This window comes from Phascolarctos cinereus, unplaced genomic scaffold, assembly GCF_003287225.1.
Source record: "Phascolarctos cinereus isolate Bilbo 61053 unplaced genomic scaffold, phaCin_HiC Scaffold_4;HRSCAF=312, whole genome shotgun sequence".
NCBI classification, from domain to species: Eukaryota; Metazoa; Chordata; class Mammalia; order Diprotodontia; family Phascolarctidae; genus Phascolarctos; species Phascolarctos cinereus.
In genome coordinates, this window is record NW_027555847.1 from 562,363,455 (window position 1) to 562,651,812 (window position 288,358).

The window sequence follows — 288,358 nt, forward strand, 5'->3', positions numbered from 1 at the left end:
ACCCCACTTCCCTACCACAAAGATTTTACCAGAGGTACATTTCTACCCTGAAATTACAGGTCCCCTTCCATGTTCCCAAATGACTGGAGAAAGCAGTCATGATTGCTAGATTGTCAACTCCTCTTTCTTGACTTTTAGTCTTTATAGCTTATAACAATGCTGATGGCAGGGTTCTGGCTTGCTCCTGCTTGGTCCTAGAATTTCCCCATTCATCTGGATAGCCCTCTTTTTTTCTTTTTTTTTTCTTTTTTCTTTTTTTTTTGGTGAGGGCAATTGGGGGTAAGTGACTTGCCCAGGGTCACACAGCTAGAGAGCATTATGTGTCTGAGGCCGGATTTGAACTCTCAGGTCCTCCTGACTCCAGGGCTGGTGTTCTATCCACTGCTCCATGTAGCTGCCCCCAAGAGTCTAGAATTCTTGATGAAGGAACTCTGTTGCTTAGTCATTGCCCTTTCACTGCTCTCTGGTCACAGTACCCTAATGATCTTGGCTTTGTCTAGGAACTTCTTGCTAATTCCTGCTACCTCTGTTTGCCAACATCTCTGGGGCAAAGTAATTCCTCCTTTTCAGGGACCATGTGGCTTCTTGAAGTATATGGCTCCCAAAGGAGCTATAGAGTCATGTGGCTGTACGGGCTTCCTTTGGGAGAATTGGGCACTGTTGTGGGTCCAACTAGCAGTTCTCTATCCTTTTCTTCTATGATTCTCTCAGTCTGCTTTTCTCTTTTTTGATGATTAACTCCAAGGGTAGAACTCAGGTATTAATCAGTAATGATGTGCTAACTGACTGATAAGGACTTATTAACTTTTATCATCTAGGTGGTGTTACTCAAGACAAAGAAAGCTCATACCTTATCAAAGAGATACCCAAATGAGTTCACTCAGAATATCCATCTGGAAGTGACATTCTCTTGAAGGCCTTAAAGAATCACTTGTCAATATATCTGGGGGGTGGGGTGGAGTGAGGGCTGGGGGTTGGGAGAGTATGAATGCAAGATAAAAGAGGATGAAAAAAATCACACATGGCATTAACAAAAGAAGGGTATTGGTTAGAGCATTAATAACTACTGACCCACATGTCTACTTTCTCATTTTTATAAAATATTACCAGAACAATCATACATATGTTTGATTTGCACACATGGGAAGAATACTTTTGAAGAAAATATGGGAAAGGGACAGATAGGGTTTCATAATAATTCCTTATAGTAGTAGTCTCCAAACCTTTTTCGTTGTTTATTCTTGCCAGTAAAAATGGATTATGTATATGTTTATTTATCAGTTAGATAAATAGATATAGATACCTGCACATGGTTTTGTATTTAGCTTATTTTGATACTCAGTTTCTGTGGCTGATGTCTGGAGCAAGAAAGAATAGGCAGTGAGTTTGCATAGCAGGGATTACAGTAGAAGGGAGGAAAAGGAGGGAATAAGTATTTATATAGTGCCTACTATGTGCCAGGCACCATGCTAAGTGCTTTTTACAAATAACATCTCATATGTATATGTATATATAAAATATCTCAGAACAACCTGCAAGGGTAGATGCTATTATTATTTTCATTTTACAGTTGAGGAAACTGAGACAAACAGAGGTTAAGTGATTTGCCCAGGGTTATACAGATAGTACATACTTGAGGCTGAATTTGAACTCGTCTTCCAGATTCCAAATCCATTGTACCACCAGCTACCTCAGAGGGTAGAGTGGAGAAGGATTGGGAGATAATAAATTTACCAATTGTGGGTTGTATTAGGGGCAGCTAGGTGGCAAAGTGATAGAATTCTGGGCCTGGAGTAAGGAAGACCTGAGTTCAAATCTAGTCTCAGACACTTACTCCCTGTGTGACCTTTGGCAAGTCATTTAAACTGATTTCCCTCAGTTACCTCATTTGCAAAATTAGCTAGAGAAGGAAGTGGCAGACCACTCTAAACCACTCTAACATCTTTGCCAAGAAAACCTCAAATGTGTTTACAAAGAGTTGGACATGCCTGAAACAATTGAACAACAACAAAATTGTATTGAACACAAGCTCCCCTATTAACTATTAAGGGGAGAGAAAGATATGTTTCATCTTCCCATCTTCTGATTTACTAGTTGTATACCTCTTGAGGTCAGTGCTAGATTGTTGAAGGTATATGTCCCTCCTTGTTTCACAGTAGCTCTCATCTTTATGATCACAATCAACTTGAAAGATGGAGATAATACAAGATCTTACTGTATTCATCAATTTAACTCACCAGAAAAACATGCAGTTTCAAAGTATCTCTTCCAACAAGGAACCTCTAATTTATATATTAGAACAACACAAAATTCCTTGATGTACACAACCACAGAGATAAGTTTTCTGATTATTGATGTCCATCAAGATATAAAACAAACAGGACAATGTGGGCTTGCCAAAAGTTGTTTGCCATGGTCATGGAAGTTGACTTGTATATGGTCCAGATGGAAAAGGGATTTTATATAGATGTCAAGACAATCCAGATGTTGTTTGTAGGTGACATTGTGTTGAATTCATCATGTTTCCAAGTATTACACGGCTTCCTTAATGACATCTGTGATTGTTCAAAGGAAAATGGCCTAACAAAAGAAAACTAAATAGATGAAAAATACCTGTTGTTGAAAAACATAGCACGCAAATAGTCAGTCGATTCGCTGAATCAGCATATTGGTACATCACTTTGGGCTGACCTTGTATGGAAGATCTGTGGGGGAATAAGATGAGAACTACATAGTATCAGAAGATATTCCTTTGTTGCATTATACATTGATGAAAAGCATATACACATTAGATACTGAATTGAAAGAACTGAGGTATATAGCTTGGGGAGAAGAAGCAGAAATGATAGTATCTGAGGATCTTTTCTTTCAGCTCTGAGATTTTTTTTTAAGATAGAATCTCCCTATCTCATCTAGGCTGCACCACTCATGAGCCTGAGCCCACTGCTAAGCAGTACAAAAGCTTTAACCTGCTCTGTTTTTCTGATCTAGACTACTTCGCCTTTCATTAGGCAACCTAGTAGCCATCCACTCATAGGGGCTCACCATGTTACTGTCAGACTTAGTTTGGTCACCCAATCAGCTTTAGCTCTACTATAGATCAGAACTCTAAATTCAATTGGTCCAACCAGCCTTAGGCTTTCCTAGTGGCAGGAATTATAAACAAGCATATGCCACTATACCCAACCCAGCTCTGCAATTGTGTGATTCTGTCAGATATAATTTACTTTGTAATACATAGGAAGATCAGTTGATAAGTCAATCGATCATGACATCGCCTGACTTCAAGGGCTGGAAAATATTTTCTTTGACACACATATATTAAACTTCCACATATTTCAGGTTTATAAAAAGCAACGTAAAAGGGTCATTAGGTACAATCCATGTGGGGTAGCTCAAAGCCTGAACAGTTGTATAGCAAGAATTTTGGGCACCTTAATAAGAATATCAGTAAGTGTTCCACTACCCTTTAATAAACCAATCTCTAGCTTTTATCAAATGAAGGAAATGCAGGGGCAGTATTTCATAGAATCATTCAATTTTTCCAACCCTTTCATTTTGAAGATGATGAAGCAAATGCCCATAGTCAGTTCCTCCAACTCAAAACTCAGTGCCCTTTGTACTACACCATACTACATTTGAGGTACCTATAAAGATATAAGCTGGTTGTGAATATACAGTGTATCCCAAAATTCTTAGTGCAGTTTTAAGCTTTAATAGCCTAGTATAAGTTTTATGGCTATTTAGTCACACATATAAAAGTCGAGTGTCAAATAGCATTGGAGAGGGCTCATCCACACAAAAAGCACAAGCTAACTTTGTTGCTTTTAGTTCTAGAGAATCAGTAGGATATTGGTTTCACCACTCTGCAACTCAAATATGTAATTTTACTTTGATTGCCTGTAGTTTCTATTAAGAGCAGTAAAGTTAAATGATTTACAGAGGGGAAAAAATTACAGATTGCATGCCTTAGCCTACCTCATAGAGTGCTAAAAAATACCTATTATCTCTGAGACTGAAAGCTCTATCTATATGCTGAAAAATTGTGGACTCAGTCTATAGCAGAATCAGACATGACTAAATGATTCGGCCAGTGTGATCTCCTAGAGCTTGTGAAGATTGCCTCATGAATGTCAATGACTGGTATTTCTCAGTTTCCTGCCCCTCTATCCCTCTATGAAGCATATATTAAAGTAAAAAAGAAAAGAAAAGAAAACAAAACAAAAAACCCAAAACCCCAAACTGGTCCTGAAACCTCTGCCTGCTGTAGTCTTACAACCTTTGACAGATTGCCCAAGAAAATGGATGTTGGCAAGAACACAGATGACATCGACTTGTGACACAGAATCATTTATCTCCCAAACCCTCTGGAGTTCCCAGTGCCCAAGACCTTAGGCAGCAAGTAGATAGATAGATTGGATGGAGAATGGGAGAGAGAGAGAGAGAGAGAGAGAGAGAGAGAGAGAGAGAGAGAGAGAGAGAGAGAGAGAGAGAGAGAGAGAGAATGAGAATGAAAATGAAGTTTGTTGTGAAATGGCTAGGTGGCACAATGGAAATAGTATAGGGTTTGGAATCATGAGGACCTAAAGTCAGATCCAACCTCAAACACTTACTATGTGATTCTGAGCAAGTTATTTAACCTCTGTCTGCTTCAGTCTTCTCCAGTGTAGGATGAGGATAATAACACCCATTTTGCAAAGTTATTGTGACTATCAACTGAGGTTATATTTTTTGATTATTGAAACAAAAAAGCTTATTGATTTTTGATTATTGAAAACCAAAGTTGGGAAGTTGAAATATGAAAATGTCTCTAGCCTGGGGTTAGGCTTCTGTTCCTTCTGGCTCCAGCAGCAGGGGCTTCCTCTCTCAGGAAGTCTTAACTCCCAAAAGCTGCTTTTGGTGTTTCAGAGTTCAATCTCTGGATCTTTTACAAAGGGTGATGGTCTTCCCCAGTCTTTATTCTTGTTGTTTTGGGGAAAAAAATCTTTTAATTTCTCTTTTTAAAGTTAAATTAAATTTTAAATTCTAATTTAGTTTCTCTTTTTAAAGTTAAATTTTAAATTCTAATTTAATTTCTCTTTAAAAAATTATTTTTGAGTTCCAAATTCTCTGTCCCTCCCCCCATCCCCTACTCATTGAGAAGGAGAAAAAAATCAGCACTTATTATATATACTGTCATGCAAAACATGTTTCCACATTAATTATGCTGTGTGTGTGTATGGGGGGGGAAGGAATTAAGTTTTCTTAAAAAGAAAAAATATTCTCCAATTAGCATTGAGATTCCATCAATTCTCTCTGGAGGTAGATTTCATTTTTCATCATGAGTCCTTTGGAACTGTTGTGGATCATTGTATTGATCAGAGTTGTTAAGTCTTTCACAGTTGATTTTCATTTACAATATTACTGTTATTGTGTACAGTGTTCCAGTTCTGCTCACTTCACTTTGCATGATTTCATATAAACCTTCCCAGGTTTTTCTGAAACCATCTCCTTCATCATTTCTTAAAGTGCAAAAGCATTGTATCACATTTGACTTGTTCAGCCATTCCCCATTTGATGGGCGTCCCCTCAGTTTTCAATTCTTTGCCACTACAAAAAGAGCTGCTATAAATATTTTTGTACAAATTGGTCCTTTTCCTTTGATGTCTTTGAGGTAGAGACCTAGTAGGGGTATTGCTGGGTGGAAGGATATGCACAGTTGTATAGTCCTTTGGGCATAGTTCTGAATTGTTCTCCAGAATGGTTGGGCTGATTCATAGCTCCACCAATAGTGCATTAGTATTTTCCACAACCCCTCCAGCATTTGTCATTTTTCTTTTCAGTCATTTTGGCCAATTTGATAGGTGTGAAAGGGTACCTCAGGGTTGTTTTAATTTGTAGTTCTCTATTAATGATTTAGAGCATTTTTGTATGACTAGTGATAGCTTTGATTTCTTCTTTTGAAAACTGCCTGTTCATATCCTTTGACCATATATCAATTGAGGGATGGGTCTTCTTTTTATAGATTTGGTTTAGTTCTCTATATATTTGATGAATTAGACTTCTATCAAAAAAAAAACTTGCTATAAAATTTCCCTTCCAGTTTCCTGCTTTTCTTGTTATTTTGGCAGTATTGGTTTTGTTTGTGCAAAATCTTTTTAATTTAATATGATAAAAATTATCCATTTTACCTCCCATAACCTTTTTCTTTCTCTTGTTTAATCATGAACTATACCTCTATCCACAGTCAGAGGTTAAGTAACTTGCCCAGAGTCACACAGCTATTCAGTGTCACTCTGAATCAATTTATATAAGTATCTGAATTCTTCATATCCATCCCTACTTATGGCACAGTAATGTTCCATTACATTCATGTACCACAACTTGTTTTGTCATTCCCTAAGTGATGTCCTTGGTTTTTGCTGTGAAGGTCTCAGGCTGTCTCCTGAAAGGGCCCTCCCCTTCTGCAGAACTGGGTTTCCTAGTGACCTCAGGGCTGCTGCTGCTGATGCCACTATTGGTGACACTCGGGCCACACCAGCCATCCCAGAACTGAATATCTTTGCCTCTATGCTGGAAGTGGTTGTAACAGACTCTTGGGGTGGGGTAATTGCAGAATGTGTAGGAAACCTCTTTCCATTCATCACCACTCTATTGGTTGATGTACACAGGGGCTGGTGTAAACTCATCCACGACCTCACAGCTATCTGACAAGCTTCACACAATACACTTGGTGCAACTGCAGTCATTTCTGGCAGCAAACCAGTCCTTGATCACAATGTCTGGCCTTGTTCTGTCCATCAGTTCCTTCCAATACCCTTTGGCTTTCATGTCTACCAACTGAGACTTGAGGCAGGTGCTGAGGTAACATGAGAGGGTTTTCAGCTCCAGGTTTGCTCAATAGTGGGCTGTGCCCTTCTCCATTGGGGAAGACATAATTTCTGGATAATTAATCATGCTAGCAGATAATTGACAAAAGAGGTCAGTGGAACTCTTGAATGCCAAAGACCAACTGAGGTAATATTTTAAAGCACTTAGCCTAGTGCCTGGCACAGAGTAGGAGTTTAGTAAATGCCTATTCTCTCCCTTCCTCCTTATACAACATAGACTAAACCCTTACCGTGTGTCAGGAACTGTGCTTATCTAGGAATACAAATGCAAGCAGAAAGAAAAAATAATAATCCCCGTCCTCAAGGAGCTTACATTCAAATGGAGAAAGACAACATATAAACAGAGCTGAAAGGGGTGAGGGTGGATGGGAAGTGGGAAGCAAGCATAGAAGATGAGGTGGAGTCATGGAATCACCAAAGAATATTCAGAAGAGTCACAGACTAAGCTGGGTTTAAAATGAATGGGACTGGCATTGGTACCTCCTCAAATTGAAGTTTTGGAGATAAGCTTACTCATCGAGGGAGGAGGCTGTATATGTAGAGGCGTTGCTAGCATAGTTTAGCACACAAATCTTTCCCAGCAGCATACAATGATACAGATGAATTCGGAGATGCTCTAGGATACCAGATCCCTTTGGCATCATTATTCCTCTTTGAAGAGGCCTCACCTGATTTTCTAAATCTGCCTCTTTCCAAAACAAATGATTCTTCACAGGATAATGGGTCAGCCTATAGCACACACTAGCCCAGATGTTCTGAATCTCTTGCTTTTATCAGTTGCCAACTCACAGCTCAGTGAGATAGTGACTGTTATCCTCTTTAGGGGAGTAACTACTGCCTTCTTGTCCCAATTTACCTGTTCTGCCTCCCTGATGGTAACACAAGATTGATGAGAATGAATTTGTTCTTGTTCAGTCATTTTCAGTTATGTCTGACTTTTTGTAACCCCATTTGAGGTTTTCTTGGCAAAGTTACTGGAGTGGTTTGCCATTTCCTTCTCCAGTTTATTTTATAGATGAAGAAACTGAGGCAAACAGGATTAAGTAACTTGGCTAGAGTCACACAACTAGCAAGTGTCTGAAGCAAGATTTGAACTCAGGAAGATGAGTCTTCCTTACTTCAAGTCCAGTACTCTATCCACTGGGCCACCTAACTGTCCCAAAACCCCTTTAGGGTTTTCTTGGCAAAGATACTAGAGTGGTTTGCCACTACATCTCCAGCTCATTTTACAGATAAGAAACTCAGGCAAAAAGGGTTAAGTGACTTGCCCAGGGTCACACAACTGGTAAGCTTATTAAATGTGTGGTCATACAGCCAGATTTTAATTCAGGAAGATGAGTCTTCCTGGTTCCTACCCCAGTGCACTACCCACTTAGCCACCTGGATGTCCCAAGAGTGAACTGGATCTCCTCAGTCACTTTGTCATGTATGATTTTGCCACATTGCCCTAGCCCCTAGCTAAGTGAACGATTGACTTAAAGATTTACCATATATTATTTAATGTATCAATAAACAGCTTTCTCTTGAGCAATCCTTTCACAAAGTGTGACATTTGTTTCTATTAATGAATGTAAGTAAGTTTTATTGGCACATGGTAAGCAGTTAAATGCTTGTTGATTGATTAAGAATGAGTTTCTTACAACTCCAGAGCTCTAGAATTTGCGCATCTAATGGGAATTAAACAGATCTATGCCCATTCAGTGAAAACTATACCCACTATGCAGCCGCTCTCAGTAGATCCAAGTGTCAGACACACAGAAGCCAAGAGAGATGGAGAGGCATGTAGCAGAGGAGTAATATTCATCTTGGTATACCAACTGAAATAAGTTATCAATTACTGATGCCATTAGGCACAATTAGCCTTAGTTCACAGAAATCAGCATCAGAGACCATCTGACACTGGTGATATGATCAAGATCATGATCTCTAGATTCATGTGATTTGGGTTTAACTTTTATGCTCACTATCTGTGAGTCCTTGGACAAGTCATTTCACCTTCTTGGTCCTCAGTGTTCCTGTTTGAAAAGGGAGATGGTCTCTAATTCTGAGACCCTTTCCAGCTTTAAATCTAGAATCCTGATACAGTTGAGACAGATGTTACTGAAGAGCAAGAACTTGGGTTACATTTTCCAGCTGGTATGGTCATACAGGACTGTGAATCATGGAATTCTCTGCTTTTGGTCTGGAATCAATTTCCTTAATTTGCCTGTTAAAATGAATTTGTGTATCTCTGTCTGAGATTGTCCATGAAGGAGAGGCATTAGGGAAACATTAATTGTTCTGTTCTTATGTTCACAAACTCACACCTTGGAGTCTGCCCCTGGGGACTCTCTCTCTGATTGGAGGCTGCTCCCACAACCTCCATATAAGGATGATACCCAGGCCAGCTCTTTCTTCATTTCCCACCACACCACACTCCTCTGGACTTATCATGCCTTTGCACTGAATACCTTCTTCCCCCGCCCTTCATTTCAGTTTTCTTTTACCTGGTCTTCCCAATTAGCATGTAAGTTCCTTGAGGACAGGGACTGTGTTTGTATTCTCGGTGCTTAGCACAGTAGGAATTACATAATTTTGTTGACTTAAGTTTGTTGACTGACTGGATATTCCTAGAAGAGTAGGCATACTTTGTGATCCTATCAGCACATATTTTTCTGTGGTTAGTGAGAAGGAATAGGAAATTGATCTGAGTTTGTCAGATTGCTACAAATGGCATCCAACAATGAGGACTGAACTCTAATTAGTTATTTTTTTCTTTTTTCTTTTTTTTTTTGGCTAGGCAATGGGGTTAAGTGACTTGCCGAGGGTCACACAGCTAGTAAGTGTTAACGTGTCTGAGGTCAGATTTGAACTCAGGTCCTCCTGACTCCAGGGCTAGTGCTTTGTCCACTGCACCACCTAGCTGCCCCTCTAATTAGTTATTTCTTGCAAGTGTGGCTATGAGGCTTCACCTGAACACTGCCTGCAAAAGATGACAATGCCCTCATGCAATTCATGGTGAAGGTTTAGGTTTTTTTTTTTTTGCAAGCAAGTTTATATGCTTGTTTTATAGTATAATCATGGAAAATAATTTGCCAATATTCTTCATGAAAAATATTAACCCCTGGTGGTGGTGAAGGGGAAAAAAATGAACATTCAACATAATTGTGTGGCTCTGGCAACTACATTTTAGAATTATGAAATCAGAGACATAAATGAATCAACATACTTGTGGAGGTAGTCCTTTGGCCTATAGCATGAGCCTCAATTTACAGAGCCACTTGCTAGATTTTATTATTGTTTTTGTTTTTTTCCCTCTGCCTCCTTTGCCTTTCATGCCACCTTTGTTTGAAAAATTCACCCTCGTCACTGGCTGCTGCAACTGATTCCCATCAAAGGAGATCGAGCGTTGTTTTAGGCTACTTTTAGTCCTCCAGGAAATGCCCACAATTAGAAGTATCATTAAAAACCCTTGAAAGCATCATCCAAGAATATCTTTCTGTTCATGACTATATTCTGGAAGCACACACTCAAGAAGACATAAAAAGGAACTGGGGAACATTCGTCAGGCACCCTGGCACTACAGACTCTCAATGAGTTTGAAGATGGCCAAGGTCCTGTACAAGAGAGCTACAGAGGATCTTCAAATGAAGTCCATGGTTCATATGGCAACACAGAATACCAAATTATCCATGAGCTCTGTTACTGGGGCAGAAAATTCTCAGAGAGAAAAAGCAGTGAGAAAAGCAAATCAAGAAAATCAGCATGCCTCCTTGGAAATCTTGGCTTGAATTCTCTTTCAGTGCAGGATCCAGAAATAGATACAACATGAAAGATTAGAGAAGGGCAATCCAAGGAAGGATCAGAATGACCAGCTGAGGCACAGCTCCTGATAAAGTAGGGGAGCCATTATAACTGGAGAACTACAGTGGCATATTGGTCATTCTGGAAAAGCAATCATCATAGATTGAGGGACTCTTTGTTAATGCAGTTTATATATAGTAGTCTAAGACATGAAAAGGGGAAGCTACAAAAACCTTATAAATTGAGTTATCTCTACTGTATAACATGTCAACCATAAACACAAAGGACTCAAGATTACATCTTCGTGGAAGCAGCTGGCAACCAGTGGAAGCCAGGCAGCCTATGAGTCATGTCTAAAATGTTAGCTAAGGTGAAGGATACAGGCAATCAAGTTTCAAAGTTCAGAAAGTGAACTTAGTTTGGGAGGAACAGGTACCATGGATCCAGGAAGATACGGTTCATAGGATTGTAGTCTTGCAGACTGAGAGACAAAGGGTTGGGGACTTAGGCAAAGAGTTTGAGGGATACAGGACCCCAAGTAAGATGTCTGAGCAATGGCCATAGGGTAAAAGCATCAGGAATCGAAATGGATTAGTGTCCAAAGACAGAACTGCTCTTAGACTGTGAATAGACAAAAGAACTTCTTTTTAAGAAAACCGAAAAGCTAAAATTATAGGCTTAATTGTGGTCTATATTTCATGGTCCAGTTCCTCCACCTCTTCTTCCCTGTTCCCAAGGATTCTAGACTCACATAAATGGTGTCCAGTCTAAGGAACTGACTCTCAAGAATTAGTTTTTCTCTTTCATTCTTTGTCCCCACCTGGAGTTAACCCAGGAAAATATAATTAAGCTTCGTTATAATTTGTGTCTAAGTTTCTCCAAATGTGGGTGAAGGTCCTTAACTCTCAAACAGACATTTGGTGTATGCTGTGGGTTTGGGGCATGGCATGGCTTTTATTCCACCCCACAGAAAGAGCATGAGGTACTAAGGATTCATAGGAACCTGTGAACAAATACAGAAACACAAAGCACTCCAGATGTTATATGCTTTGATTGTGTTACTGCTCCTGGGGGTTGGAGATTGAGAAACCCTAACCTACTATCCTCTATCACCCAAATGCACTTTTGAAGAAGATACAAAGATACAGAAATACACCTATTAGTTGCCTCCAAACAATGGTCTATGTCTATAATCTCATCAGATTGATTGGGCAACTCCTCAACTTGATCGGAATTTCCCCTAATTCACCTCCTTCCCTTGTATTACACTACCTTCAAAAATTTAAATGACATAAAACAGTTGCCTCAATGCAGAGGTCAAAAGAAGCCAGAAAACTGCTCAGCCAGCATACACGTTCATCACCTTGTCAAGTAGAGAAAGACAGAAGTCAAGAGCAACACTAATTTTAAACATAAGCTCATTTGTAAAAACATTATAAAGGATAGCAAAAGATTGTGAGTGCCATCACCTCATAAAATGGGTGAAAATAGAGGAATAAACAACATCTACAGAAAGCTGGGAATGTGGCCCAACTGAACCACATTATCCCAAAGGCATTCATAGCTGAAACTGGCAGGAGGACAATAATTAGAAATAAAATTGACCATATTTTCCAATGTTTCTATAGTGATCTATTTTTATCTTCAGTGACAGAGGAACCACACATTTGGAACCTAATTCCCCATATGTCAATCTGAAGAAGTAGAAAGGACAGTAAGAAAGTTAAATTAAAGATGACTGGATGGACCAGACCAAGTACGCACTGAAGAAATTCGTGCTTGAGTCAATACAATTTTAAAACATTGTGGAATCATTTCACAAGATAATTCAGGAAGAGGAAGACACCAAAAGAATTGGGGGGGGGGGAGAAGAGAATCATTGACTAAATTAACAACCAAAAAGACAATCTATAGAACATCAGTAAATACCAATCCATTTGCCTACTTTCTTAACTTTATCAAATCTTTATGAGTTCTAGATGAACTGAGGGCATTATTTGGAGGGAATGCAGACTTTTGTGAGTGAAATTCTAAAGCTGATCACATTTTCATAGTCATAAAATTAACCAAAAGATGAGGAGAGTACAGGACCCTTCTGTAGTATTGTTTGTGATTACAAACAAACAAACAAAAAAACCAACCAAAACCAAAAAAACAACCCTAGTCTCAGTAGAGCAAAATACAGTCTCTAAAAATCTCCTCCAATAAGGATCTTCACTTGTATGTTAAGAGCATGTCAAATTTCTTGATAAATGCAACCACTTCAATAAGTCTGTTCAATGACCCTGTGATTATTAACATCTGTACATCAAAGAGGTATATGCTCTCTCAAGGTGTTATGGAGGATTTATTGCACAAGATTCAAATGCAAGATGGATGCCCTGTAAACATTGAGGTTCTGCAGATGCTCCTGTTTGTGGATGATACTGGGCTGATCATATCAATGTAACAGAATATTACATAGGCCCCTCAATGAAATCCATGATAATTGCAAAGAGATCAGTCTAATGACTCATACAGAAGAAGCTAGATGGATAAAACCTGCTTGTTGCACAGACTATGGTTTGCAATTGCATAGTCACTTCATTGTTTTTAGTATATCCTGACATACTAAAGAGACATTCGTCTGTTTCCTTTGATAGAAGTTAAACTCCTTGAGAATAAGGTTCTTTAAATTCTTTGTATTTGTATTCCCAGCACCTATCACTTCCCTGGCACATAGTAGGTATTTGATAAATGATTGTTGATTAATAGTCATTGCAGATGAAAAATGAGTTGGACTCAGAATTGAGTAGGAGGGAAAGAGTGGGTTGGATTGCATTTGAGATATTGTTCAGTGCATTAAACAATTTTAAGCTGCTTTCTTGGGCACAAAACTCCATCTTCTTTTGTTTGTTTGTTTGCTGGTTTATTTTAATAACACAAGGAGTGCACTTTATGCTGTGAATCTTGGAACAACCTGAAGAATCAAAGTTGTGGATGACCCAAGGAACAATGGAAAGATATATGGCTGGCACAAGTAGGCTATAATATATTCCAAGTCTGGTGGATATAAGTAGGCTATGGCATATTCCCAGAATTGACCTTTATGCCACAAATACTGTAAGGGATATTACTGTGGAAAGGTATAACTGGAAATGGAAGAAGTACAGCTATATGGCAAGGCTAAGGGATGGAGAGCCTACTTGCTGCACTGCTACCTACAAAATATAAAAAGACTTAGAAGAAGCCACTTAGGTGGCATATTGGATAAAGCACTGGACCTGGAATCAGAAAGACCATAGTTCAAATCCAGCCTCAAACCTTTAGACCCAGAGCAAGTCACCTAACCTCTGACTTTCAGTTTCACCTTCTATAAAATGGAGATGATAATTGTACCTACTTTCCAGGGTTGTTGTGGAGATTAAATGCGGTAATATTTGTGAAGTGCTTTGAAAACCTTAAAGTGCTGTATAAATAATAGGTATTTTAATTAAGGAAGCCTCTAGCAAACTGAGCACAACCTCTGTGGAAGTTCTATGGATGAGAATCACTCAGAGTAAGAAAGCATGGATGGGTTGGGATTACCACAGATGGAGAAAATGCTCATGTAGAGGAAATAGATCCACTGAAGAATTGAAATCAGCTTAACAATGATCAACAAAAATTTTCACCTAACATGCAAAATAAAGAATGACATCCTACATAAAGCCCTAAAGGTGGTATATGGGGGGTTGTTGTCCTTTGCTCTCAAAGAGAACCAAATGACATCAGTATGTTGGAGTTAAGGTACAGTGTATCTGACTGGCTGATCAAACCAATACAAGCTCATTAACGCTTTACCACGAATCAGGCAAAACAGTACAGATGAGCATTCGGAGTGGAGACGTCTCTAAATTTATACATCTCACATTTCTTTTGAGCTACTGTAATTCTGCTTTGTTCATATAGCACAATGCCTTCTTTAATGCAGGCATGCCATGCTGGGTGGTCCCTTTGTCAGTGTCTCCCAGTGTCATGAAATTGACTCCAAAGTTCTTCATAGAGACCTTGAGAGTATCCTTGTATCACTTCTTCTGACCACCGTGTGAGTGCCTGCCTTGTATAAGTTCTCCATAAAACAGTCTTTTAGGCAAATGTACATTTGGCATTTGAACAATGTGACCAGCCCATTGGAGTTGCACTCTCTGCAGGAAAGTTTTAATGCTTGGCAGTTTAGTTCAAGAAAGGACTGAAGGTCCAGTACTTTATCTGCCAGAATCTTCCTAAGACAATGTAAATGGAAGTGATTCAGTTTCCTAGCATGGCGCTGGCAGACTGTTCAGGCATACAACAATGAGGTCAGCACAATGGTTCTGCAAATCTTCAGTTTGTTAAGCAATCTAATACCTCTTTTCTCTCCCACTTTCCTTTGGAGCCTCTGAATACTGAGCTAACTCTGGCAATGCATGCATCAACCTCATTATCTATGTGTACACCCCCAGAAAGGTGGCGTATATATTAATGTAGGAGATGTGACCAAAAGTAGCTCAGTAAAGTCCCTTTGATTGCTAATTTGTATCTTATTTTTGAAGAATTATGTTAAATTCTTTTAACAAAACTAGCTTTTTGATAAATGTATGTCCCTGTGAATTCTCCTTGCCTCCATTAAGACTTCACTGAGAATGATTCATAGATTTTTTACATAACTGGGCTATACCTTTGGACTTTACAAAGGGACACTGCAGGGTTTGCAGTGTCACCCCAGAGAACCAAGTCCTTCAGTGTTGAGTAGCACACGTCCCCAGAAGTCTCCAAGAGAACTCAACACACACTTCACAAGAAGGTCCCTCCAGGCCTATCCCAATGCAATCTCCATGGGGTTTATTCCAATCCAACCCCTGCTACATGTTGTTAGGCTATGTGCTTGCATGGGAGATGAAGGTTCTTTTTCTTTTCTTTTCTTTTTGTGGACACCTAGATATGGACACCTAGATATAAATCAGACTCTAATGCTGCTAAGGGAAACTTTGGGTGGGAGCATAAGCCAAAATGAAGGTCTGTGAAAAGCACATCCAATATGAAAACCCATCCATGTAAGTCAGAGTTTAGTTTCTGTGCCATGAGTTCTGTCAACAAAGTAGAATCAAATAAAATAACAAACCTAAACAAAAAAAGCAATTGACTCTGCTTCCCCCTCCCCACGGATGTTCTCTAAAGTTGTATTATCTTTTATAGCTTCATATCTATATAATATGCTGTGGTCACCATACATTCTCCACTGATTCTGCTGATTGAACTTCGCATAGCTTCACCTAAATGTTGAACATTCTTCAGAACAGCAACACCACTCACAATACCATCTTCTATAACACAGGATACATTAAAAAAGACATGTTCTGATAAGGTGCTTTTTCTACATTTGTTCAATTATTTGTAATGTTGATTTTGAAGATTTGTTGAAGGAAGTATATTATCTCTTTTTTCATACCAAGTAAGCAAAACATGGATCTTCCAACGACTCCAGAGCCAGAAACAGGCCCACTATGTACCCTTCATTAAGGCCTGGTCTATTTTCCTACCTTCAGACTAATACTCAGACGCTGGAAAATTGCCAGTGGGATTCTCTCTGAATTTCAAGTACTCTTTTGACCCTTAAAACTGTTAGAAAAGATATCATTGAAAAGAGTCAGAGTATCAACAATAAAAAAAAAGAGCCAATATATTTTTAAAAGAAATTTTCCTAAGGCACCAAAGGCTGGATCCCATTGCAGCATCTTTTCCCAGGTGCTGCAGGCATTTTGTTGTATTGAATTTTCTTTGAAGTGAGTGGACCATTGGCAGGAGGACCAGAAACCTTTTTTATTATCATGACATTGATTGCAAAGGGATTTGACCTCTGTGAACATCAAAGATTAAAAAATAAAAAAGCAACTGAAAAGATGGTATTTATGCTGCCATTTACTGTAGAAAGCTGGCTTTCATTGTACGCTTTGCTCCACTGGGACCTTCACTTTGGCTTTCACTCAGCTTGTCTTCCTAGTTTCTCTAGCACTGACTCCATGCTACAATGTTTGGGTTGCAAATATTGCAGGGGAATGCTCAAACACAAACAAAATGTCTCACCGATTAAATGTCAAAGTGCAGTCTGCTTCCTGAAACGTCCAGAAAGGAGCCAGGGTCCTGGGCTCTCTGCCCAACTCTTCGACTGACTTTGAATGTGACCTTGGCTAAGTTATTTAACTATTTCTCATCCAGTTCTGTGATACTTTGGAGAATTATTACCAAATTCTCAGTATGTTGTCTATCCCTACTTCCCTTTACCAATTTTTGCCTGGCAAAAGATATGGATTTCTCTTATCCCCTATCATTGTATTTATTTAAATGTATGATACTTTCTCTGAACATATTTTAATGAGATTCAGGAAGTAGCTACTTGTGGGTGACTGATAGAGACCAATTTCACCCAGGATAGATAAAGGTGCTCTTTATTGTTATTGTTGTTCAATCATATCCAACTGTTTTTGATCCATTTTCTTGGCAAAGATATTGGAGTGGTTTGCCATTTCCTTCTCCAGCTCATTTTGCAGATGAGGAAACTGAAGCAAATCAAGTGAAGTGACTTGCCCAGGGCCACACAGCTATTAAGTGTCTGAGACTGGATTTGAACTCAGAAAGATGAATCTTCCTGACTCCAAGCCCAGCACTCTATCCACTGTGTCATACATACATGCATATATGTGTGTGTGTGTGTGTATAAATGTGGGTGTATATATGGATATACATATATGTGGCTGTACATATAAGTATGTGTATATACATGTACAATATACACATATGTATGCATATATATATGTGTATATATATACACATAGACAACTTCCTCTATTTAAAACCCTTCGAAGCCTGACCCTAGCGTATTTATTACATGTTAATTCCCTTTATACACTCTACACTCCAGACAAACTAACATGCTTGCCTTTGTGCAGGCTGTATTCTGACCTTGGAATGCAGACTTTCCTTACTTCTACTTTTTAAAATCCCCAGTTTCTTCCAAAACTCATTTCAAGTGCCATCTCCTGTATGAGGCCTTTTATAGTACTCTCATTTGCTAGTGCCTGCCTGAAATCACACATACACACACACACACACACACATATATATATATATATACATATATAAATATGTACATGCTATTTTCCTAGTGAGGTGGCATTGTAGATAGAGTGCTGGATTTGGATTCAAGAAGACCTGAATTCAAATCTGGCCTGAGACACTTGCTGTGTGACCTTAGGGCCATGGTTAGAGTATTTCTAGACTCAGGAAGTTTGTCTGGGGCTTCGGTATTGACGGGGACCAGTTCTAGCCTATTTCAAATAGAGCATTTCATTCATAGATCTGGGGCTCAGTACCTGAATACTCTGACAATTCTTGTTTCCTGTGCTAGTTTTACAAAAATGGAGGAGACTGCTGGCAGAAGGCATCAAAGAAGGTCTGAGCCCTGCTGTACCAGGGTAGAGCCAGAAGTCTCTCCATTACAGTGCCATTTTGTGAAGTCAAACTAGGTCATCTTTTGCCTCAGTTCTTACCTAGCCTTTGATCACTGAATGGGTCACCTCAGACCTGGGAATGGCCTTAGCTCAAAAGGGCCAAAGTCTCTCACTACATCTCCCACTACATCGTGGGCCATCACCAGTCGTCCTGACCTATGTCTTGCCACCGGACTCCAATGACTCTGGAGGAAACAGGGAGGCTGATGACTTTGTACAGCCCTGCCTCATTTAAATACAATCTACTTGCAAGTCAAGACATCACCCTGCTGATGTCATTGGTCCTCTTCAAGAACAAAGGATGAACAACAACCTATGTATGTTCATGATGTCTTCCTCCAGCCTCACCAGAAGCTCACTGGGGGCAGATACTCTTTTCGTTGTCATCTCTGTGTCCCTAAGGCCTAGCTAGTAACCAGAATATAGTAAGCACTTAATGCATGGTTATTGATTGATTGAATTCCTGGAGCACAATGTGTTGATTTAGCCCATAGTTAGAGTAGAAGATACTTTGGCCTCTTTGTGGCCTCTTGGCACAGTTACTAAAGTAAACTGACTTGAATTCTGTATCCAAGTGTCTTTTTTTTTCCCCCTAGAGAGGGTGACTCTGCTCACTGCTTTATTTTCCAGCACATATGGCTGGATCTTCTTCATGGAGAACTGTTTTAATTAAAGTAGTTTTTCCATCTTAGTGGCCCATGCCTGGAGCCATGGAGGGTTGGTTTTTATGTCACTTCTGTCTGTTCTCACTGTGTCCACTACTTTTGCCTGTATTTTCCTGACCAATTGTATCAACTCTAACTAATAAGGGCCTTGCTGGTCACTCAATAATAGATGTGACCATAGAATTCTATCTTCCATTATAAAGTAACCAGTGGCTGTTTGGTCTAGTCTAAAATCATCCATCTTCTTGACAAGTGCCCACTCTTCTCACTATCCCCTCTCAGGAGTAAGTTCTCCAAAAGAAACACAAAGTTGGAAACAAAATCAAAGGCTTTTCTCACCTCCTGTTGGAAGGTATCAAGGAACATGAAATAGATGTCCTGCGCACTCTCTAAGCCACCATATTGACTCCCCAGCATCACAATGTTCAAGGGCTTCCATATTCTGAGCAGCCAATAAACACTGGGCACTCCAAGAGTGTGCCAGATTTGCAGGGAGTGAACAAGGCCAAATGAGGTTCCCTTAAGCCTCTACCTTACTTCCTTAGCTTTTCCACATCAGTCCCTTGTCACTCTTGCATTCCTTTTGTGGCATCTCCTATCTAGGATATGAAAAGTTCATGTCCTGGTCAATGGTTTGTCTCTCTGAAAAAGAGCATAGCTTACCATGTTGAATCCTTTGTAATAGTACTGGTAGACAGACTGTCCCCCGTGACTAATTCTTACGCTGTCACCACTGGATCTGTGATCAGTGAAAAAGGTTTGGGCACTTGGTCACTGACTGCTGAGTATAGTGTTGTTCTTTTTACCAGGCCTTTTGTGTCATCCTTAGTCCATCCTTCTCTTACCATAAAGACTCTAAAAACATTCCCTAACTCCTGGTGAGCAATAAAAGGATTAATACTTAACAGTTAGCTCTTTGGGGCTCTTAAAAACAGCCCACAGTTTTACACAGCTATGTCCTTCTTCCTATATACTTGAGTGCCTGATATTTCCTCAAAACGTCCACAGCATGATGTAAAATCCTTACAATATCATTATCATCACATTTAATAGGTACTTCCCAAACCAACAGTCCTTAATAAGGGTTATGTTCTACTACAATGAAACAGTTTTTCAATAGCTAAATAATCATGGTGACTATTCAGCCCAGTGCCCAAGGGTGCCATGTGTAATAAAAATTTGGCAATATAATTACACAGAAACTTATATAGTTATACTCTGCTTGATCAAAGTTCCTTCAGCATAGGGTCACTTCAATCAGTCAGTCAATAAGCATTTATTAAATACTTACTGTGTGCCAGGCACTGTGCAAAGCACTGGGGATAGAAAGAAGGGCAAAAGACAGTCTCTGTCCTCAAGGACATCACAATCTACTGGGAGGAAGACAACTGCACAAAAAGAAACATAAAAGAGGGGAGAGGGTACCCTGTGGGGGCTGAGCGAGGATTACCAAGTCCAGAGGGGTGTATCCAAATGGTGAATGAAGAGATGTCTGACCTGGATGCCCTCTTTACATTGAGGGATCTATGAGAAGTTCTCAACTCTTTAGTATAGGGATTTACAATTAGATGGCAGAGGGCATCAGGGACAGAGGGTACTGATGAGCTGTGAATTGCATCCATCCCTTTTCTACTCAAATGGGTGACACCCTAGTTTAGGCCTCTCATTTTCTCCCACTGAGACTATTATAATAGCCTTCTAACTGGTCTCTCTCCCTCCAGTCTCACTCCCTTTCCAACCCGTTCTCAACAGAGATTTCAAAATCATTTTCCTAAGGCTCAGGTCTGACCTTGATACTCCCCTGCTCAAAAACCTTCAATGGCTCCCTATTATTTCTAGGATAAAGTACCATCTCCTTGGCTAACTATTAAAGCCCTTCACAAATCTGGCCCCTGCCTATTTCCACTCTTATTTCACATTAATCACCTTCCTGCTTTCTCTGTTCCTGCCCAACTGGACAACTAGCTGTTCTCCTAACTTAATATTCTATTTGTATCCTCTGTTCATTTGTCCAAGTCATATCCTGTACCTGAAATGCAAGCTTTCTTTCTTTCAGCCTCTGTGCATCCTTGTCTTCCCTCAAGGCTCAGCTCAGGTGCTATCTCCTCGATGAAACCTTCTTTGATATTTCCAGCTATTCATGTTTTCTTACATTTTCATGTATTCTCCAAGTAGAATGTAAACTCTGATAGTGCTTTGTGGACACTTAGACTTACTAGATGCTTAAGAAATGTTTGATGAATTTGTTTTATCAATAGATTAGAATGTGTGGGGAAAAAATAATGCATTTTCCTACCTTTTATCGAACTATTCTAATCAATACTAGAGAAGATAACAATTTATCCTCTTTTTAATAATAATTAGCATTCATATAGCACTTTAAGGTTTTCCAAGTGCTTTGAAAATATTGTCTCATTTGATCCTCAGAATAACCCTGGGAGGGAGGTGCTATTTTTAATTCCCTGAGGAAACTGAGACATGCAGAGGTTAAGTGATTTCCTTAGGGTGACTAGGGCACTTACACTAGGGTAAGAACCTGAGGAGGGATGTGAACCCAGATATTCCTTACTCTGTGCATTGCACTACCTAGCCCCTTAGTGAAAGAAATTTAGTAATCCACTCAAATGTTTAACAGACCTCCATCTTTAGCAGTTTCTTTCTCATGTTATGCTGTTCTTTTATTTTTGTATTTTAATTGAGATGAAATGCAGAAAAGCTGGTCACTGCTATTTAAGAACCAATCACATACTTAAAGACCATCCTTATATCTTCTTTTGTTTGTATTCATTAATCATGAATTTGAGAGCATTTTTATTTCCTCTCATACAGGTGTCTAGCTAACAGATTCATTGTTGGGGGATTTGGCTCTAAAAAATATTTGTAAGTTAGTCTAGATGACATGGTATGGCTACTTTTCCAAATGAATGAAGTCATAGGGGAATCTATCATTATACTGAAATGTATCCTTCAATACATGTGTCCCTAGAATCCAAAGGGTCTGTCTATAGGTGGCAAAGATTAGAAGTGGATTCGGTAGATGCCCATAATGTACAAAGATTTTGGTTCCCTCCCCCACTTTAAAACATAACCTGGCCCATTCCACTTCTAATACTGTTCAGGAGCTGTAAGAATGGATTGAAAATTAGTAACTAATAGTGAAAAGTATTTCGAAAAGGAGCTCAAAAACAACATTCATAAAAGTGGGGCCATGTGGTCCCAATAGACTGGAGACAATTGATGTTATGCAATATTTCTTAGTTAAAGAATTCCCCTGGGATCATTTGATGATTCAGTGGTGGGTCCAGGAATACTAGTAATAGATGTATTTTTAAAGAAGATACCAGATTCCTGTTCCAGTGTGTCATCTGAGTACACATATTTCCTAGTTTCTTTTCTCCATTAGAAGCCAAGAATGATGCTTGGTTCCCTTTATGGTTCCACCCTATTTAATTCTTGAGAAATATATATATGTATCCCAGGTTCTTTTACTCCTAGTTTAATGTTCTGTGCTCTTTACATAAGTGTTCATAGACTCTCCAAGTCGGAAGGACCATACAAGCCAGTTAGTCCAATCCATACCTGAATAACGAACCCTGTGTAATAATTATACATGTAAAAATTAGAAACTGAGGCTACTTTGGTTCCTAGCTAAAGGCTGGCTAATGGTACAAAAGTCTACATAATGGGGGCAGTACTCTTTAGTGGGCAGAGCTAAATACAGAATATGGTTGGAACACACAACTTAGATTCATAGTAAAAATTGGAACCAAAACATTTTCCTGTAAAATGATTATGGAAAATATGCCACAGGTCTGGTAAAACAGCTTCCATTTTTTCACAAAGGAGTCTTTGAAGTTTTGAATTGAAGCACAAACATTCCAATTTCTGGAAAGGAATGAAGAAGCTTCTTACAAATACATAGTGAACCCTAGGGACTGTCAGATAGTAACGTGGAATATAGTAGAATGAAATCTTGTGTGCACCATGAGAAACACATTTGCCAAACAGATTATTAATCTTGACCCTGTGTTACTAACAATGCAAACATGGTAATTAATCTCTCTGTGCAGGCTTTTGTGCTACATACAGCTCAAACATGATTAAAAATATATTCTTCTTTTGAAAATAGAATGACTATTTGTAAAGATGACTCAGTCAGCAGGATACTCTACTTGGCATTCCTTAAAATCTATTTTTTGCTGAGTGGCTGTCTTAAAAAAAGAGAGACACTGAATCTTGGAATATATTAAACAATTTATGCTGCACATTTCTGTTTAGATAAATTCACTTTGTGGGCCAAGTTCTCATCCTGAAAAATAATCTTAAGAAGATTTTTGGAAAGGTAAATGAAAAAATTATGAAGTTGTGCAAAACAGAAAAATTTCCCAAAATGCATCTGGATTTTTGGCATTGGAATGTTTAATTGTACTGAATTGCCTATAAAAGGACTTTTCATCCACTGGGGGAAAAAAAAAACCTTAGCTAATCTCTCCTCCTTTCGTTTCGGGGAATATGAGACAAAGGTGTAGTTTGTGAATGAAGGTTTAGCACATGAAGGACAATGTTTATGTGGCAACAATTCTACCACATCCCCCAAACTATGACTTTGCACTTGGCCTTTTACGTTATCAGTACCCCTTATTTCTGTGTGTTTGTGGCATTGTTTGACGGATGATCAGATAAGTCCTTCTGGATGCTGGAGGGAGGTGTGTCAGGAGACAGCCTTTGAGCTTCTTGAGGGAACATACCTTCAGTGCCTGCTAGCCTGCATAAATGCAAAGGAGACAAATGTGATTTTTAAAACTCTCTTTTTTTTAAAGGAGTATCTTTGGGAATTCTGAGATTTTTTTATCTTTCTCAGGACGAAAAACAAAGATGAGTGCATGTCTGTGAAGAGGTATCAAGTATTTTGCTTGGAAATGGTTTGTATCTTTAAAAATGATATTTGAACGGGCAGGTAGGTGGTGCAGTGGATAGAGCACTGGCTCTGGATTCAGGAGGACCTGAGTTCAAATCCTGCCTCAGACACATAACACTTACTAGCTGTGTGACTCTGGGCAAGTCACTTAACCCCATTGCCTAGCCAAAAAAAAATTATATTTGAGCTGGGAGGTTGGAAACTGCTTCTCCTTGGGAATTACACTGAGCTCTACCATTGCAAGGTTCAAGAGATTATGTGTAATTTTTTTTCCCTCTTGTTCAGAATTTTCTATAATTTTGAGACCAAACAATGATGGAAATTGGACCTTCTCCTCATTCCACTTTCCTTTCTGACCTAGCTCCAATGAATAGAAGAAAGTAAGGGACTTACTTCTCTTCATAATGATGATGATCATGAAACTGAGAGCTGCTCTTTAGATAGCAGTCTACAGAGTATGTTACTGATGACATCTCTGTGCAGGAGGCAGTGCGAGCATTATTTCTTCCCTTTTCAGATGAGAAAACTGGTTCAGAGAGTAAATAACTTGTCAGTGAAATAGCCTGTAAGATCTCTTCCAACTCTGACATTCTGTGATGCTAAGTACACTTGAATTGGCCTGTGTACACCGTTAATGAAAGGTTCTGTATAAAAATCTGGTTAAAGACCTAGTAACCATAGCTTTTTAAATTCTGCAATCATATGATTTAGAACTGGGACCTTAGGGGTCACCTAATCCAACTTCTTCGTTTTACAGATGAGGAAACTGGAAACTGAGATCCAGAGAGGTTAGATAACTTGTCCCAGGTCATACAAGTTGTAAGTAGCAGAACCAGGCTTCAACTCAAGTCTTCCAAAGCCAAATCTGATGATCTTTCCATCATATCACAGTGTCCCCTCTCCTTTCCAAATCTCTTATATTTCAGAGGTACTTTTAGACACTGACCTAAAATAATATTTCTTAAGACATGTTTTCTTTTTCATTATACAATTTAACACTTAATCTAATCAGCAATTTCTGATACTTTTTTTGAAGAATGTCTAATATAAAGGTGTGAAGCTTCTGAATGCTTGATAAGTCCTTGGCTTTTTTCTTCTTCACATTTTAAGCCTGTGCCACAGTTAGCTAAATAATTTTAATCATTTTCACTAATATCTACTTCCACATTGAAGCTGTCATGTATCAATGTATTACTGGGTTTGGTTTTAAGAACACTGGCTAGCTCCTTCTAGAAGATAGATAGATAGATAGATAGACAGACAGACAGACAGACAGACAGAAGAGAGAGATGGAGAGATAGATAAAGAGAAAGATAGAGAGGTGGAGGGAGAGAGAGAGAGAGAGAGAGAGAGAGAGAGAGAGAGAGAGAGAGAGAGAGAGAGAGAGAGAGAACAACTTAAATAAATTGTGGGGCTCCGAGGTGATACAGTGGGTTGAAAGCTGGACCAGGAAACTCAAGTTCAAATTTCAGCTTTACATACTTTCTAGCCAGGTTACCCTGGGCAAGTCACTTGATCTTTGTCTGCCTCCATTTCCTCATATCTAAAATGAGGATAATAATGTTACCTATCTCCTAGTGTTATTATGAGGATAAAATGATATGATGTTTTAAAAAGTGCTTTGCAAACCTTAAAGCACTACATAAATGATAGTTAGTAGCTATTATCATCCTAAATGTATTCTGGTTGTTTGCTTACACTTACCGAGAGCACTTGAAGACAAAATGACCAAGTGTCCCATGAAATGATGTTTCTTTTTCCCATGATGAAATCAACCCTGACAGCTTTTTTATTTTTCAGGAAAGTGTAGAAACTGTTCTTCAGTTGTTAGTACAACATGAAAATCAGCCTAGCTGACCCTTGAGGTCAGGTAGGGAGTGGGTGCACCTCCCTCATGGGGAAACACATCAGTAATTCCAGTCCTAGGGGAAAGGGCAGTTAGCCAGTGTACCTACGCAATGAGCATCAATGACGTCTGGTGTTTGACCCTTATACTGGCCCATAATTCTGTGGATTCATAGGGACTGAGTGTCAAGAAAGAAGGAAGGAACAAATGAGAACTTTCATTGCAGAAAAACTGTTCTTATAGTTGTCTGGGGTCCTTTAACATTTTCACTTCCATGTGTGTTGGATTCTTTTGGTAGATTACTAATTCCCAGGAAGTCATCTGTCGGGGTGAATTTTGCTTGTGTTCCCCTAGGGATACTTCTTGTATTTGTATCCATATTGACAGGCTGCCCTTGAATCCAGGCTCATAAAGCCCCATGAGAGAGTCAGTCTGTGATAATTTCATGCCTTGGGCTCAACAAATGCTTTATACCTGATAATATCTTCTGAGTTTTTTTTTCCCCCCTCAAGCACTTGCTTTACCTTGGGGCATTTTCCACAGGACCCTATCATCTATTTAGCCAATGACTTCTGGATTCTGGTTACATTTATAAGAAGAATGTTGATATAGTTATGGTTAATTTCTTCCAACTGTGTCAACTTGCTAGTCATTAGACCAGGACTGCACATTGAGAGTAATAGCAGTTAAAACTAATATTAATAGACTGTCTCAGAAATTCAGTCATTTGAAAATTTGCTGTCTCTGTACAGTAGGTCATTCCTAGGTCAGAGCAAAGGTCAAAGTAAACATTAAACTAGCAGAAAGTATAAGGGAGGGAAGCACATGATTATGGAAGTTCTTACCTGATCTGTTTAAACAAGTTGTGACATTGAAAAATGTGAAATGGATAAAGGTAAAGATATCGATACTGACTGTTACCATTTTCTAGAGAAGTTCAACCAAAAACCAAAAACTGTTACAACAATAAGGTAAATGAAAGAATCACTCTCTCCTTTTCTTTCAGAATCTCAATTTTCCTTCAAGGTTCAGCTCAGGTCCTACTACATGAAACCTTCTCTAATCACACTGCTCCCATTATACTCTGTATTTTATTATATTTATCTCTATAGATGATTCCATATCATCCTATCTTCTCCAGGAGCCTGACCCTCGAATCATCTCCTCCATCTCCCTCATTTTTAGTCTTTTCTTGTCCACTGGCTCCTTCCCTATTTTTTACAACTACAAGATGAGAACATCACACTTGCTGAGATAGCCCTCATTCTTATAGAAATAAAATAAAAATAAAACAACCAGAAGACCCTTTTATTTGATCCTTCCATCCCTTCAAATTATTGTCTTATATGTCTCCTACCTTTCACAGCCAAACTTTTGGGGATGGGGTTTGGGGAAGAGTGAGGGAGGGGTTATCTCCATTAGTTGCCTTAGTTGCTTCCATTTTCTTACTTCACTTACACATTTCTCAACTTTTTGAAATTTGGCTTCTGAATGTCAAGATACTATTAGGAGATACCCTGTTTTCTAGAACTAAGGCTCAGCAAGCAAGCTGTGCCCTAAGCTTGGCATAACAACAATCCTTTGTGCTTGCCTAATGGAATTGATGGTCCCTGAGCTGGGACCAAGTGCCAGCAGGCTGAGACATCAAGCCTTGCTATGAATGGACCTTTTGTCACCAGACAACCTTGCTTCACTGTTGCTGTCATGCCTCACTACTATTGCTACATTACATTGTTTGACTCTTTGACTAGCCACAAATATATAAATCACTGAAGCGGGTCCCCCATGAGGGGCAGGGCCCCGGCACACATAACTAATCTGCTTCCTTGCTTGCAGACCATTTCCCTCACTTTGAAATTAAACTTCTATTTGATTCCTGACTCTCTTGTCTCTAGCTTGCTCTGTTCAGCTCCAGCCATCCACAGGTTAGAGGCTGGTTCAGTCCAGTTGACATGACCTTTTCTTTCAAATAAAACTATTCTTTTCAAGCTTCCCAATAATCTGTTATTACCTTACAAATCCTATGGACTTTTCTCAGTCCTTATCCTAACTTTCTGCCACATTTGATACTATTGGCTCCTTTCTTCTCCTAGACATGTCCTAATTCTTGGGATTCCATGACATAGTTCTATCCCTGTCTTACTCCTACCTATCTGGACAGGTTTTTTCAGCATCCTTTATAGGATCATCAAGCTTTTCCCACTTCCTACGGATGAGTGTACCTTTGCTTCTGTCTTGAGCTTCCTTCTCTATCTATATTCTTTGTCTTGGTGATCCCATTGGCAATTGTGGATTCAACTATAAGCTCTCTGAAGTTGACTCCCAGATTCATATGTCTGGTCTTAGTTTTGCTTCCGAAGAATACCTCTTTCAGAAAACCAATAGCTTATTTGACATTTCCAACTGGATGTCTTATAAGCATATCATGCTCAGATGTCCAAAGGAACTTTGTCTCTCCCTGCCAAAAAAAGAAAACCTCTTACCTCTCCATAACTATTCTATTTATTTTAAAATTTTTATCCTACTTTTGTTGATGTCTTGTTTCATATTATATTTGTGTCCAAATATAACCCCACCTCACGTGCAGCAATCCATCTCATGTAACAAAGATTTGCCACTTAGTCAATGTTTGACACTATATGCAATATTCTACTCCCACAGTCCTCTTCATTTACAATGAATGGAGGAGATGCATTTTTTTTTCAACTCTTCATTGGGACTAAGCTTGGTCATTAGAATAATACAGTGTTCAATTTTGTTGTTGCTGTTCTTTCCATTTATACTGTTACAGTCATTGAGTATATTGTTTTCCTGGCTGTGCTTATTTTATTCTGCATCAGTTTGTATAATTCTTATCTAAGTGTTGTATTCATTGTTTCTTAAAACTCCTTGCTCCAATATCTTCCACACAGGTGCCAAGGTGTTTGTCTTAAAAAATAGGTCTGACCACATGTACAACACATTCAATAAACTCCAGTGGTTCCCTATTGCTTTCAGGATGAAACATAATTCCTTTGTTTGGCATTTAAAGAGCTTCACAACCTGTCCCCTTCTTAGCTTTCTAGTCTTCTTAAACATTACTCCCCTTCATGTGTCCTATGGTCTAACTATACTTGTCTACTGGCTGTCCCTCATATACCTCTATCTCCTGTCTGCATGCCCTCACACAGTATGTCCCAGATGCCTGGAATGATGTGTTTCCTCCTCTGATTCTTAGAATCTTTGTTTTCCTTTAAGACTGAAATCAAGTGCTACCTGCTACAGAAGGTCTTTCTTGGTCCTCAAGGTCACTAGAACCTTCCCATCTAAAGCTACTTCCATCTACTACTCTGTATTTATTTTGTATGTGCTAATTTATATAAGGCAGCCGATGGTACAATTGATAGAGTACCAAGGCTGGAGTCAGGAAGACCTGAGTTCAAATCCAGCTTCAGACACTAGCTATGTGACCTTGGTCAAGTCACTTAACCCAGTTTGCCTCAGTTTCCTCATCTGTAAAAGGAGCTGGAAAAGGAAATGGCAAACCACTCCAGTATCTTTGCAGAGAAAATCCCAAATTGGAACCCGAAGAGTCAGACAGAACTGAAAAGAACTAAACAACACTGATTTACATATGTCATCTCTCCAATTAGAATGTAATCTCCTTACCAGCTGGGGCTGTTTTTGCTTGTTATTTACATCCTCAATGCTTAGCACAGTGCTGGAACTTAGTAAATATTTAACAAATGCTTTTTGATTGATCAGTTGAAATAAAGTAGGCAGAATTGCTTTCATCATTCAGCCAAAGGCAATATCATTTCATAGGATACTTAATTATCTCTTCTTGCATTCTTCATGATGAACCTAAGCAAAAAGACGATCCATGAAAATAAATGTAGTTTATGGGTTAATATCCATTGTAAAGGTTGAGAAAGTCAAGAAAATCTGCAAATAACTTGATAAAATCCTCCAAACTAAATCAATGTCTACCTGAATAGATGGTGACTTCAAAGCAAAGATGGGACTAGAGGAAGAAGGGGAAAAAAATGAAATATATGTTTCAGGATTAAAGAAAGATACCAAAAGTTTCTAGACCACACTGAATTCATACATATATACATCATTAATGCTTACTTCAAAAAGAAAGTCAGGAGCCACTAGGCATGGCAAACACCAAACAGCATTCTTCAAATGCATCATTCTTTCCAGTCTTCCAGGATTTAAGTCATATTAGAATTTGCATGTAATTAGAACTCAACTAACTAAAAATAAAATTCAAGATCAAAGTCAAATTCTATTGTATATAACTGATAAAATATTTACATTGTTCATATTTTTCAGAAGGCCATAAGATTTTGAGTTGGAAAGGTCCCTCTGAGGTCATCTAATCCAACTCTTTTACTTTACAGATGAAGAAACTTAGGTTTAAAGATTTGAATTGACTCATTGTTGCCCTGAAGTCTCATAAGTATTAAGAAAGAGAGATAGGATTTACTTAAACCCAGGTGTTGAATAAATGAATTAAAGGTATGTATGTGAATGAAAAAGCATTTATTGAATTCTTACTATTTGCCTAGCACTGTGCTAAGCACTGGGGATACAAATCCAAAAGAAGGTTAATCCTTGCCCTCAAGGAGTTTATACTCTAATAAAAGCAGAAAATGAATATGGGGGAGTAGTGACCACTTGAAGCTGAACCCAGGTCTTCCTAATTCGAAGTTCAGTCTATTATCCTCTATGCCATGCTGCTTTCCCCAAATTTCTCTTCTAGCATGCCAACTATGATCCTATGTTCTTGTATTACCTACCCAGTTCCAGGACTCACTTAATATTACCAAATCAAACACACCAACCCATCAGGAAAAGCAGTCCATAGCCAAATCCACACTAGCTATGCCTTCTGTATGGCCCCACATACATACACTGCTGGATTAAGGCTCTCTAATAACCTTCCTGGTGTGTCAGGGCTACTGCTGTGCAGCTCCATCAATGAGACTTATAAAATGCCTTATGAAATACTAGATGAAAGAAGCTACAGAAGTGCAAATTATTATCATTAAATGGAGAAAAAAAGAAGAGTGGGAGAGCAAGTGCAGTTAGAGAGAAATTATAACTAAGAACAAAGAAAAGGGAATTAAATTCATAAGCATTTCTTATAAGATGGGCTTAAGATTTTGATCTTGAAAAAAATCTTTGAGGAAATGCCTTTTCTAGCCCTTTGTAAAAACCTTTCATCTATTCTCTGTCTTTGCTTCAGGACAGGACATAGCATTGGGAAGTAACAGCTTGTTTAGATAAAATGATGGCAGCTGTACAAATATGTCACCACCATGGAGGTCAGAGCTGACAAACAGGAACAAATATGTCTCCTGGCATTCTAATAAAACACTAGCAACGATCTCATTTTTTGACGTCACACTTGGGCTATTTTCTCCTTATATGCAGGCAATGTTTCTTGCTAGGTAGGAGTGATAAACTGTGTGGTTACTGGAGTGAGGTCAGAAATGAGATTTGGTTCATGAAATACATGAGGCAAGTCATTTCTTCCTCTTCTTCCTCAGTTTTCTCCTATTGGCTTGTGGTTTGGAAGGCTGTCGTTCAGATGATATTGTGTGTATGATATAATACCATGTAGACTAGAAAACCTGTTTAGATTTTGGAAGGGTTTATAAGATTATTATATTCCTTCTTCATTGCCTTTCCCCTTCCCATCCCTTGCCATTAAAACTTTCTTTGCCTTAATCATAAAAACTGAGAACCATTTCTTAAAAAGAAAGAAAGAAAGAAGGAAAGAAAGAAAGAAAGAAAGAAAGAAAGAAAGAAAGAGAGAAAGAGAGAAAGAAAGAAGGGAGGGAAGGAAGGAAGGAAGGAAGGAAGGAAGGAAGGAAGGAAGGAAGGAAGGAAGGAAGGAAGGAAGGAAGGAAGGAAGGAAAAAAATACCTTCCTACAGCAAACACAATATTTTACAAGTCTAAACCCTATGCCTTAGAAATGGGGGGGAGCTGGAATGCCCAGACCTATATTGAGGGGATGCGATCTAGTCCACAGAGTGTGGGACTGGGAATCAGGAGATACAGATTTTATTCTGGACTCTGAAACAAACATATTACTTTAGACAAGTTTCATTTTTCAACTGGACAGAATTCTACTTTTTATTTTTATATTGTGGGAATATTGAAAAGACCAAAAGAAATTGAAGGAGATAGACTTTACAAAGTTAATAGCATTACAGTTGTATGACCATGGATGAGTCACTTAATCTTTTTCAGCTTCAGTTTTCTTATATGTGAAATGAGGGGTTTGGACCATGTTCTCTAAGAACTCTTTCAGCTCTAAATCTATGTTTCCATGATCCCATATAAGGTAATATCATTGTGTTGCCATGTTTTTGTGGATATGCACATGTGTTATATGTTCATGAGATATGATAGGGAAAATTTCCTCCCTAAGTGAAGTGGTAGGGAGCAGGGCTAACCTTAGGCAGAATTGTGAAGGAGATAACATTTGTCTTTAGTATTTGTGTATATTTCCTATTGGAGTCCCTCCCTGTAGACGTCTTGCTGCTCAAAGGCTATCTCCTGCCAATCTCTGTCTTTTCCCTGTACACTCCCACCATAGTATCCTATGGTTCAAGCTTTTCCTGATTGCCCCTGTCTCCCTTGAAACTTGTCTATCTTATGTATATGAAAAATTAATCTATACTCATTTATTAATGCTTTAATTCACTGCAGTCCCAAGTAATATATTTGCATTTTATTGGGGACTCTCTGGACCTGACTTTTTCTAGACATAGTATTTTCAATAGATTTTTTATTGATAAATTTTGTTTTTACATAACTTAGATTTCCCCCTGTAATTGTCCCCAAATCTTTCTGTGATTTTCTATATTCATCATAATTGTGATTTCTTATATTGCAATGATATTTCTGTACATTGCCATAATATTCCATTAACATGCTACAATTTGTTTAGCCATATCCCCAAATAATGAGTATCTACTTTGTTTCTAATTCTTCTCTTCCACAGAAAGCATTGCTCTAAATATTTTGGTGTTTAAGGAGGCTTTCTTTTTGTCGGTGCCTTAACCCAAAAGAATTACTTCCTTACTGGTAGGAGTCTCAAGCACTGTAGCAGCAGGTCAGTGGGGAGATATTGAGGGCAGGTAAGCATTTCACTTTCCTTCAAGTTCCTCCCATTGGTGTCTACTGTATTCCATACATAGGGTTGGCATTGAGTGGAAAGTATATAAATAAAGTGTTAAAATGTCTATACGCTGGCAGAAAGTAGGTATAGATCAACATCTCACGCTGTATACCAAGAGAAGGTCAAAATGGTACATGATTTAGACATAAAAGAAATTTAGACACCATGAGCAAATTAAAAGAGCAATGAATAGTTTACCTGTCAGATCTTGGAGAAGGGAAGAATTTATAACCAAACAAGAGATAGAGAGCATAAAATGGGTAATTTTGATTATATCAAATTTTTTAAAAAGTTTGTGCACATATAAAACCAATGCAACTAAGATTAGAAGGAAAAGAGGAAGCTGGGAAACAATTTTTACAGCAAGTGTCTCTGATAAAGGCCTCATTTCTCAAATATATAGAGAACTGAGTCAAATTTATACAAATGCAAGCCATTCCTCAGTTGATAAATGGTCAAAAGATAAGAGTTTTCAGATGAAGAAATCAAAGCTATCTATCTATGGTTATATGAAAAAACACTAAATCACTTCTGTTAGAGAAATGCAAATTAAAACAACCCTGAGCTACCATCCCATACCTATAAGATTGGCTAATATGACAAAAAAGAAAAAAAGATTAATGTTAGAAGGGATGTGGGAAAATTGTGACACTAAGGCACCATTGGTGGAGTTGTGAGCTGATCTAATCGTTCTGGAGAATGATTTGGAATTATGCTCAAAGGGCAATCAAACTATGCATACCCTTTGATCCAGCAACATCACTACTAGGTCTGAATCCCAAACAGATTTTTTTAAAAAAAGGGAAAAGGACCTACTTGTGCAAAAATGTTTGTAGAAGCTCTTTTTGTGTTGGCAAAGAATTCGAAATTGAAGGGATGTCCGTGAATTGGGGAATGGCTGAACAAGTTATGGTATATGATTGTAATGGAATATTATTGTACTATAAGAAATAAGAAGCAGGCAGATATCAGAAAAAACCTGGAAAGACTTACATGAACTGATACAAAGTGAAATAAGCAGAACCAGGAGAACATTGTACATACTAATAGAAACACTGTACAATGATCATCTATGAATGACTTAGCCATTCCCCCAACACAATGATCCAAAACAATTCCAAAGGTCTCATGAGAAAAATTGCCATTCAGATCCAGAGAAAGAACTGTTGAAGTCTGAGTGTAGATCAAAGTATAGTATTTTCACTTAATTTTTTTCATGGCTTTTTTCCCCCTTTTGGTCTGTTTCTTCTTTCATAACATGACTAATGTGGAAAGATGTTTTACATGATTGCACATATATAACATCAAGTTGTTTACTATTTTAGGGAAGGGAGATGGGAGAGGAGAGAGGAAGAAAATTAGAACTCAAAATTTTCAAATGAATGTTAAAATGTGTCTTTACATGTAATTAGAAAAAACAAATACTGTTTAAAAAGAAAAGAATACGTCCATACCCTTTGACCCAGAGATCCTACTGTTAGACATATGCCTCAAATTGATCACTGACAAAAATCTCAGTTCACCTTTTCTTACTTCTATATGACCTTAGGCAAGTTGGAGAATCACAAAACCTAGGAGTTGTAAGAGACTTCGTTGGCCAACAAGTCCAACCCATACACCAAAAAGAACCCTACTATTATGTACCTGAGGAGTGGTTATCCAAATTCTGCTTGAAGACCTCTAATGAATGGGAGCCCATCATCTCTTGAGGTACTGAGGCAACCCATTCTATTTGGGGGCAGCTCTAATAGCTAAATTTCCCCACCCTCACATCAAACTACTTTTCCCCCAACATTAAAGGCATTTTCCTCCTTGCAATGTCTACCCATAACTCTAAGTTCTGCTTTTTGGGGCCAAACAGAATAAGTCTAATCTCTCACATGACAACCTACCATCCCCCCTGGGCCTTAATTTCCTTATCTCTAAAATGGTGTGGTTGAGTTTACTAGACTGCAGGGCTTCTTAAACTTTCTTAAACTTTCCACTCTGGACCCCTTTTTTGTATTTCATTTGTGTTGCATGACCTGAAGGCATGTTTTGTGTTCGGAACCAAGGCTGAAGTGAAGTTGTTCAATGCAACACAGGCAAGCGCTGCCAGAAACACCTCAGATTCATTACACGTTTGATTTTAAATTAATTTTTGATTGTTGCACATTCAGAAACCTTTAATTGTTGCCAAAATTTTTACCACCCCTTATGGGGTCATGACCCACAATTTAAGAAGCATTGTTAACTAGAGGAGATCTAAAGCCCCTTTAACTAGAGCCTACATCTAAGCTCACAAGAGAACAAAAAAAATAGGTCCTTTAAAAAAGTGGCATACAAGAGATCAGATCACTTCTGGCATTAAAAATGGGTGTCAAAATGCTTTCTCCAAATGTTTAGATTAACCCTCTTTGTAAGGCCCAAATCATGGCTCTCTTCCAATATTGTCCTGAAGGCAAAAGTGTATTGCCCATGCTCTTTCTAGTGAACATATTTCTTTGCAACTGATTGACCTTGCACCTTTAAATTTAGCAATAAAATGATGCATGAGGTTCAAACAAATAATAGGTAATTGCTCTTTCTTCTCCTGAAAGCACTGTGGAACATGCTGGTAAGTGATGAGGATTTGAGCAAAGGCAAGATAATCACTTGTTAGGTATGTTACAGTGGCGATTCATTTTGGGTTAGACTAGATTGCTACCGAAGTCCATTTCAACTCACAATTTGTATAGCTCATTATGCACTAGATATTTTAAAGATATTGACACTTGTCTACCATGAGCTTAATAAGATTAAAGCAATTTTTAAAGGGTTAAAGGAAAAAGGGCTTCTAGATTTGTTGAGAATAAAGTAGTGCATAAAAGTTCTTCTGTATTGATCTTTTAAAAATCTAGCCCCTAAAAGCCAAATCAGAATGTTAGCTCTTTCATCCAGTGTACAGGAACAGAGAAAATGCCACAGCAGGAAAACTAGAGACCCAGCCAGACTGAGATGATTCCTCTACCTGAATGATTTTTCATTTTTTGAAAACTCACTTCACTTTCCTTAGAATTTGAATGTCATCAGTCTGAAAGAAATGCATTTGTGTTTATGCTGAGACATCAAGGTCAGTGATATACTACTGTGCCAAGTTTGAAATGTCTTTAGTTGAAGTGGGACCAGGGCCAAACACTTATCTGAAGAGATGGTATGCCCAGTGGCAGAAGTAAAAGTCACTGAGTCAGGCAATTCTGAGCTCCAGTCTTGGCCTACTCTTGCCTCATGGTGATCAATGTCTATTGGTTGATTGATTTGATGATTGATTGATGGACTTCAGGTAATGGTGTCCTTTAAAAAGCCACAACTTTCAGTTATTATTATTTTTTTCAAATAACGCCTATTACTCTTAAAGGAACCTCGCTATGCATTCGTCTGTATTGTGAAAGTATCATAGGAATATGGCAGCAGATACTTATTAAGTACTTTAAAGGGAACGGTTCAGGGAAAGTTAAATGAATGAACTAAGTTGATCTGTAACCAACAAGGAAGAGTCTTCTAAACCAGGGGTGTCAAATAGAAACAGGGCTCACTAAATCATACAACATAAGGATCCCTGTGGGCCATATGTCTTTTTTATGACTTCATTAATACATTAAAAGCAGATGGGAACTATATTTTAATCTGGTTTGGGCCACAATCAGGACTGCTGTGCGCCACACAGCAGCTGCATGTTTGACCCTTCTGTTCTAACCCACTATCTCTGATGAGTTCTAAAGCCACATTCTTTTTTCTAAGTGGGTTCAGCTAAAAGGATCTATTTTTTTCTTCTTCTCTTAATTAACTTATTAATCTATTAAAGGCCTGTGCTGGTAGTTTTCCTAATAACAGAATTCATAAATTGAAGTTGATTTATACATGGAATAATATTGCCCTGTGCCTAGGGCCTTAAGCCCAGGAAAGTGGCAGAAAGAAGTAGTTTATTGGGGACTCTCTGGAATGTTCTATGTTGTAACTAACACCTTCTCTCCACCCCATTTAGGATGTGATGTTTTCTAGGGCCAGGTCACCCACCTGTTGGTTATTTTAGTACAAAAGAATGCTGACAGCAGCTGGGTTCCTGAAATAAGTAACTGAAGCAACAATTTCATAACATTGAGTTCTACCACCAACATCTTTCTCAGTGCACTTCACTCTTCGAGTCTTTCAGGTGAACAAATCTTTCTGCTCTGCCATATAAAATGGCAGACATATATTTGACAGGTCTTATATTTCACTCCTCAGTCCCTTGATGTAGGAATCTATACGGCTCTTCTCTTCATAGACTGTTTGTTGATTTGAACAGAACTGCCACAATTGAGGTGAAACAGGAGGATAGAGGAAACTTAAGGATGATTGTTGTTATTTCAAACTCTCTGTAATCAAATCTGTCCAATAATAGGACCAATGTATATGTTACATTAAAAAAAATGTCCTTTCAAAGTCCTTTTGCAATTTTCTTCTTCCAAATTAATCCATCAATCAACAAGTACTTATTAACTACTGTCTATGAGCCAGGCACTGTGCTAAGCACTGGAGATACAAGTACAAATAAGTGAAACAATCCCTGCTTCCGATATCCTCCAGTGATTTCCCTCTTGGCTGCCACACCAACATGAAAATTGTTACTTTGGTCTCCAAAAGTTTCTAAGTCAAATAAAGTCAACAAGCATTTACTAAGGCTTGCCCTGTGCTAAGTGCTAGGGATATAAAGAAAGACCAAATAAACAAAAATATCCTGCCTCTTTTCTCAGGGAGCTTACAGTCTAATGGGGGAGATAAATAAGCAAATGACTGAGTACAAACAAGATATATGCAGGATAAATTAGAAATAATCACAGAAGGAAGGCTGTAGTATTAAGGGGGCTTGAAAAAGACTTCTTGTAGAAGGTATGATTTTAGCAGGGAGTTGAAAGAATCTAGGAAAGTCAGGAGACATCTTCTACTCATCTTCCATAGTACAGCTATCTTCCTATTCACTTCAGTTACTTAAGTACTCGCTCTCTCCACCCCAAACTTGGCTTTTCTATTCACTCTCCAGTTTTTGCTGCTATTTGACCCATTTCAACACCTTTAGATCACTACACATGATTCCTGAATTAATATCCCTCCTGTCATTCAAAATACAAATCAAAGACATCATCCTCCATTATACTACTAAGGGGGCAGAAAGTTGTGTTCAATTAAATTGGCAAATATAGTTGAAAGTGATAAAATGCATATATGGGTTATAGAGAAATAAATACGCTTTTACTGTGCTGTTGAAGTGGATAAATTAGTATAACCTTTTGGAAAGCAATATGGCAATATACCACAAGTTAGAAAACTGATTATGCTCTTTGTCCTACTGATTCTACTACTAGGATTATAAACTAGGGATAAAAAGAGAATTATTTGGGGCAGCTAGGTGGTGTAGTGGATAGAGCAACAGTCCTGAAGTCAGGAGGACCTGAGTTCAGATTTGGCCTCAGACCAAACACTTGACACTTACTAGATGTGTGACCCTGGGCAAGTCACTTAACCCCAATTGCCTATAAAAAAAGTGAGAGAGAATTATTAGTACAGAAATATTTATAGCAATTTTATTTCTAATAGCAAAAACCCTACTCTAAATGTAGCATCTGATTGACCTATCATTATGAAAAAGTTATGATATATCATTATAATGGAAAATTATTAGCCAATAAAATTTATAAATAAAACATACAAAGAAACAGGAAAACCAAGGCAGACTGAAGAAAGCAAAATCAGAAAAAATATGCATGTTGATTATGACTATGTTTAAAAATAAATAAAAGCAAGAGAATTCAAAAAAGCCATACAAACCATATGGAAATGAGAAAAGAAGCCATCTGGGACTACTAGGCAGCAGAAAGACCTGTTGCTATCAGGGCACTCTTACCTCCTCATCCCTTGCCCTGATCCCTGACTTCAGAGAACCTTCAGGTCAGCTGGGAGCAGGAAAATAAGCTATCATGAAGGGCAGAGTACCATCTTGCCTTTCCCCTTTGACTCCTCCTACCCCAGCCTATCTGAGCTACTTGACTACTCATATACCTTGGATGTGGAAATCACCAACTCTGTTCTTTTTAGTGAGATGGAAGGCCACCAGGCCTTGCCAGCTGTCAGAGTCTGTACACTGCAGACCCTTAGCTCTGCCATCTGATCTGTTGCCATAGCCTTGTCTTGGCCTTGCCATCTACTCCACCACAATACCCTTGGGCCTTTCAGTCCTTTCCAATTGCTCTGCAGCTGAATTTTCTTTTATGTGTTGTCTCCTACAATTAGAGCTTGAGGTCCTTGAGAGCAGGTATCATCTCACTTTTTCGATTGGTATCACTAGTGCTTAGCACATAGTTAATGCCTTTTAATTCATTAATTTCAATCAAACCTAATATGCATTTTTAAAAGCAAATGCTAACCACTTTGGAGATAAAGCTTTTTTTTTTAATTGTACCATTTCTTTATATATTTTTTTGTTTGCATTATTAAAAAGATGATTGCCTTCTTTGTTGTTTTTGGTCTAGTTCTGTGATTTCATCTGAAGAGGGAATTCCTGATGTGGAGTGATGTCTCATCACCTCCACAGATGAAGAAATTAGCTGCAATTTATAGTCTTAGAAAGTTGCCAAGGGCACTGAGAGGTCAAGTGACTTGTCCATGGTGACACAACTATTATGTGTCAGAAATTGGATTTAAGCCCAAATCTTTGTAATTTCAAGGCTGGCCTGCTCTTCATCTACTAGCCTCTGTTCCCTCTCAGATGGTTACTATGTTTAGAATAAAACAACTGCAAAAGATGGGAAGTATTTGACTTATATTCAAACCAGTGACAAATCTATTATAGCTTATTCTTGGAGTCAGGAGTATTTGCAATTTACAAATAGACTCACTTACCAGCTCAAAGCTAAGGAAACTTCCACAGCCCTTCAAAACCATTAAGTGACTTAATATTCTTTGAGATAAGCAGGAAACACAAATCTCTGCCAGTTAGAAACTCTTTCTGTTGCCTTTCTGGGTACTTCTAAGCCTTTGCAGAAAGGTCCTTGCTGAATATTTAAGAAGCCATTCAAAAGCAACTCAAGTATTGACTCACTGTACAAAAGATCTTTTAACAATATCTTTATTGTTTCCCCTGATCAGGGGAAGAGTAAGAGTAATTCACAGAGTAATTCATAGATCATGTATTCCCTTTTCAAACTATTAATAGTGTGCTAACTTTGAAAGGCTCTATATCCTTCTTCACATTTGGTCTGGGATGGTCTGGCATTAGACTTCTAACATTGCTTCATGTTTATATGACAGGTTTATACAGTATGGCCTGCATTGGCAATAATTCTGTTGGAAGAATAATTATGAAATAGTTCACATCTATGTCCCCAGTTAGAGAAGCATAGCTATGAAATGGCTTGTGTCTAAGTCCCCAGTTAGAGAAGCATAAGATGTTAAATGACTTGTGTCCATCCACCCCAAACAAAACAAAACAAAACATAACAAAAAAAATGGCTGGGGGTGGAATTCTTAACCTTGGACTTGCAAAGGTCAGTCTCTGTCTCCTAGGTGGCTCCCATTGTGACTTCATGCTGCGAACAAAGGGATACCCAGCAGCATAAGGACCAGGCTGAACATAGTTGTTTATATGAAATAATATTAAGTCTGGCAGATATATAGGAGGCTAAAAAAGCAACTAAACAGAAGTAAGGCAAGAACAGTTCTTGGATGGTTTGTTCCTTCAGCACTTTTGCTACTGGAGGGACTAACATCTTCCAGCATGTCCACTTAGAAATCATCTCTCATGATCTTGAAGTTGGAAACTGCAGATATAGCAGGTACCTGTCTACTACTGCTGTGGAACGGCTGCCGCTTCTCCCTTCTTTTCTCATTATCCCAAAGAGTCTCAAAGCTCTCCCTAGGGCTCTTCCTCACCCCCCTCCTGGAGGGCTAATCTAAGCTCTCGTCTCAAACTGGGAAGAACTACAAATCCCAGGAGGATTTATGCCCAGCTAATGCCAGATAGTGTTACTGATTTCTTTATGGGTCCTCCTTAGAATGTAATCTGCTTGAGGGCAAGGACTGTGCTGTTCATTTGTTTAATTGTTTTTCCTTTGTATTTCCAGTGACCATCACAGTACTGTGCTTTTCACTTAGAAGCTACTGAATATAGATTTGGTAAATGCAACTGAATTGCATCTGGGCATCTGAAGCTTTAGTGGGGAGCATGTGCTACCTAGTATATGCCAGGAACTGTGCTAAACACATTTTCACAATCAGATGGTACCTTATACTTGAATAGATTTTTATGTATGCTGTGTTCAACTGCTATATATGCATTTATTTAGTCTTCTTAAGAACTTCCAAAGTCATATCATCACCATATTGTTTCAGCCTCAGAACATTTTGTCTGTTTGTTGTTGTTCAGTTGTTTTGGTCATGTCTGACTTTTCGTGACCCCATTTGGGGTTTTCTTGGCAAAGATATTGGAGTGATTTGCCATTTCCTTCTCCAGTTCATTTTATAAATGAGGAAACTGAGGTAAACAGGGTTAAGTGACCTCCTCAGGGTCACACAGTTAGTATGTGTCATAAGCCTGTCTAATAAATACTAATTAATGATGTTGAAATCCTTTCTTTTGGTAGATCTTCCTGGTATCAGTTGCCTCATAGGATCACAGGCCCAGGACTCTTTTATCTTGTAGATGTGAAACCGAGACCCAAGGAAGATGAATGAGTTGCCCAAAGTCACACAGCAAAGAAACATCAGAGATAGGATTTGATGCCAGGTCTTCTAATTCCAGAGTAAGTATTCTCTCCTGCGTACCACACTGCCTTTAACACTACACTGCCTCATTGTTAATTTCCCAATGGATAAGGATATAGACTGTACCTGTGGTTTCACTAATATATGAACTCTAGATGAGGAAACTACCTCCATCAGTGAAAGTTGACACCTACTGTGCAACTTACAGTATGGGTGCGTAGAACATTGGGAAATTAAATGACTTGCTAGATTGTGCAGTGGTTAAGAGTGCTGGACTTTGGAGTCTGGAAGACCTGAGTTCAGATCCTATATCAGACACATACTAGCTGTGTGGCTTCTTAGCAAGTCACTTAATCGCTGTTTGCCTCAGTTTTCTTATCTGCAAAATGGGGATAATAATAGCACCTACCTTATAGGGTTATTGTGAGGATAAAGTGAGATAATATTTGTAAATGCTAGTTAGTAGCAGCAATAGTAGTAATAGTAGCAGAAGCAGCAACAGTAGCAGCAGGAACAGTATTAGTAGCAACAGCAATAGTGGTAATAGTAATAGTAGCAGCAGCAACAGCAGCAGTAGAAGTCATAGCAGCAAAATATAGAAATAGACAGCCAATTCCATTTTCATGCTGAGAACACTCTTGATTTCTTAGGATGAGAATTATGCTTATTTTCTAGTTTCTATTTATATGTTCCAGTGGCTTAAAAACAATAAATTCATTCAGTCAATTCTGACTTTCAGTTGCTCATGTCCTAAAGGTTATCTATATGTACTTTAAAAATTTAAATATTTCCATTTTAGCAGGGAAGGACAATTTGACATTAGAGCACAATATACAGAACATAGAAGCTGCTATTTTCTTACTCTTGGAAGTGAGAGAGTTGGAGGTGGGAGGAGGAAGTGACTAATTTTCAGGTAATCCCCTGGTTAATTATGCTAGCTGCCCTTTCAGTTCTCTTCAAGCCATGCAGTCTGAATGCATCTATCTGTGGCCAACATCCTTTCCCTTTAGACCTCAACTGAAAAATCATTTGGAATTCATAACTACTTTCTGGGTGGGCTTCAAGAACTATGGTGATTATTTTCAGACAGAAGTCTCAGTGTTGTTTTGTTTTCTATTAATTTGTAGTTAGGTAAATGAGATCCCAGAGCAGAATTTGAAGATGGAATCACACACAGCCTGTAGTTAGTATCACTTAATGAATTACAAAGAGCAGTGAGTGCCAGTTTAAACTGTGCCTTTGTGATGCTACCAGCTGTGAATGCTTTGAAAATAAATGACATTGACAAAGTATGGCTACCATGGCCCAGACTCCAGCTCCACCATGTTGTTTTCATCTAGGCACAAAGTTAAATGGGCTTCTGCTATAATCAGCATGCAAAAGGGGTTGAGGATTAGCTCCCTAGAGAGAGCAGATATGGGGCATTTTATTTCTTTGTAATTAAGTGATGTGCAATCCAAATAAGGTTGTACAGTGCCACTTGGGTTGAATTACTACTAGCAATTCTGAGTCAGCTGGTATAAGAATTATGCTAGGATAAGGAGTCTATCTGTGGTTTCCTTGATATAGGAAACTCCTAGATAAGGGAATTTTCTCTACCAACAAGGGTTGGCATCTTCTCTGCAATGCCTAGTCTTAGGATCTGACCCAGGAACTTGATTGGCCCATGACTACCTCCTTTAACTGATGCAGTTGCCTAGTGGCTTCTGTCAGTGTTGCTGTGGCTTCCTGGTCACATAAGGGCATGAAAAGACTTGGGGGTTGTCTTGAGCCTGTGCCAGCTGCCACATCCTGCCCTGCTGACCAGACTTACAGAGCCTGAACTAAATGCTACTGTATGTTTATTGAACAAACTTTTGCTAACTTTCAAATAACCTGTGACTGCCTCGTTTTGTCCCAACATCAAACCTGAACTAAAAGGATACCAACCTGAACCAAATTTCCTGCCCTCCCCCACTAATGACATTTCTTTAAAATGGAGGGGGAGCATGTGTTACAATGGCCATATTCCTCCATAATTCCATGATATGAGTGGTATTGCTCAGTTCTTGGGGAAATGCAGGAGGAAATTCAATCCTGTAGCCCTGAGCTGTAGAATTGTCCAAGTCATGCTGGTATGATTGAGTCAGGAAGAGATATATGGGACTGTGCAGTAACCTGGCTTAAGTATCTGCACAGAGCACAGGTGGGGAACATATAAAGTCAACATAAAAGGCCAAAGCTTTGGAAGAGAGACTGAATATATAAGAAGTCAGTCTCTGACATACCCTATATCTTGTCTCCTGGCCTGGGTCTCCTCTCCTCCAATTGGTTCCTCCTCTTCATTTAAGGAGGGCTCCAAAAAACTCTTATTGACCAACCTTTCCCATGTCTTTTGGGAACCTTGATTCAAAGTACACCATTATTTCTTGAGAGGGGACTTTTCTCATTCTTTTTCTAATCCTTGACATGTGGCAGGCTTCCCTTAAATAAGATATGATTGCAATGTCTGTCACCCTAAAGAGTTTGCTGGCAGATGACACGGGCTGAGCTGCTGGCCTTGCAACAAGCTTCCCAGAAATGGAATCCAGTGGCCTCAGAGTTATAACTACAGTTAGGGCAGAGTCAGGGGAATTGGATGCTGCTCTGAGATAAGGAAACTACTGGTTCAGGCAGCAGCTGGAGTCAGTTGATAGAATTGAGTGCACTCCAATCTCATTGGCTGGCTATGAAAGAGGACTTCCCATTGTTCCTGGCTGAGGACAAGTTGTTTGAGGGCATTCTTTCCCCAGGGATTCACTACAAATTAGTTAAAGGTAGCCTTTAGAATGTTCCATTTAGCAGGTGATGACTGGTCTCTCATGAAATAACCCCATATTGGACAATGTAGAGGAAGGACAGGGAACCTTTGGACCCCTCCTTCAGAGCAGAGATTGCTAATCTATAGATTTGCTGACTTCATCACAGGCAAAATGCTAGAATGTTCTACTTACTGCTAGACCCCCAGTATTCTCCTAGCCTGACTGCTGAAAGCCAGTGAATCTTAAGAAATACAGTGTCTGCTCCCTATCCTACTTCATCTCTATTCTTTGGGCAAGGAGTTCTACCCACAGACCTACCCGCCTGCTACAGGGAAGAACTAATATTCTCTTCTTTCTTTACTCATCTAGACTGACATTCCATCATCCTCATATTCCATTCCATTTGGGGTATGTATATGGGGGTGAGGGTGGGATTCTGCATCTGTGATTTCATCACCATAGGGAATTTCTAGTGTGGAAACTTTCTTCAGTAATGTAGATTGTCAACTCACCTGTAATTTATAGTCTTAGAGGGTTACTTGGGGAAAAGAGAGCTTAAGTTGACCAGGAGCTATACTCATTAGCTAGTAAGATCAAAGCAGGATTTGAACCTAGTTCTTCCTGACTTCAGGGCCAATTCTTTATCTACTATGCCAGGTGGTTTTTTGACACACCCCATAACTCACCTAATTTTGACTGTTACGCCACGAATGAATGAATGAGAAAGCCTTTATTAAACACTTACTATGTGCCAGGCCCTGTGATAAGTTCTAGACATACAAATGCAAGTTACAAAGACAGTCCCAAACTGCAAGGAGTTTACAGTCTGTAATAGAATGATAAGACTCTGTGTTGTGGACTCAGCTGTGGCTTAAAGTGAGTTCTCCAGAGACCCTGTGCCATCCCAACAGCAGTAAAGACAGTCAATCCTTAAGCATATATTAAGTGCCTTCTGGGAAGCAGGCACTTTATTAAACTCTAGGGAAACACATAAACAAGTGAGACTTTCGGGGCAGCTAGGTGGCACAGTGAATAGAGCTCTGGCCTTGGAGTCAGAAGGACCTGAGTTCAAATCCAGCCTCAGACACTTAACACTTACTAGCTGTGTGACCTTGGGCAAGTCACTTAACCCCATTGCCTCACCAAAAAGCAAAAAAAAAAACCCAACAAAAAAAAACCAAAGTGAGACTTTCTATTCCATTGGGAACAATACAACATAGTCACAGATAAATAAATACAACATATATATAAAATAAATACAAAGTGATAAGGAAATCACAAAAGGCCTCTTCAGTCAATCAGTCAGTCAATCAATAAACATTTATTAAGTGACTATTATATGTCAGGCACTGTGCTAAGCCCTGGGGATGCAAACAAAGGCAAAAAAGTCCCTGTGGTCAAGGAGCTCATGTTCTAATTGGGGAGATGATATACAAACCACAGTATAGGGAAGTTATAAAATGGCAGGTGTCACTTCAGTTGAGCCTTCCAGGGAACCAGGGGTTTCAAGAGGTTTTTAAGGAGGGATAGCATTTCAGGCATAGGGAACAAATTGTGCAAAAGCAAAGAAATGGAAAATATGATGTTACATATGAAGAACAACATTCCCCCTCACCCCCAGCCTTTGTGCAGATGGTCCAAGGGACCACACAGGGTTTGATGTTTCATCCCAAAGTGCCAAGCCTTTTAGCATTGAGTCAGAACACACCTGCCCAAGGTTCCACACCTAAGGTTGAGAAGGTTCTAATCCATCTGCCACCCCTCCCCATTAAATACATGTAGGCTCTTACTTATATTATTTCTTCAAGAACTTAAATGTTTTGAGAGTCTTTGAGCCCTAGAGAAAGCTGGATGAACAAGGTTATTTGCAGTTGGTTAGCTTTGAGATTAACCAATCTCTTTTCCTGCTGGCGTCTCTTGAAGAGTGAAAGAATTCTCCATAGAACCTTGGATTTTTGTGCCATACACACTCCAGTTTTTATGTAATTTTCAATAATCCAGGATTAATTCTGCTGCTGCACATAGTGACATGATGAGATCATGGCATCTTTTGCCTTTTCATCTGAATCTCACTTAAAGCATGTCTAGGATTTTGCTGAAGGTATATGCACAGTTTCTCTTTATTTTCACAAAGTGGCAAGTCAGAGATGTGACTGCTCACATAGGAAGGCTAAGACCTAATTGTAGGAAAGGAAAAAGAACAATTTAAAAATAAGTGAAATAATGAAAAAAATAATAATATCATCTCAAAGTAACTCTGGTTGATTTGTTAGTAGCTAATAATGGAGACCAAGTCAAGTGGATAAACTAGCAGACTGGGACTCAGGAAATGGGAATTCTGTGGCCATATCAAACTGCCATGTAACACTGGACAAATCTTTTAACCTCTCTGTAACTGAGGCTTAGTATGATATTGTTAAGGACAGCTAAGTGGCCCAGTGGAAAGAGTGCTGGACCTGAAGTCAGGAAGACTCATCTTTCTGAGTTCAAATCCAACCTCAGACATTTACTAGGTGTGCAACCTTGGGCAACTCAACCCTGTTTGCCTTAGTTTCCTCAACTGTAAAATAAACTAGAGAAGGAAATGGCAAACCACTCCAATATCTTTGCTGAGAAAACCCCAAATGGGGTCATGGAGAGGCAGACATGACTGAAACAACTGCACAATAGCAACATGATGTTGATAAACCATTTTATCTCTGCTGAAGTTACTCTACTAAGATTACTTTATGCCATCCAGCTTTCCTTTTTAATATTCAAAGTGTTGGGCAAATGAACAATGACAAAAACACATCTCTACTTTTCAAATGGCAAAACTGAGATATGTCTAGAATATACAAAACAGTTTGACCCAATTAATTGAAAAAAGCATTATGGAAAACAACTTTATTGGTCTGATTCCACCCAAAATGAAATATAAATATCACACACACAGAGTTGTTGGGCTAATTTTTAAGTGGAATTAGGTGACCACAAGTCAGGGATGTCAAAAGGCTATCATGCATTGCTAAAGCAATAAACTCAAGGACTTCTCAAGTTTCTCCCAGTTGTAAAGTTCTATGATTTCTAAATGTAATTAGATAAATTCGGTTAGAATTTGTCTCTCTAGGTTTCTCTACCTGAAAAATGGGAAAATGCTGCTTTCTTTGTTTTCTTTCTTTCTTTCTTTCTTTCTTTCTTTCTTTCTTTCTTTCTTTCTTTCTTTCTTTCTTTTTTCTTTTGAAAGCCAGTCTATACTTCTAAGGCACACTGGAATTGTACCTGTTGTAAAGAGATAAAATGACTGATCACCCTCATACTAAATTAACTTTAAAAGTATCCACCCCCCAAAAAAAGTTATTTGTTCTTTCGCACTTTTGGTTGATTTGTTATTTTGATTTGTTGTCCTTTGGCAATGTAGTGTTCAGTAAATGACACTCAGTAATGTCACGTGCTTCATTTTTTCCTCATGTTGGCCTTCAGTTAACCCTTCACCTTTCACTCTACAGTTAATTAAATCCAGCAACAGTTCTGTGAAACATTCTTCACTGAAATGTTTAGTGAGGGTTCAAAATTCCTCCCCTGCTTCTACCCCTTCTCTCAGTGCATGTGCTCCAGTATCACAATATTTTGACATAAAACTACATTACTCCCATATGAGCACCATACCTCTCCTTCCTTTGACTTTTTAGTGTTGTTTTTTTTATGAGCCAGTTTTTTTTTAATTGCCCATCAGCTACGTAGCTTAGTCATTGAGAATTTAAATATGGGAGTCAGTCTTTTTCTTTTTACTAGTCTAGCTCTAAAACTACCATATATTTTTTTCTTTTCTGAGAGGTAATTTTAAAATTAACTATAAAAAAGGAATTTATATTTCTAATCACAGTTTCCTCATATTCCTAATCACAGTGATCATTGGTTGCCTTTTCTTACTCCTTTTCAGGGCCTGATTCTCAAAAATTTTATTAGTTCAAGAATGCTCAGTTGAAGTATAGAATTACATTCTCCTCCTTCTCTGACTTATTCTGGCATTTGCTTTCTCCAGGGCTATTTTTGAAACCCATAAGTGCTCTATATTTCAGAAGATATGTAAGAACTCATGAAACGGTTTTAAGGATTGGAGGGAATGACTCATTCTAGACAGCTATTTTCTGTGTCACTGAAACCCACCCAGTTATCTTGAATGCCATGAGAAGTGAAGAGAAGTTCTCTTGAGGTGTCCCACAAACATTTGAAAGCAAGCTTAAGTGTCTGTCATTCCCCAGGTTGGCCATCTAGAGAGCTGACTTTTTCAAGTTGGATGGGCCACTCAACTTAAATCATATTCATCCCAGGGCTGGAGATAAGACAAAAGTAAGATTATACTCTTAATGGTGCATATGTAGCATAAAGACATCCAGCAATGACAGTCTTATGATACATTAAATCACATCAATTTAAGGAGGAGAGGGAACATGAACAACTACTTGGCTTTTGCTTGATTTTTTGAAAGACAAACGATGCTTGAAATGTTAGATATCTTTAGGCCAAAGTTATTCTAGATTAATTGGAGTCATGAGGGCATACACAATTACTATCCTGAACTTTTGTTTCCTCACCCAAAATAAGAGCGTTGAATCTGAGGCTTGTGCTCCATATTCTCTGTAAGAAAACCAGTCTCAGCATGGGTATAGGATATTATTTTATTAAATAACTCCTCGGGCAGATGTTTAGAAAGAACCAGGATTGTACCCAGTGTCCAAGAGGGAAGAAGTTATTCCCAAATAACAAAACCTTTTCCATCATCTGTACAGATACTTCCCACAGGAGGGGATTTCCAGCAGAGTGAATCTGTGTCACACCTTATGGAGTGGTCTCAAATATGAAGCTCCCACTGGCATCCAAGATGGGAAATGGTGATAGTGGGGAATTCCAAGTGGAGATAAGCTGTGTGGGAAACAGCTACATGACACCAGTCTGAATGATGGGTGCTAGGAATGGGCTTCCATGACCACATTCTGCCAATTCAGCCGATGGAAGATTCTTTTTAGTTTTAGCTGAATCATTTATATTATAATGACCATCAACCCATTATTTCCCTCTTGATTTCAAGTTTTCACTATGAAATTATTTATCTATTTGCTGATATAAAAATCTGCAACAAATTTACAGAGAAATTAAATTAAAAAGAACTAAATCCAATTTAATTTGGAAATCATTAATTGAATTAAAATGACTTACAGGGCTAAAACTCAAATGTATATCTTTTCTGCCACCTTCCCCCAAAGGAAACGTGAAACCAAGAGATTATCTTTTTTTTCAAAATTCTATATTGAATTTATTGGTTGCCAAACACATCTTGTAGCCAGACATTCTCTCTCAGTTAACACCAATAAATGTAAATTATACATTCCAAATTTTTTATGACACACTAGATAATTAGGCTCACTGACACCCATCAACAAGAAAATGGAAAAGCAGAGGCAAATGGAGACAAGGTATACATGTTTGTCCATGAAGTATGGATTTGTACACAGTGAAACACAACAGGGAAGAACACTAAAATCACAGTCCTAATGTGTTTTCCATTAAAACTCTCAAGGAATCTGATAAATTTATCCGTTTCTACTTCAGAGTGGTATGTTCATTCAACAACAACCTTTTAAACAGGATAATAGGAAACTGAATATCAGACTTGGAATAAAAAACTCTCAGTTTGTCTATTGACACATAACTTCTCTGACCTTTAGTTTTTACTTCTATAAATATGGGATCATAATTCGTGTACTTCACACCTCAAAGAATTGTTATAAGGAAAGTGGTTTGTAAACAAAGGAGGCTATATAAATGGGGCTAATTATTATCACATGCAAATACCACTACACCACCACCACTTAGTATACTATACTAAGTATACTAGGTATACTTATATACTATACTATATAAGTATATAATGACTTATATTTACTTGTATACTATACTACATAAGCATACTAAGTATACTTGTATACTATACTATGTATACTTATATAACTATACTAAGTATACTAAGTGGTGTACATATTTCTATTAAGTATATATAACATATTATATATGTATATGTGTGTGTGTGTGTGTGTGTGTGTGTGTATGAAGTGTACTATACACCACTACACTAATAAATGCTGGTGGTATCATCAGAATCACCATGCTGTTTTTGCCACTCAAAAGTAATATAAAGTTGAGAATGCAACAACTATAAAATTCATACCCAATTTAAAAAATTCTTCATGCGAGTCATCACTTATCTAATAAATCTCATCTCAATCTCTTACAAAATTCCCCCAGGATATAAAAACTCCTGGGCTTTGGAAGTAAAAGGCTCTCCACAAGGTTTATGAATGTTTTCCTTCATGACCTGGCAGAGCTCAGATTATGGTTGTTTGTGGCTCACAGCAGTCAGCTTTCTGTGGCAGTCCCTCAGCATTAGCACTTTGGAGATACCTGGTGATCAAAGCAATAGAGGAGGGGGAGCAGAGAGGGTCTTAAGGAATTATAGAAAAGAATTATGTACATGTGAACATGTATATGACCACTTTAAATTACATCTGTGAGAGACATACATTTTTATCAAAGCATCAAATATTTTATATTGAAGTTGTATCTTTTCAGTAACAAACACAAATTGACACTGGATGCTTCTATGAATCTGGGATCTCATCAATGTGGGTATTCTCTCCAATGGTACAAATCACAATCCTTCCACTCCTTATCCTGTGCGATTTTTATTCACAGAAAATTTAATTCTCTTTCAGATTCTCCATAAGGGGTCAACCCAACATGCTGGAAGCCTTCCTAAAAATCTCTCTATAAAGCATGGAAATCAATGGAGCTTGTGGGCTGTCCATCAATTATCCTTCATTCTTGCTATATGATACTTCCTTCCCCACTCATACTTCTCTTTGAGGATCTTACTGATGCTACCAACTCTTCATTTTCCCTTTAGCTGCCTTATTCCATCACTTAAACAATTAGATGCCAAGTCTTGTTCATTTAATCTCCGTGATATTTCTCACACCTTTCCTTTCTCTCCCTTCATTTTAGTTCAGGCCCTTATTACTGAATACTTGGACCATTGAAATAGCCTTCTAATTGGTTTTACTCTCTCCAGTATCCTCCCTCTCTATTCTATCTTCCACATAACTGTCAAATTGATATTCCTAAAGAACAAATCTGACCATTTCACTTCCCTGTTTAAAAAGCTTTAGTGGCTTCCTAACGCAGATGATTGCCAGATCAATATATCTAGCCCTAATCTTTCTTCTGAGCTATAGTCATTCCTCACCAACTGCTTTTTGGACATCTTGAACTGGCCCATGTTGTCCTGTAGCTTTTCTATCATGTCTGACTCTTTGTCAGCCCATTTGAGTTTTCTTGGCAAAGGTACTGCAGGAGTTTACAATCTCCTTCTCCAGCTCATTTTATAGACAAGTAAACTGAGGCAAAAAGGGTTAAAAGACTTGCCCAGGGTCACACAGCTAGTAAATGTCTGAGGCCTGATTTGAACTCAAGAAGGTGAGTCTTCTTGACTCCAGGATGACACTTTATCCATTGTGCCATCTAGCATCTCAAACTTAAACTTTCCAAAAGAGAACTCATTTCCTCCCCCCTAAACCCCACCCCCACCCCTTCATTCTTCTGAATTTCTCTGTTACTGGTGAGGATACCACCATCATCCTAGTCACCCAGACTTGAAAATTCAATGTCATCCTGTACTTCTCACTCACATCCCACATATCCAATATATTACCAAATTTTATCATTTCTTCACAACATCTTTATATGGGTATGTGTGTATGTACTCATATATTTAATATATATCTATATATACTCATGTATGTGCATATATACAATATATATTATATATACATACATATAATACACACATATACATGCATGTGTATGTATGTGCATATGTATGGTATATATGTATATATGTATACACATACATACACACACACACACACACATCTCCTTTTCTCTATTCAAACATCTACCACTCTAGTTCAGGTTCTAACCTAACCTGGACTGTTGCAAGAGCCTTCCGACTAGTTTCCCTGCTTCAAGTCTCACCCATTCCAATCCATTTTCCCCTCAGCTGTCAAGATGATTTTTCTAAAGTATAGCTCTACTCATGTGTCTTCCCCCTGCCCCCAGCTCAGTGAGCTCCAGTGGCTCCTTATCACCATCCAGATCAAATATAAAATCCTCTGTTTGGCATCGAGAACTCTTCATAACCTTGCTTTCTACTTCTCCATTCTTCTTATGTTTTGCTGTTCTTTGTATACAATACTTACTCTACCTCTCATTGAAGTGTCTTTGTATTGAGCTGTGGTCCTTGCCTAGAATGCTCTTCCACCTCTCAGTTTTCCCAGCTTCCTTCAAGATAGCTCACATCTCATCTTCTGCTGTAGGCCTTTCTGGGTCATCCTAAATGTTAGGCATTAGACTGCCTTCTATCTTTTAAAATATCTTATCTGTCTATCTACCTATCTGTCTACCTACCTACCTACCTATCTATCATCTATCTATCTATCTGTCTATCTATCTATCTATCTATCTATCTATCTATCTATCTATCTATATTTTTGCATGTTATCACCCCCCCTCCCCTTATTATTAAAAAGTAAGCTTCTTGATCATATATTTACCATTCTTTGGCTCCCTAGTGCTAGCTCAATGCCTAGCACATAGCAAGTACTTAATAAATACTATTGACTCTGACTAGAGTACAATGTAAACTCCTCTGGTATTTAAAGCCTTCTTAATATGGTTCCAACCTTTCTTTCCAGACTAAATTCATATTACTGTGACAATCTGGCCTACTTTTTCTCTTTCCACAGTATCCTACCTTCTGTCTGTGTGTGTTACCACAACCCATGGCTTGAATGCACTCCTGTCTCCTATCTGCCTCTTAGAATTCTTGGTATCTTTCCACTTAAGAGCCCACACCAAATCTCTCCCTAGGTTTTAGTGTTCTTTTCCCTACACATTCATTTGCATTTATTTCATATATGTTTTGTATTGACTTACCCACATGCACATTGTCTTCCTCCAACAGAACACCCGCTATTTAGGAGTAGGACCAGTTTCATTTTTTGTCTCTGTATCCTCAGCGACTAGCAAACAGGAGGCATCTGATATATGCCTGCCACTGAATGGATGAATGAATGAATGCTTTCTTGATTGGGGATGTGTTACAATTCATTTACATATACTCACTGTGCATCTCCCCATCGCCCTTTTTTGTGACTCATAATTTTATGTTCAGAGATTTTGAAACTTTATTTTTCTTTGGCATTCAGGATTTTTAGAAGACTATTAATGGTTTAAAAAAAAGGGAAATATGGTCCTTTATTTCAGGAAGAAACTTGAGGTTGGTAAAAGCAGGGCATAATTTTCCAAAGGGAATACAACCTGTTTTCTTACTTCAATTATTCATTTTGGGCCCAGTTTATCTTCCATACAATCTACCTACCCAAAATTATATACTGGAGAACCAGGTTTATGAGCAGTTCACCATACATTCGTCAAAGCAACTCTATGGTTTGTCTAGTAAACAAATGCTAATATCTCAAAAACTATGTCTCTTGGACTTTTCATTTATCACAATTTGTTATAATTTGATATGTCACTGAATGATTTGTTATAATTATAATCTAATATAGATTATATTATAAGCTCCCTCATTAGATTGTAATCTCTTTGAGGGCAGGGACTATCTTTTACATCTTTTGGTATCCCAGCACTTAGCACAGTACCTGGTACATAGCAGGCACTCAGTAAAAAATAACTGATTGATAGATCAATGGATCAGTAACAGAAGCAGAAATCTTTCGTTTTCCTACCACCATTAAACTGTAACCAGTAGTGCTCGGTGAACACTGCCTTTGCTAGCTGAGCATCAATGTTAGCTAGAGCAGGCATGAGTTGCATGTCATAGAAATGACGAGTTACTTTTGTATCAAATTATTTATTCCTCAGAGACTTGTCATGCTAGGCATTCTGCTTCACTTGAACAAAGCACTTTTTTTTAATGTTGTAAGTAGATTATTTTGTAGCCACAAGGCAACTTTTCTTGCCTCTTAGTATTTTAGTTTCTTAAATGTAAATTTCCCAATAATATATGTATGATTTTGATTATTTCAGGTTGTAGGAGGGGGGGGAAGAAGAGTCATTAAAAGGGCCAATGAACTAACAAGAGGAAAAATGAGTATTTAGTTTCTCAGAGAGTGAAGATGATAGAGTAAGACAGGAATTAACATCTATAGAATAACTTTGATCCTGCCTTCCAAGTAATTAATAAACAAACTGTCTCGAACACTACCCCAGTAGAAGCTCAGTATAGCAGAAATAGCAATTAACCGGAAGTTCATTGGTGTTCAACTGGAGACTTTTAGATTTAGAGCTGGTCACCTAGTACAACCCCTTCATTTTCAGGGAATTTAAATGATGTTCTAACATTCACACAGGCAGTAAAGTAAACATAGAGGTAGAAGAACTAAGGCCTAATCCCAGATCTAACACTAATTAGCTGTGTGACCTTGGGAAAGTCATTTAGCCTCATGAGACCTCAACTGGTGTTTCCTCATCTGGAAAATGAGTCAACAACAAATACACGTTTATTAAGCACCTACTATGTGCCAGGTACTTGCTAAGCACTGGTGATATAAATAAAAGAAAGATAGTTCCTGCCCTCACAGAGTTTACAATCTAATAAGGGAAGACAATACACAAAAGGAAACTGAAAGGGAGATACCAGGGGGTACCCAGTGCAGGGGTATGATGTGTATGGAGTTAAAATCAAGCAGAGCCACTAATGGAAAAGGAAGAGCAGTTGAAAAATTCAGAACCCCCTATATGAGAAAGGTTTTGGAGGAATTTAATGCTCTGTCATCCAGCCTTCCAACCAGACAGGATAGGCAACTTGAAGGTACTAAAAAGGTGTTCATTGTCAAAGCTGAGTAGAGCTGCAGGGTAATGAGATTTCAGTTGATGCATTTAACCTTGGGGAGACTAAGCTTCCTTGTTTCATGATATTTCTGGAATCACAGACTGAAAATGAACGAGAGTTAGTTGAGGGCAATGGATTAGTGATCTTTAAGGTCTCTTCTAGTTATGATATCCTGTGATCTATAATCAATATTAAGGCTTGTGTTTTCTATTGAAACTAGCACTTAAAAAACCAGCCATCTCGGGGTTCTCTTTTTTTTCCTCCCATTTTAGTGCTACAGCATTAAAGTGGTTCCTTGAAGTGAAGAATTCAGACATTTGCAGAAAGGCTTTAACCCCCTTGGATCACTGGCTAAACATGTCTTACTTTATTGATGAAAGCACCGGGGAGCATCAAGCTCATGGAGTTGTGGGTCCCCCAAAGTTCCCTAAGCACGTCTCCTTTGGCAGCCCTGGCTTGGCTGATCTGTGTCCCTAGTACTACCTGTATTTGTTTAGGCCCTGGAATGGTATACTTTAAATCATACACAATGCAGTTCTACTAAATAATCAAGATTTGGATTTAGAGACTCCTCTTTCTTGAGTTCCAAATATTTTGGGTAGAGTTTCAGGTAGTAATTAGCTTCTGCTAACAAAGGTTGCCACTGTGAACTCAAGTCTTTTCTGTAAAGACTTTGCATCCAAAAGTAGTAATCGCCATCAGCATTATCCTCTTTAAATGCAAAAGATACTTGATATAATTTGATATAATTATTAAGCTTCACAGATTTACATTTCCCCCCCCCCCATTCAATGACCCTTTTAGGTAAGTAAAATAACTATTCTTGTCACCGTTTTTTATATGAGAGAATAGAATCTCAGAAAAGCTAAGTGATTTGTCCATGGTCACACAGATAATAAGGCCCAGAGGTGGGGATTCATATCCAGGTCTCCCTAGAATACTGATTTCAACTAGGACAGGTTGCCTTTCCAAAACAGATTTAATGTAGTAGTTTCCAATCTATTGGTGAAGTTATTATTCAGGATTAGAGAACCTATATGTGGACTGATCTTTGTCATTTTGATCTTTAGTTTCAATAAATATAGTATATGATTTATAGTAAATAAGCAAACATACTTTATGTAGACTAAACCATATTGAACACATATGTAGGCATGCATGTATAGATTATTATGTTTTATAAGTATATAGTTACAGCTATGATGAATAAATCCAAATTCGTTTGTACGTCTAAGCCCAGAACCAATGTTCTGTACTTACATGGATCAGGTCTTCTCACGTAAGTATGGTTCTGTGAAGAATTTCCCTCCTAGATGCATGTAAATTTGCCTCATGTTTAGTTCTCCATAACAAAAGGAAAAGGGCTTTGTACTCCCATGCAAGTTCTCAGGATAACAAACCATCAGATATGCAAGAGATCTTACTAAATCTATAAAACATATAGCTAAGACTTGTCCCCATGTCCATAAGTAATCAAGATATTGTTCCTTCCTTCTCCAGTGAATACTGCCTTCTCTAGAGAAAACTCTTGGCAAATTTAAAATGATTACTAAATCTATGGTATCATTTGCCATCATGCACTTTTTTTTTCAATTAACTGATACTAAATAGTACAAGTAAATTGAAGCACGTTGTATTTTAGCAGACAAAAAGGTATTTTTACTGAGTTCAGAAAGAAGCAACTTTACTCTTAAAAAATGGCAAAAATGGATTCAAAATTATTTCAACTGAATGAAAACAGCACACTGCATTATTAAAATTTACAATGAAGTATTTGTACTACTTGATATCAGCTGATTGAGAAAATGTGGGAAAACAAAAGCTACTATTCTTCAGTAATTATTTTAAGTGTGTTGAAAGGGTCTCAACATTTATTGACCTTAATAAAGGATGTATAAACTTGAAAAAAGTAAGGAACCAGTAGGCTAGAGGGTTTTTTTTTAAATAATGGCCCTCAAGACTGATTTACCCACTAGTTTATATTCTTTGCCCTCAGCTTTGGTAATCTCTGAGACTAAAATTAGCTCAGGTAAAATTAGTCAAAAGAGAAAATATCTAGCTAATGGATATGTGAAAGAGGCCTTAAACTATAAGCTATCTCCCTGGTCTTCTAGCAAGATGTTTTCTTATAAAAGCACAAAACATAAAAAAAAACTGAGAATAAGACCAGCCTCACTTCCTTTGAACAAAGCACTATTCCCCTTTCCTTTGTGGAAAATGTGAGAATGATAGCAAACTTTCATCTTCACTGATGAGATGATTCAGATGCTTTCCTGGAGGGAAGACTATTGATCATTTCATTCAGCTCAGGCATAGTGTGGTATGTATAATGGCACTCATAGCTTTCTATCCTTTATAGTGGTCTCCTTTGAAAACATATAAGAACACAAAGCATGTTCAACATTAAACAAGAAGCCCATGTTTCACTCTCACTTCTGAAGGCTCTTGATCATTCAAGGCCTCAAAGGGAGTCCATTTCATAAGGATAAAGTGGCTACCCTACGTGTTCTTCAATGCTAACCAGTACAGCATCACCAGTACTCGTAAGCCTTCACTGTCTAGATTGGTCCCAGTCACCTCTTCCTGTTCTCCTCTGGACTCCCATAACACTCAGTGTTCAAAATACACTGTTTTGAGTTGTATTATTCTCTAATTGTTTCATGTTTGAACTTTTTCTTCTCAGTAAGAGAGTAAGTCCTTGAAGGCAGGATCTTTCTTTGCATTTCACAGTGTCTTGGACAAAGCCAAGCACTCAATAAATACTTATTGGGGGGTAGCTAGGTGGCACAGTGGATAGAGCACTGGTCCTGGAGTCAGGAGGACTGGAGGAGGAAAAAAAGAAATAGTATGCTTCAGTCTGTATTCAGACAATATCAGTTCTTTCTCTGGAGGTGGATAGCATGTTTCATCATTAGTCCTTTGGATTATCTTGGATCATTGTATTGCTGAGAATAGCTAAGTCATTCACAGTTCTTCATCATACAATATTGCTATTACTATGTATAATGTTCTCTTGGTTCTGCTCACTTCACTTTGCATCAGTTCACGTACATCTTTCCAGATTTTTCTGAAATCATCCTGCTTGTCATTTCTTATAGCACAATAATATTCCATCACTATCATATACCACAGCTTGTTTAGCCACTCCCCAGTTGATGGGCATCTCTTTGACTTCCAATTCTTAGCCACACAGAAAGAGCTGCTATAAATGTTTTTGTACAAATAGGTCCTCCCCTACCCTTTTTAAAAATGCCTTTGGTATATAGACCTAGCAGTGATATTGCTGAATTAAAGGCTATGCACAGTTTTATAGCCCTTTTGGGCCTAATTGGAAATTGCTCTCCAGAATGGTTGGATCAATTCACCACTCCACCAAACTGTGCATTAGTGTTCCAGTTTTCCCACACCCCCTTCAATATTTGTTATTTTCTTTTTTTTGTCATTTTAGCCAATCTGATAGGTATGAGGCAGTACTTCTGAGTTGTTTTAATTTGCATTTAAATTGCGACAGTGATTTTTAGAGCATTTTTTCATATTTCTATAAACAGCTTTGATTTCTTTGTCTGAAAACTGGCAAGAACAAGTGTTATTGAGAATACACTTTGTCTATTAAATGATGCTCAATGCAAATGAAACTGTACCAGATTATATATAATCTACTTTTTTGTAATGTCTTTTGTTTATGGAAAGAACAAAAACTACTGTGTTTATCAGAGTATGTGCATTATGAATATATATATATATGTATATATATATATATGCAAACCATATAATTATTGAATAAAATGCTGCAAGATGCATTAATTATGATGATATAACTAGTAACTTTGCAGCTATCACAGTCAGAAAAGTACTATTTTTTGTAAATTTGCAAATGTACCTGTGGCACTTAAGTAACCACAATTTATTAGATTACTATCACTACACCTTGGAATAAAAATAGCAACTTTTTAAGAGATACAGTTATATTCATGTTTTCATGAATGCAGTAGGGAAGAACACAATTTTTAAGCCATGTGAGCACTCATATATGACTTGCTGGCTGGGTCTATGATTCTCCTTTCCACCTCTGCCTCTGAAAAATCTTAGTTACTTCCAAAGATCAACATAAATGGGCACTTTTGACATGGGGCTTTTCCCTAGCTGTTAATGATGCCTCTTCAAAAAAAAAAAGCCCTTATAAATGTACGTATTTAGGTGTATATATAGATATATGCATATATACTTTACATATTATATGGTATATCACATACCATGCAATACATTAATATATGTATATCTGCATATATTCTGCATCTGTCATATACACATGCATATGAATGTAAACTCCTTGAGGGCAGAAACTATTTCATTTCTGGTTGTTGTTGTTGTTGTTGTTGTTGTTGTTGTTGTTGTTTCAATCATCCCCCAAGCCTAGTATAGTGTCAGACACATAATAAGCACTTAATAAATATTTGGTGATTGATTGATTGTTTAGGGACAGGGAGAAAATTTTTTTTTACATATTTTTAATCCTGCAATGTGGGGGTACTGGATGTAGGGCTAGCTTTGGAGCCAGGAAGATGTGAGTTCAAATGCTACTTTTGGCACAAACAGACATGGGACCCTAGTCAAATCATTTAACTTATTGGTCCTCTAGGCAACTCCTTAAAGACCATAAATTATAAAGTGCTGTCCTGCATTGGTAGAAAATGTTTATTCATTCAGTAGTTTCCTATGTCTATGAAATCACAAGTCTACTCCCTATCCCTTAAACACTAAGGTTTAAAACAAAAAGAATTAAATCACTATAAAAGTTTTTGAGCAAAAATTTGAATTGATTTTGCACATGCGGATAGATGCTTTGTATTACCCGAGGAGCCTATTTTTGGGCTTTGCTAGAAATAGCATTAGCTTTAAAAAAATTATTGCTCTTTTTTTGTTTTGTTTTTACATCACCTAAATTTCCTCTAGTATCTTTCACCCCTCTGAGAGAGGGGGAGAGAAAAAGAAAAAAAGGAAAAGATGAAGAAGAGGAAAAACAATTGCAAAACCAATCAATACATCAAAAAAAAATCTGAATACATATATATGATATATATGTGTACATATACATATATGTATATACATACATATATATGTATGGAGAGAGAGAGAGAGAGAGAGAGAGAGAGAGAGTCTGATAATAGTGGACCCCCACCCCTCCCATCTCTGCAGAGGGGTAAGGGGAAGTATCTTCTCATATTTCTTCTTTGAGTGCAAGCTTGTTCATCATAATATCACAACATTCGTTTTCAGATGTTCTGTGAGCTTCATTCTTTCCCTCTACACTGTTTGTGGAAAAGAGCTAAATTGGGAGGAGGCTGATTACACTAGCACTTTTGTTATAGTAGAGTATTTAAGAGAACCCGAGAATAGGAATGTAGCTAATGCATGAGTGCACAGTGGTAACAGAACAAGAGTGAATAGCAGGTAGGTGGGCAGACCAAAAGGCAGGATAATATCAGATTAACCTGTTGTTGGGACCTGGGTCTTTCTTCCCTTGTTTCATCACTGGAGTAAATGTGGATCTTTAGAAGTATTTGTGTTGGTTTGGCACCATGAACAAGGCCCACACACTGTGCCAGAATTGGAGGAGTACCCAATGAGGAAATTTTTCCAGATCCAGCCTCAATCTATATGTGCTGGCTCTCACTTTTGGTTCCTTATCCCAAGAGAAGGGGTGTCTGGCAGCAGCCACTGGATGTTAAAAGATGATCTTTAAAAACCTTTCCAGCAATAACATTCTGCAATTCTGTGAATTGAGAGGGCCCAGACATATTTTTAGCTAATATGCCTACATCTGTTGCAGGTGGGTGGCTGTTGAAATGCCTGGGTTTAGAATCTTTGAATGCCATAAAAACAGTCAAAAATAAACCCGGATGTTACTGTGAGAACTGTTTGAAAGCTTTACTTAGACCTCAAACTTGATGGCTGTAAGGAACTCTCCTAAAAAAAAATCATTCTTCAGTGGAAACTATGAAAATCACAAGAAGGCTCTGAACTTGACTCTCATTTACACAAGGCATGGTCTGTAATGCTCACTTGTTAATGAGCAGGCAGTATTGACCCAATTCCTCAAGGACTCCTGGCCACATAGAATAGCATGACAATTGGGTCTCACCTTCCTCCTATCCCTAAGATCCTTTCCAGATCACAGGTAGATATTTTCCTAGTGAACTGGTCTAGGGACAGAGCTTTCCCCGAGCTATGAGAAGTACAAAGGGTGCCATAGCAACTGGTTCCTAGGCATTGTTGCCAACAAATCCTTGAGATGAGACTGGTCCTCCTGGACCTACTTCTCATTCTTTTTTTGGGTCCTAGCTGTGATTATATGAATGCAGTAAGTCCCAGGAAAGGAAACTCCCTTTACTGAAGCAAATCATCAACCTTCCTACAACTTAAAGTCTTAGAATTGCCTGGGGTCACTGAGCTTGTCTAAGGTCACACAGTCAAAATGTGTCTGAGATAGGGATTTGAATTCAGTTTGTCTTGACTATAAGGCAGGCCCTCTAGACAATATGCCATGCTGCTTCTCACCTTCTCTCTCTCTTTATTACTGCCAGTCCCTCCTTCAAACCATTGCAATGGCTTGGCTTTAGGGAAAAAACCCAAACATTCCTTGCCTTTTCTCAGAAGAAAGCTTGTTTCCTATCTTCTTCACTTGGTTGCTGAGGGAGTATTCCCTACCTATCAAAATTTGCTAATTTTTAATTGCAGTGGTGGGTGGTTAAATCAAGATGGCTAAATTCCCGAACTTCCTGGGTACAGGCTCCCAGCCTCCATCCAAACCTTTTAATCTGCCAAGTAGCATGGCAAAACTTGTGAGCTCAGGTTTTCTCCAGGAGGTGGCTGGTAAGTCTACATTTGTTTCTGGCCTGAAACCAAAGAAAAAAGAACTCCAAGGAGATTTTTGGTACCACATGAAAAGTCCAGTTTAGGTTTGGTTTAGAAAGTTTAATGATTTTCATTGGATCATGATTTAGAGCTGGAGGGTATTGATTCAAAATCTGGCCTGATGGATAAAAAACAACAACAACAAAACTAAAAAAAAAAAACCAAAAAACCTTTCAGCTAAGCAAGGTCTCCAGCCATGGCAGCTACACCATTAAAAGACCAGTAAGCCCACTTAGAAAGCAGCCACCCATACCTGACTAAAACTCTTAATGTTACCTTTTTACTTCTGAGTGCTAGCCAGGCAGCCACAAAGGTGATCTTACCTTCTGTCTGACGCTGATGCTCAGCTTCTCCTCACCTGGACCACCACCTTTTGAATCCAGGCCCTGAACTCCTGGGAAAATTGATCCATTCTTCTTGGAATTTCCACTTTGAGGGGCCCACTGTCTTGACTGGTAATTAAGTGAATGAAAATGAGCCCACTTAACCCTCCATGTCTGACTTTCCTCAGACCATAATTCACCTTTGCATCCTAGCTAGTCATCAACCCAGGTGATCTGCCACCTCCACACTGCCCCTCTACCTCTTAGTCTAGGAACATCAATCACATCGATTGGATTGTTGCTTCAGGAAAGGATCTGCCAATTGATTGCCATATATGTCAATTCACCTTCCCTGTGACTTCACAGGCCAAAACTTCCTTCCCTGGCCACTACTCCCTCCCTGACCCCTTTTTTTTGCATTGTCTTGCCCTGTTAAAATGTAAGTTCCTTGAGGGCAGAGACCATCCATCCTTTTTTTGTATTTGCATTCCTGACACTTAGTATGCTAACCTACCTGGAACAGCAAACCCTTAGTAAATGCTATTCATTTCATTCAAAGTGACTGATGTGTGACTTAAGCAAATATTGTTAAAGAATGAAATATTCTGTGGAAGATTCTTCCCAAATGCCCCTTTATTGACTTGTTGGGTCTAACAGCTCAGCTACAAGAGTCTACTTTGCCCTTAATACAGAAAGGGGAGTCAAGAAGGGAGTATTTATCTTCACGTTCTCTTCAGGAGGTAAGGGGATAGGATTGGGTAGGTTAGGGTAGAGCCTTGGTAGACTTCAGGGGACTGAGCTCTGGTGCACAGTCACTGGTGGCATTGTCAACATCAGATGTCATCCCCATTGGCTGAAGGGTGCAGGTGGTGGGGCCTGCCAGTCACCAGAAGCAGATGGATAGCCCTGCCATTCTTCTATAGGTAAGCTACATGATCATACATGGGAAATAGGCTAGTGTAATGGAAAAAAAAAGGGATTTGGAGTCAGATGTTAAGAGCTTCCTAACATAGTAATTATTGATTCATACCTCATTACTTTCTAACTATCTGGAAAGGAGGTATAACAATGTAACATTCCCCTTCCCACCTCCACACCACCACCCAGCTCTTAGCAGAACAATAGGTCTCAGAAAAATTTGTAGAAATGGACCATGTGACTGGATAATAGAGGTAAATTCCTGTTATTTCAGAGCAGGCCCCTCTTTGATTTTAAACTGTTTTTTGCCTTACAAGTTGTGGCACTTCCAAAATTGAGTCGATGATCAGGGCATAGATAGACCTTATTTTACAGAAATAGATTTTTGCCTCCCCCCTTCAGAGACTGCTAAGGAGCAGGCTATTAAGGCAAGAGGAAGATTTTTTTTTTTTTGGTTGGCTCTCTAACCCATAAACAGGTTTTGTTGTTGTTTAGTCATTTTTCAGTTGTGTCCAACTCCTCATGAGCCCTTTTGGGTTTTCTTGGCAAAGATGTTAGAGCAGTTTGCCATTACCTTCTTCAGCTTATTTTGCAGATGAGGAAACAGGCAAATAGGGTTAAGTGACTTGCCCAGGTTCACACTGCTAATAAGTATCCAAAATGGATTTGAACTCAGGAAGAGGAGTCTTCTGACTGTGAGTTAGGTTGGAACAAATAGGAAGGATGTATGAAAGATTACACATAGAACCTCCATTATGACTAGTTCCTGGTCTGACTGGTGGCTGGCTACCTCTCCTGGTTCTCTGGCTCTCTGTCACTAGCTCCCAGCTCAGAAGATGAATGCACATCTATGAAAAAGCTCTTTTGCTCCTTCTCTCTGGAAGCCTGTGACACATCATGGTCTTCCTCTTCCTTCCAGGCCAGTGGCTTACAGCTTCATGTCTTAGTTGGTCTTCCAGTCCAGTGACTTGGCCACACTTTGGTTTCAGTCTTTCTATTCTTCCCATTCTTTAGTCTGAGATCTGGAGATAGTATATACCATATATATTACATCAGATCTCATGCCAGGCAAGCACAATGAGGCTTAGGAGGGGTCCTGATTTATTATCTAATTCTATCTTTGGTCCAGGAATGCTTGAATGGCTATATCTTTAGAGTTTTATTAATAGTTATATTGTTGATTTACAGAAATCACTTTTTATTAAGCTTACATATTTGCATTCTGCTATAATTCCTCTCCCCTCACCCCAACAAAGCTAATGTGCTCAATAGTTTTCATTAAATGGCCTTGCCCTTTTTTTCTGAAAAAAAGTTACGGATGTGTTTTTGAAATTTGGCCCACTACAATGTTCTATTGGACAGATATAAAGATTCTAGGAGTTATCATCTGAGAAGGGAAGTTGAGCAGTGCCTTGAATACTTTCCTGAAGTAGTATGCTTTTAAAAACGTACTGTTATCTTTTGTTTTTACATCACCTTATTTCCTCCTTTCTATGCCCAGCAAATCATGCTCTGGAACAACAACAGAAGGGCAAGTCAGCAAAAGCAATGCATTGAATCGACAGTATATGCAATATTCCATACCTTTAGTCTCCTAGTTTGCAAAGAAGGGAATAAAATACATGTTATAAACTCTACTTTGGGAACAAACTTGATAATTATAATTTTGCAACATTCAATTTTGTTCTTTCCATTTCCATTGTAGTAGTCATTGTATATATGATTTTCTTACTTCTGTTTTTACTTTGCATTGGTTAATAAATCAGTCTTCCCTTGTCAAGCAGCATTCTTAAAACAAAGGACCTGGATTTGACTTCTGGGTCTGTCACTTAACTAGCTTAATGTTATCTTGGGCAAATCATTCACTATTTTGAGACTCAGTTTCTTCATCTATAGGATGGGGATGATAATAATACTTGATACTCTCAAACACAAGATCCTTGAGAACAAGGGTCCCAGAGCCCTATGCTCCATCTGAAATATGATAAGGACTTAACAAATGTCCACTGAATGAATACCTTCCTCTCAGGTCATTCCATTGGTATTCTCACTGTGTAGTGGACACATTAGGGCCCAAACCAGGTCTCAGCATGGGTCCTCCAGCTTTCCACATACTCTAACACTCTTTTCTTAAGCACTCATTCTTTCTTATGACCATGAAAAGAAACAAGCCAGTCATATAATAAGAGTAAGTATGACAGACCCTTTCTGTTTATTCTCTTCTCACCCACTGACTAAACTCTCTTTCTAGGCTTCCTCAGTCAACTCTTTCTCCATGTTCCCCCATCAAACCGAACACTCTTTCTGCAGCATCCAATGCTCAGCAACCCTGCTCCTTGCTTCACCCCACCCAGACCAACTTCCCAACCCCTTTAGGTGTATGGCTGTTCCTCCCTTGTTGCTGAGCCCAACATCTGATACTCAGGTCCCTACCCCACTCAGGGGGGCTTGGAAGAAGTAACCTACAGATGAGGTAGCTAGGCCTCTATAATGTCATGCCCTAAGGAATACAGAGACATTCATAAAAGCTTTTCACATGACAGTCCTGAAGAGAGGATTGTTCCTTTTTTCCACTCATGTCAGCCTTTAACCCCACTCCCACTACCAAATGCAAGGCCTTCAATGTTAGATTCTCACCAGATGCAGTTTGGAGTGTTCTCAAGAACTGTATAATCTCAGGAGACCTAGGTCTAGACTACTGCAGGGGTTTCCAATCTTTCTGTAAGAGGTACACACTTCCCCAAAGCTTTTCAATAATCAAGGGTAGGAAGCTGGAATAACAAATGAATTCATGGAGTGAGGGAGGGATTGGAGGAAAGTCCTGGCTGTCCTTTCTTTAATGAGAATCCCAGACAATTTAAAGAGTTGTGGGTGTTAATTAGGAATTTAACAGCTAAGGATTAAAAATCTAACAGTAATTCCTGGTACACATTGCCCAGGTTACGACATGAAGTTAGACCAACAGCTTTTCCAGTTAGATCACCACTACACATAGCTTGCACCAGTTCGGCAGATGGAAAATGTAGTAGACCCAGGAGGAAACAGGAGTAAGTGATTGGGCCAGGTCCTATTTGGGAAACTGAATGGCACTTGCAATGATGCTAAGCTGTTGGCTGTCATAAAAACTCATTTTTTAAAAACAGTAATATTCTCCCTGTGATGCTATGTTAGTGAGACAACTTGACAGGATAGCTAGAAGGCTAGACTTGGAATAAGGAAAGCTGCACCTAAATCTCCCCTTAGACATTGAGTAACTCTTTGACCTAGGCAAGTTATTTAACCTTTCTTAGGCTCAGTTTCCTCATCTGTAAAAAAAAATGATAGCATTTCCTTCACAGCATTGTGATCCACTTATGAGGATCATAAGAGATAAGATATGTGAAGTGCTTTGCTGACCTTAAATTGCTATATAAACATTAGCTATTGTTATTATATGACTATTAATTGGTGAGTTCCAGGATCTTGGAAGAACCAAAATTTCAGGACACCCAAAGGGTATGACGGGTTTATAAAAATGCTTCAACATATTACCAACAATGACTTACATACGCTGTAGTATAAAACACATCATTGAAGGCACTTATGACCAGGAAAAGAAACCAGCCAGTCACATAACAAGAATAAGGAGCAGCCAATGACAGATCCAAGTATTATATAGACATGAAATCTTCAGAAGGCCATAGGAAGGCAACTGGTACATTGGTGGTATCTCTCTAGAGAGGATTACAGAAAGACATGGACACTGCAGGGTGGAAGCAGGGTGAACAAGGGTTATGGTCCAGACCACTGGAGAAAATGCCTACACCCCTAAGATTATGGACCAGTAAGATACTGAAGTAAGGATTTGATAATAGTAATAGTAGCTTGTATTTATATAGCTTTATATAGTAACAAAGCACTTTACACTCACCATGGCAGACTATATTCCATGACATGATGGGAAGAGTGCTGGACTCTTGCCATGGAAACCTGAATTCAAATCTTACCTCTGATACTACTGATATTAATGATTAGGTATATGGCCATAGGCAAATGGATTAACTTCTCAGAAGCAAGTCACTTACTTTTCTGAACCTCTTTTCCTTTTTTCAAAATTCTCTTCTTAAATTCTGAACTTAATCACCAAACTGAGCATTTCCTCTGTTGCTAAGTGACAAAGAAACAGCTACGTACCTGAATGGGTTGGAAAGTTGGCCTGATTGTGGTGAAGGAAGAAGCAGAGATGGTGAGCTGCAGATGCCACTGAAAGAGTAGTTTATTAGGGATATATGGAAAGAGGTTTAATTGAGTCAGCTTAAAAAGGGGGATTAGACTGAGTGAATGGAGGATACAGTGAGAATGAATGTGCATGAAAAGTAAACAGAAAAGAAATGTTTATACATGCAACTGTACATTTCTATTACGTATAGTTTACCTTTCCTATGAAGCATATGGTAAGTAAGGTTTTATTAAAGTCAAATGAGATAAGATATATAAAGTGCTTTGCAAATCTTAAAACTCTAACCTGTGACACAAATTTGACAGTCTGGTGGACCTCTTCTCAGAACAATATTGTTGTTGGTGTTGTTGTTTTGGTTTGTTTTAATTAATGATAATTGAAGGAGATATCAAGTTTGTGTCACAGGTTAGTGAAAGAAGAAGACAGGTCAGATTCTCACTCCTCAGATATACTCCTTCACACAGTGCCTAGTTGGCTCAGTGGGTTAGAACATGAGGTTGAGTCCTATATGTGACCAACCTACTTTGCTCTTTTCCAGGCAACAGATTAAACCCCTAATGTTACTCAGGCATCTTGAAAGTTGTGATGTAATGATATCACAAGGGCAAATGGGGAAAAAGAGTATGGATAGAATCTTATACCAACTACTAGAGAAACAATTCAAAACCTGTGCCCTTGTAGCAGTGGTAATATTTCAGTTCCTTGCTAGCAGACCTTTGGTTTTGTTTTTATACGCTTAGCATCATGCTTTGCATATCATAGGGACTTTGCTAAATTTCATTGAATCTTCATAGGACCTATAATTAGAAGGGTGAGAATTAAAAGATTAGAGTTAGAAGGGACCTTACAGGTTCCATCTAGTTGAACCAATACCCAAACAATGAAAGGCAACATAATAGAGGGGAACGAGCATTGACTCTGGTTTCAGAGGAATCAGGTTTGATTTTTGCCTCTGATACTTACCTAGTACCTGAGGAACTTTGAGCAAATCACTTAATTTCTCTTGGTCTCAGTTTCCTCATCTATAAAATGAGGGGATTGCATTAGATACAGATTAGATAAGATACGTAAAGTGCTTTGCAAGCCTTCAAACTCTAAATAAATGTTAGCTATTGGTGGTGGTGGGGAAGGTGGCAGTAGTGATGGTGCTGTGGGGTGGTGGTGGTGGTGATAGTGATTGTGCTGGGCTTGGAATTATGTGACCCTGGGCAAGTGACAACTTAACTTTTAACCTTAAGTTTGCCTCACTTACCTCAACTGTAAAATGAGGATAATAATAGCACCTACCTCTCAGGCTGTTGAAAAGGATCAAATGAGATACTTGGAAAGTACTTAGCACAGTGCCTGGTGCATAGTAGGCACTTAATAAATGCTTGTTTCCTGACTGTTTTTCTGCCTTCTTACTAGATGGCCTCTAAGGGCCCTTCTAACTCTAGATCTAGGTTTCAATTATTTCTCTGAAACAGGAATCCCCATTAAAATATGCACAAATAGGTCCTGCAGCTCACCCCTACTTCTTGAAGACCCCCCACTCCCCATGAAGAAATGGCAGAGATAATTCATTTTACTTCTGAACTGTTTTTATTTTGAAGAGACTTATGTGGTTTAAATATGCTTACAACTTTTTACCATTGCTGCTAGTTTTTTGCCCCTCAGGGGCCAAGCAAAATAAATCTGATCACTTTTTCATATGAGAGCCCTTCAGATACTTGAAAATAGCCACCATGTCCCCTTTAAGTCACTACTTGTGATTTTGTTTTAAAAATCCCACGTGTATAAGACTTTATATTTATCCCTATTCAATTTCATTTTATTAGATTGAGGCCATGAGAGCATTTCCCAAAAGCTGTAACCTAACTCCATTTATCTCTCTCTCACTCTCCACTCTCTCTGTCTCCATCTCTCTCCTCATATTCCCAGCTCCCCAAAGAATCTTAATTTCCATGGGCAGATTACTCTAAGATCTGTATATCTAGGGTAGCTAGATGGCATAGTAGATAAAGCATTGGGCCTGGAGTCAGGAAGACCTGAGTTCAAATCCAGCCTCAGACACTAGTTGTGTGACCCTGGGCAAATTTGCCTCAATTTACTCATCTGTCGAATGATCAGGAAAAGGAAATAGCAAACCACTACAGTATCTTTGCCAGGAAGACCCCAAATGGGGTCACCGAGAGTTGGACATGACTGAAATGACTGAACAACAGTTGCATGTTTATCCATACCCGATCTCTTTCCTGAGTTCTAATGCTGAATTACTAACTACTTATTATGTCAATCAGCTAGATGTTCTTTGACATCACAAACCCAACATGTCCAAAATGAAAATTATTTTTTCTCACCCATACCTAGTTCTTCAAACTTCACTATTTCTGTTGAGGGTACCACCACATTTCCACTCACCCAGGTTTACATCCTTGGCATCATGATAGATTCTTCCTCTCACTCATCTATTATATCCAGTCAATTGTCTAGTTTCTACCACCACAATAAACCTTGTATTTGCTCCCTTCTTTTTACTCATGTAGCCACTACCATAGTTCAAGCCCTCTTCATCTATCACCTGAGTTGTTTTATCAGCTTCCTAATTGTACTCCTAGCTTCCATCCTGTCTCCTTCTCTAATCCATTCTCCACAAACCTGCCAAAAATAAGCTTCCTAAAGCACAAGTCTGACCATGTTGCCCTTCTGATTAAGAAGCTTCAGTGACTCCTTAATCCTTTTGAGATGAAACACAAATTCCTCAGCTTTTCCGGATTTATTTCACACTATTCCCCTTCATACATTCTGTGTTCCAGCCAAACAGTACTACTTGCGTTTCCCAAGATTCTGTGTTCTACCTCGACCTCTATGTCGTTGTTCATTTTCTCCCGTGAATGAAATGTACTTCCTTCTCACTCTGCCTCTTTGAATTCCTGACTTCTTTCAGGTCTAATCTTATGTGTGCTCTCCCAAGAGAAGCCTTTCATGATCTCCCTAATTGCTAATGTTCAATCCTTCCTCAAATAATCATGTATATACTTACTTATTTGTTAACATATTATATCTCCCAGTACAGTTATTGTATAACCCTTGAGGGCAGGTGTTACTTTTGGTTTTGTCTTTATACCCCAATGCTTAAGAAAATTATTTCCATATACAAGGAATTTAATAAATGATTTTTTGGATTAAATTGAATTGTATATCCCAATTCTCTCATCCAACATGTTAGCTATCCTTTCTAGATTCACTTAACTGAGAATCTGATCAGAATGCCATTTATATCTTCATAAATCTATGATTAAAAGGTGGAATGGGACCCACACATACAAATATTTATAGCAGCTCTTTTTGTGGTGGCAAAGAATTGGAAATTGAGGGAATATCTGCCAATTGGGGAATGGCTGAACAAGTTGTGGTATGTGAATGTTAATGGAATACTATTGTACTTTAAGAAACGATGAGCAGGGAGACTTCAGAAAAACCTGGAAAGGCTTGTAGGGACTGATGCTAAGTGATGTGAGCAAAACCAGGAAAACATTGTATGTGGTAACAGCCATGTTGTGAAAGATTTAGCCCTTCTCAACAATGCAAGGATCTAAGACATCTCCAAAGGTCTCATGATGGAAAATGCTACCCACATCCAAAGAAACAACTATGGAGTTTGAATGCAGATTGAAGACTACTATTTGCTATTTTTTTCCTTCTGTTTTGTTTCCTTTTTCTAATGGTTCCTCTTATTGGTTCTAATTCTTCCTTGCAACGTCACTAACGTTAAATGTGTTCAATAGGAATGTATATGTATAGTCTATATCAGATTGCTCTCTGTCTTGGGGAGGGGGAGGGAGAGGGAGAAAAATTTAAAATTCAAAAGCTTTTGGAAGTGATTGTTGATAAATCAAAATAAATTTAAAAAATGTGGAATGGGACAGAGCTAAGGGCAGATTCCTTGGAAATTTTGCTAGAGATCTTTCTCCTCGATGAATCAATCTATTAAATCATTATTTTTTGGAGTTAACAAGTTCTTTCTTCACTACTGCTAGTCTACTATTGCCTAATCCACATCTCTTCATCTTCTCCACAAGGATATTTTGTCAAAAACCTTGCTGAAATCCAGGTACTCTCTGTTTATGCCACCAGTCCAAAAAATAAAATGAGGCTAGATTGGCATAAGCTTTTCTTTATTAAGAGGCCATGTTAGCTTTTATTGATCACTGTTTTCTTTCTATGAACCCACAAAACATTTTTGATCATATGTAATGGAATTTTTCTAAGAATAAAAGTAAATTTTACTAGCCTCTCAGTCTAAAGGCTATATATTCTTTTGAAAATTAGTATAACTGCTTGTCTCCAGTGTTGGGGCATCTTTCTCATTTTCCACAAATTCTTAAAGATCAATAATAGTGGTTTGCTAATCACATATTCTCTTACCATTTCTTCATGTATGTTCTAGGAAAGCCAAGATGCTACTGACGATCTTCATAACTTACTACAATTTAAGATGAAGGATGACAGAATTCTGCATTTATCAAATGAGGATACTCTCCTCAGAAGGTACCAGCCATCAAAAGCATAATTATAAAGAATTAAGAGCTTGCATTTATATAATACTTGATGGTTTACAAAGCACTTTACACAAATGACCTGATTGGATCCTCACAATTCTGTAGGGTAGATAACAGAAATATTATTATCCCCTAGATGAAGAAATTGAAGATATAAGAGCTTGAACGATTTTCCAAGGTCATCCATGCATTAAGTCACAATATCACAGAGCTCTAAAGTTTGAGGGGATCTTAAAATTAGGTAACCTAGCTCCTTGATTTTATAAACAAAGATATAGAGAGATCAGAAAGCAAGTGGCTTACCAAAGGTCACAAAGTTAATAAGTAATAGAGTTAAGATTCCAACTTCATCCTCAAGACTCCTACTGCTTCTTGTTAGGGTTGACATTCAGACCCAACTCTCCTCATTCTAAGCACAGTGCTATTTCCAATATATAGTGTTGTTTATCAAGGACAATACACACACACACACACACACACACACACACACACACACACACAATGCTGGATAAATGCTGGAATTTAAAGGGCTATGGACACCTTTCAATTCAACACATATTTATTAAATTCATATTAAAATACAACACACTGCGCTTAGGTGCTGGGGATGGAAAGATAATAATGAAAACTAAGATTTATATAGCAACAACAACTCTGTGAGGGAGTGTACTATAATTATCCCCTGTTAAAAAAATGAGGAAACTGAGACTAGAAATTAAGTCACTTGTCCAGGGTCACATAGCTAGTAAGTATATAAGGAGGGACTTGAACTCAGGTCTTCCTGATTCTACAGGCCCATGACTCCATTGACTTCATACTACCTCCCAAATGAAAATGATAGTCCCTGCCTTTAAGGGACTTAGAGTCTAGCGAGATATATATAGTGAAACATAATGCATAATGCAAAGTGGAGTATTAAGGCTAAAAAGAAGAGATAGAGTGAGTGCTCTAGGAAAATCTGCAATGAAAGAAAACTCTTTAGTTGTGGAATCAGACAAGGCTTCAGTAAAGAAGTTACACCTGTGTTCAACTTGAAGGGAGAAAAGGATTATGCTAGGTAAAGATGAGGAGGAAGGTAATTCAAAGAATAGAGGAGAACCTGTGTGAATTCGTAAAGGTGGAGGATGGCATGCTAAATAAGGGAAACTGCTGCTAATCTAGGTCAAGTGGAGCCCAGAACAGAATGAGGAATGATGTGAAATAATCTGAAAAGGGAGGTTAGACCAGAAGTGTCAAACACACAGACATCTGGCTGTATGCAGCCTACAAACCCCAAGTGTGGTTTGAACTAGAGTAAAATGTCATTAAAAATATTTAATAAAATAAATAAATTAGTTATAAAAACAAATATATAAACATATGATTTTCTAGTACAATATGTGGACCATAGGGATCCTTAAGTATGTTTTAATGCCCTGTATTTCTACTTGAGTTTGACACCACTGGGTCAGATGACCTTACCTGCCAATCTGAGGAGAGCATGTTTTATCCCCCAGGGCTTCTTAAACTTTTTCTACTCGGGGCCCCTGTTTGGTCAGCATTTGTTGGGTTGTAGGGCCTAAGGGCATGCACAGTGCAAAGTGTACCTGCTTTGTGTTCAAATCTAAGGTTGTGTTGAAGTTGCACAATGCAACATGGCCAAGAGCTGCCAGAAACACCTTAGATTCATTACATCTTTGATTTTGAATTAATTTTTGGTTGTTGCATGTTCAGAAAACTTTTACTGTTGCCAAATTTTTTGTGACCCCATATGGGGTCACAATTCACAGTTTAAGAAGTGCTGCATAAGCAGTAGGGAACCACTAAAAGTTTATGAGCACAGGAATGCATGGTCACACCTGTGCATTACTATTTTGGAAGATTATTTTGGCGGAAAATATTGAGGATGACTATTAGGTCTATATCCCAAAGAGATACAAAAAAAGGGGAAGGGAGGCTCTATCTACAAAAATATTTATAGCAGCTTTTTTGTGGTGGCAAAGAATTGGAAATTGAGGGGATGCCCATCAGTTGGGGATTGACTGAAGACGTAGTATATGATTGTAATGGAATATTACTGCTATAAGAAAAGATGAGTAGGCTGATTTCAGAAAATATTGGGGATGGGTGAGAATAGAAGCAGGTGGGCCTTTTGGGAAGTTATTACAGTAACTGAGGCAAGAGGTTATGCAGGCTTTCACTATGGTGACTATGTTAGGAGACAGAATAATAATTAATAATAATAACAAAAGCTTTAAGGTTTATAAAGCACATTACAAATATTATCTCATTTGATCCTTACAATAACCTTGGGAGGTAGGTGCTATTATTATCTCCATTTTATATATGAGGAAACTAAGACAGAATTTAGATGATTTGCCCAGGATCAAGAACTAATAAATGTGTGAGGCTTTAAATTCAGGGCTTCCTAATGTCAGGTCAGGCACTCTATGCTCTGCACTACCAGCTGCCATCTAAGAGAAGGGGGGAGGGGGGGGAAGAGAAATGTATCTGTTAACTTGAAACAAGTCAAATAAGGGATTTTGCTACAATTTGTGGCAAGATTCTTGAACCTCTTGTGAAACAATTCAGGGTCTGAGGCTCTAAGCATTTAGGGAAAAAAAAGATACTTGTATTTAGATACTTTTTAAGACTCTGCTATCTTCCTATTTCATTGTTACTATAACTGGCACACATCTTACTGGAATGCAGGAAAGCTTCATGTTGGTGACATATCCCATTTTCTTTTTTCTTTCTTTTTTTTTTTTAGACAGTTCAGGTTATGCGACTTGCCCAGGGTCACACAGCTAGTAAGTGTCAAGTGTTTTTGGTCTGAGGCTGAATTTGAATTCAGGTCGTCCTTACTTCAGGGCCAGTATCTATCCAATGCGCCACCTAGCTGCCCCTCGTATATCCCACTTTCTAAAGACATGAGCCAACATAAACCAGGGGGGCATCCCAGAAAACCGATCGTCAAATGAAAGATAATTATTGAGTGTCTACCAAATGTTCAGTACTTTACTGGGTACTATGGGGCAACACAGCCTATGGGGCACTGGACTTTTAGTCAGGAAGACTTGAGTTCAAATGTGACCTCAGACACCTACTAGCTATGTGACCTAGGGCAAGTCACTTGACCTCTGTCTCTGCTTCCTCAACTGTAAAATGGGGTAATAATAGTACCTACCTCCCAGGATGTTTTGAGGATTAAGTGAGATAATATTTGTAAAACATTTAGCACAGTGCCTGGTAGGTAGCGGGTAATATATAAATATGTGTTCTCTTCCCTGCCCCAAAGATATCAGATATAATAACAGCTGATATTTATATAGCATTTTAGACATATCATATCCTTTGATCTTCACAAAAAAAATACTGAGAAGTATTAGTATCCACATGTTACAGATGAGGAGACTGAGGCTCAGAGAGACATCATATGTAGGACCTGAATTTCTGACCCCAAATACTAAGATGATACTACATCTCAAGATCTCCCCTCCAAGAGCTTACAGTTGATTGTCTCAAGGTTACATTTAGAGGGCATTATAGAAACTACATATTCTGTATCCATAAATATCCGTCCATATGTACATACATACATACAGAGAGAGAGAGAGAATAGTGAGCTCCTTTTCTTTCTTCATTTCAATACTCCTTGACATCATTCTTTTCCCCTCTTTCTTCCTTCCTCTGGGCCCTGACAACTAGATGGCCTTTTTCCTTGAGAAGACAATACCAATAAGACTCTTAATTGTCAAATCTGATGATCTTTTCTATGTCCTCATCCTTTCTGAACTCTCTGTTGCTTGACACTGTTGAACACTCTTCCTGGACCATCTCTTCACTCTGTTTTTGTTTTGGGATACAACTCTCTTCTAATTCTCCTCTGTGTATGACTTAACTCAGTCTCCTTTGCTAGCTTTCATCCCTATCACATCCCTTAATTGTAGGCATGGCCCAAATCTCTTTCCTAGTAACTTTTCTATCTGTGTGTTTTCTCTTGCCGACCTCATTAACTCCTGTATGTTTAGTTATCATCTCTATACTGATGAATCACAGATCTCTATATCCAGCCCCTGCATCTCTCTTGAGCATTATCAACCATCTACTGAATATTGCAGATCAGATACCTTAAAGCATCTTAAATTCAATATGTCCAAAAGAGAAGTCATTTTCTTTTCTGCCAAAGTCTCCCCTCTACTCAACCTCTCCATTTCTGTAAACACATTGCAATGGTTGTAGTCTTCCAGTTTTGTAACCTTTGGGTTATTCTTGACTCCCTCACTCTCACAGAGCCAATCATTTGCCAAATCTTGTTTCTACTGTCACCAATATCTCTTCCATCCAATACTTTGTCTCTACTCACAAGGCCACCATCTTGGTTAATAACCTGGACTATTGCAAATGCCTTCTAATTGGTCTCCTTGCCTCAAGCCTCTCTCTATTCTAATCCATTCTCCACATAGCTGATAAAGTGATTTTCCTTAAGTGAAGATCTGGTCATTTCACTCTCCTACCCAACAAACTTCACTGGTTCCTTATTGCCTCTAGGATAAAATATAAGCTTTACTGCTTGGTTTTTAAAGCCCTTCCCAAACTCAACCAACCTATTTTTCCAGCCCCCTCATTCAGTACTCAGTGGGCTAGCAAACACACTGGTCTTGCACCAGCCAAATTGGTCTTCTCTCTTTAACTCCACATGCTATTCCATCTCCTGTGTCTACACTTTTGCCCTAGCTTTTCTCCATGCCTGGGATGCATTCTATTCTCATCTCCATTTCATAGCATTCCTCATTTTCTTCAAGATGCAGCTCAAGTGCTATTTTCTCTTTTCTTTTAATATGTTTTATTGTATATTCATCAACAAACATAATCATTTCCACATGAAAATATTTGAAAAGGGAGAATTACATGCAAAATTTAATTGTGATCACATTTTAAAATCATATAATACATTTAACATGGTCACTTGAATGTTGTGTTGTTTGTGTCCCCAAATTCCTTCTACTTTTCTGGACATCCTACATTTCATTTTCTTTTTTCTCTTTTTTTTTTGGACATCACCATTACTATGCTTCACACCCATAATTCTTCTGCCCCACCACCCTGACCAAAACTAAGCAAAACAAAAAAACATGAAATGCCATCTCCTAACTATAGTTAGGTAAAACAGATCCACACTTCGGCTATATCAGACAATTTGTGGCTCATTCTACATTTCTAGTTCATGACTTCTCTGTCAGATGGTAGAAAGTATGAGTCATCATTGGTTTTCTGGAGTCCTAGTTCTTCATTATGTTGACTGGAGTTCTTAAATCTTTCAAAATGGTTTCCCTTTGTACCTTAGTTATTGTATGAATTATTTTCCTGGTTCTTCTCCCTTCATTCTGTTTCAATTCATACAAGTCTTCTCAAGTCATATGTCATAATTTGCTCAGTCATTTCCCAATTGATGGGTACCATCTTAGTTTTCTGCTACAAATATTTTTGTACATATGGGTCCTTTCTCTCTTTGATCTCTTTGGGATACGTGGGTTTAATGGTAGAACAAAGACATTAAGGTCACTATATGTCTATGAGTCTGGAGTGCCCTACAAGGGATGGGAAAGAATCTGCTCTCAACCTGAACTGACACTACCAGTCTGGAGGACTCATGTACAAATCCAGTTAGAGGAGAAGAGCAGTGGTCCTCAGGGCTTTTATATCTGTATCTATCTTGGACCCTGAATGCCATGTGGTCAGAGAAGATATTACCTCCTCAGATCACATGGCATTCAGGGTCCAAGATAGTTTGTCTATGAATGCCAAGTGCTTAATGGGAGAAAATTGTGATGATTGGAAATGGTTTGCCAAATTCTATGGACAATTAAATCACAGCACACTGAGACAAGGAGGGCATCTTTGAGAATTTGGAAAGATACCAAGTCAGGTAGGATATACCAAGAATCACTAAGTGCATTGATTTTTCAATCTAGCAGCTGATATAAGAGTGATCTTGATATAACATGGCAACTTGAGACTAGAATATGTATTGTTGTTGTTTGTCCTTCATTTTAGAAGAGGATCAATGACATCACAGGGTAGTGTCTTGACTTGTGCATGAATTGGATTTAAATAAGGCAGAGTTGTGAAAAGTCATCAGCCTCACTCTCTCTTCCAGAATCATCAAAGTCAAATGGAAAGAGACAAAAATCAAGAGGACTGGAGATGGCCCAGAATGCAGTAGATGACCTTGACATCTTTGATGTCTGACCAAGCAGTAAGTGCTCCACAACACCTGCTTCAGCCCCCTGAAGGCCACTGGAACAAATTGTTCTCACCCACCCCTCCTGCCAGGGGAAGTCTTCACATGCTTGGAGTAAACACGGCCCTAACTCACAGAGGGGTTTGAGGCCCTTTGGTTATCCTCAACCTGGTTTAGCCCACCTGTCAAAATGGTTATACTGGGGTATGGCTGGTGTACATGTTACAGCTTCTTGGAGCCACAGGTAAGAGTTGAGTGCCAGGTAGACACCAAATAGAGTGTTTATTGTGATTCAGTGGAAAGGTGGCTAGATCTGGATTCAGAAGTTCTTACTCCATTTAGAATGTAAGCTCCTGGAGAGCAGGGATTATTATTATTATTATTACTACTACTATTTTGCTTTTTCCCTTGCGCCTGCCACATAGTTTTTGCTTAATAAATGCTAGCTGATTGATTGACCTGTGTTCAGATTCTGGCTGTGCTACTTATAGTCTATGTGACCTTAGACAAGTCAATTAATTTATCAAAACCTAGTTTCCTTAACTACAAACTGGGTAGAGTAGATAGTATCTGACATCCCTCTAAATTTATGATCACGTGATGCTATGCATTTCCCCGGGCTAGGCCTATACCCTTCAGTTGGCTCCAGTGGCTACAGAAAAGATAAAGTTGCTCCATTTCCCAAAGTGGGCTTGGACCAAAGCCTCATTAAATTCCTCCTAAATCAAAATCAAACTGAGTCAGTTGCATTTAGTCTCTTGATTTCCTTGGAGCAGGAGCTTTCTGCAGCTAAACATTCACAACTCAAAAGTAAGTGATAGGCCTCAAGTGGAAAATATTTATAGAAGGAGCAAAATCAAATGGTTTTGTGTTTGCCAGCGACATCTTAGAGGAACCAGTGGGTATTCAAAAAGGGAAAATAAAAAGGGCTAATATTATAACAAGCCTTTCCTTAAAACACACACATACCAACCCCCCCCCCCCGCCTTTTCGTAGAGAAGAACTGGCAGAAATAATTACTCTATACTTATTGCTGCTGGAGCTGTGGCCCAACTGGGGAATTCAAGAAACAAAAGAAATGAGCTATAGCTTCTTGGGCCGACCAACTGGCAGAGAGCAATTTACAAAGAGCTCAGTGTATTCCACCTGGAGAGGAGTCTATATTTTTAAATATCACATTTAATTAACACTTGAAGAGAAGAACCTAATGGCTCACCACAGTGAACGGAGGTAGCTTTTGTATGAAACAGATGGAGGGGAAAAAACTGATTATGTACTGGCCATACACAGAGACTCTTTGGATTTCTTCCCCCCTCCCCATTCAACCCCCCCCCACTCATTCACCTTATATATGCCTTAAATTAGTTCAGACGGAATGAGTGGGTCTTTCTTTTCTTGGAGTGGTTAACAAGCACTGTGCATTATGTCAACATACTTGATTCTCTGGGCTGAAGGAAAAAGCAGACTGGTTATTCCAGAGCCGGGCTCTTCCCCAGGGCTAGGGCAGAGCCAGAAGGATGCCATGGTCATCAGGAGTAGGAATAGGCTTAGGTTCAGAATACAGCTGTGTAAGAACCCATCTCCCCCTTCTCCCAGCCCCTCCCACCTTTCCAGCTACCTACTCTTCACATATTTTTACCTCTGAGTAAGTGGTAGATTCAGAGGGCGGGGATGGTATGCTGAACTAAAGCCAGGCTCTTGAATAATTTCATTAGCTTAGGGCCCCAAGAATAGTGTTTTTGTGGGTAACTATCTCATGTAAGAGATGCTTCTTCTCTTCATTCTCCACCCCAAGCCTGCTGTTTGTTCAGTTAAAGGAGTTTTGGATATATTTCTTAAATTATTAGCATCCTCCATTGGAATGTGGGGCACATGATAACTCCTCAAAGAGCAGTTAGAACAAATGTAGCTTGGAGATCCCTAGATGAAAGCTGTCACAGAAAATGCAAAATAAACATTCAGCCAATTAAAATGGATAACAATAACTGAGGCGGCCAGAGGGATTACATTTGAGCCAGCATACAGCCCACAGGATTCCAAAAGGTGCCCTTGGGCTGGGCTTCATGTGCAATTTTGAAGTATAACCTCCAAGACTGCTGCTTTCAATATGTCATTCTCTACCAGGATGGAAGGGAAGGAAAGTTTCTTGGTTCTGTAGAGAGCATCGCATGTTAGAACCTGAATTGTGGGCCTTATATGCCTCTGTTCTGGGGTTAAGGGCACATGCACTGATGCCAAGTGGGTGCTGTGCTTAACAGTTTTCCAGGAGGCCCTTGGTTGGATCAACAATAGATTTCTTTTATGGGATATGGGTTCCTCATGAGAGGGAATGTAGTATTCATATTTCTCAGCCAATTTTCGCTGGTAGTTCTGGAAGAGGTGAACTACTTCCAGAACAGTGATCTTCTCTATAAAGAGGTTGGGAGTCTGAAACTGGGTTAATGATTTTTGGTGGAAAACCTAAGCCAAAACTCTTGACTCTATAACCTCCTCCCTCTACCTCCAACTCCACCCCAGGTATCAATTTTTTCCTCAAAAATCTATTGCCTACATTCTGGACAGATAGACTTTTGCAAGATTTTTTTAAAATTGATTTTTCCAAAACCTTCTGATATCTTCAAGACAGTTGGTACCAATCAGTGTAATATATGTTATTCCAAGTCCTAAATGTCCTCATCCTTGCAGAGCTAACAAATATAGATCCACTGCCATCAGTGCTTCCATGCTTTAAATGAGTTCTTCACATTCCATCAGCATCCCTGGAGCAGAGAGGCCCTATTCCTCCTTCAGGAAAACCTGAGTTTGGTTGAGAGAATATAGGTCCAGAATTTGTCTGTATCTTCTATTCTGCTTTCCCTAACTTGGAGATACCAGCTCAAGAGGGTGGGGTTTCCAAACTCCTACTCACAAGGTAAATGCAAAGTACTGCCAGCTACCACACCCACACTCTCCAGCAGTTATAGAATATCATTATCCATCCACCAGGCTGCTTTATTTCTTGGCCTTTGGCAATCTTCTCTGTAACCAACCCAGTGAGGACTTCTTGAAGCAAGGACTTTGTTTTTGACCCTAAATAAATATGAACACTTACGAGAGATCTTTTTTCAGCCAATTGGATTATTCACCATCTCACCATTCACTAAATCCTTCCCCACTCCAAGGCCTTTAGCCATGTCATGCCTTGCACCTTGAATTCCTAGCTCCTGCCATTGCCACCTTCACATCCAGCTCTGATGTCTCTTCCTTCATGAAGCCTGCCCCGATACACACAGTCAGATGTTTTCTTCTCCTTCTTATGAGCTTATTTTGTTTGCCCCTTTCCTCTGCCACTCACCATGTTTTATTTTTTTGATTATGTATTTATGTACATAGCTTATGTCCTCTTCCAAAATATAAACTTGAGGACTGTGGTTTAATCATCTCTGTATCCCCAGAGTTCAGCATAATATTTTGCATATAATAGTTACTTAACAAATATTTGCTGAATTGGAAAAAAAAATAATCATTGGTCATGGTGAAAACATTCAGAAGAGTACTATGAGAACAGTCCTGAAGACTGGGCCACAGCTGAAAATGTATTCAGAGAATAATAGGAGGTAAGAGGCATCTTAGAGATCATCAAGTACAAACTCCTCATTTCGTAGATCAGGTTAAGTGACTTGCCAAAAGTCACATAGGCAGTAGGTGACAGAGTGAGGATTTGAACCCAGTTCTTGCCTACAAGTCCACTGCCTACCTGATCATTAATTTGGATGAAGACAGTCTTTAATTAAAAAAAAAGAAATAATAATATTAAAAATAACAAATATCCCTAGTTAATGTCCTTGACTAACTACCCTCTCCCTACATGACATTTCTGTATTTTTAGATGTATCATATCTAGGCAAAATGGTATGATGGGCCTGGAAATTCCCCTTTGCACAGGAAGTGGAAATCTCTGTTGTGAAAGCTCTGCATTTCCTCCGGTATCATGAAACATGGACCATGCCAGGCAAGTTCCATTCACTATAGCATGCTAGCAATTTGAACTACACCTTGTGGGGGGAAGAGGAGGCAGCAGGAGAACGAGGGGCATTGTAGCACTGCAAGGTCAAGCAGGATGGCATTGATGAGGATTGTTACCTTACTTTCTGAAAGTACAAGCCCAGAGCAATGAAACAAACACAAGTGCCTGCTACTTGCAGAGCTAAGGGCTGGAGCAGATACAAAGTTTGGATGGGACATGCTCCCTACCCTCATAGAATTTACTGTCTAGTACTACTCAGAAAGAACTCTAATATACAATGTTACACAATTAGGAGAGTCAGCACAATTGAGGGGATAAGGAACTGACTTTGGAGTTAAGAAGACCTGAATTCAAGTCCTGCAAGCTAAGGCCACTCTCTAAGATGCTAATTTTCAAAGGAGGGGCTAGTTCTGCACTGGAAAAAGAAGTTTCTCACTGGAAGTTATCCTATACTAAGGGAACCACAGGTATGGTCCAACAAAAGGTAGGTGGATTTTAAATGCAGAAGGGAGTTAAAAAAAGAAATGCTATGTGAGGTTTGATGGGGGGGAAGGTTAGTACTGACTGGCTATGTGTGTATTAGGTTGAGTGGAGTGGTCAGAGAAGAATACTCCCAAGGGATAACTTCAATCATGACCACAATCATGCAATAATATGGCTCCCATACAAAATGATGCATGATAATTTGATAGCACTAAATATATGTATGCTAAGGCCTTGGTAGCCAATATACAGGTAGGAATATTGTCCTGTTTCTTTGAAGAAAGACTAAAATCTACTTACTATTGTCCAAGTTTAAGCAAGATTATTCTGATAACCAGAAAAATATTCCTTTCTTATTTACCTAGATGAAATAAACCCTCCCCTGTTTCTGAATTTCTCTATCAGTATTGAAAGTACCACCAATCTCTCATTGCCCAAAACCTTTGTATCATCCTTGATAGTGATAGAGAAATTCATGGTGGGTGGGGGTGAGAAGAAGGTTCATTACTTCATAGAGAGAAATAAGAAATCCATTCTCCAGAGAGTAGATGCTATCCCTGATTTAGGGGCCTACCTCTATGGGGCCATACTTTTAAAAGAAGAGCTCAAAAGCCCCACCAATGTGATTCCCCTTGAATGATCAGCCAATCGACATAATTAGTTCAAAGTAAAGGCATTTACTAAAGTGTACCTACAAAATATTTTGCCCCATAACTTGAGTTTCATTGTCCCATAAATACATATACAGTATATAGGAAGAGTGGTCACAGGGTACAATTGTAGTGACATGCACATTTAGAGAACGTGTGTGGTCAGGGCAACTCCATACTTTAGTATTGAAGGCCCTATGTTGTTTGACATTTTTATCCAAGACTTGGCTAAAGGCATAGATGGCACCCTGATTGCATTTGCAGATGACACAAAAGTGAGAGGGATGGTTAAGATGCTGAATGATAGGATCAGTGTGCAAAAAGGATTTTGAGTGTTGGACCAAATCTGTTAAGATGAAATTTAATAGGAATGATTGGATTTAAAAAAAAAAACAACTTTTTAAATACAAAATAGGGAGGTTATAGCTAAACAGCAGTTCCCCTGGAAAAAAAATAGAGGAATTTTAGAGGGCTGAAATTAAATTTAAGCCAAGAGTATGTCATGACAGTCACAAAATCTAATGTGATTTTAGCTTGCATTAAGAGAGGTATAATATTAGGAATAAGGGAGGTGATGGTCCACTATACTCTTCCCTAGTCAGAATGAATCTGGAGTATTTATCTCTCTGCTCTATGTGCCCCATGTTGGGAAGGACATTGATAAGCCAAAGAGCCTAGAGGAAGGTGGACAGGATTATGAAGAGCCTGGATATTATGTCACTTGAAAACTGGCTGGAGCTTTCCTTATAGTTATAGAAAGCTAGCATGCTTTCATTATCCTCATTTTCCAGTCCTCCCATAGGAGTATAATGAAAGACAGAGTTGTTAAATAGGTTGGGTCAGGGATTTTCCCCAGGTGTCAGAGTCTGTCAAGAGCACTTATGAGAGATAGAAAGTATACTTCTACGCTGCAGGTCAGAGACCACCATCCCTATATTTGTATTTAGTTACAATCAATTCCACCTTATAAAATAGCAAGAATTATTAGAAGGGTAAAACAAAAACAAAAACAAATGTTAATTGTTAGTAGAAGAAACGTGGGCATAACCTGCTACTTGGCTGACCAGAACATCTTTTCTGGGGCTCCCGTTGGGCCTGTCCTCCTAGGTTTACCCCATACTTTGATCCTTTCTCGAATGCTTTTTCTCCATCAAAATTAATCTCTTCCATGACATACTCTTCCTTCTGATACTGAGAGATAATCAAAGTTAGTTCCACAAATTAGTTTATTCTAAGACACCATTAGTTAATAACTGTCACCTTTCTAAGAGCTATTTGCATTTTAACAAGGGACTTTAATGCCTTAGTCCAAAGAGTTGATACTAGAAGTTTCTTTTCTTCACCCATCACACCATATAGGTTTACATCTGCTTATAGTTTGGATTAAAAGTTGAACATCATATGGTCCTCTGGTAATCTCACTTGTGTCAATCCATATTACATTTTTCCTATTCCAAAAGATTCCTTTAAAATAGAGATTCTTAATCTGGAATCAGTAAACTTGTTTTGTTTTGTTTTTTAAATTTTGGTAACTGCATTTGTATTCCTATGTGTTTTATGAATTTAAAAACATTATTCTGAGGGGTTGATAGGCTTCACCAGCCTGCTAAAGAGTCTGTGATACCAAAAAAGATTACAAGACTCTAGTTTAGAATAAGTTATCAAAGAGTGATCTGTAGACCACAGACCCCTGGGAGGACTAAAGATGAGCATTGTTTTATAATATAACATTTTCTGTCTTTTCTTTAGAATGAAAACAGATATTGTCTTTTCCCTCATCAATTATGTTTTCAGTAGGAAGAAAAAAGTAATTGGGGCAACTAGATGGCAGAGAGTGAACTGGGCCTGGAGTCAAGAAGGCTTGAGCTCAAGTTCAGCCTCAGACACTTACTGGCTATGTGATCCTGGACAAGTCACTTAACCTCTGTTTACATCAGCTTCCTCATCTGTAAAAAATAGTATCACCTACTTCTCAGGGTTGTTATGAGAATCAAATGAGATAATAATTGTAAAGAACTCAGCACAGTGTCTGGCATATAGTGCTATGTAAGCATTAGGTAGCAGGAATAATGATTAGTAGTAGTAGTAGTAGTAGTAGTAGTAGTAGTAGTAGTGGTGGTGGTGGTGGTGGTGGTGATGGTGGTGGTGGTGGTGGTGATGGTGGTGGTGGTGGTGGTGGTGATGGTGGTGGTGGTGGTGGTGGTGATGGTGGTGGTGGTGGTAGTGGTAATAGTAGTCATTGGGGCAGGTTAGGGCATGGATCACTTTATACAAATGAATTGCTATACACCAAATTTCTGAAAGTTGCCCATTCCTTTTCTGTTCCACTTTTGCCAACTGTGTGTTGGCTCAATTTTCCAAGTTAGCAACATATTATTCCTTCTGAGAGAAAAGCTCTTATCTGTTGACATTAATTCCGCTGGTAGTCATTTTGCCTTGGGGCCATTGATATTGTTGATTGTGAATATTTAGCTTGGAGAGGATAAGTCTATGATCAGTCCAGTAGTCTGCCACCGCACATCGCCTTCATCACTCTCACATCCTGTCTGTCTCTTCTCCTTACAATCACATAGTCTATTAAAAGCCAATGTTACCTGTAAGGTTGCATCCACAAAATTTTGTGTTTATGGAAATGGAAGACAGTGTTGGTGATGAGAAGGTCATGAGACACACAAGTCTTCAGTAGTAAGCTAATTGACAAAAAAAAAGTGCATGTTAAAATGATTTCTAAACAATGACCTATAATGAAGAACTTCATTAAGAAAATTGGTAAAAGTGATCAGATCCTTTCCCAGTCCTTAGTCCTGCCTCTCTGATCCCTTTAGCATCTCAGACTCACAGGTGCCAGAAGCTTGAAGGGCCAAGACTGTGGTCTAGGGTCACTTAAGAAGCAGCCCTATGGGCAGCTAGGTGGCGCAGTGGATAGAGCACCAGCCTTGAAGGCAGGAGGACCTGAGTTCAAATCTGGCCTCAGACCAAACACTTGACACTTACTAGCTGTGTGACCCTGGGCAAGTCACTTAACCCCATTGCCTAGCCAAAAAACAAAACAGCCCTAGTCCTTTTCTATTATAGTCATGTCACTAAAACAATCTATCCTCTTTCCCAAGCAGGGCCAAGCAAAGATCTTCCGACTGGGTTGGAGAAGGTGGGATAGAGAATATAAGCACAATGAAGACAAACCAATCAGCCCATTAAAATAAAATAAGGTTAGAAAAGGTTAGCAATTATACTCTGCTGGCCTCTCAGGGTTCTGATGTCCCCCCTCATGGAATTGTGAGGGAGTATAGGCAGTGGGTCACAGAATCAAATCTCCTGCCTCTAATTTGCAATGCTTCTAGTTATGGGATGAAGGCATGAGTCTGTTTGTTTCAGACTGGTGGAGGAATATAGCCAAAGCTTACTCTTTGCCCTGGCTGCTGGAGAATGTTAAAAGCCTTGTCCTCCCCAGAAGCCACCTGCAGATTGAGAAGCAATGATTCCTGCAGCCCCTCCCTTTGTGTTCTTTAGGGTGGTGAGTGGTGAGGGAATTCCCTGCAAAACTAACCATCGCTACCGCCAAAAAAAATGAAAGAAAAGAAATTTTATTTCCTCTTGTACTTATAAAGTTCCTAATGTTGTATGTTATCAATTTAGGAACTTGAATCATAAATACTTCTTCCCACCACCAACTTCCACATCACTTTAATTATGCAATGATTTCTTTCTCATCCCAACAGAGTAAAATGGGACATTATTAATACTCAATGTGTGCAAAATTAAATTTTCAAGATAGAAAGTCTTCTCAACAAACAAGGAGCTAGATTGCATTTCCACCCATGAGGCAATTATAGTAGCTGCCAAGCCTTCCCCTAGGGCAGAATAAAAACATTAACTCATCACTGAGAACATTCCCCCCCCAACCTCCCTGAGAAGAAAGTGATTGTGGATCACAAACATGTTATTTAAATTCCAGTTGTCCTTTTAAAATACTTTTTAAGAAGCTTAGCAGAGAAAAGGAGAGGAAGTTTGGGGTTCCCCATAGCATACACCTTAATGTACACATTTGTCCAGCTATGTATAAAACTTTTAGAGGTTTTCTTTCAACTCAAGGTTAATGTTGGCTTCAAGACAGCTCTAAATTTTGTTTTGGAACAGCTGATTACCAAATGGTCTTTGGAAAAGGTTAAGAATTCTTTCAGTGGAATGAGACATTAAATCTAGAAATCATGGGAAAGACCCAGTGCTACCTTGGTATTCTTAACCAAAAACTTCCTTCTAAGGTAAAATCTCTGAGGGCAAAGAAGATTCTTAAATTAAGAGTAAGTGTGAGTACAGCTTGAGTGACAATGAACCTTCAGAGAATCTTACTGTATGCCCCATTTTGCCTCTTCACTTTCAGTCCTAGATTTGCCCTAGAGCCAAATTTTAAAAGCTTTTAGGCAGCCTTCTCAAAAAAGTTGGAAAAAGACTAAAAGCCCACAAAAATGTTGAATAGTTAGCGAATTTTTCCTCAGTCCTTCCCAAACTCCTAGTGTCTTAGTGATATTACAGTTGATAGAAGATGGTAGCAGCACCCTGCAAAAAAAAAAAGTGTAGTCACAGTTGTTGTAGGCTATTTATTTTTCCATTTAAAATCAATGAATATTAAAGATTGAAGGGACCTCAGAGATCATGTAATCTGAGCCTTTGATATTACCGGTGAAGAAAGTTAGGCCCAGACATTTTTCAAGGTCTTACTGATAGTAGGAGAACTAGAATTAAACCCAAATCTAGCACACTTTTCATTGTACATCCCCTCATTGTCTCTATGGCCTTTGACTCTTCTCCATCTTGAAATCTTAGCTCTAACTCATAGAGTAGGCTGGGCCATTCTTTTTCTTTCTGTATTTGGGGTTTTTCTTATTCTACCCCCTCCAACAATTTGATCTCAGTCTCCTTTCATTTCTTTGAGGCTATACTTTCTCTCTTTCCTCTGCCAATGCCTGCAAATGAGTTCTCTCTCCTGATCACTGCCTGGTGGTTGTGGTTCCCTGATTCTATTCTACACCCACTTTCTTCACTGAAGTGTCCCAAGATTCAGAACCTTCAAGGTTATATCCATGTGGACTGAATATTTTTAGGCTAAGTCTACTTTCTTCCAAAGTCTGGACTCAAACTCATTTTTGTGATGTTTAGAATAATTAGAATAGAGATGACCATGTCTGGTCTGGAACTCCATACCAGGAATTTTCTCTCTCTTTGACCACAGGGCCTGGTCACATCAATACTGCTAAATAACAGCAAAACCCTCAGAATCCTGGCAGGGAGATAAGAAGTATTCACAAGCCCATTCCAAAGTCAAGGAAAACAAGGCAAAGAGAGACAAAAAAGAAGTTTGGCCACTTCTAAAGTAAAACTGTTTTAGGGGAAAAAGAGTCAGTGGGTAGAGAGTTCCAGGTTTGGGAAATGAGAAGTCCTGATAAAAAACAGATGTAATGTTTTCTCTGGGAGATCACAATCTATAAAGCAAACTTCAGTAGCCTCTCTTTTGGTGAGGGCAAGAAAGGAATTCATTTTCCCTCAAATGGGTATGTCCATTAGCTGAACACAAGTAGGGGTCCCCTTGGATAAGTATTACCTCCTGCCCCACTGCCAAAAAATAAAATGTCATGTCCTGGAGGGTGAACTTGTAAAAAAATCAAGGCCGCCGCTCTTCTCAACCAAACTACCTTATATAGGCAATTCAAGTAAGTTATCAATGATAGGTTAAACCAGACTTGTTTAGGAAATAGTAAATGTCTAGTAAGACAGAAGGTTTGATTTTCAAGTTTAAGGATCATTTGCAAACAAGTTTGTGTGCATATAGGGGTGGGAAAGAGAGGTTAATTTAATTTTTTTTCTACTTTAAATGTAGTATTACTACTCTGCATTCAGAAGAATACACACATCTCATTTTTGTCCCCAAGAAAATGTCCAAGTCCACATTAAACAGCCTGACAGGGATTCTTGCTCTTGGGGGGGGGAAAAGGGGATTTCAAAATGCACAGAGACCTTTCTCTCGCTCTCTCCTGAACAATCTGCCTGATATTTCCCTGCAGAAGGACAACAAAAGGTCACGTGATGTTATTTCAGCAGAGTAGGAACAAGAAAGAAAAAAAAAGAGCAACACACATAAGAATATGTATCTGATAACAATCTTTGGCAAAATGCTTCTAAGCAGAAAAATCATATCTACTTATTCTTAAGCAAAACTGCCTTGAAACTCAGTATCTGTAGTTCTTTAACAAGACAATAAGTTTTGTTTGCCAAGGATTAGATTAAACTCTCTGATGGCCAATTCCTTTTCTGGTCTTTATTCACATCTCCCAGTGCAAGTATGACAGACAGACAGAGAAAAGGACAAATAGATGGGAGTGGAAGAGGCTTTGGTTGTTTGATGCAAATGTATGCTCTGACTGACCTCAATGAATTTATGCAGGAGTTTGGGAAGAATCTATCCCTCTCCCCTCCCCTCCATGCCTGCCATTTTTGGTGGCTGAAGTTCTACCACATGGCTAGTTCATAGGATCATAGATCAAGAGTTGAAAGAAACTTGAGAGAACATCTTGTTCTCATTTTACAGATAAGGAAACTGAGGTCCAGGGGAAAGAAATTACTTGTTCAAGGTTCCACATTTAGTAAATTGCAGTCTTCTTTTGTGGTATGATTGGCACACCCTTGATGCAGTGGTTATTTTTTTCCTTTTTTTTCCTCCCAGGCTAAGGGAATCACCCACTCTGATAGAGAGTTTGGCCTTTAGGTACCATTTGTAGCCCAGCAGTAATAGAATAAATGCTAGTGGATTGTCTAAGTGTGTCTCATAGAGAGCAGAAAGGTGAGGAGGGGACAAGTGAAAAGATAGATCCTTAAGAACAGGAGTACAGATCAGAGATTATTTAGTTCAGACTCTTCTTCATTTTGCATTGAAGTAAACTGAGAATCAGAGAAATGAGGTGATTTGCCCAAGGTCACATAAATAGTAAGGAGTAGAAAGGCTGGGACATAAACCCAACTTCTCTGACTGCAAACCTGGCCCACACATCTTCTAATTAAAAAAAAAATACTCCACAGTTATGTGGACTTTAACAAGTACAAAGAAGCTTCATGTACCTTTACTCGGTTGTACCTCAGGACAGTCCTGTGACATAGGTAGTGCCAGATCCTTTAGGACTTACAGGGGTCATAGCTAGTAAAGAGCAAATGGGTATGGAAAGCATGCCTGCTACTTGTGGACAGGAGAAGGGGGTTCCTGGGACTCCTGATCTGAGAAAGGGTCACCTGAATCAGTTGCCCAGTTTGGCAGGGAAAGTCTAATCTACAGCAGAGGGTAGCATTCTCCAGGCCCTTCATTACTCCCCGAGGACTCTGTGTCCTGCCAAGCTCAGCAGAGTGACTGACAGGAATTGGGGATCAGTTACCCACAAAGTGGCTCTCTACATTCCTGGGCCCAGCAGCAGTCTAGGGCAAATTCCCTTTTCAATGAACCTCCTCAACAGATCCGGAAGTCCAGATATTGAATGAGCATTAGTCTATGAAGGACTGAAAAAAAATCTCTGCTAACTGTATTCTGGGAATGGAAAAAGAGATTGTAAGAGGGATTGAATGTAAGTCTTTTAACCTTCATAAGGAAAGTAATAAAGCAAAAAAATCTTTCTGAAAGTGGTGAGCCCTCATCTGCTTGTTCCAAGCAGGCTGCAGCACTCATCCCTGTTTCTGTATTCCTTGCTTAGGTACATGTGCAGGTGGAGAGGCAGATAACCAGATGCTTAAGAGGAGCTGCTAAATGGGCTGGTTCTCCCAAGAAAGAAGGAATTCAGAAGAGCATTCAAAGGACCTGGAACTGCTGTGTATTGATTAGATAGCACTGAGCCTCTTTCAGAACTTTGATGATTAATTCAGGCTATAAAAATCTATATGAGAAGCCTGAGTCTGCTTGGAAGAAGCTGTAGAAGATGACCTATATGTCACCCTGAGCTCCTGAATGGCTAGGATATGGGTGACTTTTGGAAATAAAGTACCAGGTCTAAAGTCAGCTTTTGGGGGCAGTAAGTATTCCCCCTTCCCCAACAACTTGATTACCTATTCCCCTTTTGAATGATCAAATGATTTTTGGCTGAAGTGAATTGCTTCAGGAGATGTGATCGATAAAATGAAATAATTGCTTCCCATGTGGAGTGGTTATTTGTACCTCCAGTCTGAAAATTGCAAGAAAGAGGCTGTTTTTTCCTCTCTGATTCATGCTCTGTTGCTGTGTCTGGCAGTATCAAAACCGAGCTTTGCCTTCCACCGTGAAAGCCAGGCCAGAGATCAAAGCACAGGACGTGAGCTAGCTCTGAATTAAGCTCCTGGCTTCATTTGGTAGGGCTCAGAGTACTTGGTAGGGAATGTTGTCCCATCATTGTGGAGAAAACACACACACACACACACACACACACACACACACACACACACACACACACGAACTGCAGATTTGGGTTTGGGGATTCAAATTCACTGATGCTCTCAGACAAACAATCATGTCTCAGGTGCCAGTATGGGTCTTATCAGATTTACTCTATAAACATAAGTGGCCCAGTAGTTATTGTATAACTTGACTTTTCTATTGAGATCTGCCCAGTGTAGGACAATCTTTTATCATTCAATCAAAAAGCAGTCACCTGTCAAGGCTCAAATCCTGCTTCTCATGCTAGCTGGAGGATCCTGGGAACACCACATTAAGCTCTCAGATTCAGTTCCTTCATCTTTAAAATGGGGATAATAACAGTACCTACCTTGTTGTCATATCAAATCAGATAATATACATAAAGATAGCTATCATTATTAGGCACCAACTTTGTACTGGATTCTGTGCTATGTGCTAGAGATATACGGACAAAAACTTAAAGTCTGTGTCCTCAAGAATATTACATTCTAATGGTACTTATGAAGTAAGCGATGCAGGAAATTAACAATGACCTAAATAGACTCAAAGTCCAGTGGAAACTAGGATTGATATTATAGTTAAGAGATATGAGGAAAAGAATTGTGTTTTTTTTTAACAAAAATGGAAGTAAGCCCTTAGAGTAGCTGTGGGAAATAGCACTGGGCATTAATCTAACACGTCATTCAGCATGTAGCGTAGGGGGAAAAGAGCTGAATATAAAGAAATGGACAGGAATAGATTGCTTTAAGTCTTATATGTGGGTGGACTGTGAAGCGTGGAGATATTTCTGAGAGAGGTTGAGAAGTGCCCTCCCTGCAGCCAAGTCACCCGCTACTCACTGGCTGATTCTTTCATTTACATGATTATTTTAGTTGGAGGCTTTTGTCCTGCCAGGACAGGGATCCTGTCCTTCATGATGGGATGATAGGGAGGAGTTGCCAACAGAACCAGTGGGGTGGAGACCTAGAATTGATTAATCAATAGCTGCAGGTCAGAACTCCAAGGGACCAATAAACACCCTTAGAAATAATGAGAGGGGCTTGCCCATTTGGTCAGTAGAGGCTCTTGCTCATTGGGAACAAATCCATCCAAACCTTCTAACAAGAAGATGCAAGGAATAGTATCCATGAGAAGGATTTATTGAGTTCATTAGCCTAGGGCACCAAGCTTCTCTCGTGGGCTGGCTTCCAGATATATCATGATTTTGCACATACCCTCTTCATCAACTAAAGGTCTCTTGCTCTTTTAACTGATTATTATATGCCATGGTCTCTAATCCATCTACCACCAATCAATCAACAGGTGTTTATAAAGAAACTACTACATTGTACACAGTAACAGCTACATTGTGTGATGACTGACTTTGATAGACTTAGCTCTTCTCAGCAATGCAAGGATCTAATACAACTGCAAATGACTCATGATGGAAAATGCTATCCACATCCAGAGAAAGAACCATGAGGTCTGAACGCAGATGGAAGTATACTATTTGCTGTCCTTTTCTTTTGTTGTTTTTAGTTCTTCTTTCTCATGGTTTCTCACATTAGTTCAAATTCTTCTATACATCATAAATAATGTGAAAATATGCTTAATATGAATGTATAAGTAGAGCCTATATCAGATTGCATGCCATCTTGGGGAGAGGGGAGGAAAGGGAAAGGGAGAAAATTAAAAACCCCAAATCTTATGGAAGTAAATATTGAAAACTAAAAATAAATAGATTGTTTAAATAAAAAAAGAAAACTGCTATTTATTAAATTGGACAGCTCTCTGGGAGGTAGAGGGAGAGGAATATTTGGGACAACTATGATGATGAAAGAAACAGAAGACATCAATTAAACCTATTTTTTAAAAAAGAAGAAAGTAAAGGGAATGGGGAACTTTTTCAGAAAACTCCTTAGAGTGAACTGGGTTTACTTTCTCCCACAGCTAAGTAAGTGTTCTCTGTGTTCAAAGCTCAGGCTGATCTCACACCTGAAGGAGAAGGTAAATGGGCCAGGTAGAAGTCTTTGCCAGCCTAGTGATTAAAGGTTTGGATTAGAATACAGTATAAAACTCCTGGACCATACAAAAGTTAATGAAAAATTTACCTAACAACAAACAATTTTAAAAGAATACATTTACTGGTTCCAGTACACCTTGTTCCCTTCTACCTCCATATTTGCTATGGCAGCAACATTACACAATGAGAAAGGTGTATTGATTTTCTTGGCAGTGGGGGATTCTGTCAATCCTGAAGAACCCTAACTCCTCATAGGCTAGGTCAGGCTTCCAGAAAGCCATGACAATGGCTCAAACTCTAATCCCCTGGACCAATCAGATCCTAAGGACAGCCTCCCTGCCCATTTAAAGAGAAACTAGCCCAGCCTATTCCCATAAAACATATGCCATCTCTACTACAAAGGGTTTAATGAATGTTCCTTTAATTTATAACTTAAGAAGGTGAATGAAAAAGCAAAAGATTTCCCAAGAAAAAAATGTTTTGAAGATGGCAGAAGGGAATCCTAACCTGTGTCAGGAAGCTAGAAGAATTCTGATGCACAGGAGAAAGCGAAGGGATACTGAATACTTGGAACTAAGAAATAGATATAAAATTCTTATCAAAATGGAAAGAAGTGGGCCCTCTGAAAAGGAAGCAGTCATTTTCTCGCTAAGAACTGATCCATCAATTAAGATTTATTAAGAACCTACCATGTGAGTGCCAATAGTTATGCTAGGCACTAAGGGTACAAAGAAAAATATAATCTCTGCCCTCAGGAGAGATAACATGTACACAACCAAATAGCTAATATCTTTCAAAATAAATATATTATTGGTGGGGAGAGGGGGGACGGCAATAGCATTTGGAGGATAAGGAAAAGCCTCCTGTAGAGGGGGAGTTGGATGATGAAGATTTAGAGAAGAAGTCAGGTAAGTATCATCCATTAAGTATCAGAGAAGAGACCGTACATAGTGGTATTTGCTGACTCCCTGTAGTTTTGGCTTGTTTGTGCATAGTTGTTTGCATGTTGTCTCCCACACTGGAATGTGAGCTCCTTGAAGGCTGAGACTGTTTCTGTCTTTCTTTGTATCCCCAGAGCTTGACTTTGTGTCTGACACTGAATAAGTACTTAACAAATATTTGTTGATTGGCTGCTGGGTGAGTACCACACAGCTGTTTATCCCACTGATAATAACAGAGAATTCTACTCTTTCCAAGGCATGTATTCATGGAGATCCTTCAATCACACTTGATGACTACTGTTCAATTCTGGTGATTCATGTGGGCATAAATGATACTCTCAGAAAGTATCTAGAAACCATGCCTAAGAAAATTGAAGAACTCAAGTACGGTATATTTTCATCATTCCTGTTGACCAAAGGAAAGGGCTTCAAATTAAAAAGACAGATTTGGTAAGGTAAGAGCTGATTAAGAATATGGCCTCTGAGAGTGGGATTTGGATTTCTGAAACAGCTTAAAATCTAGGAATGATAGGCTCATCGCCAGGGATAGAGTTCACCTAATAAAATGTGTTACAAAATGTACTTGCCTGGAATCCTGAGAATCTAATCAAAAAGAATTTAAAATGAAAAGTAGGAGAGAGGAAGAAAATTGCTGTATGTGAACCAATCTACTTATCATGGAGAATAGTTTCAATATAGGAAGAAGACTAGCATATGAGCTGGTCAGAAATCTCCAGGAGGCTGAATCCAAAAAAGAAGCCAAAATTCATTCAGTCAAAGACATGACCTCAGATAATAGCCTTGTAAGATAGGGATAATAAACAAGGTGAAGTAGAAATCATAATGCAATAAGACCTTTCAGGTGTCATAAAGGCATGGAGAGATGGACCCATGACTTAAGTATGACTCTGAAAGGACATCCTCTATTCAAAAGGAATAGGTATGATGTCTTGGGGAAAGGGTAGAGCAAATATGCTCTTGTGAGGAAATTCAGGTACCATAGCTTGGGGTGAGAAGTAAGAAGAAAATCAGATGATCATCAAAAGATACAGTGGCAAAGCAACACTGGAATCAGACTATATGACAGGCCACCTGTACAAACAGGAGTCTGGGAAACATATAACAAACATGGCAATATGGCATGATATAGTTGTGATGGGATACTTCATCATCCAAACGTTTGCTGGAATTCTCTCTTTGCCAAAAGCAAACTTGCCTTAATGACCATTTCATCCTTCAAAAGTGAAGGAACCAACTACAAGAACTGTTATTCTGGAACTATATGTCACCAACAAATACAACCAATTGCAGAAGTAAATGCAAACTTCTAGGAGGGAATCTGGAGGGGAGAGAAATGAGCGTACTCTTTCAGAATCTGAGAAAGAGGAGGGGAAAGTGGAGTCATGACCCCAGATTTTAAAGTCATATTTCAAAGGGTTCAAAGACATCATAGGTAGAATCCAAAGAACTAAAATTCTGCTGGGAAAGTCAACTCAGGTTGTATGGGAAACTCTCAATAACAAAATTCTGAAGGCACAAAGAGAAACAATCTCAATAAAGAGGAAAAGGAGGAACTTCTAGGGAGATGGATGTGGATACAAAGGAAACTTTTTGACTCACTTTTTTAAAAAAAGTATATACAGAAAAAGAAAGGAGAGGCAGGTAATTGAGAATAGATGAAAAAGTGTGGCACAGTGCTATGAGAATAATGTTAGGAGCACTATGGTTCATAATGAGCTAAAAATAGTAAGGAAAGCTAGGACAAAAAGTTTTGTTGGCTCAGATTCTTAAAATCTAGCCACTGCTCAGATTCTTATAATCTAGCCAATAGCTCAGTAATGTTCAGATTCCTTAAGAATCTGGCCAATATGGAGGATGTTCTAATAAACTTTGTCTTTGGCTGAAAGAAGGCTTGGGTTGAATTTATTCAGACAGGACCCATGTGTCATGATTTCAGGGTTCCAGCCCCAAAACCCATAAACCTCAACATTTTGGTGGCCTGTATAGGGAAGCTGCCTAACCCCAAGTTCTTCTCCAGCCAAGACTGGAAGGTATGTAAGCCCTGCCCCCCCCTTCTTTCTTGCCTTGCAGTTTGGGTCACTCTCCAAGCACCTGGGAAGGCTTGGAGATGCTTTTAGGCCAGACAGTTACAAGGCTGCCTCGCACTCAGCCTAACATTCTCAGGCTCTTGGTCCACTGGTTTGGTTTGAGGCCATGGACCTGGATACACCTTCCATCACATAGAGGACAAGGACAGATGCCCAGGGAAAAAGTTAGAACAGCTAAAAACACCTTAGCAGATTCTAGAACTTTTGTGATTGATCATTAAGGAGTTTTGAAACATCTCCTTACCACCCCGGTCACTCCCTTCTCCCACTTTCTTCCCTTGAGTCAAGAGAGTACTAACAGGATTAACAGATAGTTAATCCCTTTCAAGGGGAAGAGAGTTTCAACCTCCCCTGCCACCTCTGAATTTGCCCTCTACAGCATGGGCCTCCACTGGCAATGGCCTTGGGCCCTGGGGCAACCTTTACCTGGAAGCATCGCCCAAGTTCAGCACATCCTGCTCAAGGTAAAGAAACTAGCCTCCGAACTTGGGTAAGCACACTCTTTTAAAGTTGTAGTTTTAACTGTTAATGATATGTTGATTCTCTGTGTAAAGTAATTTGGAAAGGTACTTAATAAATCTGAAGTCATCTGGTTGGTAATGGGTTTGTTTTAAGTTTCAGATTGGTGAACTTTTCGTATCAGTTATGTTAAACAACTTTTCATAATTTGGTTACTGCTAAAATGATTTGGCTATTATTGGTTATTGTTTTAATGTGTAACCTTGCCAAAAAGCTTGTTTGGGTTTTGTTTTGCTGAGAATTTGCAAGTGTGTAGAAATAATCTCTAAAGATTAGCTTTTTAGGGGCAGCTAGGTGGTGAAGTGGGTAGAGCACTGGCCCTGGAGTCAGGAGGAAATGAGTTCAAATTCAGCCTTAGACACATAACACTTACTAGCTGTGTGACCCTTGGCAAGTCACTTAACCCCATTGCCCAATCTCCCCCCCCCCCAGAAAAAAGATTGTCTTTTTACACCAGGACAAATTTAAATATGAGATGTAAATCCTGGAAAAGTTGTTCCTAAACTGTGATTAGTGAAACTTGCTGTTTAAGATAAAATCTCATGGAATTTTATTTTGAGTTGTCTGATGGATCATAATCCATTGATAATCAATAATCCATCATGTGAGAGAAATGTCACCAGCTACTCAGAGAATGTGATATTAGTGGGAAGTCAGCATCAGGAAAAGCTGAGAGGGCAATTTTAGCCTCAGTCTAAGATGGGATACCCCTGGCTCAGTTTCCTCATTATGTTCCTTTTCAAAGGAATGTTACCCATATGGCTATTCTTGAGTCTGGCTGTGAAGTGGATTTGATACTGCATGGTTTGAAAACTGAAATATCTGAATCCAAACAGAGCTAAGTATGCTTTATCCTGTCATATCTGTGCCCTGCAATCTTTTCTGTCAGATTTGTGTCTTCCAGACTACAAGCCATTCACCTACAGTTGGTAGCAAACAGCAAGTACCAGCCAATGTCCCCCCATTGTTCCCTGGATGCATCCTGTGCTGGGTTCTAGTCAACCTTCTCTTTGGGACCCTCTCAAGGTAGGGACAGCTCTATGCCCCTTGCCAGCAGGTGAAGGTCAAGACCTTCACCCCTTACCCCAAAAGATTTTGGGTCCCATTTGTTTGAGGGGGGAATGATAGGGTTGGGATCTGGACCTCAGAAAGAAAAAAACCTGGACTTTCCCACATGGCCAAATCTCTGGATTTCCCCTGAGGCAAAAATCTCATCACTGCCTTCTGTTATTGCCTAAACCCAATCTCCCAATTCTGTTACCCTTAACCTAGCCTAGCCCTCCATTGTCTTACCTCCCTATGGCTCCTGTCTACTTCCCACCCTTGACCCTAACTAGATCCCATTCTTAACCTTCCAGTCAGTCCCATCCAGATCCTTCCTAGATCTCTCCCATAGTCTTTCTATGTATATGGTCCATCTTGTCTCCATTAAGGTGCTCAGATTCTTAAAATGTAGTCACTGCTCAAATTCTTATAATCTAGCCAATAGGTCAATAATGTTCAGATTCCTTAAGAGTCTGGCCAAGATGGTGGATGTTCTAATAAACCTTGTCTTTGGCGAGAAAAAAAAAAGTTTTGTTTTGTTCTTAATAACTCTAATAGAGGAAAGAGAGGCAGCTTGTCATAGTGGATAGGGAGCTGACCTCAGAGTCAGGAATACCTGGCTTCAGGTCCTGCCTTTCATGATGTTGGTTGCATCCTTATGATAAGCCATGTAATCCTATGTAAGTCTTTAAAACTATAACCTTGAGGGATGGAGCTAAGATGGTAGAGTAAAAGCAGTGACTTGCTTGAGTTCTCCCCCAAACCCCTCCAAATACCAGTAAAAAATGACTCTAGAAGGAGAGGATTCTGGGAAGATGGCAGAGTAGGTCAGAAAATTTTAAGTTCTCAAGATTTTCCTCCACAAAAGAGATAAAATAGCACCTCTGGGCAAACATAGAGCCATGAAAACAAATAAGTGTAGGTGCAGAAGACGGGTCCTCCTGGGACAATTGGAGAAGATCTGAAGAAAAATACTGGATGAGATTTCCTCCCTGTGAAGAATAAACACCTCCAGGCTAGGGTCCACTTGCCACAAACTGCTTAAAGGACAAGTGTCAAGCCATGTGGTTAGCTGGTTTGGGACTGTTGCCTTGGCCCCAGCCACAGGAACTTTTACCCCAGGGACAGTGAGGGGAGTTGGGCATCTGACCTGGGGGAGATCTAAGGAACTTCTGACAAAGAATACCAGACCCAGCTGTGCTGCAGAGGGTGGCCCATCCAAGAAGGAACCAGCACACACCTAGTGAGTGCAGAAGCAGTGGTGTGGGGATGCCTCTGCTGTGGGTACTGCTGTGGGAGGCTGGAGGCCTTGGTTTGATTTCAAAGCCAGAAGTGAAAACAGAAGAGGATTAGAGGCACCATCCCCCATACCCCTAGACTTTATATAAAAAAAAGTGATTATAAAAACTAAATTATCACCAAAAAATGCACAGGCAAAGGAGAAAAATCCAAGCATAGAGAGCTACTACGGGAATAGAGAAGATTGGTGTTTGTCTTCACAGGAGGATAATGAAGCAAAGAAACCCTTTTCTACTCTAAAGAGCAATGTCAAGTGATCATCTGCCCCAAAAGAATTCATTGAAGAACTTTAAAAAGACTTTAAAAATCAAGTGAGAGAGACTGAGGAAAAACTAAAAAGAAAAATAAGAATAATAGAAGAAAAACAAGAAGATTATGAAAAAAAAGTCAACCAATTAAAAAAGGACATCCAGAATCTTAAAGAAGAAATGACTCCTTGAAAATCAGAATTTGGCAAGGGGAAGCCAGTGAAGTTATAAGAGATGAAGAAATAAAAACAAAACCAAACAAAATAGAAAGAATGGAAAAATAGAAGAGAATTTGAAATATCTCATAAGAAAAACAACAAATCTAGAGATCAGATCAAAAACAGAAAACATAAGAATAATTGGACTATTTGAAAGTTTTGATCAAAAAAATAATCTTGATAACAATAATATAAGAAATAATTAAAGAAAATTGTCTTGAAGCATTAGAACAAGAGGGAAAAGTAGAAATAGAAAAAATCCACTAATTACCACCTGAAAGAGATCCTACGAAGAAAACTCACAAGGAATACTATAGTCAAATTTTGAAACCTCCAGATCAAGGACAAAATATTATGAGCAACAAGAAAAAAATAATTTATATATGGTGGTACCACAATTAGAATTACACAATACCTAGCAGTGGTAACATTAAAAGATTGCAGGTCTTGGAACACTATATATCGAAGAGCAAAAGAATTGGGTTTCTGGCTGAAAATATCGTACCCAGCAAAGCTAGGCCTAATTCTGAATGAAAAAAAAAATTATAGACATTTGATCAATTGTCAGATTTTCAAGTCTTTGTTAAAAAAACAAAACACCCTAAACTCAATAGAAGATTCAACATACAAGAGCAATATAAGGTACATACCAAAGACCAATTACAAGAGACTAAATAAGGATAGAATATTTACCAGTTAGGTATGAAAAATGTAAAACCTATGTCTAAGGTTGTTACTAGTAATTAGGTAACTTATAGGGAAGATTGGGGTAAACCTGAGTATGATATGACTTCAAAAAGTAAAACCATTGAAGTACAGCTAAAAGAGTAATTATTTTTTACAAATGAGGTGCAAGAGGAAGAACCAATATGTAGGAATTAGATGGTGGATGGGGCTTTTAGTTTTGGAAGCCCATTCTCATTGGCAATGGGTTTAAGACAAGAAAATCCACATACATTTAGAAGAGTATAAGAAATAAAACTCTAAGGGGCTAGGGAGGGGGGAGAATAAAAAGGAGGGATCTTTACAGGAAAAGGTATGGGAATAGGTTAAAAGGGGCATAGAGAAAGGGTTTAGATTTAAGGGAATGGGAGGATAATGGAGGGATTGCTGGAGTGGGGGTAGATTAAGTTATAGGAGGGTAAGGTGGCAGGTAGATGTAAAGTAGAGGAGTTAGGAGAGATAGGAAAAAAAGAGACATTCACAAACAGAAACTAAGATTAGGAGTAGAATCTCTTAGGGAAAATATATGTTTACATATGTATGTATGTATAAGTAAGATAGATAGATAGATATACATACACATACATATATATACATATATATATATAATTATATCCAATGGTCAATTGTAGCTTTGGGGTCATAGGTGGAGGGGGAGACAGGGAAAAAGAACACAGTGAAAAGTGTACAGCAGAGAACAAAAGAAACCTACAAGGAAGCAAAGAAAAGATGGACACCTGTCTACATAATGCACAGTATTTAATATATAGAGTTTCTTGAAATGAAAAGTTATTGCAATATATTTTGAATCCTCTCCTATGTTTTGCTGTGCATATGACATTTTAATATATAAAAAAAAGAAAAGATTTTAAAAAGGGGGAAAAAACTAAATATAAAAAAAATTACTCTAAACAAATTTTAGAGCAGCAGAATCCACCAAAAGACAGAGTGAAACAAATTTCCAGCCCAAGACAACCTGGATGGTTGATGAGAAAGGTCTATTTCACCAGGCTGGGAGAGGAGCAGAGTTCAGCATGGGTGTGCAGGCAAAGACAAGGCCCCAGCGAACCTGGAGCAGGCCTCAGGGGACTGAATCATAGGCAGCTGTGGTGGTTTCCAGATTTCTCAACCCATGAACGCCAAAGACAACTTAGAAGGTCAGTGGGAGAGGTCTGTCAGACCTGGGTGAGAGAGGAGTGTGGTCCAGCCCCAGCAGCATCAGGGTGGTGGCTGCTTCCGGTGCTCTCAGCCCACAGACGGTGGTGGCTTCGAGCAGCTGATCAGAGAGGGATTGCAGAGATCTCTTTGCTGGTGCTGAGACAACATTCTCTTGCTTCACCCATGCTTGGATCTAGGTCATAGTTCTGGGTGGCATTTCTGGGGCAAGAAGGAGTGTTGGTGTGGTGGAGCTTGTGGAGGAGGCACAGAGAGAATCCTCCTCACAGTTCCAAGGCAGGAAAGAGTGCTTATGGTCAAGAAAGGAGTAAACACCTCTCCTTTCATCATACCACTCAGAAGAACTGAAAATTTACAGGTCCCTCTGAAATTCAAGTATCTCTGAAAATAGCTGCACAAAATCCTTGAAACTTAGCTGGAAGCAGACCCCTACCTTAACAAAGAGTTAAAAAGTCAAATAATTGTCTGGGAACATGAGCAAACAGCAGAAAAAACTCAGACTATAAAATCTTATTTTGGTGACAAAGAAGATAAAAATATACAACCAGAAGAAGACAACAAAGTCCAAGTTCCTACATCCAAAGCCTCCAAGAAAAATATGAATTGTTCCTAGGCCATGGAAGAGCTCAGAAAGGATTTTGGAAACCAAGTAAGAGAAGTAGAGGAAAAATTGGGAAGAGAAATGAGAGTGATGCGAGAAAATCATGAAAAACAAGTCAACAGCTTGCTAAAGGAGATTCAAAAAAATGCTGAAGAAAATAACACCTTGAAAATAGACTAACCCAAATGGCAAAAGCAGTCTGAAAAGCCAATGAGGAAAAGTATGCCTTAAAAAGCAGAATCAGCCAAATGGAAAAGGATGTCCAAAAGCTCACTGAAGAAAATAATTCCTTAAAAATTAGAATGGAGAAATTGAAAGCTAATGACTCTATGAGGAAATCAAGAAATCGAAACAATAACCTGGGGCAGCTAGGTGGCACAGTGGATAGAGCACTGGTCCTGAAGTCAGGAGTACCTGAGTTCAAATCCAGCCTGAGACCAAACACTTGACACTAATTAGCTGTGTGACCCTGGGCAAGTCACTTAACCCCAGTTGCCTAAAAAAACCAAACAAACAGCTATAACCTTCTGAGAAGATGCCAATCTACATGGGTAGGGGAGGTTCCTGATTGAGAAGCTGTTACGTTGCTATCACAGATCTAATCTAAGGAAAATAGAAAGGGGAAAATGAGAGGTTCAAAGAAGAAATAGGACCACTGCACAAAATAGATAGGATAATTTTAACAGACCACAATGAAAAGGCAGAAGTAGTTAACTGTTAGTTTGCTTCTCATTTCTTTGTTAAGGAAAAAGATCTTTAGACTGAAAGAACAGAACGACAATGATTAATTCAGTATTAACATAAAAAGTAAATGAGAAAATAGTAAAAAACCCACACACCTCACTGTCCTTGGTGAGTTCTTCACCAGACCTAAATGAACTACCACCCAGGGGTGAACAGGAATGAACTGGCTGATGTGATTGCTCAACCATTATATTAGCGTCCTAGGCTCAGGGGGCAGCTAGGTGGTGCAGTGGATAGAGCACCGGCCCTGAAGTCAGGAGGACCTGAGTTCAAATCTGGCCTCACACCAAATACTTGACACTTACTAGCTGTGTGACCCTGGGCAAGTCAATTAACCTCAATTGCTGGAAGAAAAAAAATAGAGTCCTAGGCTCTGAGTGTAATGGATAATTAGGGGAACCCCTCTTGATTAGCCCTGAATCATCTCTGTTAAAGTCCACTGGATGGAACATGCTTGGAGGTGAACCTTTTAGTGCCATATGTTATGGTTAGAGCTGGGTGGCTTCTGGTGACTTATTGCCCTACCCCTTTCCTAGTGGGCCACATGAGTTTTGGCTCAGCACTGAAGTGCTTGGCACTTTGGGGTGCTATAGTGGCAGGGCTAGGTCAGAAGCAAGGCCTACAATCAAAACTGCATCAGAGAGGATGGGCCATAGCACCAGGAAGTGCCATCCATTCAGTAGATCTTAAAGGGAATGATTCCATCTTCTAGACCTTTCTCTTCCCATATACTGAACATATCAAGATTTTTGAACCTCCTTCTTGATTTCCTGTGGCAGAAATTGCCAATCGAAATGTACATGGCAGCCAACACATGTGCTGGCCTAAGTGAGAGTAAGTCATATTCTCAAAACCTTAGCTCCTTCTTATGCTTTGTGCTTTTTAACTGAATGTAAGTGACTCAACAGTGATGCCATGATAGACATTTCCAGTCTTGGAGGCAACCTTGTGGGTTTGGAAGTTCCAGGGGCCCCTCAAGTGGTATGAGCTGCACTACAAGAACTACCCCCTACAGCTACTACAATGTTTTTTGAAGAAGATGATTACTGATGGTAAGAGGAGTTCACCTCTGGCCGGACTTGCCAAACAATAAGGACCTTAGGGGTGACAGTGCAGATCTTAGGTGAATGTGAAATGCCCATTCAACAGTATCACAAAATGTGTCATGTTTTGGTATTTTAATTATCAGTTTCATAGGAGGGCATAACAGTAGTTAAAAGTCATTGCTATATTCTTAAATCTTTAAATCTTTGTAAATACGCCTTTAAAAAAAAGCATTGAGTACTTCGTCTAGAATCAGAAAGAACCAAGTTCAGATCCTGCCTTAGAAACTTACTAGCTATGGGACCCTAGGGAATTCACTTAACCTCTGTTTGCCTCAGTTTCTTCATCTGTAAAATAGGGATAATAATAGTACTTACCTCCTAGGGCTGTTGTAAGGATCAAATGACATAATTGTAAAGCACTTAGCACAGTGTCTAGCAAATTGTGAGCATTATATAAATGTCAGCTCTTAGTATTAGTATTACGTGGAAGAAATAAAGAGCTGTCCTATTGACGTTATACCTTGAGTACCTTTCTACTCTACCCCATTTGGGGAGACTTTATTGTTGTTGTTCAGTCTTTTCAGTTGTATCCAACTCTTTATGACCCCATTTGGTATTTTTTTTGACAGAGATACTGGAGTGGTTTGCCATTTCCTTCTCCTGCTCATGTCACCGATGAGCAACTGAGGCAAACAGGGTTAAGTGACTTGCCCAGGGTCACACAGTTAGTACATGTCTTCTTGAGCTAAATCTAAATATTAAATGATTTTCCCTCTGGGGAAGGGATATAAAGAACTGTAGAGTGAGAGGAAAAAAGTCTAAACCCTGTCTTCAGAGGCCAGGCTCCCCTAGAACTAAAGCTAGTGTGTGCAGACTGGTCTAGACTTGAGAAGCATCCTGTTCTGGACTAGGCTGACTCAGGCCAGTTTCATCCAACAGTTAACAATAGCAGATTTACTTAACCATTGCAAGGGAAGGCTATTCAACAAGGAAATGCACTGAGAACACCTTGATTTACTTAAGCAGAGAAAAGCTCCTTTGCCCAAGGAAGGCAGTCCCTTTAGCCAATCACATCTCAAGAATGGTTGTAATAGGTCAAGAGGAAAAAAAAACCAGCAAAAAACAAAAACAACCCAGCCTAAATTGTATGGGGGAGGCAGTTAGCTTGGCATATTGCTCCTACTTGGTGGTAGAAAGAGACAGTGAGGAGGAAAGGAAAGGGAAAGGGAAAGGGAAAGGGAAAGGGAAAGGGAAAGGGAAAGGGAAAGGGAAAGGGAAGGGAAGGGAAGAAAAAGAAAGTCAATTTATGTAAACCTGAAACTGATCTGACATAATCTTGAATGGGTTTAAGTGCTGGCTATCTAAAACCCAACAAAAATCCTGTGTCCCACATACTAGAAGAGTGAGCAAAGTTCATTAGTGTTGAAATCACCTTCCCCAGAAGTGGGTGGAGATGGTAGTTTACTGAGCACAGAACAAAGACAAGGGTTCCGAATGCTGGATTCTAGAAAGAACAGAAAAATTGCTTTGAGTCCCTTGGTCTGAGCTAAGCCATGGCAAGAGCGTCTGTGTGCATATACCACTTTCTTGTTTGGGGCTGGTATATTTTCATCAACTGTTATTTGTCCTTCCAAGCACGAGAGCAGCAATTATCACAAATGTTCCCGTATGGAGGCCAGTGGAAATACTTGACAATGCTGAATCTGGTGAGTCTAAGTCTGTGCTGCACCAGGGACCAATCTGTCTATTTGCTTTTCTACCATCTGTGCCTCCAGACAGAAAACTTTTGTTTTTAGATGAAGAAAAAAAAGCTCCATTATTTGAATCTTCCTTCTTTTCATTGCTTGAGACTTTTGCCATTCTGTTTTCCTAAACAATGTGCTGCAAGTAACTTATTTGGGGCAGTGTCTGTGGGGAGTCTTGGCAATCCAAATGTCAAGAGGTCTTCTGAAGGGACTGACCCAGAATTCTTCTCTGATAGTCCCAGGGAGGCAAGTCAGACGTCAGTGATGACATCACTGATCTCACCCTCGGTGCAGAAAGGAGTTTCACTCTGTGCAGCAGGCTTTTTAGCTTTTCCAGGGTACCGAGGAAGTCAGTGACAAGGGCAATGTATGTTGTGTAGGAAGTATAATTTTGAATGGGGGAAGCCTTCCATTTTTCAGTACGCAAAGAATAGCAGATTTACCTTGGAAATGGCAAACACACTTTGCCAAATTCAGCTCCCACTTTCATTTTTATAGGCTCTGTCTCCAACTGAAAGGGTAGACCTTCTGAGCAACAATAACAACAAAAATACTTTTTTAAAAGTGTGTATGTGGAAATCATTCCCATGGTAGTGCTTCTTCTTTTGTCTTTTAAGCTTTTCTGACCATACAATGTACAGCAGTGAACCATGAATAAATGACCAATATGCTTCATAAGTGTTAATTTTAAAATGAGAAAAGCCAAAAGATCATGGTGGGGAACAACTGGCAGACTTGGTTACAATTTAAGCATCTAGGTGACATAGCGGATAGAGAGTGGGGCCTAGAGTCAGTTCAAATCCACCTCAGACTTGTATTAGTTGTGTAACCCTGCACAAGTTATTTAGTTTCTGTCTGCCTCAGTTTACTCAGCTGTAAAATGAGGATAATAATAGCACCTATTTCATAAAGTTGTGGTAAGTCTTAAATGAGATGATATTTATAAAGAGCTTCGCGCAGTGCCTGGCTTAACAAATGCTTGTTCCCTTCATTATAGCATGGCAAGGAATTCTGGAACACCCCACAAAGGACTTAGAACTAGGTTCACATTATCTTAGTTTGGGGCTTGGAAGCAAAGTTTAGAGCCCTAGTTAATCCTGCTACCAATTTAGAAAGGGAAGGTTTTCAGAAAACTTCATTTTGCCAGAGAAAATGAAGCACAAAATTTTCAAGTGGAGGGAGGTAGGAGGGCTTGAGATCTGAAGGCCCTCAAGGTGACATCCCATTCTCCCTTGCCAAACTGGTGGAGTTTGTCTTGGGTGAAGAGAGTCCTTTAGATTCCTGAGGGGCTTGGCAGATTGCATTTTGAATGCAGCTGCAATGTGTTTGTAAATATCAAAGCTGCTGCTTGATTTAATCACAGAATTTGCTCAAAAAAACCACATTGTTTTTATAGAACTACAGCAACACACAGTAGAAAACTAAGCAACATGCATCTGTCATGTTGTATTTTTGAGAATGGGGAGTAGAAGCTGGAGGAAGGGCTATGTCTGGGGGCTAGGAGTGGAGTTCAGATTTAATTCTTGTTCTAGTTTGGATGTCTCTCTATTAAGTCAAAGTCTAGTATTCAAAACCAACCTTCTCATTATAGCCCCAAGCTTATCCCTTTCTATTAGTAGAGCCACAATGCTCTGGTGCCCTCTTTCCCCTTCCCTTATCCAATCAGTCCGGAAATCCTATTGTTTCTTGCAAATGTCTCTTGGCTTTATTCCTTTTCTTCTTTATTCCCAGTAGCACCACCCAAGTCCATTTGGCAGGCTCCATTCCTGAGGTCCCACCCCTCATTATGTCACACCTTTTGCATTAGGCTCCATACCAGTCTCTTTGTCTCCACTCCCTCTCTGTTCTAACCTAACCCACATATTGAGGCTAACCTCATCTATTATGATGCTTTAACTGCTTTACTCTTGCCATCTCCTTACTCAAGGACCTACTGGGGCTCCCTCCTGTCTACTGGATCAAAATCAAACTCATGTTATGCAGGTCTTCATATGGCCCCACCCTACCTGTTCAATGGGAAAATTCTAACAAGAAAATTCTTTTCTCTTCAGGGCTGTCATCTCACAGTTGCAAAAAAAATGGCATCTTTGAATTTCTAAAGTTCTTGTTATTGTGCACTATACAATTTAGCAACTGGTAACAACTTGCCATTGTCTGGTTGTTTTTTGGTCATCCCCAACAACTTAACTGATAGTTATTAAATGCAGACAAAATTGAACATCATTTATGTTCAAAGCTAGGTGCTAGGTGATAAGAAGAATGTAAAGAATAGGTCCTCATCCTCCAGGACCTGAGCAGATTGAGGCCAGCTAATAAGGTCCTTCAGCTCCCCACTTCCATCTCCATATCTCAAAACCCTTCTCTCCCATCTCCTCTAAGACCTTGCCTCAGCAGTCATCCTCTGTTCCATACATCTTCAATCTCTCCTTTGCATGAGTCTTCCAACATGTTTAACTCTTAACTGTATTTCATAATTATCATTCCATCTGTCTTCTTTTCTTCACTCCTAAACTCCCTTTAAAAATCCTCCTCTAGGGGCAGCTAGGTGGCACAGTGGATAGAGCACTGGCCCTGAACTCAGGAGTACCTGAGTTCAAATCCAGCCTCAGACCAAACACTTGACACTTACTAGCTATGTGACCCTGGGCAAGTCACTTAACCCCAATTGCCTAAAAAAAAAATCCTCCTCTCCTAATGCCTCTATGTCTCTACTACACACTCCATGTTCAGCCCCTTGCAATCTATTGTACACATTCACAACTCTACTGAAATTACTTTCTTTTTTTTAAGTATTTCATTTTTATTTTCCCCCAGTAACATGTAAAAACAATTTTTGACATTTGTTCTAAAACTTTGAATTCCAAATTCTCTCCCTTCCTCCCTCCCCAACCCACCTCATTGAGAAGGCAAGCAATTCAATATGTTATTCATGTGTAGTCATGTAAAACATATCCATAATAGTCATGTTGTAAAAGAAAACATAGAAGAAAAAAAAACCTCAAGAAAAATAAAGTAAAAAAAAAAAAGAATACTTCAGTCTATATCCAGACACCATCAATTCTTTCTCTGGGGATAGCTAGCATTTTTAGTCATAAGTACTTCAGAGTTGTCTTGGATCATTGTATTGCTGAGAATAGCTAAGTCATTCACATCTGATCATCTTCCAATGTTGCTGTTACTTTGTACACACAATACATTTCACTTTGCATCAGCCCATCTTTCCAGGTTTTTTTCTGAAAGCATCCTGCTCATCCTTTCTTGTAGTACAGTAGTATTCCATCATAATCACATACCACAACTTGTTCAGTCATTCCCCAATTGATGGGCATCCCCTCACTTTCGAATTCTTTGCCCCCAGAAATGAGTTGCTATAAATATTTTTGTGCATATAGGTACTTTTCCTTTTTTTTTTTCTTTTGAGATACAGACCTAGTAGTGGTATAGCTAGGTTAGAGGGTACGTATGTTTTATAGCCCTTTGGGCATAGTTCCAAATTGCTCTACAGAATGGTTGAATCACTTCACAATTCCACCAACAGTGCATTAATCTTTTGTTTTTCCCACATCCCCTCCAACATTTGTTATTTACCTTTTCTGTCCTATTAGCCACTCTAGTAGGTATGAGGTAGTAGCTCAGAATTATTTTAATTTGCATTTCTCTTATCAATAGTGAGGTAGAGTATTTTTTCATATGGCTGTAGATAGCTTTGATTACTTCATCTGAAAACTGTTCATATCTTTTGATCATTTATCAGTTGGGGAATGACACTCATTTTTATAAGTTTGCCTCTGTTCTCTATATGTTTGAGAAATGAGGCCTTTATCAGAGAAACTTCCTTCAAAAATTTTTTCATAGTTACTATTGCTAACTGTATTTTCCTCCATCCTATCCCCCCACCTTCTTTTATTCTATTCTCTCTCTTCTTTCACCCTGTCCCTCCTCAAAAATGATTTGCTTCTCACTACCCCCTCCCCCACTCTGCCCTCCCTCGAAATTACTCTTTCAAAGGCTGTGTTGATAAAATACCAACATCTCCAAATACAAATGACACCCTAATCACCAATTCCACAATCTTTTTTTTACAGCTTTCATCTTCTGCCTTTCTACAGAGTTTGAGTTTGAGACCATTGAAAACCATCAGAAGATATTTTATTTTTTTCTCTGATTCAGACACCAAAGTCTATTCGTTTTCCTTCTACAACCATAACCACTCCTTTACCTCCTTTTCTGGCTTCTCATTCCTTACTCAAACTCTTGTTCTACTTGTTTGTTTTTTTTGAAACAATTGGGGTTAAGTGACTTGTCCAGGGTCACATAGCTAGTGAGTGTCTAAGGCCGGATTTAAACTCAGGTCTTCCTATCTCCAGGGCTAGTGCTCTATCTACTGCACCACCTAGTTGCCTCTAACCAAACTCTTAATGTATGAGTCCCCCAAAAAATTATCCTTGTCCCTCTTCTGTCTTCTGTCTAAACTCCTTCCTAGATGACCATAAGATAATAACTTTAATGGTCATTTATTGTTGTTGTTCAGTAGTTCAATCAAGTCTGAGTCTTTGTGACTTCATGGGCTTATCCATGGGGTTTTCTTAGCAAAGATACTGGAGTGGTTTGCCATTTCCTTCTCTAGTGTGTCCCCATTTTACAAATAAGTAATTGAAGCAAATAAGGGTTAAATGACTTGCCCAGGGTCACACAGCTAGTAAGTGTCTGAGGCTCAGATCTTTCTGACTTCAGGCCCAGTGCTCTATCCACTGCACTGCCCATTAGATATCATCTAATTCTTCCTTCTTCTGACGACCCAGCATGTCCCTTGAGAGAAGACGAGAAGGTGTAAGAGAAGGTGTCTTCCATGTGCCCCAAAGGACTTCTCCCTGTGCTGAGTCTACCACTTCCTGCTGCCACCTCCTTAAGTGAGAAGAGCAGCCCAGCATTCCTCTGACCACTGGTATCTTCCTTCCACCCCAAAGCAATGACTTCATATGTGACAGCAGAAGGCAACTTCCAAATTCTGCTGCCAGTCCAATCTCCCAAGTGGAATATGGAGAACCCCAGGGCAAAGAAAAACAACCTACCCTTCAAGCTGTCCATCTCTTGCTTTCTCTGTCCTTTAAAGGAAAAGGAAAAGGAAAGTTGGTGAAGAATGAGACTTCTTTCTCTTGCTGTGCAGGTTTGACTTTCATCTCCAACTGCTCTCTTTTCGTGTTTAATCTTCAACTTTTAGAGGGAATCTCACCTTGTGGCTCCCATTTCATATTGCACTTGCCTTCTGCCCAGTCTTCAACTTCCATTGGGAAGAGGAATGGTACCCTCCATTCAATGGTGAACATTTTCACACCTGGTCATACCCTTCACGTCCCAGTGACTCTGAACTCCTGCACGTCATCATCCAAACCCTATTTCTCACACTCCCTCGCCAGATTCCTCACCCCATCCCCTCAACTCTCCCAACCCAGAGTTTCAGCCAACCACCACTCTACCCTTTCACAGTGCCCTCTGGAATACCTGTTCCTTAGACAACAAACTTTCCCTTCATATGAAATCTTTTCCTCTTCCCTCCTTTCATCTACCAGTTATTATTGAAACCCTGATTCCCCCTCCCCATGGAGGCCTCCCTAGTCACCCTTTCCAGTACTGGCTGCACCTTTACTCATTCTCCTCAGCTCACTAGCTGAAGTGGGGAGTTGAAATGCCCCTTTCTCCCTATTGTCACTTCCAGGTTCTCCTTTTATCTTTATCACTCAGTAACATCTTTTCTTTTGAGGTTCATGGTTTTCATATCTACCACCCAATCAAAATCCTGGTAGCTCTTGTCTTCTTTCCTCCCCAACTCTTGCCCTTATTAGGGGACTTCAACACACATATTAACTCTCCCTCAAACACTAACCACTCAGTTCTTCACCTATTCACTTCCCATTAGTTAATTCTCCACTCTACCTCAGCTACATACAAAGATGGGCATATGTTTAACCTTGCCATCACCTATAAATGTACCACTTTTGTGTTCAAGAATTCTAAAATACTTTTATGCAGTCTTAATTTATTGCCTTTTTACCTCTTTCTCTGCTTTCCTTTATAAAACTCCACTTTGGATCTTCACTATGACCCCCAGTCCCTTGACCCCTCAGGGTCTCTTCCAGGCCATGTGCCTTGCACTAACCACTCACTCCTCTTCTCCCCATCTTGACCTCTTGGTGAACTATACACCGTCCTACTGTCTTGAATACCCAGCCCCTTATCATATCACCAATTATGTCCAGCCAAGTCTCAGCCTTGGATCATTCCACTATTTGCTACCTTCACTCCTACACATATACTGCTGAATGAAGATGGAGAAATTCATGCAACTGTTTTCCTGGGTTCACTACAAATTTGTGTTATGCAACCTGGACTGTTGTGGAGTTGCACATTATGTTGCACAACCTCAACTGCTGCTAGGTAATTCTGACATACATTCCTTCTCAACTCACTATCCCACTCTTCACAGCAACTCTTCCAAACCTTTTCATACCTCCTCAAACTTACCGTGGCTTCCCCTCCCCCACAATTTCTCAGCTGAGGACCTTGTTTTATATTTTAAAGAAAAAGACTGAGGTCATTTATCATGGCTCCTTCTTCTCCCCTCTTCCTGAGTTCTTATCATTCAGATGCCTTTTATCCCTAGCTCCTCTGTCCACCACTGTCTCACATGATGAAGTATCCTTATTTCTTACCAAGGCTAACCCCAGTGCTTGAATTGTTACTGCTGGAGGAGATGGGAAAACATCTCCTTTCTTCCGATATATCGATTGGGTGGGCTGTGGCAGTTTCCTAAAATAAGACAACAGTGAAGTTTGCCTCATCAATTGATTCTTCCTTTCACTTCGACACTTAGAGGCCATTATTGGGTTCTTGGTTAACCCAATTTCAATATTGTTGTGTCTCATGGAATAGGGACACCTGAGCAGAGGGAGAGAGATGGGGAGCAGCAGGGCAGGTCAATGGAGCAATCAAAACACACACAACATTTGTTGATTAAGTTTGCCAGCTTATATGGGGGTGGTTTGTGGCACCCTAAAACAATTATAATAGTAGCATCAAAGATCACTGATCACAGCTCACTGCAATAGATATAATAATAATGAAAAAGTTTGAAATTTTGTGAGAGTTACCAAATGTGACACAGAGACACTATGTAAGCTTGTGTTATTGGAAAAATGGTGCTGATAGACTTGCTAGACTCAGGGTTACCACAAACCTTCAATTTGTAAAAAACTCAATATCTGCGAAGCTCAATAAAGTGAAGTTCAATAAAACAAGGCCTGCCTGTACAGTACTATAAATCTGGAGGACAGGAGTCTTCACTTGGAGCTGATGGGGTTCACTTGAGGGGTGGGTTGTTTGACTCTCTAGCAACCCTGATACCTTATTCCTTATAAAGAAATCTTGATCCTGCGATAGTGCTATGAAACTAGAAAACTCAACAGTCACTGGGAAGGTTAGAAGCTCAAGTGAGAGTGAAGGAGAGTAACTTTGACTGTTTGTAGACTTTGATGAGAGTCCTTTCTGATTTGCATTTTTGTCTGGTTAAGTAAAGCTTGTCCTATGTTCAATGTGTTAGTAGCTTGAGTGTTTGCATGGCATATGAATGACTTTATTTTTTTTTCCTGTGTAACCTAGATAAAAGCTAAATTCTGACATTTTTGGGGAAAACCCTGAATGGGGGTGGTATGAGCCAAAGACAATGATTTATGAAAAGCCTCCAAGATGGAGTCTCATTCATGTAAGCTCAGAGCTATGATTCCTTCCTAGGAATTTTAAATAAGTAGTTAAGGGAAGGTGCTCATCTTCCTGCAATGGTTTAGTTAGGGTACTACTTGAAGGTAGGGGAACAGAGGGACTCAGTGACCTCATAAATTCTCTTCCAGGATTGATTGTGTAGTTTCAAGATTTGGGGAAGGTGTATATCTATGTATTAAATATCCCTTAGCTGTGATTTTCTTTTTAATTGCCATCCTTACCAAAAAAAAAATGTCAATTGAGTTGTGTTCCAGGTAGTAAGTTTGTTAATTAGCAATATAATTGAAGGATAGCTAACAACTTTTAAGAACATCTGCTCAGATCAGCATGAGAGAGGGCAGAAGGAAAGGCACAAAGGAGTCCTTGACTATAGGTAGGACTAGAGAAGACACAGAAACAATGCTAAGATATTCTGAGGAGAGCAACTTTGAACAAGCTTTAAATGAGAAGAAATGATTTGCTCCACTTTCCTTGGGCAGGCAAAGATTGACAAGAGAAATCGAAATGATTGCAACGTTTATTCTAAAGATAGCCCAAACTCAAATGATTTATGTAACTTTATTGTTTTCCAGTTTTCTCCCCTCCAAGTTGTTCTACATGGAAGCCACTTATTAATCACTCTATTGTGTTCTAATAGATAGGTTCTTGCCCAACACAGGGAGTCGATAAAAGCTTAAAATCTTCTTCCTTCAGGAACCTGGTCCTGATTCACAGCAGACTCTTAAATCTCACTACAATGACTTTCAGTGAGCCAAGAAGTAGGGCACTCACTAGTGTTTACTTCAGGTATTATGCCTCCGTGTATTTGTATTGGCAAGGTATTTTCTTCTCACCAGCTTGGAGTTCCCCTGGGGGTGCCAAATAAATATTCATCACTGATGATGGCTATGACATGGCAACACTGATAAAGATCAGTAGAAAACAGAACACTATCACCCTGTACACGAGGTTGGCATATTGGCATCTTGACAGATGCAAGTGAAGCAATGTGCATGTGTGACGTTTGGCAAGTTTTCGGAGAGATGAAATTATTGATGAAGAAGAAAATAGGAAAATCTGAGGAACGTATTTCCTTCCCATCCAAAGTGGTGTGCTTTGGTTGGGAAAGAGGGAAGCAACCCAGGGTGTGCTTAGTCATATCACCATGGTAACGCTTGTACTACAAATGAACATGTGGCTTTCAGAGGTTGGGGAGAAGGCCTCTCCCTAAAGAGGGAAAATCAAGGAAGCTCTAGCCAAGTGTTTAACTAGTTACCATGTGTTAGAGTAGTTTCAGCCTCCTCAAACACCCTCCATCCCTATTCCATTGTTTTTCTTATTTTAAATTGTCATTTTCTAATTCTCATTTTAAACTTGGTTGCCAGAAGAGGATTGTGTTCCAAATCTGGTCACACCTCTTTCACTTCTTCATTTTTTCCTGGTCTATTATTTGTATTTTTAAAATCCCCAATTATAGGCTCTAATTTCTGACTTAAACTCATTCCTAATTTCTTTTCTTTTGCCTTTTTCTCCCTCTTAAGCCATTCTGATGTTTCTTTTTCATGATTTCTAGGTGGTCCGTTAGAGTTTCTTCTGCCTGGCACTATTGGCTTACTTTCTTTCATGTTGTAATATTTTCCAGTAATATTTTGGGCTTGCTTTGTGGTTTTACTTGTTTTTCCTTCTGATTGTTAGAAAATTCTCTATTGGCTTATTTATACTCTGAACTTTTATTGAGACTTTTTCTCTTGAAATTTGTGAGGTTTGGGCCTGAAAGTTAATCTGCCCTGTATTCTCTCTGAAAATAAGTTTTAAGTTTAGCTTTAAGCATTAAGAACGTAAGGGCACATGAAAGGCAAGACTGTCCTTATTTTATTCTTAGTAAGACAATATGGTATAATCAAAAAGCATTCTGAATATATGGTGAGGGGAGGGGAAGGGTGGTGCCAGCACACCACTATCTACTGGGAAGATTTATAAAATGGGGCCTGCATTTTTGTTAATTCTGTACTTGGGCATGAAGCAACTTGTGTTTATGCCAACAAATGGAAAGTAACTCTCTAACAATGGGCTGGAGGTGGAGTTCCCAAACCTGTGCTAGAGAAAGGTCACTCTCCTGTTTGTTTCCCATTGTGCCCTCATTCTTCCAACAAAGGGACAAGAGGCAATATAAGGACAGGGTGAACTATGTGTGTTTAGGAGAAATAATATTAAATCTAGCAAATGAATTCTTTAATAGATTTTTAAAAATAAAAACACAATTAAACAGAAGTAAGGTAGTGTTGGGTTTGCTTAGAGTCTCTGATACTGGAGTGACTATACATGATAAAAACATACAGCCACACAACTTTCCACTTGTCCATTTAGAAATCATTTCTCCTACTCTTGAAGAAGGGAACTGCAGATGGGCCACCGGGCTGTTACCATTGGACCACTGAGGTTTCCCCTTTCTTCTTTTTCTCAATAATCTCCTAAACTTCTTCTATACTTGTCCACAAAAGACCTTGCATTAGTTTCCTCTCTTCCCAAATGGGGAAAAACTACCAAATCCCAAGGATTTCATGGCCAAGTAGCCCCTGCTAGTACTTGTCACAATATTATTGGAGGTTGGGAGGAAAGGGGGTTACAGATATCCCAAAGGACAGATTTTCCTTTGGGATTTTCATTTCTTTTAATTAACTCCTCAGATTCCCAGTCTGGTGGCACAGGCTCATGGGACTGCTATGAATTTTTATGAGTTCAAGCCCATATTCCCGAAGCTACATTTAGAAGGTTCTAGTCAAAGTCTTGAGCTAGATGGGTCCTTAGAGACCACTTAGTCCAGTCCCCTCATTTTATAGGAATCTGAGACCCAGGGAAATGAAGCGATTGCCAAAGACCATGGAGGCAGTAATGAAGGGAAGTGACATTCATGCTCAGGCCATTTGATTCCAAATCCAAGTCATTTTCCACTACATCATAGCTTTAATGGGTAATAATAAGTATAATAATAGCTAGGATTTATACAGTGCTTTCAAGTTTGCAAAACACTTTACAAATGTTAACTCATTTGATCCTCATAACATCCCTGTGAGATAGGTGCTATTATTATCCCCTTTTTATGGATGAGGAAAATGAGACACAGAGAAGTTGTGACTTGACCAGGGTCATACAGCTAAGTATGTGTCTGAGGAAGTAATTGAACTTAGGCCTTCCTGATTTTAAGTCAGGTGTTCTATCATCTGTACCACCTAGCTGCCCAGTGATCATTAATTCTGACACAAATGATAGAATTAGAGCTACAAGGGCCCTTAGAGGTCAAGTCCAACTCCTACATTTTGGAGAAGATTGAAGCCTAGAGAGGTTAAGAAATTTGCCCACAGGCATATCGCTAATGAGGCAGTGAGATGGCACAGTGGACAGAGTGTCAGGCTTGGAATCGGGAAGACTCCTCTGGCTTCAGATACTTACTATCTATGTGACCCTGGGCAAGTCATTTAACCTTGTTTGCCTCGGTTTCCTCATCTACAAAATGAGCTAGAGAAGGAAACAGCAAATCACTCTAGTATCTTTCCCAAGAAAACCCCAAATGGTATCACAAAGAGGTGGATACAATTGAAATGACCCAACAACAACAACATAGAAAATACAAAACAGGCAAGAACAAATAGGAGTCCATAGAGAAATACATAAAACATTCGACAGGTTCATCAGCTCCTCAACAACAATGTATCCCTAATAAGCATCAGAAAAGATTTAACCCAGTTCTCCTTGATTGTAAGCTCATCATCATATCTACTACATTATATTGCCTTTAGAGCAAAGAGGTTCTTAACCTGGTGTCCATGAACTTGATTTTTAAAATATATTTTAATAACGATATTTCAATATATTTGTTTTCTTTTCTGTATATTTTATTTTCTTCAGTTGAAAACATTAATCTGAGAAGTTCATAAGCATCACCAGACTGCCAAAAGGAGTCCAGGACATAAGCCTCTGCTCTAGAGGGTCAATATAATGTAGTGGATAGACAGACTTCTAGAGATGGGTATAGGAAAACCTCAATTCAAGTCTTGCCTCTAACTCTTCTTAATGGCTGTTTGAACATGGATTAGTCACTTATCTTTTTGAGCCTCAATTTCTTTATCTGAAGAATGGGGATGATAATATCTATAGTACTTATCTCACATTATTATAGTGAATTTCAAATAAGGTGATGTATACAAAGACATTTATAAACCTTAAAGCTCTACATAACCATCAACTAATAATTTTATTGCGTTAAATCCTCAAAACATCTATTGAAGGCAAGCAGTGCAATGACTATTATCCTGATTTCTTAGAAGACATTTAAGCTCAAAGATGTTCAGTGACTTGCCCAAAGTTACACAAACTAGTGTACAAGTTTCTCTAGTTTGAAGTCTTCCTTGATCCCTACAGCAAGAATTCATTTCTTCCTTCTATGGATTCTCATAGATCTTCTCTCCCCCAACCCCATGATATTTAATTATTCTAAGGAAAGAAGGATTAGGAGAATCCCAGATCAATTTGATAAGTTCTCCAAACAACCTGATGAGATTATAAAGAAGTAGATGGACATATACTATAGCAAGGGTAATATTTGAAGAGCAAATGCAGTGAGTTACTTAGAGTTAGTTCAATAGGAAGGCTACTGTCCAGCAACCCTCAAAAATGTTTGTCTTCTGGGGAGAGTCTAAAAGAGGTGTGGGGAGGCCATGTGTGGCCTTGAGGCCACAAGTTATCCACCCCTGGAAACTATAGGGTGGTATTATGAGTCTTGGATAAATTGTGTAGAGTTCTGTGGGAAAGGGGGAGTCATTAGCACTTCAAACGGATGCCCAAGTAGCCACTCCAAGTTTAATTCCCTCCTAGGCAGAGCTGATGGACCACTTGAGTATTTTCCATATTTTCTGTATTTCTCTATAGATTTCTACTAATTTTTGCCTGTTTTGCATTTTCTGTTGTTGTTATTGGGTGATATCAGTCATGTCTGATTCTTCATTATACCATTTAGGGTTTTCTTGGCAGAGATACTGGAGTGGTTTGCCATTTCCTTCTCTAGGTCATTTTACAGATGAGGAAACTGAGGCAAACAGAGTTAAATGACTTGCCCAGTCACACAGCTAGTAAGTGTCTCAGACCAGATTTGTACTTTATCCACTGCACTGTTTAATTGTCCTATTTGCATTTTCTGTGAAGGTGAAATAAATGCTGTCCTGAGTCAGATATATAGATATAGATATATTTGATACTATTAATGCTTGTATGGGAGCTAAAGATCCCTTTACTAACATTAGGGGAAACCTATGCACAAGCTATATCCTGAGCATATAAGGAGATTTTTCTTGAGCAACTCAAGGTGAATACCATATGCCAAAGAGAGAACATGACCCTTTGTGGGGTGAGCCTCCAAGATCAAACCTGGTCAATGTGATCCCAGACACTTTGGGGGGCCCTGGACTACCTTCTAAACTTTCAACATTGTATCATCACTGGGTATATGTTTTATTTCTAAGCTTCTTGGGAAACCAAAACTGTGTCATTCCTCTTTTGGAGACAAGTGTAGTGTACAGTCTCCTTGACTTGGAGTGAGGAGATCTGGGCTTGAATTCTGCCTCATGTACTTATTAGCTATGTGATCATGGGCAAGTCATCCTCCCAGAGCATCAGTTTCCTCATCTGTTAATCAGAGATAATAATATTTGCACCACTTAACTTACAAGACTATCATGAGGAAAGTTCCCTGTAAACTTGAAAGCTCTTTGCAAATATGATCTATTAACTGACTGCTTTCCCCTGTTGGCTAGTATGTGCTTGCTGCTTGGCCACTCAATAAATGTTCCATCAAATTGGGAGCACAATACTTGTAATCTAACTCATAAAATAAGCTTTCCTAATCTGACTACTGAGAGACTAATCTGAACTGGCTTCTGGATGAAATCCATTTGACTTTGTCCCTACTTGGCACTTAGTAAATGCTAGTTGAATTGAATTGTTTGCTGGCTGTAGCAAAAATCAAATCAATCAATCAGCAAGCACTAATTAAGCCTTAGTATGTGTCAGGCATTATGCTAAGTGCTGGGGATATAAAGAAAGGTGGAAACAGTCTCTGCTCTCAGGAAATTCACTTTCTGGGGGAGATAACATGTAACAGCCATCAGATACATACACGTCTATGTATACACACACACACACACACACAAACACACACATATACATATATGTAAATAATGTGTATATGCCAGATACATACACAGAATAAGTGCATACACACGTAAAGGGAAAGTAATGTCAGAGAGGAAGGAATTATCAACTGGAGATGGTAACTCCAGGTCCCAAAAGTGCTGCCTTCAGATTCTATGACTCAAAAGCTACTCAGTGGGTTGCCTTGAGTTCAGTGAGTCTTTCTAGAACAGCTCACTACAATCTTTCAAAAGTGAAAATCCCACTCTGGCAGTTGCCAAAATAGCATTCTTTATTTCTGTAAGTAAGCCTGAGGAAAAGTGGACTCTTACAGACATGTGTGAAACTGAAAACAGTTTTCTTTTTTACTTATGAAGGAAATATATATATTTTTTATAATATATACATATTCACATATATATATGGGTGTGGGTGTGGGTGTGTGTCTGTGTATGTGTATGTGAGCAAGGAAAGGAGGGGACAAGGGTCCAGGGCATGTCTCTTGATCCTTAAAATTTATTTTACTGATACTGAACTATGTTATGGCCCATACAACCTAAGAATGATTATTTTAAAAAACTACCAGAGTCAGGATCAGTAGAATTAGGCTATGCCTACAGAAGTCCAAACACCCAGATAAAATGGAAAAATTAAGTCAATAGAGGAGATGTTTCTTAATACTCTATATGAAGCTTGTTATGATACAGCTAATAGTCAAGTCAATCTTTAATGCTTTTGGCTAAAGGGTATCATAACACTTCCAGAAATACAGCTTATAACTTACACACATCTGATATACTGCAGGTCAGATTGTATGTCTTGAAACATAACAGCTAAATACAGGAAAAAACTCAATAAAATTTAGTCTTTTTGCATTGTAAAATCAAAATGCTCTATGGGGTGTCCCAAAAATCTTATTGCAGCTTGAAGCTTTAATAAATTAAAGCTGCACTAAGACTTTTGGAACATCCTATATGATTATGAGCTGTTGTTATGCTGTTAGTCTATTTTTTTTTATAGCACCAGCATCACAAAGGAGTTCTGTTCTATCTGAATTGTGATGTGTAGGTAAATCAGTTTTATTTTTGTCCCTCTCAGCACTGAGCATGGGAGTTTGAACATATTAAGTGCTAAATAAATGTTTATTGAATGCAACACCATCCCCCAGACCTCCTTTCATCTCTTCTTCTTCCTCTCCTTCTCCCCTTCCCTCTCTCACTTTTCTCTTCCTCTTCATATTCCATACTCTCTCCCTTGGCTTTACTTATTCAGTCCCAAAGTTTCAACTTGAACCTTTATATGGACTCCTGCATTTATATCTACTTCTCAAAGGCCCCTCCTGAACTCCAGTTTTGTTTTCTATGATGCACTTCTCCCCCTGCATGGCCTGTCTAAAAATTAGACTCAAAGCTTCTGGTGGCAGGTGGCTCAATTTCATCTAACTACATTATGGTCTAGCCTATATTTTTTTAAAATCTATAAAGATAATATGAACAAATTTTCTCAATTGCTTTCCTGAAATCTAGGTAAACAGAATACTCCTTATTTAACAGTTTCTTTAATCCTATCTCAAAAAAGAAATTAGGTTAGTCTGGTATAACTTGTTACTGATAAAGTTAATCTGGCTCTCTGTGGCCACTGCTTCCTTTTCTAGAAATTCACTAACCATCCCTTTATTAATTGATTCTAGAATTTTATCAGGAATTGAAGTCAAGTTCATTGACCTGTAACTTGAACCCTAAATTATCATTTTGTTTTTTTTTAAGTCAAGAAAACCATTTGTTCTTATCTAATCCTGCGGCATGTCTTCAGTTCTCCAAAATCTTTCAAAGATTATTCAGCACTTTAGTACTTCCTTCATCTGGTCTTGGTGATTTGAACACCCATGGGAAGCTAAGGTCTCTAATACCATTTCCCTATTTATCTTGGATACCAACTTCCCATTAGCCATTTTTGTCTGTATTTTCCAGTCCAAAAAGAATTTTCCTATGCAGAAGACAGAAGCAGGATAATAATGGAACATTTCTGCTTTCGCTGTCTCATATATTACAGTGGTCACATCTATCCCAAAAAACAAGTCCTCTGTCTTCCTTGATCCTTCTATTTCTCCCAATTAAGATAAAAACAACAACAACAAACAAACACATTTTGTTATCTTTCTCAGCTTCAGCTTGTTCTGAGAGTCAGCACAATTTACACTGTAATTTCAAAACCATCCCATTCTGTGGTTTTTGTCCTCCATTACCTGCTCTTGCTTCCATTTGGGTATTTCTTAAATCTAAAGTGGTTGATGTATCCCTTGGCACCCTCACTATTCTCTTTAACCAATCCTCCCCTTCTTCCCCCCCTCACCTTCCTAATATTTTGAATGGTTTCTTTTTATTTCTTCATAATTTAATTCTTGAGAGTTTTTTCATCCCTCCTGGGTTTACTCCCCTAATAAAGTTTTAGCTCACAGAATCTTACTTAGCCATATTCAACCCTTTGAGATCTGCTTTCTGAAAAACTACATTTATGTCAAACTATGACTGGTCTTCTTCTCTTTCTGTGACAAATTTTAAGATAGAGTATTCACTTCCTCCTATGGTTCTCATCTTTCTACCCCAGAAACAACCACTTCTTTGTTGATGAGAATGGGAACTAAAAGAGCCAATTCTTCTTTGGTTCCTCTACCTTTTGAAGGATGAGATGATCAGTGATCATATCAAGAAATTATTATGTGCTCTATTTTTGTCAGAGAGAGAGACAGAGAGAACTCCAGCAGATGTCTGGATAAATGCAATATCCAATAACTCTAACAAGTCAGGTTTGTGATCTATTCCCTAGACTCCTCATCTCTTTCCTCTTTCTGTTCAGGTGGCCTGGGTCCAGTTACAATACTACTCTTCTATCTCCATTGATGCTCACCTAAATGCTCCTCACCATGCTTTTTCTCCTAACTTCTTTGTTCCTATTAATAGCCTCACATTTTTCCCACTCACTCAAGACAAGAATCATAGGATTTGGAGCTTAAAGGAACCTCGAAGATCGCCCAATTTTGTCCCCTCATTTTATAGATGAAACTGAGGACCACAACAGTAAATTGACTTATAGGATCATAAAATAAAAAATGTAGAGCTGGAAGGGACCTTAGAGGTCACTTATTTTACAGATAAAGGTTAAGAGACTTGCTGGGTGTTGCACAGAATTTTAGTGTCCAAGATTTTAAGTGTTTTAAGGGTCAGGTCTTCCTGATTCCATATTCACCACTATCCACTATAACAGTTGACCTAAGACTCACAGGGAGTAAATAGATGAACCAGATTCAAACTTGGGTCTTCTGACTCTAATTTACCTGCTCATTCTGCTGTAATACCTTAGTATTCTTTACTTCTCCCTCCCCTGAAGTCTTTGTATTCAAAACAGTTGACAGGTATTGTTGGCCCCATTCCCAATATATTTCTCCCATCTGGCCCCTCCTTCCCCTCTTTCAACTGCCACTGGTGTAGAATATTCATCACCTGTGCTAGGACTATTATAATAACCTAACTGGATTCCATGCCTCCCTTTCTCTTCCTGCTTCTCACTGCTATGATCTTCCTCCTTTGTCCAAAAACCTTCAGTGGCTATCCGCTGCCCACCAAATAAAAGACAGACTTCTTTTCCTGCAATTTCATACCCTCTGCACCCTGACTCCTACTTATCTTTCCGGCCTTATTTTATGTTAATCTTCTTTGTGAACATTAAGCCCTGGGTGAACCAGACTAGTCCCTCTTCTTTGCTCTCGTCCTGCCATTTCCCTCCTTGGCACAGGTTTTGCACTCCAATCCCCATGCCTGGCACAGATTTCCCTGTACATGTTCTTCTTTAAGGAGCTATTTAGGTGCTGCCTTTTTCCTTGGTCTCTGCATCTAGCAGTGATTCCTCTGTCCTCATATCTTTCAGGCCACTCTGCTTGACCTCTTGTGTATTTAATTATCATTTGTTGTAGTTGCATTAGCTTTTGTGTGTGTGTATATTGCAACCCTTCCACCCTCTGCACAAATTCACACACACACAGACAAAATCATAAATTCCTTGAGGACAGGACCCGTGGTGTTGTTCACTTTCATATCCCCATACCCAGCACATAGAAGATGCCCTATAAATGTTTGTTGAACAAATGTTTGTTTAACTGAATTATTGCTGAAGGGATGATTGTCAAACTTGCAAAAATCAACATGGTCAAACCTCATGACAGTGAGACCTGTATCATAGTAATGGAGGGATATTTGTGGTATAGAAAAGGCTTTGGAGTAAAAATACCCAGCTTCAGGTCTCAGGTTACTTGCTTTGCTATGCAATGCTGGGTAAATCACTTCAAGTCTGTAGACCTCAATTTCTCCATTTATAAAATGAGAGGATTAGATTAGATTATCTCCAAGGTGCCTTACCTATTAGTATTTTCTTCTATTTTCTATAATTTAAGTAAGGAGTCCATCATCTTGGAAATATTTTTTCTCAAAGGAAAATTTCTATTGCCATGATTTTGTCATAATAATGTAGCAGCCACTGGCCAACACTTCTGGACTTTGTGGGAATTAACCAAACCATCTGGTCTTAAGACCACAAGATCATATGTTTAGAATCAAAAGAAAACTCAGAGGAGGCCAGCTAGGCCAATGCCTTCATTTTGCAGATCAGGAAACTGAGGCTCAGAATGGTTCAGTGACTTGACCAATGCAATATAGATAAGCAATGTTAGGTGTTATATTTGAACTCAGGTTCTCTGATTCCAGAGCCATTACTTTTTTCCATAGTACCCTGCTACTTATCAGCTCTATCAGGTTTTCAAGTCAACTTATTTCCTGTTTTCTTTTAGATCTGTTGCTGTGTATGGTGCCAGTTTCCAGATCAGTTTAGGGGTGTGTGTGTGTGTGTGTGTGTGTGTGTGTGTGTGTGTGTGTGAAACAATAATCACTCACCTTGTTTGCCTCATATACAAGTTGCTCCCATTCGTCCCTTCAAACCGTTCCTTACTGAGTCATTTCTCCCACCGTCATTACTTTAGCAAAGCATTTAATCAAAATGGTAAGAAATCCTGACCTGATGATATCAAAATAATAGCTTCAGTATCAAAGACTGAGATCTTCATTCAATCCCTGTTTCAGTTCCTCAAACAGTAAAAGCAAGCCCCCATTCATGTTGGCCACAGTTTTCTCATCCCACAGGCCTTCTGGGTCATAGGTTGACAGAAATAAAGATTTGTTCAGAAACATTCTGGTTCCCAGTAAAACTGAGTTTAGATATGTGTAGGTAACTCACTGCTTGTTTGGGGAGCACCTTAGAAACTTGGGGTCCCTCTCCTTGTTACAAGAAAAAAAGGAATCAAAGAATGCAAAGTAAGGTTTAAGGCTTCCTTGCTTCCCAGGTTATGAAACTCCACTGGATCTTAGCGTTATCTCCACCACTGTGCCTCTAAGACCTGAAGTAAGGGGCAGGGAAAATGCTCTCACGCTACCCCCACATAGTGTATTATATATGCTAAGTGGCAATGAGGATAGAGTGCTGGTCCTAGAGTCAGGAAGACCTGAGTTCAAATGTGACCTCAAACACTTCTTAGCTGACCCTGGGCAAGTCACTTAACCTCTGTTTGCCTTAATCCACTGGAGAAGGAAATGGCAAACCACTTCAGTATCTTTGCCAAGAAAATCTCATGTACGGTATTGTCATGGGGTTGTGGAGAGTTGGATACGACTGAATAATCACTTTACAATTATTATTTCATTTGATTCTCACAATGACCCTTGGAGGTAGGTGCTATTATTTTCCCTAATTTACAGATGAAGAAATGAAGTAAACAGAGATTGAGTGACTTGCCCAGGGTCACAAAGCTCATAAGTGTCTAAGGCCAGATTTGAACCCAGGTTGTCCCAGCGCTCTATTCCCTGAGCCACCTAGTTGCCCCATAACCTGAGTTCAGACTCTGTTTGCTTCAGTTTCCTCATCTATAAAACATCTGTAAAAATGGGGAAAATACCAGTGCTTACCTCCCAGGGACATTGTGAGAACAAATGAGATAATAAAATTGTAAAGCACACTCGTTAAGAAGGGCAGCAAGGTAGCACAGTGCTGGGCCTGGGGTCAGGGAGATCTGAGCTCAAATCTGGCCTCAGACATTTACTAGCTGTGCCACCCTGGGCAAGTCACTTAACCTTGTTTGCCTCAGTTTCTTCATCTGTAAAATGAATTGGAGGAGAAGGCAAATCACTTTAGTATCTTTGCCAAGAAAACCCTGATCTTGAAGAGGTGGGCTTGAGTCAGACACAATTGAAATGACAGCAACAGCAACATACTGTATAAATGCTATACCAACATCAGTATCCACGGTAGCAGAAGGACTGGCATGGTCTTGTGCATCACTGAGCCTCTTTTCTTTGACACTCGAAATTTGTGCTACCCTATGTCTGTTGTTGCCGACATCATTATCATTGGATCGTTAGAGCTGAAAGGGGCCTCACAGAAGGTCTAGTTCAGCCCTTTGATTTTTAGATCAGGAAAACTGAGACCCAAAGAATTTTAATGATTTGCCCAAAGCCAGTAAAATCAGAACTTGAATTCAGGTCCTCTGACTCCAAAATTAGGACTCCTTCCATCTCACTATCATTTGCATTGGACAGACAAATGGTGCTGTGCCTAGGCGAGAATCTCAACATAACGTCAAGGAGCCTAGAATGCCTGATTCACTGGGAATGAAGCCGTTCTTGTCACCCTAATATCCTAAAAGCATTATTTAAAGAGAAGAAAACACCAATAAATAAAATGTTTTACAGTTATCCCTTCTACATCACTGGGGTTAGGGGTGCAGTGCTCCTGCAACCTAGAAAATTCATGTAAAATTTTTTGGTTCTCCCTTCATACTAGAGAAGAAGTCTGATTTCTTTTTTCTTTTTCTTTTATGTGTTATTTACAGGGCCTCATTGTAAAATTTGGGGTAAATATTTGGTCATAGGCTCTGTGTGGTCTGTTGCCTTCATGTGTCATCTGTGGCTTCCACAAAACTCCCTAAAAATTGCCATTTAAGTTCTTATGCCAATCCGAGAAATATGGAAATGATGGGGAAAGTCGCTCTATGGAAGGGACAACTGTAAGCTCCTTCAGAAAGGATAAAACTAACAATTGGGAGTAGGATGAGAGACACATACACACAATAAATTAAAGATTAAAATTGTAGCATCTCTTCTATCCTTTCATAGACAATATTCCTACTTCTCACTCCTCTGGTTCCCTGTAATTTTTGTTGTTTCTATTTTATATTTTGTCACTTTATCATTTACAACTTTGACTTGTTTACTAATTCTGTGTGTGTGTGTGTGTGTGTGTGTGTGTGTGTGTGTGTGTAGTAAGTGTCATCACAGCTGGATGATAAACTCATCTGGGTTAGGGACTTACACTTTGTATTTCCTACACAGCCTAGGAGTTCTGGTAATGCTCTCTCCCTTCTGACCTCAGCCTCTTAGATCCCCTGGCTTCTTTAAAGACTCAGCTCAGATCCCACCTTTTGTAATGAGGCCTGTCCTGCTTGTCCAGCTGCTAAGGCCTTCCTTTTTCAGATTACTTTCATATACTTCTGATATAGCCTGTATGTGTCCTAGATACATATATGCTGTCTCTCTGATTAGAATGTATGAGAGCAGGAACTGTTTTCATTTTGTAAAACTTTTCTTTGTATCCTTAGCACTTAGCTGAGTGCCTGATGCATACACACATGTATATATGTATGTGTACATGTATGTGAGTGTGTATGTAAAAATGTGTGTGTATGTGTGTGTATATCTGTGTACACATGAATGCATGCACACATATAAATATACACACAGTACATGCACACATATTATATATGTGCATAAGTATACAAACACACATATATATACTATGCATATATCTCCATCTATCCAACTATCCATAGATACATGCTTTTGTTGTTTTTATTGCTGGATAAATAATAGGTGTGTAAGCAGGCATTCAATATACCTTCACTGACTTTAATCACTCTGAGTTAGATGCTTTCCCCAGTGCCAAAATCACTGCCTAGTAAGGCAATCAGGGAACTGAGTCAGTCCCTTCAGGTCACAAAGCTGCTGTTATGGGCACCTCCCCAAGTGCCTCCCCAGCTACCAGTGAGGGGCCACCAAGGAGAAGTAGTTTCCAAGGCCTGCCCTCTGTGGCTCTTGGCTCAATGTATTGAGCTGAGCACACCGCTCACAGTAAGAACACAGAACACAGCTCTTTCCCAGCCTTCCAGAATCCTCCTTATACCACAAATTCTTCTCCTTTCTATGGCAATTTGAACATGATATTGATACATACACACACACACACACACACACACACACACACGATATGGCCAAATTATCTATTCCATTAAGCTCTCTTTGTGAGCTGACTCTTTATACCATTTGCTATTTAGCTTGTCTATTAAACTAAATATTGTGTACATTATTATCTCCTAAAGTACTTTACACAATTGGTTTTAGTAAAGCAAGGTCAGGGCCCACTAAGCTGGAAGCTACCTCCCCTGGGACTGCCTTTTCACCAGAAACACAAAATAACTCCTTCCTCCTATTCCTACATCATTCCCAGAGGAATAGGATTTTAAGTCAGTAAGGAATATATTAATTAAAGGCAAACGAAAATGTCCTCATTTGTTGCAATGAATTTAGCTCTTACAGGCCATTTTCTACGGGGTCGCCTGCTTGGACGACTTGTTGAAAAGAATGAGGAGAAATAAAGACATTAAGTGGGTAACTGCCTCCAGAGACCTTCTCTTCACAACGTTGGCTTTTCCTGCGTCTGCAGTAAGTTCTAAGTGTAAATATGAGGCAGGGTTCAAATCCAGATGTTTCTGACATTTAATCCAAGACAATGGATATAGACATATGTAGATATATTATCATTTGTATGTGTACATTATACATATATTAATAGTCATATATTAATATTTATATCTGCATCTATATGTACAGAACACATGCATACTATATGTGTAGATATGCATGCATCTAGGGACTACAGGGATTACAGTCCTTGACTCTCTTTTTTTTTTTCAGCCAAAGATAAGGTTCATTAAAACACAGGTAGAGAGAGGGCATAGCTCTAACAATCAGCCATATTGGCCAGACTCTTAAGGAATCTGAACATTTTTTTCTCTCTTTTTTATTAATTTATTTTTAGTTTTCAATAATCACTTCCATAGGCTTTTGAGTTTTAAATTTTCCCCCTCCCTCTCCCCACCCTCCCCAAGATGATGTGTGATCTGATATAGGCTCTATATATACATTCCTATTAAACATATTTTCACATTATTGACTCCCTATTTTGACTCCCCATTTTCCTATTGCATGAGGCTGCCTCAGTAACAAGGTTTTTGAGAACCCTTTTATTCAGAAACCAGAATCACCTCGTTTAAATAAATGGAAAAGACTACAGAGGACCCAAGCATGGAAGGGGTTATTTCCCTGAATAATAAGCAGGTGGTCACTTGTCCTGCATAATTTTCATTCTTTTGAATCAGATTCTGAAGCCTATGCCTATAACACCTGTGTAGGACTCCCTTGTGTCAAAGGGAGTGTCTGCTGGGGCAATCAGTCCAGAAGATAAAGATGATTTATTTTTCAGGAAAAGTAGCTGAGGCTTCTATGGCAAGAACTGCAAAGCTCTTCAGAAAGATTGGCTGATTATAGCTTCACAACAACCCTGCAGAAGAGATGCTTTTATTATCCTCATGTTAAAGATGAGGAAACTGAGGCTGGGAGATTTAAAGTGAAGTCTCCCACTGAATTCTCCCATCCTCCCAACCCCTATTTAGTCCTTTCTTGTGACAAGGAAAAAAATAAGCAAAAGCATCCAAAAATTTTTTTTTGACAATTTATAAAGTATCCCAAACTAGCATCCCGTTCCCCAAATCTCCTTTTCTTGATTTCACTCATTTTCCTCCCCATTGGTTCATATAAATCTCCCTATGTTTCTTTGAATTCCTTATAGTCGTCATTTCTTACTGCACAATGGTAGTTCATTGTGCTCATTTGGCATTTCTTTGTAGCTATTCCTCAACTAATGGGATCCCACTTTGTTTCTGGAGGGCTTTTTTTTTGGTTGTTTTTTTTTTCTTTTCTACCACAGAGAGTAAATATTTTGTTATGAGACCTCTGTGTGAGGCAGCAAGGAAAAGAAGAAAGAGCTTTGGTTTTGGAATTGGAAGACTTAAATAAGTTGCTCCTCTGATGTTTGCTACCAGTGTGACCTTGGGCAAATCACTTTTCCTCTGTGGGCCTCTTAAGTTTCTGTCTTTGACTTTGACCTTTTTTTTCTAACAAAGCACTAACCATAGCTTTGAACCTCACTGCTGTAAGACTTTAGTCACAGCAACTCCACAAACACTTTCCTACCAAAATCAAGCAGAAAATGAAAGCCCAGAATTTCCCAGTCTCAGTTCCCAGCTATTTTGCCCAGATAAAAACGGTGTAACCCCACTGGGACCAGAAATAGAGTCTTGGAGACACTAAAGCTCCCAAAGGATCTCCCAGGCTAGCCCAGACAAGAGAATCCGTGCTTGGTTTCTACAAGAGTGGATGTTTTTGTTTACTCCATCAATATGTATGGCATGATGGGGAAAAAAAGCATTGGACTGGGAATCAGATAGATTAAGGTTCCATTCCTTGCTTTGTCCCTAACTAACTGTATGACCTTTAGTGAGGCTCAGTTTCTCAGAGCCTTGGTTTCTTCATTGCTAAATCAAAGGGTGGAATTATATGATCTTTAAGGTCCTCCCAGCTCAAAAATGCTCTATTTCATAACAGATCTTCCAGTAAAATGCAAGCTACTATTGCTTTTTTCTTCATATCTCTTGTACCTAGCTAGTTTTTTTTGAGGTACTGAGAAATTGTGACTTTACTGGGTTCACAGAGGCAGTTAGGCATTTATCAGAGGGGAAACTTCAATTGGGGTCTTTCTATATCTCTATCCATTAATTACACTATGCTTCTTGCTAGGTCATAATAGGCAGCTGACATATATGTGTGTATTCATATATTAATGGAAATAATAATGACATCAAACACATTCATTAATATATTGTGCATAATAATATATTAAATTCATTCAGTATTATATTATTATATTCATTAATAAATGAATATGTATTTATTTGAATACAATTGAAGAGACCTCCCTGTGAAAAACATGGGAATGGGAATTATAAGAAGATACAAAGAGATTCAGAGCTGGAATCTCTGATTCACAGGTCATCTAGTCCAAACCTCTCTACCCTACCCCCCATTTTATGGAAGAGTAGTTGAAGCCCAGTTACATTAAATGATTTGCCCACGGTCATATAGGTAGTAAAAGGCAGAGCTGGTTTATTAACCAAGATCCTCTGATTCCAAATTCAGCCACCTTTCCAGTACACCATGCTGGAAGTACATATCATACCTCAAGTTCTACCCACCCCCAAACTACCAAAAGCCTGCAGACTAAAAAGAAGAGGCAGGACAAGTGAAAAGAGCAAACACAAACATTCACACATACAACAACAGTGAACATGCCTAGAGGGATTAAAGCTGACAGCAATTCTTCAAAGAATTGATTGGTCTCATCTGATAAAATACCGAGGAAGTGATGAGTTTTGAAAAGCCCATGGTCTGTCTTGGAAAACTCTTTTTGGGGGAGGAGTGGGGCTGGAGGTAGGGGAGTGTCATTGTAGAAAATAGAGTATCAGGAGTCCTGGCATCAGGACTGAGTGATCTTCAATTGTGTTGAGGGGATATTCCACAATACTACAGATTTTTTAGCCATATTTCTATTTATGTGTTTATAAAATGCCTATTATGGGCTTGGCATTTAACTGTCTTCCGGGAATATAAAAACCAAACTGAAGTATCACTTAGAACTGGGAGGATGGTATTAGGGAGGTTTAGAGGCAAGGAGGGTTTAGAGGGAAAGATAATGAGTTCAATTTAATCTAATCGCTATTTTTCTTTAGCTATTTCATTTTCATGAATAATCTCAGAATTTTCTGTTTTTTTAAAAAACCATACTAACCAAAGCTTCTATATTTTTCTTCTAGTTTGTGTTTATGTCATTCTGGACAATCTTTCTGTATGACCGAGAGCTGATTTACCCTAAGTCTCTGGATAGAATCTTTCCAAAATGGTGGAATCATGCTATGGTGAGTTCTTCCATGCTATGGAAGGGGGAAAAAAAAAGGAATGAATGCTGAAAGTCAATAATGCATGCACTGAATTTTCCAATGTGACATTATTTATGTTTCCAAGAGGTTGCCTAACTGCTCTTTCCATCATTCCCTTCCACCCTATCCCCTACTCACCCCTCCCTGGCTATTTAAAGATCCTATCCAGTGGTACAAAATGAGTAAGTACTGGTGCTATAATTTCCTAAACAAGCTATTCTTCTAAGAGGATATCAGGGGCATAACTAGTTGCAAAACTGCTTAGGAAGTAATTGAAAAGATGTGTGACCATAAAGGCATGGCAACACAGACAACTACAGTCCTGAAAGAGAAACAGTCTCAGCAAGGAATCCATCATGACATCCCAAATGGTTAGGCATTTAGCTGAGTAATAGCTTTTGTATACAAGAAGCAATTCCCCAACCACACACCCCCAACAAACTGGAAAAAAAAATACAGTGTCTGATAGCTCGGCAGTTTCTAAGCCAGCAGATCTGCAGGACTGCATCTTTTGGTGGAAATAGTAATTCACAAATTTCAAGTGATCAACAATCTTTAATTAAGCACTCATACTATACCTGACATATTGGTAGACCCTGGAGATAGAAAGGCAAAAGATGAAAAATACTGACCTCAAGGAATTGACATTATATCTAGTTGATCATTCTATCAGTAACATATACATACATACCTACACACACACACACACACACACATACACTATACATATATATATGTATATATATGTATATATATATATATGTACACACACACACACACACATACATACACACATATTATATGGAGGTAGCTATTGGTACAATGGATAGAGAGCTGCTCCTGAAATCAGGATCTGGATTCAAATTTGACCTCAGATAATTACTAGCTGTGTGGCCCTGGATGAGTCACTTAATATCTATTTGCCTCAGTTTCTTCAACTACAAAATGGGGATAATAATAACACCTACCTTTCAGGGTGGTTGTGAGGATCAAATGAGATAATATTTATAAAAGCATTTATTGCACTGCTTGGGACATAGTAGATGCTATATAAATGCTCATTCCCTTCTATTCAGAATAAATATTATATAAGTAAATGTATTTTGGAGTGGAAGGGCACTAGCAGCTGGTGGGAGGGACAGAGATAATCAGGAAAATCTTCGCATAGAAGGTGGTGCTTAAATTGTGTTTGCAAGAAGTGAGGGTCTCTAAGATGAGAAGGGATGGCCACATCTCGTACAGTGATTAAATGTATACAAAATGCCTTCCCCTAAATAACTCTGTGAGATTGGTAGGGCAAGTGTTTTCATCCCTATTTTATAGATTAAGTAAAACAATAGTCTAATGAATGGAGTGTTGGGCTTGGAATCAGGAACACTTGGGTTCAAATCTTGCCTCAGACACTTAACATCTGCATGACTCTGAGCAAGCCACTTGACTTCTCTTGACCTCAGTTTTCCGTATGTAAACTGAGGGCTTTGTACTTCATGATCTCCAAAATTGCTGCTAAAAAAACCCAAGTGGTCTGATTCCAGTCTGATGCTTATTTATATCATGTTGTCTAACTGAGAATTAAATAAGGACGGTCTTGTCCTTTATGTACCCTTACCCTCTTAATGAATGAAATAGTTATCATAATTGTTAATCTCTCTCAATTATAGAGTAAAGATGAGTCATTAAAGCAATAAGTATTTATTAAGCATGTATAGTTTGCCAGTCACTATGATAGGCATTGCTGATATGAAGAAAGGTAAAACCAGTCCCTACTTTGGAGGAACTTACAATTTCATGGGGGTGACAACATGTAAACAGCTATGTATATATATAAAGGATAAAATGGGGGTAGTCTGTGAGGGAAGGTGCTAAGATCAAGGAAGAATGGGAAAGGCTCTTTGCAGAAGGTGGGATTTTAGCTCAGACTTGAAAAATTTGGTAAACAAAGACCTCTTTTGTTGGTTCTATCAAGGACTCAGAATGCTTAGACTACCTATCTCACAAGATTGTCATAAGGATACAACATGGTAATGTATTTAGAGTGCATTGTAAATGTAACAGTGTCTAAAAGCCAGCTAATGCAAACTCTTATGTACAGACTGAAATTCAAAGCAGCTTATAGAGTGAGGTGGGAAGAGTGGGTAAGGACAAGGGAGAGGGGATAAAGTTATAGACTGTGACAGATCTGGGCATCTGAATCACTGGAGCCCAAATGCTAACTCATCATTAAAAGTCTTATCTCAGCTTCTCAGTGCTTGTAAATGGATTTCTGTATCTAGCTGTCATTTATAAAGAGGACTCAAATTCTGAGATGCTAAGGACATCAAGGAACTTGTAATACGCAAAAGCAAATAGGAAATCTGGATTCCCCAGAATATCTTTCATTTTCTTATGAGCTATATGATTTTTTTTTGGTTTTGGTACTATAAAAAAGACACTTATACTGCTATATTTCAATTTATCATTATGTAAACCTCAGATAACTATATAAATCCAATATTATTATTAATCTTCGGAATCTTCCTCTTATTTGGATATACTGCTTTACATAAGCACCTTCATATATAGTAGCTCAACTAATCCTAAAAATTACTCCATGAGATAGTATGGATAATTATTACTACCCTCATTTTTCAGTTAGGGAAATCAAAGATCAGAAATGTCAAGGTCACGTGCAAATGTTGCCTCCTCTGTGAAGCTCACTCTCATTGCTGCCAGCCTCAAGTTATAAATGATCCATTTCTTTTTCAGATTTCACATATGATTCACCAAATTTTTAATCCAATAAACACTTATTAAACATTTACTATTTATGATATATTAAAGCTGGGTGAAACAGTGGATAGAGCACCAGGCAGTCTGGAAAACTCATCTTTGTGAGTTCATATCTGGCCTCAGACTCTTACTAGCTGTATGACTCTGGGCAAGTCCATTTAACCCTCTTTGCTTCAGTTTCCTCGTCTGTCAGATGAGATGGAGAAGGAAATGGCAAACCACTCCCAGTATCTTTGCCAAGAAAACTCCACATGAGGTCACAAAGAGTCAGATACAATTAAACATGCACAATATGCTGTGAAGAGAATCCTCAGATGGAAAAATGGCATGTTTGTTCTCCTCAAGGAGCTTATAAATCTAATAAAGGGATGAGCTATAGACAAGGAACAAAATGGCAAACCACTCCAATATCTTGGCCAAGAAAACCCCATGGAAAGCATTGGCATGCTATGTCATCTTTGTCACCTTGAACCTATCCTTTAACCTCTCAGAGTTTGACTAGATGGCTTCTTAATTTCTTTCCAGTGCTATATCTATGATTAAATGTTAAAGTAAACATCAGGTAGAGATAGAGAGGGAATCCATGCCAGGGGCCAAGAAGAACCTGCACAAATACTTTGAATTGGGAGAGTATACTATGAAAATGAAGACATGCTAATAGTTCCATTTGAGTGTATGAAGAAGAATCAAGTAAAATAAAGTGGGAAATGTTCAATGGACCCAGATTATAGAGTGTCTTAAATGCCAGAAGAAATTTCTATTTTATCTTCTTGGTAATAGAAAGTCCAAGTGTGTCACTGTTCTTCTACTCAAAAGCCTACTAAGTCTGAATTTAAACTCCTTCATCTGTACTTCAAGGTCCTCCACCACATTTGGGAGGCAAGGGGGGCAATATGGTCTTCTGGAAATTGGGAATGTGGGGCTACATAACAATGCCTCCTTCCATCTTGCTGCTAGGAAATTCTGATTGATTTGGTCCACCTGCAAGATTAACTGATGGTATATAGACAATAAATTTCCTCTAATTATATGAGACAGCTAGTGGTATAAAGATAACAGATAATTAAAGTGATTTGTAGGGAAACAACTTTTAAACTTAGCTTAGAGAGGAAAATTGAAGTTCTGAAGTTCTGAACTTCAGAACTTAATTCAAAGACAAAGAAATATGGCTTAGGCTGTTATTCAAAATGTCAACAGTGATACAGGATAGAATCAATTACAAAGTAGAATTGATTTTAATTTTCTCAATTCTCCCCCTTTAATCAGTGAGAGCCATGTCTCCCATGGATTGCTTATCTATAAGTCAATTCTATAACATTTTTAACATGGTCATTATCAGTAGTGCACACTAACGCAAGGATTTTTGGTGCAAGTTTGGAATAGGCTTTAACACAGCAACTAATGCAAAGTCTAAAAGGATTGTAAGGGAAAGGGCAATAAAGGCCCATTTACCAAGGGTGGCCAACAGGCCATTTACTTGTAGCCAAGCGAATGAAGAAGAGGGATTCTACCAGGCATCACCTGGGGGAGGTAGTTGTGTTTCTGCTATAATTTCTACAGTTCACCTGCTCTGATTATAGAAATTTGCTATGTAAAAGAAAAGGAAGGACATAGTTCACAAAACATAACAAAGGAAAAACTCCCTTAGCTTTATATGATTCTGGGCAAGAGTCATATCTTTCAGCAAAGTTCCACATTTATTCACAGGACATCACAGCAAGGCTCAGGATTAACCAGGTGGGAAACATTCCTGTTCAAAAAGAAAGAAAACAAAGTGGAAACTGCATCAAGAGGACTCTACCTTTGGCTATGTTAAAGTTGTCTCCTCAACTTTTCTCAGACACAGATATCCACCTGTAGCAGTTCTCAGATCACACTTCCTTTGAACAGCTCACAGCATTTCCCTTGAATAGTGGATTACTGACAATGATAATCCAGATATTTGTATCTGAATTCAAAACTCAAAATATTATCAAATTATAATCCAAGGCTTTTATTATTATTATTTTTATTTTTCACCTGACACTGCAAGTTTCACTAATCATAGCTTAGGGTTAGATATAGTTATTATTTCTCTCATGTTATTGCAATACCAGTTAAAAAGTTCACCAAGTTTTTAAAATAATTCGCTCAACATTTTTTCTTTCTTTCTTTTCTTTTCTTTTCTTTTCTTTTCTTTTCTTTTCTTTTCTTTTCTTTTCTTTTCTTTCTTTCTTTTTCTTTCTTTCTTTCTTTCTTTTTTCTTTCTCTCTCTCTTTCTTTTCTTTCTTTCTCTCTCTCTCTCTTTCTTTTCTTTCTTTCTCCTCCTCTTCTTCCTCCTCCACCTCTTCTTCTTCTTCTCACTTTTGAACTCATATTGGTATAAAAATCAATCATTAGAAATCAAGAAAAGAATTACATTCTGGAATTCCACATAGATAGTGTATATATGATTGTTCACTCAAAAAACCACCCACAGAAAAACACTGACTAATTAATGTAAATCTCTGGAATAACATATCTATCTTTTATGACATTGTATATTAACCTGTCAAGGTAAAAATAAACCTTTAAAAGTGGAGTTTGTAAAGACTAAATCGGTTCAAGTTGTAAATTCAGTATATACTATTCCAGGTATAATTTTATAGTTTTCATAATCAGAAATCATCAAATAAATCACTTCTGTGCTATAAGCAAACTTGTAAGTCTCTCCCCCCTTTGTAAGGAATATTTGTAATGGAAGAGGCAAATCTCATTTTCTCAGTAAGCCAATTCATTATTTTGGAATTTCACAATATTTAGCAAGTTCTTCCATATGGCTAATATGATTTTATAACCTTGAGCAAGTAGATGGTCCCAAGGAACCTGGCAAGTTTACAAATGATGAGATTTTACAAAGTCGTCTTCTTTTTTATTCTTTTCTCACAAAGTAATTATTGTTCTTTACTTTTAAATATACCTAATTAAACATTTGATAGGCTTAAACATTATGACAACAGACTGTAATAACTTAATTAATAATTTCACAGTATCCAAATAAAAAGGAATTAAATTTTTCAATAATACAATTGCATCACACTCTTAATAGCATTTCTTATAAAAATGTTTTCCCAAAATTTGTAATACAAGAAAATTTAGAAACACCAAAATAACATACAATATCATACTTAAAACATGAAACAAACTTATTGTCAGTCAAATGACACCAATTTGATTGAGTGCATTTCCAAATTATCTTAGAAAATCATCCATTTTATCACCTGTAGCATTTTTATTAATCACATTTAAATATCAGTATAGAGTTGCCCAGTATGGAGTAATTATAATCAATTAAAGAAATAATAATAATAATGATGATAACAAGAATTAACATTTACATAGTGCTTACCATATGCCAGGCACTATGTTAAGCCTTTCACAATCATTATATCGTTTTGGTCCTTACAACAACCCTGGAAAGTGCGTCATCATTCCCCTTACAGAACAGGGAACTATAAACTGAGATAAGGTAACTTGTTTAAGGTCATACAGCTAACAAATTTCTGAGGCCAGATTTTGAGTCAGGGTTTTCTGAGCCATGATTGTCTTAATATCAGATAATAAATGTAGTTTGTATTAGATTCTAATTTACCACAATTATCCTATTTAGTTTCAGAACAAAATTTTATCCAAATCAAAGCTTGATTTTTAATCACTAGTGGTAACATATAAAACTTCAAAAAAATAAAATCCCCACCCCCTCGTGGGCCATTAGTTGGCAGTACTTCAAAAGTTAGAGCCCATTGTTATCAACTAATCCAATTTCAAAGGTTCATGGTAACACTCCCAGCTCCCCATAACTTTCTCATTATTTCCTTTTAAATCACCACCCAAAAAATCCAAATCAATTTTTTGGGGGTTTGTAATTTAACCCCTACTCTCTCACTTATCCATAGGCTTTTCAGTTTTAACCCTGGGTGAGAGATGGGGAGAGTCTCTACATGACAGCCTTTCATTCCCATCCCCTTGCTTTGAAGCTCAGGAATTTCGTGCTGAAATTTTGTTACTTTAGTTTCCATTTCATAAAGAATAACCATATAATATTTCCTATATTCTTCTTATCTCAGTGAAATCAAAACCTTCCTCAAACCACTCTTTCCAAAACTTCAAACTCTTTACCTTTGAATCCTTCATTCACAGTCAGGGCAAACAGACTACAACTTCTTTTACTTTCCACCCATCCTCCTCTCCTCTCTAATTGCTTAAATTTTCTTTTCCTTTCTCTTCCTTTTCTTTCAAAACTGCACCTGTCTTGTTTCTCTCACATTCTGATTCAATACTTCCCTTATTTCCTTCTATTTGCTCAATTCCATGAATTTTCCAATCATATCCTAGATTTATAGAACTAATTTTCAACCCACTGAATTTCTTCTTTGTGATTTGGCACAAATTTTTTTTTCTTACACTGGTTAATGGCAATATTGTTGCCTTTGGTGTCCTTAAGAACTTGCAAACACATGGTCTTAACCAATTTCTTCTGATGACTTTGCTTCTAGTTTACCTAAACATTTAGTTCTCGTGTCATTTACAGAAGAAAATAGAGTGATAAGACCAAAACATTTTTCTGAATTATATTTTACTTACTTACTGTCTGATTTAAACAAGGTGTTTTCTTTTTGTGATCAAGGAAAGAGTTAATAATAGGGAGTTCTTAAGTACTAGATAAGTTAAAACCCCAAATTGCAAACCCCACTATTTTTTTTTCCCTAATCAGGGAATACACCTTCTCCCCCAGCAGTAAAACAATAAATCTGTCACTCTCTAGGGGAAGAGTGATAAAGGTCTAATTGTTGTTTCCATATAAATTCCACAGTTTTATTCTTGTTTTTCCTTAAAACAAATTCTGCACAGTGTTACCCAAAAACTCACTAAAACATTCCAGTATCATTCCCACCATGATGAGTCAGTCCCATCTTACCTCACTAATGACCTCCTAAATTGTCTCCCAGACTCTTTATTCCCTTTCCTTGTAGCAGAGTAGAAAGAGTGCTGTATTCAAAGTCTGAGGATCTGGGTTTCTACATGTGTGTATCCTTGGGAAAATAGCCTTATTTTTCTAGGACTGTAAAATGAGAAGGTTGAATGATGAGATGCTCTCTAAAATCCCTTCCACTTCTAAGCCTTAAAACCCTCTCCAGTTGATACTCTGCAACAAAGAAATCTTCAGTAGAAAAGGTACTGTAAGGGCAGCTAGGTGGCACAGTGCATAGAGCTCTGGCCTTGGAGTCAGAGGGACCTGAGTTCGAATCCAGTCTCAGACACACAATACTTACTAGCTGTGTGACCCTGAGCAAGTCACTTAACCCCAATTGCCTCATCAAAAAAAAAAGGTACTGTATTTGAAATGAGATGAGTTGGGTTTAAATCCCAACCCTACCATTTACTACCTATGTGACTTCTCTAGGCATCAATTTCCTCAACTATAAAATGAAGGACTAGATGACCTCAAAATATCTTTCCAACTCCATAGAATTCTATGATCCTAACGCACAAAGTTGATTGTGTCACTTCCTACACAAGGCAACCTACGTGTATTAAATATCTACTGTGTGAAGACTAGGTACTAGGGGAGACACAGAGTTAAAGACTCTTCATGAAATTTATAGGCTTATAGGAGGCAAAAAATCAAAATTGATTCTATTCTGTCTCACTATTCTATTCTGTATCAGTGAAAGTAAGAAATTCATGGTAGAGATAATTCATAGAGAAAATTGTAGTACTTGACAACCAGTTGGATAAAGGGGTTAAGAAGAGGAAAGGAGAAGAGAGGAGAAGAGAATTAAGTTGATCAAGGATGGGCCAACAAACTTGATTTTAATTCCTGGCAAAATTCTAGAATTTATTCTTAAAGGCATAGGCCATAGTTTGTCAACCTTATAAAAAAGAATCATTGCTCACTACATGTCAGCATGGGTTCATTAAGAACCCATTTCTATTTTTGAAAAGGCTACTAGATAGGTAGATCATGGAAATGTCATAGATGTATCTTGCCTCAATTTTAGCAAAATGTTTACAAAGTCTCTCATAATATTTTTATGGGAAAAGATGGAAAGGTGAAGGTACATGCTAATACAGTTAGGCAGAGTGAGAACTAGTTAAATCGCTGGACCTAAAGAATATTAGTATTTTTGTGTCTACTTGGAAGGGCTTTAATGGCATGTCCCCCAAGATCTGTTCTTGGTCCTGTACAGTTTGACATTTTTTCAGTGACTAGGAAAAAGCCTAGAATATGTGCTTTAGCAAATATTGAAATGACACAAAAGTGGAAGGGAAAGCTAAAATTTTGGATGACAGTGTATGGATCCAAAAATCTTTACAATATTTACAATCCAAAAATCTTTAGAATATTGGGTCAAATTTAATTATATGGAATTGAATAGAGTTAGATGTAAAATCTTATCCTGGGTTCAAGAATTAACATAACCAGTACAAAATGGAGATGAATAGCATGAGAGTAATTACCTTGGGGAGAAAAAAAGAGAGTATGTTAGTGGACTACAAAGTCAACAGTGTTAATTGACAGCCAAAAAAGCCTTTATGATCTTAGGCACCATTAAAAAAAAATGATGTAAACAAACCAACCACCTCTGGCCAGCTCTGTGTTTGTGTGAAAGATTAGACTTGTTCTGCTTGGGGCTTAGTGGACAGATGGAGAAAAATTGGAAGAAACTGCAAAGATTTAGGTTTGATATAAGGAAAAAACCTCCTAGCTGAGTTCTCCTATGGGCTGCCTTGGAAGGTAATAGGTTCCACCTCACTCAAAGTTTTCAAGGGAAGTCTGGGTGATGACTTACTGATCGTGTTGTAAAAGGGATTCTTTTTCAGTCATAGGCTGGAATTAATAACCTCAGAGATTCCTTCCAAGTCTGAGATATAATGATTCTATGGCTTAAGGAGATTGACTGGGAAATCAAGAAGAATTGAATGCATGTTCAACATGTATTCTTTGAAGGAAGGGGACTATTTAGCCTGGAGAAGAAAATATTTGAGAAGGGGCAATGACAGCTATCTTCATGTATATAAAAGGTTATCATGTACCAAAGATACACATCTTACTTGGTCCCAGGAGCAGAACTAGAAGCATTGAATGTAGAACACAAAAAAGTAGACTCAAGCTAAATATATGGATACACTTCCCCCAAACTAACATTCTCCCAAAGTGCAAAGAGACTATTTGTGTGATATGTGTTTCCATCACTTAAGGTCTTCAAGGGGCAGCTAGTATTCATCAGGGATATTATGGATGGGGTTCTATTTAGATATGAGTTGAACTATATGGCCTCCAAATCTTTTCTAGCTCTTAAGTTCTATGATTCTAAGATTTTATAAAAAAGTGATCTAGGCTAGGGGGGACTTGAACTTGTTTCTAGGCAGAGGGCAAGCACTAGTGTACTATAAGATAGAATAGACCTAATCCATGGTACGAGGTCCAGGAATAAATGAAAAGGGATACAAGCAAGTTCACAAGTACAGGGGGTTAGTCTTGGCTAAGAGGAAGACCAGTGAGTCTGCTTTGGCTGAAGAGAAAGAATAAGGGATGGGTTAAGATATTGAGAAGTATAAAGAAATGGAGGAAGGGAACGGAGGAAGTTCAATTTGTATGTCTTCCAGTGAAAACAAAGCCCCAGCTGTCCAAGGCAGCCCATTCCACCTTTGGACAGCTCTAAGTTTTAGAAAGTAGTTACTGATAACAGGTAAAGAACTGCCTCCCTGCAGTTTTTAATCAATCAGTCAACAAGCATTTATTAAGCACCTACTCTGTGCCAAACACTGTGCTAAATGCTGGAGATAAAAAGACAGAAATGAAATAGTTCTTGTCTTCAGAAAGCTGACATTCTTTGTAACCCATGGTCTCAAACTTGAGACTTAGAACCCAGAGTTTGTGTGAGATGTGATGAAACCAAGTCCAGGCTTCAGTCAGGATTCTAGCAGGAAACTATATATAGACAAATGAGCATATACAAAACAATTACAAGCAAATTTGTTCACCTATTGCCTCTTCCAAATCATAGCTTTTCACATACTTGACAATTATCATTCCCTAGAAGTCTTCTCTTCTCTGAGCTAAGTAGCTCAAGTTCTTTCAGTTGATCCACATATGTCATGGTCTTCAGTCCATTCATCATTCTGCTTATCCTTTTCTGCATACTTTTCTGCTTGTCAGTGCCTTTCCAAAAGTGTGATATCCAGAGGTCCTTGTAATTCTCCAGATCAGATGCATCAAATTTGCAAGCAGAGATTTATAGCCTGGAAAACTCCCAAGGAAGCCCATTCCAGATTAAAATGTAAAGAGAAATGTTTAACAAAATAAATAAAAATACAATGCAACATAGATAATGTTAATTTATGGTTTTCTAAGTCAATATGTACCAATTTTTTTTGAGTATGACAACCCTGCTCCAAATGTGATCTTGACCAAAGTAGAATATTAGAAGACTCTCACCTCTCTCAGTACTCCTGGATACTAGGCAGCCTAGGGTAGTATCAATTTATCCAGCAAATATGTCATGCTGTTGACTCATTTTGAGCTTTCAGTCCACCAAAACTCTAGGAATGCATATCATTGAGTCTCTGGTAATTACTTATTCTCTGCAGCTGTCCCATTCACATGGCACTAGCTTCATAGCTAGAAGGATGGATCCAATAGGGGAAGAAATATTTGATGGCTATATCAGATTAGAAATCCTCACTTTAAAAACACAAAATGAAAATCCTTGACCCTGCACTGATCTTCCCAGACCTCCCTTATGCCACAATAATCTGTAATAAATGGATGAACTGAAGGTTGCTAAATATGGACACATAGCCTCAAATGGGTCTTTCAAGTGGGACCAAATCCACATGCAAATAAGAAATGTCTTTTCCAGGCCTTTTGAGCTTTCATCTGTGTTACAGAACAGTTTTCTCTAAAAAAGGCCTTGCTGATTCACTTTGGACCCAGAGGTTTCCACCTTTTAATTGTTGATAGCCCTGCCAGCTACTTGAGAGATAATTCTTTTTTAGCATTTGTGATTTTACTGCAGCAGCATCTGTGTGGCATTTCAATAATTCTGGAAGCAGAAATATGTATAATATATGCGTAATTTATGTACATATAATTAAAGAAAAGGGACATCAAAGGTCAGCACAGCTGCCATTTTAAGTATAATGCTATAGAACACGTTGGTTTCTTATTCATTGCACAGCCTGCCTTGGAAAACCCCTCATTCTTGTCCTGAATGGGGTCTAGTGGAAAGTGGGATGGATTCAGTCTCAGGAAACCTAGATTTAGATTCTGAATCAGGGTCATATTACCCATGTGAACTTTACCTAGTTATCTCTCTATGAAATGAAGTTGGACTGAATTATCTCAAATATTCTTGCCTGCTCTTTTTTGAGAGTATGTGGTACAGTGGATAGAGTGTTAGACTTGGAATACACAAGTTCTGGGTTTAAATCACATCTCAGATCCTTCCTCATTGTGTGACCCTAGTAAGTCACAACCTCTATGAGCCTTGGTTTCCTTACCTGTAATAAGAATTATAATTCCTGGGAATGATAATAATGACTATAATACTGACTTCATGGTGTGGCTCAAATGTGATAATGTCTATAGAGCACTTGGCAAACTTCAAAGTACTACATTATATAAATGTCAGCTGTTATCTTTATTAAGAAATACTATGATTCCATAACCCCTCAAAACAGGCCAGACGAGCTTACCTATAAATCAATCAATGCAAAATTTATTAAGCACTTACTATATGCCAGGAATTGTGCTTAGCCCTGAGAATGCAAAGACAACAATGAATTTAAGACTCTGGGAGAGATCTGAGCAAGGCTGAGGAAGGAGAGATTCTGAGTGCAGATCGGCTCCTCAGTGTCTGTGGAAAGGAGAAGGAGACAGTATTTTCTGGGAGTAGAAGTAAAGCCCTCTGTTGCCTTGGCAACACTGAGGCAGCCAGCCCATAGTCAAGGGCCATTCCTATGTAAAATTTTGCACTAAGTAGAGATGCTGGGTTAGAGGTTCACAAGAGAGCCCTGGAGTCCGAATTGTGAGTTTGAAACCTCCCTCTACCTGACGCGATGTATGTGGGGGGTGGGATAGGGTGAGGATAGTGTTCCTGGTCCAGCTTTGTCCCTGGCTAGCTACATGACTTTGGCCAAGGAATATCACCTGCCTGGGCCTGTGTCACCATGACTGTAAAGTGAGGGGATTAGACTAAATGCTTTCTTAGGTCACTTCTAACACCAAAATCCTGTAATTTAGTTTCTACCATGTTTATATCTCTATTCTAGTATGATTTGTACATCACTTTAGTGCTTCTCCAGGTTTCCACTATCCTCATAGTGTCTCTGGGATGTTTAGCTGATACAACGGTGACACCTCAACTCAGTTCACAGGTGCCCTGTGGTCTCAACTTTTTCTCATGCCTTTCTCCCCAACAAAACCTAACTGGTTTTGGTCCATTACCACAAGGAATGCTGTCACATTGGTAGCTAACAAATCATCTTATGCAATCTCAAATGGGTCCTCACTGAAGCAAACAAATCCTATGACACCTCCTTAATTAACTCACTATCCCCGTTCACTGAAGTGACTCTTCTAAATCTTTTTGCCTGCTTTTATACTTCCCATACCTCCCCCTCCCCTCTCAGCTGAGAACCAGACTTCATATTTCACTGAAAAAATGAAGGCCATTCATTGAGAGTTCCCTCTTCATTTTCTCTTCCTCATCTCACACCCAGGTGTCTTCTGTCATTATCTTTGCTTCCCCTTAACTATTCCCCCATTTCACAAGAAGAAGTGACCCTTCTCATTTCCAACACAAACCCCTCTAAACATACAAGTGACCCCATCTTATTCCATTTTCTATAGCAGATTGCTCCCTATACTATCCTTACTCTCTCACTAATCTTCCATCTCTTCCTGTCTACTGACATATTCCCTACTGCCTACAAATATGCCCACATCTCCCTCATCCTCAAAAACATTCCTCACTTGATCCATCCTTCCCTGCTATCTATCATCTCAGATCTCTCCTTCCTTTTGGGGCTAAACTTCTTGGAAAAGCCATTTACCATCCATGCCTCTACTTCCTTTCCTCTCAATTTCTGCTTAACTCTCAATATTCTGACTTCCAATCTCATCATTCAACTGAAACAGCTTTTTCCAAAGTTATCAATGATCTCTTAATTCCCAAATCTAATGGTTTTTCCTTAGTCCTCATCATTCTTGAACTCTCTGAAGCCTTTGACACCATCAATCCCCCTGTTCTCTTTGATATTCCCTTCTCTAGGATTTGATGATGTTTCTCTCTCCTGATTCTCCTCTTACCTATCTGACTTCTCAGTCTCCTTCACTGAAACTTCAACCAGGTCACACTTATTAACCGTGGGCGTCCTCCGGGGCTCTGTCCTGGTCCCTTTTCTCTTCTCTCTATTATTTCACTTGGTGATTTAATCAGCTTCCATGGACTTAACTATCCTACATATGTACTGATGATTCTTAAGTCTTTTTGTCCAGCCTTGCCTTCTCTTCTGACCTCTAGTCTTTTTTCTCCATCTGCCTATGGGACATCTTGAACTGGATGTCCCTTAGACATCCTTAACTCGATATGTTTAAAGCTGAACTCATTGTCTCCTCCTCTTCCCCACAAACCCTCCAATTTTCCTATTTACCACCATTTTCTCAAGCTTGCAATCTAGGTATCATCCCGAACCCTCTCTGCTTATATCCAATCAATTGCCAGGTTTTGTCATTTCTAACTTTGTGACATCTCTCATATAGACCCCCTTCTCTCCTCTGATACTGCCAGCATCCTAGTTCAGGTCTTCATCACCTTATGCTTGGATTATTCCAATAGTTTTATGGTTGGTCTCTTGCCTCAAGTCTTAATCTATTCCAAAGCATACTCTACTCCACTAGCAAAGTCGCCTTCTTAAAATATGGCTCTGAACATGTTATCCATTTTCCCTCCACCCCATTCAATAAATTCCAGTTGCTCCTTATCATCTTCAGGGTCAAATATAAAATCTTTTCTTCAGATTTCAAAGCCCTTCATAACCTATCTCCCCCAAGCCATTTCCAATCTTTTTTGCACCTTCCTCATCCTCACATATTCTTTGATCCAGTGACACTGGGTTCCTTGCTGTTCCTCTTATCTCCCAAATCTGAGCATTTTCATTTATCTCTTGCTTATGTCTGGAATTGTCTTCCTCCTCATCTCTACTTTCTAGCTTCCCTGACTTTTGTCAGCTCCCAGCTAAAGTCTCACCTTCTATAAGAAGCAGACCTTCAGGGTCAGCTAGGTGGCACAGTGGATAGAGCACTGGCCCTGGATTCAGGAGGACCTGAGTTCAAATCTGGTCTCAGACCAGACACTTGACCCTTACTAGCTGTGTGACCCTGGGCAAGTCGCTTTAACCCCATTGCCTAGCCAAAAAAAAAAAAAAGAAGTAGACCTTTGCTGGCTATTCTATATTTTGTTTGTACGTAGCTGCTTCTTGTTTCCCCATTAGACTGTGAGCTTCTTGAGAGCCTCTCTTTTTTTTTGCCTCTCTTTTTATCCCCAGTACTTAACACAGTGCCTTGCACATGGGAGGCACTTAATATTTACTGACTCAGGTATGCTAATATGAAATAATAGGTGTTGTTGAGTTAATGCATTAGCAAATCCTACAAATTAACTACCCAAGTAATACCTTGCATCTTTATAGGTATCGTTACTGTAGGAGTGACTCCATTGATAGGAATTATAGGCAGTTTGGCAGATTAGGAAGGAGATGCTTTGGGATAGACACGGCCTCTAGTATCCATCAGACTACTTATCCTGACATCTAGATTGACCTTCTCTCACTTATCCCCTCTCCTCTTCCCAGTCACAGAAATATTTTCACATATAGTCACCTTTTTGTGCCCTTGATACATGATTCCATTTGAAAATACATAATGTGCATTCACTATTTTTGTCTTGGGCAGCTAGGGGTGCAACGGATAGAGTTCCAGGCTTGGAATCAGGAAGACTTATCTTCCTGAGTTCAAATCTGGCCTCAGTCACTTACTAGCTGTGTGACCTTGGGCAAATCACTCAACCCTTTTTGCCTCAGTTTCTTTTCTTTTCTTTTCCTTTTTTTTTTGCTAGGTAATGGGGTTAAGTGACTTGCCCAGGGTCACACAGGTAATAAGGTTATGTGTCTAAGGCCGGATTTGAACTCAGGTCAGTCGTCCTGACTTCAGGGCTGGTGCTTTATCCACTGCACCACCTAGCTGCCCCACTTCAATTTCTTCATCTGTAAAAAGTGCTAGAGAAAAAAATGGCAAACCACTTCAGTATTTTTGCCAAGAAAACCCAAAAGGGGTCACAAAGAGTTGGACATGACTGAAATCAACTAAACAATAACAATTTTGTCTTGAGGGCAGTGAGGCAGTGAAGTGCACTGGGCTTGAGTCAGAAAGATCTGAGTTCAAATTTATCCTCACCCATTTTGCTGGCTGTGATCCTGGGCAAGTGACTTAACCCCTATTTGTCTCAATTGCTCATCTGTAAAATGGGAACACATGGGAAAAGGAAATGGCAAACCACTCCAGTATCTGCCAAGAAAACCCCATGGATAAAGTCCATTGGGTCACATAGAGGCAGACATGACTGAATGACTGAACAACAACAAATACCTGTCCTAACTTGAAAGTAGTTTCCTTGTTACTATTTGTATCCTTTCCTTTGGTTTTGTTAACAGTTTTTGTCAAGCAAAGGAGCAGCACTTTCCACTTTTGATACAATGGTTTCTAAGACTTCCATGACTAATCCACAGTACTTGGAATCCTCCCAACCCAACCCTTCTGGCCCTTCAGATACACGTTATTTCCAGAGAATCATTATAAGCTTGCTGTCATGTATAATTGACATTCCCCTGCCATTGCTGTGCACACACACACACCCCCCTATTAATGTTAGTAAGAATGATATGTATGGACCAACCATGGGAAAGACTGCATTGTTGGGAGGCTAATAGCTGCCATTTATACTTGGTTGTCTTATTCAAAGTAGAACAATCCAACTGTTTTATTACCAATGATTACATTGTTCTTCATAAAGAGAAGGCAAGACCCTGCAAAGCGTTTTGTTAAATTTTGCCTTGTTAAAATTTGCTCCTCAGGTCCTAGTTAATACCAACTCAATCTAGACCCAGAGGAAATAGAGGCAGCATGGTATAAGAGAAGGAATAATGGATTGGGAATTGGAAAATCTAGGTTTGAATCCCAGCCCCAGCATTTACTAACAGTGCAACTTTGGGAAAATAACAGGATTTGAATGAAGAAAGTCTAATCTAGCTCTCTCATTTTATAGATGAGGAAATATGTCCAGAAGGTGAAGTAGATTGCCACAGCTATAAAGCTCTAGCCACTTAGCTATAAAGCTTTAGCCACTTAGCTACAAAGCTTGAATTGGAACCCAGATCCTCTGTCCCAACCCTCACCATTAGCTGCTGTTTCCATTGTACACTTGTGAGCCTCAAAGAGTGATTTCAAGGATCAAATAAGTTAATGTGTGTGAAGTGCTTTGTAAACCTGTGAAGTGCTACCTTAATTTCAGTTACATAAAATATTGTATGGATGACTAGTACATATACAAATGGTGAATTGCTTCATTTGGTCTATTGAGATAATAATAAGAAGAATGATAAAATTAAAAAACCATCTAGCCCTTTCTAGTTAAAAATTAATAAATAGAAAGTTCTGTATCATTAGATTGTGAAGTCTTTTGTTTTCTTTTGTATCCCCTATGCTTAGCCCAGTGCCTAACTCATGTTGTCATTCAGTCATATCCAACTCTTCATGACCCAGGGAACCATGGTATGCCAATACTGCCCATGAGGTTTTCTTGGCAAAGATACTGGAATGCTTTGTCATCTCCTTCTCCAGAAGATTAAGGCAAACAGAGGTTAAGCAATTTGCCCAGGATCACAAAGTAAGTGTCTGAAGCTAGATTTGAACTCTGGTCTTCCTGACTCCAATTCCAGTGCTCTGTCTACTAAGCCACCTAGCTGCCCCTACCTAACACATAGTAGGCACTTAATCAGTGTTTATTGATTGGTTGTATCAAATTATGCTTCTCATTACTGAAAGTGCAGTCTTTCAAGTCATAGTTTGCCATTGGTTGAAAACCTGAGACAAAAGACTTTTAGTTCCATTAATTAATCAGAAGTAATTTGTTGATGCCTATCATTGCACAAGGTTCTCTGGGAGTATCCAAGAAGCCATCTAGAAACTAGGTGGCATAGTGTATAATGTATTGGGACTGGAGTCAAGAAGACCTGGGTTCAAATCAGACACCCGTTAGCCACATGATTCTGGGCAAGTTACTTAAACTCTACCCATCTCAGTTTCCTCCCTCCCAGGCTTGTCGGGAGGATAAAGTTACCAATGACTTACTAAATGTAAAACCCAATGGTCCTCTTTTCATTCTTCCTTCTTCATCTCTCTGAAACTTGTGACATCTGAATACTCCTATTGAATATTTTCTTTTCCTTTAGCTTCACAGATACCATAATCTCCTGGTTCTCTCCCTACTTTACAAATCCTCTACCTAGCAAACAAAGCCTTCAGCAACTCAGTGCTACCCTATTTTTCCAGTCTTACTCTGGAGTTAACAGTTAACTCACATTCAGATCCCACCTCTGATACTTAGTCTCTGTGTGAACTTGGGCACATCATTTAACTTCCCTGGACCTCAATTTCCTCACCATTTCTCAATCTGTTGTCCTGTGATTTCCCTCCATGAACTGTGTTCAATCAAATTAGTCAATTGCTGTCTCCCAACCTCTATCCCAACACTCACTGTGTTCTCATCCCTCTGTACTTCTCAGGCTATTTCCCATCCCTGAAATGCCCTCCCTGTCCATGCTTGCCTTTTTAATTCATATCCATCTTTCATTCTTAGATTTTTGTTTCAGTCTTTCTCACATCACCTTCATTTCCACATGTATCTCTCAACCATCTCCTACCCAATAAACTATCTGCTTGTTGAAATAAAGAATAAAAAGGAAAATGGTCAGTTCAACAGAACTACCAATAGGTTAACTGCATTGGATATTCTGTGCAATATTCCAAATCTATAATTCTACTTCTGAAACAAGGTTGTTCACACACTTGAAATGTGAAGGTGGGACTTAAAGCCAGGTTTTCCTGACACTGAAGCCAATAATCCATATATTATGCTATGCAGTTTCAGCACTGTCTGTCCTCTATGTCTGGAGGACAATATTATACATAATTGTGCATTACACATAATTGTGTATTATATATAATGCATGTGTAACACATGCTCTGAAGGTATTTTCCCAAACCCAACTAACAAGCTGGATCCCCAGAGCGCAGCTGCTAGTTCTTCCTTAAGAGTTCTAAGGAGCTATGATGGTTGGGGGTAGGGGGTTCCATATATTATCATTCATGACCTCCTCCTGCCCCCGGCCATGGTGGGCTTCCCTATTATCAGTTGATATTGACTAGCCAGACAATTTTTGAAAAGGGGTATAAGGTGGTATAATTAAGAGCAACTGGTATAAAACATTCCACCCCCCAAAAAAAGTCTGTAACATACTCTCCCACAAGTACATAGAGTCCAGAAGAAAGTAGTTTCTGTCTTAGACAGAACAAGTGGCAACTCCCAGAAATCCTTTTGCTCAAGACTTCAAGATATTCTCTTTTGGCATGGCTTTCCTGGGCTCCTTTTAGAGTACTGAGGCTGCCTTTCCTTAATGTGCCCAGTCAGCCTAAGGCTCCTATGCAGGCTCAATCCCTGGCTGCTGCTATCTTGAGGGAGCTGGTAGGACACCAAGGAGAAATCCAAATCCTACCAATCTTAGGATGTTCAAAGGGTCCTTCCCTGATCAAAGAAGACTGGGTGAGAGATAGAGGCTTTCTCCCCCTACACACCCACCCAAAGTGATTCCCTTTCTACTCAAGCGACATGATATCTTGGGTCCCACGTGAACTACTTTGCTATTTTACAGAAACCCCACAGGACATAACTGAGTTTCTTCATGCAGTCCAAAAACATCTTCTGTACAAGCCTTGTGCCATTTCATCCAATGGCTTTCACACCTGGGCTGATTCTATTGCTTAATTACTTCAACAGACCCTGACCACAGCTGGTTCATACTTCAGATTGAGTCATTGACTCAGTGGAAATATTCTTACATGACAAAGATAGTGGGGTGAGGTGATTGATTAATGTGGCATTTAAAAGTTTGAGAGGCATAATTTCTGGGTAACATAGCCATTTTATTAATAATGCTAGCGTGTTTATTAATAAAAAGAGATCAGTGGCACTAAAATACCAAAGACCCTCAGATCAGTGGGCTCATGGAAGAGTGGTATTCCTGAGGGTACCAATCAACTCTGATTGGTTAACAATCAATGAGAGAACGACTATAACAATGAAGGGCTGGACTTATTCTAATGAACTTTGATTACATCATTTACCTCTAAATTACTCCCAGCCTTGGGCAATCAAACAAAGAATCTTTATTTCTCACCTCAACCAGGGCCGAAGACAATGAGTTAGGAGTTTCACCTTAAATTCCTTTTAAGGTTGGATGGGGTTTGACCAAGATTGAGGAGAGTTAATTCAATTTGATTATCAGTTGTGTGTGGTTTGTCCTTCATCCTCAGGGGAGGATCTTGACATCAGGGAAATGATGACATGAGTTGCATTTGACTTTGATTTGAGCGAAGGAGGGCTGTGCAAAGTCACCAGTCTCTGAACTTTGAAATGAGGACTATAGAAAAATGGGGAACTTTGGATGATCTCCCCAAATCATTGGTCATTAATAATTATTTCTCATTAATAAAATAAACTCTACCCTTACATGTACTATGTATAATAATAATGTATACATAATTGTATATGTGTATATAGCTATATATTGATATGTGGATAAACATGTATGATGTATATACATATGTACAGATATATAATAGAAATATGCTATATGTGTAATGTATGTGCACATAAATATAATGCATAGTATATTCATACTTTTGGAAAACTATGTAAACATATAGCTATGGACTGGGGCAGTTAGGTGGCTCTGTGGATACAGCATCAAGCCTGGAGTGAAGAAGACCTGAGTTCAAACCTGGCTTCAGACACTTAGTAGCTGTGTGACCCTGGGCAAGTCACATAACCCTCTTTGCTTCAGCTTCCTCCTCTGCAAAATGAGCTAGAGAAGGAAATGGCTACTCTAGTATCTTTGCCCAGAAAACCCCAAATGACTGAACAACAATAACATTGATTTGGATACTATATATTCATCCAAACATATATTTTTTATATGTACATCTCCTCTCCCCCCTTCAGATTTGGCAGCTAGTCTTTTCCCTTTTTCACATTTGACCCTACCTGCCAGCCTTCATGTTAGCAGTGCTTTTAAATTTGGAGTCATTCTTTCTTTTTTTTTTAATTTATTGATATCTTTCATTTGTATATCACTGCATTTTCCTATATGTCCCCTCCCCTTTCTCCCAGAAGCCATTTATTTTAATAAAGAATTTTTTAAAAGAGTGGGGAAAAAATCATCAAAATGAGCCAATACAGAAAAAGTCTGACATTACATGCAGTGTTCCACACATAGTAGAATTTAGTACTTCTCTAAATACACCCATAGTACTCCCATAAGTCCCTATATAATGCAAACATTACATACCAGCTCTGGAACTTTCTTACCACCTCTACAGGTATGCATGCACACACGTACTTTCTCTCTCTCTCTCTCTCTCTCTCTCTCTCTCTCTCTCTCTCTCTCTCTCTCTCTCTCTCTCTCTCTCTCTCACCAATCTCTTGACAAAATGCAGCCTTAAACTCTGCTTTGGCAATGTTCAACTCTGACCCTTTCCACATTAGAACTGAAGAATCAGAAACAGGCCAGCTTTCCATTAACTGGAAAGCAGTGTTACAAAGTCACTGCTCTTTGACTTCTGCTAGGGAGAGCAGAGAGATCTTTCTTAAAACACCAGCCTTGGAACATAGCCTTGCACTAAAGCAGGGAGAAGTACTTTGCCTTTCTGGTGCTATGGATCCCTTCGGAAGACTGGTGAAGCTGATGAAACCCTTCCCAAAATAATGTTCTAAAATACATAAAATAGAATTTGGAATTCAAAACTTAAAACCCAAATGTTAAAAAACTATTTAACATTCAATTGGGGGGAAATATATATATATATATATATATATATATATATATATATATATATATATATATATGTGTGTGTATGTGTGTGTGTATTTATAGGTATAAGTATATACACATACATATACATATATACATACACACACATATATATAAATAAAATATATAAAATAAAGTATGACATAAATGCATATAATGAAATATACAAAACAAATTACAAAGGAAAATACTTACATTGAAATATGTGTGCTTATGTAGATATGCATATGTGTTTTTATACACATGTATATATATACATATGTGTATGCATGCACACATACACATGTATGTCTATGTATAGACATACATACACACATATCTATATTTTAAAATAAGTGTGATGACCCAGGTTTAGGACCCTTTAAAATCCCTTGCAATTGCGTCTGTGTCTATCCAGTAAAGGATCCATGAAAATGGAACAAATCACAGCACTGGGCTATTACATGGGAATTATTTCAGAATGATAATCATGCTGGGGAATTGGGGGGGGCATGATGTGGTTTTAGAACTCTCTGCAGCCACTCTGTTATCATTCCTCTCACCCCCTCCTTGAGGCCTGGAAGGGCTTGAGCCAGCAGGTGCCTGCCAAACACAAGGCAGCTAAATGAGTGGCCCAAGGTAATGGAGTGAATGAGTCAGGAACAAATGGAGGATTCAGGAGCAGAGATACTTGAGTTCAGGCAATTAAACTACCTTGCACAGCAGAAAGTCTTCAGGTGGGTAGAAGAGATTCTGATCACGGAATTGTCAAAGGGTTTTTACCAATCCATTTAACTAAAATCAAGCAGTTACTGAGCTGGCTATAGCTGAGCCTCTCTCAGCGGATGAGATCAAGGTGGAAAGGGACATAATCATTAGATCCCAATTTAAAAGTCTTAGGATGTGAGCTGAATAAGGGACTCACTTTTCAAAACCCCAATATCCTACTTCCCTCTCATTCTCAAGAGGCAGAATTGTGGGAATAAGGATGAAAGTAAGAGTCCCTGCCATAATCCCTAAACCAAAGTCAGAATTGGATTTTCGTGTATTGGAAATCTTGCAGAAACTTCTTAAGCCCCTACCAAGAATCTGAATAATTGAGCTCCTATCAGATTCTATCAGCTACTCCCCAGTGGGTCATCCCCCTCTGTGATACAATAAACACTCCTGCTTCAACTGTGTGTTGCTGCTAATAGGGGAGGAAGTCTTTAGGCTGGAGAAAAATTAACCAGAACAGAGAACCTTATGATGCAGCTCAAGAGATAGCTGCATGTTATAGAAGAGAAAACTGAAATAATGAGAGACCTGGCTCTGAAACCTGGTTCTAACAGTTGGGGCTGCCACCTGGGGGAAGTGTGAGACAGTGGGGAAAAAAAAAACCCATTTAATTTAAGGTTCTTAAGAGGACCTTATTTCAAAACTGATTCCATAATTTATTATCTATGGACAAGGTCACTGAAAACAAGGAAGCCTTGTTTTTCTTGTCTGTAAAATGAAAGGGTTTGGAGTAGAACTCCAAAGGTCTCTGGTAGTTCACAATCTGTGATCTTACGAAGTTCCCTTGCCTGACTGACCCTCAGTTTACTCATTTGTAAAATGAGAATAATACTACTTTCTGCTCCACAAGGTTGTTAAGATTGATGCACTTTATAAAGTCTAGAGAGTGAGCTAAACGTGAGCCTATCTTTGAATGCCATTGAAATAATTAGAGAGTTCCTTCTAGGCTCTGCTAAAATCCTACCTTCTAAAAGAAGCCTTTCCCAGCCTCCCTTGATGTTAGTTTCTATCCCCAATTTATCCTGTCTATGTCTTGCTTATACAGAGTTATTTGCATCTTGTCTCCCCCTTTAGACTGTGAGCTCCTTGAGGGCAGGGTTTGTTTTTACTTTCTATTTGTATCTCAAGTGCTAGAGAATTCTTGTTCAGACTTTGTATCCCAATCACTTAATAAATTCTTGTTTAAATTAAGACTAAGTCAATGGAAAAGAAATTGAAAGCACAGTGGATAGAGCACCAGCCCTAGAGTCAGGAGGACCTGAGTTCAAATCCAGTCTCAGACACTTACTGGCTGTGTGACCCTGGGCAGGTCACTTAATCCTGATTGCCCTCCCCCCCAAAAAAAAGAGAGACAAAGAAAAGAAATTGAGTCACATGTCCCTATCACAAGAGCAGAATCATTTCCTATGAGATTAGTCCTGCCTCATTCTGTGCCTTAGCTTATGATGGTCCCCATACTGGGAATATTGAAATCCTCTTCTTTCCACCCCAAATTCAACTACCATTTCTTTTGGGACAACCTCCCATTGTCCCTAGCTAATGGTGACCTCTCCCACCTTGAGCTTCTTTCAACCTCTCATGTCACCCTGACCTCTCCTAAGCACTTAATCAGGGCAGAAAGCAATGTCACAGAATAGAGTGCTGGGCCCCAAACCAGGAAGACTTACCTCTGATAAATACTGTGGCTTTGTGACCTAAAGAAATTCCTTAACCTGTCAATGCCCAACTCTTCTAAATTAACCCTTGAAAATTACAAGGTGCAGAGGAAGATGCTGATCTGTATTGGTAGGAGTTCTTCACAGAGGACTCTACACAGATGAAATCATAATTTGGAAAAATAAATGAGGAGAGAGTATTTAATCATAGGATTGTAGATGTAGAATCAGGAAGGACCTCAGAAGTCATCTAGTCCTTCTTATGAATTTAAAGCAATTTTTGAACATGTTTCCTCTCAGTCCAAGAGGATGTAAGCTTCACAAGGGCAGGGACTGCTATGTTATTGTTGCTGTTTTTTGTCCTTATGCCCAGTACGAAAACTCATACATAGCTGGTACTTTCAACATTTGTTCAATTGGATTGAACTTGAAGTTCCCAGAGTTAGCTTAAGGAGTGAAGAACAGACTTGCTGTATGGGGTCCAGTCAGCCCTTTGGGCCCAATCTAATCTATATCTCACTTCTTGATGAAGTAGCATGCTCAGAACAGCTCCAATCAGGCCCCTGTCTGCCTTACAAATTTTGCACAACAGCTTTGGAACTGTGTCTTAACTTGGTTAGGTTAGGATAGGGTTTTTTTGAGCTGCCCCCACATCACACTTCCTCTGGCCTCTTCCTCTCTCCTCAGATGCGGAACAGCCATTTGTGCCTAATTGGGAATCAGAGTCTTTACAACCTTGCCTTTTTCCTCCCACCATGGGTTCCTTGGGTGAACTCAGTCCCAATCAAGAAAGTGCCTCTCTAAGGCCATTCTGAGTGCGTCATGTCTTCTACTTGATGGTATAATTATATTTGCCCACATGTAACTGCAACATCCTGTGTATTTCCATTTTGCGGTTGCTTTACTATGTCCTGAATTTTTTATATCTTTGTTGATTTTTGATCCCCCCTCTCGCTTCCAGGGAACAAGTTAGTTTACTTGTAGATGAGAGTCCTGCTAGGCCACTTCCTTAAGACATTGTCCATAATCTTCTTCCCACCTTCCTTTCTCACTCTGCGCCTCCACCTCAGCATCCTGAATTATCTGTTTGCTTTGCCTTTTTTGTGCAAAGCAGAAAGGGCAAGAGTGGGAAAATGATGGAGTGCAGCGTTTCTCCCATGGCTCGTGGCTCCATGTGCAACGGAGTGGCAATGATGGCTATGTGGATCTCTGTGGGGAGGTGACTCTGCATGTGTGTGGTGAACCCCAGGGGAGTAAGAAATAAAGGAGCTGTAAACATTGGAATATCAGCTTCTTATCTTCCCCGAATGCCAACTGTTCGCCAAATCCTTGATTTCCTCATTCCTAAAAGAAGGGGGTGGAATCTCTGAGGTCCCTTCTAAAATTCTGTTATCTATATTCTGCCAATTCCCACCTAACATCTGCAAGACCCAGAGATTCTGCTTAGAATATCGTTTCAAAAACACAGCCTCATTTGTGCCCCCACGCTCTGCCTCCTCAGAGGAGTGTCAATGATTACAGCAATTAAAATACTATGCAAGAAAAATGGGCCAATGCATTATGCAGGGGATGAGGTACCTCTCTCCTAGGAAATGCTTTTTACTGTAGTGGTGAGTCATTCCTGGAGCTCTTTTACTCCTGTTCTTCTTCAGAGTTTATTCCTAGTTATATGCTTCAGCTCTTCCTCACCATGCACCTCTACTTTGTCCTCTGCATGACACTAATTTTTAATCAAGGAATTATATGACAGGAAGAGAAGTTGGGTTAATTGGTAGGTGGTGCAGTGGATAGAGCACTGACCCTAGAGTCAGGAAGACCTGAGTTTAAATCCAGTCTCAGACACCTACTGGTTGTGTGACCCTGGGCAAGTCACTTAACATCGATTGCCTCAGAGAGAGAGAGAGAGAGAGAGAGAGAGAAGACCTGAGTTCAGATCTAGCCTCAGACACTTACTGGCTATGTTATTCTGGGCTATTCACTTAAACCTCTATTTGCCTCAGTTTCCTCATTTGAAAAATGGGGATAATAATAGCACCTACTTCATGGGGTCATTGTGAGGACTAAATGAGATAATAATTGTAAAGCACTTAGCACATTGCCTGGCTCATAGTAAGTACAATATAAATGTTAGTTATTATTATCATTGTTGTTATTACTATGTAGCAAGGAAGAGAGATGACAAGTGGACAGCTTGAGTGTCTCACTGGTAGCCTTTCAATATCATGAAAAACTGAAGACAGTCTCCAGAAAATTAAATGGACCATCTGTAGCAAATTTGTGGTAAGACATGAGCAAGAGTCTCTGCATGGGCAGGTATGGGTGAGTTAGAATCTGCGCCACTGAAGGAAGCTTCTCAATCAATGGGATCAGGGATGTATTTGAGAATTGAGTCATATGACTCTGCAACAGCCAATAGAGCAGCATCATAGATGTGGAGGCAGAACAGCCTTCAAAGGCCCTCCATTGGACAGATGAGGAAATGGAAGCTCAAAGGAGCTAAATGATTTATCCAGAGCAGGCATCAGAAGCAGAATGGGAACCCAGGGCCTCTGACTCCTGTGCCAGTATTCTTTCCATTGTACAATGCTGCCTCCTTCATTTACCCATCACATAACAACGAGTATTTTTGGTGAGGATGATGGACACCAACAGAAACAGCCTACCACTCCATTGCACATGGAACCAAGAACTCTGGGAGAAATACTGCACTGCTTCATCATTTCCCCACTCTTGCCCTCATTCTGCTGTCGCACAAAAAAGGCAAAGCAAACAGATAATCCCTGTAAAGACCTCAGAATGCTGAGGTGGAGGCACAGAGTGAGAAAGGGAGGTGGGAAGAAGATTAGGCACAATGTCCTAAGAAAGTGGCCTAGCAGGATTCTCATCTATGAGTAAACTAACTTATTCCCTAGAAGTGAAAGGGGGGCTCAAGGAATGAGTTATATTCTGTATGTGTCATTATGGGGACCTCAGTCAAGAGGAACAGGTACAGAGTACACTGTTCATGCTTTTTATGGGCAAACATTTCAAAGAACTCAAATCTTTTCACTGGAAAAAATTAAAATACATATTTAGCCATTACCCAAAGGAAAACAGCAGTATCAGCCATGCTGAAATGCATCACTAAAAAGCACAAAAATGACATCCTTACATACGTTGTTTTTGTCAGCATCCTTTGCCTGCAGTCAAGAGAAGAAAATATTCGTGAGACTTCATTTTCTGCTTCTTGATTACAAAACTGTGCTCCCCACCTCTCAAGTGGGGCAGCAGCTGCCCAAAGAATGATGTTCCAGTTGATTTAGTCTTGTTTTGCTTTTTCAAACCCTCTTTCCAGCCCTATTCAGGAGCACTGCTGTTCTATACCTGAATTACTGAGTAGCTGGGATCAGGCTGGCAGGGTTGTACATTCAATCAAGGGGAGTCATGATAAAGAGAGTGGACATTCAGACTGGGAGGAATGAGAAGGAGCAGGCAGTTTTCTGGTCAGATAGAGAGCTTCATTCCCAAATTGACCAGGGCCTAGACTTTAAAAACAACAGTGATAATGTGCATTTCTTTAGTGCTTTGAGATTTTTAAAGGAGGTCTACAATTGTAAAAGGCTGACAATTATTATTGTCCACATTTTACCAGAAGGAAAGGAGGGAGAGAAGGAGGGAGGGAGAAAGGAAAGAAGGAAGGAAGGAAGGAAGGAAGGAAGGAAGGAAGGAAGGAAGGAAAAGGAAGGAAGGAAGGAAGGAAGAAAGGAAGGAAGGAAGGAAGGAAAGAGAGGAAGGAAGGAAGGAAAGAGAAGAATGAAGGAAGGAAGGAAAGAGAGGAAGGAAGGAAGGAAGGAAGGAAAGAGAGGAAGGAAGGAAGGAAACAATTATTAAATACCTACTATGTGCTGGGCATTGGACTAAGCACTTTATAAACATTATTCATTTGATCCTCACAAGAACCTTGGTAGATGGGTGCTATTGTTATCCCCATTATACACATGAGGAAGCTAAGCCAGATAAAGGTTAAGTGACTTGTCTAGGGTCACATAGCTAGTAAGTGTCAGAGGTTGGATTTGAACTCTCATGTTACAGGAAAGGAAACAGGTTCATAAAATGAAAGCAAACTGCCCAATGTCACATCATTTATAATTGGTGGCAGAGTAGGGACTTGAAACCAAGTCTTTTGACTCAACATCCATTGCTCTTTCCCACTAGGCCATAATATTTCTCTAGTCCCAGGTCAGCTACTGTCTGTGTGACTTTAAGTAAGTCACTTGTTCAATCTAGGGCACCATTTCTCTGTAAAATGCAGGGTTTGTGGTAGATGATCTTGAATGCCCCTTCCAGCTCTAAAATGCTCCAATGCCATCACCTTAATTGGGATCACTTATTTGGCATTTAAAATCCAACCTAACTTTCCAGCCATATACATCTATTCCCCTTGAGCTACTTTTGTGATGCATCCAAACTGACCTTCTATTTCTCACACTTTAATTCAACTCGTCATCTCCATGATTTTGCACAGGTAATCCCAAATAGCTAGAATGCCCATCCTCACTTCTATCCTAATTTTCTTTAAAGCTTGGCTTAAAAGTCACCTTCTACACAAGGCCTTTCTTGACGCCACCATCTTCTAATATCTTCCTCCACCATGACTTCATATTTATTTTACACATATTTTACAAATGTTTACATCTTTACATGTTGTCTCCACTAATAGAAATGGAAGTTATTTGAAGGCAGGGCCTTTTTTGTTTTTGTCTTTGTATCACCAGGATCTACTATACTGCCTGGCACATTGTAAGCTTGTGGATTGATTGATTGAACTGATTTCCAACTAGGGAAATGGGATGGTGGCATACCTGGAAGGGGGTAAACTTTTTGCCAATCAAATCAAGGAAAAAAACATACTAAATACTTGATGTGCGCAGTGCACTTTGCTAGATACTGGGATAGATTAAAAAATAATAAGATGGAGCTGTATGACCCTAAGCAAGTCACTTAACTTTTCTTCCTCAAAAAAAAAAAGATGGGGTCCCTGCTCTCAAGGGGTTTATAGTCTGGTAGGCGTGATAAAACAAATATGCAGGTCAGTAGAATACAAATCCATTCAACAGTGCATATTTATTAAATATATGCTGGTATAATTCTTATTTTGTGCAAAAATAGGGCATGAACAAGCCCTGCCCTGAAGGCATTCATAGTCTAGTTGAGAAGGGAAGTGCCTCCTATGTGCTTAGGTTCTGTGCTAAGTGTTTTACAAAACTTATCTCATTTGGTCCTTGCAACAACTCTGTGAGATAGATGCTATTACTATCCGTGTTTTACAGTTGAGGAAACTGAGGCAGATAGAGGTTAAGTGACTTGCCCAGACTCACACAGCTAGTAAAATGCCTGAGGCTAGATATGATCTCAAGGTCTGCTGCACCACCTCTAGCTGCCTCTACTAGGGGAGACATGACACAGAGACAAGAAAAATTAAATAGGGGCAGCTAGATGGCACAGTGGCTAGAGCACTGGCCCTGAAGTCAGGAGGACCTGAACTCAAATCCAGCCTCAGACCAAACACTTGACACTTACTAGCTGTGTGACCCTGGGCAACTCTCTTAACCCCAGTTGCCTAAAAAAAAAGTTAAATAACAGAATGTTTAACTAACAATAAATAAAATATGAGATGCATTGCATGGTCGAATAGCCTAATGATTGGGACAGACCATGAGTGTTATGAGATATGAGAGAGAGAAATCATTGCTGATGCTCCTTATTTTTATAGACAAGGAAACTAAGGCACAGAGAGATTGTAAACCAAGATCTTTTGGGCCCAAGAACCTGAATCTTCCTACTCTAGATCCAATTCTCTTTTTTTTCCCATTTCTCCACTCTACCTGTCATGGTAGTCTTTTAGGATTCTCTTCTTTATAGTCCCTCTCCTAAGCCCTGCAACTGAGGTCCCATCTCAAAAACAAAACAAAATAAAACTTTAGATGCAATCATCCAACCCTCTCTCATTTTGCAGTTAGGGAAACTAAACACCAGAGAAAGGGAGTAACGTGTCTAGTTATATAATTAGTAAATGGAATGGCCAAGACTGGAGTCTATGTCTACTGACCTTTCACCTAATATTCTTTCCCCTCTCCCATATCATATTATGTAAAAATTTGGTGTACATTTGGATTTGATGTTCTATTTTAGTATCATTTTTTTTAATATGGTTAACATAATTAATGTTTCAGCATTGTGTTTTTAATGTCATTAAATCTCTTATGCTCCCATTAGCAGCCTTCATGGAAGTTTGGAACATAAAGCCACAAACCAATCAACTTTGGCTAGCTTGGCCAGTGCTTAACTTTACATTGTGTTGACTTTGAAGTTCTGTCAGGTTACTTGAACTGAAACCTCCAAGTGGGGAAAATTCCGAAAATACTTTTCTGGTGCCTACAAATATAAGAGGAGGTTTTTGATGTTGTTTCTGGGAAGTGTAGCTGATCTGTGCTTTATTTTCAAGTACACCTGCCCATATTTAGATTTCTAACCAACCCTTCATCCATTTTGACAAATGAATAACATTACAGGTTTTGGTGTGGTTAACAGATCAGATGTGGTGATGACATGCGGCAGGAGCAAGCTGAACTGGGCTCTTTTTGCACTGAGATCTAAACAAAGCCCAACAAAGACTTTGTCCCTGTCTTCTGGTAGCTTAGCATCTATGAAAAAAGTTAAAACATGGGCAAATACACATTGAGAAAGGTACTTTCCCCATATAAAATAGAAAACACATCACTTTTAGTTTAGTTTTTAAACATTTTCCTTTTTCTTTATGAAAGCTGCAATGAGCTAATTCAAAGGTGAAGAAGGTGGTGGGAGCAGGGGAGAAGGATGGCAATTATGAGATTAGAAAAGGAAGTGATGATTGGGGCAGCTAGGTAGGTGCAGTGGATAGAGCATGGGCCTGGAGTCAGGAGGACCTGAGTTCAAATCCAGTCTCAGACACCTAACACTCATTAGCTGTGTGACCATGGGCAAGTCACTTGACCCCGATTGCTTCACTTAAAAAAAAAAAACAAAGAAAAAGAAAGAAAAAAAGAAAAGGAAGTGATGAATATATCAAAAAAAAAAGGTGAAGGGAGAAGAGGATCAAAGTCCAAAGAGAAAGAAACAGGTAAAACAAAATATAGTATTATCTTAGTCACTAATGTGGGGGTGAGGGTGGGGGAAGACTCCCCTTGTTTTTCTTCAGGACAGATAAGACAAGCACCATCTTAACTTAGTTTGAAGTCAGCAGTGGTGATAGTCCCTTATTACATTTTGGCTGGTTCAGACTATGTTTCTGGGTCCCTCCTATTGCTCACAGAGAGCTACAGAGTCAACAAATGGATCAACAAACATTTATTAAGTATTTACTGTGTGCCAGGCACTGTGCTAAGCACTGTGGATACAAAGAAAGGCAAACATTTTCCCTACCCTCAATAGAACTCACATTCTAATGGGAGAGACAACATGAAAAAAATTATACATAATAAATATGTACAGTAGAAACGGAAAGCCATCGCGGAGGGAAAACACTAGCTGGGGAAGGAGGGAGCAGGAAATGGATCCTTTTCGGGGGGAATTTCCATTCTTTCAGGAATTCACAAGAATAACCCAGCTGCCAGATCCAAGTGAGCAAGTTATAAGAAAGACATGAATTGGCTCACACAAGAATAATGCTCCTTGGTTCCCTTAGTCCTGGGACTTTCTCAAGTATGGAATGTAACACTTTTAATAGTCATCTGCCCTGCTGAAGCAGAGATAAATGGTGACTGGAAGGATAGTAGTAGGGTTTGCCTAGTATGGAGGATTAGAGAGTTACTGACAGGAGGAAGGGAGGCCTCAACTGACGAATCACCATCTAGGTGCACAACTGCAGTGGCTTCCCTTCCCATAGTCCATATCTATGCATCTCTTCCTCCTCCAGCTCAGTGTTCATCAAACTAGATATCCTTGCATGAGAAGTGTGGTTCCCCCAAGTGCCATGCAACATCCTCATGAAAGTGCTTAGGGGGCTTGATATCTATGTATCATTGACAACCTGCCCAGTGTCGGCAGAGACCTACCATGATATGGAAAGGGACTAGAGTCAAAGTCTTCATGATGACAACACAGTTCAATGCCAAGATGCTGGTTTGAGTGGAAGATAGAACTGACCTAGCATGAAAGAGCCATGATTTTATACCCAGCTTATTCCCCCAACCATCTCAAGCCAACTTTGTGCTTACTAGCTTGTAGGTCCATGAGGCAGTCAACAAACATTTATTAAAAGTGCTAGGGACAACTAGGTAAGTAGGTGGTGCAGTGGATAGAACACTGATCCTGGAGTTGGGAGGACCTGAGTTCAAATCCAGCCTCAGACAATGTGACCCTGGGGAAGTCACTTGACCCAGATTGCCTTAAAAAAAAAGTGCTTACTTTGTGCCAGGAACTGTGCAAACTGCTGGGAATACAAAGAAAGGCAAAAACACCATCCCTGTTCATAAGGAGCTCACATTATAACATAGGAGACAATGTGCAAATAATTATATACAAAATATATTCAGTAAAAATTCAAGATAACTTCAAGGAGAAAGTACTAGCAATGTATGATTGGGTTGAGGACCTAGGAAAGGATGAAAGTGGAAGTGAGGATGGACCATTCTAGGTGTGAGAAACAGCCAGTGAAGATGTATGAGTTGGAAGAGGGGCCATCATACCAGGATGAGCGAGAAGACTAGTGTAAATAGATAGTGGAGCACATAGAAGGGAGGAAAGGTAGGAAAGGTAAGAAGAGGGAAGCCTGTGAACAATTTTAAAAATGAAACAGATGATTTTATGTTTAATCTTACAGGTAACATTGAGCCACTGGAGCCGATTGAGGGGGGAGTGACATGGTCAGACTGAAGCTTTAGGAAAGTCACTTTGGCAGCTAAGTGGAAGACCAACCAGGCTGGGGAAAAGCTTATGTCTGAGGAGCCAACCAAAGATGTTGATCTTTCTTGACTGCTTACTTCATTGAAAATGCCTGAGAGCTGCCTTTTACTTACTATACATAATTACAATTAGGTTATCTGGGCCTTAGTTTTCAGAGATCAGGCTATCAGGCAAAGAGTTTAGTCGAAGGCAGGTGAGAGGTCAATGTTTAGAAGAGTGAGTGCCCTTCTCTCAGGCAAATGCCTCAGGTAATAAAAAAAAATCTTTACTAATATATATCTTTACTAACCATATTCGAGTACAGATGGAGAAGGAGGTAGCTAGATGACTCAATGGATAGCACACTGAACGTGAATTTAGGAAGACCTGAATTGAAGTCTGGCCTCAGACACTTACTAGCTGTGTGACCCTGGGCAAGGCACTTAACCTGTTTGCCTTAATTCACTGGAGAAGGAAATGACAAGCCACTCCAGTATCTTTGCCAAGAAAACCCCATGGACAAAATGATCCACTGGGTCATAAAGAGTCAGACATAACTGATAGAGATGTTGTTGCTGTTTAGTCATTCAGTCATGTCTGCCTCTTCGTGATCTCATGGACTAAAGTACATCAGGCCCTTCTACCCTCCATTATCTCTCAGAGTCTGTCCAAGTTAATGTTTGCTGTTTTCATGACACTATCTATCTCATCCTCTCTCATCTCCTCCTTTTGCCTTCAATCTTTCTCAATATGAAGGTCTTCTCTAGTTCTCGTTATGTAGCCAAAGTATTTAAGCGTCAGCTTCAGTATTTGACCTTCCAGTAGATAGCCTGAATTAATTACTTTAAGTATTAACTTACTTGATCCCCTTGCTGTCCATGAGACTCTCAAATAAGCAGCACAAATCAAAAGCGTTCATTCTTGGCACTCAGCTTTCCTTATTGTCCAACACTCACAGCCATACGTTGTTACTGGAAAAAAAAAAGTATCTTTGACTATACAGACCTTTGATATCTCTGCTTTTTAGTATGTTGTCCAGATTTGCTGTAGTTTTCAGTCTGGGCCCTGATCTTCTGAAATCCTCCTCAACCACCCCCTCTATTTCCCTAAGGCCCTCCAGATAGAAAACTTAGATAGAGATTTGGGGTCAGATACAGACCCGATATTCATTAAAATTTATGCAGATATGGAGATAAGTTAGTGATTATGGAACCACAGGAGCTTTGACAGCTCCTCTTTCCCCTTTTCTGTTTCATACAGGTTTTTAATACATCAATAGCAGCCTTAGATCTTCTTGCTCTGAAGAATGAGTCAAAAATGCCCATAACTGAGCCAGAGGAAAGCATCAGTGCTTCACTTTCTTCAATAAGAGCACGTTTTTCTTCTCTTGGGTAAATTTAACTTTTAATGTATCAGAGATATTTGGGGCTTTTCCTTCTGGGTTCTGTTAGAGTTACAGTGCTCAGAAAGAGCCTTCCTGGTATCAGTGGATTGTGGATGAAAGCTCCCAGGTTTGAGGCCTCCTTCCTCAACTACATCTTTGAACACTTAAAAGCTTCATTTCACTTCTCTGACATGAGAGGGGATTTTGAGACTTTCTAAGGATATTTCTTCATAAAAAAATCATAGCAATGGAATATGCCTTTACTTTCACTAGCTAAAAGCCCTTTGGGAGTGTCAAGGACCCTATATGTACATTCAGGACTACAAACACATAGTAAATAGATTTTTTTTCATCAAGCTTTCATTTTCTGATTCTCACTATACATGCATTTATGATCTTACTGATAATATTGCTTGCAGAGGCAACTAGGTGGCTCGGTGGATAGAGTGCTGGACCTGGAGTCAGGTAGATCTGACTTCAAATTCAGCCTCAAACATTCACCAGTTGTGTAACCCTGGATAAGTCAATGAATGTCTCAGTTCCCTCATCTGTAAAATGGGGATAAAAACAACACCTACCTCTCAGAATTGTTGTGAAGATAAAATGAAATAATATTTGTAAAGCATTTTACAAACCTTAAAGTATCAAATTAATGCTAGCTATTATATTCCAATTTTTGTGGCCATTAAAAAGGTTCGAGAGATATAGTTGCTGGGTAATTAAATCATTTTAATAATAAAGTCAGCAAATCATTAATAAAAAGATGGTCATTTGGCCATCTCTCTTAGACCAAAGACCAAATTATGGCAGTGGGCTCACAGTTTATATACCCTTCCAAGCAACGAGGGACTGCTAGTGAAATCATGTCACCCTCGGACAGAAAAATGATCTCTACTCAAAATCACCCACAGCCCTGGGCTATGTAGACAAAAGGATCTGTCTCCACCCAAGTTTGAGTAGAATACAATGGGCTTCCCCATTTTAGATTAAGTTTCTTGTAAAATTGGGTAGGGTTTGGCAAGATCAAGGAGAGTCAGTGAAATCTCATTATCAGTAATGTCCTTCAACTGACAATTTAAATCAGAACCTTAGAATCAGGGGAGAGCTCTGAATCTCCCCAAGATATTGGCTATTAATAATTATTTCTCACATTGTCGATCTTCAGACTTAGGATGTCAGCAGATATGGGATTTAAATAATGCAGATGACTCCATAGCAGCGGAAGAGACATCTGCCTGCCACCGTTCCCCCAGCGTTCAATGAAGTCTTTGGGCTAAAGCAGATAAATACGATAGAATATTTGGGGTGAGAAATGCAGCCCAGGACACTGAGCAGGACCCAAGGGATACGAGAGGACAGTAGAAATTTTGGAGTCCATAGAGATGGGTTCCTGACACGGTCTTGAAACGTGAAAACTTGAGGAAGCTAAGAGGTCCATATACTATGGACAGAAGGCTCTAGCTCAGGAGTTCTTAACTTGTTTTATGTGTCATGTGCCCCTTTGGTTTGCCAAGAAAGCCCCATCGACTGTATTGGTGTGTTATGGTCCCTGGGTCACAAAAACAACAGCAGCAGCAACACCATCCCTTTGGCAGTTTAGTGAAGCATACAAACCCCTTTCTCAAAATGTGTTTAAATGCATAAAATAAAATGTATAGGATTATGAAGGAAATAAACTATTACAATACAGTTATACAAATATATATATATTTAAAACAAATTCTCAGATCCTAGGTTAAGAACCACGGTGGGCTAGCAAGATTCCCCAGCTGGTACAGAAGGACTATGGAAGCTGACCAAGGTTTACAACAATAGCAACCACTAACAAGTAGATTGCAGGTGGCTAGCTTCATTGGTTAAAGCATGAGGCTGACGAAGCCAAAGTGAGAGACTCTATCGTAGTGCAGGTCAATCATTTTTTGTTCTTTCACCTTAGCCACAGATGAATTGAGTGCAGAATTCAGTCAGGATGAGCTAAGTTCCAGTCTCATCTGAGACATTAGCTATACGACCTTATCATTCAAGTGAACAGCTCTCTCCAGTTGCCAATGAGTTCTTCATTGCCAAATCTGATGGCCTGTTCTCAGTCTTTATCCTCTCAACTAATCAGATTTGATGACTTTTCCTCAGTTCTCATCCCTACTAACCAATATACTGCATTTGACACTGATACCTACCTTCTCCTGGATATTCTCTCTTTTCTGGGTTTTTGTAACAATACTCTCTTCTAAAGCCCTTTACAACCTGGCTCCAACCTATCTTTCCATTTTCATTGAATGTCACACCTCCTTCCCTCCAGCCATATAACCTGTGATCCAACCAAACTGGTTTTCTCTTTATTCCTCACACTGGATTCTCCATCTCCTGTCTCTTTACTTAGAATCCATTCCTCTTTCTACCTCGTAGAGTCCAATTCTTCCTGTAAGATGCAACTCAAGAAACACTATCTACACAAAGCCTTTCCTGACCCTCCCAAATCCTGTCCACCAACTGCTGGTGTCCTTTCTACCAAACTACCTTGTATTTAGTGCATTAGAAGTATCTGGGGCTATTTATTCCTTTTGGGCTCTGAAACCTACACAGGCATAGGAGTTACATAGTCAAGGAGAGTCTTCTTTGTCTATATTTGTATTTATTCACATTGTGTTTATGTTGTATGCGTGTATATGCGTGTATAGTTGTGTGTTTACATATACATATGTATAAATGAGTGTGTGTGTGTGTGTGTCTGTCTGTCTGTGTCTGTTGTCAACTCTCCCATTTGAATGTAAGCTCCTTGTTATTAGTGATTGTTTCATTCTTTGTCCTTGAATTCCCACCACCAAGCATCATGCCTGGCACAAAATAAATACTTAATCAATATTTGTGAATTGACCAACCTCTCTGGGCCTCATTTTCCTCATATGTAAAATGGGAGGGCTGGACTCCATGACTTCTAATGTCTTTCTCAGTTCTAAGTATATGATTCTACTTGATCAACTTGCTGACAACATGTGCTGATGGTCACAAGAGTCATCAGGTAAAAAAAAGTATATCTGGCTCAATGCAAATATACTACCATACAAGAAATAGTAGTGACCCTGAATTCATTTGCAGAGAACTGCAGCAATACAAGTAAGTTGTTGGCTAACCAATAACTGAGCTGCCCAGTGGATGGAGTCAGGGACAGGAGGAGAGGCATCTTCCTGAGTTCAAATCTAGCTTCACATAATTACTAGCTGTGTGACCCTGGGCTAGTTCCTTAACTCTGTTTGCCTCAGTTTCCTCATCTGTTAAATGAGCTGGAGAAGGAAATGGCAAACCGCTCCAATATCTCTGCCAAGAAAACTCCAAATGGGGTCATGAAGAGTCAAAGATGACTGAAAAAAATGACTGAACTACAAGCAGTAAACTAGAAGTCAGAGGAGCTAGATCTAGTTCCTGTACCATCACCCGTGTGACCCAAAGAAATAGCTTTACCTCTATTGATATCAATTTTCTCACCTATAAAAATAATGTGGTTGAGTCGATGATATCTAGTCTCTTAGGAATACTGTAAATATTATTGGTTCAAAGGGAAAGTCCCAAAGGGGTTGGTTCAGGTCTCCTCTATCCCCCCCCCCCATCTAGCCAATCTGTAATGCATCCTTTGTAACGCATGGAATGCCTCTTTAGGCTAGGCTTTTTGCTTTTCTTCACAACCTTTATGTGAAGATCCTTGGTTAAGACACAAACATATAAAATTGCCCCTGGATGCAATCATGCAGAGCATCCCTTTTCAGGAAATCAAATGTTGGTGAAATATATTGATCATCCTTCCCATTAATGGCATCATATATTTGTGCATCCTCCTCCTACCCCAAAATATCTCACTTCGGTCAATACACCCACAATTCTATAACCATGCATTTTCCTTGGAGAGTCATAGGACTACGGGAAAGTACCCTGATAATACAAGCTATGGGGGAGCGGCAACAGAACTTCAACATACAGTCCCTGAGATTGGCTCAAACTCCCTTCATCTCATGTTTATCTCAGCCTTTCTCTTCACCAGAATGATTGTTAAACATTGGTCTTCCTCACTTCTGTATGTAGTTAAGACAACCTCAAGGTTGCGAATTCAAGGTAAGGCAGGTCTGCGTGTGTGTGTGTGTGTGTGTGTGTGTGTGTGTGTGTGTGTACATGTGTACAGTAAAGCAAGATTTTGGGAAAGGGATAGAAGAAGAGAAACAGAAAGTGGCTTCACATCTCTTCCTTACTCCCTCCCTTTCTCCTTTCCTTCCTTCTACCCTCACTCTCTTTTTCCTTCTCTCCCTCTCATATGTCATAAGCTTAGGAAAGGAGAGAAAAGAGACTCCCATAAAAATGACCAATTCTCAGTTATGGAAAAGCCACTATGATGTCAGAATAAGGACTAGATCAGCCTCCATAGTGTCTTCATGGTGGACACAGAAGTTACATTAGCCTTTGAAAGATGAATAGGCTTTAGATCAATGAATGTGAAAGGCAAGGTTGTTCTGGATACAAATAATGACATCAGCAAAAGCACAGCACTGGGGATGAGAAAAGCATGTACAAGGAACTGTGGGGTGACCTACATGACCTAGACTTGGAAGTACATATTAAAAGGAATTATGGCATAGTGGAAAGGCCATCACATTGGGATCACAATCTTGGGTTTCAATCACAACTCTGACATTTTCTACCTGGGTCCTTGTGGATGAGCCACCTAACCTTGGAGACTGGGTTTCCTGGTCTGTAACTTAGGGATAACTATATTTGTACTACCTCCTACCCAGGACTGCTGTGGGGGAAGGGCCATATGAACTTTCAAGTGTTAGAATAATAGAATTGTGGGCTGTTTTGTGGTAGTGGGAAATTAGGTTGGTTAGGTAAGAGTGAGTTTTTATTGTGCAGCCTTAAAAACCAGGGAGAAGAGTTTGTATATAATATGATAGACATTGGTGAATGCTTTCTTCACACGCCTGAATTTAATGTGTGTTTCACTTTCCCATTGAATTAGGAAGTGAAACTATGAGGGGGTTAGTTTCAGAAGTCATTGGATCGTGGACTTAGAGCTAGAAAGGATATTGGAAACCGTATTTAATGATCAAGAAACTAAGGTATTAAGAGGTTAAGTGACTTGTCCATGGTTACCCAGCTGGTGAGTGTCTAAGTCAGGATTTGAACTCAGGTTTTCTTGATTACAACTCCAGTGCCTTATCTACTTGATCCTGCTTGTCTCTCATGTGGCAACATCTGCAGGATGGATTAGAGGGGCAAGAGATAGGAGATTAGGGCAGTGAGGTGGTACAGTGAAGAGAGTGCCAGATCTGGAGTCAGGAAGACCTGAGTTCAAATCCAGCCTCAGACACTTACTGGCTGATCTTGGTTAAGTCACTTAACCCCTCTTTGCGTTGTTTCTTCATCTGAATAATGGGGATAATAACAGCATCTACCTCCCAGGGTTGATGTGAGGATGAAATGGGATAATAATTGTAAAGCTCTTAACATAATGCCTGTCACAATGGTTGTTGTTGTTCTTCTTATTATATTTAGGAAGTTCAGTGAAGCTGCTTCTGTAGCAGTACATTCTTAATGGCTGTTAACAGTTCTTCAAATAGTCTGATTTTTCTTCTACCATACATAGCATACTTTCTTCAATACATACCTCTGGCATCCATTATCAACCAATCGATAACCAATCCAAAAACATTTATTAAGTGCCAGGCACTATGCTAAGTGCAAGCTTTCTGATGAAGACAATAACTCCTCCCCACTTGGTGGATGATTTAATGAGCGGCTGTAGCCCCTCCCTCCCCCACCCCCAAATCACCTTTATAGTCATCACAGTAACCCAGGATAAGTATCCCCCAACTTGGCCTAGCAGGTCCTTAGAGGACAGCAATCAAGGTCATTGCCACTTCTGGACTTGAAGCCTATCTCAGAAGATTCTACAACAACTTGCACTCCACTGACACAGTCCTCGGCACCATAATGAGGCGTCAGAGTAAGATGTTAGAGGTGGCACCCAAGACATTTTTGTGGTTATCATGTCCAGTTCTTTGTAACCCCATTTGGAGTTTTCTTGGCAATGATACTAGATACTAGATATAAAGATACTTCTCCAGCTCATTTTATAGATGAAGAGCTAAAGCAAACAGAGTCAAGTTACTTGCCCAAGGTCACATAGCTATGAGAGTCTGAGGCTGGATTTGAACTCAGGTCTTCCTGACTCCAGGCCTGGAACTCTATCCACTGCACCCCCTAGATGCAGCTCCCGCAAGATATATGAAGGCTAGAAATAATAGGGAGATATATTAGGAACCTGCTACATATGAAAGGTCTAGCTTAAGATAATGGCAGTGAAAATAGGGCAAGGATGTAGCATAAAGGATCACACATTTAGAGTTCTAAGGAACCCGAGAAGTCATTGATCCCTTCATTTTACAGATGAGTAAACCAAGGCACAGAGAGGCTAAATGATTTGCATGGATCACCCAATTAGTAAGTGCCTGAGGTGGAATTCTAACCCAGGTCTTCTTGACCCCAAGGCTAATGCTCTATACCATAATGCCTGCACCAATGTATGACAGAATGTAGAATCTCTCAGAATGAGAGATGTAGAAGAAAGCATTAATAATGTAAGTCTTGGTAAATACTGACGTGAGGAATGAAGGAAGATGATTATAAAATCATAGATTAAGAGTTGGAAGAGGTCTCACATGCCAACAAGCTCAACTTCCTGTCCCCCATTTTTACAGATGAGAAAACTGAGGCATGATGAAGTTGTGACTTACCCAGGGTCACAGAGCAATTAAATATCTAAGGTGGGATATGAACTCAGATTTGTTGTTATTGGGGCAATCAGGTTAAGTGACTTGCCCAGGGTCACACAGTTACTAAGTGTCAAATGTCTGAGGCCTGATTTGAACTCAAGTCCTCCTGACTCCAGGGCTGGCACTCTATCCACTGCACCACCTCGCTGCCCCTAAACCAGATCTTAATACTCAGAGTCCTATCCACCATGCCATGCTACCTCAGTAAATGAGAGGTGTGAAAGGAAATGTTAACACTATACATTTTAGTGGCTGTCTGCATATGGGGGAAGGAGGACGATTCAAAGATCCCTTTAAGCTTTCAGCAATGGGTGACTAAACGAATAATGTTGGCATCGATATAGAGACCAGCCAGTCGGGAGGGAGGGGAAACTGGTTTTATGGAAAAGACAATGAGCTCTCTTTTGAATATGTTTAGTTCAAAGGGTTTGATTTCTTCTTGATGCCACGTAGAAGTGATTCGTGTCTCAAATGTATCTGGATTCAGTCCAAAGAGTCACTTCCTACTCCAATTTAGATTACATTGAAGACATTCATTATTCATCAGTATTTCAACAGAAGAGAATTACATTGTCTCAAGGTGTTGACCAGCTTATGTATTAACCCAAAAGACAAAGGTAACATGTATTGTAGGTCACTTAAAAACACTCTTTAGAAGGAGAGAAAAGAAAACAGCATTTAGATGTTCAGCAACGTTTTTCCCTGGCATGCAATGCATCTTAAGCTTTTCTTCTATAACATAATTCAACATTTATTTCCCTCTCTGTGGTCTTCCTCCCACTCTCAACAGAAAAGATTTTTTGAGTTTTTCTGTCTTGGGATCATTCTTAGGGTGGGGCAAGTGAGGCAGATCACATAAGCTAAGCTCAAAGATCAAAGAAAAGGATATGACTCCTTTTTTGATGTCCCAGTTAGCCACTAACAAAGGCATTGACTTTTAAAATCATGGGTGTAACTGCTTTATGCAATAGACATGTTCCTGGAAAGTCATGAGGAAATCAAATATTTGTCAGGTAAGTAATATTTGAATGTACAAGTATATCTGGCTACTGAAGAGATTTCCTAACATGTATTCTTGAAACTTTCTGAGGTTACAAGTTATAGATAAATTACTGACCTGCATTGGCAGAAGGATTTTCCACATTGGGAGTTCCTCATAGGGATGAAATAGGTCTGGGAATCTTCCCCCATCTCCTATCTTTCCTCCTCCCTCAAAAGAAAGAATTCCTCATATAAAGTGAATGATCTTTTGATAAAGCAAAGAATCACTCTGGAAATGTATGTGTCTTAGTTACGGATTGACTTAGTATATATTGGTTTTGCTTAAAGCTGTATGGTGGAACCAGTTTATGTCTTGGTGAGGGAAAGATTTCTCAACATTGCTTAGAAACTACATTGGAAACAGGACTTAGCTTCTACAGTTGCAGTCTGTTTGGTTATTATTGGCATCATCAGCAGAAACCACTGAATGAAAGCACAAGGCTGAGGACAAGTGAAATAGAGGTTTTAATTAGAACAAATTTATCACGGTAAGGAAATGTGAATCTGAAAAAAATCAGATACCACTTGTCCAAAATATTCAAATGACAACTGCTATATTTATTGCCATTATTTGGCAGCATAATAATTCAGGTTACAAAGGTGTTAGTTCTCAATAAAACCTATCAAAGTCCATCAGCCTAAATCCCTGCTAGAATGTGAACTACTTGAAGGCAGTGATTATTTCATTTTTTAATTTGTATTGCTAGGGTTTAGCTCAGAACTTTGCATATATACTGTATATAGTAAGTGCTTAATAAATACTTTTTTTCATTCATTCATTCATATGCTTTATGACTCAATGACTTCACCACAAAGATGAAAATTGGTGAGGATGGTGAGAAATATATAGGAAAATATGGGTCAGGAATAAGGAATAAGAGAGGCCAAGACTTACTAACTACAAAGAAGACTCACACCTCTATGAGTATCCTCAACAAGAAAAGTATCAGTAGGCATTGTACATGATGAAGACCTATCAACATAGTTTAAGAATTACATTTTTAAAGACAGGAACCCACTTGTTATTAATGTGTAACTTGTTACTGATTATTTTATCCATCCTCAAATTATTCTCTAACCCATTTTCCATATCACCTGATACAAAACATCTCAAGCCTTTCATGTCACCTAGCTTTCAAATCTGACAGATGAAGACCTTCCCTCATTATTTTTTGATACAAGTTTTTATTCTAAACTTTAATACCAGAAAAACCTCCAAAATTTCACATATAAAGAGAAGAAAATAGAAAGAGGATTGCATATGAAACCATTAATTTCCATTTCATATTGTTTATTTTTCATGTATATATGTGTCTGTGTGTATGTGTACATATATATATATATATATACATATATATACATACACATACACACACATATATATAGTGACATTTACTCCCACAAGTTACTTTCAGAACCATACTGCTTGTCTGTGTCTGTCCCACTTAGAAATTCCTTCTGTTCTTTTTTGTATGCAAAAAAAGTTTCAGTGGCCTTCTTTTTAAAAACTATCCCTATTGCCAACCTCCCTCAATCCCCATTAAAAACTGAGAGAGAAAACAAAATAACAATGACAACTTTGGAATGAATAAGCATAATCATGCAAAATAAATCCACGCAGTCTCCATGCTCACCTTCATCCCCACTCATTTTTCCTACATTGAATTTTATGTTTTTACACCAAACTTTGGTGTAGGTGTTCAAACATACTGTGTTTGTTTCATGTAAGAATGAAATTCATCTGATGCTCTCTTCCCACCTCTTCCTCTGCAACTGTATATTCTTTTCACATACCCCAGCCCTTTTCACAAAGGCCAATCCCTATGTATAGATGCACTCTTTTTTTTTTCTTTTGTTTGTTTTTTGGTGAGACAATGGGGGTTAAGTGACTTGCCCAGGGTCACAGAGCTAGTAAGTATCAAGTGTCTGAGGTCGGATTTGAACTCAGGTCCTCCTGACTCCAAGGCTGGAGCTCTATACACTGCGCCACCTAGTTGCCCCCTATACATGCACTCTTGATCCCATCTTCTCCTCTTTTCCAATGAAATTTTCCCACAATCATCCTAAAGTGTATCCTATAAGAAGTGACTATAATTGATGATAATGAAAAGTAGGTAAGAAATGGGAAAAACAGCATCAACAGTAATTATAATGATTTTACATGGCATTCATAATTTGCCAAAGAAAGACAACCAAAAGAGATTAAAAAGCACCTCAGGCAATCAAACACTTGTCAAGTGAAAAGAGAGACAAAAGGCAAAAACAACACTGGTTTTAGAGTATTGAGCAGTTTGTAATATCTTACAATAAAGAGCGATAGTGAAACAATATAAATAATATTTCCTAATAACAGCAGAGAAACAGTGAAGAGTAAAACCTTTTTAAAGAAAGCTGGTCAAGAGTCCCAGTTAATTAGCTATGCTGAAAGTACTTAAGGTTGAAAAAACAACAGCAGACGCAAGAAAAATGGAAAAGATCTGCAAAAAAAGTTATGACAAAATTGAGCAAAAATACTAGAGTCACATGACTGTAACATTATAGTGCTGGATCTGCTCCCAGAGGAGACAGAAATGATACTGAGGACAAAAGACAGGTAAAGTGGGTAGATTGGAACACATACATAGAGAATATCTGTTTTGGATATTCTAACAAGGTGCCTCTCATTCACACAGCAAAATCATTTGAGATGTCTTGAAAGATATAGTAGCAAAAATAACTTTGACAACTTTCTCATGCTAAACATCGGGCAAGGCATTAAACAAGGAGACGTATGTTCATCAAAGATGTTCACCATTGTGACAGAGGTTTCCTATGAATGAAGAAGTCAATGAGTTACCAACAAGCATTTATTAAGTCACTACTGCATGCCAGACAATGGAGAGGCTGGGTTCATGGGTGTAACATATAGCAAATTAGAAACTTCAAAGAAGAGCAGGAGTAATAGATGTCATCAGGGAAATGTATCATTAGGGGGAAAATGGGTTGGTCATATGGGCAAGGATGAGGAATAACAGTTGGGCATCAGGATTGATGTGCTAGTATCCTCACAGCATCAGGAGAGAGCAAAGACAGCCTCTAGGAAATAAACAGAACCTTGTGTCAGAGGAGAATATGGACATAAGTCAAGCAAGAGGAACAGGCAGGCATGCGGGGGCAACCATTACCATTGGAGAGAACATCTAAAGTCATGATACTACAGACTATTTGAAAATTTGGATATAAGGAAGTTCCACTGCTATTTTATTTTACCTACCTTAAAGTCATGTTTTATCTCTCTGGTTAGCTCTAAAGTAATTCTTCCAAGGTCTTTATTTTTTAAAAAACAAAACAAAACTGAACAAATAAAATATATTTAACATTCCCCATTGGTCTGAGGTAGAGGCAGCTAAATGGTTCAGTGGATAGAGTGCTGGGCCTGGAATTAGGAAGATCTGAGTTCAAATCCAGCCTCATATACTTATCAACTGTATGGCCCTGTGAAAGTCACTTAACCTCTGTTTCCCTTAATCCATTGGAAAAGGAAATGGCAAACCACTTCAGTGTCTTTGCCAAGAAAACCCCCATGGACAGTACAGTTCACAGAGTCACAAAGATTTGGATATAACTGAATGATTGAACAACAACAATTGTGCTGAGGCAAGAAATCCCTGCCTAGATAAGGCCAGACATTTTAAGAGATACATATATGTGTGTGTGCATCTTATACACACACACACACACACACACACACATTTATATATATATATATATATATATATATATATAAACAAAAACCTCCCTTAGCACCATTAGGTAATAAATAAACCTCTCAGATGCACAAGGAAATGGCTGTGTAGCCATCATCAGAGATTATTTATGGTACCAGAGTGGTGTTTGAATTTGGTAAGGGAAGAAAGGATAAAATAGCTAGCAACATTTGTAGCACCTCACTAGAAACAGCATCAGTAGAATAAAGATCTTTGCATGCTAATTCTGATGGGCAGAAGACCGTTTATATTGGTCCACTCAATATAGGGAATATTCACTCCTAGGGAGTGACATGTAGGGAAGAACATAAAACATTTTCAGAAATATTGATGTCTGATTATTTTTAAATGTCCAGGCCTTTTATATTTCTTTTGGTGGAGAAAATTAAGCACTTACTCCCTTTCTTTAAAGAAAGAATATTTATTATATTATTATTATTACTTGTATATGTGTCCTGTCTCTCTTCCAGACTATAAGTTCCATGAGGTCAAGGACCATTTCTTCTTACTAAAACTTTACCTCTCTCCCAGGTCTATTCACAGTGCTCAGCACATAGTTGGTACTTAATATACATTTATTAAATAAACATCTGTGAAATTTTGGGATTCAAGAGAATGCCGTTGGCTGGGTCCACCTTGCTAACTCAATCCTTGGAGGCAGTAGAAGAAGGTGACCATGGGAGTTGTATGGACTTAGTGATGAACCTTTCTGCCCATTGTATAACAGGCAAACCCAACAGATCCTTTTGCAAGTTCTAGCCTTCTTTCCCTACAAACATTTAGTACATAATTTTTAACAAAGAAATTGCTTATACTAGCCACTTACATTACTTAACTCCAACCATTTCTCTATGACAATAACTTCCCAAGGGGAGGCTGGTAACAATTCTGGTGTATTTTGGCTCTTTCTTTATAAGACTGTTTTACAGCTAAATGGCTCAATGAGATTCTGGACATACCTATCCTTACATGACATCTACAATTCTTTTTCCTCCAAGAACCCCAGGTGGAACTAGGCACTGTAGAAAGGGCAGAAGATGAAGCTGTTCTTAAAATAAAATTGTCAGGAAAAAGGTGGGGAAAGCTCCCATTTTTCCATTACTGGTGTCTTTGCAGAGAGGAATTTCAAGCACATCCCACCCTGCAGATAGTTTTATTGACAAAGAAAGATGGACGGATCTCTTTCCTCCATCTCCTCCCGCTGTTACACATAATTGTTTCAGCCAGTGATGTTTTGTTTACTTTGGAATGAAATATTTTACCCCTCAGAGATAATTAATTTTTGTCAGCTTCCTCTTTATGAGGGAAACTGAGAAACTGTTAATTGAAATACAGCATGAGTCACTGTTTTCACTGATTTTTGGCAGCATCCTAATTTGTGTCAATCTCAGCCTAATGATTAGATTTTTTTTTCTTTTTTGAGCAGGGAACAAATTTGATTTTCTTTTCTTTCTTTCTTTCTTTTTTTCCTCCCTTTTCTTTTTTTTTTTAACATATGCTTCATGACACAGGCTGTACTGATTTCTGTTGCTGTGGACAGAAATACCAATACACTCAGGTTCCTGAGAGGTTTATGGCATCATGGTTGGCTATTCACAGTAGCTCGATATTTAAAAAAGCTAACAGAGTACAAGCTTCCTCTTTGCCTTTCCTTCCTCCCTCTCCCCCAGCCAGAAAATGAGATGCTTTTAAAGCCCTTTCAACTAGTATTAAGCCACAGTATATGGCCCAGCACTAATGACATCACTGAAGTGAACTTCCCAGAAGCCATTAAGAAGAATTCATTTGGAAAACCAATTGAATGTCACCAGTGAAGGGCAGGGTTTTATAACAGGTGACCAGTCATGCATGCCTGTGGTATTTGTTGTTAAAACATTAATCACAGCAGACTCATTTATTTCTAATGCAAATGTACTACATGATTCCACAGGAATACCATTGCCAATGACCATTAATGTACAAAATAGAAACTGTTAACTGCAGGCAGGGTTCATAAAACCTGTTAGATCAATGGCAAGTATAATGGGAGAATTAATGGTTCTTAATAGAACTTGATTCCTTTTGGCTTTCTTTCAAGAGTGAGGAACTCCATGGCCTTACAGGTAGCTGAGTTGTGAGGTGGGGGTGGAGGGTGGCAGCAATGTCTTGATTTCAGAGGTCCCCTGGTTAAAGAGAGAGTTCACTTTATTTGATGGAGAATGATTATACACCGTTGTCATGAGATCTGGGTTCCAATTCAGGCTTGAACACTTAACTAGCTATCACCTTACACAAACCACTTCACTTTATCTTGGTTCCAGTTCTCCAATTTGTAAAACAATACCTTCTAAGACTACACCTTAGTCCAAATCAGAGACACTGTGTTGCAGTGAACAGAACACTGTGAGCTTACTGAGTTCAAATATTGACACTGCCACTTACCACCTGGGTGACCTCGAACAAATACTTCTCTCTGGGCTACAGTTTCCTCATATGTAAAATAAGGGAATTAAACTAAATGGCCTTGGAGGTCCTTTTCAGGTCAATACTTATGGAACTATAATGTATTGTGTCTCCCAAGCAATGTAACGGTCAAATAGAGCCAAGATAATGTAGTAGAAAGGACAGGAAACTTGGAGTTGAAGATCTGGGTGTGAGTCACTGCTGTGACACTTATGAACTGTGTCACCTTTGGAAAGAGACCTCTCTGAGCCTTTTTTCTCATCTCTAAATGGGTATAATAATACTTGTCCTCTCCACCTCACAGGGTTGCTATGAGGAAAGAGTTTTGTATTACTATAAGACATGGTCTCTACTTCAAAGTCTAATCTGGTTGAGGAGACAACATGTAAACATGAAATGATTATAAAACAATTCAGTGGTTAGATTGGGGGTGCAGATTTTAAGTGTCAGAGAAGGGAAAGATTGGAGTGGGATGGAGTGGTCAGAGAAGACTTAATTGATAAAATGGAATTCTTGTTTGTTCCTGGGAATAATGGACTTATGTGTGAATAACTTGGGTGATAGGTAAATAGTATCAAAGGAAAGAATGTAAGTAAATGTATGAAAGTGGGAATACACATGGCATGCCCAAAAGTCAATGAAGAGACAGGCCTTGATGGAGCAAAGCTGTTTGGGTCATAAGGTTGAGGAGAAAGCATGGGGCTAGATCCTGAAGGACCTCAAGAGCCAGGCAGTTGAACATGGCTTGATCCTACAACAGAGCCATTGTGGATTCTTAAGCCAGAGAATGACGTGGTCAAATGGGGTGTTTTTGAAAACTTGTGTCAAACAGCTGAATGAAGTATGGATTGAAGGGCAGAAAGATGATTACAAAAATTCAGTTCAATGTAAATCATCATGTTCCTTCATCTCCTGTTCTAATCCCTTCCTTCTTTTCCCTAGCACACTGCTGTGTTACCTTTTTCCCAAATGGAGGCCATTCTCAATCCGCATCGGTATCCATCCAAGAAAAAAGGGCTCACTTTATTAGGCTGTGCTACCATTGCCTACATCTGCTGGTAAGAACCTCAAGAAGGAAACTTTGGGAAGTTTTTTGAATGACTAATGCCCACCTTTTACTCTAATACACTAGAGTAGGGATGCACTACTGCACTAGAACTCTCTACATCCACTATGACTCTTACTTCTGGGCTAAAAGAATGTAAGCCACTGCTGAATTTTCAGTCAAGGAAGATTGTTTCTTTTTAATTATGAGACCTAGAAAAACAACTTGACGAATGCTGCCTCTCAATCCTAGGCATGCTCCCTCTGTCAAACAGAATTAGTCATTTGAATGCTACAATTGTTATGTTCCCCCTCCCCCCTCAATCCCACCTTTAGCACGTTGTCTCAGTTTGCAATTAAAATACTTTAATTGTTCAGTGAGCCAAAGGCATCTAAACTTACTCCATATTAAACTTTCCCTGGAGTAGTCTGTGCTGGGTTCTGTTCATTCCTGTAGTCAGTTGTCATCGTGGGTTGATTTGCGTGAACATCAGGCATGGAAGTTCCTAAGGGGCATTTGAACATTTGGCCAGGGATCTGAAGAACAGGCCACAGTGCAGAGAGGACTGAGGTTGTAGCTTAAAGTATAGAGCAGAGGAGAAACAGCAGTAGCTAGCTAAGAAGCTTCCTTTTTTCGATGCCCTGAGGAGTCTTACCCCAAGAGCCACCAGCAATAGGAGCGCAAGTCCATTCTGGCTGCAGCCATAATATCAACATTCACATTCCACATTGTGTTTAGATCCACGGGCTGGTTAACTTTTCTATTGTGGATATAACAATCCTTTCCTTCTCTTCCTTCCACCCCATGTATCTCTCCAGTGCCTCCATCATTCTGGTTCCTCCAATCCAAGCCATTTATGCTTACTGCATTAGAATGCTCATCTAGTCAAGGGTACTTCCAGTTTTCTCCCTCATTCTCCATTTTCAATTCAAAAATTCATATTGACTAGCCTTCATTAGGTGAACTATATTCCCTTTCAGGAGCCCCTCATTCCTACATTTTAAACCATGGTTCAGAAATCCCAACCAATCTCAGACATCTTCTTAACCAGCTATTTACTTCTCAAATGTGCTTTTCTCTTCTTTCTTTCAACCAGTAGTGATGAAAACATCATCTGCATCCCTAATGTCTATAGTTTCTAGCCAAGAAGTTCATAATCCCTAGCAATGACTTCTAGATTCCTTTTAGCAATATCATTTGACCTCTACCCCTTCCCATTCCCTCTCCCCATGAGTCACCAGCAGTGAGGAGTGGCCCTCAAGTTTGACAAATGTCAGATTCTCTGTTGCATCCTAAATACATCCTCGTATCTTGTCATCTCTGTCTCCAAAATATTTGTGCTACATATCCCATTCTCTCCACTTACACAGCCACCACTCATGTCCTCATCACCTCTCAGCTAGACCTTTGCAACAGGCTTTGGTCTCCTTGGCTCAAGTCTGTCCCCTCTCCAGTCCAGTCTACGGACCTCCCTATAGTTGAGGTCAGGGGAACATATGGGGGCTAAGGTCCTTCTCAGCAGGGAGTCACCAATTCCTACTTGTAACAGCTGGCTAGCATGTATAAAGTACTTTAAAGTTTGCAAAGTGCTCTACATCAGAGAGACCAGTCTGTCCTTAGTTTAGACATTGGTGTTAATTGTCATCAGCTGAAACACAAACAGAGCTCTCTGCAAGCCACCACCAAATTTTCCTTGCTTTCCATAAGACCCTTAATCTTTTATTATTATTATTATTGTTATTAGGTCAATTTGTCTTAATCCCAGAGAGGAAACATGACTTGCTCAAATTCACAAGGACATTAGGAGAGCCATGACTAAAATCCAGGTCCTCTGACTCCAAATTCAATTATTTCTTGATGGACAGAGTTATATTATCCTACCTTTCATTAAACTAATCTCTTTTTTTTTCTCTTCTCAGAAAGCTCCTTTCTCTCTCATACATCTATCATTCTCTATTGGCTCCTTCCCATCAGCCCACAAATATACTTGGGTCTCCCCAGTGCTAAAAATAATTCCTTTCCTTAAATCTTCTGTAGCATCTTGCAACTATCTTATCTATCAATTCACCTTCAGAACAAAACATCCTTAAAAACTAACCTATAACCAATGCTATCTATTCTCTCCTTGAATTATTCTTTCAAAGGTCACTAATGAACTCTAATTGCCAAACCCGGTGCCTTTTTTTTTCCAGTTTCCATTCTCCTTGACCTTTCTGTAGTATTTAGCACTGATGATCATCTCCTTTCACTATATGCTCTCTCTTTCCTTTGCTTCCAAGACACCAGCCTGTCTTTGCTGTCTGCTTCTGTCTCCTTCATTTGCCTTTGTCTTCACCCCTTTTAGGGGTTGGTTCCTCAAAGTCTTGTCCTCAGCTTCTCTTTATATTCTGTCCCTTTGCAGTCTCATCACTAGGTTACTCTTGCTAGGATCCCTCACAGCATCCTTCTTTGGGAATGGGAACTGAGTAAAGCTCAGCTGTGTCTGCAATTTAGATAAGCTATGCTAGACAGCATCTGGTCTTCCAGCTTTCACCATTGTGTGCTCTCTCTCTCTCTCTCTCTCTCTCTCTCTCTCTCTCTCTCTCTGTGTGTGTGTGTGTGTGTGGCTATTTTCATCCCTAACACCTGTCACCACATTAACTAGCACATTTTTCCCTCACCTGATTTTAAGTTTCTTGAAGGGAGGGATGGTTTCACTTCTGTCATCCTATTCTCAACAATCCTCATTATGCCTTAAACTGGTAAGTGCTTAATTAATGTTTTTTAATTGAATTGACTTCCATATTCCCTAACTTCCTGAAAACCTGAACTACCCCCTACTCCTACCATTCCCCACACCCATGTGCCAGATTTGGAGTCAGAGGAACTGGGTTCAGATCTTAGCTTTTTCCCTTTCTAGCTTTGGTAGATTGGACAAGTCATTTGACATCCCTAGGCCTTAGTTTCTTCATCTGTAAAATAAGGAGATTTTCCTGTGATTGCTCAGGTCCCTTGAAGTAAATTCATGATCTTTAAGAATCTCTGCTACAATATACATGAGAGGGCTGAATATCTAGCCTTTCCTTGAAAATCTCTAATGAGAGGGAACTCACTACCTTTCAAGGCAGGCCATTTACTACCCCATCCTCCATCCTATCCCTAGCAGTAAAAGCTATGGGGGAAATCTTTCTGTGTAAACAGCTTTGACTATGACTCTATCTCCTCCACATCCCGGTCTACTAATACTCATTCACTCCCATGGCATCTGAAGTTGACTTCCAAATCTAGCTCTTAAGAGCTCAATCCTCTCTGCAATTCTGACTGCCTATAGGACATTTTTACCTGCATGTCCAACAAGATGAGACTACGCTTTTCCTCCTGACTTCAAAATTTTTGTCAGTAGTGATGGGGTTAGGCTATAATCCCATTAACTGGCCTTGTTGGCTACACCCAATCTCTTCTCCATTGTCTGGCCTCCCTATGGCCCCAGGCCACTTCCTTAGTAATTCTATTACCTCATGTACTACTTGGCCACTCCTAGATCCCTCCTGTAGTCTTTCTGTACATAAAGTCCATCTTGTCTCCATTAGGATGCTCAGATTCCTAAAATCTAGCCACTGCTTGGATTCTTAGAATCTAGCCAATTCTTGCAGACTCCTAGACTCCTTAAGAGTCTGCCCAATATGATGGATCTTCTAACAAACCTTGTCTTTGGCTGAAAGAAAGCTTGGTTTGAATTCTTTCGGACAGGACCAGCATGTTGTGATTTTGGGGTCCCAGCACACCTGAACCCCTAAACCGCATCAAGTAGCACTACCAATTTCTGAAACCTTGGAATTAGCCTTGATTCCTCAATCATCTTCACTTTCCAAATCTAACCAGTTATTGAATCTTGTTGATTCTCTCTCTGCTATGTCCCATATGTCCCCCTCCTTTCTTTTACTACTACCACCACCTTAATTTTGAAAAGGCCTTCCCACCTCTACGTCTCCCCACTGCCATCCATCTTTCATACTTTTCACTCTATCTTTCTAATAAAATGGAATGGAAAAGCATCTATTAAGTTCTGATCATTGACCCAGCATTGCACTAAGCAATGCAAATACAAAAAGAGTCTCACAGAGGCTCGCATTCCAGCTGGGAGAGATAATAAATAATAAGGGAGCTCAGCTGCAGAATTCTTGCAATCTGTGACAATGGCATTCCTCTACTCAAAACCTTGCGATAGCTCCATCCAGCCTCAGACACTTATTAGCTATGTGACCCTAGCCTTCAGTTTTCTTATTTGTAAAATGGGGATAATAATAACACCTACCTCCCAGAGTTGTTGTGGATAAAATGAGGTAATGTTGTAAAGAACTTTGCAAATGTTAAAGATTTATGTAAATGCTAGCTATTATTATCATTTTTGTTATTGTTATTACCCAAACTCTTTAGCCTGGCATTTGCAACCCTCAAGAATTTGGTGCCGCTGTACCTTTTCAGTCTCATATCATGTTGCTTCTTATAAATTACTGTTATTATTAAAACTCTTTGCATGGCATTTGTGACCTGCTGGATGTGACTAGTGCCACTGTCTTTCCAGGATATTTTATACTCCTCCTCATGTATTCTGTCCTTCTTAATATACACCCTGCATTTCCAACCTTGTGATTTTTCACATGCTGCACACTGTGATTGAAATGGCTTCTCTGGCTCATTTACCTGTTGGATTCCTATGATCTTCCTTAAAGCCAAACACAAGGACTACCTCCTCCTAGAAACCTTCCTTCATCTAGTCAGTAACAATCTTTTCTCCTTTGGATTTCATAAAACAGCATTTTTCTTGGGTCTATCCTAGGCAGTTATCATGTTTTATTTTGTATTGTAGTTATTTATATGCATTTCATACCACTACCTCTTCCCTGCTAAATTGAGCTCCATGAGACCAGAAACCAGTGTTTTATCTAAGCTTTGAATCAATTCATTCATTCAACAAACAATTAAGCACTTACTATGTGTAGACCACTGTGCTAGGCACAAAGTTTAAAAATGTTTTGTCTAAGAAAGTAGACCAATATGGATGGGGTGCAGAATAAGTGGAAGTAGCATGAGATAAGTTGGCTAGAGAATTTTTTTTGCATACCTACAATACATATTCTTAGACCTTAAGTTATTTTCCCACAATACCATTGGAGAGTACATTCCTATTTGCCTTTTCCTTAGAACCATCCATAAGGATGACAAGGGTGGTGATTAGACCAAAGATAAGGGTGAAGGTGGGGAGCTGATTCAAGGGGAGGAGTAGTTGAAATCTTTCTATGGGTAAGCTACATTCTAGTTGTCTTCAAAGAATTTGAAAGCTACTTAGGAAAGATTACCTATGTTTTGCAATACTAAATACAGCACTGTGAACAAAGATAGTGGTACCCAGAAGGAGGTCCATGGATGTCTGACAAAAGAGTCTGAGTTTTATTTGATAGACAGGAGCCCCCAGTAACTGCTGAATAGAATGAAGTGTCCAGAAATGTATATTTAAGAAAGATTTCATTGATATTAGTATGAAAGATAGGTTGGAGGGGGAGGAGAGTACAAGAGAGAAGACTGTAAAGAAGATATTCAATAGAAGAAGAAGGTGGTAGCTAGTGACTATATCATATATAATGGCAGCAATGGGAACTGAGTGTAGGAGGCAGATGTGAGAGTTATTACGCCTTCCTTTATTGGTTTTGCTGCATATTAAAAAGCAGGAAGAATCCTTATTTTATTGGGCATTTGGTTACCTTAGCACTTGATGCCCAGGACAATACACTTTCTATGCATGTCTTTGCTAGGTACTGGATAGGAAATGAAGATGTAAGGAGGCCTGGGGGAGTGATTTACATCTGTAGTCTCTGCTATTAGGAAGGCTGGGAGTGATAGGTCACTTCAGCTCAGGAATTCTGAGCTACAGTGAGCTAAACTAATTGAGTGTCTGCACTAAGTCCCTTACCAATATGGTGGGACCTGCAAACAGGGGGCCACCAGGCTGCCTAAAGAGGGGAGAGCTGATCCAGATTAGAAAGCACAGCAGGTCAATGTTCTGGTGTTGATCAGTAGTGGGATTAGGTCTATGAGTAATTAGTGTACTTGCAGCTTGGGAAAGATACAGTACCCCAATTTCTACCCTCCCCACAAAAAGACACATAAGTCACTGCCTTCTAGCAATTTACTCCAAGTTTTTTTGAATACAGCATTTAAGCTCAAATTCTCAGCGAACAGGGGACTTGGCATGGACAAGGATCTAATAAGGCAGAGAACCAGGAGGATTGTATTAGGGAGGATTGTCATAGGAAGGAATGGTATTTGGTGATAAGCACTATTTGCAAGTAAGAAGAGAAAATGGTTTGGTTTTGTTCTCCTTGAAGCTCATAGCTTCTTGCTGCCAATAGAATGAATTTTCTCCAGATGAGGACATTTCATTTCAGTCCCATTCATTTTTTTCCCTTCTTACTTGGTGCTTTTCCACAGTAATTTGACCTGTCTGTTGACTAACATGGTAGTTTCAGATATTAGATGCCTATTAGCCCTAGTATGTCATAACACTTTGGGGTTCCATAGGGCATTTCATTTTGAGCACCAAGACATCCAAAGGCTGATTCTGGCTGGACAGGGAAGGGCATGGGGAGAAGGGGTGACATATGCAAGTCTTCTAAGAGGGGTAAGTACATGGAGACATTTTAGGACAATTATTAGTGAGTTGGTTTACAAGCGTGCCATCTTGGTTGGTCAAATAGGGAAAGAACATAGCCAGCATGAAGTAAGAGATATGGGCCAGGGCCAGAGAGAGAGCGTGAGAACATGAGTCAGTTTTCTGTAATGGTTCTAAGTTGGCAAGTATTTCACTGCTGAAACCATATTATGATCTTCTAAAAATAGCCATTGAGGCCAACGTCCATGGGGACTGCCACATGCATGCTGCCTATTTTTGTTATTTTTTTTCTGATTGCAAAATCCATGCATTAGTCTATATATGGGAACACATCAGAATGGCAGGAGTGAATGTATGTCTTTCAGCTTCTTTGGAAGATGTCATCTAGAATGTAGAGACTAAGCTTACACTTTATAAGATTTCAGATATTGTTCCACTCCTTCCCTTGGTTCAATTCTTCCTCCCCCATCATCCCAAGCTTTAGCCCAAATTACTTCCTCTGGCATCCTTCATAGACGGTTGTGAGAAAAGGCAAACTGAGAATGTACTTTCCATTGGCATTGTGGAATAATAATTTAAGATCCAAGTAGAAGGGGGTAGGCATATAAAAAAAATAATTCCCACAGCTTTCCAGTGGCTAGAGAGACAGTATCATCAGTGGTCTCATAGACTTTTGGAACTAATCCATCTCTCACGGAAGTCTTCTTACTTTTCCTGAAAAGCAATAGTGTAGCAGAGGGCCCCTTGGAGTCAGGAGACTTGGGTTTTAGACCTGTCATCAATGCTGGCTGGCAAGTCATTTAACATCTGTCTGCTTCAGTTTCCTTATCTATTACTATTAGTACTAGTATAATAATAGTACTATTATTATCCCCATTTTATAGATAAGGAAACTGAAGCAGACAGAAGTTAAGCGACTTGAAACACTTGTTTTATTCCATAAATTAAAAATAAAATAATTTTTCTAAAAGGATAACAATAATAATTGCTTCCCAAGGTTGTTGAGAGGATAAAATGAGATATTATAAAGTGCTTTGGAAATCTTAAAACTAATACATATCTGAACTTATGTATATGGTAAATGACAAGATTGACAAAATTTCAGATACCGTGCCTCTCTTTCCTGATTCAACTCTTCCTCGCCCATCATCCCAAGCTTTAACCTAAACCACCTCTTCTGGGAAGTGGTTGTGAAAAAGGGCAAATTGGAGTGCATTTGTTATTGGCATTGTGGGACAATAATTTAAGGTCCAAGAATAAGGGAGTAGTCAATAGGAAAAAAAAATTCACACTGCTTTTTTCTACTTAACATGGTATCTTGGCTTTAAGCCATGTTTATTGGATTTAAATTGAATTTGTCAAAATAATTGATTAAAACATGTTGAAAAGAATAGGGTCAAGGACAGATACCTGACATAAATCAGGGAAGACATCCCTGCCATTTGTTGGTAGTCCACTAATTGCTACTCTCTGAATCTGGTCAATCAACCAATTCAGAAATTACCTCACCATACTATCATCTAATTCAGCACTTCTTAAACTGTGGGTGGTGACCCCATATGGGGTCATGGAAAATTTGGTACTAGTAAAAGGTTTCTGAATGTGCAATGATCATAAATTAATTAAAAATCAAAAGGAAGCCCTGATCTAATGTGCATAAGATCATCAGATTTTAGACTCATTTCTTCATAGATCCATTAGATTGTAATATCCTTGAAGGCAAGGAATGTCTTTTACCTCTTTTTGTGTACCTAGTGCTTAGTGCAGTGCCCAGTGATGAAATGGAGTTGGTTTGGTGTAGGAATCAAGAGAACCAATTAGATCCTATCTCATGAACACTGACCCCATCTTGTTTTGCCATGTGGATTCTCCTCCAGCTTGTTGCTTTTCAGCAAATCATCCATGGGAAACTCGATGGCAGGAAGTAGCTATTGTTTCATAAATGTAGGTGGATGTAATTAATCAGTATCTCTCAATTCTTGGGAAAAAAGACCCCCAAACCTACTCACTTCTCCTCCCTACTGACCCAAAACTTTCTCTCTCCACCTCCCAACTTGGAAAGCCCCTAATCTTTCTTCCAATTAGGAATCAGATCACCTAATTTTGTATCCTGGCTTGTTAATTTTTCTTTTTTAATTAATTGGTCCTATCAGATTAATTATTTTTTTATTATGTATGATAGTTCTTTGCTTATGACATCTTTATTTAATTCTTTTTTTAAGCATATTTTCATATTAGTCATGTGATAAAGAAGAATTAGAACCCATAGAAGAAACCACAAGAAAGAAGAAACAAAACAAAACAGAAGGAAAAAAAGAGCAAATAGTATGCTTCGATCTGCATTCAGATTTTACAATTCTTTCTCTGGATGTAGATAACATTTTCCATCATGAGTCTTTTGGAGACGTCTTAGATTCTTGCATTGTTGAGAAGAGCTAAGTCTATTAAAGTTAGTCATCGTACAATGTGGCTGTTACTGTGTACAATGTTCTCTTGGTCCTGCTCACTTCACTCAGCATCAGTTCATACAAGTCTTTCAAAGTTTTTCTGAAGTCTGCCTGCTCATCATTTCTAATAGCACAATGATATTCCATTATATTAATATACCAGAACTTATTCAGCCATTTCCCAATTGATGGGCATCCCCTCAATTTCCAATTCTTTGCCACCACAGAAAGAGCTGCTATAAATATTTTTTTACATGTGGGTCCTTTTCCCATTTTTATGATCTCTTTGGGATACAGCCCTAGAAATGCTATTGCTGGGTCCAAGGGTATGCACAGCTCCATTGCCCTTTGGGCATGGTTCCAAATTGCTCTCCAAAATTTTTGGATGAGTTCACAACTCCACCAACAATGTATTAGTGTTTCAATTTTCCCACATCTTCTCCAACATTTAGCATTTTCCTGTTTTGTCATCTTAGCCAATTGATAGATGTGAGGTACTACCTTAGAAGTGTTTTAATTTGCATTTCTCTAATTATTAGTGATTTAGAGCATTTTTTCATATGACTATTGATAGAATTCATTTCTTCCTCTGAAAACTGTCTATTAATGTATTTGGACCCTTTCTCATTTGGGGGAAGGTCCTTATTTTTATAAATTTGGATCAGTTACCTATATATGTGAGAAATTTTTTTCTGTAATTTTTTTCTTGTTTTCTATTTTTCTTCTCACTTTGGCCTCATTGGTTTGGTTTGTTCGAAAACTCTTTAAGTTTGCATACTATCTGAAGTTTTAAAGGGAAGTATAGTTAAGGACAGAGAGATCAGAATAGGCTTCCAGGAAGAGGTGTGAAATATGAGGGGAGCTCTAAAGCTTTGTAGGAAATTAAAAGGTGAAGGTGAGTAGGAGAGCTGGAAAAGAGGACTCTAGGCCTGAGGAATAGCAGGGGGAAAAGGCATGGAGAGAGGTGGGCAAATGGCATGATTTTTAGCAGAAAAATATCTCCATTTCTCTGGAATACAGAGTGTTTGGATAGTGGTAATCTGAGAAGGAAAGTGAGAATAGCATCATATTGGGGAAGGATTTGAATTTCAGGTAAAATTTGAACTTCACTCAGTAGGCAATAGGAAAGTGCTGAACATTTTTGAAGAAAAGAGTAACGTGATAAGGAAAGATTATTCTGGTTATAGTATGAAAAGATGTACTGGACAGAAACAAGATCATAGATCTAACACTGAAATGGACCTTCAAAGCCATCTTGTCCAACCCCTTAATTTTACTGATGAGGAAACAGAGAGGCTTAGAGAGGTTAACTGACTTGCCTAGGTTCGAATTAAGAAGAGCTAGGATCTGAATGAATGAAGGTCCTCTGATTCCAAAGGCAATGTTCTTTCCACTTTACCAAGCTATCTCCAGTGAAGGGAATGGAAGTGGGAAGACCCACTGGGAAGTAAGAAGACTTTCATTATGATAGTAATAAAAGCCTGAATTAGAATAAGATAATAAAAGTAGAGATGAGAGGATGGAAGTTATGGAATTGGGCAAATGTGTGAGTGCGGCTTGTAGAGTGCCAGGCCTGGAGTTAGGAAGACTCATCCTCCTGAGTTTAAATCTGGCCTTAGATATTTACTAGCTGTGTGACCCTGAGCAAGTCACTTAACCCTGTTTGCCTCAGTTTCCTCATCTGTAAAATGATCTGGAGAAGGAAATGTCAAACCACTCCAGTACCTTTGCCAAGAAAAACCCCAAATGGGGTTGGACATGATTGAACAACAACAAAAGTAAAAGACGGGGAGGGAAGTCCAAGATCATCTGAAGGTTTTGAACATAGGAGAGTGAGTGGATCATGGTGAGCCCTTTGTCCAATCTTTCACTGCACCTTTCAGTCCTTACCCCTGCAACCTCCCCCAGGACTACCTTGGAGACATTTTTTCTGGAAGTGATTTTCTGTCTTCAGTAAATTCAATCCATTTTTTGTAAAATTTAACAAGTTCCTACTATGTGTACTGTACTGGTCTTGGTATTAGTGGTTACAAAAACAAGAATAATAAGTAAAATTCATTTGTCCTGTGTTCTCTTAGAAGCCTCCTGCTACCACTGACTGCCAAGCACTGGTCTGGATCAGGACTCTTCACCTTAGTAACATGTCACCCCATCTGATCTCTCTAGAGAAAAAGCATACGGGTAGAGTGGAGTCATACATCTAATTTTTAATTCCATTTCATAATCCTTTTCCAAGCGATGCATATTCTTAACTTGTCAATCATTTTTTCCCATGGCAAATGTTTTCTCAGAAGCCAAGTACATTTTATTCGCTATTTGATTTCCTTTTTTCCTTCTTTCTTTCTTCCTTTTTTTTTTAAACATTCATTCAGTCATGTTATCCAAGATGTGATACAAACTGACAGGCACAATTTTCCCTTCATGCCTCTATGCTGACTGCCCTTTATTAAATTACTGTAATCTTGCCTAATACCGTATTTGCATTTTCATTACTTTTCCTACTGTCAGGTTAACAGACCTGTAGTTTTCTTTGCACTTTTCCTGTGAAACATCAGAATTCATTAGTCTCCTTCAGGAACTTTTCATCACAAACCTTATAAAAATGAAACAAATACATTTATAGGGAAATAGAAACTTTCTAGGGCTCTAGCTTAAAACCATATTTTTACATATGGTTTTGTATAAATTTGCTCTGAGACCAGAAGACCATAACTCCAAATAAATAAAAGAAATTAATTAGAGCAACCTATAGTAATTGCATTTAAGTTCTTCTTGACCGCTTTTTTCTCTCCCCTCTATCCTCAGCTTCCTTATTACCATATATACCCTAAGGGAAGGCTTAGCCATCCTGTGGAATCCAGATACAAGAGATCGGCCTAAACTCCGTAGTTTCCCAAAGTGGGTGATACTGTCCCCTGGGGGGTGCTGGAACGATATATGGGGGCAGTAGTAGTTTGAAATGACACAAATTTTTTTTAAAAGAGCCATTAAAGGTTTAAAGAAAGTAGATTTCCAAGGGATCACTGAGTAATTTTTTTCAAAGGGTACAGTAGGCCAAATAAGTTTGGGAACCTCTAGGAAATACATACTTCAGGTTCTTTGGGTACCATACTAAAAATCCCCTCTTTAGATGTTATAGTATCATAACATCAGTGATCATTATTAATCATTATAATTAGAAGGCTAGATAATTTATTTTAAGAAATTATGTTAGTGTGGAACAACTAGGTGGCACGATGGATAGAACACTGGCCCTGGAGTCAGGAGGACCTGAGCTCAAATCTGACCTCAGACACTTACTAGCTGTGTGACCCTGGGCAAGTCACTTAATCCTGATTGCCTCCAAGAAAAAGAAAGGAAAAGAAAAGAAATTACGTTTGTGGGGCAGTATAGGATAATAGATAGACAGCTAACTTTGGAGTTAGGAAGACTTTGGTTAAGAGCTATTCTGCCCTAAACAATGCTCTAAGATAATAAGTTTCAGGTGAGTTTCTAATCTGAATTGATGAAAAAAGTCTGTGAACAAAACAAATTAAATTAGAACTAATTTTCATCCATTATCTATATTTGGGCTTCAGTTTGACCTTGTTGGTGCTTTCCCACCCTTTCTTTACTAATGCACAATGTTGATTAGTACCTGTCCTCAAAGGAACCAGAGCCAAGCTTCCTGGCTAGGCCAACCACTTAGAGATGTACCAGAGACAAAACACATGAATTGCAGCACAACCAACCTTCAATATTGAGCACATTGCCTTGGAGTTACAGCCCCCAAATCTTGGAGTCTATAAGTCTTTTGTTTTCCAGGTGAAGAAACTGAGGCCCAGAGAAGTTGCAACAAGCAAAAGTCACACAGCTAATTAGAAGCAGAGCTAAATCTGTAACCAGGGGTTCTTGACTCCTAATCTAGGGCTCTAGCCAGTGGCTCACCTTCCTTCTCTTCTTATCTCTATATGTGATGCTTTGGGCACCATGTTCCAAGTTAAGCCAACAAGATAATTTGTTTAATTCGTTACACTGTCTAGCAGAACAACAATGACAATTTACTTCTGTTTTCCAGTGGAGGCAACTTAATTATCAACCAATATCATAGCTTCGTCTTCACCAGTCTAGTTTTAGTGCACCATTTTCTCTTAAGTAAAAAACACTATAAAATCATCTCGTGTTGTCCTAATTGGGGTGACTTATTTATCTCTGCAGGGTCCTGAGGATTTACTATGTAACCAAAAAGTGGGTGTACCCTATATTTGCTCAACTCACTCCAGAAAGCTCAGCAGCCTTCTTCTCTGTCATCTGTGTTTTCCTTGCCTACATCTACCTCCTTGGAGAGCACTTTAACCAGCTGATTTGGGGTAAGTAATATCTCTTGCATCTATGGAACTGCAACATGAAACATCCTTTTGTCCCCCTTTTCCCATCCCCAGTTATAACATATGGGAAAATTACAGCAATCCATTAGACCCAGAAAGACCATAGAATTAGAGTGGGAAGGGGCTTTAGAAAATGCTAAGTCCAATACTCACTTTACAGATAAGAAAACTGAGATCCAGAGAAGTTAAGCCCAAGATCACATGATGATTAAATGGCAGAAGCAGGATATATAGCATTTCCTCTCATTCCAAATCTGGCATTTTTTCTCATCTATGAGCCCAGTGTTTCTTAATGTACTTGTTCAGAGGTCTCAGCTCAGGAGAAATTATGGTTCATGACAACAATGGAAAGGTGAAGGAACTGGGAGTGAGGTGATGGGGGAAGAGGACTCTTGCAAATTCCTAGACGCTACAATCTCAATCCCACTCCTCCATGCTGCAGGAGTCCCCCTCAGCTTCAAGTATTAGTTTTGTTTAGTGAAAAGCCAAGTTATAGAAAGAGATGTGCTTTCTACCCCAGCTGAGAACATGGGATCAGGATTTCCCTGTTCAAAGTAAGACTCTCTTCTGCGCAGATTCCTTCTCACACAATATAAACATGTGTCTTCTCTATTTGCCTGATGGCCACACTAGCTGACTCAGCCACTGGAAGGGTTTGCTTATCAGTGCCAGCACTCCCACCTCTCATATCACTTGAATCTAGAAGGAAGCTGTGGAGCCACAAACCCACTGGTTCCCTGCCCACACCCTACCCAACCCTAAAACTGTAGGGTTCGCCCCCCCCCCCCGTTCTAGGCACCTCCATGCCTCTTCAACTGACAAGGTTCCCTAAATTCATAGATGGGCCTACTGGAGATGACAAAAGCCCTGCTCCTATTCCCTAAAAATAGGACATATATACTTTTCAAACATGTAAAAGCATTTTCTTTTTATTTAAAACTATTAAACATCATAAGGAGATATAATAGGATGGTTATAATAGTAATCCAAGGGGAACTATACAATACTAGAGGTCTTTTCAGGGAAACTGGTTTTCCAGGAATACCTAGATCTTACTTCCTTAGCTCTTCCTTTCTGTGTCTTGATGACCCTCTAATTTAGATAGATTTCATTCTCAAAATCAGCCTAACTGCTGCTTGAGCTAGAGGTTTTCTATGTTTTGGGTTTCCACGCAATGGATTCCAACTGGTAAAGAAGCAGGTGTTTCAGTCATACTGTTAATCCACTTCTCCAGTTCTTCACTTTGAATGTGGAAATGTCCCTAATACTCCCTTTCTATGGTACTCTCCAAAAGAGCTTTTCTTCACTTTTTGTCTCTTAACTCCCTTGAGAGAAAAGCCTTTTTTCCCCCCTCTCTATTTTCCCTAAGTATTCTTTCCTTGGGTTTCAGGACACAAGAAATTTATTGTCATTTTCCTTATCCCCTTTGGAGATGTGGAGACTCTGACCTATTAGTAGATCCCTTTTCTCTCTCCTGGATGATTTGAAACCATTTACAGTGTCTGAGCCCTGCCCTTTGTTTTCAACTTGGTTTCTCTTTTTAAATTTTGGTCCTAGGTTGGCATTTGGACTCCTCCTCCCTGTAGTCTTTGTACTTTGTTTTGTTTTGTTTTGGTCACATTATAGAGCATTTGTTTAATTTTAAATTAAATTTTTTTCAATACACAAAAATTGGTTTTCCCTCCCTCCTAACCAATACCCACAGTGCCATTATTGGGTAAAAAAAGAAGAAAAAAGAAAACCCTTATAACAATTGTAAAGAGTCAAAAAAATTTTTTTAAAATTATGTCTCATTCAATACCCTGAGTCCATCATATCTCTTTCAGGAGGGCAGCAGACTTCTCATTTGTCATCTGAAATTATGATTGGTGCTTGCATTATTCATAGTTCTTCTGGCAACCATGAGGTCTTGGGCTCTACTTCATGACAACTTTTGTCTGGTCCCCTAGCCAGATCGAGCCTCTCTTCTTGTTCAAGATGGATGCTATATCAGGTTCTTTCTTGGCTTCACTAGTTTGGCCTTTCCTTTTGCTTCATCCCACTCTGAGCCTCAGGCTGTTGCCATGGCTCTTGTCCCTCCATTGAGGGATTGTTTTCTACAATCCAGGTTCTATAGTAAGAAAAAATAATGTGACACTGAGTACATAACTCCAGACATATTCCTATGTATCCCTTATTCCTCATTAAAGACAGAATCTAGTACCCCAGGAGGATGACTTGATCTCTATGCTTATGTTACATTGACTTTTGATTTTTTTTGATATGTTGTTTTTTCTACTTATGTTGTTGTAGTTACTATATGTATTGTTTTCTTGACACTGCTTACTTCACTTTGTATCAGTTCATGCAGATTTTTCCTGCTTTCCTGTATTATCACACACAGGAATATTCCATCACATTCATATACCACAATTTATTTAGCCATTCCCCAATCGAAGGGCATCTACTTTGTGTTTGTGTGTGTGTGTACATACAGATATATACACATACATATACACAGTGTATACATATATACATATGTGTGTGTGTGTGTGTATATATATATATACATATATATATACATACATACATATATATGTATATATATATATACATATATATATACATACATACACATATATATATATATACATATATATATATATATACATATATATATATATATATATATATATATATATATATATATATATAATTGTTTACCTGTCTTGGATGCCATTATCAGAGAAATTTGATACAAAGATTCTTTTTCCATTTCTAAGACTTCTCTTCTTATTCTAGTTATGTTAATTTTGTCTAAGCAGAAGATTTTCAGTTTCAAGTATTCAAAGTTATCTATTTTATCTTCTGTAATTGCCTCCATCTCTAGTGTGGTTAAGAATTCATCTCCCAGCAGGCGAGAGGTATATGATCTGTTTCTCTTCAAAAATTTTTAATAATGTGATCTTTAATTTTATATTAAGGTCATATATCCATTTAGATTGTATTGTGGAATATTGGTGTAAAGTGTTTGTCTAAGCCTAATTTCTACCATATTACTCAGTTTTCCCAGAAGTTTTCATCAGATAAAGAGGTTTTTTTCCTAGATAATTTATATTTTCCATTTTATTAAACACTGGGCTATTAAGTTTCTAATTCTATTCTATTCTAAGGTCCTCCTGTTTCAGATTATCCCTTGTTTAGGTTTTGATGACTGCTGCTTTATAATGTACTTTGAGATCTAGAAGGCTACTCCCCTTTTGTCCTTACTTCTTTTTGTTATTTCCCTTGACATTCTATATATTTTGATTTCCTGAATGAATTTTGTTGTTATTATATCAAGTTCTATAAAGAATCCCTCTGATAATTTGGTATAGCATTAAAAGAGCAAATTAATTTTGTGATATTGTCATATTCATTATGTTGGCACAACCTCACCATGAGGACTGAATATTCTTTCAGCTATTTAGATTGTTCTTTATTTAAGGAGTGCTTTGTAATTGAATACACAGAAGTCTTTTGTGTGTTTTGGTAGGTTGATCCCCAGATGTTTTATGTATTTTTTAGTTATTTGGAATGGAAGTTCCCTTCTAGCATTGCTGCTTGTGTTTTGTGATTATCATATAGAAATTATATTGATTTGAGGGGATTTATTTTGTAGTTTGCAAATTTGCTGAAGCTGTTAATTGTCTCAGTTAGCATCTTTGCTGATTCCCTTTTCATGTATATTATCATATCATCAACAAAGAGGTATAATTTTATCTCCTACTTACCTATTTTTATGCTTTTAATTTCATTCTCTTATCTTATTGCTATTGTTAGCATTTTAGGAATTATACCAAATAATTGTGAAGAGAGTGGGCATCTTGCTTCATTCATGTATTTATTGGGAAGGGTTCTAATGTATTCTTATTATACTTGATGCTTACTTTTGGTTTTAGACAGATTTTTTAAAAACTCTATGCCTATACTTTGTAGGGCTTTTAGCATAAAAGAGAATGGTATTTTGTCAAAAGTTTTTCTATATATAGAGATGATTATGTCATTTGGGATGGTTTGCTTTTTAATATGATTAATTATTCTGGTTGTTTTCCTAATTTTGAACCATTTTTGTATTCCAGTCTAAGAGATTGAGACCCCTCAAAGACTGGAGTACAAGACAGGGTCATCTGGAATGAATTCAGACTCAAGCATTCTTTAAGTCAAGGTGGCATAAAGTTTATTGTTAGGCTTTTCAGTGGGCAGGGATTCTTAAGGAACCTGCAGTCTTAGAGTGGTACAGTTAAAGTTTATATGGGATAAAAATATAATAAAACATGTGTCCAATATGCTAACCAGGTGATTCAGGGTTGGATTAGGGAATGGTTAAGGAGTGGTCAGTTCTTAAAGGAACATGCACTTCTTGTACCTACTGTGCAGGCGTTTTACCCAGAGTTCACTAGGAAAAGTCCACAAGGGGGGCCAGATGGAGGTGTGGTTTTAGACTTGCTATGTCACTAAGTTAACTAGAGTTCAGGGGTAACTGAGAGTTGTCCGGTCTGCCACCAGTCAATGTCTTGTTTGACAAGATAGATGTAGGGAGAATACAGATAATGAGGAGTCCAGGATGTAGATAATGAGGTAGGGCTGTAGTATAGATAGTCCAGTGGGTAAGAATATCTTTATGACCCAGTGCAAAGCCAGTTCAAACTGATTATTCCTTCAGATGCTGTTTGTAACTACACCAGGAAAAGAGATAAGGGTTTTGCTGGGGCCTACTCATGAATAATTGCTATGCCCAGTGTCCTTGAGCTGGGGAGAAATTGTCAGAGACAGTGTTTCTGAGGCTAGGGAGAAATTGGAGTCCAAGTACAAGCACCCAAACACAAGCACCCAAGCACCCCATCACTTGTATCCCTGGTATAAATCTCACTTGCTCAAAATGAATGATTTCTTAGATAAATTGCTGTAATTTGTTTGACAGGATTTTGTTCAAAATTTTTGAGTCAAGGTTCATGAATGATGTTGGCCTATAATTTTCTTTCTGTGTTTTATCTTTCCCTGGTTTAGGTGTTAGAACTCTATTTGTCTCATAAAAGGATTCTGGTAGGCTTCCTTTCTCAATTTTTGAGAATAATTTGTGAATTGTGGGTATTAACTGTTCTCTAAAAATCTGAGAGAATTTTGTGACTACATCAGGACCAGGAGTTTGTTTTGTTTCATTTTTTCCCTCTCTTTAGAGGTAGATCTATTTTGTTTTCTGAAATTGGTTTGTTTAATACTTCTACATGGTCTTTTTATAGTTTGTATATTTTATATTTTTAATTGTATTCCTCTATTTCTTTTGTGTTCTCAGGTTTGTTAGCATATAATTGTGCACAATATGTTCTAATTATTCTTTTTATTTTTTTACAATTTTATTTCATCATGTTTATTCGTTGTTTTTTGCTCTCTTATTTTTAATCAGATAAGTTAAGAGTTTACCAATTTTATTGGTCTTTTCAAAGAACTAGCTTTATTTTAATTTATCAATTCTATGTTCATTTCCAATTTATCTATTTTACCTCTTATTTTTAATATCTCCCTTTTGTGCATATTTTAGATTTATTTACATGCTTTCTAATTTTTTTTTTGGCTAGGCAATGGGATTAAGTGACTTGCCCAGGGTCACACAGCTAGTAAGTGTTATGTCTCTGAGGCTGGATTTGAACTCAGGTCCTCCTGAATCCAGGGCCGGTGCTCTATCCACTTCACCACCTAGCTGCCCCATGCTTTCTAATTTTTAATGCATATTGAGTTCTTTAATCCTCTTTTTCTATTTTGTAAATGTATGTTCATAAGGATATGCTTTCCATTGCTGCTACCACCCCTGCTTTTGCTACATCCCAGAAATTTTAGCATGTTTCATCATTACCATTTTCTTTCACATTTTTATTAATTTCTTCTATAATTTGTTCTTTGATACATTCATTATTCAGGATTTTATTGTCAAGTCTCCATTTAGTTCTGTATCTTTTGTTTGTGGTCTTAGGATTGTTTTTATTGTGTTATAGTCCATGAAGAATGTATTCACTCTATCTGCCTTTTTATATTCATTTGCATTATCTCTATGCCATTGTACATGGCCAATTTTTTTTTAATTCTATGTAAAAACTGGGAAATATGCATTTTTTCTGTCCTATTTAAAAGATGCCATAAGTCTTTTAACTTGATTTTCTCCAGCAATTTGTTCAGTAACATATTTTCTTTTTTGTTTATCTTGCTGTTAGCCTTATACAAAAATGGAGGGGGGAATAGTGGTTTCCTGTCAGTATTAGGTGACTCTCTATGTCTTCTTATAGCTCAGATAATATTTCCTTTAAGAATTTGGATGCTAAGGCATTTTGCACATAGAAATTTATTATGGATTAGTTTGTTCTGTGGTTTCATTAAGCCTATTATAGTTTTTTTGTTTTAATTTTTTAAATTTTTAAATGTTTCTTTTTGCTTTGTCTGCTTTGGAGGGATACATAATAAATTTTTGCCCATCCCCTCAGTTTTGTTTCGTATCTTTGTTATTTGACTCAACAGGAAATATGATTTACTAAAGATTGGCACCCAAACTCATGAACAAACAAAACTCTTCTTCCTCTTCAATGGGCTTCTACCTCCCCCAGGGACTTAGAAGAGACTCACAGATGTATAGTTTTCCCCTCCAGTGAACTGTGTCTTTTTTAAAAAATAACTTTTAATTTATTTTGTTAAATATTTACCAATTACACGTAAAATATTTTTAACTTTCATTTTTAAAAAAATTTGAATTCCAAATTCTCTCCCTCATACCCCTCCTTCACCCATTGAGAAGGTATACAATATAATATCAATTATACGAGTGAAGTCATGCAAAACATATTTCCATATTACCCATGTTGCAAAAGTAAACATACACACATGAAAAAATAAAGTAGAAAAAGCATGCTTTAATCTGTACACAGAGTTCAATTCTCTCTCTGGAGATATGTAGCATTTTTCATCATGGATAATTTGCAATTGTTTTGGGTCATTGTCTTGCTCAGAGCAGCTAAGTCTATCAAAGTTGGTCATCACACAATGTTGTTATTATTGTGTACAATGTTCTCCTGGTTCTACTCACTTCACTCAGCATCAGTTCATGTAAGTCTTTTCAGGTTTTTTCTGAAACTATCACCCTTATCATTTCTTATAGCACAATATAATTCCATCACAATCATATACCACAACTTGTTCCAGTCAATTGATGAGCATCCCCTCAATTTCCAATTCTTTGCCACCACAAAAAGAACTGCTGTAAATAGTTTTGTAAACATAGGTCCTTTCCCTTTTCTTTGATCTCTTTAGGATATAAACCTATTAGTGGTTTTCCTTGGTCAAAAGGTATGAACAGGTTTATAGACCTTTGGCTATAGTTCCAGATTGTTCTCCAGAATGGTTAGACCATTAAAACTCCCCCAACAGTGCATTAGTGTCCCAATTTTTCCATATCCCACCCAGCATTTGTCATTTTCCTTTTCTCTCATACTAGTCAATCTAATAGTCATGAGGTGGTATCTCAGAGTTGTTTTAATTTGCAGTTCTCTAAATAATAGTGATTTAGAGAATTTTATCACATGACTATTGGTAGCTTTGATTTCATCTTTTGAAAACTGACTCTTCAATCCATTGAACATTTATCAACTACAGAATGGCTCTTATTTTTATAAATTTGGTTCACTTCCCTGTATATAAGTGAACCGAGTCTTTTTTTTTTTTTTTTAGGAAATTGGGGTTAAGTGACTTGCCCAGGGTCACACAGCTAGTAAGTATCAAGTGTTTGGTCTGAGGCCAGGATTTGAACTCAGGTCCTCCTGACTTCAGGGCCAGTGCTCTATCCACTGCAGTACCTAGCTGCCCCAAGTGAACTGAGTCTTAATCTCTCTGTTGGCCTCCTTTTATCTGTTCATTTCAGTTCTGGTTATTTAACGCACATTTTTTAAAAGCCTGGTCCAAGTATAGAAAGGTGTTTTGAAACTGGCCATTAATTAATCATCCTCTAGTGGATGGAGTGCTGGGCTTGAAGACAGGAAGACTCATCTTCCCTGAGTTCAAATCTGTCCTTAGACATTTACTAGTTGTATGACCCTGGACAAGTCACTTAACCTTGTTTGTCTCAGTTCCTTCACTTGTAAAATGAGCTAGAGAAAGAAATGGGAAACCACTCTGGTATCTTTGCCAAGACAACTCCAAATAGGGTTATGGAGAGTTAGACATGATAACAATAACAACAAATGTATTATCAAAGAGCCAGTGTGTACCAAGGACAAGGAGAGGTCACAAGCCACTAAGAAGATATTGTTAGTGCCAAAACTATGTGCCAAATGTGGTATTAAAAGGTCTATTTGTAGCTAAGTGTTGGAAGGGATCTTACAAATGAGTTAATCCAATCCCCTACTTGTATAGAGAAGGAAGCTGAGGCCCACAGAAGTTAATTGACTTTCAAGGCCTCACAGTTAGTAAGTGGAAGGGTCAAGATTTGAACTCAGGTCTTCCGACTCTAGACCTGGTAATCTTTTCACATCAGGGTAACTTGTATAGATATTTTCAGTGCCAGAACAAAAGCTTCATCCTTAAACCTTGTTAACTTTGATGAAGCTACTTTTGGGCATACCTGCTAAATTATGGTTTGGAAGCCCTGCTGATTTAAGAGAGGAATAAGGTGGTTGGGAAATTTTTGTGCCTCCCTCTCTACTCCAACCCTCCACCTTCATCCCTACCCTTCCAGTGTATACACAAATAGAATAGCAGTAAGAATCACAGAATCATGGAACTTGGAGTAGGAAGAGACTGCAAATGGTGATCTAGTCCTAACCATATTTCAAAGACTTCTCCTTTATAACATACCTAACAAGTGGTTATCCAACCACCACTTGAAGACCTCCAATGAGGGAGAATTCTCCCCCAACCATGGTAGCTGATTCCATTTTTGGAGAGATGAAATTTGTAGGAAGTTTTTCCTGATATCAATAGTAAATTTGCAGTTTCCAGTCATTGCTCCTGTTTATGCCTTCTGGGGCCATACAGAACAAATCTAATCCCTTTTTTCTACTGAGAGTTTTTTAAATACCTAAAGGCAGTTACTATGTTCCCTCTTCTCCAGACTAGACTTCCCCAGTTACCTCAACTGTTCATTATGTGATATGATTTCAAGGTCTTTTACCACCATGTTTGCCCTCTTCTGGATGCTTGGGAGCTAATCAATGTCCTTCTTAAATTGTGTCACCCACAAATAAACACAATACTGCAGATTTGTCAGACCTGGGCATAGTGCCAGGGATTATCACCTTCTTTATTCCTGGAGACGATGGCTGTCTTAAGGCAGCCCAAGATCACATTGACTTTTTTGTAATTGTTTTTGCCACATCCCTTGAGCTTCTAGTCTACTAACATCCCCAAACCTTTTTCAGATAATCTTCTGTCTAATCATGACTCCCCTATACTGTACTTGTGAAGTTGATTTTTTAATCCAAATGTATTTTCCCTACTGAGTTTCATCTTCTTAGATTCATACTAATGCCCGAGCTTCTCAATATCCTTTTGGATCCCAACTCAGTCATTCAGTATGTTAGCATAGTAAGTTAGCTCTCCCAGCTTTGTGTCATCTACTAATTTATTAAGTGTAACTTTTATTTATTTGATAAACCACTGGGGCTTAAGTTTTTTTGTAATAGTTGAGAGTATTCAGAGAAATCTATTCCATGAATAGGATTCATTGCTACTTCCCATCAAAGAAAAATTGATAGTAATTCTCCTTTCCTTTTCTGAGGAACTGCAATAAAATGCTATGGGTAATTTTTACAGTAAAAACAAAAAAAAACATGGAAAGGTTAGAGCTGAGTGCACATCTCTTTGGTCTACGAAGAGGTCATTTTTTCCCCATACTAGAGGAAGTATAAGAACTTTACACTCATTTTGAATATAATGGAGAAAGTCAGCCACACACTGTGCAACACATCACACCCACATATCACCTTGTTTTATAGAAACAGAAATACAAAAATGACATCTTCTACTAAATCCACAAATATGTGTGAAAATGTAAGGTCTCTCACATCAAAATGAGAGTGTGGGAAGGTTCAGGGTAGAAAATGTGTTTTCAAGGAGAGGACACTGAGATCCTAAAAAGATGTGTATGAAATTAAATTGCATTTCCAAGTTGCTTTCTTGTAAAATGTAACTGGAAGACACCATAATATAAGGTAATATGATCACTTAATTTCCATTCCATCAAATAGTTTGAGTCATAGAATTTCTGAGTTTGGAGAGACCTGAGGGGTCATGTATACCCAATCAGACATGAAATTTCCACATATTTCTGATAGCTTTTTACCTAAGGACCTTCAATTCACTCATTACCTCTGGTGGCACCCCATTCAATTTTATTCATTTTTTAAAAGTTTCTTATATGGAAACTAAATATTCTTCTTTGCAGTTTCCAAACATTGTTGCTGGTTTGGCTTTCTTGGGCCAAGTAGAACAAATACAATCCCTCTTCTATCTGACAGCAACTTTTGAAATGTTTGAAGGTAGCTCTCATTCCCTTCCTAAACCTGTTTTTCTAGGCTAAACATTCCCTTTCATTCTTCTGCATGAGTCATGGGCTCAAGCTCCCTAACCATCCTAGCAATGAATGAAGTGCCATATAAGAGCAGTTCTTTCAAAACTGAGAATTTGAGAATGAAACTACTCCTAGAATCAACATTCCAAATAACATTAAATTAAAAGGAAAAGCCATCAACTTCACATCAACAGCCTGATCTTGACTGTGTTTTCTCAATGGTAGACTGTAGGCTTTCAGGCTCCTGGTAAAGAGTCCTAGTGACACCTAGATGTTAAAGCACATAAAGGGCCATTTGAAAATTGACAGATTAACAAAGCATAAAGAAATCTAATACTATAAAAATGATGAAAAATTTTTATAATCTATTCTCATCAATTTAATAATTGCTGATAATGATATAGCATTTTAAGGTTTTCAAAACAATATCATTTGATCCTCCCAGCAACCCTGTGAAGTACTATGGGTATCAATATCTCCATTTTAGATGAGGAACAAGAGTCTGAGTAATTAAATAGCTTGCCCAGATCACACAACTAATAAGTGTCTGAGGCAGGATTTGAACCCAGGTTATCTTCACTTCAAGCCCAATACTCTAACTACCACATCAGGGTAAATTTAACAATAATTATTTAAAGAACCAACATATTGATTTCATATACAGTGAACTTAAAATTTTCACTCGGTAAAAAAAAATAATAATAAATGTTCTAGCTTAGTTGTTATTGAAGACATTATTTTGAAACTGAAAATGTCTAAATTAATTTAATAATTTAAAGTCCTGGATCAAGACTGATCCTATATGTCAATTTTAAGATGGACCCAAATATGTTTTATAGATGTTTATGTGTGTTAATGAATAAAAAACATAGGTTGTCTCTTGTTTTTTGGCTTGTTTTGTAAACTCCCTGAGGGCACAGGCCTTATATCTTCCATACTTATGGGTCTTCAGTAGCAACTAGAACAATTTCATACGTGCAATGAGCAGTATATGTATTTAATGATCATAGCACATGAAAATGTTGAAATGTGTAAGTGATAACATAAAAAAAAGGAAATCAGGAAATTATTATTTTAAAAGTTGCAGTAATAGGGTTAGCTTGAAAATTGTCTGAGACTAACTAGTACAGTCCAAAAGGGCATATGTGAAATAGATGCTTATCATACATAGATTCTGTGAAGTTACATAGAGCTCTTGAGTACTCTGAATATAGTCATTCTTATTTGACCTATACAGTTAAGCCCACCCTAAGAAGGTGCAAAGGGTGTGAGCCTAGGCCATGGGCCTTTAGGTTCTGACTTTCACTGGGGCACAATCTCAGTTTCAGTGGGGAAAAAGTGTAGTCTCACCTAGAATATCTGATTTGAGTCTTATGGGTTCTTGTTGTATATATAATATATATATATATATATATATATATATATATAGAGAGAGAGAGAGAGAGAGAGAGAGAGAGAGAGAGAGAGAGAGAGAGAGAGAGAGGGAGACAGAGACAGAGAGAGACAGAGATTATTGATTAAGCATTTATTCTGTGCCAAGAACCATGCTAATCTCTGCAATTACTAAAACAAGAAAACAATATAGAACCTACTCCCAAGCATCTACATTCTGATAGGGAAGACAATAATATTCCTATTAAGTTTTCATTGAATTAAATTCAGCTCAACCTTCTAGTCTCTCAAAATGTTGTTGGATCCTGGCTCTGTCATCCAATATATCATCTATTCCTTTTAAGTTTTGTGTCATCTTTAAATTTAATGATCATGACATTTATGCTTTATCCAAATCATTGATTAAAATGTCATAACATAAGGCCAAATATAGATCACTGAGATGGGTCCACTAGAGACTTTCTGAGTTAATATTAAATCATTAATGACAAAGTATTGGGTCATTCATCCTGTTGTCTAGCCATTATCTCTCCATCTTGTCCACAATAGTTGCATGAGAAATTTTGTCAAATGCTTCACTAAATTCTCAGTAGATAATGATAGCTATGGCGTTCCCTTGATCTACCAGTCTTGTAACCCTTGCCAGAAAAAAAAGGGGGAAATGAGATTAGTCTGGCATAATACATTCTTGATGAAACCGTCCTGGTTGTGGGTAATCACCACTTCCTTTTCTAAATGTTCATTAATATCCCTTTAATAATATGTTCTAGAATTTTGCCAGAAATCAAAGTCAAGTTCACTGGCCATCATTTACAAATACCACACCTCCTTTTTTGGAAAAAAAAATCTTCAGTTCTAAAAACTTCCTAATAAATAAAGTTTCCATTGAAAAAAAATGCACCACCATAAAAAGTAATGGGTTCCCCTAAGGAAAAGCTAGAGGATAATTTGTCCAGCTATGTTGTACAATAGAAGTTATCTTTTTTTCAGGTATGAATTAGACAAGGTGACCTCTGAGACTCCTTTCAGTTCTGAAATTCAGCAATTCTATGAGTCTGTGATTACATGATTATTTTAAAAAATCTAAGTTGAGTACTCTGTGTGTCCACATTGGTCTCTTTATACAATGCCCACCTTTTCTTCCCATCAGAACAGTTTCTTTTTTTTCTTCAGAATTTCATTCTTGAGTGCTTTGTTTTTCTCCTATACTGACCTCCCCCTTTTGGGCTTTAGGCCATAGGATATTAAGTATCTTTCTTTCGAACCATTTGAAATCTGTTCTGCCAAAATTAAGCTACATTTCAAACTAGACCTGGCTTTCTCCTCCTTCACCATCAGAAATTTCTAGATAAAGCAATCATTTGCTATGAAGGCCCTGTCCTTTCTACTTTAATAACTAATTCCTCCTTAATGTTTTGGGAAAGGTGGGACCTTGTAATAGCTATCAAATCATATTACCTAGTCAGCTACTTATTCCATCCAGTACTGTCTTTTTTTTACTTTCCTAGAAGTAAACTCCTATTACTTTCCCCTCCCACTGGAGCCAGAAGACCTGGCTTCAAATTCCATTTCTGGTGCTTGCTATCTCTGTGACCTTGGAAAAGTCACTTAAACCTCTTTGGCCTTTGGTTTCCTCATCTGTAAAATAAAGGGGTTGGACCAGATGACCTCCAAGGTAACTTCCAGATCTGAATCTATGATACTCTGAACCAGGATTGGTGAACCTACTCTGGACCAAATGGGCATGATGGGAATCTCAGCCTCACGTGAAAGAGCCGTAACTTTATGACCTTCATGTATGTTTTCCCCTCAGTCCTTAGCCAACTGATCAGTTTTCATAATAGAGTGTGATCAAAAGATGCAGCTCCCAAACTGAATACAGACTGACAGATATGATTTAACTTCTTAAAGAGCTGATGGAATGAAATGGAAGATCATGTGAATCAGAGTCTGAAACAAATAGAAAGCATGCATTTTAATTCTCTAGCAGAGTTTCCTGGGGGAACAAAGGGAGGGGCATCAGTGGAGCTGTGATTGATTGAGAATGTCAGATGTGCATTCAATGAATGTTTGTGAAGGACCCCAGATCTCTTAGCACTCATGTTTCCTGTCCAAGTTACATCCTAATTTGGACAATTATTTTTCCATGCATTCTAACCAAAAGCAGCATAATACAGAGTAGCTTCCTAGACCCCAAATGGCCTGAAGAAAGTTTTTGGTGTACCTGCCCCAGCTCTGTTTGTCTAACCCAGGGATGGGGAACCTGCAGCCTCAAGGCCACATGTGGCCCTCTAGGTCCTCAAGGGCGACCCTTTGAATGACTCCAACTACACAGAAAAAAATCCCCTTAATAAAATGGATTTGTTCTGTAAAACTTGGACTCAGTCAAAAGGCCACACCCAAGGACCCAGAAGGCCACACGTGGTCTGGAGGCCATAGGTTCCCAACCCTGGTCTAATAACTAGCCATATTCTCCTATCATAGTGATCTTGAATCAGTAATAGTGAGTGGATGAAAAGGAAGAATTGGATTACATGAAAATAACAAGGATGGATAGATAGATAGATAGATAGATAGATAGATAGATAGATAGATAGATAGATAGATATAAGTATGAGTAGGGAGGGATAGATAGAGATAATTTATTAGGTGCTTTTTATGTGCCAGGCACAGTCCTAGTAGGGACACAAATACAATTTTAAAAAGATGACACTTAAATGAGGAGATGGAAAGTAGAGGGGCAAAATAGTACAGTGAGGAGGTTATCAATAATAAAATGTAAAGCTAAAAACATCATGAGAATAAATACAAATAAGCACAGATACAAAGAACAGGTACGTCAAAGTCAGGCAAGAGTAGGGTGGTTGTGGGAAACCCTACCACATATGAGGTTACTGAATGTTATTGGCAGATCCCAATGGGCCTCCTTTTCCCTTCCATTTCTTCTTCATTTCTTCTCCTGTGATGTGTGTTAAGCAGAAGCCAATGAAAGACAAGCAAAGTCTTGTACATAGTAGATACTTAAATGTATGTTGAAATAAGAACATTCAAATGAATTGGAGTCACCGGCAAATTATCACCCCACTATTTTTGGAAGTATGTGTGTGGATGAATGATCCCAAACAAAAGTAGAGAATAAGACACGACCACTGTCACACAGTAACAAATTAGTAAGAATCCATCTGATTAGTCAGAGCCATGAGGAATATTCCAGGATTGTAATGCTTTAAGTTATAATTTCAGAGGAAAAGTTGGGAAGGAATCCTAAACTGGTATCCCCATCAAGGACTAGAGGGAAGTTGTTGTTATTGTTATTATTATGAATAGCTAGCATTTCTATAGTTTTTTTATGATTTCAAAGCACATTTGATCCTCACAATCTTATGAAGTTGGAGCTATTATTATCCCTATTTTACAGATTAAGAACCTGAGTCTGGAAGAGGTTAAGTCACTTGCTCACAGCTAGTAAGTGTCTGAATCAGGAATTGAACTCAAGTCTACCTAATTTCAGTTTCAACATTATGTCCGCTACATCACTGCACTTTCATCTCCACACCACCTCTCCTTCCCCTGCCACTGCCATCTGCAAGTATTCAGAGACTTTTCTTTTCTTTTTTTTTTCTTTCTTTGGTAATAGGAGGCAAGGGTAGTGATACCAGGGTCCACACCCCTCAGGACAAAAAACTCATCTCATCCCTTGAGAGATAATGTGTGGACACATAAATGTGCTTTTAAGTCACTCCAAGGCTAAAATATGGGGACCTCTGTTCAGCTGGGATGGCCAAAGAGGCCATCATCTTCCTTGTTCCCCCATATCCAATGGACAGTTCATAGGATGTGTATAGTCTTGTGTTGAGGGCTTCAGGTCATAGGTTAGCGTCCTTATAAAGTCCAGGCTTTAGGATCATCGAGTTGTAGTTGCTTAAAGTCTAGTCTTTAGTAGATATTTTCAGTCCAAATCTCCCAAGCAATCTTTGGATAGCCAGGACAACAACAGAAGATGTAACATTGTGCATTGTGGGGGAGAGAGACAGAGAGAGAGAGAGAGACAGAGAGAGAGAGAGAGAGAGAGAGAGAGAGAGAGAGAGAGAGAGAGAGAGAGAGAGGAAGGAAGGAAGGAAGGAAGGAAGGAAGGAAGGAAGGAAGGAAGGAAGGAAGGAAGGAAGGAAGGAAGGGACTGAAGGGATTTTAGGGATCATCTAGCCAAAAGGTTCTGAATGTGGGGTCTGTTATTCTTTAATATCCTGATAATTGTATTATAATACATATAATTGGTTTCCTTTGCAATCCTATATATTTACCATAGACATTTAAAAACATGATTCTAAGAAGAATTACAAAGGCTTCACCAGACTGCCAAAGGGTCTAGGACACAAAAAAAGATAAAGGACCCCTGATCCAGCCCTACCTGCTTTTATAGATAAGGACGTTTGCCCTCAGATGACTCTATCCAACACAAGCCCAACTACTAAAGTACCAAAATGATCTCAACAGCAGCCTCATGAGGTCATCTGAGGATGGTGTTAGAGTGAAACTCCAATATGACTTCTCTCCCACATCCCTGCTCTATCTTTGGCTCACCTGTCATTTATACTAGGTCTGCCACAGGCTTATTACTCCTTTGCCACTTTCTTAGGAGGCTTTGTCAAACCAGCCCATAGTTGACCTCAGCACATCCTGCTAACTAGACTAACCAGCTCGTATGGATTCGTGCCCCAAACACTGGCTCTACTCCTCATCAACAGTCCTCTGTTGTCCTTTTTCCCATGCCAATCCACCCAAACTGAACAGCCTCTTTATCTAACTTTATGTTTAAGCTGTGGCCCTTCGATGTTTTAAAAATAACCTTTCTTTTTTACAAGTGATGTAAGACAAAAGACAAGCTGTCTTTTGGCCATTGGAACTAGATAAAAATAAAATGATAAAGTATATAATTATATGCTGTATTGGTAGCCATGTTGATCAAAAGAATGGTTGGATCATACTTATTTCTCAGCCATCCCAGCAGACAAGCCTTGTTCTACCTAAAGCAAGCCCTTTCAAATGTTTGACACCGAACATTTCTTTTTTCTCCTATGTTTTATCTGCATAAACAGATCAGTGACAAAAAGGTTAAGAAAGCAGTCAAATGTAAATATGATTCAACTAATCAAAAGGGAAGAATTTTTAACGTTCTTTCCAGCCAAGGCTGGAATCCCAGTGATGAATCTGGTCTGGGCATTAAGACACTCAATACCCCAATAAAACACCCCTCTTTCTATCTCTAAATATTCAGTTGATAGAATGCAGGCATGATCAGGTATAAACGCTTAGTAAACCAAGAAATATTTATGTCACTCAGGCAAGTGCAGACATTTCTTTGGCAAAGTTGATTGCAAGACAGAAATTCTCCCAGAAAATAGTTCAAACCGAGTTCAAACCTAAAGGGTCCTTACTCTCCATCACAAGCAATAGAAGACAACAGATCAATTAGTCAAAAAGTGGTTTGGAAAGGAAGTCAAATTATTGTTGATTGTATACATAGAAAATTCAATCTAATCCAGGGTAGTTCTGGCCAGTTCATTTCCCTACTCAATAAATTCCAGTGATTCCCTATTGCCTCTGGGATCAACTATGATGTTGTCTGTCTCCCATTTAAAGATCTTTACAAACCAGCCCCTTCCTAACTTCCTAATTTTCTTATGTTGTCTTATTTCCCTCTATCCATGCCTTTGCTCTGACTACAACTTTCTTTGTTCATAGTGCAATGTTCTTTGCCATGAGAGATCAATCAATTTTAAAAATCAATAAACATTTATTAAGCACCCACTATGTGCCAGGCACAAGGCAGCTAGGTGACAGGGAGACCTGAGTTCAAATCTGACCTCAGACACTTACTAGCTATGTTACCCTAGGCAAATCTCTTAACCCTGTTTGTCTGAGTTTCCTCATCTGTAAAATGTGCTAGAGAAGGAAATGGCAAATCATTACAGTATCTGTTCCAAGAAAAATCTTAAATGGAGTCACAAAGAGTCAGATATAATTGAAAAATGACTAAACAATATGTGCCAGGCAAAGTGCCAAGTGCTAGGGATGCAAAAAAAAAAGATAGTCCCTATCTTTGGGGATATTACAGTTATAATCATGGCATATCAAGCATTTAAATTGGCAATGTTATGAGAGAATCAGTAGATTTGTACATGTTCAGTTTTCCTTTAACGAAAACAGCCATTTGTGTTGAGTTCAGGGTCAGCTGAGGTTAATACATATATGAAACAGACAAATTTTGTGTATTTTCTGAATTCTATACTCACCATGCTCTGTAGGTTGGTAAAGTTCATATTAGATTAAACTACCTATAAATTTGCATTTATCTGCAGTAACATACAATCCAAAATTGTGCAGCATGTCTGGCTAACCTGGTATGCCCTGGCACAATCATTGAGAACCACTAGTCAATTCTGAGAAGTCCAATGAGACTATTTGATGGAGGCCGAGGTAAACTCTGATCCACTTGCAATGCCCATCTGTCCCCTTGATAACTGAACTCTGCAGGCCTCCCCATAGACTCTTCTCAGAATGGTTAAGATCCCCCACACTCCTCAAAGAATGATCTGTATTTCTTTGTTGTTGGTGGTAACAACTGAGGTTGGTTTGAGGGGTTAGAGAACAGTTTGGAAAGAGAAGTGATAGCAAGCTATAGGAAGTTGTGGGAACCCTCAGAGAGACTGCAGAATGGAAAGGGTTGAGAACAGTTGGATTATACCAAGGAGGTCCTTGAAAAGAATTTGTCATTTATTCAAATAACCTTATGATTTATGCAAGACACTCTAAATAGCACTGTGATTGTTTACAATGAAAACAGGAGGAATTATTTTTGTCCCAGAAAAGCTTATAACCTAATGGGAGAAGGGAAAACACTTCACTCTAAATTTAATAAGCTGAAGCACTAAAGCTATCCATAGGTTACAGCTGCATATTAATAGTAAGAGATTGCTGTAGAAATTGGGAACAATGATGATGATGATGATGATGGTGACAACGATGATGATCATGATAACTGAACACTTTAAGGTATGCAAAGGACTACATACATGTTAACTCATTTGATCCTGAAAACAGTCAATCAGTAAACCTTTATTGTATGCCTACTATGTGCTAATCACTGTAGTAAGAGCTGGGGACACAAAGAAAGACATGAACTGGATGTCCTCAAGCTCATGGGCAAGTCTAAGTACAGAGATAAGATAGCATAGGCAATCCTAAAAGAAAATCCATCAACAAAACTAGGAGAGAAAGAGAAAAATATTGAGACAGGCTACTACCACAAGGCCTACCTACTATTATCCCAAATTTATAGATGAGGAACCTAAGAGACTTACCTAGGGACACATAGGTGGGAAGTATCTGAGTCAACACTTGAACTCAGGTCTTCCTGTTTGTATGTCTGATACACTATCCACTCTGCCACCTAGTTGCCTCAAATAGGTGGGGAATAGAATGAATAGAATAGAAAATGGTTATTGCTCACTGAAGGCTGATTCTTCATGACCCCATTTGGGGTTTTCTTGGCAAAGATACTGGAATGGTTTGCCATTTCCTTCTCCAGCCCATTTTACAGATGACAAACTGAGACAAACAGGGTTAAGTGACCTGCCCAGGGTCACAGAGTTAGTAAGTGTCTGAAGTCAGTTTTGAACTCATCCTGTTTCCAGGCCTGGTGCCATATCCACTGTACTACCTAGTTGCCCCTTTCCTATGTAGGACATTGCATTTGGAGTCACAAGATGTGAAAGCAAATCTTAGCTCTCCTATGCAACTCTCTTTTGGATCTTGGGCAAGTCACAGTGTTGCTCTAAGGGGGCTGGACTTGATGGTCTCTAAGCTCCCAGACAGCTGTAAATCCTATGAAAAATGTAGTTTAGTAGACAGGTTAGGGAAGGACCTCCCCTGGAGTAGATACAAAGGTTTTAATCTGGAAGGCTCATGAAAACTTATTCTTACATTTTGAGTGTGGGAATTTACAAATTAGAAATAGCAAACACTATAAATCATGACCTGGTTTATTGTTTTATTGATTATATAGTCTTAAGAAAGTGATGGAAAAAATGTTAATACTGAAGATTAAACTTTAAAGTATATAGTGCCCACACTTTTTTTTTAAACCTAGTTGTTAAATATTTACCAGCATATCCTTAGAAGTAGTTTAGCTTGGAGGGAGCTAAGAGTGTACAGCCAGTAAAATAAGAATGGTTAAGTAAACAACAACAACAATAATAATATATGATACTTAAAGGTTTGCAAAGCCCTTTACAATATTACTTTATTTTATCCTCACAACCTTGGGAGGTAGATGCTATTTTAATCCCTATTTTACAGATGAGGAAACAGAGGCAGGCAAAGGTTAAGTTTATCTGCCCAGAGTCACACAGCAAAGAAATGTCTGAGGCTAAATTTGAACTCAGGTCTAGTACACTATCCACTGTGCCACTTAATTGTCTAAACAAACAGTGGAGAGAACCTAGAAGACTATATCTAAGTTTTAATTTGATTCAAGAGTCAAGATCAGGTTCTAGCTTTGGGAGCACATATACTATTATAGAGATTAGGGCAGCTAGGATGCTCAGTGCATAGAATGTTAAACTTGTAGTTAGAAAGCACCAAGTTCAAATTCTGGTTTGAACAATTACTACCTATGTGATCCTGTGCAAGTCATTTAACCTTGGTATACCTCAGTTTCCTTCTATGTAAACTAGGGATGGTAATACTACTTAACTCCCACGGCTGTTGTGAGTATAAAATGAGATAACACGTATAAAGTCCTTCAGAAACCTAGAAGTGCTATATAAATTCCAGCTGTCATTATTATTAGATTAGCACAGCAGAAACAGAAGGAAGAAATGTCTGTCAGAGTATTCTTTTTGAAGAGTCAAGAGAGAACAATTGTAGGTTTCTGTGGAAGGCAGTGATTTTAAAATACAGAAAGATGTGTACTTCTGGCGTGTGTACATAGGCCAGGTTTAGAAACAGAAGGCTGTTGTAGTAACCATAGAACGATGTGATTAGAACCTAGAACAGGTGTGGGTCTTCAGAGGTGGAGAAGAAAGCAGCCGAGAAAAAACCAGCAATATTTGTCAATCGATTAACAAGCATTTCTTAAGAGCATGCTATGTGCCAGGTACTGCACTAGATGTCATGGACCCCAAAACAGAAGGCAAACATTCCTTGCCTTTCAGGAACTTACATTCTAACAGATGAGAGAATATGCCCATATGCAGGTATATGGAAAATATACCCAAAATGCATGTAAGGAACTTGGAGTTGCTGGAAGAATAACCATCACAAATTCAAGGTTGCACTCCTAAAATTATATAGCTCATGAGCCCCTACCAATGTGTTTGCCTATTGATAGTCTGCCAAAGAACACAATTAGCTTATTTACTGAAAAAGCATTCTAAGAAAAAGAGCAACACATTGGGAGGGCAGTGGGGGTCCAAAGAGGACCCCAAGGTTAGGACTTTAAGGCTGTGAAGATTTATAACCCTTAACTGTGAGTTTGCAAACCTAATGCCTGGATAAATGGCTTTTCTAAAAATGCAATCCCCTAGTTTTATTATAAGGAGTAGGTTGCCCCGTGGTAATCCTATTTGAAAACAATAAATAAATCTGCCAGGACACTCCACCTAGGCAAGGCAAATTGATTTGGTGAGAAGTCAGGAGAACGGCCCATAATGAGATCAGCCTATGTTCTTCCCTTTCTCGTTTGTTATGATGTTTTCCTTCCCAGCAGTAGTTTCACTGTCTTCTAGCATGCTGTGTGCAAACATCTGCCAAAGCCACCAGCCCTCATCACTTGTCCCATTTTAGATGTGCAGTGCTCCTTAAAGGTAAATACCTGAATTTGTTAACTAGGTAACAGCAAGTGTCAGGCATCAGACTAGAGAGACAAAAATGTGATGTTATTAAGGCAGCTACTGTCCAAAGGTGCCTATGTGTTTCGAGTCTTGTGAACTTGATTTTAAAGTCGTTTTAATGATCTTTTGCACAGACCTTGGGAAAGCATCTTCCCTCTTTGCACCCAAGGTAGTAATGATTCTTCATCTCTTCTGGAAGATTCAGCAGGCAAACCCAAATAGCTCGTCTCTCCTTTCTCTCTTTGCAGGTGATCAAATACAACAGCTCACAAAAAAGGAAGTGATCTGGATCTGTCCAATGCCCTGAAAAGGAAGAAGACTAGAAAAATGCCAGAGAATTAAATCCTTTGATCTGGAGGCAACATTTTGTTTGTCTGCTTCTGAGGGCAAACTCAGTGTGTCTGTTAAGACAGATAAAACCTACAAAGCGTGTTGGGGGGGGTGGGGGAGGCTGCTGTGGGGTAAGGCGAATGGACCATATTAAACAAAAGGATTAGAAGATGGTGATTTGATTGACCCTTATGGTTTATAGTACATACCAAAGACATAACTCTGGTCTACTCAGAGTTTGTATTCCTTCTTCTTGATCTCCAAAGGGAATGTGGCCTTTGGTTAAAACCTGTTCTCCCAGCCAGAGTACAGAGAAACTCATTTATGAGGGAACAGCCTGCCATTCCTACAAGAGCTTCTGTGAATTGATTAAATTTAGGGATTGCTGTTGCCTTTTCCTCCGTGTCTGGAAAGAAGATGAGCAGAAGGGCCTTGGTGCTGCAGTCTTCTCCTCCCAGAATGACAATGATTTGATGAAAGTGATAGTGCAGTGTGGCAAGGGGTGCCCATATGGGAGAAATCAACGAGCCAACATCTGGGGTAGCAGACCTCAAAGTCTCCAATGATGTTGATGATGATGGAGATCTCCACTTTGGGCAGGATCAATTAAGGAAATAAATGCTAGACATTATCTTTGTGAACATGATCTAGGCAGAAAGGTAATCTGATTATAATGATGACCAAGATTGCTTTCATATGAAACATTAAGCTCATGGCTTAAGGAAATGGTGATGTGATTAGCAAATATATTCACGGAATCTGCTTTGAGTTTCCTAATGTCTTTTTGAGTATTCATTGACAGCAATGTCTAACTGGTTAGCACACAGATTAAATATACCATGATGGCTAAATAGAACTGAAACAGATGTCCTGTCATTAGGGCCATCCCTGGTGGGTTCTGGGACTAGGGGAAACCCTGAGGGCCTTGTGATTTGTTGTTTTTATTCAAATGAAAGTTGGTTGGGCAATCTTGAAGGAGAAAAGAAGGCAAAGCCGAAGGCATATCAAGCACTTACCATGTGCCAGGCACTGTGCTAAACGCTGAGGATACAAATACAAGTAAAAAGAAAGATGATTCCTGCCCTCATGAAGCTTACATTTTAATTCGGCAAGACAATACATAAAAAAGGAGGTGAAAATGGATTTGGCAAAAATGGGGGGTGAGAGGAGCATGTGACTAAGGCCAGAGAGTCAGAAACACTCTCTGAGAGAAATAAAGCGTGGTTGATCTGGGTCCATCCATAAAAAGAGGCACTGGAAGGAACTTGTCAACAAGAGGAGGAGGTGAGCATGGCAGAAGGATGTTCCAAGGTGAGCTGCAACATATAGCCAAAAGGTTATGGCAGAGGCGGGGCACGGAGAGGGACACAGGATGAATAATGGCTCTTACCAGCCAGCCGGGATCAGTCCTTTCTGTATCCCTTTCCACCTCTTTATATGACAAGGAAACCAAAGGTGCCTGAAAAAAAATTTGCAAGATGGCTTTCCATAATTGTAGTAGAAAGAACACTGCATTTGATATCAGTCACTTGACTTTGAATCTTGTCCAAACTGAAGTATGGTTGCCTGTGAGACCTTGAACCCATCACTTATCCTCTCTGGACCTGGAGTTCTTAACTATAATACCTGTGTGTGTGTGTGGTGTGTGTGTGTGTGTGTGTGTGTGTATACACACACATATATGTACATATATATCTACATATGTATATATTATGTATGTATATACATGGGTACATATTATATGTATCTATACATATGTATGTTTACCTACATATGTGTCTGTCTGTAAATACATATAGTTGGAAAGAAATCTATATTTAAATAGTTTCTTTTGCAATCCTATATTTTATTTTATACGTTAAAAATTTAATTTTGGAAAGGGATCCATAGACTTCATCAGGCTGCCCAAGGGGTCCAGGACACAAAAGAGGTTACAAACACCACCCCCATGTTCCCCACCCCCAGCTTTAGGGGTGGTGTTTTCCTCCTTCCTCAACTGCAGATGATCTCTAAATGCCCTTGCAGTTCTCTGTGTTCCTGTAACCCTGAGTATTATCATTGCTGGAATGATGCTGAAACTTTTAATCATGTCTCCGTTGTCTTGGGAATTCAGTTCAACCTGAGAGCTGCAAGACTAGGCAAGAATTCCGTCTAGTCTGACATCAGAAAGGACCATAGTCTCACAGAGGTTCAGCATATCAGGGCATTCCTGCCCCCAGGGGAGGAAGTACCAGTTTAAATCTTCAATAATGCGGTGTTGTGGAGGATGCACTGGCTTTTATTTAAGTGAATGTACATACTTGGTAATAAAATAAACCACAGGTGACTCACTGATATTAAATGTCTGGGGCCGGGATTCAAACCCAGGTCTTCAAACCCAGTTCACTTTCCATGACATCACCATGTCTCTCTCATATGAAACCAATTTAGAGTCTGGATCTAGGTCTGGCTGTGTTCCCTTGAACTGTGAGTATATTAACCCCATTTCCCCCTCCACCCACCCCCAAAGGCCATCTTCTTTTCAAGCTATTTTCAGCTCAACTGTACCTACTCGTTTGCAACACTTGTCATAACAGGAAGCCAGTTTCACATACTGTAATCCCCCAAACACGTTTCAGCTGCACGTGGAGAGCCAGGGTGGGCTGAAGGAAGAGCAGGGAGATTAGGCCCTGGGAGAAAGCAGCCAGCAGCTAATGCTAGGCTCAGCACAGCTCCCAGGATGCAGCCTCTCCAGGCCCAAAGCCTCCAACACCAACATCCAGACAATCTTGTTTTCTTCCAAATGGAGTTGGTGCCTTTTTTTTTTTAATAAAGCATTTGAGTAGGCAGCAGAGGCAGTAGAACTGTTTATTTATAGCTGTGAATTTTCAGTGCTGTATAAATTAGAAATCATTGCTGAATGAGGTCCTCGCCCACTCACACACGCAGGGCTGCTATCTGTGAGTCCTTTCACACAGTTTGACTGTACACAGTCTAAAATGGGAGAAAATGACATGCTCCGAGTCAAATGACAGAGTCACAGCTAAACTGCAAGGCAGAAAACCAGCAATTATTTTTCCTCGGCACAATATGGGGAGTACGACAGGTGCAATTATCCAATATTATTTAACAGTGGCGGTTTGTGGTATAGGGAGAAAATAAAGGTTTCCGTGTCTTGATGGGGGGAGGAGGGAGAAAGAAAGAAAGAACCTGCCTCATAGTTCCTATTTCCTATTTCCTAGGATTAAGCATTGTTTTGTAAAGTGAAACTGGCCATCTTGAAAAGGGAAGGAGGCCAGAATCACCTGGATCTCCCATCCCCTATCTCTCATCCTCAAACCTGACTTCCGGATGGCCCCAAGGGTGACCAGGAAGAATTACAGGTAGTTTTAAGGACTCTAGCCTCAACTAGCCCATTTGTGGACCCAGTCAGACACAGGTCCCTGTAAGTTTGTCTTTAGGGCACTTCTTCCTTTCCCTTTCAGAGTCTCCATTTCTTTTTTGTAAATTCCACTACCACCCGGGCAATGCAGATCAGGAAAGGCAGCATGGGATCGTGAAAAGAACATTGGTTTCAAAATCAGAAGACCTGAGTTTGAATCTTGGCTCTGTTACTTAGCACTTGTGTGACATTGGGCAAGTCACTTCTCTGGGCCTCAGTTTCCTTATTTGTGGAAGGAGGAGATTGAACTAGATGATCTCTTAGGTCCCTTCCAGCCTTAAATTTTCTGATCTAGTGAGATACAGACTTCTCAAGGACAGGGACTTTCTCACTTTTGTATTTGTATGCCTAGGGTCCCTGGCATTCAGCTGGCATTTAATTAATAAATGCTTGTTGTATGGTTGATCCTAGCTGGCTCTTCAAATCTCCATGCTCATTCTTCCTGTCTCACCTCACAATTGTTTCTCCCACCAGGAATATCTTATCTCTTTCATTTACCTTAACCTAATCTTCCAAGCCATTCTTCATTTCCCACGTTCTCCAAGAAGTCTTCCCTCATTGCTCCTATTTACATTGGATTTCATTCTCTTCTGAGTTCTGATTACTCTGCAGATCAGTTACCACCCAGTTCAGCACAGAGTAAGGTCCCCTGCTATACAAACAGAGGTGTAATTTTGATAACAGCTAATAACATTTTAGTCATCATTTTTATGGCACTTAAAAATAGGCAAAACACTTTATAAATACCTGTTTTTATTCTCAAAACATCCCTGAGAAAGAAATGCTGTTATTATCCCCATTTAACAGATGACAAAACTGAGGCAATAGTTTGAGTGACTTGCCTAGGGCCACACAGCTAAGTATCTGAGGCAGGATATGAACTCTGGTCTTCCTAACTCGAAATCTAGCACCCCATCCACTGCACCCCTAACTGCCTCTGATTTTTATGGATGTATTTTTTTGCTTCTACAACCATAGCAATACCTTGCAGAAAAGCAGCTATCCCAAAGTTTAAAAAAATAAAAAGAAGAAGAAGAAGAAGAAGAAGAAGAAGAAGAAGAAGAAGAAGAAGAAGAAGAAGAAGAAAGAAGCAGTAGCAGTAGCAGCAGCAGCAGCACTGATCTGGCTTCGTTGTGTACTCTGTTGTCAGGCACCATAAAGAACCCTTTTGTGAAACAACATTCCGAATTTCACCAAATCAAACTGTTCCAGCATTTAGAGGTGATAAACACTCCTTTGGAAGACCAATCGAATCTGAAGAAAACCTTTCTGAGATTTTAGTTTCACAATCAGCAATTTAACACCCTTCCTTCCATCTCCCCCCCCCAAAAGTCTTTAGATTGTGATTGCTTTGTAATGTTTTTTTCTTTAACATTTTGGCAAATATAAAGGAATATTTCTGTCTCATTGTTGCTTGCTTCGTAACTATGCATTGTGGGGAAAACACACTATCTTTATAGCACTGGGCAGACAACTTTAGTTACATGTGATGGCCTGAGGACTTCTTGGAGAAACTTCTTTTCTTCCACTGAAAGAAAGTTTCCTGGGAGTTGGTTCAGAAGGTAAGCCTGTGTTTTGTTCCTTTGTTTGTTTTGAGAAGCTTAGGTTCTGTAATAGCTAGAGAGGTGACTTCAAAGCTTGGAAAAGGCGTGGATTCAGTTCTCACCTTTGACCCACAATGTCTGTCTGATCTTTAACCTTTCAGTGTACTAGGCCAACTTTCCTCATCTGGGAGTTCTTGATGCCAATAAAAATACAAATCCCTATCTCTATGTGTGGAGGCAGCTAGATGGCTCAGTGGCTAGAGTGCTGGGCCTGGAGTCAGGAAGACCTGACTTCAAAAGCAGCCTCAGACACTTACTAGCTGTGTGACCCTGGGCAAATCACTTGATCCTGTTTGCCTCAGTTTCCCTATCTGTAAAATGAGCTGTAGAAGGAAATGGCAAACCACTCCAGTATCTTTGCCATGAAAACCCCAAATGGGGTTATGAAGAGTTGGATATGATTGAACAACTATATCCCTATGTGTAGTTTTTCTCCCCCGCTAGAATATAGGCACCTTGAGGGCCAGTATAAGGTCTTATACTTCTGTTTTCCCCTAGGGCTTCAAGCATAGTCCTAGTAATGCCATCAAGCCATAGAAAGTTCAAGTTGGAAGGGACCTTAGGGCTCATCTCACCCTGGCCCCATTTTTTGCCAGTGAAGAAACTGAGAGTCAGAGAGGTCAAGTCAATCACCCAAGGTCAGAAGTAGAATCTGATCCTTTTTTTTTTTTTTACTGTAAATCTGTTGGCTACACTGTGGGATGCTGATAGTGGTAAGGGCAGCTAGATAACAGTGGATAGAGTGCTGAGTCAGGAAGACCCAAGTTCAAATCGTGCCTATTTCACTTGCTAGCTGTGTGACCCTGGGCAATTCACTTAACCCATTTGCCTCAGTTTTCACATCAGTAAAATGAACCAGAAAAGGAAATGGCAGATTAGTATCTTTGCCAAGAAAACCCCAAATGGGGTCAGGAAGAGTTAGACATAACTGAAATGACTGAACAACAACAGTGGTGGTTAAGTTCAGACCAAGTTAGAGGAGGGCAGCCTTGCAATAAGCTGGTGGGGCAGATATTTGGGGACAGATGGCCCTTTCCTAGACTGTAGGATTACCTCATATGTAGATCTAGCCTTGGGGTACGACCTGGGTTACAGGCAATAAGGGGTAGTAGAACAAACACTTCCTTGGAGTCAGACAACCTCGATTTGAAGCATAGAACTGATTGTGATTATGTGTAGGAGCTTGGCCAAATCGCTTCACGTCAGTTTCCTAATCCACAAAGTGCAGGAGTTTGACTAAAAGCCTTCTTCCAGTGCTATGGGCTATGATCATGCTTTGTCTGTGCCAAATGTAGTAGAGCAGAGGAAACAGCATGCAGTGAGTGGCCCATGAGTAGTGCTGCCTCTGTCCTGGCACACTTTCTCAGTTTAATAACACCCTTTCAAATACGGACATAGGGAGAGAAGGGGCAGGAAATGTTACCCTGCAGGGAATAAGTTGTTATAATAAAGCTGTTGGACCATTTTGTCCCTATCACCATCATTATTTGACATCATTGCAATACTGTGCATAAGCACAGATGAAAATGGCATCTACTTCTGATGTGGTTTAAAGAACTAGGAGGTCCCTCAAGACCCACAGAAAAATGTGACTGACATATGAAATTCCTATTCTAGGGGCTCAAAGTCTTTCATTCCACAGTGGGGAGGGAGGAAGAGAGAGAGAGAGAGAGAGAGACAGACAAATGGACACCGAGACAGACAAACATTGAGAGACACAAAGACAGACACAAGCAGGCAGGCAAGCAGGTGGAGAGACAAAGACAGAGCTGAGAAAGAGACAGAGAGTGCTCCAGCGATAACACTGCTAGGTCTAGATCCCAAAGACGTCCAAAAAAAGGGAAAAGGACCTATTAGTACAAAAATATTTATAGCAGCTCTTTTTGTGGTAGCTAAGAATTGGATATCAAAGGGATGCCCATCAACTGGGGAATGGCTAAACAAGCTGTGGTATATGATTGTAATGGAATATTATTGTGCTGTAAGACATGACAAGCAGGATAATTTCAGAAAAACCTGGAAAGACTTACATGAACTGACATATTATAAAGTGAACAGAACCAGGAGAATGCTGTGCACAGTAACAGCAATATTGTTCAATGAAGAATTGTGAATGACTTAACTACTTAGCTATTCTCAGCAATACAATGATCCAAGACAATCCCAAAGGACTAAAGATGAAGCATACCATCTGCCTCCAGAGAAAGAATTGATATGTTTGGATACAGACTGAAGTGTGCTATTTTTTCACTTTCTTTCTTTCATTTTTTTCTTTTATTCAAATATTCTTGTACAGAATGACTAATATGGAAATGTTTTACATAATTGGACATGTATAACCTGTATCTGATTGTTTACTGTTTAAGGGAAGGAGGAGGAGAGGGAAGGACAGAATTTGGAACTCAAAACTTTAAGTAAAAATGTTTAAAAAAATTTAAAAGGGAGAGGAGGCTGTATGGTGTGGACTTGGCCAAGAAATGTCATAGGGACCTGATTCTAGGAAAGAATAGAAAAACATTCATAATTTGAACCTTGGTATTTCAGGGACTGGGTTCCTAGTTCTGGTATTTGTGTGTGTGAGGGTATAAAATGGGTACTATGGCCAAAGAGCAAGCAGCATGGTATGGTGATGGCCAGGTAATGTCTTCCTTTACTTTTAAAACCACTGATCTATGGAGGGAAGGACGGAAAGAAGGAAAAAAGGAAGGAAGGAAGGAAGGAAAAAAGGTCAAATAGAAGAAAAGATTAAATACAACATGTAGTTATGATCTGAAAATTTATAAGCCTATTTTTAAAAAAAAGCATCATTAAATCATCATCATCATCATCATCACTATTACTTGAACTAATATGTCAGTAAAGACCTAACAGAAAACAGAAAAAAAGAGAAAGAGACAAAGAGAGAGAGAATGAGAGAGAAAAGGAGAGACAGAGACAGACAGACAAATTGGAGACAGAAACAGAGGCAGGAAGGCAGAGACATAAAGGCAGAGAAACAGAAAAAAAGCAGAGAAGAGAGAGATAGAATGAGAAAGAGACAGACAAATATAGACAGAGAGACAGAAAAGGAGGCAGACAGAGATAGACATAAAGGTAGAGAGAAACAGCAGAGAAAAAGACAGAATGTGAGACATAGAAAGAGAGAGACAAATATAGAGAAACAGAGACAGGTAGGCAGGCAGAAAAAAAAAGATAGGGACAGAGACACAGAGACAAAGCAGAGAGAGACAGAAAGAGAGAGAGAGAGAGAGAGAGAGAGAGAGAGAGAGAGAGAGAGAGAGAGAGAGAGAGAGATTAAAATAGTAAATACCTCCTTCCTCTCCCTTGACTAATTGACTTAAATATATATCAAGGTAAAGTGACTAGCAGGTACTTTCTTGAAAGCAGACTTTGATTAAAGTCAGCTAACAGACATTTATTAAGTGCTTACTATATGCTAGGCACTGTGCTAAGTGCTGATTGAAGAAAGGGAGGAGAGTGATGAAGGATATGTATGTATGTTATCAGTATCCAAAAAGCTTAATGTACAGGACACCTGAGGCCAGGAGGGAGGGAGGTACCACAGAGTATGAGTAAGGGAAGAATTAAAAGAAATGAAAGACTAGGTGCAGGAAGGATCAATTTCACCTACGTCACAGTTTTCCTTCTCAAATGGGGGATTACCAAGTTACTGTATGGGCACCTTTACTATCTGTCATCAGACCTCCTTGAGGGCAAGCTGCTGAGGTCAGCTATCAAAGAACAGTGCCTCAATTGAAACTTTCCCTCAGCCCTTCACCAGTTTCCTTATCATAGAGAGAAAACCTTCAGATGTAAGAATCTAGGAATGTATTCATTCATTCATTCAACAACATTTTTTTAAAAATCCAGCAGGACAAAGGGCTTTGCTAGCTTCATGACTTCCCCTAGTGAGCCTTACTCTGGCCTGTATTCAAATTGTGTGACTTTTTGGCCTAAATCACACTGCAGCTTGAGGGAGGTGGGGTTGGGGGTGGATGGGAAGGGAGGGCAGCTTTTCTGTATTTGGTAACCATGGAAAGACCTTAGCTGAAAGTCATGTCTTCCTCTTCCCTCCCCAGTGACTTACGTTTTTTTCATAGTATAATAGATTTAGAGCTGGAAGGGTCCTTAGAGTCCATCTTGTCCAACCCCCTTATTTTACTGTAGAGGAAACCAAGATTAAGTGATTTGCCCAAGATCATGCAGCCTGTAAGTGACATAGCCAGGATTTGAGCCTAGGTTCTCTAATTCCAAAGCTGGTAGTTCTACTATATTATACTAGTTGTAACACTATTCATTCCTTTCTTTAAAATACTTTCTGGGGCCTAAATTTCCTAAATAGAGCCCTGGATTATTTATATACATTTAGAGATTTGCATTAGAGAAAAGCTAGGATCTCTGCAGGGCAGCTAGGTGGCTGAGTGATTAGAGCCCTGGGCCTGGAGTCAGGAAGGCCTGACTTCACAATCCAGCCTCAGACACTTACTATGTATGTGATGTTGGGCAAGTCACTTAACCCTGTTTGCCTCAGTTTCCTCATGTATAAAATGAGCTGGAGAAGAAAATGGCAAACCACTCCGATATCTTTGCCAAGAAAACCCCAAATGGCATCATGAAAAGTCAAACATGACTGAAACAACTAAACAAAAGAAAGGATCCCTGCAAGGAAATTTTTATTCCCTCCCCCCCCACCTCCAACTGTACAGCTTCAGGGCTCCAGTTATCACCTCACAGACACAGGAAAAAGTGAGAGAAGGCTTTGCTGTGAAGGAAGAAGCTTGCAAAATGTTCAGCAGGGGCTCAGGTCCAGTCTGAGCATGTGTGTACACGGGTAACACTTCGAGGATTTGTTTTCACTTATCACTTTATTTGATTAAGGCTTAAAGTATAAAGCTTGTCAGCTGAAGTAAAGTTAGAAGAAAAAAAGACCTGGGGGGGGAGAAACCTGTTATGTTATCCTGAAAACTATGTAATAAAGTGTCCTCTAAAGGTGTTTTCCAATACATTTAAATTATAATTTTTCTGCACAGACATTCGTTCAGTTTTGCAAACGATTTCTTTTTTGGTTTTCAACATTCATTTTTATAAGATTATGAGTTCCAAATTTTTCTTCTTCCCTCCCTTCCCTCCCTCCCCAAGATAGCAAGCAATCTGATATAGGGTATACATGTGCAATCATGGAAATATATTTCAACATTAGTCATGTTGTGAGAGAAGAAATAGAACAAAAGGGAAAAGCCACAAAAAAAGTGAAAACAGTATGCTGTGATCTGCATTCAGACTCCATAGTTCTTCCTTTGGAAGTGGATAGCATTTTCCATCATGAGTCTTTTGGAATTGTCTTAGATCATTGCATTGCTGAGAACAGCTAAGTCATTCACAGTTGATCATTGCACAGTGTTACTTTTACTGTGTACAATGTTTTCCTTGTTCTGCTTACTTCACTCAACATCAACTCATGCAAGTCTTTCCAGGTTGTTCTGAAATCCACCTGCTCTTCATTTCTTATAGCACAATAGTATCCCATTACATTCATATACCACAACTTATTCAGCCATTCCCTACTTGATGGGCAGTCCCTCAATTTCCAATTCTTTGCCACCACAAAAAGAGCTGCTTTAAACATTTTTGCATGTGTAAATATTTTGTAAATATTGTGCCATTTATTTATTGGCATACAGTTGGGCAAAATAGCTCCTAATTATTTGTTTTAATTTCCTCTTCATTGGTGGTAAATTCACCCTTTTCATTTTTGATACTGGTAATTCAGTTTTATTTTTTCTTTTTTAAAACTCAAATTAACCAAAGGTTCATCTATTTTATTGTTTTTTTCCCATAAAACAAGCTCTTAGTTTTATTTATTGGTTCAATAGTTTTCTTACTTTCAATTTTCTTAATCTCTCCTTTGAGCTTCAGAATTTCTAATTTGGTGTTTAATTGGGGGTTTTTTATTTGTTCTTTTCCTAGCTTTTTTAATGGCATGCCCAATTCATTGATCTGCTCTTTCTCTATTTTTATTCATGTAAGCATTTAGAGATATAAACTTTCCCCTAAGTACTGTTTTGGATGAATACCATAAATTTTGTTATGTTGTCTCATTAATATCATTCTCTTTGGTGAAATTATTGATTGTTTCTACAACTTGTTATTTGACTCACTCATTCTTCAGGATTAGATTATTTAGTTTCCAATTAATTTTTAATCTATCTTTCCATGGCCCTTTATTACATGTAATTCTTATTGCATCATTCTCTGGAAAGGATGCATTGAGTATTTCTGCCTTTCTGCATTTGATTGTGAGGTTCTTATGCTCTAATATGTGGTGAATTTTTGTGTAGGTGCCATGTACCCATGATAAAAATGTATATTCTTTTCTAACCCCATTCAATATTCCCCAGAAGTCAATCATATCTAACTTTTCTAAAATTCTATTCACTTTCTTAACTTCTTTCTTGTTTATTTTGTGGTTAGATTTATTTAGTTCTGAGAGAGGTTGAGGTCCCCCATTAGTATAGTTTTGCTGTCTATTTCTTCCTGTAACTCACTCAACTTCTTTAATAATTTAAATGCTATACCACTTGGTGTATCTATGTTTAGTATTGATATTACTTCATTATCTAAAGTCCCTTTTAGCAAGGTGTAGTTTTCTTCCCTGTCTCTTTTAATTAGTTTTATTTTTGCTTCTGCTTTGTCTGAGATCAAGATTGCTACCCATGCTTTTTTTTTAATTGAACTGAAGCATAATAGATTCTGCTTAAACTTTTTATGTATTTCTTTGCTTCAAATGTGTTTCTTGTAAACAATATGTTGTAGAATGCTGGTTTTTAATTCACTTTGTTATCTGCTTCCATTTTATGGGAGAGTTCATCCCATTCACATTCACAATTATGATTACTAGCTGTGTGTTTCCTTCTATTTTATTTTCTCCCTGTTTTTACTTTTCTCTCTCTCTCCTTTCACCCTGTCCCTCCTCACCAGTGTGCTTCTGACCACTACCTACCTCAATATGCCCTTCTTTTTATCAGCCTCACCCTTTTCTTTTCCTCTTGCCCTCCTATTTCCCTATAGGGTAAGATAGATTTCTTTACCCAGCGGAGTGTGTATGTTATTCCCTCTTTGATCCAAATCCAATGAGAATAATGTTCAAACAATGCTTACCCTCTCCCTTCCTTCCCTCTATTGTAATAGGTCTTTCATGCCTCTTCATGTGATATAGTTTATCCCATTCTGCCTCTCCTTTTCCCAGTGCAATTGCCTTCTGGAATATCATATTCCAGGCCCTTTAATTCTTTAATATAGAAGCTGCTAAGTCCTGTGTAATCCTGACTGTGGCTCCTTAATATTTGAATTGTTTCTTTCTGGCTGTTTGCAGCATTTTCTTCTTGACCAGATAGTTCTTGAACTACATTCCTTGGAATTTTCATTTTGTAATCCCTTTTAGGAGATGATTGGTGGATCCTTTCAATGACTATTTTACTATCTGGTTCTAGGACACAATGCCAGTTTTCCTTGATAATTTCTTCAAAGATTCTGTCCAGACTCTTTTTCTGATTATGGCTTTTAATTGATCCAATAATTTTAGAATTATCTCTCCTGGATCTATTTTCCAGGTCGGTTGTTTTTCCAATGAGGTATTTTACATTTTCTTCTATTTTTCATTCTTTTGATTTTGTTTGACTGATTCTTAATAGAGTCATTAGTTTCCACTTGCCCTATCCTAATTTTTAAGGAATTATTTTCTTCAGTGAGCTTTTGTACTTCCTTTTCTATTTGGCCAATTCTACTTTTAAAGGAGGTGTTTTCATCAGTGGATTTTTCCCCCATTTGGCCAATTCTAATTTTTAAGGAACTGTTTTCTTCAGTCATTTTTTGTTCTTCCTTTTCAAAGCTGTTGACTCTTTTTTTCATAATTCTCTTGCATAAGTCTCATTTCTTTTCCCCATTTTTCTTCTACCTCTCTTACTTGATTTTTAAAATCCTTTTTGGGCTCTTCCAAGAGGGCTTTTTAGGCTTGACTAAGTCATATTCCCCTTTAAGGTTTTATATGTTATCATTTTGACATTGTTGTCCCCTTCTGAGTTTGTGTTTTGATCATCCCTGTCACCATAATAGTTTTCTATAGTCAGGGCTCTTTTTGGTTTTTGTTCATTTTTAAAAGTTGAGCTCTGTTGCTAGGATAGAGGGATCACTGTCCCAAATTTCTTTTACTGGGGGCCAGGGGTCTGGTCACTAGCTTTCTAAGCCAGGGCCTCTAGGGCTGATGGCTTACCCATCGCACTAAGGTGGCCTGGCCCAGTTGCACCTGTTGTGCCCTGTGTTCGAGACTAGCAGTTTGCCTGCTGTGCTGGGGTTGGAGGGCTCACAACTGGCCTGCTGTGCACTGGCATGCTGAGCCCAGACTGGGGTGCCTTGGTTGCCTATCTGTGTTGTGGCCAACAGCTTCCCAATGGCTTGCCCAGATACCACCTGCGCTGGGCTACAACCCCTTTTACCCAAGTAGGACAGACCTCTCCTGATGTCCTTCTAAGTTATCTTGGGCTGCAACATTGTTTCACTCTGGCTTTTTGTGGATTCTGTCACTTTAGAATTCTTTTAGAGGCTTGATATAACATTGTGTCCAAGGGAAACTGGAAAGAATTCAAGCAACATCCTGGCTTCTCTCTGCCATCTTGGCCCCACCTCTCTCACAAATGATTTTCAAAAATCTTTAGGCCCAGTCCAAATTATCTTCTTTCTGTAGATTTCTTGTGGGCCCTGTCCACAAGCACTTACATTCTGCTCTCCCCATCCTTCCCATCTAGGAAAAACCCTTAGTTTTTAGCCTGTTGAATTGACTCTATTTGCCAATGATACATTTAGATTTCCCACAAGTATGAATTCCCTGGAAAACCACACATCAGTAGTAGACAAAAGAAACATGTTTCTTTTAGTCTCACTGATTAATTTCCATTAGTTATTATTTTAGACTCCAAGCCTATGAGGCAGCAATTATTTTCATGGCTATATTAAAATGAGATATGGAAATGGGATATAATTGGAAAAGCACTAGATCTAGGGTCAAAGTGGCCCCACCAATTATAATCTTTGTTACTTGGCCAAGTTCCTTATCTTGTCTATGCAGGCCTCAGTTTCCTGATTTGTAAAATGAGGGTGTCTTCTAGACCTAAATCTACAATCCCATAATCCTACACATCAATCTTGTATTAACTATTCAGGGGAGAAGCTTGAGGCAAATGCAAGAAGGACAGGACAATGCAGTCTAGCATGAGAGTCAATAAGGGCTCTACCTGTGTGTGTAAGAGGAGGAGGACCTAGGGGAGAGCCAGAGATCAAAGAGAAGCCAGCATTTCTTTGGGGCTGGTTTGTGGAAGATCTTCCAGCAGCTTTTTGATCCGTGACTATCCTCACCTCATACTTCCCTCCTCCCACATTTAACATCTGTCAGTCCAGAGACAAGAGTTCCTCCTACCTATTTTTCCTCTTATCCACTTAGGTGACCTCTTGACAATTTCTCTTCTTGCCTCACCAACAAATCTCTGGTCAAATTATGCATAGGTTTCTAGACTATTAGAGCTAGAGGGACTTTAGAAATAAGTTAGTTTACCCCTCTCCCATTTAAAAAGTATTATGAATATCTTTGGGGCATCTCAGTGGCACAATGGATAGAGCATTTGGCCTGGAGTCAGGAAGACCTGAATTCAAATCTGGCCTCAGATACTTACTAGCTATGTGACCCTGGGCAAGTCATTTAACCCTGTTTGCCTCATTTTCCTCATCTGTATAAATGAAGTGGAGAAGGAAATAGCAAACCACTCCCATATTTTTGCCAAAAAAACCCCAAATGGGGTCACAAAAAGTCCAACACAACTGAAACGATAGAACAAAAGTAATATTCATATCTTCAGTTTTATATCACTTTCATTTCCACATAAATCCCTTCTTCTCTCCCCTCCCTAGGAAATCTTCCCTTAAAACAAAGAATAAGAGGAAAAAGGATTCAGCAAAACTAACCAACATATTGATATCTCTGACAGTATATAAAATAATCCTCATTTATAGTCCCCACTTCTACATGGAAGGAAGGGACTTAATTTTTTCATCTCTTCTTTGGAGTCAAGCTCAGTCATTTTAATTGCACAGATTTGTTGTTGTTGTTTCTACTTACATGGCTATAGTCATGTATGTTATCTTCTAGTTCTGCTAATTTCCCTCTATATCAGTCCGTATAGGTATACCCTCATTAAATTGTTCATATTTATCACGTCTTATGGAACAATAATATTCCATTGCATTCGTAATTCATTTAGCCATTCCTCAATCAACGGACATCTAATTTGTTTACAATTCTTTGATACCACTTTAAAAAAAAGGTACTTCTATCAACATTTTGGTGTATATGGAAACTTTTTTTCTGTCTTTGACCTTCTTGGGATATATGTTTAACAATGGGGTCTCTGAGTTAAAGGGTCTGAATATTTTCATCACTTTTTTAAAAAGCATAATTCAAATTGTTTCCCAGAATGGTTGGATTGATTCACTATTCCATCAAAAATATATTAATGTGTCTGTCTTTTTGCAGCCCTGCCAGCATTGACTATTAATATATTTCATCATCTTTGCCAACTTGCTGCTCCCTCTTCATTTTAAAGATGAAGAAAGTGAGTCCCAGAAATATTTAATTTGTTGCTCAAGATCACAAAACAAGTGAGTGACTTTCATGTCTTCTAACTCCAGGCTTGGTGTTTTTTTCCCCATTATACCATGCATTCTTCATCCCTGGACTACCACCTCAATCATCCCTATTAGGGTTACAGACCCTCAGGGATATCGTGTGTCTCTCCCTGCAGAGAGACAATTCACACATTTTTATACAAAAGAAAAACAGTTAAAATTAGCATGAAGGGTGCCTTGATTCACTGAGGTAACTACTACTTTACTCCCATTGGTCAAATACATGAATTTTAAAAGGGAGAGGGGCTAAAACAAATCTGTTTATTAACTTCATATTGAATTTTTTTTAAAAAAAATTAAGATGTACAGAGGTTGCTATGATGAAAATAAGTCATGCTGCCTTAGATCATAAGAGGTAGGGATCCGATATTATGTCTTGTCCCTATTTAATTTAGTCTCTTAAATATTCTGGTATGCATTTAGTTCCTTCAGTTAGAGCCTGGTACTAACGGGATCAAGGTCAAGGGTTTAGATCCTGAGCTAGCTAGTCAGTTTTGCTGTGTGCCATGGCAACAGACCGTACTATGAACCTCAGTCAGGCATCTCCAGTTTGTGTTTTTGGTGATTAAAGGAAAATAGAGGTGATATCATGGATGGGTGAATATAAACCTGATGCCTTATTGGCAAAGCAACTGAAGCGTGTGACCTACTAGTAAGGGTCAATAGTGTTCCTGTGGTCTAAAGATCAAAAGATTTAGAGTTGTAAAGAGACTTTAGACTCCATCTACTTTAGGCGTTCTTAACGAGGGCTCAAAAACTCCTTGGGAGTCTGTGGATAGATTTCAGGGGATCCATGAAATTGGATGGGGGGAAAATTACATTTTTGTTTTCACTAACTCCTAACTGAAATGTAGCATTTCTTTAATTGTGAATCTAAATAATAATCATCATTCTGAGGAATCCATAAAATTCACCAGATTGCCAAAGGGATCCATGACAGACACAAAAAAGATTAAGACCACAGTCTAGCCCCTCAATTTACAGATGAGAAAAATAAGGCCCAGATAGAGGACATTACTTGCTTCAGGTCATAAAGATAATAGGTAGAAAGGTCTGTGACCATTGAGCTCTTTCCACTGCACCAAGTCATAAGGATAGTTTCTTGAGCAATTTTGGTCCAGACTTGTGATTTCATCCTGTGGGGAACTCCTAATTGGGGAAATTCCCCTCTCTTTACCAGTGCATATCAGCAATTATTCTGTAACTTATTGTCTTAGTTCAAGTATTCAGTAAATACCCTCGATACAGTTTCTTTTTAATTGAGAGCCATCTGTTCTGCAATTTATAGTCTCAGAGAGATACCTGGGGCACCAAGAGATTAAGTGACTTGTCTAGAGTAACATCACCAGGATGTGTGAGATGCAAGATTGGAGCTCACTCTGCCTGACTTTGAAGCCCACCAGATGACAGCTCCCTCTGGCCCTGTGCTACATAGTATTAGGTGCTTAATAAGTTTACTGCTGGATTGAATTGAAGCACATTATGAGGACTTAATAATATTAAGGGACAATAGCTGACTCTCTGACTCTTCATTTGTAAGTGGTCACCTGTGTGGGAGTTGGCATATTATGGATACCTTGAGAGAGGGTCTGTAATTGGAGGTAGTGATCTCTGGCAGAGGTCAAGAACTAGAAGAAGCCCCCTTTCCCCTACAGTATTCCCCTGCAATGCGCTGTTGACTTTGATGATATAGACATCACTTTTATATCACTCATGGAGGGTCCCTTGACACTGTGTTACTACTACAATCCCCATGGCAACTGTGGATGATCTTGTCCAGTGTACAATGGTGGTACTCCAGGATGCTGGGTTTCCTATAACCTCATGTCACAATTTAAATTACTGCCCCAGAAAGCCTGACCCAGCTTGGGGACCTCTGAGGCCAGCTTCATGTCATATTTCAGGGGTGGCTGCATTAGTCTGCTAAGTAACTCAAAAAGATAGGACTACAATGTTAATTATTAGTGGAATGATCAGATTTTAGGCCTGAAAAAGTGGGCCCTGAAAAATCTGCTAATGGGGGAGCCATGAGGTTTTTCCACTGACTGATTTACCATGTGCTAACTTGCTAAAATCAGGAAGTGGAAGTAATGAGGATTATACTGATATATATATTTATTTTCTAGTCCTAGGGTCAAATGTGGTGTATTAGCAGAGTATTTACTAGCTGGTTGAGCCTGGGTAAGTCACTTAACCTCTGTTTGTCTTGATTCATTGGAAAAGGAAAATGGCAAACCACTCCAGTGTCTTCGCCAGGAAAACCCCATGGTCCACTGAGTCAGACATGACTGAATGACTGAACCACAAGCAGAGTATGACAGACATAAGACAATGACATGTGGTCCATCCCATCCATTCTGGAAGTTGTCAGGACTCTCTAAGGGACTGTGAAACACTGAGTTTACATACAACACATGCTACTTCACCTGATCTCAAAGGAGTTTTCCATTTGCTGAAAATCAGTGACTAGGTTGTACCAAGGGAAGCTTTGGTTAAAGGGTCAAACACAACAATAGCTACCTCCCTTTTTCTCTTCTTTGGGTAAAAGTATAGCCCAAGTAGTGTCTGCATTTCAGGAGGACTGGCTATCTATTTATTTGGCAATCAAATAATACAGCTGGTGGCACAGTGGATAGAGTGCTAGTCTGGAGGTAGAAAGACTTGAATTCAAATCTAACCCCACTAGCGGTGTGAACCTGAGCAAGTCACTTAATCCTGTTTGCCTCAGTTTCCTCATCTGTACAAGGAGCGGGAGAAGGAAATGGCAAACCAATCCAGTATTTTTACCTAGAAAACCCCATATGGGATCATGAAGAGTTGGACATGACTAAAATAACTCATCAACAGCAAAATGGCTGTAATTGAACCTACCTTAAAGGGTTGTTATGAGGCTGAAATGAGGTGATATTTGTAAAAAAAAAAAAGTTCTTAGCACAGTGCCCAGCACTTGTTAGGCACCATATAAATGCTTATTCCATTCCCTTCCCCTAATCAGTAAAGAGTAGGGAGCTACTAATGAAGTTTACTCAGGGAACAAGAATGGCCAGCTACAACCAATAATTGTGACTTTACATTGTCATGGATGGCTTGGCAAAATGACAGCACCATGACAGGGTAACTTTCACTTTAAAAAAATCTTAATAATTCTTTGCTTTATGTTTTGACGCCATTTTTACTTGGTCTATACAGTGGCTTTAGATCTATCGTGTAAAATGGAAAGGATGAGAGCCATCTGGTGGCCAGACCAAGCATTCCACTATTCCTAGGAATCTCAATGAGGGAGGTGAAGAGAGCTCCCTTAACCAAGTTGAGAGGACAGTATAGTATTCCACTTGGGCATTTCTGTGGTTAAATAGGTTCTTCCCCCCCCCCATAATATGCATTTCTTTGCCCACTTTACTCTGCCTTGCCCTCCATCAAAGATGTTCTATCTTCAATATTCCTAAATTATGTCATTGTCATTTGCATTGAGAGGTATTGTGGAGTCTGAGGATAGTGCATCTCAGAGAGGTGGATCTGGGTTCGATTTCTACTTGGTCTCTGATACATAATGGCTGTGTGACCCTGAGGAAGTAATTTAATGTTTCAGGTAACTTACTAGGACCATAAATTGCAGTGTTGTTTAGTTGTTTTCAGTAGCGTCTACTCCTCATGACCCCTTTCGGGGTTTTCTTGGCAAAGATACTGGTGAGGCTTGCCATTTCTTTCTGCAGCTCATTTTACAGTGAGGAAACTGAGGTGAACAGGGTTAAGTGACACAATCAGGGTCACATAGCTAGTAAGTATCTGAGGCCAGATTTGAACTGAAATCTTCCTGATGCCAAATCCAGCACTTTATCCACTGTGCTAAGTCACAGAACAAGTGCCTATCTGACCAATTCCCTTCATCCCTTAAGGTAAAAAAAAAAAAAATTGCATTTATGTCAATATTTAACTCATGGTTTACTGACTACATGAGTTACTTTTTTTTTAAACCCAATTTTCAAGTAATTTTGAATCCCTATAGATAGGAAGATCAGAAACTTAGAGAATGAATCTAGAGATATATAGCCTGATATTCCAGAACTTAAAAGCTTATTTTTCAGAACTCGTTCTCTCTCACCCTATCATTATAGCTAGAAGGGAGTTCTTCCCTTTTTTGTTGTTTAGTTCTTTGAGTTATGTGTGATTTGGGGATTTTCTTAACAAAGATAACGGAGTGGTTTGCTATTTCCTTCTCTAACTCATTTTACACATGAGGAAACTGAGGCAAACAAGGTTATGTGACTTGCCCAGGGTCACACAAGCCAGTAAGTGTCTGAGGCCAGATTTGAACTCAGGGAGATGAGTCTTCTTGATTCTATGCCCAATGCTCTAGCCCCTGTACAATCTAGCTACCCCTCTTCCCCTTTAGGGGAAAGGAAAGAAAGTTTAGCCAATGGGGCTTGAAGCCTCCAACTCTCAGAGACCAAGGCATTGCTTTCATCAAAGCAGCAAAACTGAACCTACCTTAGAGAAGGGGGATAGGGTTATCAATCATTATCTGATTCTGGCAATAAAGCTAAGTAAGTGCAAACACCAGTGCCACTTGAGAACTCATTAAGCTCTAAGTATTTAAGTTACAAAGTCATGTGTTTGACTTTTCACCTAGGAGAACAAAATGGAATCTGCTTACCAGATTTTCTAAAAATAAAATCCCCTGAAATATCCCTGCCTTTGGATATGCTGATCTTATTTTTTTTTAATTTACTGAATACCCTAATTCAATTCATATTTTAATTTAATTCTTAAATTTGTGTAATTGTCCCACTCTCCAAAACATCGAATAGCATTATCTCATCAGGGGAGGATCATATTCTGAAGAACTTTAGAGGTTTTACATGATGCCTCATGAGCTGAGTCTATACATACAAGATGATGGGACCAAAGTGCAGCTGCTCTAACCACATGGTAACTCATGTGGTTTGTTGCTGGTAGTTATTTATATGTATTGGAAAGAAGGCCCAGATGAACAACTCTGCTGTGTCAGGGTTCTGGTCCCTTCTTACCAGACCTGCTTTTCCACTCTGACTGGAAGTGATACTTGTAACACTAATTTCACTTATACCCCCAAGCACTGGGCCCATTTACACATTCTAGAACTCTATCTTCAGATGTTAGAAACGGCCATTCAGATCTACAAGTACCCCATTTTAGCTTGATAGTTTAATCTTAAACAGTCAGGCAATCACTCAAAACACCTTCCTAGTTGGGAAAGTCTCGGGAAGTCATTTGATAAAACCGAATGATATCAAACAATTGGCTTTGAGACTTCTTTGCACCCTCTGGATCTTGCATAAAAAGAGAGGTTATTCCAGAAATTGGAGCAAGTGTGGTTTCTTGGCATAGCACTGAGGAGGAAGTGCCTTCGGGCGGGGTAGGAGGTGAGGAGAGGAGAAGCCTAGGCTTTAGCTAGTTCTTCCTCCATTTGCCTTTAAGCAGAGGAGGACCATCTACCTTCAAAGGCTCCAGAATATGTTGGGTCTCTCGTCTTCCCCTCTTTTGGATCATCTGGGGGCAGCATCTGCATCACTGGGAGCCAATGACAGACTGAGCTCATGGATCTATAAGGAGAGACCACATTATGCCCAAGGGGGCAACTTCTTGAATATCTCACAAATGGAAGAAAATGACTTCTAGTAACCAGGAGTTATGTTACCCTGTTGCTACCCGAGTCCATTTTCCCCATGTATTGCAGGAAAATATGTCACAAACCTTTAGTGATGTTTTGTAGCAACTGTTCATATTGGGCGATTATACTAAAAAAAAAAAGTGTGGTTTAGTTGGTTTGGTTTTCAGTCATGTCTGACTTTTTGTGACCCTTTTGGGGTTTTCCATGGCAAAGACACTGGAGTGATTTGCCATTTCCTTCTCCAGCTAATTTTACATATGAGGAAACTAAGGCAAATAGGGTTAACTGACTTGCTCAGCATCATAGAGCCAGTAAGTATCTGAGGCTGGATTTGAACTCAGGAAGAAGAGTTGTTCTGACTCTAAGCCTGGCATTCTTTCCACTGCACCACCTAACTGCCCTAATAAATACCCCTTTCTAAAACAAAACCAAAAACTACCAAAGGCTAGCTGACTAAATAACTTTCATCTGATAATCTTGGGGGAAGCACACCAGTGGGGGCTTAGACCTATGGCATTAAAGAATCATCTCTGACTCCTTAGGGGATACTATGAGAATACTGAAGGAGAGATATAGCCAGGCTAGTTCTGGGAACACAGCCTTATGTGAGTGGAAGTTAGGATCCTCAAAGCTTAGACAGGCTACATACAGAAGGATGATGAAGCTGACTTTTATTAAGCTTTCCCAAACTAGTGTTGCTTTATGAGAGAGGACTAGCACATAATTTCTTAAGATATCCAGAACAGGTTCACACAATATTTTTTCTCTGCCTCCCCCACCCCATAGGTTCTGGCTCACAGACATAATATCAGAACACTGACCCCCTACACTCTCTCTCCCCCACCAAAGATGTGAAACTGGAGACCTGAAAGCAGCCAGCCAAACCTGAGCTCAAATAGAACTAAATTAAAATGTAACTGGGAAATGTTTAACAAAATAAGTAAAAATATGATATGATGTAGATAACGTTAATTTGTGGTTTTCTAAGTCAATATTCTGACTCACAAAGCTCTAGTTACTATTTGAGTTGGACACCACTATAGTACATGTAGGTATACAGTTTTCACTGGCTTTTAAAACTCCTGTGCAGTCCCTCACGCTCCGCCCCCACCCAAGGCACCTAGCTACCTTCCCTTTTCTCTGTCTCCTCCTCACTTACACTACTCTGCTCAGGGCTCACTCAGTCACTAACCAAAATACTATATTGTATCTACTCAATCTTTTTTTATATAATTATCTATTTTATTAGCCTATATATCTAAAATAGAAGGTTAATTTTTTTCTCTAAGTTATGGTATATCTTCTCTGAATGGAAATATAATCTGTATTATAACTATAATTAAAATATTTTTATAGAGAATACTTAATTCAAAATTCACAAAAACATCATCCCTGTTTAAAGATTACATGACTACAAATATAAGAATTTTTAAGAATTATATTTCAGTATCTTAAATGTACCCTCTTAGAATTATGATTATTAATTTTGCCTTCTTACACTTTGTATTGATGCGATTTAATCACTCATTGGAAGTTTGGCTTCAACTTTTCTGCTTTGCTACATTTTAAAAGCAGCTCTAGGATTTACAGCTCTAGACACTCAGGTGCCCTGTTAGGAGGGAAGGAAGGAACAATTCTACTATTCCTTATCATTGGTTCCTTGTCTCACACACACACACACACACACACACACACACACAGCATTGCTATCACCAAAGCACCAGGTTAATGTCACTTGCCAAGCACATTGCACATGGGTCTGCACTTGTAGGTTATTGGGTTCACACAGTGAGAACTTTTTAAGTTTGTCTCCAACGATTGACTAGTGCTTAGCTTGAGGGTCATTCCCCTCAGACATCAACAATTGAAAGATCTTCTAATTGTCTTGCCAAAGAGGGGCTGAATGGGATACCGGTTGCACACCATGTGTTTTGAAGGACTTTCACGAGCAGAAGTGAAGTAAAGGCTGTAGAATTTTGCCATCTGTTTCTGGCTCAGACAGATATACTCTTGTAAGACAATCCAGGTCACACATTCCAAGAGAGGAGGAGTGGTCAGTGAGCCCTGATAAGTACAAAATTCCAAGGACTCAGGAAGAGGACAAGTCGGGTCAAAGCCAGTGAAGACTGACTCTTTAACCTTCGCTTGAATTTTACTCAGAACATCAATGACTTTTTGAAGTCTTGTTTTAGTGGTTCCCATCTCTAAAAAGATCCCAACAACAGCCAGTCCATCATCCTTGTTCACAGCAACCTTGAAACTCTCATGCTTTGTATTCTAATGAACCAAGTGAAGCTCAGCTGCATATTGCCTTCCGTCCAAAACATGCTCAGAGCCCTGGTTCCCACTGGAACCCCAGTGAAAAGAAATTGGATCAACCTGTAGTTCCCAATCATGGGTCCTCCACTTAGCACTAATCTATCGCTGGAATCATCGAACTTGATGTTGAGAGAGTAACCATTGTTGACAATCCTCTTAGCAGTAGAAGGGTCATAGGAGAACTTCTAGGGTTTCAGAGCAGCATCATATTGCATTTGAAAGTTCTCAATTTCCACCGGAAACTGTTGTTTTCCACAGGCAATAGGAAAAGCCTTATGCTAGCAATCTGGCCTGTTTAAGCCTGGCTCATATCCCCAGTGAGGCTGGGATGTAGTCTTGCAAGCTGCTCAGGTTTTAGTAATTAACTCTTGGGTTGCACCTCTGTACTGGTGATAGCAAGCCTGTATGTGTCTACTCAATCTTGAATGTCAAGACTCCTAAATACATCCACAAAATTGTGGACAATGGCATCCTAGCCCAGACTCTGGAAGCCCAACTGTTCTGTCTTTCAACCTGGATGTTCCCAGAATCTCACATAATTCACTGCATGGATGATAGTTTCTGACAGATCTGGCCCTTTAAGGAACAGAAGGTGCTGCCCTGATAGCCACACACTGGAGCATGTGCCTCTAAGGGCCACTAGTGGTCATTTCTTCCAAAGGCTCTGACCTCAGTAAGACACTGGCTTCTCCATCATTTGTGACTGTAGCTCCTTCTGGAATCACTGTGTCCTTCCCAGAGTCATTTCTGTCCAGTGTCAGTGGATGATCAGTACTGTTTGACCTTCAAAGGGTCACAGACCCTGGGATCCTAGATTTAGAACTAGAAAGGATCTCAGAGGCTAACAACAACAACAACAATGCTTTTTTGTGGCATTTTAAGGTTTACAAATATTATCTCATTTGAGCCTCACAACAACCCTGTGAGGTAGGTACTATTATTATTATTCCCATTTTACAGATGAGGAAACTGACACTGAGAAAGATTAAAATCATTTGCCCAGGGCTACCCAACTATTGAGGGTCTGAGGCAGAAATTGTACTGGTCTTTCTGACTTCAGTTAAAACACTCTATTCACTACAATACCCATCTCCCTAACCCCTTCATTTTATAGATGAGGAATCTTTGTTTAGTGGAATTAACACAACCAATGACGTCCAAAGGAGGAGTGATCATTGCTGGTTGAAACTGAAGCCCATCAAAGCTTTTCTAAGATCACCTAAGTAGTGTGTTTCAAAATCAGGATTTGAACCCAACTCTTCTTATTCCTAAAGCTCTTCACACTGCTTTTGTAATCTGTAAGGTAAAGTTTTTCTCTTTCTGAATCTCTTTATGACAGCCAGGTGAATAGAGCACTGGTCCTATAGTCAGGAAGACCTGAGTTCAAATGTGACCTCAGACATTTACTAGCTATGTGACTCTGGACAAGTTCGCTTAACTTCTGTTTTTCTCAGTTTCCTTAACTGTAAAATGGGGAAAATAAAAGCATCTATTTCCCAGGGTTTTTGTGAAAATTGATGATGTTGTAAAGTGTTTAGTATAGCCTTGGCGACTGAATGGATGCAGAAGATGAGAAAAAGTGAAGAACCAAGGATAATTCCTAGGTTGAAACTTGGCGTTACTGAGATGATAATAGTTCCCTCAACAGAATTGTGGTCTTAAGGGAAAATATGGTGGTTTCTATTTTGGATATGTTGAGTGTGAGGTGTGGGACATGAAGTTGGAGATGTCCAGGAAGCAGCTGGAGATTCAGAATCGAAGCTCAGGAGAGGCATGAGAGATGAACAAGTATATAGCAGCTTAACTGCGAAGAGGTGATAACTATCTGTGTGGGAGGTAATTACTATAAGATAACAAGAATTCTGAGCACTTAATATCTTTTTGGTCCCTCTTTGTCCTTCCTGCTACTGTGCTGGAACTAGAGACAAGAGAAACATGTACCAGCACCCTCTTGATCACCTGTTTGTCTGTACACACTAGACTTGCAGGAAATATTTGCTGCATGTCAACTTTGCTTTATTAAAGCTCATTTCCATGCTGATCAGCTTGGACACCCTCTGCAGCTGTTGGAGCTTTTCTTGGAGCTCTAGGATGAATGCCATCATCTACAAAAAGCAAATCAGGAGGCGTTTTCTATCCAGCTTGATTTCCCTCTTCCCACATCCCCAAAACAACACCTCAAAAGGAGCCTTGAAGAGTTTCAGGGGACTGCTTCCCTTTGCCAACTCCTATTGGCTGATGATCTGAAACAGGTCTGTGAACACCTTAATTTCAGTTCAGTATTTGGGGCTTATCTCCTCAGGAATGTGGACATCTGCTGGATTTACTTTACCATCATAGAATATATTCATTGTTGCTACTCCTTAAAGGGGCCCAAGAACAGGAAAAAACAAAAGCTTTCTAATAATAAAAAAAAATTCACTTTTATGTAGCATATGCTTAGGTGTTTTCATTACAACAGTCCTATGAGGTAGAAAGTACAAGGACTATCATCTCCATGTTACAGATGAGGAAACAGAGGCACAGAAAGAATTTTTTTTAAATGACTTGCCTGTTGTCACATTAGGGAAGCTAGGTGGAGGAGTGGATAGAACACTGAGCTTGGAATCAGGGAGACCGAGTTTAAACCTGTCTTCAGACCCTTACTAGCTGTGTAACACTGGGAAAGTCATTTAACCCTGTTTGCCTCACTTTTCTCATCTGTAAAATGAGCTGGAGAAGGAAAGGGTAAACCACTTCAGTATCCTTGCCAATAAAATCCCAAAATGTGGTCCAAAGAGTCAGACACTATTGAAATGACCAAACAAAAGTGGTCACACTGATGTCAGAGTCAGTATCCAAAACCTTCTTCTTCTTCTTCTCTTCTTCTTCTTCTTCTTCTTCTTCTTCTTCTTCTTCTTCTTCTTCTTCTTCTTCTTCTTCTTCTTCTTCTTCTTCTTCTTCTTCTTCTTTTCTTCTTCTTCTTCTTCTTCTTCTTCTTCTTCTTCTTCTTCTTCTTCTTCTTCTTCCTTCTTCTTCCTTCTCCTCCTCCTCCTTCTTCATTGCTGAAGGTCTTCAAGAAGAAGCTGGGTGAGGGAGAAACCATAGCCTCTGAGGTCCTTTCCCACCCTGAACTTATGTTTCCACTAAGTCAGATATCTGTTTGTAATCCTCCAGTGCCCAGTACATGGAGACTCAATAAACTTTGACTTTTTCCTTGACATTCTTTGACACTGTCATGTTGCATGTAAGTAACATGTGGCTGAGAAGGTGGCATATAAAAATGACAGGTTCTTGCCTAGTGGAATTCTCTATATCCTCAATGCAGGAGAGCTGCCTGCAAATGAAGAGGTGGGCAGATTTGCAAAAGAGCAAAGAAAGTAATAATTATCACTGAGATTTCCTAAGTTGCCTTTTTTCAGAAACAAGACAGTCCTTGACACATCTGAAGCCTGGGAGACAAACTTCATGCAAGTCAATGCATGGCCTTCTCTCCCTGGATGCCTCTTAGAATTCTACATTCATTTCTAGGTATTCAAGATGAATCCCATCATTTCCTAGTCATTTCCACCCTTTATATCTTTATCTGCTGCTGCAAATCTATCTTATAAGGCATACAGAATTTTTCCACAGTTGACATGTGGTACTTTGCAATTTAAATGAAGGCAAGAGACATGGCAGTATTTTTTTACAGATGACATTCATTCATGGGGGTCTGCAGGACACTAGTCATTCTTGTCTTCTAACACCACCTATAATGCTACACTTCTATTGCTGACATCAGGATCCCATTTTTCCTTCTTGTCTCTGCTTTACCTCAGTTGTTTCTTTGAGGCAAATTCCTCTACATTCTTCACCATTCCTATGCAGACCAGCTCTAATTTCCTAGCACAGATTTTTGTAATCTTCCCTCCCAATCTTCCCCTATGCTTACACCTGTGCTCTTCTTGCCATCATCTATTCTGTAGCCTGATTCTCCTTTTCTGCACTGGGAAAATTCTTTCATCCCATCCTTTGGTGGCTGAGGCTAATTTTTTTATGAGGCTCTCATTGTCTTCACTGACTCCTCTTCCTCTTTAAAATGAAAATCTTCCAGCCTTAGTGCCAGCCAATGTTTCTGCATAAAAACAATATTCTCAGTGGAAACTTGGAGCTTTGTTTATTCAATTTTCTTTTGCAATGTCTAAGACAACTGTCATTCTGAGAGGCCAACATTTCAATCTGTTGCAAATATTTCTTGCTTTAATGACAGATATATCAGATGAAAAACATCTCATGTCACTGAGGAAGACATCGATTCGTTTATACATCTTCCCAAAAGGCCTTCTCCATACCTACAGGTGTTTCTTCACCTTCTAGAAATGTGCTCATGACATTCAATACAATTCAACAAACTTTTATTAAGCATTATTTGCAGGATTCTGTGACAGGGACATAAAAATAGATATAGTTGAACTTTATTCCCAAGGATTTTACAGACGGGGGGGGGGGAACAATCTGCAGACAAATAACTATGATTCAAAGGAGAGTCTGATAAGTGAAAAGAAGACCAGGAAAAAGCTATGAGAAATCTGAGAAAGTAGCAATCATTTTCAGCATTCCGAGGTGGGAGAGGAGCGTGGGTTTGGTCAAAGTCAAGGAATGTGGTCATTGCATCATAGACCGTGAGCTGAAAGGGACCACCGAGGCCATCTTCAAAAAAGAAAACTTACCTGATAGAGAAAGGACAGACTACCCATTCATTCCAAGAAGAAAGGATGGTATGAGCTGAGGCATGAGAAGAAGACGATATGAGAAGAGGGGGGAATATAATATTACAGTGGACAAATGCAGCTAACCACAATCTTTGTTTGTTGCACTTCCTTCTTCTGAATTTCTGATATATTTCTCATTGATTCTTTGTCCAGAAATGGCATTAAAGTTGTCCTACATGACAATATATTTCTCTCCAGCACTGTTTTGTGATCTTGATAGAAATTTTCCATTTGTCTATCTTCTATGTAGAGAATTTCCTTTTCAGCAGAAAGTCAATTCAGATCACAGAAAAGAGAAACAGTAAACGGAAACAAAACACCAGCAAATGAGGTTCTGAGGAGTGCTAGGTTACAGTGAAATGAAGGAAGGAAATTAGGTCATTGATTTATCTTTTTTGATGACACTATTCTCTGTTAAAATCCTTTTCTGATGCTTCTGTAGTACCCAAGGCCCCTCTCCTACATAAGGCCACTGAAAACTGCTCATGATTCCAAGCACATTATTGGTCAATATCCACTCAAAACCATAGCTAATAAGCCCTCACTGATGTCTTTCTTTTGCCAGCGAACCGGTAGACATAGCAGCTCAAAGCAAAAGACATTTAGTTAAACAGCATACCAAAAATAAGTGACAAGAAATTTGTCCTCCTCTCCCCCATTTATGCATAGGCACTCACTCTGAATTTTCACACTATCAGTGGGGAAGGGGATAGAAGCCTGGGACATATATGGCTAGCAGAGGAGGGTGTCATCAAACACTATAGCCCCAGTTGCTATTTGGTACTTTTAAATAAATTTTCAGACCTAAGGAAGGTCTTCAGCACTGTGAGTCTATCTTTTAAAGATCTTAATCTTCTGTGGTCCCTCAGACTACTTCAATGTAAACTCTTATTTGAATTATGATCATAAAATTTCTTTTAACTCCTATCATACCTCTAGGTACTGCTAAGTCATCTGGAAATTCCTCCTAGGAAAAAATGCATAGGAGTTTGCTGGAGCTATGGTAAGAAGATTACTTTCAATATTCATCAGATTCCTAATCTATATAAATTATTTCAGGAGCAAAACTAAATGGGCTGAATAAATTAACTGATGGGGCTAGAAAAAGTCCTCCTACTTCTCCCCAGAAACCACACAATTATACTAATTTTTTCTGTAGCATAAAGGTGACCCTGGGTTCTTGAAGATTACATCTGAGGGGCACAAGCTCTGGTGTTTCCTATGAACCTGGAAAGGATTTACGTATCACATGGTGGCAGATGTTCTGCCTGTTAATCCAAGGACTAGATCCAATATTTTTTCTACTACAACCCTGCCTCATCATAAACACTGTAATGAAAGTTTCAAATAGAATAATGAGAAATATTTCCTCTCATCCACTTTACCCATCTCTGTAGCCCATATGCCGTGGCTAACCACCATGTCAGCAAACCAGAACTATTGTATGTTTGCTGAGATTGCTCGTTGTTTCTGTCTTGTCTGTTTTGTATACTGTTTCCTCCACTTAGAATGACACACTAAATCCATTTTCACTGAAAGAAGTACCATCTTTAAGACCAAGCTCAGAAGCCATTCCCTTCCCAGAACCTCCCTCAGTCCCCTCAATCAAATCTTATCATTCTCTTCTATGATCACTTGGCATTATGTCTCATCATATTCTAACATGCAGCTAAATTATTTTCATATTTGCTCTCTCCCTTTACACCATTCCTCCCCACTGACAGTGAAATTATAAACTCTTTCGTGTCAGGGATAGTATTTCATTCATCTTTATATCCCATGTAAGGGCTAGCACAGAGCTTTGTATGTAGTATTTCCTTGATAAATGTGAACTGACTTGATTGATGTTCAAGAATGACCTAAGGTAGGGGGCAGCTAGGTGGCACAGTGAATAGAGCTCTGGCCTTGGAGTCAGATGGACCTGAGTTCAAATCCAGCCTCAGACACTTAACACTTACTAGCTGTGTGACCCTGGGCAAGTCACTTAACTGTTTGCCTCAGTTTTCTCATCTGTAAAATGAGCTGGAGAAGGAAATGGCAAATCATGCCAGTATCTCTGCCAAGAAAACCCAAAATGGCATCATTAAGAGTCAGATATGACTGAAACAACAGAACAACAACAAGCCTAATCAAAGTCAGGACAAGGTGTTTGCAAGCATTAGGCAAGAGTAGAAAACAATGCCCTCTGCAAGTCATCGTCTACTTTGAGCTATCACTGTGACACAAGCAACTTGACTCATCATCAAATAAATACTTAAATTGCAACATAGAGAGAGAGACCTTGTGACATTAAAATGATGTACATTTAGAAAAAAAGTAATATTTGTTTATTTATTTTTTTAGGAAGTCGGGGTTAAGTGACTTGCCCAGGGTCACACAGCTAGTAAGTGTGAAGTGTTTGGTCTGAGGCCAGATTTGAACTCAGGTCCTCCTGACTTCAGGGCCAGTGTTCTATCCACTGCACCACCTACCTGCCCCCAAAAAAGTAATATTTAAAGGTGCCTCTCATTGTGCCTCATTCCTTTCCTGCTCATTTTGATATATGATATGATATGATAACAAGGGTTAGCTACCAACCTGGGCCTGGTTTCCAGTGGCTAGCTTTATTCTTGCTGTTTGTTGGTGTGTAAATGGGAAAAGATTTATTGGATCTCCAGATTCTCCTCCACTCTCCTTCCCAAGCTTTGTTCTTGGCTGGAGAGTCAGACTTGCTCAGTTGTTCTTTCCCTCCTCTATTCCTGTGACTGGTGCTTCTGGCCTTTGCCTTCTAGGCTCATGTACATAAGCAAAAATGGCACATTTCATTAGAGTAGGAACCTGGGAATCCTTATCTTGTTTTAAGATGAGTGTTAATTGAATACTCAATCATAAAAAAGTTATTTTTATCAAATGAAAACATTTTTTAAAAAATTAACCAAACTCTACTTTAAAAATAGGAACTTACAGAGGGCTTCCTTTATTCAAACCCTTCACTTCCTTTAAAAGGGATCAGTCAATGGGTATTTATTAAGTTCCTACTATATACCAGGCACTGTGCATGTATTAACAAAGAATGAAACAGTCTCTACTCATAAGGAGCTTATAGTCAAATGGGAGATACCATAAGTATGCATAAATATATGTTTCACATAACATTTTTAGCTTCATCTTTTTGGTTAAAGAAATCTTTCCCACTGGACCCTTCTCTCCTAAGTATACACTTTGCCAAATGATAAAGTTTTAAGGACTAATAACCAGAAATGCTCACCTTATTTTTTTTTTACATTCTTTGACCATACTAACTGAAGTCCTAGAAAGCAAAGTGGCCAAACAAATGAAAAAGGGAAAAAAAGTAGTTGTTTTCCCTGTTGTGTTAGGAAGGAAGTGGGCAGAAAGCTTGCCTGACCCTCAGGGGAATTGTGTTATATCAAGCAGAAGTCTCACCAGAGCAAGCCAGACAGCACTACAGAAAGAGCCTGGAAGAGGATCTTCCAGGGGCTGTGGACTGCAGGATAACCCAAGCACTAGACATGAATCTTTCTTTGTACTATTCCAGAGCCTTGCAGAAATAGAAAATAGAAATGAGTGGGAAGTGAAACAGGAAGTAGTGGTGGCAGCACCTGCAGCTGCTGGGATCCCCAGAGCTAGGTTCTATACACTGGACAGTCCTTCTGCAGCAAGAGGGCTACTAGCACATGGCCTGTGAAATATAGTTGCCATAACCACACACATGACTATGGCTGTGTATACATGCTTTTGGGTGAACCACAGGTGGAAAAAAAGGTGCCAGTGGAGTCTTTGGATTGGAAGAAAGTTCCAAAAGAAACTCCACCCCAACTTGGTTGCCTACATCTGCAATCCTTGCAGCCAGGAAAGCTGACAATTAGAATTTCTCCATTGCTATAGGCTGAACCCAAGGAATGTTTGCACTAAGTTCAACATTAATGTGGTATAACCACCAGGTTGCCCATGTTAGGGCAAACCAGTCCAAGGGAAGGAAGGAAGGGAAGGGAAGGGTAGAGGGGAAGGGAGGGGAGGGAAAAAGAAAGAGGAAGGGAGGAAGGGAAGGAAGGAAGGAAGGAAGGAAGGAAGGAAGAAAAGTATCAGGAGAAAAAAAGGAACTCTAGATCATGGCATGTTGTTTGTTGTGGTTTGTCCTACGTTTTTGAAGAGGACCAATGACATTTCAAGGTGATGTCTCGCCTTGCGTGTGAATTGGATTTAAGTGAGGCAGAGTTGCACAAAGTCATCAGCCTCACTCTCTTTTGCAGTCATTGAAGTCTACTGGCAAGACAAAAGTCAGGATGACTGGCGATGGCCTGGGATGCAGCGGATGACTTTGGTGTCTTCAATGTCTGACCAAGCTCTGCGTGCTCTACAGTAGCCGCTTCAGTCGCCTTCAAGGCCACTGGAACAAATTGTTCTCATCTACCCATTCCACAGGGGAATGTCATATGCCTGTGGTTGATGTTCCCCTAACTCACCACTGGGTTCGAGCCCTGTTGGTTACCCTCAACCTGGTTGAGCTACTGGGGTACACGTGCTGCAGCTTTTTGGAGCCACAGATGAGCGTTGAGTGAAAAGTGGACACCAGAGACAGGGGCTTAGCAAGCCCTCACACCAGAAGAGCTAGTCCTCCCTGAGCATCCCATATACCTGTGGCATAGAAGGATTCACTGAAGGAATTAGATACGGATATGCTGAAAAAAAGAAGACTTAGCAGGGCACGTGATAGCTAGACCACTGCACCTGGAGTCAGGAAAGTTTAAGTTCAAGAAGGCCTCAAACAATTACTGACTGTGGCCCCAGGCAAGCCGTTTAACCTCTGTTGTCCTCAGTTTCCTCATCTGAAGGATGTGCATAAGAGCACTTGCTTTCCAAGGCTGTTATGAGGACCAAATGAGATATTAACTGTGAAGTGCTTTACAGCTTTACACAGTTGGTGGCACACAGTAGATGTGTGAACACATGCACATATATTTAATGTTATATCTATATCTAAAAATGATTTAGCCATATATTTGTATACTAAAGATATAAGTCTATTATAATCACCTAACTTTTTGAAAGCAGAAATTTAGGGGCTATGGGCCTCTCAGAGACAGGAATGCTAACCTCATACCATTTCTTTCATGGTCTGGCATTATCCATGTTCACTGGCTCTAATTATCATAATAATCTCCTTCTGCAACAAGCATAATACTTGACCCTGAGCCTGTGGTTTAATGATTTTTTTTCATTTCTTTTTGCCTTTATATTCCTCTCTTAGGCTGTTAGTTAACTGAAGAGTCGAGTTAGAAATGTCTCTATCCCGCAGTCTATTTGGCCTGTCCCTTCTCCCTATGGTCTTAAAAATCCCCACACTTTCAAAAATACCAACTGAGTAGAGACAACAGTGTCTAAGGAGCTATTTTGCCTTCCTCCCATGCTTTCTCCCCTTGACCTTCTTTCATAATGGAAAAGCAGGGTATATGAAGCATAAATGAGACCCATCCCTGAGAATCCACATGGAGGCATCAGACTTGCTCAGGCTTCTACACATGATCTTGCAGGGTCTAGGAAATAAAGGAAACAGTATTCTTTCCCATTTCAGACCAGGCTTCCTTCCAAATTGAGACTTAGTAATTTCTTTCACATAGCTGTTGAGCTAACACAGAACAAATACCCCAGATTAGCTTCGTTGTTCATTTGTTTCAGTTGTGTCCAACTATTTGAGACCCCATTTGGAGATTTCTTGGCAAAGATACTGAAGTGGTTTGCCATTTCCTTCTCCAGCTCATTTTATAGATGAGGAAACTGAGGCAAACTGGGTTAAGTGGTTTGCCCAGGGTCACACAGCTAGTAAGTGTCTGAGGTCAGACTTGAACTCAGGTCCCCCTGACTCAGGGGCCTAGCACTCTAACTATTGTGCCACTCTATCCACTGTAGCTGCCCTCAGATTAACTATTATTATCTATATCACTAACTCCCCTCTTTTGATGACCTGACAATGTAACATAATGGAAACATCTCTGGACTTGGAACCAGGAGACCTAAATTCTAGTCCCAGCTCACTAATAAGTCATTTAGCCTCCTCAGAACTCAGTTTCCTTATCCCTAAAATTGAGAGATTTGACTCAGATAACCTCTAAGGTCTCTTCCAGTTTCAAAATTACTTTCTTTTCTATCTCAAATGAAAGAATAGTATGGAAGAAAATTTTCTTCTCCACGCCAGCCATTTTTATTACTCTAGTCTAATATCTCAACCTTGGTGCCTTTATAAACTATGAACCTGAAGAAGCAAAGAAGTTCATACTAAAATGTCCTAAGAGGAAGGAAACACACATTTAAGCAGTTTCTGCTCAGCGACAAGCCTGACTCCATAGATCACCTGCAAAAACCATCCTTGTTGCCTCATAGTGGCATCCGTGTATATTTCCTTCATGATACTGACCTTTGCTCTCCCCACTCCCATCCAACTCTCTGAGAGCCATTGAGAATGTATTACATGGTGCTAATAAGTGTTTATGAGTGAAGTCCTGCTTTAAGAATGAACGAGGTCTGTGAATGAATAGCCTGAGCATCCAGCATTAGGAAAATGGATAAACAATGGAACATTAATGGAATACAATAATCCAGTAACAATTATGAAGGAAGTGAAGAAATCTGGAAAGACTTTTATTAAATAATGAAAAGTAGAAATAGCAAAAGGAAGGGAGTAGTACCCACTGTCCACTATCTGGGGCTGGGTTTGTGATTGCATTGATGCAGAAAACGCCCTCTAACAACACAGATCAGCACCCTATCCAGAACTTTTAACCTTAGTAAGCACTCTAGAGCTCAGAAAGGTCAACTGTCTTGTTATCAAGGGAGAAACTTGAACCCAGAACTTCCTGGATCTAAAGCTAGTTCTCTACACTATGCCAAATTATCATATGAGCAAAAATGAGAAGGAATAGAAAAATAATTCTGATAGGGACTCTGAGGGAGGAATTGGAATACCATTATGATACTTGATGGGTTGAAATGAATAAATGTAAATGTAAATACGCCGGACCCCCCCATTCTACCCCACCCCCACCACCAAGGAAAAGATATGAGAAGGAATCACACATGCTTCTGCCCCTCCTTCTCCCCCCTTGTAGTTGCAAAAGTGAGGTTTCTGTGGGTATGGAATACTTTTCATTACGCCAGTTTTTTTTTTAATGTGTTCACTAGATTTTTTTTTCTCTCTTTTTATTCTTTGTTGTAGTAGATGATTTACTGAAAGGAGAAAGGAGAGGGATTCATTGGTAAGTGTAGGTGATGCAAAACCAAAAAAAATTAATAAAATACATTCTTTATAAATGAAAATAATCGCTAAACATGTTTAGTTGTTTAGGCTTTAATAAAGCAGAAGGAGAAAGATAGAGGGGGAGGGAGAGTGAGAGGAAGGGGAGAAGAAGAGGGAAGGAGGGAGGAAGGGAGAGAGGGAGAAAGTGAGAAGGAGGTGGAGGGAAGGAGAGGGAGGAAGAAGGGAGGAGGAGAGAGAGGAGAGGGAGGGAGGGAGAGAAGGAGAGAGAGAGAAGAAAGAGAAAGAGAGAGAGAGTCCAAATAAGACAGCCTGCCCTGGGGTGTGTGGCTGCCAGCAGTATGTGAACACTACACTCATCTTTAAGGTGAATAGTTTCTCTCTCTGCAGAATCACTAAGGAGCAACTGACTTGTCCATAGCAGACATTCAATAAATCTTTGTTTTCTGGCTCAATAGCTTAACAGCTCTATCCAGGTTGTTAGAGAAGTAACTGTGCTCAAATGGGAAAACAAATACATTCCCCTTGGAATGAATAAAGGAAATGTTTAATTTTGTCTTTGTAGCCCATGTCCTAGGTACCACCACGCCAATTGCTGACCTAATTCTGACTATGACACACAAATGTCTGTGTCCAAAAGAATGGTCCTGACTATCTAATGGCTCATTTTATTGAGTCCAAAGCTGAGGGGAGATACCAAATCCCAAAGGCTGTCAGGCTGCTTTGTATATGTATAGAATTTTTCCCTGGCAAATATTTCTTTGCTCCTTCTCTCAATCAAAGAATATTTCCCCATAATCTCTGTGTTCATCTTCTCTCTAGTTTCTTGGCCAAGAGCTGAAGCAGCACTTGGTCCATGGTATAGCAAGATGTCATTGCTGAGGAGGGGGAAGAGGAGGAGGAGAAGAGCTAGCAGCAAACAAAGCACTGAAGTCAGTGAAAATATATTAGTCACCCATCACTTGTTTTTATTAGCGTGTCATTTCAAGAACCTCACTCAAATCCCATAAATGGCAAATATACTCAGCAGTGGCACCAGCAGCCACCCCAGCAAATCTGGATAGAAGCACCCCTTAAAGCTGACATTTTCATTCAGCTTGCTCCCTCCTGCTTTCCACTAACCTCTTGCCTTGCTAATAACATTTGGAGTATATTCCTCAAGACGCCTTTGCTGGCTTTCTGTGTATCAATTTTTTATTTCTCTTCCTCCTTCTTCTTTTCTTTCCTCTCCCCTTCCTTCTCCCCTCCTTTCCCCTTCCCTCCCCAGGGTGCACAGTAAGAATCCAGCACTGGGCATTTATAGGAAAATTGCTAAAATAGCAGCTAAGGTGAGATGGGGGGAAGAGCAGTTAACCAAAATAACGGTGTTTGAAAATAACCAGTCCTGAATGAGATAATAGGAAAAATCCAGGGAAAATTGAGATAGGGCTGGTAAAGTGTCATAAATGGCTATAGAGCAAAAGGTAAGAGATACATGGAAACTTCTTTAATATGGCAATTATTAAACCTGGAAACCTATTATCTTGCATTTATTTGGTTCCTCTGCAATTAGGAGCCTCTGGAAGTCTTATTTAGTAGCCATCATGATTTCACCCCAAATTTAAAGAGGGACAAATTGAGTTGAACATCCAGAATTTAAAGGTACAGTAACATTTTGCCCAGATTATGCAGCCTTCCCCCCCAAAAGCATTCAGAACCCCCACTTCCTTCTAAGCATGTCTTTGCTCTGTGTTTCCTTGTGGAACTTAACCTTGAGTAGTTCTATTATGTTAAAATAAGCTTGCTTAGCTTGGTCCCAAGGGATGTCTTCCTGGGATGAGGAAGGAGGAATACAAGAAAAACACAGGTGATAGAAAAGTAAGAGTTAACAATACATTTTTTAAATTTTTTAATGCACTGGTTTATAGTTTGTTTTGTAATTATTCTCTACTTATTTTATGTGTAGGCCTTGCCTTCCAATTAAGCTATCCAACTACAGGACTTTATTTTAAAAATTGCTTTATTTATTTATTTTCTGCTTCTCTTATATTTATCCCAAATTGTTTGGAACAGGTTCCACACAACAAGTTTTCAAAAATACCCTTTGCCTGATGAAGAACAAAGCACAAAGTTCGTCTACTCATCCAGTCTGGTTCAGGTCCTCATCCCCTTTCACAACTGAATCCAATATGGCCTCCCTGATTCTAGTTACTTTCCTCTCTACTCTACCCTCTGAGTAGCTGCCAAATTGTTCTTCCTAAAACAGAAGTATGACCTTATCATTCCCCTGCTCAAGAAATTTCAGTGGTCTGCCTGTGGTCTCTAGGATACAATATAAACTCTTCTGCCTGGAATTTAAAGCCCAATCTGGACTCAGCCTATCTTCCAGAATGTTCCCACATTACTTTCCTTTACATACCCTATATTCCAGCTAAACCAGCCCATTTTCTATTTCCTATGCACAAAATTCCTTACATTTGCTCAGGCTTTTGCTTCATACCTGAGACTCTCTTCCTCCTCACTTCCCCTGGTGGTAGTTCCCATTTCTTTCTAAGGCTCAGCTTAGGGGCGACTTTCTACACAAGTCTGCTCCTCCATCTCCAACCCCCACCAAAAACCATGTTATTAGTGCACTCCTTTCCTTTTAAAATGAGTTTAAATACACTCTTATTTACTTGCTTATGGACTTGTTTCCCCTTAGTAGAGTGCAAGGTCCTTCAAGGAAGGGACTGTTTAGTCCTGTTTTAGTCTTCATATCCCTGGTCCAAAGAATATTGCCTTGAACTTAGTAGGTGTTTAATAAATGCTCCTTGATTTGAATTGAAACAAAGACATACTTTGTTTACTTGTACTATATATAAAATATATATGTATATATAATACACATACATATGCGTGTTATATGTACACATATAAAACAATAATAGTAATTGTTGTTGTTCAGTTGTGTCCAACTCTTCATGACCTCATTTGGGGTTCTCTTGGCAAAGATCCTGGAGTGGTTTGCCATTTCTAATAATAATTACAGTAGTATTTGCTATTGTTGCTATTGAGTTGTACCCAACTCTTCATGACCCCACTTAGGGTTTTCTTGGCAAAGAAGCTGGAGTGGCTTGCCATTTCCTTCTCCAGCTCATTTACAGATGAGGAAACTGAGACAAATAGGGTTAAATGACTTGCCCAGGGTCAATCAACTAGTAAGTGTCTGAGGCTAGATTTGAACCCAGTTCTTCCTTACTCTAGGCCTGGTGTTCTATCTACCGCACCACCTAGCTGCTCTTAAAAATGATAATAACAATAGCTAACATTTATATAGCACTTGCTATGTGCCAGCCATTGTGCTAAATGGTTTTACAACTATCACCTCATGAGACCCTTACAACAACCCTTCGAGGTAGATGATATTATTATTCTCATGGTGGCATCCTTTTGCCAAGCCATTTATGATGACATAACCTCACAAGCAGAGGTTTTAACTAGCTATTCTTAGTCCCCAAGGAAACTTCATTAAGTGCCTCTTTTCTCTCTGTTGACTGAGGGAAGGGAGCAAGCATTTATAGACTGCCTTCTATGTGCCAAGCACCGTGCTAAGCACTTTTCACAAATATCACTTCATTTGATCCTCAAACAACTCTTCCAGGTAGGTGTTATTATTATTATTCCCATTTTGCAGATTAAGAAAATGAGGCAAACAAGGTTAAGTGACTTGCCCAGGGTCACATAGCTAGTAAGTGTTTGAGGTCATATTTGAACTTAGGTCTTTTTGACTCTGGCCTTAGCCTTCTATCCACTGCACTGTCTTGTAGAATTAACAAGTAAACAATCCTCACTGTACCCTTAAAGTAATTGTTTAATACAATCTTGACACAGGCAGATTAAAATGAAAAAATCCCATGACCTCTATACAGAGAAGAAGCCTTTGTGGGTAACCACACACATCTTTTTTATTGTAGGCAACACGTGTCATTTTAAAGTATGGGAAGGTATGTGAAACATAATATTCTTGCTTTTTGGGTGATTGACCAAATCTATCACAAGAGCCCGTTAGAGTCTCCAATTCCATTTGTTTCAATGAGATTGATCATGACTGTACCACCCTCGGGTCAGACACAGCTAAGGGATGAGTGAGCTAGAAAAACTCTTGTTTCCTTTCTTCCCTCCTTCTCCCCCGCTCACCCAAGAATGTCAGTAAACAATATGATTTTCCAAAGATATATTGAAACTAGCCAGAATCCTTGTCATAGTGACTTTTGGGTCATTCCAAAGTATAGACCCAGAAACTTCCTTAGCTGCCCCAGGCTACTAGCTTTGATCACCACCAGCCTGTACTTCTACCATAACCTTTTATTACTGTAATAGGCATCTTACAGGTCTCTCCATCTCTACTCTTTCCCCTCTTCTAATTTATCCCTCATTCTACTGCCAGACTTTTTTGGTGAGGGTGTGGATGTGGGAGGAGGCTCTGATTTCATCAGTTCTGGGAACTCCTAGTATGGAAATTTCCTCCACTGAAGAAGACAGGCAATTCCTCTGCAATCTTAAAGAGTTTCCTGGACAAATAAAGAGGTCCAGTGATTTGATCAAGGTCACGCAGCTAGTACATGTTAAAGGCAGGCTTGAACCCAGGTCTTTCTCAATCCAGTCAGCCCTTTTATTCATTATAACATGCTAAATCTCTACCAAACTAATCTTCATTATAATAATGGCAATGAGGGGCAGAGGGAGAGGGGAATGAGAAGGAACAAAAGGAGGGAACACCACTCCACTGGAAAGTTATTTCCTTTAAAATGAAGTCATTTAATTTGCAAGTATCAATGAGCAATTTCTGAAAATGTTTATGATGGAGAAGGGAAGAAGAATTTATTACATCCCTACTATGTGCCAGATACTATGTGAAGTACTTTACAAATATTATCTCATGTGATCCTCACAAAGGTGTTTATTATCCCCATTTTACAGTTGACAAAACTAAAGCAGACAGTAGTCAAATGACTTGCCCTAAATCATACAGCTAGTTAGTGTCTGAGGCCGAATTTCCTGACTCCAGACTCAGTAGTCTATCCACTGCACAACGTAGCTGGACTCACATAACTAGGTAGCATTATTTTTTTTCAAGATCTTAGAGTCCCCTTTAATTCCCCCCCTCTTAGGTCAGTGACCAAAAGGTACCCACTTTTTAATTCCTCTCTTCAAAACTGTTCTAAATATCCCCTCTCTCCTACTGGTCTACATTTGACTTTCATCTACAGAGGTAACTATGGAAGGCAAGGCTTCTCTGAAAACAGACTTCGTGGTTTCCCTCACTCTTCCCTTCTCTTCTCTTTCAGTCGTTTGCTGCTTCCTGATCTTCACTGGATGCTTTCTTCTGTCCTTTTCTCTCATAACGTCTGTGTAGTTATCTCCCTTTTGGGTCTCATCACCTCCACCGCCATCACGACCCACCACTACCCCTGTCTTTGGCTTCGTGACAATCTCTTCCTTACCCAGGCCTGAGTCAGCCTGACAATCTGAGATTCTTTGTCTTTCTGTGTAGAGGTACTATGGGGAATGAGTGGGAAATGGCTTTCCCGTGGGCATTGGGACAAAGAACCCAGAGCAGTCCCATGGCTGTGATGTCATTCCAGTCCCTCAAAGCTGTTCTGGTGAAGCCCAGGCCCAGCATATGGATAGGCAATCTCTTTAGCCATTCAAGGACTCATTCCCCACTTGCACTGACATTGGCTGCTGATGGGCATCATCCAAAAAACCCTACTGGGAGAGCAATGTGAAAGCTTTAAAGTTTTCAGTAGTTTCTTGTTTGTTTTTCTAATCAATAAGGACATTGCTTTTCAATGAGTTAGTTCTGGGGGCAGAAAGAAGGAAAAAGGTATAGACGGCAATGAAAATGGATAGGAAGGGATAGATGTGAGAAATATTTTGGAGGGAGGTCCATAGACCTAGAGCTGAAGAAGACCTTAGAGAGGTCGTCTAGCCCAGTCCCTCCTTTTTCAGATGAGGAAAATAAGGCTCAGAGAGATGAATTGACTTTTCCAAGGTCACATAGGGTATAAATAACAAAGTCAGGATTTGAACTCAGGCCTTCTGACTCCAAATCCAGCACCAAGCTGTAGGACTTAGTAATCAATTGTTTTTGAGAGGTGAGGGAGAGGAAAGATTTATGGACAAAGCTAAATCAGACTGGGCAATACCATTAACAGAAATATTAAAGTCATAAGGGCCAACAGGTTTAGAGGGAAATGTAAATTAGCTCAGCTGGAGGTTTTGTGGACGGGATATCCAGAATGAAGCTATAGTATAGGAAATAAGAACATTTGGGTGGTGCAGTGTATAGAGCGCTGAGCCTGGAATCAGGAGTCACCTTGCTGAGTTCAAATATGACCTGACACTTACCAGCTGTGTGACCCTGGGCAGGTAATGCTGTTTGCCTCAGTTTCTTCATCTGTAAAATGAGCTAGAGAAGGAAATGGCAAACCACTACAATGTCTTTGCCAAGAAAATCCTAAATGGGGTCATGAAGGGTCAGTCATACATGACTGAAAAACAACGAACAACAACATAAGAAATCATATATACCAGTCTGAAGCTGTGAAGTCTATATAGATTTGGGAGTCCAATCCAACAAACATTTACCAAGTGTCTACTATATGCCAGGTACTGTGCTAAGTGCTGGGAATACAATTAACAAGGACAGTCCCTGCTCTCAAGGAGCTTAAAATCTAAGGGAGAGACAACACACACAAGGAGGAAGGAAAGCGGAGAAGGGTAGGGAGTGAGGGGAGGGAATGGAACACAAGGGGGTATCTGGGTATGGAGGCATCTTGTTCTGTGGAGTGGAAAACAAACATGGCAGCAGATGCAAAGGGGAATGAGTGGAGTCCAGTTTCTGCCCCCTATAAAAGAAGGCGTCGGGAAGAGTTTGGTACTCTGCCCTCCAGCCCTCCAATCAGAGGGAAGAAGAGGCTGAGGGAGGAGGTGGCAATCAAGCCTTGAGCAAGGTAGTGAGTTTGGAAGTGATGGGCTTATCCTGGGAAGGCTGAAACCAGGCAGGACAGCAGATGCAAAGTGGAGTGGAGATATTAGCATTGTAAGAAGGACTGGATGAGAATGCCAAAGGAGAGAGTGTAGAGGGAAGAAATGAGAAGTTTCAAAATAGACCCTTAGAAATAAGCTCTTTAAGGGGTCAGGTAGAGGAAGATGAGCCAACAGAATTCCCTTTTTCTCTATTTCCACTATCGCTATCCTAATACAGGTTCTCGTTGCCACCTGTCTAGACACTGCAAAAGCCTCCTAATTGATGTCCCCATCATCTCTAGTCTCTTCCCCCTCTAATCCCACCCTCATTCTACAGCCAAAAATATTTTCATTATGTATAGATCTAGTCATGTAACTACTCTGCACAAAAATCTTCAATAGCTTACTATTGCTTACTGAGTAAATTTCCAATTATTCTTGCCTGAAATTTTTCTTGTTCAGTTGTTTCAGTCATGTTTAACTCTTCATGACCCCATCTGGGGTTTTCTTTACAAAGATACTAGGGTGGCTTGTCATTTCATTCTCCAGCTTTACAGATGAGGAAACGGAGGCAGAGAAGATTAAGTGACTTATCCAGAGTCACATGGCCAGTAAGTGTCTGAGGCTGAATTTGAACTCAGAAAGATGAGTCTGCCTGACTGCAGGCCCCTGAACTTTAACTGCTGCCCCACCTAGCTGCCCTCCAAAATCTTCTGCCACTCCACTTTTCCATTCTTATCTCACGTTGCACCCCTTTACACTCTTCGTGCTTCAGCCAGAATGAATTCCCTGTTGTCACCTGACCAAGACCTATGCCTTTCCATCTAGGTGCTTTTGAACATGCCATTCCTTATTGCCTGGAATGTCCTTCCTCCTCCTTTCCACCTGTTAACTTCATGCCATCATCATGGTGCTATGGGAAAGACAATAGGTTTAGAGTCAGAGAATCTGGATTCATATCCTGCATTCTATATTCTGCTCATCTGTGTGACCTTGGGCAAGTTATTCTACTTCTCTTGGACTCAGTTCCCTCATCTGTAAAATAAAGGGGTTGGAATCAAAGATCTCTAATGTCCTTCTAGTCCTAAATCTATCATCCTTTGGCCTTTAAAGCCTGATTCAACCACGATCTCTTTCACAAAATCTTCTTTAATCCTCCCAGCTAGTAGGCAATCTTCACCCCCCACAGGACTAAACATAATAGTTTCCATCTCTTGAATTCAGTTATCATGTATATATATTATAATTTTTCTGCGTATGTACTTTGTCCCATAATAGGCTCTACATTCCATGGAGGCAGAGACTATCCCTCATGCAAAGCCCACATCTTCCCCAGTGCCTAGTACTAATATGTGTTTGGTGGATTGGATTAGATTATTTAAAGAGACAGAGAAATAGTATTTAGAGAGGTAGAATGTAGAGAGAACAGAAGCTTATGCAATAACAGAAGACAAGATAGAAGAGATTACTCAGAAGTAGGCTTGCGGTCATTTGTTACAAGTACTACAAAGAAAACTAGCAGGATAAGGCTAAAATAGGCCACTGAATTTGGTAATTATGAGGTCACTGGTGTCCTATGATTAAGCAATGTCAGTACTCTGGTGGGAACAGAAGGCCAAATCTCAAGCAGTTTACGAAGAGTCATTGTTGTTCAGTCATTTCAGACTCTTCATGACCTCATTTGGGGTTTTCTTGGCAAAGACACTGGAGTGGTTTGCCATTTCCTTCTCCCACTCATTTTATAGGTGAGGAAACTGAGGCAAACAGGGTTAAATGATTTACCCTGGTCACACAGCTAGTTAAGTGTCTGAGGCTGGATTTGAACTCAGAAAGATGAGTCTTCCTGTCTCCAGGCCTGGCCCTCTATCCACTGTACCACCTAGATGCCTTGAGGGAGAGTAGGCAATGAAGCAGAAGAATCAAGAAAGCTATGAACTAATTACAGACTACTTTTCTTCTTCTACCTCTCTTTAGGCTCTCATATACAGCTCCCTTCTTTCTCTGGTTCCCAGACACTATTATCTTTCACCCTACCCACCCCCTAAGCCATGGAGCTGAGTCTGAGACTGGTCTATGAAGTCTATTTCTTCTTGGTAGGCATGGGAATATCAAACTAGATAATCTCTAAGGTACTAAGAAATAACTCTGCCCCAGTATAGGCCCAATCCCACTACCACAACTCCCATTATAATTTCAATCTTAATGTAAAAAAATTTCAAATCCTTAGCTAATGATCTATTTATTTCAAATAGTATTTTAAAAAATTCCAATACTATAGAATAATTTGTATAATCCCCCAGAGTCCATTGTAATGGAATTTAGTTTGGAGTGAAGAAACTTTATTGGATGGAGGACTGTTCTCGGAGCCATTAAGATATACATTCAGATTCTGTCTCTGACTTATATTAGCTGTTGGACAATTGACAAGTCACTCAAGAACCTAGGCAACTCAATAAGACTATAAGTTGCAGAGAAGGTGACAACCTGCATTGGTAAAAAAAAGTTTCCTGACCAAGATGTTCTCTGCACCAATTAAATCACAGATCCATTTGGGGTACTAGGTGACACAGTGGATAGAGACTAGACCTGGAGTCAGGAAGTCCCAAGTTCAAATTCAATCTCTAGACACTTACTAGCTGTGTAACCCTAGGCAAGTCACTTAACCTCTGTTTGCCTCAGTTTCTTCATCTGTAAAATAGGGCATTTACCTCCTGGGGTTGTTGTGAGAACATTTTTAGTAACATGAATTTTGCCTCAACTACACAGAGGCCAAGGGTTAACTAGAGATATAAATAAATGTAAGGTTAGTCAGAGAGAGCCCAACCTCTCTCTAAATGTTATAAATTTTCCTAACTAGGTTCAGAGTGATTGTAACTGAACTCATAACTTTTTATCTAAAATAAACACCCTAAAGCCACAAAGGACGGAATCATGGGAACCTTAAGGATCATTATATTACCCCTAAGCTTAAAACAAGGTAATCATTATCATATAATTATCATATAATATACATTATCATTATAATAAGGCATTATATGAATGTGTTTTATATATATTTCTATATGTACATGATGTCTCCCTCCAACAGTATAGAATCTTCTGGGGCATGGAAATTGTTTCATTTTTTCCTTAGTAACCCCCATGCCTAGCAAAGTTTCTGGCATGTATTAGGTGTTGAATCATCTATTCTTTCAACATGTATTTATAAGTGATCACTATACTCAGGGCAACTTGCTAAACACTCTCAGGGAATCCAAGATTAATAATACACAATTCCTACTTCAACAATCTTGCAAATTAATGATCTAGAGTGCACAGTGACCCACTCACATACCCTGTGAGAGGAACAAACAAAGCATTGTAGAGTTCAGATGAAGGAAGATGTCCTCTGGCTGGGGAGATCAAGGAATATATCACAGAGTTCCTAGTCTTTGAGTTGGACTTTAAAACATGGGTGGGATTTCAATAGATGGATAATTGTGAAGGCAGGCATCCCAGACAGAAGGGTCAGCAATAATAAAGCACAGAGATGGGAAAACAGAAGTCTTGTCCAGGAAACAGCGATCTGTTCAGTTTGGTTGGAACATAGGGAATGTGTAGGAGAGTAGTAAGAGATAAGACTGCCACCCAAAGGTTGGTATGTGTACCATGTAGCTGGGACACGAGGCCTCCTTGCTGCAGTCGAATTTTCTCCTTTGTGAGCAGCAAGCAGCCCTGCATGAGGCTGAGCCCCCTTCCACAGGAATTAACCCTGATCAAGGCATATATATTTCTTCTGTGCCTCCAAACAATAGAATTAACAATCATTCCTTGGGTATTGATTACATGCATAACACTGACATACTTGTTTTACTAATTACAAAATACCTTACTGATTAGATAGTGTATTCACAGGACAACAACACCTATGCTCCTGGAGATGGCATATCTCCTAGTACCCTCCCTTCCCCAAGATCAGTACAGATCTCCTATGACTCAGGGCCTTGGAGCAAATTTAACTTGTTGCATCTGAGGCTTATTGGTTATTTCTTGTTCACTGGAACTGAAACTTGTCACCCATGTCTCCTATCAGTGGTGAACACCCCATCTGTGCAGGCCCTTTCTTCAAGCCAGATCTTTACATGTACAATCACTCCCAATCTACATCCTTTAAGACTCTACTGAAATTGGGGACAGCTAGGTGGTGCAGTGGATACAGCACCGGCCCTGAAATCAGGAGGGCCTGATTTCAAACCAAACGCTTGACACTTACTAGCTGTGTGACCCTGGGCAAGTCACTTAACCCCAATTGCTTAAAAAATAAAAAAAAGACTACTGAAATATTAAAACTTCTAGGAAGCCTTCCTTGATTCCCTCAACTAGAGAAATTTCTCCTGTGTCTGATTTAATATACTTTGTATACTTCTTATCTTAACAGATTTTAATTTATCTGCCTACTTTCCACTGCCCTACTTGACTATGTTTTGAAGGCAAAAACTCTGTCTTAATTCTCTTCTAGTGCCTAACAAAGTTCATAATGAATGGATGTTTGACATCTCCAGCCTTGACCCCTCTCCTGAGTTCTAGTCACTAACTACTTAATGGATGATACTTATTGCCTGGGTCTTGGGAGAACCACTTAATTTCTGTTGGCCTCCATTTTTCTCATGCCTCTGAGGTCCATTTTAGATCTCATTCTGTCATCCTACTATCTATGCTCCTAAACTCTCCACCGGGACATTTTCTTATCGTCTCAAACTCTACAAGTCTAAAATTTCATAGGTCACCCTCCATGCCACCCCCCAAAACATGTCCTATAAATTTCCCTATTTCAATAACCAATATTATCATTTAGATACACTGGAGGAAACAATAGATTCCAGGGGAAAAAAATCCTCAGGATAAAAGGGAGTCAGGGAACTTGGGAAGCAAAATGGAGAAAGTTAAAGATATTTTCATATCATAGAAAAAAGAAATAGAACACTATAATCTCCAAAGCTGTGAATTACCAAAAAACATTGGAGAGACTCATGGTAGATGTAAGTTGGCTACAGCATGCTTTTAATAATGACCTCTGCAAAGGGGCATCTGTCACTGTCATGGAGGATATCCAGGAAAGTCCAAAAGGAAAATGGATTGCCTATAGATTGTGAGGTCTTCTTGAGCTCCTCACTTCAGTGAGTTTAGTCTTTACTATCCACATAGGAAAATCCAAGAAAATGAAGAATATCTATTGTCAAATCTATGACATCTATGTTATGAATGGGCAGCCTATAGAGCTAATTCATCATTAGTGTATGTATATGCATATACGTGTATGTGTATATATGTATAGATTATGTATATATACTGTTGTGTATATTTATATACATAACCATATATTATGTATGTTCATGTATATTACATATTTTATATCTATCTCTTTACATAGATAGATATTCTGAACAAAGCCTGAAGATTATCAATGAGATAGGAGGGAGAAAAAGGACCAGATTTAATCTGGGTAATTGTATAGCATTTTCAATGACTTCCAAGTTTCTCCCTGAAATAAAGATTTCTCTTTTTAACATTAGTATGTTTCCAGAGGAACAGCATTGCGTAGTGACCTGAGTCAGAAATTTCTGGGTTCAAGTCTCTCCTCTGACACATACTAGCCATGTGACCCTAGGCACTTAACCTTTCAGGGCCCCACCAGGTACTTTAAGACTATAAGGTGAAGAAAGGATGTCTTATCTGTATTGGTAAAGGAAGTTCCTCACCAGAAACTCCCTATGTCAATGTAATCACTGGTCCAGATCTTCCCCATTCCCCACCCCCATCAAATGCTTCTTGTCAAAATGCTGTACTGTCTGAAGTCATGAAATATCATGATTTCCAAAGAATTAAAATTACACATCACCCAAAGGGCAATGGGGAGACACATGGTGAGCAAAAATAGTCTGCAGCACGTCACCAAAGATAAAATAAGTACAGAAAGTGGCATAAAAATATCGTTAAAGAGATGTATGACTACAGAAGGAGAAGAGCTGGTCATCTGGCAGGAGTGAGGGATAACAGATGGGCAGCCTGGTGCTGCACTGGTATCCACAGAATGTTAAAGGATTTAAACAAAGGCCTCTGCACACTGGGTAAGTTTCCTGTGGAGGGTTTATGGGAGGACATGGACAAGCACCACAATGAACGAGCTTGGATGTTGCCTTAATGGAATCAGTACCCTCACTGATGAAATCCAGGATCCATTAAGCATTGAGTAATAAGTAACTTTTATATAAACATAATTTTATACTTGTTATTTCAATGAGAAATTCTCCCTAGAACTCAATATTTTTTTTTCATGTAATCCTTGTTCATATTCCTTGGAACACAAATGTTCTATGGAACCACTTAGGAAAATGCTGTCCTAGGCAGAGGCTTTCCAATGCTTCAGGATCTGGGGGCTGCCTCCTTGGGCGTGCCTTAGAAGCCCGACTTGAATGCCCACATTCCAGGTGCATCACTGAAGCCAGTTGGGAGCATCCATTTTCCTTCTGCCACCAGGGTAGCATCCACCCAGTACCAGGAGTTGATTAATGATTATGGAACCTCATTTCTAGACTATGCCCAGAGTACAGGGAATGCCCAGGTACCAAAAAGGAAAAAATGCAGAACTTCTAGCTATCATCAAAAAGCTAGGGAAAGATATCAGATTCATATACTCAGAGATCAAAAGTGCCATGAAAAGACCAAAATGAGGCATCATTCATGTAGCCCAGGAAAGTTTGGCAGAGATAGAATGGAATGCAAACCTCCCTGCTTCTGTTTCTTTGTGATGAAGAAAGAGCAACACTTCTTCCTCTTGTAACTTTCAAAACATTCATCAGAATCTCATATTCTGAATATTCTAAAAGTTTGGGTTCTTTTCCCTTTTCTTATTCCCATCCCCAACACTTAATCTTTAAGAATAGAGGAAAAGAAGATTTTGCAGTTAATATGTGCAGTTTAAGTAGTTAGGAACAACCTGGGTTGCTTTTTTTAAGCAATGAGACCAGAAACTGCGTGTAGAAAGGTCTGCTTATGTTGCTGCAACTACAATTGACTGGCCTACTAACCTGTCCAAACCTTTTGTTTTCTTCCTCTGAATACATTTATCACCCAAATTGTCATTCTCAGAACCTTTTCCAGACTCTCCAAAGACTTTTATTTTTTGTTTTTCATGAGTGAATGCAGACTGCATGTTCTACCTGGCAGTTTGGTATCTCCCAGTTGACCACATGATAGTCACCCTGCTTAAAAATAAAAACAAAAACAAAAACAAAAGGACAAAAATAAAAACACAAAAACCCCGGGATTTTTGTGCAGATAAACATTTGCATGATTGTTCATGCTTTGAAGCATGTGTTATAAATACAAAGGACAATCAGCTTATTAAAGACTTAAGAACCTAGATATTGTTTCTCAGATGAAAACTAAAGATTTCAGGTCTTTCATTTGCCATAAAATGATTTTTTAAAAAATCTGGATAAGTGACTAAAACTATTACTTGCATCTTTATATGTATTACTTGATGTAATAAAGCTTATTTTTATTTTTTAAAAAGGAAATGCTGGTCTAATCCTACCTCATTATTTTAAAGATGAGGGTCATGCATACATACATACACACATACATGTATATACACACACATATATATGTATGTATATATACACACATGTCTATATATACACATATTTGGAAAGATGAGAATTCTATACTATATCTCCCACACATACATAAATATAAAATACAGTACTCTCATTTCAAAATAATGAGGTAGAAATAAATCAGCATTTCCTTTTTTAAAAAACAAAAACTTTAAATATAAATATATTTATAAAAAATATAAATATGTATAAATATAAATGCATTAAAAGGAAAATAAGCTGTATGTGTATATATGCACATATAGGTAGATGTGCGTACACACACACACACATATACATAAATGTATGTATGTATGTATGTATAACTATGATTTCATCAATGTAGGAAATTCCCTGCAAGGAAACTCCCTCTACCAAGACAAAGTTGCAGCTGTGCTGCAATTTATAGTCTTAAAAAGTTGCCCGGGGCACTGAGAGGCTATGTAACTTTCCCTGGATCACACAGGCAGGATGCATCAGCCTTAAGATTTAAATCCAGGTTTTTCCAACTCGGAGCCTGGATCTCTACCCAATATGAAGCACTACCTTTCTTCTGCCACAATGTTAATTATAATCGCCATAACAATCATAATCATCCATTGATAAGGACTATGTATACTCCCTCCTAGAGTACAAAGATAGGTGTTTCATTTTGAGTAGAATTCAATTTACCTTGGAAACTGAGACAAGGTTACAAAACCATTACTATTTCGTCTCTCCCCACTTCCCTCCCTCCCTCCTTTCTCTTATTTCTCTCAGTCTTTCTGTCTCTCTGTTTCTCTCTCTCTCTTCTTTCCTTCCTCCCTACACTCTCTTCTCTCTTCTCTCTCTCCCTCCCTGTCTTCACCCTTTCTATCTCTCACTCTCTCTTCTTTTTTTTTTTAACTTTTCACAGTGCTTTTACATCTGCTATCTCATTTTCTCCTCCTAACTCACCTTAAGGTCTACCTCCATTACAGATGAAGAAACTAAGGCAGAGAGAAGTTATGAGTTGCCAAAGGTCACACAACTAGTTGGTGAAATAACTGAAAGGAGTAAGAATACAGTGTGCCCAGGAGCCATAGCTGGTAAATAGAGAAAAACTAGTTCTTTCTGAAACTATCAGCTAAGACCACACCCAGATAGATGAGACCACCTATAATTTTTTATAGCCTGTAGACAACTCCCTGGGTAACCCATTGTAGTGTTTAACCACTGTGTTGAGTCAATAAATTCTGATTTACTGATGAAACAGCACAATCATAAAGCATTGTTTCCAAATATTGATTTTCAGAAAAGTAAAGTGCTCTGGGCCAAAGCCTTCTATCCATAATTGACTGTCAATAACTCACTTGATTTATTGATTTAACAGTCCCCTACACTGGCAAGATGGCTGCCTGGGATCAAAGTATCTGATAACTCAGAGTATCTATAACTATAAAACAAATATTTGTATAAGTTAATTCCTTCCATTATGAGTTTGTTTTGTGACCTTCCCACACCCCAACCCCAGTAGAATGTAAGCTCATTGAGGTCAATGATATCTCCCTTTTATATTTGGCCTGGCATAGTACTTGACATGCCATAGATACTTAACAAATGCTTTTTAATTGATTAATCCAGTCTTTAGACATTTGCCTCTCCCTTCAATTCAAGCTTATTTCTACTTACTCTGTAGATTAGACTTATTGATTTGATTTGGAAACATTTTTGTTAGAAACACCTACCATATATACATACATATATACACACACACACATGCACATGTTTGCATCTAATGGTAGCCATCTCTGGGGGGATGGGAGGGAAAAAAGGAAAAAAATAAATTTACATGGTGGCTTTATTATATATTTAAAAGGAATAGCAAATTGTGCATAATATGTGCAATCATCTTTTTTATTATACTATATTATGGAAATGCTTGTTTTATTCCATAAATTAACAATAAAATATTTTTTAAAAAAGAATTCTAATATGGCACATTTATCAGTATTTCTCGGGATCTTATTTCTGCTATGTTCTTCTGTGGGTGGCTGAGAGAAGATTGTAACATTAACAGATTGTTGATTTAGAGTTGGAATGGACTGTATAGTTCAGTCCCTTCATTTTGAGGTGAGGAACTGAGCAGTGAAATCACTTGCCAAAGGTTACAGAGGTAATGAAGCATAGATCTGGGATTCAAACTCGTGTCTTTTGACTTTAAGACCAGGATCCTTTACATTGTACCCTAGTGCCTCCTTAAGGGGCTGCAAAACATTCTTTTCTTTCTACTACCCCAACAAACCTGAATTTGGAGTCAGAAGAGAAGTGGTTTGGTATCCCATCTCTTACATGGCAGTGTGACCCTGGAAAAATCACAACCTCTTTGAGTGTCAATTTCCTCATTCTTAGGTAAACCCTAAAGTGATATGATACTGTCAACTGCTACCAAGATTTAGTGTATACTTTTTAAAAAATCTGTAAATTTCAAAGTCATAGAACCCACACTTTCAGCCAAAGAAATAAACACAGATTTGGGGTCTGAAACAAAATCAAATTATGGGTGAGTCGTAAGGAATAGAAAGCCTATAGCTCATCATATTGAGTATTTGAGTACAGGTGTCCACTTCAGATTGCCAGGGTCCAGTTGGAAGTCTGCCTTCTCCCCCTCCCTCTGCCCTTCTTTGGGCACTCACATTGGTATTATCCCCCTAACTATTTCTGGGACCCCTTAACCCTCAGTATTCTTCTGTACTTTCCCCTGGCTACCTAATGCTCCCAAAGTTCAGGTACCACAAAATCTAGGCCAAAGGGATAAGAAGTTTTGTGTAAGATTTGGGAATGTCTGAAACCCTCTCACAGTCCTAGGGTTTAGCCTTTTTATTTTAATCTGCATTTCCATGTTAAAGCACTCCACAGACATGATAGCTCCCTGAGCTGCTGTTGTAGGTTCTTGACAGCCAACATAATAAAAAGTAAGTCTGTAGCTCCTGAATCCCACAGTACCAAGGAAGAAGATTCCTTGAAAGGGGTGGTGCTACCCTTGAGAGTCTGAAGACAGGTTTTACATCTCCTGAGTCTGGCATTCCAGCAAATGCTTTGAGGAATTGGTATTTTCTTCTTTTTTCTTATTTTAAAAAAAAATTTTTTTCCATATGCTTTTGAGTTGAAAATTTTTTCTCCCTTTTTCTCCCCCCCCCACCCTCCCCAAGATGGCGCACAATCTGACATAGGCTTTACATTTACATACCCATTAAACATATTTTCACATTAATGAAATTGTAAGTAAAAATTAAAACCAATAGGAGGAACCATCAGAAAGATGAAACAAAACTCAACTGAAGGTAAAAATAAGTGAGAGCGATTCGACTTCCATAGTTCTTTCTTTGGATGTGGACAGCATTTTCCATTCCGAGGCTTCTGGAGATGTCTTAGATCCTCCTAATGCTGAGAAGGGTTCAGTTTAACATTCTTAGTCATTGCATAACGAGGCTGCTATTGTATACAAAGTCCTCTTGGTTCTGCTCACTTCACTCAGCATCAGACCATATAAGTCTTCCCAGGTTTTTCTGAAGTCAGCCTGTTCATCATTTCTTATAGAACAATAGTATTCCATTACATTCATATACCACAACTTGCTCAGCCATTCCCCAATTGATGGGCATCCTCTCAATTTCCAATTCTTTGCCACCACAAAAAGAGCTGCTATGAATATTTTTGTACATGTGGGTCCTTTTCCCATTTGTTTGATCTCTTTGGGATATAGCCCTAGAAGTGCTATTGCTGGATCAAAGGGTATGCACATTTTTGTAGCCCTTTGGGCGTAAGGAACTGGTATTTTCTAAAGAAATTATCTGGTGCCACCTGGTGGTAGAATTCACACATTTATGCATTCTGGCTACAACTCATTCCTGAGTATGACTTCAAGCAAGAAGAAATAAGGTGGCTTTATTGTACATCCACACAGGCAGAGTTCCCTGGGTAAAAGTCCTTTCATTTAGTGTCACCTGAACAAACATCTACCAAACACCTGATGTATGTAGAGGCACCAATGAAATCCTGCCTTATCCCAGCATGGAGGAGACCCTGGATTCAAAAGTTATAACAGTAAAGTGTAAGATCTGACAGGTTTCAGGAAGTCTCCAAGGAAAGGCTCCAGGTAAGATCCCAATGTGCGTGTCATTTGAGAACTAGCCTCACTGAAGGTTGGCCGATAGGTGCTGAATTTGGGGGGAACCAGAGACATAGCATTTCAAGGAGGCCATCTACTAAGGCATAGACTACAGAACGGTAACAGGGGCCAGTGGAAGGAGTATCCGGATTGAAGAAATAGATAGAACATAAGCTCTTTGAGGGCAGGTGCTGTTTTATTTTTGTTTATGCATCGCTAGCATCTAGCATGATTGGTCTTTGAACAATGAAAGCTTTGCCATTGAAAAAGTCCAGTCAGAAATATGAAGTTTAAGGACTCCATATCTCTCTTAGGCAGCTTGGAGATCCTCTAATTCTTTCCCACTCATGTTACACATGAAGGGCAGAGAAATTAAGTGACCTGGCCAAGGTCTTATGGATAATGACCTGGCAGGGACTTGAAACCAAATCTCTCAACTCCAAGTTCAATGCAAAGTGGTCTTTGAGTGAATATTTTTAACTAGTGCAATAAGCTTCACTGTTTCTCTCTCTCTCTCTCTCTCTCTCTCTCTCTCTCTCTGTGTGTGTGTGTGTGTGTGTGTGTGTGTGTGTGTGTGTGTGTGTGTGTGTAGAATGGCAGGGAGGACACAGCAAAGATCTGTGTTTTGGTGGGTGAGAAGAGAAAGAGAAAGGAGTTGTTGATTTCAGGCTTCTTCCCAACTCTCACATTCCATAGCTCCAAAATGGAGCCAACACATAAGTCTTGGTGACATGAAGGTAGAAACTCAGGTCATTTCATTAAACCCAAATAGATTCCAGTCAGCTCTACTAAGGATTCTGCCAATTACCACAGAATGTACCCAATACTAGGCAATTACAAGCTAAATAACAATTACGATTATCTTATGTAATCAACACTGCTTATGCCTGGGAGAAAATCCCATTCTTATGAACCAATCCAGTGTGCACATCTTTCCATTCACATACAGTGTGTGTGTGTGTGTGTGTGTGTGTGTGTGTGTGTGTGTGTGTGAGGTGGGAGAAAAGCATTCTTTTCAGAGAACGGATTTCTCTCTTAAACAGGACAAAGTCCTGCGTGGATATATATTTGCCTTAATGTCTCTGTCATTTTGCTGGCCTAGGGTACCTGTGTTCAACTGCTGACAATTAAATTAAAGCTTCTATAGGCCCACCTCAGAAGATATGTTTCATCCCATCAAGCTTTCCCCTGCTGACTCAGCACTAGCCCCTGCATCCACTCTGAAGCTGGCCAAACATGGTTTGAGAACTAACATCCTCGAAGAGGTTGGTTATGCACACACACACACACACACACACACACACACACACACAAGGTGAAGTGAAATGTGGCAGGTTAATTTCAAGCTCCATTAGAAATCTAGATGGCAGGGAGAGGAATTAATATGGTCAACTAGAAAAGGATAAATGAGAGCAGACACTTGCCACAGCTCTAAAGAGGAAATGATGAAAATCAGTGGTGGGTAATTTGTTTATTTGTTTGTTTGTGTGCAACTGAAAACCCAGGGTGTAGCAATAGCCCTGTCTTCTTTAATAGAAGAAATGAAGAGCCCAATACAGAAATTAAAAAGTAGCCTGGGTTTCTGATTGGTGGCATTTCATCATAGTGAGCCTAACCCAGACTTTCCACACTGGCTGCTCTCGAGTCAGCTTCACGCCGTGCTGCTGAAGTACATTCCCTTCCCTCTCCCTCCCCCCCCAACCCTCTTTTATCTCTAGCTCTGGGATTTCTAATCAAATCAATATGACTCTTTATGGAAAGAAGTTGTCAATTAATTACCCTATGATTCCACTCACCATCCCTGTGACTTCATTAACCATATCCCTCCCTGGTCACCACTCCTTTAGATGTGTTGAAGTTACAGTGTAATTTCCTTAAAAATAGAAAGTCTCACCAGCGCTTACCAAGGTGCCTGATCCGTAGAAAGTGTTTAATGGATTCTTTCTTTCACCTCTTTCTTTCTCCCCCTTTTCTTCTTTACTTCTCTCCTTTCTTTCCTCCTTTCTTCATTCTCTTCCTCTATCCTTCCTTACTCCCTCCCTCCTTCCCTTCCTTCTTTCCTTCTGCTTTCTCTTTTTCACTTTCTTTTCTCTCTCTCTCTCTCATTCTTTCAAAAAAGAGGGCAAGAATAGTAGCTATTTAAGCAGTGAGCCAGTACAGAGCCTAGTGCTGAGTCACAGGTAAACTGATTTCTGGAGTTGAGATAAAACAAACTAGGGAAAGGTAGCAAGGGCATTTCTCGGTCTTGGCTTTGCCATTCTTCTTTTCATAAACTCATAACTCTAGATTTGGAAGGGACTTCAGAGGTCATCTAGTCCAATTCCTTCATTTTACAAAGGAGAAAGCTGAGGTCCAAGGAGGTTGTGACTTGCCAAGGTCATACAGGCGGTAGGTATCTTGGACCTGAACTCAAGTCCCATGATTCCAAGCTCAGTGATCCAAATGCAACACTTTTGACAGGAAAGTGCAGAATACCTCACAGCCCACAAGCAGAAATTATATCGAAAGGTCCTAAAAATACCAGTATGTACTCTATTGAAGCCAAGTGTTCTTGTGAATCTTAAGAGAACAGAATGGGGCTATTCTGATATACTCAAGCATGATTTGCTCCAGGCACTGCTGATTTCAACTCATGAAGCAAGAAAACCCAAGCAGCTGGATTGGGCAGGGCTGTGTCTCTAGCTGGGCAGACGATCATTGCCTCTCAAATGGATATGACCTTGTTAGGCTAAAGACTGTCACTAATCCATGAGTCACTCATGCCCAGCTGACTAGTGCCCGTTTTCCTCTAACTGCATGTGTGTGCTCTGTGCTCATTCGTGGAGCCTTGCAAGGAGGATGTAACCACCGGCATCCCCACCTGGCTATTCCAGTTGTCTCATGCATTTCTCTGGGCTCACAGAATGGAATGTGTTTCCTACCCCACGCATACCGGAAGGGATGTGATCTTCAAAAGGCCCAGGGAAAGAGAGCAACTTTGGTGAAAACCACTTCAAATTTCTCCTTAAAGGTTCCCCTGTCAGCAACCAGGCCCCTGCTGGTAATAGCGTTCTCCTTGTGTCTCCTTCAGCTGTACACAAACAAAGGCATCATGGGGCTTGCAGGAAATAACAAGGTAGATAATAACAATAATTGAAATATTAACCTAATACAGCAACATCCTGTGGTTTGGTTGAGTCTCTTAGTCCTTTGACTCTGAGCTAAGATTTAGAGAAAAATTCCAAAAATGTTAATGACTCATACAAAAAACTTCCCCTACCCAGGCCCCCTTGTGGAGGCGAAAATGGAACAAAATGGATCAAATCAGTCATCTTTTTAACTTACGGGTGACCAACATTGATATTCTTCTTTCCCCAAAACTGTCTCCCCCCTACCCACATACAGGGGAGCAGTGGATCTACCATGTCCAAGGAGCAACTGAACCTGGAGAGATGGGAGATGGATTTTCCCAGCATGCATGCTGTATCAGACACATGGGACACACGGCTTACATTATAGGAGAAGCCACGTTGTTTCAAATTTGGTTACACCTACTTTAATTGTCCCTGCCTTCTTCAGATAATGAAACTCAGCCAGACGCTTCACTGTAAATTTAAGGAATTAACAGATCCTAGGTTCCCTACAAGTAGATACCACTGTAGAACACAATATCCCTCCTTCCCGGGAATGGTTCGTTGGTACTTCTCATTCATTCTCACTTATTACTTCGTATTATATTTATTCAGTACATACCCTGTTTCTTTCTTGGACCTAAGGAGACAGAAACCTTGTCTTCAAGACACAGTATAGCAAAGGGAATATATAATGGGCTGCATTTGGAGTCAGGACAACTCATTTGAATTCTGCCTTTGACCAATTGTGGGACTCCAAGCAAGTCACTTAACCTTTCTGAGGCTTAGTTTCATAGGATCATAGAATCACAGATTTAGTACTGGATGAGATATTAGAGGCCATCGAATCAAACTCCCTCAATTTTTTACTTTTTTTTTAAACAAATGAGAAAACTAAAACACAGAGTTTAAGTGATTTGTCCAAGGTTCAGTAAATGCCTGACTCAGGATTTAAATCTCTGGAATCTTTCTGATTCCTAAAGCGCCCTTTCCTGGTACCTCACACTGTCACTGTGAAGATAATAAAGTATGTTGAGATAATGTATATAAAATAGTTTACAAACTTGAAGGCTCTATATAAATGTGAACGTCATTATTATGTGTCTCTGTATTCCCCTCAGAACCTTGTACAGGACCATGCACAGCTGGCATTCAATAAATTTTCATTGACCTAATCAGATGGAAAAAAAGGTTAGAAACAAACTAGATTCCAGGGTAGGTTAGGACAAAAAAAAAAGCAAACAAAAAAATAAGCCTATGAAATTGCTTCCAAGTCCAAAATAGTGGTGGCCTGAATCACTCAAATGAAAAAAAAAGAGATTAAGGTAAACAGCTAAGTTTGGAATGAATGATTTGGTGTATGTAGGTATTTATGTATATGTGTATTCATTCATTTATTCATTGGTTATTTACTGATTCTATTCATTTACTTGTTTATTCATTCATTCATTTATTTGTTTATTTATTTATTATTTAATTGTTGGTGAAAAACAGGTCCAGAAAATAATGCAGAGATGTGATTCCAAATTCCTTGACTTTTTTTTCACTGTACCACTACCTGTCACTAAAGAAAAAAAAAGAATAAATCCACTTACTCCCAGAGAGCCCAAACCTATGGAGTTCTGTACCTGACTACCATGGAACCATTTTGTAATTAAGAATTCTAATTTAACTTCTATTCCTGTAATTTAGCTTCTCCTGTGTGGATGTACAGATTCCTCATTGTGCCAGAAACAATTGCAACATTCCAAGCCCAAAGAACTCTAAAGCAGCACACCCCAGGGCCAAGTCTTTCAACAATCTATCGCTAAAAGCTGCCGGCCACAGCCAACTTGAGGACCTTGCTTCCTGACATTGTTATCGTGGCAAGCTTGGAATTCCATCCAAATGGATTTGACCCCTTTACTAAACAGCCAGTGCATATTTCCCTGATTAGTATATTCCTGTGTAGAGATGGGAAGTGGTGGGGTTGGGGGAGGTGAGAGAAGAAAGAAAGGGAGAAAAAAATCCGACAAAAACAACTTCACCGCGTGCTTACCAAAGGGATAAGAATGTGTGACTGTGCTGGGCTCTTTTTCCAGTGTGTGCAAATATATGGCTATATTTGTTGCTGTTGTTTAGTCATTTTTCAGTTGTGTCTGACCCTTTGTGACCCTTTTGGGGTTTTCTTGGCAAAGATGCTGGAGTGATTTGTCATTTCCTCCTCCAGCTCATTTTGCAGATGAGAAAACTGAGGAAGATAGGGTTAAGTGGCTTGCCCAGGGTCTTAGGGCTAGTGAGTATCTGAGGCCAGATTTGAACTCAGGTTTCCTGACTCCAGGCTCAGCACCCTACCCACTGTACCACCTAGGTGCCTTCAAATACTTACATACATACAAATATATGAACATATATGTACACACACACACACACACACACACACACTTCTATTACTTCAAAATCCTATTCAGTGAGAGATTTTTAATTCTGTTCTGTGGATTTTAAAAAAAAAATTGTTCTTACTTCACAACTGAGCACCACGCAATAAGCTCCTCTCTTGTAACAAAAAACGTATAGTTCAGCAAACCAAATGGAACATACCATCAACAAGAACTCATTGAACATATACTAGGATTATAGATTTAGACTTGAATGTTAGAGCTTAGAATGATTTTATCAACATACACAAGCATTCTCTTTGTGGCCGCAGCTCACGACGGCTCTATACTTTAATAAATACTATCATAAGTTGCCATGGCAAAAAAGAGAGAGAAGAGAGAGAGAGAGAGAGAGAGAGAGAGAGAGAGAGAGAGAGAGAGAGAGATTGAGAAAGTTTCACCAATCCTTTCTTTGGTGATAAGCATTTGTACACTTACTATGGCTAGTTCCCAGATAATAGATGAATTCATCATCAACTCAAACTCAAAATCTTTTTAGTTTAGCATATGCCAGAGCTTGCTTTTGAGAATACTCCCACATGAGGAGACAATAAACTTATTCATACGCCAATGGATCTCTGATTTTACCAATGGGGATATTACTTTCAATAATGTAACTCACAACCCATCCATGTCTTCCCATCTTGTGAAACTTCAGAACATGAAGTATATGTGTGTGTGTGTGTGTGTGCATGTGTGTGTATGCACACGAATATATGTGTATATATAATATATGGATATATGTGTGTATATATATATGTATATATATATATATATATATATACACATACATACACAGATATATGTGTATACATATGCACAAACATATGTATAAACACACTACAGTCACAGGATTGAGTTCTTAATCAATGGTTTTCCATTTATTCCTTCATAAAGGTAGCTCTGAAGAACCAAAAATTTAGTTAGACAGAAATTGTCTCACTATTACTTGAGGGATCTGTGGCCCAGGGTCCTGCTCCTTCCTGCCCCTCAACTCTAGGTTCACACAAATTGAGTCTGATCCTGGAGCAGAGCTGGAGGGGTGGAGTTGGCGCTGACCCAAGAAAGTCACCTTTTTCTCTTTGGCTCATTGTCCTCACCTAGAATTATCCCAGGAAATCCTTCAAATATGGTTTATATTTGACTCTTGTCTAAGTACATGCCCTTGAGATAGCAAATTTCATGGATGTTATGGCCTCTTCTACCCCACATAAAATGCAGGAGACTCAAAGGACTCACAGAGGTCCATAAACCAATACAGGAAAAAATAAAGCATTCAAGTAGCCCTGAAGTTGCCCTCAGATGAAAAGGATAGTGGTATTGTTGTTAGGCAATCCTGCATCACTCTAGTGGATCCCTGGCTCTCTGATAGGGTCCAACACAGACCTTCCAAGACATCAATTATCTTCCTGTGATTTTTACTCCCCCTCAGGAAGCAAATACACTTTGGAACTGCTAAATGAGAAGACTCCCATTGGACCTCCAGTGTCTGAATGCCTAACTCACTGGCTTTGCTCTTCAACTTGGATGCTATTCAGGAATTATATAGGTGATCCTCTTTTTTTCTTCAAGAGGCAACAGTGCTCGGAAATCCCCTTCCCTATATAAGTTCTGATAACTGAAATCTTGAACTTGGAAACTCCCAAACTTGGGACACCTCCTAAGGCTTAGGCTTGAATGGGAAATATCTCCCTAGTTTGGAAGTTCTTAATCTTTTTTTCTTTTTCAGTGAAGAACTTCTTTGGCAGACTGGTGAAACCTATGGACCCCTTCTCACTATATTGTTTTCTTGAAAGTATATAATAAAATACATAGTACTGTTTGTAATGGGGGTTTTTTCTTGCTTTCTTAATAGGGAAGGAGAGTGGGGAGGTACTAAACAAATTTAGACCTGAAAATAAAATAAAATAAAATAGAATTAAAGTTAAATGAAATATGTGGGATTAAAAAGGAAGCCAATCATATCAAAAAATAGTAATGAAAATATTTTTGAGTTCATGAACCCCAGGTTAAGAACTTCTGTTCTAGTCTATTTAGAGAGCCAGGTCCTGTGCTCCCATTACCTGAGAATTCAAAATCTCTACTTCTTACAGACAAGATTGGGATCTAGCAGCAGTGATGTGAGCTCATCTCATATCTACTTAGGCAGAAAATATATCAACATCCCTGCCATTTCTGAGATTGGGAAAGCCCACTCTTAGAGACACTCTCTTTTAGGACAAGTATATATATACAAAGGGTGGTCCGGGTGTGTTACCTAGATCTTTCAGGCTGTGTTCAAGCACATGCAACTCCCATAAACCTTTGCCCCAAGATAGCCACTTCCAGTTCCTGGGAAAAGAGATTATGAAGAGGCTTCCCACCTACTCAGGGCCAGATCGACATTGCTGCACTCTAGTTTTATAATAATAATAGTAATAGTAACAGCTAGCACTTATATAATACCTGTTATGCACTAGGCATTATGCTAAGCACTTTACAAATATTATACCTTTTGATCCTCACCACAACCCTGGTTGGTAAGGTGCTATTATTATTATCCCCATTTTACAATTGAGAAAACTGAGGTAAACAGAGGTTGTGGCTTGCTCAGAATCACAAAGCCAGTATTTGGATTCAGTTCTCCTCATTCTAGGCCCACTCAATCTTGCATTGCATTAACAGAGGTATGACTGCTAGGAATAGGGAGAGAATCCACTGTAATCTACTCTCATTACACTTCATGTGGAATATTGTGATCAGTTCTGAGCCCCATAGTTCAAGAATATCGATAAGCCAGAAAGTATCCAAAGTAAGGTAGTAAAATTCCATGGTTCCATGTCATTTGATGACAAGTTGAAGGAACTGGGCATATTTAGCATGGAAAAACTTAAGGGGAACATGATATTTTCAATTTAAAGGCTATTACTTTGAAGGAAGACTATACTTATTCTGCTTGGGCCCAGGGGACAGTCCTAGGACTATTGGGTGGCACTTGCAGAGGCGAATTTAGGCTGGATATCAGGAAGAAAATGACCAATTAGTGATGTCTAAATGTGGAATGGATTCCCTCTGGAGGCAGTTGTTTCTTGCTCCCTAAAGGTCCTCAGATACTACATGACCTCATCAGGCATGTTAAGAGAGGCAATCCCTTTTGTGTGCATGTTGGACTCATCTATCCATTCCACCAGGGGAAGTCTTCTCATGCTTGGGTTTGAGATGTTGGACTTGATGGCTGTGGAGGACCCTTCCAACTCTCAAATTCTGTGATTCCACAACAGACAGCTAGCTATTCCCAAACCCCACAAATTAAAAATGTGATATTGTGCCTACATGAATTCAACAGACATCCAATAAACTATCCAATAAACATTTATCAAATGCTGACTGCATACAGAGCACAGTACTAGGCACTGAGGACACAAAAACAAAACAATCATACCATTGAGAAGCTTATATTCTCCTGGGAGCAGAGAAGCATAATATAAACCCAGATAAGCAGATAGCTATAGAGGCAGGGAAAGAGGACATAGCCAGCACCTTTGCTTACAAAGATATATACGTAAAGAGAATGTGCTAGCTGCCTCTGGGCTTGGAAGGTATGGGCACATGGGAATAAAGGAAGAAAAGAAGAAAGAAAAAAAAGGAAACCTTTCAGAGTGCTGAGGTGGAGAAAAGGGCCATCCCAATTATCCTCTTTGTTCTCCTTTTTCACTGAGGTCTGTCAATCCCAGGAGGATTGGTCCAAAGAGGACCTAAGTTTGAGAATCATGTCCAACGGGGTTTACTCCCCATTCCTATTTCTCAAGGATGGAGAGGATAATGGGAAGCTTTATCTTACCCCCATCTTCATCTTAGCAACTTTCAACTTCTCCTGTAAGATACCTCTACTTTTTTTTGGGGGGGGGATGAGGCAATCAGAGTTAAGTGACTTGCCCAGGGTCACACAGCTAGTGTCGAGTGTCTGAGGTCACAGTTGAACTCAGGTCCTCCTGACTCCAGGTCTGGTGCTCTCTCCACCATGCCACCTAGCTGCCCCTATATAAGATACCTCTTGAAACTGAATTCCTAATGTGATGGAACCATGAAACAGGTCTCAGACCCATCCTCTGAACCTAGTTTGGGGGAAAGGCATTGCCAAGCTCACCCAGGTGACCTTGAGGTAGGGGTAGAATTGTTAACACCATCTAGCTAGATGATCCAATCACCCCCATAGAACCTAGAACTGAACTGGGTTAAGAGTGGAGGTTTGGTAAAGACTTCAGGAGTGACTTGAATTTTAAATGGATTATTAAGGGCAGCTGTCCAGCTAATTATAGATTGGAGTGTTGCAGGAAAGGTTAAGCCACGGTAGCTTCTAAATAGCCAAAAGCTGTCTCAAGCAAACATGTAAAAGCATTAGTTCGACAATTTCCATAAGGATTTTGGTCATGCCCTACTTAGATTCTAGTTAGAACATTCCTCAAGGCACATTACAGCTTTTCTGGAAATAATGAAGTCATTGCGTTCTTTTGCATTTCTCTCTCTAGTTTTCCCATGTGGGGAAAGCCTCCTTCATTCCATACTATTCTGTGACATGACTTTCATTCCTTGGCTGTTTTCCTCTTTTTGTGTAGATCTTTCTTTCTCCAACTCTTATTCTTGACCTTTATCCTTGGAGCGATTGGTCAATGAATCAACAAGCATTTATTAATTACCTACTAAGCCAGAGACTGTGCTAGGCTCTTGGAACATAAAGATAAAAATGAAATAAACTCTGCCCTCAAAGAACTTAATCTGTCAGTCAGTCAGTAAGCCAATACACATGTATGAAGTGCCTACTATGCACCACCCACTAAGTGCTAAGTGCTGGGGATACAAAGAAAGGTAAACAAACTGTCCCAGCCTCAAGGCACTCACAGTTGAATGGGGGAGATAACATGCATATAACTGTATACAAATAAGCTATATAGAGGATAAATTAGAAGAGAAATAACCTATACACTGACAAGCAGATAAGAGTATATACAAGATAATTTTGGTTGTGGGAGGGTCCTAGCAGCTGGGTGGATTAGGAAAAGCCTCAGCTTGGAGGTAAAACTAGGGGTTTAAGAGACTGTGGTGAGGAAGGAAGGGGTCCCAAGCATGGAGAACAGTCTATGCAAAGGTACAGAGAGATGGGAGATGATGATGATGATGATGATGATGATGATATGATGATGATGATGATGATGATAGCTAATATTTATATAGTACATTAACATTTGCAAAGTGTTTCACATATATTATCTCCTAATCACAGTGCTGTGAGGTAGGTGGTGTTATTATTCTGATTTTACAGATGACAATGAATCTGAGTTAAATGACTTGCCTGCGGTCACATTATTAGTAAATGTCTGAGGAAGGATTTGAACTCATGTCTTCCTTGGTCCATGTTCAGCCCTCTAACTACTATGCCACCTAGAGAAGAAGTTGTGATATGAAGCACAGCAAGTAGGGTAGTTTTGGCTGGACTACTGAGTAAATAAAGGGGAGTGATATATAATGTCTGGGCATTATAGGGCAGCTAGGTGGCACAGTAGATAGAGAGCACCAGGACTGGAGTCAGGAAGACATCTTCCTGGGTTCAGATCTGGCCTCAGATATCACCTGGCTGTGTGTCCCTGGGCAAGTCACTTAACCCTCTTTGCCTCAGTTTCCTCATGAATAAATTGGAGAAGGAAACAGCAAGTCACATCTTTGCCAAGAAAACCCTAAATGGGTTCATGAAGAGTCAGATATGACTGAAACAACTAAACAAACTGGAAACGTTGGTTGGAGTCAGATTCTGAAGTACTTTAAAAGTCAGAGCAGTTTCTATTTAATCCTAGGGAACCACTCACTGGAACCTTTTGAGCAGGAGAGTGATATGATCAGTCTCTGTGCTTTAAAAATGTAATTTTGGTAGGTCTTGGAGGATGGGTGGCAGAGGGGAGAGACTGGCAGGGAGACAGATGAAGAGTAGAGCAAAGGTGATTGAGGCCTAAACTAAGGTGGCGGTCATGTCAGCAGAGAGGAGACAGATGTGAAATAGGCTGTGGATCTAGAATCGATGTAAATTTCAACTGATGAGCCATTTGGGAGGTGGGGGATGGCTTGGGGAGTGAGGGAAATTCATGAGTTAAGGAGGACACTGAGTTTGCCAACTTGGGCAACTGGAAGAACGATGGTACCTTAAAAGAACTAGCAAAGTTTGGGAAAGTGATGGCTTTGGAGGACAAGATTCTAAGTTCTGTTTGGGACAGATTGAGCTTAAGAAATCTGCTTTTCTTTCCAGCCCAGTCACGTTTTAATTTTTTTTGGGGGGGGCTAGGCAATGGGGTTAAGTGACTTGCCCAGGGTCACATAGCTGGTAAGTGTTATGTGTCTGAGACCAGATTTGAACTTAGGTCCTCCTGACTTCAGGGCAAGCATTCTATCCACTGCACCACCTAGTTGCCTCCCACCTCTTAAATTTAACTCCATATCAATTGCCTTCCCTCTAAGACTTTTACTAGGGTTTTATAGAGTAGTAGAAAGAGTACTGATCTTAGAGACAGGAAACCTGAGTTCATAGCACCATACAGCTTTGTTGCTCTGGACTAGTCATTTAGCCTTTCAATGACTCAATTTTCTCAACTGTAAAAAGGGAATAATAATAATACTGACACTATCTACTTCACACAGTTGTGAGGAAGTACTTTGTAACCTTAGTGTGCTATAGAAATGTGCATTATTTTTAAATAAGAAAAATGTATAGAATCCATGGAAGTAAGTGTATCAGCTTTTACTTTAGATACAGTAAGCACCAACATTCCGTGTTACCCTTTCTGAATGGTACCAACATTCAGGATACCCCTTAAGATGCCCAGTTGGACATGGTAGCTGCTACACTAGAGTAGCCTATTAAAACAAGATCTCATGATAGCCCAGTTTATCATTTGACATCCTGCCCCTATAATCTCTTAGCTTTGGTTAGGTACATCCATGCAACTTCTTTGGACTTTTGACCCAGATTTTTCAGTTCTAATTTTCTCCCTTTTTTTGTAGCTATTGGAATGGTCTTCTCTTTCCACTATCTTGCTTTGGTTAGACTTAGTTTTATCAATAGAATAGGAGAAAAAAGTTCTAGCAGGTCCATGGAGAAAAACATTTCAGACAGGGATTGGTCGGCTTTTTTTTTTTTGCCATATCCACAAAGTGATATAGTAGCCAGGGAGTTTACCAAAAGGAAAGAGAATAATAGCAGTGGCTATTATATTGGAGAAAACTGGCCAATATCACTCTGCAGTTGCAGAGGGATTGTATGTGAGGATGAAACAAAAATGGCATGCAGGTAAGACTTGAATGTGTGACTAGGAACTGTTGTTACAGAAGTCTGGGATCTTAGGTAAGCTCCTCCCATTTCCTTGCTTGGACTCTGTCAGTGCAGTTTGCAGCATCTGTGCGCCTATTCTGTTCAGCCTGGCTCCACCCAGAGTCAGAGTAAAGGATGTGGCTGATGGCATGGAATAGATGGAGGTCCTCCAGGATACCAAATGAGATATCTTGGTGGAGGAGTTCTTCAACCTATGGGTTGTCCATAATGAAAATATTAGCAACAGGTTTTCTAAAACAAAGTCAGAAAGGGGAAAAGGCGAAACTGCGGGTTGGAGAGCTGGGCAATGACAGGATCCAGAATCAGAGATGAAAATCAGAGCTCAGGGCCACAGCAGTAAATTAGCAACACAAGGCAGGTGAAAGAAGAGATCTGGGTCAGTATCAGGGAACCTGCAGTTATTTGGAACCTCTGATATCCCAAATGGACAGCCGCATTTACTGGTGCTGCTCCTTACTCTCTCGAATATGCTTTTTCACCATCACAGAGCAGGTATCATAGTGGTGGAGAAAGACTGTGGGATTTGAAGGTAAGTTCAAATCCCAGCACATCTGGAATTCTGATAGGCTCCTTGGGGCTTTGTCCCAGACCCCTGAATTCCTGAGGTAGGGTGGCTTGCTTCCTGCATCTCTGGCAGAGATCCAGCTGCCTGACCAGCTCTACTACCTCTCATGTCCCAAAGTCCCATGACTGTTACACATCTCTTCCAGGGCCAGCCTTTCTACAGGGTCAGACCACCGCCTTACCACCTGATCTGGGAGTCTATGTCACATGAGATCAGCTCAAGATGGGGGTGGGGGAAAGGTGATCTAGCTATCATGCTGAAGGCCTTCCTCTAGATCTTTGCACATTGGGATAACTATGCCACATGACTTGGACTCTCCATTTCTTATCTCTCTCTCTCTCTGTCTCTCTCTTCACAGGACTGGACCAACTTTGGGAATATTAATATTGAAAAGCTGGTTTTGTGTGCATGTGTGTGTGTGTGTGTGTGGCAAGGAATCACTTGAGATCCTTGAAAATTCAACACAATTTCCCAAATGCATTCCAGACTACTTTATCTCAACTCATATTCCATCTGCAATGATAAAGTAATGGGCTACCCATTCAACTCTGTCTCATGATCTTAGCAGCAGGTATTCTTCATCCACTTCTTTCTTTCTTTATTTATTTTAATTCAAACTTTTCAGCCTGGCATTTAAAGCCCTCATGATCTGCCACCTCTTCCTACTTCATTAGTCTCCTTTCATATTACTTCCCTTTATGCACTCAGTTCTTGTGAGGCTGGCCTATGAGCTGTTTCTTGTTCATCACGTTCCATATGTTGTTTCCATATCTTTGCAAAGTGGTCCCCAAGTCTGGAATGTCCTCAGCCCTCACCTCAGCCTACAATCTCTGAATTCCTTCTAAATGTAGTTGGGGGCACTGTCTCCCTTGAATTTCCACTTATTGGTTATTATAACTGTCTCCCCTCTTTAAATGACTTTGCAATACTATGTATGCTTTACATTTACTTGTTTATTTGTATCCTGCCCCTATAGAATCAACCAATCATTAAGCATTTATTAAGTTGCTATGGTGGCAAAATTGGCCACCACTCTACGCCCCCTAGTAATCTCCCCACTCATGCCTACTCTACTCTCCCTTTCCACTGTGCCTTCTAGAAGCCTCATTATTGATAATGAACAACCCTTCAACCTAGATCTTTTTCCTCTGACCTTCCTTCCATCTCCTGTTTTTCATTGAAATATAGCTTTTTCCTTCAGACATCAACTCCCCAAACATACCTCAATAACTTCTCCAGATTAACTGCTCCTTCTCTCTCATCCTCTGACACCCAGGGCCAGGAGGAGTTTGCTTTCTCCTTGCTTCTCAGTGCTGCTTTCAGACCCTCTCTCTGTTTCCATCACTCAGCAACTAACTGCCTCTCTACCTTTAAAGATTATCCCATCTGTCCAGACCTTTGTTGTTGTTGTTATCATCTAAGGACATCTGGGACACTTTTCCTCCTCTCAAATAAATTCAGTACCTGGCTCACAGTGTTCAGTGACCTGACCCCTGTCCTGCTCGAACGCTCTAGTCTCAATTCCACTCTTCAACCTTCTCAACTCCAAAGAGCTCTATCTGCCGTCACCATCTTCTTCAATCAAGTATGAAAGTGATTATGTGATCAAACCATATGAGCCTTCCAAACTGAATTTGTTGCAGGGACAATTCCTAGTTATGGCTCTGAAGTTCAGGCCTGGTATGTGCCTTGTGCCTTGTGGTGCGACCTTGGGCCAGTACTTGTTTTCTCAGGGGGTCATTTCCTTCATCTGTTAAAACAAAATAAAATAAAAGCTTGTACTGGGTGTTCTCTAATGTTCCTTCCAGTTCCAAATCCCATGATCCTACATTTACATCAAAGGGGTTGGCTGCAATGAGGATATTTTCAAGGCTTAATGGAAGTCAAGTCCCTGATAACACTCAGTAACTCTCCCTTAACAGGGATGATCTGATGGCAGGGATTAGAGACCCTTCAAAGATTACTGCTTGGTTTCCAAGCAGTCTTATCTGTTCCACTAGATCTCATGTGTTTGGCTGCACCAGTTTCTGTGCGGTCTATTAATACCCTCTTTTTACCTGTGGACAGCTTAATTCTTTTAGAAGGAACACTAATTGGTGTTTGGATGGAGAGGCTGTAGGTGTCTTGGTTGCAAAGAGAAATTCAGTGAAGTCAATGAAGAGGCTTATCATAGGTTCTGACAAAGAACACTGTTTGCTGTGGAGTGCATCGAATTAGACAAGGGGCTTCGGCCAGTGGCCCCTCTTATACTATAAACACCATGAATCTCTTTGCCAAAAACAATAACACTGAGATAGGCAAAGATGTTTGTCTTCCTTTATCTTTATCCCCTCTTCCATCTGCTCTTCCAGCAATGCTTTGTGTGTAGATGAGCTAGATTAGGAGTTGGGAAAACTGATTCCCAGGCTAGTTCCACTCACTATTTACTGCCCACGAGGTCTTAGGGAAATCACTTTATTTCTCTGAGCTTCAGTTACCTTACCTGTAAAATTGGAATGATT

At 39.2% G+C, this 288,358-nt stretch overlaps 1 protein-coding gene and 1 pseudogene across 8 annotated transcripts; one reads left to right on the forward strand and one right to left on the reverse strand.

Moving 5' to 3' along the window:
- The first annotated feature begins 78,231 nt into the window (after nucleotides 1-78,231).
- Nucleotides 78,232-222,776, forward strand: ADTRP (androgen dependent TFPI regulating protein). Of its 8 annotated transcripts, XM_078153605.1 has the most exons (11): nucleotides 78,232-78,413; nucleotides 82,267-82,871; nucleotides 91,268-93,421; nucleotides 95,159-95,357; nucleotides 98,419-98,555; nucleotides 106,264-106,334; nucleotides 128,993-129,127; nucleotides 132,394-132,495; nucleotides 182,201-182,316; nucleotides 195,597-195,748; nucleotides 217,867-222,776. In XM_078153605.1, the coding sequence occupies exons 6-11, from the start codon at nucleotides 106,287-106,289 to the stop codon at nucleotides 217,923-217,925; spliced, it is 612 nt and encodes a 203-aa protein (XP_078009731.1). In that variant the 5' UTR covers nucleotides 78,232-78,413; nucleotides 82,267-82,871; nucleotides 91,268-93,421; nucleotides 95,159-95,357; nucleotides 98,419-98,555; nucleotides 106,264-106,286; the 3' UTR covers nucleotides 217,926-222,776. The 8 variants fall into 8 exon arrangements, with proteins under 8 accessions (XP_078009731.1, XP_078009732.1, XP_078009730.1 ...); XM_078153606.1 differs by having other exon boundaries at nucleotides 82,267-82,888; nucleotides 91,268-95,357; XM_078153604.1 differs by having other exon boundaries at nucleotides 91,268-95,357.
- An 18,435-nt stretch (nucleotides 222,777-241,211) lies between these two features.
- On the reverse strand, nucleotides 241,212-247,828 carry LOC110192003 (carbonic anhydrase 2 pseudogene; annotated as a pseudogene).
- Between the last annotated feature and the right edge of the window lie 40,530 nt (nucleotides 247,829-288,358).

Bases quoted from the DNA above. Each gene is read 5' to 3' on its own strand.
- ADTRP (XM_020963035.2), top strand. From the start codon at position 106,182: ATGGCAAGAGCGTCTGTGTGCATATACCACTTTCTTGTTTGGGGCTGG. The intron at 129,128-132,393 runs GTAAGTTCTAAG...TTTTTCTTCTAG, and splicing joins TGGCTTTTCCTGCGTCTGCA to TTTGTGTTTATGTCATTCTG. The intron at 132,496-182,200 runs GTGAGTTCTTCC...TCTTTTCCCTAG, and splicing joins AATGGTGGAATCATGCTATG to CACACTGCTGTGTTACCTTT.